The sequence below is a fragment of the Podarcis bocagei genome (genome assembly GCF_964188305.1).
Source record: "Podarcis bocagei genome assembly, chromosome: 3".
Lineage (NCBI taxonomy): Eukaryota > Metazoa > Chordata > Lepidosauria > Squamata > Lacertidae > Podarcis > Podarcis bocagei.
The window spans coordinates 45,541,047-45,750,561 of record NC_138127.1 but is presented as its reverse complement, the minus strand read 5'-3'; the positions used below and the strand labels follow the sequence as shown (position 1 = coordinate 45,750,561).

General features: G+C 42.0%; 2 protein-coding genes across 2 annotated transcripts; both read left to right on the top strand.

Moving 5' to 3' along the window:
• Positions 1 to 23,514: 23,514 nt before the first annotated feature.
• Positions 23,515 to 60,021, top strand: MOXD1 (monooxygenase DBH like 1). Its single transcript, XM_081187141.1, has 12 exons — positions 23,515 to 23,800; positions 31,033 to 31,179; positions 32,144 to 32,311; positions 32,445 to 32,528; positions 43,793 to 43,972; positions 45,580 to 45,682; positions 50,852 to 51,018; positions 52,246 to 52,437; positions 55,489 to 55,548; positions 56,632 to 56,774; positions 57,965 to 58,133; positions 59,741 to 60,021. The coding sequence occupies exons 1-12, from the start codon at positions 23,546 to 23,548 to the stop codon at positions 59,903 to 59,905; spliced, it is 1,833 nt and encodes a 610-aa protein (XP_081043267.1). The 5' UTR covers positions 23,515 to 23,545; the 3' UTR covers positions 59,906 to 60,021.
• A 29,191-nt stretch (positions 60,022 to 89,212) lies between these two features.
• LOC308583308 (uncharacterized protein) lies at positions 89,213 to 205,263 on the top strand (the record flags this gene model as incomplete). Its single annotated transcript, XM_081187120.1, has 23 exons — positions 89,213 to 89,281; positions 93,716 to 94,466; positions 95,891 to 96,051; positions 112,871 to 112,996; positions 117,633 to 117,716; positions 117,864 to 118,001; positions 127,542 to 127,661; positions 135,419 to 135,491; positions 138,015 to 138,089; positions 142,043 to 142,164; positions 147,533 to 147,745; positions 149,911 to 150,032; positions 170,916 to 171,032; positions 173,508 to 173,562; positions 175,402 to 175,563; positions 177,543 to 177,639; positions 181,720 to 181,898; positions 183,556 to 183,643; positions 185,172 to 185,299; positions 187,061 to 187,153; positions 192,702 to 192,790; positions 199,834 to 200,041; positions 205,071 to 205,263. 23 exons carry the CDS (start codon positions 89,213 to 89,215, stop codon positions 205,239 to 205,241), a joined length of 3,441 nt encoding a protein of 1,146 aa, XP_081043246.1. The 3' UTR covers positions 205,242 to 205,263.
• Positions 205,264 to 209,515: the final 4,252 nt, after the last annotated feature.

Here is a 209,515-nt window from a genome sequence, read left to right as displayed (position 1 = left end):
CTTGCGATAAATACTCCCTTCTCCACATATGGAAAAGTGGCCTAACCTTGAGGAAGCATGCATTTCACGCAGCTCTTTCAGTGACCTGTGCAGTTGAAGGAGAAACGTCAGAATGATGCATTGCAACGCGAACCGGAGGGTTGTTACAGCCTCCTGGTTTTGCCATCATTGGGGCTTCCCTTGGGGAAGTGATGTTTGCACACCTTTCATTAATTTATTACCCCAAAAGTACTGTGTGCGTATGTTTATGTAGATCTTCCTCCACAGTACAGAAGGGATAAAGGAATGCATGCTGCACAAGAGAATGTGGCTCTTTATACCTGCATTGTATTTATGAAGCTTTATGTCTGAGCAGCGATTTAAACCCTAGCCACCTAATCATATGTTGTGGTATCATTTAAACGTACCTTCCAAAGGTAAAAGGCCAAAAGGCTCCTGTTTTCTTGTTGTATCTCAGTATCTCCCTTTCCTTTGCACGCACATGAAAAGTGGATATCGAAATTGCCTCTTATCCCCAGACTTGTTTTGGCTTCTGTTTCATTGCCAGCTTCATTAGTAGGCAAGACTTGTTTTGACTAGTTTAAGAGAGTTTGTGTTGTACATATTTTGGGTTTAAGGGATTTCTTTTTTAAAGTACCATTTTAATTCCAGGACAGCAACAGCAAAACCTCAGACATTGCAATTTAATTCCTTAAGAGGAATTTGTACCAATTTGCTTTAGATATTTAAATCCAATATCAAACACCTGGGATTTAATGTCAGAAGGTGGGGTTGGACATGTCACTTAGCCACAAGTACCTATTTAGAATGAAATAAAAGACTTGGCTGAAAAATGTCTACGTTCTATTTTAGACTCTGAAAAGTACTAGCCTTGTAAATATTCCCTAGGTAACCTGTAGCCGCAAGAAACCTCAAATGGTAAATACTTTCATGTTTGCTAGGAGATTAAGCTATAATGTATAAACTGGTTATAGAGACATAGTGGCATCTAGTGTACCTGATGACCTATTACAGAGATGGGAAACCTGTAGCCCTCCAAATGATGATGGACCACAGCTCCCATCATCCCTGACCATTGGCCATGTCAGCTAGGTTTGATGAGAGTTAGGAGTCCAACTGTCTGGAGGACCACAAGTTCCCCATCCTTGTCCTAAAGACCTGAGTTGCTATCAAAGATTGAACAACACATGCAGCTGGCAGCTCGTAGAGAGGGAGGGAGGGAGAAGTGGAACACACCAAGTCTTTGTTGCAAGAGTAAAGGCTGAAGCAGAAATGTTTCAAGTAAATCTGCAAATGCAGGGCTCACTCATGCGCTCACAAAAATGTCATTTTATGGTGTATTATTATTGTCCATCAAATCACAAGTACAGGAAGTGATCCCAAAGCTGTACACTTCAAAGTGAAATTAAGCAATACAGCAGTTGACAAAAGAGACAGAAGTATTCCAACATTTGGTTTCAGTTCACAGTCCTTTAGAGGCAGAGATTAGGACTGAAGATTGAAGCATATCAACAACACACCCCTTTAACATATCAGGCAGGTGCTACCCCTATTATCTTTTTGGCACCTGTTGAAGATTTTCCGTTCCCAACTAGCCTTTTAAGTGGAGGATTTTATCCTAGCCTGGGCCTGTGCTGGACTTGGAAATTGTCTTTTAGGTATGTTGGGATGTGGTCTAAAACCACCGAACCTCTTGGGCTTGCAGATTACAAGGTCAGCAATTCAAATCTGCATGACGGGGTGAGCTCCCATTGCTTTGTCCCAGATCCTGCCAACCTAGGAGTTTGAAAGCTTTCCAGCGTGAGTAGATAAATAGGTAAGGCTGTGGCTGGAAGGTAAACAGCATTTTTGTGTGCTCGGGCACTCATCACACTGCTCCATGCACCAGAAACAGTTTAGACATGCTGGCCACATGTTTCCCTGTCTGTGGACAAATGCTGGCTCCCTTGGTCTGAAAGTGGAGATGAGTGCTGCACCCCATAGTTGAATTCGACTGCACTTAACTGTCCAGGGGTCCTTTGCCTTTTACCGTACTGTTGATTTTTTTAAATTGTTAAATAGCTTCAGGATTTTCCACAGGGAGCAATTGAATAAATGAATAAAATTAGCTGGATAGCTAAATTCTGGATACTTTTCCTAGGAGATTCCTAGCTGCTAAGACATCAATTATGGAAATGTCTGTAAAACCAGGAGTCACAGGACCCTGGCAAGCATGTCACTAGTTCAGCATGCATCTTCTGTGTGTTTGTGGACCTCATACAGCATTACAAACTCCTCATGCTTGCTTTTAACAAGTGAAGAACTTCTGCTGGACATCTCTATGTTGTCAATGTTCTGCTAAAAAGCTTTAACAGAACTCCAAACTAATCTGGGCATTACACAACAGATGCCATAACAGTTTCTAGTAGTAGTAGTAGTAGTAGTAGTAGTAGTAGTAGTAGTAGTAATATGCAGTCATGGGGTGGTCCAAATGTGACTAAAGAAATAGTGGTGAGAAAGAAGGACTACTTGGATGCCCTCAGCAACTGATCACAATCTCATGATTGTTCCATACACCTACAGTATCATTTTAACTTCAGCCCTCAAAATACTAAAAAATATGTGCAATTATGTTTTGGCTGTAGGACTTCAAAAGAGCTCACTTAACCTAAAGAGAATATCACAGAAGCTGCCTTAGGGCATAATAAACATATATTTTAAAGCACTATCGTTAATAGGCATGATAAATCGCTGTTGAAAAACAGGAGGCCCTCCTTTTCCCCAGGCTGTGAAGAGCTTTACTGTTTTTCTCATCAGTTCTATGAATGAGGGCCAAACTGGATGTTGTACCACCAAATCCATGGTCCTGAGATTTGCTGAGATAGTGGAGAATGGTATGACTAAGGGGTGAATGCTTACAGTATCAGAGAGGGTCAGTGGATAGGAAAGAAGAGTGCTAAAAACATGTTTTTAGAATTCTCCCCCCCCCCCAACACATATAGTTTTATTGCTTCCAATGTATAACACTTACAAAAAAGAGAAAAAGAGATGAAAACAAAACACCAATTTACCCCCTCGAGGCAGTATCAATCTAGTTGAGTTTGCCAAAGGCTAGTCGGTGTTTTGGGGTTTTTAGAACTTGATGTGAGAGAAAAAATATCGCTGGGGTGATTTTGAGCTAAGAAATGGCAGGCAGAGGAGATACTGGGTTTTGCCTCTGATGTGTAGCATCATCAACTAACCATAGTTCCCAAGTCTACTGGTGAATTGCATATCCCCACCATAACTCCTCACTTTTTCCAGAACCTTCCAGGACTAGAGTTCATACATTAAATTCAGTGAGAAACTCCTCCCTAATGCGAGAAAGCTGCCCACCCCCCCTTCCTTCACGTCTTCTGTCATCCTGACAGTGCAATTCAATACATGTTCATTTACAAATAAACTTCGCTGAGTTAAATGGGATTTATTTATGACGTAAGTTTGTATTGGATTTGGCTTGAATACAGCTTCATTTCTTCTGCCTACTACCTATGCTGTGTGTCTCTCCTATGTGTGAACTCCCAAGAGAAGCTAAGAAATAATCTCTTTAAAACACAACTTTCCACAATCGTATCAAAGCGAGAACATTTTGCTTCAAAACGCCCCATATTTGAAGCTGATTGCAGTTTTTAGATGAAAGCAGTCCAGTGCCGGGACGCTTTAAAGCAAATGCTGTTTTGGAAAGATGAGGTTCTTTCCCAGCACTTGAAAGGCATTTTGACATAAGGGAACATCTGTACGTATCTCTGTGTGTGTACGTTTTACTGTTATGATGGATATACATACCAAAAGAAGGGGCAAAAGGCACAATTGTGACAGGAACAGACGGCACAGTCAGTTACCTCTCCCTGACCTTTTCTTTTTTCCCACAATTTAAGTTGGGGTGGTGGTGGGGGGTAAAGGGAATATCTCTGAAGGGCTCAAATCTAATTGCCTCTCCAAGGAAAGCGTGGGTCTTGTTTCAGCCTTGGAAATCCCTCTCACTGCATCCATCCACTCCCACACGCTCTCCAGTATAGATGCTGCCTTTACCTGCAAAGCGTTTATTTGTAGCTTTAAAAGATTTTTTGCAGGATTTGGCCTCAACAGAGATATGGAATGGAGACAGCCATTCATCAAAGGAAACTAAATCCCATGTGCTCATTCTTCAGTTGCAGGTTCATAATACAATCCAATGCTTTCTTTAATTTTCTTCTGAAAACGGGGGAGGGGGACCCTTCTCTCCCTCTCCCCCTCCCTCTCCCATTAGAATTCATCCTCATTTCCCTATTTTCTCTCACTTCCTGTTCATTCTCAAAAGATATTCAGGATTTGACTGTATTTTCATTCTTTTACATTTTTAATACCTCCCACAAAACACCTTGCCTTATTATAATAAATGTCTTTGACAGTAATGTTCTTCTAGCCTCACTAAATAAGCACAGCTTGCCATAAATTTCTTTTATTGGTTTTGTAAAAGATTTTGAAATGGGAGCATATTTAAACACACATTTTTTTCACCTGCATTCTGAAGTTGTATAATGCCATGGTGCTACACTATGTGTCCTGCTGAAAATTTGAATTGCCACTCAGAACTGTTCGCCCCTGCTATGGATTTCAGCAGCAGGCAGAGGTCTTCTGCCCTGAGCCACCTTGCATATGCATCCGGGAGAAAAAAATCAGTTTGGTTCAAGTTTTAATGTGAACTTATCTAATTTGCACTTGCTGAAACAATAGATGAGCAAGAACACAGCTATTTTTTTGAAACCCGCTCTTCTCCAAATTCTGTTTCTTCAACAAACTGTGCATTAAAATGCCTATATTAGTGAAAAATATTATACTAGGAAAATTGCTAAGATATGGTGAGCCACTGTCCCTGTAGTAGGATAAAACCTTCACATTTATATTGCACACAGATGTGGCTTCAGCCTGTATAGAAAGCCTGCTATTAATTAAGATTTCAACTATTAGATTCTTTTTTTTTTAAGTTTCAAGGTCTCATCACTGTAAGATCTTTGAAACACTGAATTGGAACTGTAAGGAGCTTTCAGCAGCTGATATGTGCACTTCTGGTATTTTGCTTCCATCTTCATGGCACAGTTTTGATCATCTGTGAATTCCCTTCCTTTTCTATTTCACTGTTTTCCCATTGGGTACCTAAGGTGGTAGTGGTGACACTGACTTAACTACATTATCGCTTCTATATCTTCTGAATAGTGAACATTTCTGCTATGCCTGCTATAGTTACTTCCCCACTTCACACACACACACACATGAGTAATCACAGAGCTGGTGTTTAGTGCTTTGAATTAGAACACCAGTCATCTACAACTCACATATTCAGGAGTACAATGGTACCTCAGGTTACAGACGCTTCAGCTAACAGACTCCGCTAACCCAGAAATAGTACCTCGGGTTAAGAACTTTGCTTCAAGATGAGAATAGAAACAGTGTGCCAGCAGCGCAGCAGCAGTGGGAGGCCCCATTAGCTAAAGTAGCACCTCAGGTTAAGAACAGTTTCAGGTTAAGAACGGACATCAGGAACGAATTAAGTTCTTAACCCGAGGTACCACTGTAATACAAATGTAGCCAATGTGGTGGTCTCCAGATGTTACCTAGCTCCCCACACACCAGCCAGCACAGCCAATGATCAGGCATTATGGGATCTGGTGTTCCACAATATCAATGGAACATTAAACTGAGCACCCCTCGTCTAGCAGAACTAAATACCAAGCACTATTGTACCAAAACAAGAGGCAGTAAGGCTTCCATCCTATGCACACTTTTTATCTTATTTTATAAGAGTATTTCTGACCCACCAACCCCATTCAAATAAATAAGATGAAGAATCCCATGGTGACGTACAATCAAATCACTCAAATATCATAAGATGCAGAGCACTTTAAAGGCAGTCAGCCCCACTGGAACACTGCTTGCATAGAATGGTGGCTGGACATTTCCTTGGTGGCAAAACTCTATGCTTTGCACCAAAATCTTAAGATGAGATTTCAGCCTCTCATTGACAAATTCAGTTCCTAACTTCAAAAGGCATCTGTCTCCCTGTTGTCTCCATTTTCAGTGAATTCCTGGTTGCAGAATTCCTGAGCACGTCACCCTTTACACTTCATGATGAGGACAAAAAGAGCATTATCTGTAACAGCGGCAGTGAAGGTTTATAGATGCTGAGTTCATCACATTGCTGTTCAACATATGCTAAAGTGGATGTGCCTCCTGAATTGCAAAGGGACGGGTCAGTTAGATTCATCTTCATACACTATAACTCTGCTAATCACCCATACTTCCTCCCTCCTTCCTTCCCATTGCAGTTAAGTTAGCACCAAAATGTTTTTTTCCCCCAACCAGGGCAAGAAAACAAGCCATAGGCTTTCTTCTGGAAGCTTTGAAAGGACATGCCATTGTCTTCAACTGAAGCAGACTAGCGATAAACCTAATGTTGAAATATCTTGGAAAATTTTATGACAGAATAATTACATGTTTGTCTTCCCAATCTGTCAGCAAGACGGCATCTGTCAGTGCTGTCTCTGGGCTGCAGTATTTATGCAGCTGTCTTCTATACATTACATATTTTTATTAACCATTTTAGCATTTAAAAAACCAACAGGATTCTCACAGTGCACCTAAATGATATAAATTCCATAGGATGTATAAGATCCTTTGATTTTGTGACATGATTTACGCACACCACTTCTTCACAGTTATGCTACTTAACCTACAAAATCCAGCATCCCTGAAAGCTTTGGGGTTTGAGGCTTTTATTAGTTCCTTTTCCTGGGGTGGTGGGAATTATATCTGTCTCTGGGTGTTAGAGATTGGATGCTGTGGCATTTTTTGTGAGTCATGCCCATCTGGAATGTGAACAGGGCTTTTTTCCAGCCGGAACTCAGTTCCAGCACCTCTCAGGTGGACACCATTGCCATTATAAGAGAACAAGGAAGTGTTCATGGTGAGTTCTGGCGTCCCTTTTCCAAAACGATCCATTCTTAAGGAAATCAGCCCTGAGTGCTCACTGGAAGGACAGATCGTGAAGCTGAGGCTCCAATACTTTGGCCACCTCATGAGAAGAGAAGACTCCCTGGAAAAGACCCTGATGTTGGGAAAGATGGAGGGCACAAGGAGAAGGGGACGACAGAGGACGAGATGGTTGGATAGTGTTCTCGAAGTTACAGCATGAGTCTGACCAAACTGCAGGAGGCAGTGGAAGACAGAAGTGCCTCGCATGTTCTGATCCATGGGGTCATGAAGAGTCGGACACGACTAAACAACTAAACAACAAGAGTTGGAAGGGACCCTGAGGATTATGTAGTCCAACCCCCCTGCAATACAGGAATATCCAGCTGCCCCATGCGAGGATTGAACCTGCAACCTCGGTGTTATCAGCAGCACCACACTCTATCCAATAAGAAACTTTACATTCACATGCGCTACATTTATTTTATTTCCACATATGTTACAGTTAGTTACTTTGGATGCATGTAGAATTACTTTTACAGAATTAAGACTTTTTATGTCCCCTGCCTTTCTGGAAGGCCATGATAAAAAAAAAGTTACCCTTAGAACAGAGTTTCTGTGTGTTTTGTAAAATGGTTATAGAGGATGTTGTTCACTCCATTTCGCAGTGCCCTCCATATAAAGATCCTTATGAAAAATAACTGAGTACTGTATAGCTGGTGGGGGGGAAAGGCTAAATCAAGTAAGTTTGTGTGCTTTTTGCTGTTGGACAAGAAACATTATGTTACTTTGCATGTTTCTCTATTTGCGCTAGCTGCCAGAAAATTAAGAGCCCAATTTGTGGCTCGACTCTGAATGTCTTTTATCTTTGTAATGGCTCATAGCTAAACAAATAAAATTGTTACTACTACTGCAGTTTAACACTTTTACGGTAGTAGAGCAGCTCAACAATCCCCAGCTTTTTGTCATCCCCAGAGAGCATTTTAGTGCTTTTTGAGAGCAGTGTGCAACCCTGGGCTTTAGTCCAATAAAGTTTTGAAGCAGATGTGTAGGTGTTCTTCTGCATGAGACCTTGGCTATTGATTTCCCCACCCTGCTCCAGCATTTGCAGTTTTCTCTGGCTCTGGCCAAAGCTTTTATTTATTATTATTATTAGTTTACCACCATGAGTTTAAACCTCCATGATCTTGAATATGATCTTCACTTGTATATGTGACAGCTACAGCCTAACCCACAATGCAAGGCTGCTTCAGAACAGCTAGTAGACTTTTGACAGCTGCTAGGAACCTGTTTGAAATTGCTGACTCCTTGCTTACCATGAGCTGTGTTGGTTTTTGTTTTTCGTTAAAGAAAATATATATAGATATAAAAGGAAAATCCCCTGGATGTATGGATACAGGTTTGGAGCAAGTACTCTTGGGTGAAAGCACCCCAGTAGAGATTTAGTATCACAAAATATGTAGCAAAGTGAAGGGTGGAAATATAGGTTGTTAAGCTTTTAAAATATCTAAACCACTGAGCCTAGGGCTTGCCAATCGGAAGGTCAGGGGTTCAAATCCCCATGACGGGCTGAGCTCCCATTGCTCGGTCCCTGCTCCTGCCAACCTAGCAGTTCAAAAGCACATCAAAGTTCATGTAGATAAATAGGTACCACTCCGGTGGGAAGATAAACAGCATTTCCATGCACTGCTCTGGTTTCACCAGAAGCATCTTAGTCATGCTGGCCACATGACCCGGAAAAACTGTCTGCAGACAAACGTTGGCTGCCTCGGCCAATAAAGCAAGATGAGCGCCGCAACCCCAGAGTCGTCTGTGACTGGACTTAATTGTCAGAGGTCCTTTACCTTTACCTTTACCTTTTTTATGTTGCTTCCAAAGTTCACCTCTTATCTTAACATAGAAAGAGACCACACATTTGGTAAGTTAAAAACGATTTACTTACAAAGTCTTCAAACGTCAGATTCTTGTGCTTTTCCACATGGTAGTCAAGACACATATACAGTATAACTTAGGTTCAAAGTGGTGAGAGTTTCTAAATTATTGGTATAGAAACAAAGACAGCTCACTTAATTTTTTTTTTTTATAAAATTTTTATTGGTTTTACAGAATTTTTTAAAGACAAACAAACACCTAAAAAGACATACAAACACGTATAGTTTCATAACATTTTTTCATAAACCTCTTTTCCGGGACTCCCCCATACCCCCCCTTTCTGCATCCCAATGTCCATAATTTTTTAGCAACTTCTAAGTATTCCTTTCCAGCCTCTGTCGTCTTAATCTTTTCTATAATCTGGTCTTATATCACTGTATCCCTTTTTTCCTGAAAACCTCAACATTCTAGCATTCCTCAAGTTTATAATAGTCCTTAAGATAGCTTTTAAATTTTCTCCATTCTTCTTCCGCCGTCTCTTTTCCCTGATCACGGATTCTGCCTGTCATCTCAGCCAATGTCATATAGTCCATCACCTTCATCTGCCATTCTTCCAGAGTGGGTAGATCTTGTGTCTTCCAATACTTTGCGATGAGTATTCTTGCTGCTGTTGTAGCATACATAAAGAAAGTTCTGTCCTTCTTCGGCACCAATTGGCCGACAATGCCCAAGAGAAAGGCCTCTGGTTTTTTAGGGAAAGTACATTTAAGTACCTTTTTTATTTCATTATAAATCATTTCCCAGAAGGTCTTAATCTTCGGGCATGTCCACCAAAGGTGATAGAAGGTACCTTCAGTCTCTTTGCATTTCCAACACTTATTATCAGGCAAATGATAAATTTTTGCTAGCTTGACTGGGGTCATGTACCACCTATAGATCAGCTCACTTAAGACACACGGTCTAAGCTTGGAGAATCTAGTTTAAGCATGCTTACTGGTAGGGTTCACATGGCAGAATGGGAAGAACAAAGGCTTGATAACCCTTCCTCCCAAGATAAGGGGGAGTGAACTAGCTAAGCCTGGCAGGACAGTTTGTTCTATGGTGTTAACCCCTTCATGCATTAATTTGTCTTAAGCATGTTTGTTATATGAGGCTATTAATCCACAAGCTAGTCACTCACACATGTATCAGTGCTCAAGATCAGACTTATTGAATGCATTTGCAGGCCATTTCAGTTCACATGTCATGGTAAGGCTCTTTCTCTCATCCTCACTGGTATGGAAACAAATCCCTGACTTAATGTTATTTCTGCACCAGAAATTGTGGTGGAATTTGCTCCAACAAATCATGGTCAGTAAACCAATAAACCTTGGCTACAGATTGTGGGGGTTTGGGGAATGAAAAAAATTGTGATCCTTGGTTCAGATGTAACACTAAGCCAGGGACGGGGACTAGTTTCTTCCAACACAAGTGGGGAGAAGTAAAGTGGTCAGGATTGAAACATTTGTGATGTTCGAACGAGTCCACTGTAGGCTAGTACCAGTGAGCTAAAACTACAACTGTATTCATGGTGGCACAAGCCAATGCAGACAGCAGTTTCAAGTGGGGAGTTTAAAACCTGGTGGAGCCAGCTTGTGCAAACAACTTCAGATTTATACAAGCAATTTCATAAATCATAGTGTCATAGAACTGTAGAGTTAGGAGGGACTCAAGGATCATTTAGTCCAACTCCCAGCAATTCAGGAATCACAGCCAACTGAATATTAGCATTCCTTTCTCCCACTGCAGGCCAAGGACACATCCCAGGTCTTCCTTGAGGGTGCTTGTGGCGTTTGCCCTCCTAGGTGTGTGACATCATACTGGGTTCATAGGGAAAGGGTTAACTAATTGTAAAATGACTAACCAATGTGAACCCAGGGGGCAGCGTTAATTGTGTATATGAACAGAGTTTTTTGGGGTGGAAGAGAGTTAGAGTTAGGGTGGTTGAGAAGACAGTCTGGAGTTAGAAGAGACAGATAAGATAAGTCTGTGGGTTGGGCTAGTCTGGGGTGAGAGAGAGAGAGAATTTGTTAAGAGGAGTCAGTCAAACAGTTGAGATAATCAGTCAGAAGGTATTAGGAAGGTATAGGCTGGTAAAGAAACTAAAGTTAAGGTACTGACAGGAATATTATCGGAGAAACCATAAACTTGTTAATGTTTGTAAAATAAACCTTTTTTTTTTTGGTTCACTTTTAACAACTATCTGGACTCAGTGTTTCACCAGAGAGTAACTGGTTGCTGGCAGCGGGGAAGCGAGCACAGTGGTGGCACAGAGATCAATAGACCGTTAAACGTCCGGGGACCCTTTGTGATCACCACAGTGCTTCAACCCTCAGGAGAGAATTTTAGATACCAGAGAGGGCTTCAGTGAGGAGAAAGAAGCATGAAAACCTGCTGCCATGATGGATTCAACACAACAGTTCTCTACAATTGTTAATTAAATAAAAACAGTTACTTAAATTAACTAAATAAATGAAGTTTGTTGTTATGCATTTATTCATCAGTGATTCTATTTTAGACATATGAAGACCACTGAGCTCTCTCTGCAAATACATGGCAGCCTCTGTGCTAATAGCTTATTGCCATGATCAAAGTACCATGGCTTACCCTAATTATGTACTTAACACTTTCCTCAATTTTCATGTTTTGTTTTTAAATCTCATACTAGAAATCCTTTACCTACCTATCACAAAAATAGTTTTCTTTTACTCAAGCTTATACAGCATAACACATTTGCAACTGCTGTATGAGAACTAAATTTGGCAGATTTTTTTTTAATCGCTTGGCTGTGGAAAACTTCCAGGAACATTTTAATTTAGATTAATTGTTGATATCAAGATGGGGGAAAATTAGGCTTCCCATTCAGATTCTAGCTTTGGGGTTTGCTAAAAGGCAGGGCTTGACTTCCTCTGCTTTCCATTAGGAGGATTTGAGCAGGACAAAAATAGGAATCACAATTAATGCAAAGAAGATTAAGTTCTTGGGCTCATATCTTCTAAAGAATATCCCACAAAGGCTATTGGGGGTTATTATGCTCCCATGTGCTGAGAATTCCCAAGACTACCATTTGACTCAGGTCAAATGAGATGTTTCAAGGCAGATGAAGTATACATCTCCTGACATTTTTTTAAAACTTAATGTGTGGCCTAAGGATGCTGCAAGTTTGAGCAGAGGAACAGTGAGAAGAGGAGATACTTAACTCTTTCCCCTCCAGTCTTGCCACTTAAAATTCTGTGCAATGTGGTTAAAAACGTTCCTCCTGATGATGCAAACAAATTCCTCTGAATTTGTGTCTCTTTTTTAGCAGAAGAATGGCCAGAGGAGAAAGGGCTAAGCAGCCAATTCCTCTGCTCAGACTTGCAGACTCCCATAGCTTTCCTTCATCAAAAAGTTGAAGAATTGTGTGCACATGTATAGTCTAGTCCAGGTTTCCCAAACTTGTATCTCTATCTGTTTTTGGACTACACTTCCCATCATCCCTGACCACTGGTCCTGTTAGCTAAGGATGATGAGTTGTAGTCAAACAACAGCTGAATACAAGTTTTGGAAACTCCAGTCTTTCCCCAAATTGGTGTCCTCCAGATGCTTTTGGAGTCTTAAAACCCACTAGCCTTTTTTAACGGGTTCCCCACCTCTGCCAAATCACAGAACACATCTGTTTCCATTGAATGAGCATAAAAACCATGGATCTGGTAACTGCCAGTGCTGCAAAAACATGGATCTGAGGTATAGATCCTTATTTATCTTTTTTACCAAGAAATCACCTCAAAACCACCATCTAATCATTGGTGACTCTTGTATCCCCCCAAAAGTTGGCAGCATCTGCTTTAACCTTTTAAGCTTCTATTGAGTTTGATGAGTAATTGTTATTTTGTGTCAACTGATTTGCTCAATTTTTATTTTTATTTTAAAATAGAGCTTGTACTAAAAACTATTGCTGACCTTTTGTGATGCCCAAGCAGTTGAAACCTCTAAGTTTTGATTATTGATTATTTAATTTCTATACTGATTAATACATTAAAAAACTGCAAGTGCTATACAAAAAACTAAAGCAACAACTTAAGCAAAATATTACAAAAATAGTAAAGGTAAAGGTACCCCTGCCTGTACAGGCCAGTCGTGTCCGACTCTAGGGTTGTGCGCCCATCTCACTTAAGAGGCCGGGGGGGCAGCACTGTCCGGAGACACTTCCGAGTCACGTGGCCAGCGTGACGAAGCTGCTCTGGCGAGCTGGCACCAGCGCAGCACACGGAAACGCCGTTTACCTTCCCGCTATAAAGCGGTACCTATTTATCTACTTGCACTTTAGGGGTGCTTTCAAACTGCTAGGTGGGCAGGAGCTTGGACCACAGATGGGAGCTCACCCCGCCACGGGGATTCGAACCGCCGACCATGCGATCAGCAAGCCCTAGGTGCTGAGGATTTACCCACAGCGCCACCTGCGTCCCACATTACAAAAATGCAGTTACATAAAAAGTTACATTAATGCAAAGTTACACACACACATCTCAGCTCACCCACAAAAGCCTCACAATTAGAAGAGTTCCTGCAAACAGCGGGCATCACTCTAGTCTCTCACTCTAGACTTGCTTTTTATGGGCAGGCCCAAGGTGGATGCTACTTCCTCAGGTTGTCCACAGTTGTGCTGCCCACTCAGCTGAACTCTCCACACCCAGTTCCAGGTACAGTAGGTTTGTTGAGTTTCCCGGTGGATCCAAATGACAGGTAACGATCCCCTATCCGCTCCCAGTTCTTTCTTCACCCTCTGTCCTCCACTCTCTCTCTCTCTCCCCCCCCCCCCCCGCACCTGCTTTTGGCATGTATAAAATGTTCAAAATATTTATCCCAGGAAGAAACAAATGCAGAGCTGGGTATTTTCTGTCACATCCACACCCTAATCCCTTTTTCTTTTCTTTAATCACTGTTATTAAAAAGGGTGAGTATAGCTGACTCATAGATCTGAACCAAGAGCTATACTGAACATTTACAAAGTCTTTGTGTCATAAAGACATTTGAAGATATTCTTCACCTTGTAGGATCAAGACTGTACTAATATTTTACAATTCCCTTTTAATGCTTTACATCTCAGTTCCATCCCCACTCTAAGGCTCCATTCAGATGGCACTTTGTTTCTTCTTCCCAACATTTCCTTCCTTGCTAATTTTTACATTTTATGTGCTATTTCACACAGAAATTATGGTTTTAGTTGCAGCTAATATTTGCTGGGTTATGGTCCATTATTTGCTGTTGCTGATTTCAGCGTGTACAGTATTTATTATTGAATTATTAAAAGCATTGATACCCCACTTTCTGTTTTTCTTTTTAAATATATACTCAAGTTGGTTTAGCACACTGGAAATAGAATTGATCAACCAGAAATAAATGTGCTAAACTAAACCATTAAAATAGACAGGGACAGCAAATGAAAATTTAAAAAATGTCCAGGCAGTACAAAAACAATCCATACTCTATAGTCAAAATGCCTTTCAAAATCAAAAAGGTCCTCCTTAGATGGCAAAAACTATACTTTACAAAATTAGTTGCATGTCTAGTTGCATAATTGCCATGATTTACATTCCTGAAACCATTTAACATTGATCAATCGTCACGGCTCCACAGATCCTCTTGAACTGTGGTCCATTCTCTTTTCTTAATTGACTTTCCTATTTCTCAATCAGCAAATCAAAACTTTTTAAAAAATTCTGGAAGTTGAGTGCCAATGGTAGTGTAATATTTTTCCTTTGTGGAAGAGAGCTTGGCTTATTAATGGATCATTGAGAATGTAAAGGCAGTGCTTTGCAAATTTGCTAAATGTATGGGTTTCATTCCTTCTTCTAAAACTAATGCAAAGTTGAATTTAACTAGCAGTGAGCCAACTCAGCTGAACCTTAATTCAGATACACCGGACTTTAATTCATTTCTGTTTCTTAAAAATTAAGCCCTATGGGATTGCTTGGATATCTAGTAGCCTAATCCATAGCACACTTACATCAAAGCACTTGGATTAAAAACTGATTTTCAGCCAGTTCACATGGCCATATATATGGTTTGCTAGGAACATGGCTTGATCTTTGCAGAGTTCTTTGTATGGTTGATGAAGCTGGCAGATTGATTCCCTGCATGTCCAGCTTACCAGCTTACATGTTTTGCCATTTGGCAGGACTGCTTAAAAGATCCTGAAATTTTGCAGTAGACAGGCAGGTAGGCAATGTTAAGTCTTACACTAGAAACCTGGTACATAATAATTCCTATCCCCTTTGAAAACTAAATTTCCTTCCAGAATTATGTTATGGTGAACTTTCGAATATGTTTTATGTTTTGCACACACAATTGAAAAATCATAGTGTGGAAGAGCCCCACACAGGTGCTCAGCTGAAGGTGAGAAAGAACCTATGTGCACATACAAGCTATGTGCATAGGCTTTGTCCGAGCAACTGCAGACCCTATTTGAGCATTCGTAATCACATGGACTACAGTTTGACAAGTTGAATGTGCATAGGCTCCTTCAGAACTTCACCAGAACATACATATGGGGCAGCAGGAGGAGCAACAACCACAGTCATGTTTCCTGCTCAACAAGCGCTATCATTTGAATGGGTGGAAGGATCTACGAATGGATGGGGAACCTGTGGTCCTCCAAATGTTGTTAGACTCCAACTCCTATCAGATTTAGCCAGCATGGCCAATGGTCAACGGAGCAGTGGTCCAACAACACCCCGAGAGTCACAAGTTCCACATCCCTGTGCTAGAAAGAAAGGAAACATAATGCCTCATGAATGAAGAGCAGCCTTTAGCATGCTTTTTGAACCCATTATATAAACATAGGAATAAGCTCTTTTGAAGCTGGCAACACCAGGCTGATCCCTGCTTGTGGTTTCTTGATAAATGTTTTTTTAAAAATAAATAAATAAATAAATGGCCTTACCGTCTGAGTCAGCATGGGTGTGTTAGATGGTTGGCTGCAACAGTGGTTCACAAGATCATTGGAAAACAGGCTCTTTAGAAAACAGCTACTGCCAAGAAGGTGCTGCAGTGTTCTGGGTAATCTCTAAAAGAATGTGACCCCCAGCAATATGCTCTGACTGGAAAGAAGGATCCCTGCAGGGAGTTCCAGGTTTTGTGTGCTGAAGCTCAGATGATTAGAAAAGGTACCACCGAAGCCAAGAAGGTGCCAACATGGTTCACAAGCAGAGTCAAGGAGACTGTTAGAAGCAAGAAGGCTTCTTTCAGAAAACAAGTCTTATCCAAACAAAGAGAACAAAAAGGAACACAAACTTTGGCAAATAAATGCAAGCAGGCAATAGCGAGCAAAAGGAAAAGAAAAGAAAGAATATGAGGAGCAAATTGCTAAAAAATATTTAAACCAACAATCATTTTTAAAAAATGCATTAGAAACAGGAAGCTGACTAAGGAAGCAGTTGGACCTTTGGATGACATGGCAGTGAAAAGTGTGCTAAAGCAGTAAAAGGAAGTTGCAGAGAAGCTGAATGAATTCTTTGTCCTCACTGCAGGAGATGTGCTTCAACTAACTTTCTCAGGAAGGGAACGCAAGGAAGTGAGGCAAATAGTTTGGAGAAGAGATGAAATTCTCCACCAGGGGTTGGGAACCTTTTCTGCCCAGCAGGCCAGATCTTTATCTCCGCGCTCCTGGCATGCCAAAACTCACAGGTGGACAGGGCTACTCATCTGTGGGTCACCTGATGTCATAGGGACATCATGTGATACTGTGCTTTGAAGCCCCAGTTGACAGCACTTCAAATCACAGTGCAGGGACGTCTGTGTGCAGAATTCCTGCACTGCAGGAGATTGGACTAGATGACCCTTAGGGTTTCTGCCAACTCTACAATTCTATGATTCTTGCACTACCCATGCTCTAACTGTTGTCCAGTCTGCTTCTTTGTCTGGAGCTACCTAGAATACCAAATGGCAACATCAGCTCCACAATGATGAAAAGGCGCCCATGAGAAATCATGTTGATAGCCCAATGAATTTTGCCATTTCATAGTGAAAGTAGGGTGAAAGTGTAGCCTGTTCCCTGGCAAATCCCCAAAGCATTCAGAAATTCATTGGTTTCCATATTCTCACATTTTACATTTATATAACAATACGTTGACCATTACAAGCATTCATAATATCTCAAGAATCCATAGCAATGTACTGTTGCCCTAGTAGATCCCAACAGCAATTGTTATGATAGAAATTAAGATAAAAATTGGTAATTTACAGAAGATACTTGGTGTCTCTTGAAATGCACCAGTGAATTGAATAAATGAATGAGCCACATTTTCAACATTTACCCCAGCTCAATGAAAATATTGCCATCCACCCTAAGGTGATAGCTCTTTGTTGGGGCAAATTGCTTGGCATTGAGATTCACTGTTAAATAATCAGAGATATTTATGTCACAAGGTTTGTTTTGGGAAAGTACAAACTAGCTATGATGAATCTTGTCCTTTAATACTAAATGATGGAAATGAGGACAGAACTTGGTAATTTACTGGCAACGCTCAGTTGACCTTGAGATTTTCTGTAAATGTCAGAGTTTTCTAACATTTCCCACTGGTCTCCTAAAAGCTTATTGATAAAGGTCAGCACTAAACAAGTTCTATTTACCATCACATTTACATTGCCTTCATTAAGACAGTTATTAAATTTGCAATTATGTCACTCAAGCTTAAATTTATCAACCAAAACTGGTCATCTTCTCCTACTCCCAAGTTTCACCCGACAAGCACTCAGAACTGTGGTAAAAGCTAGAAGGTAGGAAATGTAATTAATTTGGTGACTAGAACTCAAGGCCCAGCTTTGGAGACTTCCGGGTTGGCGCGATTTGGAAATGGCGGATTCCCTCCGAGCTGCGGAGGGAATCGGCTCAACCGAGGACGGGTCTTTGCCGCACCGGCGACGCGGGGACCCTTAAAAACCGCAGGCGCGGAAGCCTGCGGACTGAAGACTCAGCGGGTGCCTTAAGCGCCCCCGATCCACGAAGAGCCTTTTTAAAGGCTGCGGAGAGGATACGGAGGGCGGCGTGGCACTGAGAGTCGATCGCTACCTCGGTGGAGTGAAGCCGCGAGCCATGACCAGAGAGCGCTGACTTCCTTCCTTGAAATTTGGACTGAAAAGAAAGAACCCGTGAGTAAGACGGAATTGGATCTTAAAGACATTGCCCTGAATTGGAGACGACCGGGGGGTGTGCTAAAAGGAAGTCCGCACCCCCCCTTGCAGACGATCTAAGCAACGACAAAGTGCTAAGCTGGAGAGCCTACCCTTGGAGGGGTGAGTTAAAAAGGACACTAACTTCCAAGATTTAGTTAAAAGAAATTTTGAGCTGGAGAGTGGAGACTGGGAAGCCTTCTTTTTGCTTTAAACAACCCCCCCCTCCCGGGCCCGGGAGCGTCCTGTCTCTGTGCCTGTGTAAGAGCTGCGGAGTTTGACAGCTGTCAAAGCTGTCAAGCGGGCAGTTTAGAGTGGAAAAATTGCTATTTAAGATCCCTCTGGACTAAGATGAGCTACAATTGAACCAAGATTGTTGGAAACAAAGTAATAAAAATAAGTTAAAGGATTGTTGGAGAAAAGACTAATAAGTAACCAGATTCCCCCTAGGGGGAATTCTGTGAAACTACAATGGATACAATGGCTGTGGATGGAAAGTTACTAGTGGAAATCGAAAGGATGTTTCAATTGGTGGGAACTCTACAAGAGCAGAGCTTAGCTATGAATAAACAACTTATGACCTTGACTTCTGGAACAGGCAGCTCTGCTGTATGTATTGAGGACCTGAATGAGAAAGAATCCACAGCTGAATGGGAACTGATATCTGAAGAGGTGGAAGAGACTAAACAAGAAAAAGAGAAAGTAAAGCTGGGAAGTAATAACCAAAAGCCGACATCTGTGGAACACAAGCAAGGAGATTTTTGGATTACATCTACCACAAGTCTGCGAAAGATGAAGAAGATGAAGGAGGAGGCCCCGGGAGTTTATGGAACACAGGAACTTAAAACAAAGAAATATGATTGGGGCCTCCATTCTGACTTAGATTTTGAGGATGCAGGATTTGTGGAAACCTTTCAGCAGTGGCTTTCAAATGTCCTTGTGGGAAGAGAATATGGTTTGAGGGCGAAAGAGCTTTTTCCAGACTTGATGACCGACATAAAGGACTACCAACAAGATCGGCGGAGAGGGACTGAAAGAGACTTGAAAGCCTCGGACGTGAGGAACCCAGGCTAAGAACTGCTATTCTGGATATGTATTGGGAAGGGACAAAAACCGGGGATGGGAGGGAGGGAAGAAGAGAATCTTAAAAACACTCAAGACCTTTAGGTTTAGTTAATATGACTTTTAATTAAGACAAAATGAGAAATCGACGGAAGAGAATTTGAGTCCAACTTAGGAAAAATCTATATTTCTTTATAAAAAAGGTAATAAGATGGTTAAGAGGAGAAACACCAAATTGCTGACACAATCTTGGGAATTGGGATGCACGAGGGGGGGTGGGGGGAAGTCTGGGAATAGGGTTAGGAAACTAGGATTTTCGGAATTTATACATGTTCTTGTCTTGTGTCTTTTTTGTGTGTGTTGTGTCTTTATAAAAGTGGAAAAACCAATAAAAATTAAAAAAAAAAGAACTCAAGGCCCAGCTTTGGATGCTAGGTGGATGACACTTAGCAAGAGACTCAGTCGCAGTTTTATTTCCCTCCCTCTAAGCAAGAGGGATAAGAACGATAAGCTATTTTCAGACGATCAGTGTGAGCTAAATGAATGCATCTGGCAGCAGGGAGCAGGGCTGTAGCGGCAGGTCCCACACCCGACTCTATGTGCATTCATCAGACTGTGAAAACAGATACAAGGCATGTGGAAACTTAAAAGCACAGGCTCTGTATTTGCAACCTGGACCTACAAAAAGCCCTGAAAGAGTACCCTAGATTGATTATCTGAAAAAGATATAATCTTGGAGAAATCAGAACAACAGTTATAGGAACTGTGATTACTGAGAATTAATGCACTCAATAGATCCTTCTATAATCCAGGCTTCGTTTTAAAACCCTCGGATATCCATTCAGTATATCCTCTTACAGCCTCAAGTCAGTTTAACCTTGTAACTCAGTGTAAAGTGCACTCCCAAAGTTATGTACTGCTGATACTAGCAGCAATCCAATTTGGACTTTTTTTTGTAGTTTACCCCTCTTCACTAGCTTGAAATGGCCCTTCTCCACTTTTATCCAAAGGTCTTTTACCTCTTCTCTGGATATAGTCCTGTGCAGCTTGCTAAACTTCCAAACAAATTAGCACACAGGCCACTGATGGATATATGAGTTTTAAACTAGGGACATAAGTGTGTGGAAAAGCCTGATAGCTTGGAGGCAATGCTCTTTGAAGGCTCAGGGGACATTCAAGCTTTGGAGACATTTTCAGAATATCTGCCCCATTGAACCATGAGCCATGGAGGAAGGTGTTTGAGATGAAGATGTGAACGTCTAAAGCAGGAACTATTTCAGCTGGAAATTTCTACATGGCACAGCTTTAAAGGAAGGTTTCAAAAAGTGAGCTTAAAAGACGAAGTGGAAACATGTGATCTCATCCCTTAATTTAGCAGTGTGGTGTAAGAAGCTCTGTTTGTGTACCACACACTTGGCATGAACCCCCACCTACCCCCAGCCACTTCTAAAAGCTGGCCTCTTTCCTTCGTTAAAGTACTTTTTTAAATAACGGTTTCCATCTCCTTAATTCTATGATGACATCATTTTATCTACAAACTAAAGTGTGAAAAGTGTACATTGTGGTTGAAATAAATGGCAATTCTCCCTTTTACTTTCATACAGGGTGGCGTCCTTTTGCTACCCCCTTTCTTGTGGATTAGATCCCATTCTCTACATGCTGTCCTAAAGCCTACATACACAAACAGAAAGAAAATATATATATATGTGCTTCACAATGGGACATAATTCCAGAAGACATTGGCTATGTACACATTAGCAGTTTAAAATGCAGTGAGGTCATTCTCCTCTCCGCCCCATTCCATTTTTAAATTGCTGTTCATACTAGACAGACATTGAAGAGGTCTTCATCCAATGAGCTTTACCTGTTTGGTTTCCCTATGCCTGCGACCCCACTAAACTCCTAAACTCCTCCGGTCATCTGAGCATGCACAAAGGTTTTCCAAAATGTTCACACCTCAGCTCAATTCTCACACCTCAGCTTAAGCTCACAAGTCAGACAGAAGCTGATTTGAGGGCAATCACATCAAACCTCTGTATTTCTTGAGAAATTTCAGGATACATATGGGTTCTGGCCAATGTCATGTGTACTCTGTTTCAAACACCAGCAGTGGGAGTGCACTGGAGCTGTACACACAGCCATTGCAGGGATCAGCCAAAGTGTGAGCTTTTTGGAAAGTCTGGCATTCCTCTGCTTTCTCTAAATGATGTGTGGTTTGTTTTTGTTTATTGATATTTTTTAAAAGTGACCGTAATATATCAAGCCTTTCAGAATGCTTTCCATTTACCATAAGTAGTCCTCTTTGCTGTGTGTGGAAACTTAGGTTCATACAGACATCAGCTTCTTCCACAACTGAGTTTGCACTAAAATGCTGTTAACTGTATCTGGATGAATATTCCATCTGTTCACAGTTGTTAACAATTAGAATCCCAAATTAGTCCATAACCATGCACAGAAAAGGTGATTAAAAACCTACCCTTCCCCAGCCTTGCTCCAAATATGACAAGGTCATTATATAGCAACAACAACAACAACTTATTTGTACAGTATCTCGCCCATCTGACGGGGTTGCCTCAGCCATTCTGGTTATTAATGGTTATTAAACAGCAGTTAAGCTGGTTATGTTTTTGATGTGTGGTTTTTCATTTAAAACTTTTGGAATGTAGTTTTCACTATGTGATTGTTGATAGGGTAAGACAATTAATGTCCCAATCCTACTGACCACATGATATACTAGGTCTTGTCCAGGCTGCAGCTTGGATTATTTTTCTCATATCATTTTTCTTCCACCACAGAACCCAAGGCAATAAGCATATGGTTCCCAGGTCTGTTTCCCTTCAGCAAGGGTCTCATTTCCCTTCATTCCATACATATGTCTGGGTTCAATGCTGTGGTGCCAAGCTGCTTGAATGGCACTGGGGGGGATGGGGCAACTGACTGAAAAAGATGTAAATCACCGCGGGGGGTTTGTTTTAAAGACACTCTTTCAGACCACCAGTCACATGGCCTGCTAAGAAAGGATCAACCTGGATAGCTCAGTTGGTTAGAGCATAGTGCTGAAAATGCCAAGGTTGCAGGTTCAATCCCCGTATGGGACAGCTGCATATTCCTGCATTGCAGGGGGTTGGTCTAGATCAGGGTTTCCCAAACTTGGGTCCCCAGCTGTTTTTTGGACTATAATTCCCATCATCTCTGACTGCTGGTCCTGCTAGCTAGGGATGTTGGGAGTTGCAGTCCAGAAACAGCTGGAGACCCAAGTGTGGGAAACCCTCCTCTAGTCTTGATGATCCTCAGGGTCCCTTCCAGCTCTACAGTTCTATGATTCAGTTCAGGGCAGCGGGGCCAAAGTGCAGTGCAGCCAAAGCAGCACACCTGACACCTGAAAGGCACCACCTGTGGAAACCACTTAGAGGTCACGCAGCAGCAGCACCTCTGGTGGAGCAAACGCACTGCAACACAACATGTTGTCTCTGCCACCTGGACTAGAGGGGTGCAGAACCAGGCTGCGTCCTGGCACCGCCATGCTGAGACTTACAGGCTCCCACTGGTACTTCAGAATAAGGAAGATGTCTCTGTTCATGCTCATAGTGGTACAAGCTCAGTGGCAAGCACAAGTCCCAGAAGCCAGGATTCCAAGGTTCATGAGCAAGGCAAGAGGTCCATAAGCAAATGGAAGCTACGAAGATGTCCCAACAAGTGGCATTCCCCTCCTGCCAAGTTTTCAAAGATAAGGCAGGGCAAACTCTGCCATCAGACTTGTCTGCTCTGTCTGATCTTATTGTGCCTGGTGGGGATGGAGAGAACTGGCAAATCTACTTCCCTCTCTCTGGCCTCTAGAGCCAAAAGTGGAGGACCAACAGGTTGACTCTGTTACCTGTTGCAGAACCAGGCTGTGTCCTGGCACCGCCCTGCTGAGGCTTACAGGTGTTGAATGTGCTGCCTGTTATCTACCTGGTACCTGAGAAACCCTCCGCCTGGCAGGGCGCGAGTCGCTCCCCTCCTTCCCTCCCGCGTCCACGAGGCACGTGCCACCTGTCTTCCCCGCTCCGCCTCTCAGCAGCAGGACTCTGAAGAGGAGCACGTGTCAAAGGCTTCTCCTGTTGAACTTCTGCCTGTCTGACGAGGGAGGAGGGGGCTCCTCGTTGCCCAGCCGCGAGCTTCTGCCCCCTCGCTCTTTCCCCTCAGGACCTTCGCTTCGCCCCCCCCCCCGGCTCTCCTCAGGGCTCCTCACCCAGGTCGCGCTCTCTTCCTCCTCCTCCTTCTCCCGCGCTTTCCTCAGCCCTCGAGGCCCGCTGACTCCACGGGGGCGGGGTGACGCCGGGCGCCCGCCCCGTCCAATGAGCAGGCGCGGCGCCTGGCGGAGGCGCCAGGAGGCTGCCTCGGCCAGCTCAGTCCCAACAGCTTAGCGGTCGGCTGAGGTGCGCGCCTGGCGCGGGTTCAGCGGGCGACGAGGATGCGCCGCTGGCCGCTGCTGCTGCTGCTCTTGTGGGGGCTGCCCGCCGTGCCCGGGCGCCACTACCCGCACAGCGCCGTGCTGGACGGGGCGTCCCGCTACCGGCTCTCGTGGGCTGCGCAGGGCAGCTCCATCGCCTTCCGCCTGGAGGTGCGCGCGGCGGGCTACGTGGGCTTTGGCTTCTCGCCCACGGGAGGCATGGCTTCGGCGGACATCGTGCTGGGCGGGTTGGACGCGGGGAAGCCCTACCTGCAGGTGAGGCGGACGGGCGCCTTGGACAGCGCTGGAGGGGGGGGGGCAGAGTACGATCTGATCAGGGGCGGGGGTCTGGCTCACAAGTGCATTGGGGGAGAGGGAAGGAGAAGAAGGGCTGGCTCCCCCTTCCAGGACCAGGGATCCAAGCTCCTTAGGGGTCCAGGCTCCAGCTGCTCAGTGGAATGGGCAGCCGTGCACTCTGTGCATGCTCAGAGCAGGAGGGTCTATTATAAAGCTGCTGGTGCAGTGAAAGGCAACGGGACAGCCACCAAATCGCGACCGTTTGGGGCAAGGGGCAATATGGGATCTTATGCTTGCTTCTCCTGAATAGTCATTACTGTCATGCCATTATTACTACTTCTATTATCATTTTCGATTTATATACCGTCCTTCATCAAAAGATCTCGGGGCGGTTCACAAAAAACAAACCTGGTGCCAAGGGATAGGTTTCGAAAAACCTCCTTACGCGTCTTCCGTGAACTTGCTGGGTTGTAAAAAGAATTAATATGAGGAAACATTCAAACATGTATTGGAGTTATTCTGGCATGTGTGGGGCGTGTGTTTTTATGGGGAGGGTGTGTGCCAGCAATCCTATGCGAGACAGAGAGTAGTAGAAGACTTAAAAGCGTTTTTAAAAATTTGACCTATTTTATGAATAGCCTTATCTCCCAGGTTAGAAGCCTAGTGCTGAAGTTGGTTCTGAATTCGGCAGGTTTGAGGGTTGATCCCTGGGCAAGACTTGGGTCCATCTAAGACCCTTCTAAGGTGAGCAGATGAGTGACCAGATGGGTAGCATGCTCATTGGAGGAAAAGGCAATGACATACAAGTAATTTTCTGCCTCTCATCTGTCTGTTTTTCACCTGGCATTGACAGAGCACTCATAGTATGTAAATCTGTGTTCAGTTGAGTTTAAAGGTGAGAGTGCTTAGGATTGCAGCCCTAAGTTTTAGCATTATTAATGATGACAAGCCCCAATGTTCACGTGACTGTGTTCACACTTCATGTGCACAGATTCAGGAATTAATATTATTAGTAATAGAACATTGAATATTTGTCCCCTTGTAGGGATGGGCGAATCTGGAGATTTTTGTTTCTCCTCAGTTTCCGATTTTTTCACTCTCTTCAGTTCATCAGATTTCTACATCAGTTTGCAGTTACATAAAAGAACAAACCTTGACAAGCAGGACTTCTGCAAAGGGAGGTTTTGTGTGACACACCTTTTAATAATAATAATAATAATAATAATAATAATAATAATAATAATAATAATAATTTATTTATACCCCACCCATCTGGCTGGGCTTCACTAGCCACTCTGGGCGGCATCCAAAAGAATATTAAAATACTATGATACATCAAACATTAAAAGCTTCCCTAAACAGGGCTGCCTTCAGATGTCTTCTAAAAGTCTGGTGGTTGTTGTTCTCTTTGACATCTGGTGGGAGGGCGTTCCACAGGGAGGGCGCCATTACCGAGAAGGCCCTCTGTCTGGTTCCCTGTAACTTGGCTTTTCGCAGTGAGGGAACCGCCAGAAGGCCCTCGGTGCTGGACCTCAGTGTCTGGGTAGAACGATGGGGGTGGAGACGCTCCTTCAGGTATACTGGACCGAGGCCGTTTTGGAATTCCTTTAGTGTGTCCACAAGTATTCAGTTGGGGGAGATCTGGTTGACATTATATACTTAGACTTCCAAAATGCTTTTGATAAAGTTCCTCACAAAAGGCTCATGAGTCAACGTAGCAGTCAGCCACATGACAAAAGATCGTAGGAACACAGGAAACTGCTTTATATCATCTAGCACAGATTAGTGACAATATAAAGGTTCGATTACCACAAAGTAGGCATTTATCTTTTTCCTTTAGTTATACTTATTTACTTATGTTTATATAAGTAAACAGAAGTGAATTATTATGTTTGCACCATATTGGTGCACACAATATGGTGCTTTACATGGCTTTATTTATTTATTTATTTTAAAAAGGCCCTGCTCTCAAGAAACTTGCAATTCATATGCTCCATTAGATAAAACTGCTTTGCTTCCATCAAGGAAGATATAGATCAACATCTAGCTGATCGATCTGTGAAAGTTCATAGTGGAAGATCTGAACAGTGGAACTGAAGTGTTTTTACATAGTATTTATAAGAAAAATACACATATATATACACGAACAAGCCAGAGCTTTCTTTTTTAACAGATTTAAAAAAAATTAAAATGCCCCACCAGGAATTGATTTCCCACATCCCCACCCAAAAAAGAAAATATTTGCCAAGTATTAGAGATCAGGAAAACTTTTAAATAAAAAAACATAAATAATTATCTCTCTCTGTGCCGCTTGATGTTACCTGGGGCTTTTGCTTCAGTATCTGGTATGATGATGAAACAGAACTTGAAAGATGCTTCTACTAACTCCTTGTAAATAGATCAATCAGGTTGAAGGGTGCAATTATATTATGGAGACAAAAAGGAACTTTACAAAGGGTCCACACATTCTTTCAAAAACTGTGGTTGAGTGGAGAGGGAGCCTGGAATGATGCATTAGTGGCCGAGCATTCCAGGAGCTCAGAGATTAGAGTGGGAACCCAGCTCTAACTATTTGGAAAGTGCAAGACTTGTGTCTAAATAAGAGTGGTCTCTCAAGCATGCTTAATAGCTGTTCTATGAGGGGTGGGAAAAGAGTGAGAGTTGAGCTAAGGTGGCGGGGGGGGGGGGAGAGAAAGAGAAAGGGAGAGAGCACTCACTACAGACACATTTGCAGGCCAATGGTAGCAAAGTAGCTGCAGACGGGTGGAGCTATTATTATGAATACATTTAAGCATGGAAAAAGCACATGTACCTCAGTGCAGTGAAGCGAAGATACTTGATTGGTGCTGCCTCAGAGAAATTGCTCAGTCTGTCTGCGCTTGTAGTTATAGTGCCACTGCAATATTGCCAAAGTGAGTTTCTCGGCAGATTACTTGCCATGAGAGTGCTCAAGGCAGCTCTAATTTTTGCATCTAGCTTTTTGAAAGACCCTCTCTTTTTTGCTCATGAATTGACACAACTTGCATTTTCTTGCCTCCTCCATGGTCTCCGCCCCCATCTGGAATTGTCCATCCCCACCCGCAGCCTGCAGTAGCTGTGAGATCCATTTTTGCAGAGGGTAATCCTTCTTTATGAATGCTTGTTTTGTGCAAGTTCTACAGAACGTTGCATTGCAAACCCTTCTGTTGAATTCTTGCACAAAAATAGCCCTTACTTGAGGCATAAATCCTTTTGTGAATAGCTCTTCATTAATATGCTGTGTTCATTATAACCCTTGCTTGTTAGCTGACACCCATAACGAAGAATATTTGTTTTATCAAATACAATCAATTTTGAGATGTTACAGAGGAACAATCAGAATAGATTTTGAAAAGCGAGTAAATGGTGAACGGAACCATATTCTTCTTTTAAATGCACTCATGCCAACATAAACAAAGAAATGCTAAGAAAACAAATAGAAAAGCAGTAAGGGGAGATATGTCAGTGTGACACACACTTTATATGTCAGCTGGTGTTTGGCTGGAGGCATTTCAGTACGAAGCCTCCCTGTATTGATTTAACTATGGGGTGAGTTTGTAGTGTAAGAGCATTCACACTTGAGAAACCAGAACAAAACATAGTAGTTGGCATCTTGCTCCATATTTACTGGCCTTCCACAAAGCAGACCTGCTTCTTCTAAACATGTGTTCAAATCTGCATTAATTCAACAACCATTTTGAAGAAGTGTTGAGTACAGATAGAGGTTTTCCACATGGCTGAAACAAATTGTGAAGAAAGGACACAATTTCTGAAGTTGTATTCTTTTACCATGAGGTGTAGAAACAAGTGTTATTTTTAAGATAAAACCCCTCACAGACACTCCCCTCTTCTCAGCTTTTCCACAGATATACAAAATACCTATAGCCCTGGTTGGGACCCTCTGCTATAATTAATCAAGCCCTGCTGGGGAATCCCAGCCAGAGGGGCAGGGTGTGGTCTCTGTTGTGTTAGGTTGTAAACCTGCATAATTCCCCAAAGCCAGCTTAAATGATAATAAATGACTTGTCAGCCTGCCAGTTCTAAATGGTTCCCCACCTAAAAATGCCTGAAGCAATTCTTTTTTGGTTCTTTATTACATTTGAATCCTTCCAGTGAATCTCAGACTGACATTTTACCCTCACAACATAACCATGTAGGTTAAGCTGAGAGCTTAACTTGTGCCAAATGTGAATGTGGACCTGGCACACTAGTCACTGTACTAGTCTGACTTGAGTGGTACAGAATGAACACTCTCATCCATAATTTGCATTCACGTGGAACAAAATTAACACCCCACAAGCATAATGCCCCATATGCCCTGGTAGAATTGCATAATCAGGCTATCAAATAATCTTGTGACCCTTTGTGTTGGAGTGCCCCAGTGTAGTTGAACATATTATTCTCACTTCCTTTACTAATGGAAGGAGGCAACATATATTGCAGGTTGTCAAGTATTTGGAGGGTATCTTCTCTATAAAAACACCTGTTCAAGGATAGAATGACAGCTGTGATTCCCCCCCCCCCAAGGTTCCTTGTGCAGCTCTGCTTACATTCTTCAAGGATAAAACAGGGCTTATTTACATATTTTTACTACATCCATAAGAAAGTACTCTCCTTGCCATTTTGTATAGCACTAATCAGAAACCATATCAACTGCAAATCCCTTTTGAGAGAGCGAGAGCAGGGTCAACAGCATGTGAGGAGCAATTCATCATCAATGCCTTCATCTGTAGGAAATTATATACCTCATCTTTTATGATCCGTAAAATCAACTTACCATGTGTTGCTTCAATTTCTAAATTACTTCCAGTGCATGAAAGACATCTAATTGTTTGACTACACCCACAAGCCAATAATTGCTTGTGGTAGTTTTCTTTTTTTAAAAAAGTGCTGATTTTAGGCAGTATCATTACTTCAAAACATCCTAAAATTTGGCATTATATAGTCTGCATCCGGGATGAACAGCACATCACATGTGGTCAGCAGGGATCTAAAGCTCTCTTTACACAATACTTTGACCTGACATGGTTCTTGCCATTGACAGGCTCTCACTGGCAGCATCTGTGACTTCAGAATAAGGAAGACGTCTCTGTTCATGCTCGTAGTGGTACAAGCTCAGTGGCAAGCACAAGTCCCAGAAGTCAAGATTCCAAGGCGCATGAGCAAGGCAAGAGGTCCATAAGCAAATGGAATCTACGAAGATGTCCCAACAAGTGACATTCCCCTCCTGCCAAGTTTTCAAAGATAAGGCAGGGCAAACTCTGCCATAAGACTGTCTTGTCCTGTGTGTCTGCCACAGGTACACATGTCTGCTCTGTCTGGGGGGTTCATGTGATCTTACCTACAAAGGTGGTGCCTGGTCCACAATTGGGGGGATGGAAAGAACTGGCAAATCTACTTCCCCCTCTCTGGCTTCTAGAGCCAAAAGGGGAGGGCCTCCTTCCTCCATCTCTGGGTGCCAACCTTCCAGCCCCCACCTCCACCCCACCCATCTTCCTATCCTTCCTGGGGTTGCCAAGCCACATCCTGATGGAGTCAAGGAGTCATTATCATAGTTCTTCACATATGTCTTTGCCAATGAGGTTAGGGCAGACTACAGTTATATACAGTGCTGGGGGTTGCCACTGTGATTCAGAGCCATGCAGTGCCACATCATAGGCAGAGAATAACTCCTTACACAAAGCTGCTCTGATGATCATGATAATAGAGTAATTCAAGGTAACAAGTAAACTCAGAATATTTTGCCTCATAGCAGGTACGGGAGGCAGGTGAGTGAACTGACTGAATGTCAATATCTTTGTTGATCTGTTACATGATTTATCGTTTGCGGACGAGAAATATTTGTCCACTAATATATACTGGTTTTCTTGGAGATGCATACCTTGGGTTATCCACCCAAATTGTTTGTGTTTAGTTTCTGTTTATTTATTTGGTCTGTTGTCTGCCCCACCCCTTTTCTTTTACATGTATCTCTAATAAAATTATTTTTTAAGAAGAAAGAAAGAAAGAACTGCTGGAAAAATGCATCTGAAAGCATAGTAGCTGCAGCTTACACAACACCTCATTTTGGAGTATGGTCCTGGCCAACTTACTCTGAGCAAAATAGGAAACAAATGCACAAATGCCCCCACAAGCTAAGAAGAGAAAATTAGATGACATTACTGTCCTGGTCTCTAAGTCTATGGAAGGTTTTTGTGAATTAGCATCAGAGAATTTTAAGTCAGTCACAGGACTTATGGTGACCTAGAGAGGAGTCAGAAAGCCAGCTGCACATTATGACAAAGAATTCAGAGGTGAAGAGGTTAATGACACTATAATGCAGCTTATGCATTATATCATATGTCTGCTAACATTGAGAAGTAGGATAATCTTTCCTCAGAAAAACATTAAAATATTCCTGTGGGTTGGCACATAGAAAGTGTACAACAATATCATATTCCTATTTAATATTTCTCTGTCTGTCTGTCTGTCTGCCTGCCTGCCTGCCTCTCTCTCTCTCTCTCTCTCTCTCTCTCTCTCTCTTTCACACACACACACACACACACACACACACACACACACACACAATAACTTGGTTATGAATAACTTCCTTCTATATGTAGACTAGGAAGTAGGTTCCAATCCAAGGAAATGGAAAGAACTAACAACATAGGTTTCGGATTGGGCTATTAGATTGTTCATTAATGCAGACACTTTATTCCTAGATTTTAAAACATGAAACAGAAGAGGGCTTTGAAATAGATACACTTTAACAACAAACTTTTAAAAGTTAGTTTATACATTCTACGAAAGCAAAGCAAAACCATAATGGATACACTTTTAACCCACAAGTACAATGCAAAGAAGTATCATCTGTATAATATGTTTCTTTTAATGTAACTATTTTGATTGCAATGTGTTCGTGGTGAAAATGTTGGGAAATTTGCTTTGTTTTCTTTTTCTGCTCTTTCCTTCCCTCTTTTGTAAGGTGCTCAGATGAAAATATATGCATACAGTTATAAAATAAATTTTGGTGGCTAAATTCTGATGTTTTCCTGTTTGCTAATATAATATACTTTCTTAGAAAATTACAACTTACCGTATCCTTTTACACTTCTTTCCCAGAAAACTCAAAAGGTTGTTGAGTTCAGATTATTTAAAGCAAAACAAAAAAAGTAACAGCAGGATAATGTTCTGGTTTGTTTCTTCAACAGGATTATTTTACAAATGCAGACAGAACATTGAAAAAGGACTCACAGCAGGACTACCATCTGGAGTATGCCATGGAAAATAGTACCCATACGATACTAGCTTTCAGCCGGCTACTTCACACGTGTGACCCCAATGACAAGAGTATAACAGTAAGTAGTTGACGATCAATCTAACTCAGAGAGAGGGGAGTAAGACTTAAATCATGAATGAAGAGCTAAAACAGTCTGCCAAAAAAAAATCAAGCTGTTTGTGAGCTTCACATTCTTGGATCAATTAACCATTATGCTATGCTAGGGTTGCCATATATCAAAATGTGAAAATCCGGACAGAAAAGTTGTTGAGCTTTCTTTTTCCTCACTGAAAAGCTCTATGTCTAATAGAAGTTTGTTTAATTACAGATTCTGGTGGCAGCACCTGAATAATTAACTCATCAGAATACAGTGGTACCTCGGGTTACAAACACCTCAGGTTACAAACACTTTGGGTTACAGATTCCGCTAACCCAGAAGTAGTGCCTCGGGTAAAGAACTTTACCTCAGGATGAGAACAGAAATCATGCACCAGCGGCGCGGACGCAGTGGGAGGCCCCATTAGCTAAAGTGGTACCTCAGGTTAAGAATGATTTCATCTTAAGAATGGACCTTTGGAACGGTTTAAGTACGTAACCAGAGGTACCACTGTATATCTCAATTCCACAAGGAGGCATTGCCTGAAGTACAGAACACTTTAGGATAGGTGAAACGAATGTTCTTGGATTTTTAAAATTTAAAATATTGATAGACTGCTTTTTTGATCATATATAGGCTGTATAAAAAGCAGACAAAACTATTTTTAACAGCAAATTTAAACAAAACAAAATGAAGTGCAGAGTGATAGAACTACAAAAAGAATAAAATGCAGCTATCAAATCCTTACTAAATAATCTTTCTGGACTATCCCTCACCAACCCTAGCCAAGTGGCGGGGACTGATGAGAGTTGTAGTCTAAAATATATGAAGGGTATCATTGGGAAAGGCTGTTATAGATGGGCAGATTCATCTGGTAAGCCGCCATGATCAGCTGAGACATCTTCTTGCATACTTAATCAGTAAAGTTTTTCTTTTTCCTTTCTAGGAAAGCACAGTGAGGGTGATATGGGCATACCATGACAAAGACTTTAGAGAAGGAGTTCAAAATTACCATGGTTCAAATCGAGGGACAAAGAGTCTTCGTTTATTGAACCCAGAGAAGACTGCTATTATCGCTCCTTCATTGCCGTATTTTGACTTGACAAACCAAGGCGTAAGTTTCTTTGGGTTTTGCTTTGATTAAGTATCAGGGTAAGATGGGTGGAACTGTTAGCTACCTGTACAGGGAGCAGAAATCAGATACTTTTATATTATATTTGCCTTTCCTTTTCCTTTTATTAAGACAGGTGCCTATACCAGACAAAGATACAACATATTGGTGCCAAATGTTTAAGATACCTACACTACATGAAAAGCATCATGTGATACAGGTATGCCATCAAGATACATATATGTATGCATTTACAAGATAGCACTTTTTGCTAAGGCTTTCTTTTCTGTACACACATTTTAAAAACAGTGAAGATCCTTGAAATATAGGATCATATTTTCAGCATCTAAAAATCTGAACTGCTGCATTAACTTTAGTTCTGTTTTATGTCCTGTCATGGTTATGTTGATTTATTGTAGAGAAGTTTAAGAAAAAAGGGGCTTTGGTTGGTCATCCATGCATGTGTGTTTGTGGGGAGAGAATTACTATCAACCCCTAAATGGCTTTCCCTAATTTGGATAGAAACATGATTATTTAAAAGTTCCCTTGAAATGGGATTTGATTTGGAATATTGAAATGTATTTTTAATGTATTTTAAATCTTTGTTGGAAGCTACCCAGAGTGGCTGGGAAAACCCAGCCAGATGGGCGGGGTATAAATAATAAATGATGATGATGATGATGATGATGATGAAACAGTTCCCCTGCCACCTCCCAAATAAAAGCCATTTTGGTTAAGTTTAAGAAATACTGTTTTTGAACATCAGCTGTTTTATTGCTGCTGGATATACTTGTGCTTCTTCAGTCGATACGATGGAATTCCAAGACTTGCTGTTCTGGTTCATTAATGTTCAGGATCTCATGTGCCAACATTTATGACTGTTTAGCATGATACAAACATGCTGAGGCAAATGTATAGGATCTAGGCAGGTAGTTTGGTATATAGTAAGTCTGCAACGTACACATATTTTACTAGGGTGCATTCAGGTTTATGTGCTTAGCAAAACAATTATACATATGGTAATTAAAAAGGGTGTTGAAAGGAGGCAGGCATCCAGGGGAAAAGACTTTGGCAATCCCACCTGCCATGGAACCCAATGTGTTTTGACTATACGCGATTTGGGCTTTAGGCATGATTCCCAGAACATAACCCCCATGTAAATTGCGGGCTTACTGTAATCTCTGAATCACATTGTGCAAAGATGGCTTTATGTAACTCCACAGTTTTTGTGTGGAGTGGTGGGTTTACCAAATAAGTTATAAGATTACAGAAAGACTTGCTTCTTATTCTGAACTTCTTAATCTGCTACTTTTATCTTGAAAGTAAATGCCTATCCAGCTAAATATGTTACATAAATCAAAAAGTTCATATGAGTTACGAAATTTTACAAATCTTGAGACCCAAGGTACATGCAATTTTCTTAAGGGAGCCAACAACACTTATTTATGCCTGCAAACATGTCTTGTGGCTAGATGTGCACTTGCATCATGCTTTAGTTTGCTTAAGTTGCAGGACTCCACAGATGCCAGAGGCACAATTCCATGCATTTGATGTTTGCCTATATATAGTACTAATGTCCTGAGTGTTCTAAAATAAAATAAAAAACCCAGCCTATGCATTATGTATACCACTCAAGGCTTTCTTAAATACTAGCTCCCATGTAATGAAAATTAAGATTCTCAAGTCCTTCACTAAAACTATTAAATAGCTACTATTGAAAATATTGTGTCTGCCTCTCTTATTGTTTTCTTGGGTATTTGTTTTATTTAAATGAATATATGAAGATTACAAATTGTATACTTTTAATAGATATTGAAGAAGGGAGTATCCTCTGTTAGACAGAAATCTAAGGGGGGGGACTATTGTTTTGCCCTTCATATGCCAACTGAAGATGGTATAAGGGGCTCTTATATGGCTGGCACAAATACCCTTTGTGATAGAGGAAGATTTTTATTTCTCCATTCTTAGATACAGACTTCATTTTGATCCTGGTACCTAGATAATAAACAGATACCAGGAGTATATGTTAACAAGGACACACATTTTTAATATGTAACCACAAATTATGAAGTACCACAGTTTCACATTTAGTTCACATGATGAAAGTATTAAGGCGCAGCTGAATTGGAAACTGTTTCTCCTGTATATTTCAACACTTGTTCAGTCTCAAGTTAGCGGGTGGGGGAAAGGATGGGTAGAACTAGCCCACCTCCCAATCTGCCATGCTGCTGGTGGGGGAATCCTGGCACCAGCACATGAGCCATGGCAGCAAGAAGTGTGTCCTATACACTTTCCCCAATGGCACGTGGATTGGAAGCTACCACTAGTGGTATCCCTGTGGGCAGAAGTCCATGGAAAAAGCCTGAAACAGGGTGTTTTGGGAATTGATTGGCACAGTACGGTTCCAGTGATGGGGCTGTGGATGCAGCTGTAACCTACTGTGTTTCATCAATGCCAGCCACTTCCAGGCAGAGGTTCTGATTTCTCTGTAAGATCACTGTAGTTGGTAATTTAAGTACCGTATTTTTTGCACCATAACACTCACTTTTTTCCTCCTAAAAAGTAAGGAGAAATGTCTGTGCGTGTTATGGAGGGAATGCCTACGGGTGGCATGCCTACAGATTTTCCTCCTCTAAAAACTACGTGCGTGTTATGGTCTGGTGCGTGTTATAGAGCGAAAAATACGGTAGATTCCACTTCATCCAAGTCGCAAACTTCTCCTGAACCTAGCTAGGTAGAAGGGGTGGGGGAGATAATTTGAGATGCTGATCAGAAACACAATTCAGTTTTATGGCCAGTAACTACAACCAGCTGTCATGGCTAAAAAAGTTGACCTCCGGTCTTTCACCAAGTTTACATCATTTACTGTAATTTGTACCCACCTAGTTTTGGCAAATTTCTTAAATTAACAGATGTCATGAGTGGCCTTTGACTTGTGTGTTTGACCTTTTAACCATCCTAACTGCAACTTCCAGATGAGGGTCTGGACATAGTAGGTGTTCTTCATAATTTCCAAAGGAATCATTTCTTTATTTCAACCTTCCATTTTGCACCCCTTCTAACCCGATTTAACCCCATCAACATTATCCTGCAGCAGGAGGCTATGCATGTAAGGACATAGGTGACTATCACAAGCACATGTGATACTATTGGCAACCTATTGGGCCAGTCACTTGGGCTAGTCACTGTCTCTCAGTCCAGTCTGCCCTACAGGACTGTTGTGAGAATAAAATGGGAAGAGGAAAAACCATGTATACCACCTTGAGCTCCAGGAGGGAAACATGGGGTATAAATGTAATAAATAAATCCCAGATAGCACTGGGGGAAATCCCTGTTTGAAGCTCTGAGAAGCCACATTCATTTCGTATTGAGAAGTGGTCTGACACGGTATATGACAGCTTTGTATGCTGGTAGGCTATCCAACTGTTCAAAGAAGCCGTGTTCGTGAATGTCACCAAATTATTTGGGGGTTTGTGCAAAAAGCTCCAAAAGGAACTCCTTAAACTGGCTGAAAGGCAACAGAATGGCAAAAGAGAGTCAGTGTAAATTCTTTTGTTCCAGATTAGCAGTAAAGTACATAAAAACAGTGTGAAAATGAGTAGCAAATGTACTGAAGGGTGGCAAGAGAAGCAGATAGACCTGTTCTGTTACATTTTTATTTGTTTTTGTATTTACTGTTGACCTGTTCTATTGTATTTTTTATCTGTTTTATGTTTGTTGTAAACTGCTCCCAAAACTTCCTCATTGGGTTGCATATAAATACTTTTAAATAGAGTCAGGCAGGCAGGCAGTGCAAAATTCTGTGCCTCTGACAGGGGCCAAGAACAAGTTGCCAAAATATTTTATCTGCCCTGGAACAGGCTAGCAGATGCTACTTAAACATAATTTTTAGATTCATAGTAGAGTCTCATTAAAAAGAGACTCTCAAAAATCTTGTTACCATGGGTAACTAGGCTTTTTGACACAGGAACGTATTAGTAATGCCAAATCCAACAGCGTGCAAAACACAAAGGGGCTCCAGTTTGAGAGCATGATTGATCGGAAGCCAAAGGGGCAGCCACAGCATTTGATACTTAATGGGAGCACTGTTTCTTATCTTGAATGATAGACAGTACCTACTTATTATTCTGTGGCCTGCCCTGCATCTTACTTGATGCAAATTGCATCACTTTTTTTTTTCCTGAAAAGGACCCCCTCCAAAAAAAAAGTGATGTGAAGTTTTGCATTCTAAGCATTTGCTACCTGTTCAAAGCTCTCACAGCTCCATAAAATCAAATTGTCTGTAAAATGTTCAGCTGAATATCACAAATCTTTCTTATTTGTTTATGGGTCCTTTGATCTGATGGATTTTCTCTTTGTTGCAAGCTTGGCTATGCCTTTTAAACTTCAAGATTATTTATTTATTTTGACTTACAACCCACTTTATCCTCAAAGGCTCAAAGTAACTAAGAACACTGAAGATGATCAACAGCTGAAGGTTCTAAAAACATTTAAAAAGATTATGCTCAAAATGGATTCTGATTCTTTCACAATAAATTTATAGGGTGATATCTAAGTCAGGCTAGACCCACTGAAATAAATTACGTAATTCCAGTAACTTAAGTCCATTGAGTTGAATGAGCATTGTGACCCTATGGCAGATGTGAGGTGTAGGGGTCTGAGAAGTGGCGCAGAACCCAGGCAGCTGATATGATGGCCTCCAGTCCAGGGGCAGGGATGACAATCAATCAATCAATCAATCAATCCAATCAATCAATCATTTTGTTTGTATGTCACCATTCCAAAGTTAAAACCATGCTCAAGGTGGCTTACAAAGTACTTTTAAGATTACTTAACTACAAGCACAGAAAAAGTAGTCATAAACAATCAACAAAGCATCAAAAAGTGCGCAACCAAATTGAACAATTTCCACATAAATCATAAGAGCAAAATAAATATGCAAAAATAGCATTAACAGCAGCAACAGAACCTCACAACAGCACCCTCCCAGATCAGATGGGAAAAGGCGTGCAAGGCAGGGAGCAGGTCTTGCAGGTTGCAGAGTCAAGATGGTGTCTGGCCTCTTCAGCAGCCTCAGCAGTCCAGACCCAACATCTCCTAAGATCATTGGCAGTGTGGAGATCTGCTAGAGGGTCCTGCTGCAGGACCCTCTAGAAGACCTCAGGATCTAGTGGGCAAGGCAGAACACTTAGCATATGACTTAGTTACGTTCCTACTTTCAGTTGACCAAATCTTCCAAATCATTTTTGGGAGATGAGATTAATGAGTATCATTTTTTCACTTGCCCAAATTTTGGACGAATAGTTGTTAAAGTACATACGCATGCACACAGCTTACAGCTGCAACTTCAAAAGAAGAAAAGCAAACAAAAGGGGGGGGGAGATGGGAAATTATAATAAGCAAAGTTCCATGTCTTTCTGATGTCACCCTGGAAAAGGGTCTGGCTTCCATGTGTAAGTTCAGCCATCTGAAGTTTTCTTTTTTGTTGTTTAATGACAAATTCCTGATTTTCTGTTTGTTTTCATACTGCGCTTGTAATCCTTTCTAAATCTGATACCCATTCCAGCTGACATTTTAAATGCTACATTAATTTTTTTTTAATCCTATTCAGTATGCCCTATTAGTATTTAGTAACACAGAATATATGGAACGCTGTGACATTCACCCTGTTTCTGCCATTGTTTTGTATGTATGCTTCCCAGAAGGTACAACAAAGTACTTCAAAAGCTATTATAAAGCATAGATGGAATGTTTATTTTGCTTAGACAGGAGCAGTTGTTGAATAGCTAGAAGCTTGTCCACACTTCTGCTTGTCCCACTGCTTTGCCCTGGGAAATCCCAATCTTTGCTGCCGAATCGGAGAAAACATTAATCAGGTTTTCTGCAGATTGACATTTGCTCCAATTCAGCACTAAAGAGCAGGTTTTCTCAGGAAACTCTCTTGCACTTATGCTTTCTAGGCATGAGACAACTGGGACGAGCCCTAGGTGAGTGATGGCAGAAGGAAGCAACCAGGCTTCTTTTTTTCTAATGTAGTAATCACAAAACAATCTGGAAGTTAGAAATTGCAGTTGATTTAGATTCTTACTACACATACTTAAGTCCAGCACTGATTTATTTATTTTGAAATATATCCTATATATCCTTTGTGCCTGCTCCTTTTCAACCCTACCTATGTTGGAAGTGTGACATCAGTTGGGCCAGGGCCAAGGAGGTTTCCTCAGTGTGGCAGAGGCATCCAATGTCTGATCTTCCTCTCTGGTTAGACCTCTTTCTCCATTCTTGTACAGGGAAATTTCATGCTTCCTGTGAGCCCTGGGAAATCCCACCAAGGACCATTGGATTGTAAGGTTAATTAGTTAAATATAATATGACAATAGGATGCCTAGAGAGAGGAAGAGGGAGAGATTAAAACAGTTTTGGAATCTGTCTAATGCTGAATAACGGTTCAAACCAAATCTCTCCCTAGAAAGCTTGTCATGCAAAACAAATAACTAGACATCTGGCTGTTTTCTTGTTTCTCATTTTACAGTTATGTAAAGGACTGTAATTTTGATGAACTGGCCAGCCACAAAGAACATTGTTTCTCTTTACTGCCAGTAAGCAGTGTTTATTTCAACCCAAAAGGAACAATTTCTGGTAAAATGTTGCATAAATGTGCCTTTGGGAAAGTCTCTGACATGTTATTTCACAATTTCTTTGAAGATGGAAAGACAAAATAGTTGTGGCACATACATTATTTTGTTCTGAGAATTGTATTGATTCATAACAGTGTGCGGCATAGAGCCCTACTAATACAGTGGTACCTCAGGTTAGATACGCTTTAGGTTACATACGCTTCAGGTTACAGGCTCCGCTAACCCAGAAATAGTGCTTCAGGTTAAGAACTTTGCTTCAGGATGAGAACAGAAATCGTGCTCTGGCGGCGCAGCAGCAGCAGGAGGGCCCATTAGCTAAAGTGGTGCTTCAGGTTAAGAACAGTTTCAGGTTAGGTACGGACCTCCGGAATGAATTAAGTACTTAACCCGAGGTACCACTGTACTTATGCTTTATATTGGTTTTAAATATGGGGGGGGGGCATCAAAAGACAAATTTTACCAATGGGGATCACATAAACATCATGATGAAAATGTGCACCTGAAGCCCACTGGCTGCACACACACACACACACACACACACACACACACACACACACACGGGTATCTTAAAAGATGGCCCCTGGTCCCCAATGAAATATATTTTGTTCTTTTCATATGGATGCTCCTATAGTTTTGCACACACACCCCAATGCCTTAAGCATCCACCCAGATGCTCTCCCATTGATACAGATATGATTGTGTGGCTGCAGTATGCATAAAAGAACCTAATCAGAACTAGTATCACACATAATTTTGAGATGTCTTCTAGGGAAGAATATTTTTTAAAATGTGTTTTTCATTCTTTGACTCCTTTAAATTCATACTAATTGCATTTTGATAGTAACTGTTTGAGGGTTTCAGAATCAAGCCTCTAGCATCAGGGAATGTCAGGCAGACAAACAACATTGCCTGTAATCAGAGTTATAGGTGACATTACAGTACAGTATTTCTTGCCAACTTGTTCATGGAACTTGAACTTGACAACTGCTTTTTTATCTTGCAATTTTAGCAACGTATAGATTGGATTTAGTGGCAGGTGAGACTGCCAAAGGCATTTTCCCCAGAAGCCACCTTCTTTGCAGCCCTTTAAAAAATAATAAAATAAAATTGCCACATGCATATAGCTGAATATGGCCAAGTTAAATGTGTGTAAGTTGTGAGCTTACTGTATTGTATAATTATTGGAACAGAACTGTTAGGAATGATTTTGTAAATAGAAGAACAAACTAGGGAGTTTCATCACAATTTCTTCTCCTTGAAATCCTAGATTAGTTTTCATCATGTGTTTTGTCAGTTATGGAGAACCTAAGGAGTCTGTCTGTCTTACTTTCCTTCCAACTTAAAAGACATTTTCTTGTAGTTTGCGGTTGTTATAATTTGTTACCGTTATTACCAAAGCCACTTCATATACCAGGCTGTCTGGAAATCTAGTACTCACAGTGGAGTACTAGATTTATAAAAGCTTCTAAACCTCTTCCTTCTTCCAGTTATTGATTTTCTTGTCAACTCGTCTACACCACATATGCAAAGGTACTGTAAGTACAAGGAATTTAGGTGGTTTCTCCCAGAAAAAAACAAGTTAATACACCCAATGTCTTAACTACTTCTGGTTAAAATGAAAACATTAAGAAGGCAAACACACACTCCAAAGCATTTCAGAGAGTACAGAATCCTAGCATTACCTCAGCTCATACAGATGTCAGCAGCAAGGTGTATAATATTTGACCAGCTTGTTTAAGGTTAAGAAAAAATGCAAGAGAATATTTTTAAACTACGCACTAGTAGGTAAAATGCACATGCCCCTGGCTGTGCACTCATAATATAAATAACCCAAGATGTGCCTAGGAAGATGAAGAGACAGAAAGGAGCTGACTCCTCTGTTCTCAGTGATGGGGGTGACGATGTTAGGGTTGTCAAATGGCAACTTTTGATTTCAAATATTCCTCTGGCTGGGGTGACCTTGGGGTGTGTAGAGGGAAAAGCCCAGTGGACTCTGCAAAGGCAAAGAATAGAGCTAATAGCAAAATAGATTTGTTCCTGAGGCTGTGTGAGTAGAATTGTGGACTAAGCCTGTATCTGAGTTTTAGTATGGCATATAAGAGTCGTGGAAGGAAGTAACTGTGTAAGCAATCTCCATAGTTGCCCCTGTACCATAATAGCAAATGGCTTTAGATACCTATTAGGTCCAGAAATTACCATATAACATATATTCAACACAAAAAACCAGTTACAATTTGTTGTTGACAAAGGACAGCTGGACATATAAAGGGCCCCATTACCTTCAGTAGCTTAGGGCCTCATCAAACCTAAATCCGACCCTGTTCTTCCCTATCTTTAGCTCTGTCTAGCTCTTTCAGTGCTCAGTACAGACTGAGTTGCCCTGTCCTTGGAATAGGTAAAAATGCCTCTCTTGTTATATTCAAGCCTTCCCTATAGACACATCCACAAGTGTGTACACTCAAACCACTTGTCTTTGCCACATTTTATTGCTGCTGATATTTTTCTGGCCCAGGGCTCATTATGCCTTTCTTTCCATGGGAGAAGTGCAGTAACAGCGACTGGTCTTTGACACATTCATATTCTGCAGCAGGTGTTGACATGTACTGGAAGTGCTCAAGTGCTCAACATGGCAATAGGTCTGTGTGCAAAGAGCATGAGTGAGATACTCTTGATACCACACCTGTGGAGTAAGCATTGGGAGGAAGCTGTTCCCCAACATACTAGCTCTGTGATAGATAACAGAATAACAGAATAACACAGATTACAGAAATGTAGAAGGGCTGCTTGCATTCTGTCTCCTCACTTGCTTCAGTGCTGCTCTTGAGTGTACTTTGAATATATAAAGACAAAAGTACTGTATTAGTCAGAATTGGATACTTCTCATGGATGATAGCCCTGTAAAGTTCTTACAGTACATTTCATAAAACACAACATATAACCATCAGATATTTGAAAGGTTCTGTAGAAGAAAATGTATGCATGTCTCTGTACCCTAAGATAAAAGTCTCATTTTATTATGTCCTGAAATTCTCACCCTTGTCATCTTAAGCTTGAAAGGATTTTATTTTTTTGGTAACTGCCATATCTTTTAATGGGTAATGAAAAATATATTTACAATATATATTTGCATGCAGTTTTACACAAGTCAGATAATTAAGGTGTTATTTCCAGCCTCTTGTCCAGCTGTAAAGACAGTGATTTGTCACCTTATATAATTATTATCAAATTAATGTGCTGATGCTTCTCATGAATGTTTCTCTCTCTCTCTCTCTCTCTCTCTCTCTCTCTCTCTCTCTCTCTCTCTCTGTGTGTGTGTGTGTGTGTGAGAGAGAGAGAGAGAGAGAGAGAGAGAGAGAGAGAGAGACTACAAAGCCTCCTGCAAAATGTCTGGCAAAGGCAGAAGGGCGTTATACATAAACTGTTTACCTTTTGGAAGATTCTCTTTTTCAATAGAAAGGGAACTGAACAAAAGAATACTTGTTTGAATTGATGTTTAGGAAACTGACAGTGAAAGGATTGCGAACTTTGGTGATGACCCATTGCTTTGAAGGAGAGGTTGTTGTTGTTACTTTAAGTTTTGAGTAGAAGAACAGCAGGCGTCGGTGTCCTTTAGAGGCAGGTGGGTGTATCACACGTTTGGGCAAGTACTCCATTATTTCAAGCAGAGATCAATAGAACACCCTCCTAGCCTTTTTGCTGGTTCCAGACTTATTTTATTTGTATCAAAAGTGGGTGGATTTTGTCATCATTGTTACACTGTAGCATTCAGTTTAAAAAACTGTCGTTGGTTTTAGGGCAATGTGACTGCGGCTTTCATTTATGCTTCTACTCTTCCCTTTTCTGATAGCTCAGAAACTAGTTATAGTGTGAGCACCTGTCCTTTTTACATGGGGGCATGTAAGATGGTGGAAACTACATCAATCTGAGATACAACCCTGCATCTTTACTGTACTTACTTTGAAATGATCAGTGTGTGAAAACTGGTTGTAGTTTTATTTCGCTTCTGCAGTACCATGATAGCTCCTACAGGGCAGAATAAAGCAGCGAGGAGGCCTTACTCAAAGTCCTTTCCAGTTTAACTATGAATCAAGGTCCTGCTCTTGTTCACCATACCCATATGTCTATGTTGTTGCTGTTATGTCGTATGATAACATAATTATATTATTAAGAAGTATATGCTTTGCTGTGCCATATCGCACTCTCCAGCCATCCATTTTACACGTATCCACAGACTCTCTTCAATTTTTGCAGGGGGTTGGACTAGATGATCCTCAGGGTCCCTTCCAACTCTACAATTCTATGATTCTCTTATTCTTTTCCCATGCTTGCAGAATGGAAGCATGCATATCCAGGATGTCTTCAGGATGGGGGTAGAGAACATTCTGGTTAGATGGGTTGGCCTTAGCTAACAAACAGGGATGGAACCTGAAAAATAATTCATGCAAACTGTGTAATCTACCATTGAGTTATGATCCCTCCCAATGTGTAAGGCACATTAATAATATGCAAACCAAACACTAAGTCAGGTCACAAAACCCCCTGTGTGTTTTCCAGGGACATTTACATGTCTGCCATAATCCTTCCAGGTATAATCTGTACCATAGTACCGGTATCTCATAGTAGCTCCACCAACATAAGTTCAATGCATCCTTTTAATAAATAACACCATTAAAAGATGTGTAACTTGTGTTTGACCCCCTCGCAAAATGATTTAAACATTTTCATTATATCACTAATATATAATTGTAATTGTAGCTATTTAGACTGGGGCCTGCTTCTTCAAATGCTGTTAACATTTGCTAAGATAAAACAGTATTAAATTCATTGACTTTGATTACATTAACAGGTTGAACCATTGATACAGAAGGGCCATGAAAATTTGGTTCATCACATTCTACTCTATCAATGTAGCAGCAGTCTGAATGATAGTGTACTGGACTATGGTCATGAGTGCTACCACCCAAACATGCCGGATTCATTCCTCACCTGTGAAACAGTCATTTTTGCCTGGGCCATTGGAGGAGAGGTAAGATATATGGTTTTTGTAACTTATTTTGCTAATAGACACTATGGGCAGAAATCACCTAATGAGCTCTGGCAGCAGAAGCCCATTGAAATCAGTAGGACTTAAATTAGTCATGATTGATATACATTCTCTAAGTTGTTGCCTGTATTGAACATGGTGAAATCTAAAGCCCAGCTGCCGGAGTCTTGTTGAGCCAAAAATTGTTACATGGAACAAATTGAACTTGGTCTCAAGATGGTTAAATACCATCAACATTAAATCTAGCTGTTGAGCACATTTCTGTATTCTGAGAATTTTTCCAAGATAAACAAGAGACAACAATGAATAATTTTAAAATGATATGTCATTACTCAGAATAATATGATTCCTGTGGTATAAACCTGTATAAACTCAGCCTAGATTAAGAAAAAAATGATCCAATATTGGGAAATTCCAGTTGGGAAATCTGAGGGTATAGGGCAGTATGCAAATTTTACTACTACTACTACTACTACTGCTAATAATAACAGTTTGGGGTGGGATGAGGTCAAGCAATTTAATCCAGATGAGGGAAGAGCTATGGCCTGAGAAATCTGCTGATTTGGATGGAGAATTGCATCTGGGTGTAGATGGGGTTGTGCTTCCACAGAAGGGCAAGGTATGCAGTTTGTGGAGGCACAGGTGACATCTGTGTGGGCAGAGGGGCATTTTGCCATCTTACGCTGGTTCAGCAGCTGCACCCCTATCTAGAGAAAGCTCACTTATTCTCAACAACAAATACCAGTACTTTGGTTATGCTCAGGATATTATTATATTATGCTGTACATGAGCTGTCCTTGAAGATAGTTCAGAAACTGCATATGGTGCAGAAGCTTATAGGCTTGGGGCAGCTAGCTGTTCAGATCATATCCAACTTACTATGTTTTGGTTACATTGGCTGCCTAGTCTTTTCTAGGCATCTCAATTCAAGGTGCCTGAACAATTGGATCAGGCTCTGAGGTCCTCTTTTCTAGTCTACCAGTAAGTAGTTAGATTAGCAGAGAGCAAGGGCAGGGCCTTCTCAATTGGAGCTCTCTCCTTAGTGGAATATATGTGACTTGATCATTGCTGGTGTTTTTAGGAAAACTGACAAGTGTTTTTACTGTAGACTGCATTTTTTAATTGATTAATGTGATGTGCTTGAAGAATTTTAGCTGTTCTTTAAAATGCATTGAAATCTTTGTATGCATTGAAAGGCAGACTATAAATCTATGAATTTGGTATACAGTACACTGATCCTAGGCTTGTTCTTATAGTGCCTGATAGTGATATACCTTCATTACACTTTGGCCAACAAAAGATAAGGAAAGGAGATAAACAAGGTCCAAGGATCAGTACCAGTTTTCCCCTTTGGTAGAATGATGGGAGCAAATGTATGTATAGTAAAGAAATATGAAATATACACAAAATGTACACCCCAAATTACTGCATGCTTACATATTTAGTATCAGCAATTTCTGGTAAGTGTCAGTCCTAAGGGATCTGCCATTTTCTCTAGTTGACATATGAGGTTGAAATACATTCCAAACTAAATTATTAGAACTTTTGGTAGAACCTGGTTAATTGTGTTTGCATGTTTCAAATTCTAGGGCTTTACATATCCTCCTCATGTTGGCTTATCTATCGGGACAGCATCAGATCCTCAGTATGTGCTTATGGAAGTCCATTACGACAACCCATCATATATGGAGGGTATGTTTCTTAACTACTTTTTAACTTTCTAAATTAGTAAAATATGCCAAATGTATATGCTTCCTAGCCTGCTCATCCCAGTAAATGAAACAGCTAACAGGGAATGAAATCCCACTTTTTCTTAAAGTGTCAGTGCTGATGATAATCTTCTTTGTGAACATCCTGGGCTTGTCCTAGCTCTTGCCCATATTCACATGGAGAACGCAATGTTTGAAATACTGTACTTGGAAGCACAGATTGACATATGCTTCAGTACAAAGTATATGCTGTACTTCCAGGTACAGTATTTATGTGAAACTGCAGCTCTTCTTTTTGGAGCTATTACGTATGGTCAATAGAGCTCTAGTGGTCAATTCTGCAATACAGCGTAGTCAGGTATACATATATATCTGATTCACATGGTGCTTCATCTGTGCACAGATGTTGATAAGTTCAAGCCTTAAGGTATCTACACATAGGACACTTGACGGTGTTTAAACTAGCTAGTGTATCAGTTTTTGCACTGCACAACTTAATCTGAATTTCCAAAGGATAAACCTTTTCACACAAAAAAATGGGGAACCATGCACATCTTTTAGTGCTCAATCTCTTAAAGATGTGATGGGTGGTAATATTTTTGCATGGCATCAAAGTCGTTTTGACTTTTTACAGATCAACATTTGAATGAGATTTTGAAGCTGTACTGTTTTAGTTATCAACATATGGGGGGGGGGAGAGGAAATAATACAATTGTTTATTTATTGCATCAGTCACCCAAACAAGGCAGCCTCTAGGTGACTTATAGCCAAGTTTGGAAGCTTTTCAAGTTCCATCAGTTTTTGTAAATGTTGATTTACAGAAATTCTGGGACATAGTCTGACTGCCTCTGAGAATGTGCTGAGTAGTTTTCCTTTCCAAAACAAATGCTTCCTCACCTGTCTGGGTGTGTTGTGCAACTGGGTTTTCCACACTTCCAACTTGACCCGCCTGTCTAGGGTAACAAGGACCTTGCAGATACTATCTTGATACTACAAGGACCTACTTGACTGAGGAGGGAGGGATTTACTCCGAGACTGGCTGTCTGGCTGACTCTCATGCACAGTGGCTGTGAGAGATTAGCTCCACTCAAAACAGCTCGTAGCATGTGAAAAGACAAGAAAAATCCAAACAACAATTAGCCACTTAAAAACTTTAAAGTCTTAGATTTTAAAAGATTCATATTAATAAGAAAGGGCTGTCTGGACCAGTAAAGATAAGATATTTCATAAGAGAAACTGTGATAAGACATGCAGTGATGCTGATAGCCAACTACACTTTACTGTCTGTCCTGTCATATTACGAAAGTGGAAAAACACTGCAGAGATTTGTTGAAATCAGCTCACCATAGACAAAATGATTGCTTCTGTCTCCTAGCGTTGCTGATTTGTTAATTTTGTTATTCCTTTAAAATCACAATTTTATCGGACAGTCCCCCCTTTTTTATAGATATAGTTCATCAAAGGCTGTTAATATTGAAAGAAGTGGGACCTGGACTCCAGTCCTAACTTTTACTGAGTATAGCAAATTAAACAATAGCTTAACAGAAAACAAAAGCCCGTACTTACGGTCCTATGTATCAGGGAAAAGGTAAACTTCACTCATGATGGAGCTACGTTTATTTAAGCATAATTTTAAGATTCCCAAACTAGACTCAGATCAAAATGATGGCACAGGCAAACTTCTGTACGCTTAGAATTTAGGACCAGGATGCCTTAATTGGCACATTATTATCATTAAATTAAACATGTTCAGCCAAATAATTTCTTTTTAGGACCAGAACTGTTCTTACAATCCTTTTACATACCAATCAAGTCCTGATTTCTCCACTCAGGGAAGAAAATATTTGTTTTGGCAAGCTATCTTTTTTCTTTTTTTAAAGTATGTTAGCGTTGTTAGTGTTGCTATTGTTAAACAATTGGGATTCAAAAAGTTTTGCTGATCTACCAGAAATCACCCCAAGATCCTGACTTACCTTTGTCCACCACCCACCGCTTTATATGTGCTGTTATATATAATATATTATAATATATATATATATATATATATATATATATATATATATATATATATATATTTGCTTTCGTAGATTTTCACGGGTACAGGAATGCAGGTTTTGTTGTCTTCGGGTGTCTTCCCGTGTAAGAGTTGGGGTGTCTAGGCGACGTTTCGACGAGGTCTCACTCGTCATCTTCAGGCTGGTGCTTTCGGCTTCTTGTTACTGGAACAGAGCAGGATCTCAGTGTTTGAACACTGAGATCCTGCTCTGTTCCAGTAACAAGAAGCCGAAAGCACCAGCCTGAAGATGACGAGTGAGACCTCGTCGAAACGTCGCCTAGACACCCCAACTCTTACACGGGAAGACACCCGAAGACAACAAAACCTGCATATATATATATATATATATATATATATATATATATATATATATATATATATATATAAAAGGTAAAGGTACCCCTGCCCGAAAGGGCCAGTCTTGACAGACTCTGGGGTTTGTGCGCCCATCTCACTTTATCGGCCGTGGGCCAGCGCTGTCCGGAGACACTTCCGGGTCACGTGGCCAGCGTGACAAAGCTGCATCTGGCGAGCCAGCGCAGCACACGGAACGCCGTTTACCTTCCCGCTGGTAAGCGGTACCTATTTATCTACTTGCACCCAGGGGTGCTTTCGAACTGCTAGGTTGGCAGGCGCTGGGACCGAGCAGCGGGAGCGCACCCCGCCGCGGGGATTCGAACCGCCAACCTTTCGATCGGCAGGCGCTGAGGCTTTTACCCACAGCGCCACCCGCGTCCCTCATATATATATATATATATATATATATATATATATATATATATATTTGCTTTCGTAGATTTTCACGGGTACAGGAATGCAGGTTTTGGTGTCTTCGGGTGTCTTCCCGTGTAAGAGTTGGGGTGTCTAGGCGACGTTTCGACGAGGTCTCACTCGTCATCTTCAGGCTGGTGCTTTCGGCTTCTTGTTACTAGAACAGAGCAGGATCTCAGTGTTTGAGTTCCTATAAATACTGTTGAGGGGGTGTGGTGTATAGCCTCCAACGTTCTGGGCAGAGAGGGAGTTCCCAGGTTAGTGTGCCTTTTCTTCTTTTGTTCCTTAATTACTTGAGGGATATCTTGAGTGATTTCTTGAGTGATATTCTGAGTACCACTTAGGAGGGTCATTAGGTGTGGATTAGTTGCTAAAGCTTTCGTGTCTTGACCTCTTGAGCTTGTGAAAAGTTTTTCTGAGAAGATGGCTGTACTGCACTTAGTTGTGCTCTGGCTTGGCTTCGTGTATAGGGGCGAGCTGTGGTTTTGTGCCCTGTGCCAGTCAGATCTGTGTAGGGATTGCAGGGGGGTGCAGCATCCGGAGGTGCCACTATGGTTTGGCTACTGGATGGTGTCTGTACTTTATCTGTGGAGAGGGTCTGGGTTTGGGTCTGGTGTGGTTGATTGGAGATGGCGTTCTGTGTGTCTCTGGTTCTGGTGTCGGTTTTTGTGGGGAGGGCTAATTTCCAGATGTCTGGCAGGCGGGACGTGTCGTCACGCTTGTTCATGTTGTGAGGGTGTTTCTCTATCTCGATGGCTTCCATGATTATTCTCTTGTGGTGATGTTCCATGTTAAAGAGCAATTTGGAATCTGCAAAATTAATTTCGTGTCCTGTTTCTTTCATGCACGTATCGCAGAACACAAGAATGCCGTCAAAAAAGAAGAAAAAACTTCCTCTCTTTACCAACACATGAAAGAAACAGGACACGAAATTAATTTTGCAGATTCCAAATTGCTCTTTAACATGGAACATCACCACAAGAGAATAATCATGGAAGCCATCGAGATAGAGAAACACCCTCACAACATGAACAAGCGTGACGACACGTCCCGCCTGCCAGACATCTGGAAATTAGCCCTCCCCACAAAAACCGACACCAGAACCAGAGACACACAGAACGCCATCTCCAATCAACCACACCAGACCCAAACCCAGACCCTCTCCACAGATAAAGTACAGACACCATCCAGTAGCCAAACCATAGTGGCACCTCCGGATGCTGCACCCCCCTGCAATCCCTACACAGATCTGACTGGCACAGGGCACAAAACCACAGCTCGCCCCTATACACGAAGCCAAGCCAGAGCACAACTAAGTGCAGTACAGCCATCTTCTCAGAAAAACTTTTCACAAGCTCAAGAGGTCAAGACACGAAAGCTTTAGCAACTAATCCACACCTAATGACCCTCCTAAGTGGTACTCAGAATATCACTCAAGAAATCACTCAAGATATCCCTCAAGTAATTAAGGAACAAAAGAAGAAAAGGCACACTAACCTGGGAACTCCCTCTCTGCCCAGAACGTTGGAGGCTATACACCACACCCCCTCAACAGTATTTATAGGAACTCAAACACTGAGATCCTGCTCTGTTCTAGTAACAAGAAGCCGAAAGCACCAGCCTGAAGATGACGAGTGAGACCTCGTCGAAACGTCGCCTAGACACCCCAACTCTTACACGGGAAGACACCCGAAGACACCAAAACCTGCATATATATATATATATATATATATATATATATATATGTTGGATATGAGAAGGAATAAATAAAATTTAAAAAACATCACAAAATGGAGAGAACATGGGACAGAAAAGAGTTGCTCATGATCAGTCTTACCAAATACTATCAAATAAATATCCCTGATAGCACTCCAGATCATTACAGAAGGATCCATTCCACCCCCTTGATGAATACTGCATCTTAAGTGCATGTCAGTTCAGATGTGCTTCCTTGGTGCAGGTGGTGTAGAGAGACACTTAGATGATACCCCACAACAACGGAGTGATAACTATGTGTTTATTGTGCTAGAGTGGCTATTTGGAAAGGCCTTACAAGGAACACAGATGCGTACATTTTTTTTTGTTCAGGTCAGAAAAGTACAGAAGTCAGCTTGCTCTAATTAACCACTTTCTTGTGACAATACCTTATTTACAGCTTTCCCAGTTTTTGTGACCCCCCTTTGACCGGTCTTAAGCACAACTTCTCCCTTGTGTTACTTTCTTGCATAAACTTGACAAGTGGGTCCCAAAGCGACTTAAAAAAACCCGATAGGATACTTTACGTTGATTTATGGCTGCTTCTGACAATTGCTCTTTTGTTCTCAGGAATGATAGATAACTCTGGGCTGAGGCTATTTTACACCCCAGATTTAAGGAGCTACGACGCTGGAGTTATTGAAGCAGGTCTCTGGGTCAGCCTCTTCCACAACATCCCACCGGGCATGCCAGAATTCACATCAGAGGGTCACTGCACTTTGGAATGCCTAGAGGAAGTATGTCTCCTGCCTTGCTCAATTCATTGTCATTCTTTGCATTATCTGAAAATAGCACATTTGAATTGCTTTCTTCTGAAGGAACTAGTGGGTATTGATACAGTCATTACTATACAGACATTTGCAATACAGTAGGTCCTGGATCAAAAGATGGTTTGTGTGCACATGAGACAGAACTGCACGTGTAGCGCAGCCTTTTAACTTCATTTTTCTCTGCTGAAAAACCCTTTGCACTGTAATTAAAATTGACCTGTCTCTTCAGCAGTTGTAACGAGGAAGCAAAAAGTCAAACTCCTGAATCCAAGTTAACTCTCGGGCACATATACCATTTCTTTGGATCCCTGACAGCAGCATGCAAGTTGTTAAATGAAATCAAATGAAAATAGAACAGGAAATAGTGAAAGAAATACTTGATCTTTATTTTTCTTTTCCTGCTGATCTTCACAGAATGTGCTTTAAAACTGACCTACAGTTAATAACGCTGACTTTCATCCTGTAGTGCTTTGTTACCAGTTTTCTAGCAGCTGGGCAAATATATTCTGTTCAAAATATTGACAGTGCTTTGCTGTTTTCTTGGGGAAGAGAGTTCCACTTTGAATAAATGGCACATATGCTAAACAATGAATGAACAATGCTATTTAAAATACTGAATAATATTGTGTTTGGAAACTCATGGAGGGAGGGAATAGACTGGTCTGGAAGGGCTGTTAAGGAGATGGGATGTGAGAACTTACAAAGCAGGAATAGTTGAGGTGATTCAAGACTGATTTTGCTTAATTTTCTAGCTCCCAAAACTCCCCCTCCCCACCTTGCAAATGTCTGAGTGTTTTAAGGAAAGCAAAAGCAGCTCAAAAGTCTGTTCTGCTGGTCAGCCATCATAGGACAGTGACTAAGTTGACAACTTGAATTACTGCTCTATAAATCTACACATGCTTCCATGGTTTCTGCTGTGAGGTTTTTTTAAAGGATTCTTTCTTTTTCCCTTTTGTAGGACTGTCTCTGCCTTAAAACTATTATTTTGAAAAGGAATAAATTCTTATGTGTGCAGGAATAATTTTAACATTCTGTCTACAGTTTCTGTGTGTGTGTCTGTGTGTGTGTGTGTGTGTGTGGTGAGGGGATAATGGCTTTTGTAAGCATATTACAATGCAGTCTATATGCTCTTCTAATACTGAATGTCCTCTCACTCTCTGTGGTAATCTGATAAGTTTCACTGGTCCTTTTCAGGCCCTGGATGCTGAGAGGCCAAGTGGAATTAATGTGTTTGCAGTGCTCCTCCATGCACACCTTGCTGGTAGAGGTATAAGGATGCGTCATTTCCGCAAGGGTGACGAGCAGGAACTTCTGGCCTATGATGATGAGTTTGACTTCAACTTCCAGGAGTTTCAGTATCTGAAAGAAGAAAGGACCATCTTGCCAGTAGGAATCAATGCTTCTTTCATTTAATAATACTTTTGCCATTTCTCCAAGCTGAGCTGTCCCCCATTTTTCCCCCTCAACAGCATGGACCAAAAGTTCATGTTTGCCATTGCAAAACACACATTTTGTTCCATGCAGGGATGGGGGAAGGGAAAGAGAAGCTTCCATTTGGAGTAGAGAAATGACAGGTTAAGCGCCCCTCCTCCTCACTTCTCTCCCCCATCATGGCCCCACCCCAAATCAGCATGTCTTGTTAAAGAAGGGTAATTAGGCTACAATTACATACATTTGCACATCTTGTGCTGTGGCTTATCAGTAAAAGTTATTACTTCATATTCCAATGAACCTAATGTTTACTTGCATGAATCATTTTCAAGCTCCTGTTTTCCCCCCAATTCCTAATTCTCTGTTCACAGCCTTTCATTCTAAACTGATGTTCTGTTTAAGATAAGCTTTTCCTTTGGGCTGTTGCTGTTTTTGTTACTGATAAGAACTTGGGGTTGCCATAAGAGTTAAATATTTGTTGCAGAAACTTGAGACTGAAAGGCTCCTCATCATATAAATCTGTCAGCATTTGTCAGTTGCAGCCTGTCTGATAGACCTCAGGGCTCTGAGGATGGCTAGTCATGACAAATACTGTTATGCATTTGCAAACATGGAAAATTTGCTGCCTGTAGCAACTTTATTATTGTGGGGAGATCAAATATTACTTCAAATAGTCAACTTGTTTCTAAGCTCCCAAATAGACTACTAAATAACAAAAGAGATATCAAAAGAGAGATGCATGCAGTGGCATATAGATCAGTGTTTCCCAACCGGTGTTCCGCGGCACACTACTGTGCCGTGAGACATCGGCTGGTGTGCCGTGGGAGGGAGGCGGGCGAGAGGCGGCGGCGGCGAGGATCCGGCGGGGGTGGGGGGAGCGGGGGCCGTCGCGCGCAACCGAACTCACTTGGCGCGCTGCCGGCTTGTCCTCCTTCAACCCGGGTCGGGCCAGGCCTGCTCACGTCCCCGGATCCCCTAGCAGCAGCAGCAGCAGCAGCAGCCATAACAACAACAATGATCTCAAGCCCCGCCGCCGCCGCCCCCTCCTCCGCCCGCTATCGCAGCCGCCGCCGCCTCAGCTGCCGCCGCCCCTCAGTCCCTCGCTCTGCTGCCTCCTCCCACCCCGGCAAGGGGGAGGGAAAAAACTTTCACTTTTGTGCGTCCCTCCCGGCGTGACGCTGCGCGCTGACGTCACGGGGGCGGGGCTTTAATGGTGGTGTGCCGCGAGATTTTTTTCCGGTAAACAGGTGTGCCGTTGCCCAAAAACGTTTGGGAAACACTGATATAGATGACCCTAGTGTCATTGATTGAGAAGTGTTGTCATTATTGTCCCCAATAATAACAGTATTAAGATTCATAAACAGGACCACTGGGCATGTGCTGGCCACTTTATAATCCTCCAAAAGTTATCTGCCTGCTTTGGGCAGCTGTTTTGTTCTGCTACTACAGTATTAAGCTTTCCCCACACTATTGCAAATGAATATTTAGAAGTATCTGCAGTGACCTACAAAATGTTTAATCCTTTGTGTGGTGGTGACTGGACTGGCTGTACGCAAGTACATTTGAATGAGCTCTCAGCCACATATGCCTCACAGGCCCACTTAACATATGCATTTGATGTCCCAGTTTCTATCTTTCTCAGGCCATGGTATGCTTCCACAGTAATGTATAAGAGGGGCCTATCATTCATTGGATGCCACTGAGAACAGAATCCATCCATATGAGAGGCGCAACTCATCTCTATCCCTAACCCAGTTGTGCCTCGTTTGCCCCCAGTCAGATTGCAGGAACATAGCAGACTTACTGGTTCCAAGGCGCAGCCTGCTGTGTTACCAACACAATCCCTTGCATGTCTACTTAGATATAACTTCCATTGAGTTTTATGACCCTTACTCCCAAGAAAGTGTGCAGCTGAGCAGGCCAATCCTTTCCACGTTTACACAGAAGTAAGTTATGTTGGGTTCCATGGGACCAAAACCCAAGGAAGTATACCTGAAGCTCACTGGCTGACACTGGGTCAGTCACTATCTCTCAGGATTATTGTGAAGACCTTGGTGTGGGTGTGCAGGGAAGAGTTGAACTTGGCTGTTCAGGAACGCTTTTCCAAAGATGCCACTTTGCTACATTGCTTGCAAGCAAGGTGCATGCAGCAACTTGCCCTTGATCAGAGAAAAAATATTTTATTCTTACCTATGAATGTCCTTTCTGAGAATAGTATCACTGGTCTTGCTTTTCTGGCAGACTAAAGTTTCCTGCTTGGCAGGGGGTTGGACTCGATGGCCCTTGTGGTCTCTTCCAACTCTATGATTCTAAAGTGGCCCTGAACAATTAAATTTAGCAGGGCAGAGTATTTTGCCTTTTCTGTCTTCATTAGGGGCAACTACTTTCTAGAGTTTTACATGAACCTGCTGGTGAAGTTACAAACTAAAAGCGTTGCTACCTCCTGGCTTAAATAATTCATTTCTGCCCATGATCCAGTGAGAGAGATTTGCCACTCCACTCTGCTTCTCATTGGCTGGGTTGGCTCTATGGGTCTACTATCTTCCTAGCCAAATCCCAAATATTCATAGCAACAAAACCTTTCTTTCTATGGTCTTTGCTGCTTCTGTTTTGGTACTGAAGAAAAGAAACTGTGCTATAAGAGAGAATGCTGTAATTCAGCAGTGAAATGCATTGCTGCTATTTGACTACAAATCCAGAAAAAGGTGTGATTTTTGTGATCGTGTTACTTGTAGATTTTGGTTCTAAGAAACAGTGAAAACTGGAATCTGTGTTACAATGTATTTTACAGTTCCTTTTAACAAATTAATTGTTACATACACTTTTACTGATAAATATAAATGCCACGTGGCACAAAGTAAAATTTCAGCCTACCCTCTACATTTTCAAAAAACAAAATATTAAAACTCAAATTCTCAAAGCTGTTAAGATATTTTAAAACAGTCACAAAAAATGACTTAAACATTATCATTTGTAACAGTGTTTGCCTTAAATGTTGTGTTTCAGGGAGATAATCTGGTCACCGAATGTCATTACAGTACCCTAAATCGATCACATATGACTTGGGTAAGAAACTTTATGACATGGCAGAATGAAAATGTCTTCAGATAAAAATGTTGCAGGAAATGTTGTTTTGAGGCATTTAGGTACTCTTGGCAGATAGCTGCAAGGCTGCTAGAGCTTTGCTGTAGGTGATCTATTAAACTTATAAAGCAGATTTACTTCTGATGCCAGAGAAATTGCATCTGGCCCTCTTTGCTGCCTATAATTTTAGTGTACCATAATAGACCCAATCTAATATTCAAGAACAATGCTTTATATATTACAATGACCTCATTGCCATTGGTTATTCTTTACATAATTGGGACATAAGACTCACCTGTGTGGGTCATTTGTATGGCAGTTACACAGCAAATAAGATATTAACCTCCCTTTAGCATACTTTTTGGTTAGCTTGTATGTACCATATTAAGGCTCTGTTATTTACTTGTGGGTTTGGGCCACAAAATCCAACTTTTACTTTGAGGGTACAGAGAACAAGATTATTTGGGCAGTGGGCTTTGCCACATGCCCTGTGTCCTATATCCTTAACTGCTACTCCTTTTTCTTGCCATCATTTTAATGTTTTATGTACATAGTGGCAGCAGCAGCAACCATGATGGATATACAGAGGTAACACCAGAGGGCAGTAGTAGTCAGGTTTGGGAACAAGCAGAGAAGCTTAGATTCTAGGACTGAACTGTCTGTCAGCACTACCTTTCTGAAATTTGCACACACAGTCCTAGTTCAGAAAAAATGACACAGCAGGAAGGCTTCTAGAAGAAAGATTTTCTTTATTTTTTAAAACCTTTTGCAGTTGTCTGGCAGCACCTGTTATGAATAATCCATCTACTGTTTTACTTCAGCTGCAGTAAGAAAAGAATAAAAGTTTCGCAGTCAGCAAACAAATTAACAATGGCTTGGATGCCATTCGTACAGTTTATAGTTTTATTTGCTGCTCTTGCTTTGGATATTATCTGCATTTCCTTATGATTATTGATAAGAAGAGGAGTAATTTTAGGAAACATTCTTCATAAAGCCTCCACAAAGGTACCAAGAGATCTGAAAAAAATCCTGAAGTGTGTATTGTTGATTTGTTCACATTTTTAGGGTGGTCTTAGCACCAGAAATGAAATGTGCCTATCCTACCTTCTGTATTATCCAAGAATAAATCTTACCCGATGTGCAAGTATCCCAGACATAATGGAACAACTTCAGTTTATTGGTGTTAAAGAAATATACAGACCAGTGAGGTAAGCAAGGTGGTTTCATAGGCTGAGGTGGTGCAAAACTATATATTGCATTTGATATATCACTCATTGTTATATGCCTCATGGGAGAGAAGGCAGTCCTTAAGATACATAATACTTAACATAATCAACGTATTAAAATTTGGAGGTGTGGGTGAGATGCACCATGCTTCACATGCTCTAGAGCAGTGGTTTTCAACCAGTGTGCCATGGCACCTTGGGGTGCCTTGAAGGATGGGCAGGGGTGGCCTCTGTCCCTCTTTCCTTCACTCCCTCTTCTGATGCTCTCTCATGTCTCTGCCTCCCAGAGGCTTGTGAGGCTGTTTGTTGCAGCAGCCCTGGCTGCAAGCTCCTGGTGCCTCTGAGGCTGGCCAAGGGAGCCCAGCCAGCTAGTCCACCAGCTCTTGCTGTTGGGAATGGACAGACAAGTGGGAGGCTGGGCAGACAGGTGGTGCACTAGCCTATCTTGCACTTGCTGTGTGCAAGGCCCGACTGGGAGCTGAGTGCCCAGTGCTGAAAGGTAGCCTTTCCACCATGCAGGCCCAGCAGCGCCTGCTGCCTCCCAAGGTTAGGCAGTAGCCTCACATTCACCGTTGGCCAGTCTCCATTGGGCCACCAAGGCTGGGGACATCCTCTTCCCAGGCCCATGTGGGGCAGGAGGGGCAGCTCAAAGACCAGGAGTGGCAACAGCGACTGCCCAGAGGACTCCCAAGTAGAGGGGAGGGGAGAGGCAAGAGGGCAAAGTAGAGGGAAGTTGAAGGAACATTCTACAAGGGAGGGTGTTCAAAAAAGAGTGAGAGGCTGCCAGCTCTGCAGGCAAGGGGTGATATAACTGGGCTCCTGGGCCCCCAGGGGTGACCTAGAAACAATGTAGTCAGTCAAGGGAGCCATGGACTCAAAAAGGTTGAAAACCTCTGCTCTATAGGGTTCCCTCTTCCATAGGTTGGACAGGGGCTCATGTGCAGGTTTCCTGGTTAAGGGATGTATTTCCTGCATCAAAGTTGGTTCATTGGAACTTTTCATTATAAATATTGACAAGAATATATGCATTAGTCATTCTGTTGTTGCTGGTATTAATACAGTAATACCACAGCAGATAAAAATATTTTTTCTTTCAGAGAGGCAGCATTCTAAATACTTGGTACTATTATTGTAATAATGGTGGGTTTTGTTTCATTTTGCTTTTAATTCAGGACTTGGCCATTCATTATCAAGAGTCCAAAACAATACAAAAACCTGTCTTTCATGGATGCAATGAACAAGTTTAAATGGTCCAAAGAACAGGGCCTTTCCTACAATGACTTTGTTCTTAGGTTACCAGTGAATGTAAGATGTACCAAGACTGACAATGCAGAGTGGACAGTAAGTGTAATCCTTAAAAAAAACACCCAACACTGCTTGAACTACTGCTAATCTGTATATTTTATTGTGACATGGTTGTAAGTTGGAAAGGGTGATTGGATTGCATCAGATATTTAAATTATTATTATCATTTATTTCATTTATGAATCATTTATCATGAGGAATGCCAAAGTAATTTACAATAAAATGGCATATATATATAACAGTTCTCTATATCAGGGATGTCCAACTTCCAAGAGACTGTGATCTACTCACACGATTAAAACCTGGCGTGATCTACCCCTTTTTCTTGGGGTTCAGGTCAATGTTGCTGAGCTTTTTTTAGGGAGGTAATATTCGTTAATTTAAGAGCTTAGGTCAAATAGCTAAAATAATAGGCACTCACCACCAAGAGTTCGCTACTGAGACACTCAGATTTCTGCTTCAGCTATCTAAAAAGATGGGGCAAGGGGGCGGGGATGGATGGAGGAGATCTGTTGGACATCCCTGCTCTATATAAAATCTATTCATGTCCAGAACAGATACCAACCAGGATAAAGGCACCTGTCTGATATGCAGTGGGAGTGTGTTCCAAAGGGCAGATGCCACCATGCTAAATCACCCCACAAATCACCATGAAGGAGGTTGTAACTCAGTAGTCAAAATGCATCCTTTAACAATGTAAGAATTGACTTGCCTGATCAAACCATCTAGTTCAGTTTTCTGTGGAACATATTGGACAATCATATCTGAGACTAATAAGGCAATATATGAATGAGCTATTTGAGTGTCCATCACTCTTCTCTTTGCATGGGTGAGTGAACAAACCAGGAAGTCTTCCATTAATTATTGTTTCCCATTTCCTTCCAACTGGCTAATGGCATTAGAACAAGCCAGGATATGAAGCTGTGGTTGAAGTCTGATTAATATCTTGATTTGTTTGAAAGCCGTTTACTATCATTTCCCAGTTCAGACAAAACAGGAAAGTATCATTAATGAAAGACTTGCCTGCTTGCCTGTCATATGGTGTGAAGACTGAAGCAAAAGGCGCTTTAAAAGGGCTCACTTATATCTTGGCTGAATATACTGATTCGGTGTATGAATGGTCTTGGGGATTTGCAAAGTACTTTAGTAACCATAAATTCTATAAAGGAAGGATAATGCAAAGTCTTATCAAGACACCTAGTACTCTCAGCAGCTAGAAGGTAGCAAGGATTTAGATAATAGATATTAAGGGCATTAAGAAAGTAACTAGCTGTTGATTATGGCCATCGGGTTTAGTTGGGATGAATAAATCTGTGTAAATAAGTGTAAATGCTTAATAATAATAATAATAAATTGCCAGAGTATTCTGTGTTGTTGGTATTGGTGCTTACTTAGATCAGGATTTCCCAAACTAGGGTCTCCAGCTGTTTTTGGACTACAATTCCCATCATCCCCAGCAGGACCAGTGGTTAGGGATGATGGGAACTGTATTCCAAAAACAGCTGGAGACCCAAGTTTGGATTTGCACCCTGACTTAAACTATAATACATAAATAATATAGATAAGGCACAGATGTCAGCTAAATTCTTTTTAGAGCCCAGTAGTATATGCAGCTCATAATTTTATTTCATTTTAAATTTCAGATACAAGGAATGATAACTTCACCACCTCAAATAGAAAGACCATACAGGACAGAACCAATTGTCTGTAGTTCAACTTCCTGCTTAAACTGCAATCTGTTTTTAACTCTATTGATTGTTCTGTACACATCAACCACTGCTGTAAGAAAGAGTGGGCCTTTTGTATAATAACTCTGATTGTACTCACTTTCATTTTTTTGTGCCATGCAAGTCCTGAAATGTTTGCACTGTTGCTCTTGTAGATTTATTTTTTTACATATTAATAAACTAAATTCATTTCAAAATAGTGTTCACCTCATTTGAAAGGGGGGTATTTCATTTTTTGCAATCTAAATTGATTGGTATTGTTTCATTTTATTCATCCTGGCACATCACACCATGAAAAAAGCTGCTCTGTATTTGGATACCATCGTAATAAACTAAACTTTATCTATGTAACCTTAATAATCATGAAGTTTGTTGAATTATTTCACCTCTACTCTTGATAAATGTAAGTTAAAAAGGTGATTTGCTGTAGAGCTGGATCTTGCCAGTGCCATATTAGTTCTGCAAACTTTTTTACTCCTTCAACAAAAGCCATAAAAGTGTTGTAAATCACAAACATGAATGAAGCAGAATCACAGAAGTCTGTTTCTGTGATACTGGCTGGTTATTATCCACATAAGAGGTCCTGTGTCTGTGTGTGGGGGAAAACCTTCACTCAGATTAGCAATTTACCCTGATATTCTGGTCTGCCATTCAAGTGTACTGTCATAATGTGTGACTTTATGCATTAAAAATTGCCAGCTTACTTGACATGATAAATTCTATTTGCTTCAGCCGCATCATTTGGCCATAAATGGAAATGCTGTTTTATACAACTTTTATAAATGTTTACTGGGAAGGAATCCCATTGATCCGAGGTAAATGTACTTCCCAGTAAACATGCGTAGCAGATTGCAGCCATTCAAACAAATGTTCTCACTTCACTTTTACAATGGTTTGGGAGAAATTTACAGTTTAGATACCTTACCTTTGGTTTCCTGTTTACTTTTCACTGCTAGCCAGATGAGGAGAAAAAGCTTCTATCTTTTCTGAACAGCTATGCAAATGGTTACAAAGTACCTACAAGTAGGTGTGTTTTACCAAATATGGCTTTTCATTGCTTAGTAAATGTGTGTTTATGGAGAAGGCCTTTGTTGACTTGGTTTGAAATAAATATAACAAAGCCCTATTCCTTTTTCATGAGCAGTCAACCTAACAGAATATGAACAAATGCAACTTTGTTGTTACCAACCATTCTGTTTTGGTTCTGAGATAATGGAAAGCCATTCAGGCAAAAGGCATTTAGAAGATAAAACTCCTAACGTTGATAGCAAGCAGCACTGGATCATTTATGCTTTGACGGCATCAGGCTTTTTTAAGATCACACCTGGCAAAGAAATAGAAGTCTGATTCAGCAATATATGCAAACATGCGCAAAAGGACATTTCTAACAAAACAAAATGGAAGCAAATGTGTAAATACTAAATTCCCAGCAATGGAAGGAAAGAGCTGGAAATCAGGATACAGACTGCCAAAAATCGAAACCCAGGTGGAAACGGAATATGTTGGACCTAAATGCAACAGTGAGAACAAAAAGGTAAGAACTCGTCGCCTGACATCCTTTGACCTTGCACACTTGTACAAAAACAGGCAGTAAAGTATAACGTCTGTCAATTGCTTGTTCAGTTGTCTATTGGCTTGTACAGTTTTGGCTCCTGCCAACCTAGCAGTTCGAAAGCACGTCAAAGTGCAAGTAGATAAATAGGTACCGCTCCAGCGGGAAGGTAAACGGAGTTTCCATGCGCTGCTCTGGTTCTCCAGAAGCGGCTTAGTCATGCTGGCCACATGACCCGGAAGCTGTACGCCGGCTCCCTCGGCCAATAAAGCGAGATGAGCGCCGCAACCCCAGTCAGCCACGACTGGACGTAATGGTCAGGGGTCCCTTTACCTTTACCCTACAGTTTTGGCATACTAAATCTACATCCCTTTACAATAGCTGTGAGTAATAAACATTGGTAAGTACAGTTCAGAAACAGTGCCTATGGGAAAGGAGCATAATGGAACATGTTTGTGTATGATTATCATAGATGGACTTTTGTTTCTCCACACACACACCGGCACTGAACTGTCCTATAGAAACAGCACAGAGGATGAGGCACTCATCTGAATGTTAATGTCACACCCATATTGGAGTAACTGTTAGGCCACGGTAGCAGCACCAGAGCAGTGCACAGCAGAGGAGAGAGAGGAGATCCTTTCATCAGACAAACAGAAATGCTTTCAGTGACAGAGCAATCTTCTTACGGTTATGTTGAATTCCTCCCAGAGCTCTGTCCCACTTAATTCAAGCACAGATTTGAAGCAGATAAGAGTTGTGTACAATCATACCTTGGTTTTTGAACAGCTTAGTTCTCAAACGTTTCAGCTCCTGAACACTGCAAACCCAGAAGTGACTGTTCTGGTTATTTTGGGAAGCTGAACATCTGACAGGACTTCCAATTGACTGCAGAAGTTTCCAAACGTTTTGGAAGTCGAACGGACTTCCGGAACGGATTCCCTTCGACTTCCAAGGTACGACTGTGTTTTACAGTTAACTTTAGTGTGCACTTTCATTCCTCACTTTTCTCAGTCCAGAAAACAAAACTGGCACAAGGGTTTTGATCAGAGGAAATATTAATGCAAAAGAAATGCAAAGATATAATCTTGCATCATGGGACGGGGAATGCCACCTTCAATTTCCTTAAAACTTGTTTATCCCTGGCCCATGCTGGGTCAGCTAGTATGATACCACAGAAACAAACAAATCGGTCCTTGGAGAGAGGCTGAGATATCTGATGAATACAGTCATGATATGGGGCTGATGTTGTCTGCTTTTTTTGAGCCTTTCAGCATGTCCTTAAATCTTGTCAGAATCTCAGCAGATGTTAACTTAAAATAATTCATTCTTTTCTTTCTTTAGGTTCATGGTTGCTTTTCCTACTTGTGGGGAGATATTTCAAGGTATGGCTGTGATGTGGTAATACAACATTGTGATAATACAACATTAGATGCTTGTTGGGATGAAGAAAAGGGTCTTCCTTTTCATCATGTTTATATAGTAGAACTCCTTACCTGGGAGGTTTTTTTTTAATCCCCAGTCTCCTTGCTGATTGGCCAAGATATTTATATTCTGACAGGCATTTGACCTGCAATGTTAACTTGTTAATGTACAAGTTTCCAAAAGATACATAAAAAGAAATACTGGTCCTTCAGTCCATAATAAAAATGAAATAAAATGTCCTTTTCCATTATTATTTGCAATTTCAGCTAAATTTTATAATGTTCCCAACAGTAAATGGATTGATACCCTGTATTTAGTTACTGGTGTAATAAATAAACAAGACTCCACTTCTCAATAAATGGATTGTGATGCTTTTTCCTCTCACATTCTAACCACATTTAACAACTTACATATCTGAACTATGTCCCCTGGTTTCAATAACCAATCGTCCAATGTAGGAGGGTTAGGCTTTTTCCAGTTGGGACTGATTACCACCCACCCACTTCTCAGTAAGTGAATAATCATCTCTCTGGCTTCTATGTGAACCATATCATAAACATAATGAAACTGGGTAACCAAAGGATTCCTAGGAAAAGCATATTCTGTGAATTATTCAATTTCATGAATTGCCATAAGCCAAAAGGACCATATATTCTTGACAGGACTAGACCACATCTCCAACTGTGTTTGTTAGAGCCATTATAAATACTGTATGATTATCCCTTTGAGGAGTTAAGCACCAATGAAAAAGCAGCTTGTACACGTTTTCTTTCAGACTTATACTTACCAGGTTTGGCACATATTTCCACAAATCATTACAATTATTCATTTGAAATTTCAAAACTCAGGCCTTTCACCCATCTTGTAATGTTACATATAATGAAGAAGAAAAGACTCTTCAAGATCATTTTGTCCAAGTTTAGTTGAATTTAAGCCTTTGACAATAACCCTTGAGATTAATTTCCTCTTTGTATTACTCCGCACTGCTTACATTTTGTCAGGATTCTAAAGCTTTATCAGATTCCTGTCTGTATTTATTTATGCTATACATAATCCTGAGGGCAGCGTTAACATTGGCAAGAATTAGGTCAAATGCCATTTGTGCTTTTAAATTGGAATTTCTTAACATTTGTGCTCTAAAGCTACTTCTCATGAGCCTGACACTGCAGTGATTGTGGGATTTTGATTGTGTGATTATATTCAGTAGCAGAGCACATGATAGGAAAGAAATCACTTTACATATTTTTAATATTCCCCCACCCTTAAAAATGGATGTAACGGTTCAACTGGCTGGTGGTGTAACATCAGATACAAAATCAAGTCACAAATACAAGAGTCCAAATAATATGAGTATAGCTATTCTTTTGGACCAGGAAGTTACTTTTGGCTGAGTCGCCAGGGACAGAATCGGGGAAGGAGGAGGCATACAGATGCCACATGCTCTGAAAGTTTGTTTAGCAACCAGGCATTTTCAGGGAAGTAATGTCGGATAGTCTTTCTTTCTGTTGGTTTTACAGATGGATTTAATGCTGTTTCATCATTATAGATTTGTATTTTGTATTTTCTTTGTATTTCTCTTATGTGCATGTTAGCATGAGGAACAGAATCACATCCGTTGGCCCTCCCTCTGTTTAAATTTACAGCGATGTCTGAAAGTGCATGGATATAACTGATGTTGCTAGTTTAGTTGAAAGTAACTCTCTACCACTTTCTTTTGCTGTAACTGTTAAAATAAACACAGCTCACAGACAGTTAACTCAGAAGCAGCTTTGTCATAATCGAGATGTGTATTCAATCCGTTGCTATTTAACTTGCTATTATGTTGTTCTATTATTTCCCAGTGGTTATTATAGTAACCAGCCATTACAGCCACCAGATCTACAGATATAGAAACATTTATTGACTCATGAAAATGATCAGTTTTGCTTTCAACAGTGTTTCTTTTGGCTGCATTTATGCTCCCCTTCCCCCTGTTTCTAATGTCACTAGGCTTTGAATAATCTCTTGCTAAGGGAATCTTGTGATTCCACATTGTTTCCATATATAAATTACTCCAGTTCCAGGAAGAAAATTTCAGTATACCAAGACTGTAGAAAATCTCCACCTGTCATTCATCATTTGGTATGGGGGGCGGCATTCTAAGGTGTTTTTTGAGAGCAGTATGACACCAGGGAGCTAGTGGTGCTGTGGCCTAAACCACTGAGCCTCTTGGGCTTGCCGATCAGAAGGTTGGCTGTTCAAATCCCCACAATGGGGCGAGCTCCCATTGCTTAGTCCCAGCTCTTGCCAACCTAGCAGTTTGAAAACATACCAAGTAGATAAATATCTACCAAGTAGATACCAAGTGCAAGTAGATAAATAGGTACTGCTGTGGCGGGAAGGTAAATGGGGTTTCCATTCGCTCTGGCTTCTGTCACGGTGTTCTGTTGTGCCAGAAGCAGTTTAGTCATGCTGGCCACATGACTTGGAAAGCTTTCTGTGGGCAAATGCCCTGTCCCTTGGCCTGAAGCGAGATGAGCACCGTACCCCATAGTCGCCTTTGACTACTGGACTTAATTGTCCGGAGGTCCTTTACCTTTTACCTTACCTTATGACACCAGGAATCTATTTCATGGGTGACGTTCTTCTTGGCAGGGATGGGAAAACAAGACCTGTTGTGTGACCCCCCCCACCTCGTTTTATGGAGCTGCTAATACCACTGAGCCTCCCAGCTGAACTACATCTTACAATACAGCTGTGTGTAGCATTAGCTTGGCAGCTATTTTTCTTGTTTCAAAGCACTCGTGGTAAAGGGGAAGCAGTAGGAGAGGGGTGCTTAATCCTCCATGTGCTGTTTTCTATGGAAAAACAGAGAGAGAGAGAGAGAGAGAGAGAGAGAGAGAGAGAGAGAGAACACTCTTACTGTATCCAGGGTTTCTGGCCTGTCTTTACCTTAGAGATATAGGGCTGAAATTCAGGGAACAGGTTGGGAAAAGGGGTTCAGAGGCAAAGGGGCCATCACTTTTCCACACTGCAGAGCTGGCAACAGAGGTTGGTATCACGGAGCATTTCCTAAAGCCCACCTCAGCCGGGATCTCCATGGCTGACCACCAGAGCCCCTTGGAGCTTAGCATTGCTTCTTGCTCACTCTGACTGGCCCCAGAAGGACAGCACCAAGAGGCAACAAACATATGAAGAGGTCTTCAGATCACAACTGCATAACAGGGCAACTTGCGGTGTCCCAGTGATGCAGCCCTTCTGGTCCTCTGGTTTATTCACTTATTTGGCAACTGCAATTAGTGTGGTATCATTAAGAGGCCTCTCAACACTTAATGCTCTTAAACAAAACAAAACAAAACTTTTCAGGGAGTATAACTGTTGTGAAGCATGAGAACTGCACTATTGCAGGATATTATTTAAAACTCTTCAAAAACCACTTTACCAGCTGCAGTGTACATTAATGCCCCCCCTGCCCCTTTTCTCGTGAATACAAGCCCTCCATCTTACATATACATGCCTCATTTATTTTGGTCAATTTGCCAGTTTGCCATTTGACCTTGATGGATGTCTGTAGCAGCAGCTCTCACAGACTTAAAGTGCAACGGAGCATCGGGTGAGCGAGCAGAACAAGCAGCCTTTGTCTGAAACAGCACACTTATTTCTGTCACAAACAGTCTGCCGGAGATATTTTTGTGAAGCAGCGTGACATAATCTGTCTCTGCTGCACTTAGGCTGACGAAACCAGAACTACCATTGTGGCTGCCTCTGAATGGAAAGGCAAATCTGTTAATTGGCTTAGTGGGTTGAAAAAAGAGAAACAATCCCTCACATCTCTAAGTTCCATTTCCTGATAATGATCATTTGGTGGTTCTGGAGACATTGGAGCTATCAATAAAGTGTTGCAAGGAATTCTTCCTGAGGGGTTAGTGGGAAGAAGTGAAATGGTTCTAAAGAAAAGTTTTTTCTTCAGAAACAGGAAATAGCTTAGTCTGTGAAAATTATCTAATTTGTGTGAGTGTTTATGGAAAACGAGGTCTGCTGACAAGCTACAAATGTCACAATGGTATGCCATATTTCTGTATGGTACAGTATTGAATTCCAGAAAAGGGAAGGTTTATGATACAGCTTGTTTCTGACAATGTGACATCTGTGCAGAGCTGAGAAGAATGACAGTGGTGTCCTGTGTGTGGAATTTTTTGATACAATCCGCTAACTGATGAGGCATGTAACTGAATAGTCTACTAGAAATAAGAACTGATACACACATGGTAGATAGATGATAGATGATGATGATAGGTAGATGATTGATAGATAGATAGATAGATAGAGATAGATAGATAGATAGATAGATAGATGATAGATAGATAGAGATAGATAGATAGATAGATAGATAGATGATAGATAGATAGATGATAGATTCAATCTATCTATCAGTGGTTTTAAACCAGTGTGTTGTGGCACCCTGGGGTGCCTTGAATGATGGACCAGGGTACTGAGAGCAACACTGGCCTCTGTCCCTCTTTCCTTCCCTCTCTCCTCTGATGCCTTCTCATGTCTCTCCCTCCCAAAAGCTTGCATAGCTGTTTGTTACAGCAGCCCTGGCTATAAGCTCCACAGACCAATGATGCCCCTGGGAGGCACCTCTCTTTGGGGCAGCAGGGGGGAGTTCAGAGACCAGGGACGGCAGCTGTAGTTGCCCAGAGGACTCCCAAGGAGAGGGGAGAGGATAGGAGGCTGAGGGAATCCTCCACAAGGGAGGGTGTTCGAAAAAGGGTGAGAGGCTGCTAGTTCTGCAGGCAAGGAGGGACATAACTGGGCTCCTGAATCCCACAGGGGTGTCACAGAAAGAATGCAGTTGGTCAAGGGAGCCATGGACTCAAAAAGATTGAAAACCTCTGGTATTTTAATTACACTTCAGTACTGTTGATAGTCTCAGTGCCTAAATGTATGTAAGTTGTAACTGTTATCACCTCCCCCTTTTTTTACATTAGATTCCACTTCCATTGTAGCCCAAAGTGTGCTGTAAACTATTTCTCCATCTGCGTTATGCCTTAATATTTTACCCTTTACTGGAAAAGGCTCAGAAAAAAGCAAGTGAAATGATCAAGGGCTGGAGCCACTCCCCTCTGAGGAACGCTTACAACATTTGGGGCTTTTTAACTTAGAGAAAACTTAGAGAAAATGTAAGTAACAGGAGATATGATGGAGAAGTATAAAATTATGCACAGTGCGGAGAAAGTGGACAGGCAAAAGTTTTTCTCCCTCTTCAAAAAAGCTGAATGGTGGAATAAGAGTGGCTGGGGAAACCCAGCCAGATGGGCAGGGTATAAATAAATTATTATTATTATTATTATTATTATTATTATTATTATTATTATTATTATTATTTTCAGGACCTTTTAATACAGCATAGGCAAACAAGGGAATTGGCTCCCACAAGCTGTTTTGACGGCCACCAACTTGGGTGGCTTTAAAAGAAGATTAGAGGAATTCATGGAAGATTATGTTTCATCTTCCAATCAGGCTTTGGATCTACCACATGAATTACTGGAAAAGATAAGGAGCCAACAATCTCACAGGCCAGTAGAACTCTAGGTTTTAAATCCCCTGTCTTCATCTCAAGCTCTTCCTTATGAATGTATGCATATATTTGTGAATATCAGCTCACTCACCACCACAATTTACCTTATCATATGTCTCCCCCACATAGTTCCAACAGCCTTTCTTTGCTTTCCATTTGCTTAGACAAATGCAGCACTAGCTATTAACCTGAACCATCTGCCCTGCCCCTCAACATACAGGCTGCCACACAATTTTCTGCCATCATGGAACACCTTTCATACCAACTTACAGCATGGCTAGGGATGGCCCCATGGAGCATCTTTCTCTAAGGGTTTCTGGTTGGGTAATAAAATTGGTTAACATTGAATTAGAGTGCAATATTGATACTAGGCAGGATACTGACTGTGAAAATAAATTTTCTATGGTTGTGGATTATTGGGGAGGATAATTAAAGCATATTTTAATTGATTTGGAGCAGGATCTGTTGGGAAAGTAATTGGGCATAGATGAATTGAAGAGAAACTTATCTAGGGGGATCTGGGATAGGATACAAATTTGTTTAATACCTTACTTAGGGGTTATTTGGATGAAAAGCTGGCTTGCCTCCAGTGATATCTAAAGTCTAACTTAGCTGGCAATACCTCAGCCAATTTACTTGCTCCTTTTATCACAACCACTTCTAAACTCAGCAGTTTCGTGCTGGAGTCTTCCCTTTGAAGATCCTTAGTTAAAGAATGGCAAAGGCTTCTCTGGGCTTCTGTTTTGCAGAACTATCCCACTGCTCAACCCATATAAACATTTCCAAGGGTGGGTATAAACCAAAGCAAAACTCCCACAAAGGAAAACCTGCCAGAAAGCCGATGGAGACTTGCTCACAAATTACTTGGCACAGCAGTTGCGTTTTGTGAGTGGATGCTGCCACCTTATGGTAACAGGAGAGAATAGATCTCTAAAAAGCAAAGTGATGAGAGCAATGAGCAGTTTGCTCTATCTCTGTGAGTGGGGCTTCTGTAAACCAAGCAATGCAATCAGTTGTATTGGTGAAATATTCCAGTTTGTACATTTTGTGGGGCCGGGGAGGGGGGGATATGGGGAGGGGGGGAAGGTAGTTGCTGCGTGGATAATAATCAGTGTAGCTGACACATGGTTTAACTTCAATAAGTTGGAACCAAAAGATGTCATACTGAAATACTCAGAATGATGTGATGTGTCAGAGGGATCTATCACAGCTCTATTCATATTGATGTTGTTATCCCATGGAAGGCTTAGTTGGGCATATGATTCATACACCAAAATGTGCATGACATTATTGTGAACAACTTTCACATGTGGAGAGGGGGAAGTAGAAGGACCATGCGAAGGTGGGAGGGGGGCAGCTGGGTACACTTGCCCTGGGCCTTAAACTGGCTGGGGACGCCCACCAGGGGCCCACAGGACTTGTGCTACTTGAGTTTATAAATTTATTCCAAAAAGACTCCTGCCTTGGACCTCCAACAAGCTCTGCCCAGTCCTGGGAAGTAGGATCATGTCTGTCAACCTCTAATGTTGATGCACGCCCCATTTACACCCCCCCTTACTCATTTAGTAAGGAGAAGAAGAATCCTTATGCACATATCACTATGCACACAAGGTCCTACACACAAGGGGTTATGGTCTGAAGGCCTCTGAGGCCACCAGCTGTTTTTAGATGAGTGAGACACACATTATGGCACCTTGGAATTCATGGAAGGAGAGAGGCAGGATATGAATTAGATTTGGCACTTTCTCATTCTCACCAAACATTCAGCTGACAGTGGGGAGGGGGGCAAGGCCAGCCAAATGTATGGATGGCAGAAGGTAGGAGGTATCTAGAGCCAACAGCTTCCTCACACTAGAGATTAAATCTAAAAACCATTCCATGCAAAAGCTGTAGGGCTGAAACTGTGATTATTATTTTTTGAACTTGCTGAACTGTACATTAAAAGCATTTCATATTGCTTTAAAACTTGAAGATCTGCTATTTCTGGGATATTTTTTTTTGAGACATTCAATTTTTTAAAATAAAGTTTTCCTTACAGAAAAGAGTGGGTAATATGGAAAAGGATGGTGGAGCACTTTGTTATAAGAAATGCCTTTGTTGCCATTTGCTAAGCTGTTTTCTGAGCCAGACTGAGCAACAACTTTGCTGTTGCAGTTACAACCCTGGGAAAAACCCCTAAAAGACACAGAATAGCCTCAGAATGTCCCCTAGTGGCATTGGTCATCTGCTGAAAAAAGAGAAATCCATTCCTGCAATTCTTTGCAATCTTCACACTGAATGGTTGATTCTGAGGCCACTTTTTAAAAAATAAAATAATCTAACACATATTTTCTTCATATTGATAATGCGATACTGAAAGAGGAAAGGAAGCATTCTTAAATTAAATGTGTCAATTAGTATACAGCATACTAAAAGATGGCATTCTTTCTAATGTCTCCTCACGATCACTGTGTATGACACACAACAATCTCTTAACAATAACATTTGTGTGCCATGTTCAGACAGAGAAGACCACCTTGCAATTAGAGAATTATCTCTTCACTAAAGCCTTAGGCTGTAATCGAATCTTCCTCTTTATGCTGGTTGGTGGTGGTGGGTTGGATTGAGGCTTCCCTCTGTTGCTTCAGTCAGCTCAGCTGGCATCTTGCCAGCTGTGTCACTGACAAGCTGCCACTCAGTTGATGCTCGCAACCCACCCCCTTCTGCCTGCCAAACAGAAGGCTCACCAGTGGCACCCCCAAAACTGGAGTTCAGCAGAAAGCCTGAAACGGGTGTTCCGAGTGAGGGGTGAGGCTGTCTTGACCTGGAATCTGCCTGATCCTGGCCCAGTCTCATAGCCTGCCCTGACGAGCATTGGGCCCAATCACTGCACCAGCCTGGAGCTTCTGTAGGTACCTCAACTGATCTGCCATTCATTCAGACTCACTTCCAAACCCATAATACAGCATAATGGGAAGGGATTATTCACTTCCACATGAGCAATTGGAATTGTCAGGTATGTCACAGGGAAAAAAAAACACAAAATTGACCTGGAAGTCTTTCTAGTTCAGCATTCTGTTGTCACAGTGGCAAATCAGATCTCCATGGGAAGTCCTTGAGAAAGTTAAGAGTTCAACAGCGCTATCCTCACTCATGATCTCCAGCAACTGGTACTTAGAGGCATATGGAATACTTTCTTTCTTTTTTTAAAACCTAAATCTTCCAACATTTGGCTTCATTCAGAAATGCCCTCTTCTGAAGTCTAATGTGTTGTCTTCTGCAGTCTAATTGTTCACTTACATAGATGTTGGATTTGATAGCACCATGATCACTATTACCAGTTGGTTTAGCAACACTTGCATCTTGCACCAGGCCTTAGGTGCCACTGAAGTCCAGGGTGGCCTGCCCTTTTATTGGTTCTATGACCCGCTGTTCTAGGGCAGAGATATTTGGGGTATGTATAAATTTCCCCTCTTTGACCTGACTGGAACATACATTTGCCCAGTCACTATGGTTAACAGGCTCTCTGACTTTCTTTGACACTGTGTGTCACGCGTATGCCACCAGCAGGGTATCCTTTCTGCAACAGCTATTATTTATTTGTTTGTTTCACAGAAATTATATACCATGTGATTGTAGAAAAGAAGCTACATCTTGTGTACTTAGTAAGCCTCAGCCCTGCTATTTAATCTGTACCAGTGATGTTATTTCCTTTGCGCTGCTAACATTCACAAAGATGTTGTTTTGGAAGCTTCCATTCCTGCTGCACAGGCTCAGAGACACCAGTTATTTATACGCAACCCTGTTGAGGCATCTGTGACAATCAAGACAGCTTGCTACTCTGACCCAGAGGTTCTGAAGATGGGGGGAAAACTGCTGAGTTAAGGTAGCCAGGCTACTTCTAATCAGCTGTGTTTATCCAGTTGGAGTTAATAAATATGACCGAGTCAAGGTGAGCGAGACAGCTGTCTGTGGAAGCCTGCCAGGGTGTCTTGGGTAAAGGGAGAAAGCTCAGTGACACAGGAAGGAGAAAGGCAAGTATTTGTGGTTGGTACATGACTGCTAAAACAACTTACGCAGATCACGGTAGACCGAATATTCAGATAATCTCACCTTATGACAGGCATATATTCAAGCAGCAGAGCAATGGAACTATCCCAAAACATAGAGGCCTTTCCCTCCCATTCTGTTAAACAGTGGACAGTTTTTAATATCAGCACTGTCAGAAGTGTGTGGATGTTTGGCTGTGCAGACACAGTCACTGGCCATGAAAATTGCCAGCAAGGATTCCCCTCCCCTTTTTAACGACTTGTCAAAATTGATGCAAAGAATAATGGTTGTCTTCAAAATCCAGCGTTTCCTAGGACAGTGCAACTGAACAAAATTTTAAAGGGTCTCTAAAAATGTCATGTGCCCACAAACAGTGCTGCCATGTTATTATGGCCAGGCCATGACTGCATCAGCAGTACTTTATGTGCTCTCATAAGACTGTCATATTCTGTGAATCGACCCTCAGTGCCTCAGGCAGTTTTCTTTTCAGAAGTATGCAGTGTCAGCCCAAGTTGTTGTGCTACCTCAAACAGAGCACAAATTGTGCCCCCTCTCCCTCCACCTGCACTGTCCAACTGTTTTTTTTAAAAAAAGCTTGCTGCCTATAGTTTAGTTTCCTACATTAAAAAATTGCATTGATTATACTTGTGTTTTAATGATCATTTATATTGTTTTTAAATTGGTTTGTGCAATTTAGCTGTCTTTTCACTGTTTTGTGCATTGTTTGATGGGAATTTTGAGCAGCTTAAGAAATATCCTAAAGAAATAATAAATACTGAGGCATGAATTCTTGCCTTATTCTATCCCACCATTGTGGTACCACCTGCTAGATAACAGAGCCAGCCCTGGGCTAATGAGAAGCAGTAATTTATGGCACTCCCTGTTTGGTGACACTTTCATGTAAAAAGCAAGAGACATAATCAATAGTGTTGCTAAGTTTGGCCTCTTAAGCTGCAGTTGTTCTCCTTTAAGTGAGGGACAAAAAATAACTACTGACATAAATCACAACAACATTTTGTCTGATGTGGACAAAATCTCCACCAGTAGAGTTTTTCAATTTCACTGCTGAAGTGTTGTCAGAAAATCACCTGATTCAATGCTGACCAGCTTTAGGCTTCATCAAGAGATGAGAGTCCTGCTGTTTTCTTTTTGGAGAATGGCTAAGCCCCTTTGACCAAAACTGTTTCCCTTCCCTGAAGTGCAAATCATTTCTGGTTTACAGTGTGCTCTTGGAAACCTTAACTATCTCATCCGGTCTTATTCAACATCTTTATCAACGACTTGGATGATGGACTCAAGGGCATCCTGATCAAATTTGCAGATGGCACCAAACTGGGAGGGGTGGCTAACACCCCAGAGGACAGGATCACACTTCAAAATGACCTTGACAGATTAGAGAACTGGGCCAAAACAAACAAGATGAACTTTAACAGGGAGAAATGTAAAGTATTGCACTTGGGCAAAAAAAATGAGAGGCACAAATACAAGATGGGGGACACCTGGCTTGAGAGCAGTACATGTGAAAAGGATCTAGGAGTCTTGGTTGACCACAAACTTGACATGAGCCAACAGTGTGACGCAGCAGCTAAAAAAGCCAGTGCAATTCTGGGCTGCATCAATAGGAGTATAGCATTTAGATCAAGGGAAGTAATAGTGCCACTGTATTCTGCTCTGGTCAGACCTCACCTGGAGTACTGTGTCCAGTTCTGGGCACCACAGTTCAAGAAGGACACTGACAAACTGGAACATGTCCAGAGGAGGGCAACCAAAATGGTAAAAGGTCTGGAAATGATGCCTTATGAGGAATGGCTAAGGGAGCTGGGCATGTTTAGCCTGGAGAAGAGGAGGTTAAGGGGTGATATGATAGCCATGTTCAAATATATAAAAGGATGTCATATAGAGGAGGGAGAAAGGTTGTTTTCTGCTGCTCCAGAGAAGCGGACACGGAGCAATGGATCCAAACTACAAGAAAGAAGATTCCACCTAAACATTAGGAAGGACTTCCTGACAGTAAGAGCTGTTCGACAGTGGAATTTGCTGCCAAGGCGTGTGGTGGAGTCTCCTTTTTTAGGAGGTCTTTAAGCAGAGGCTTGACAACCATATGTCAGGAGTGCTCTGATGGTGTTTCCTGCTTGGCAGGGGGTTGGACTCGATGGCCCTTGTGGTCTATTCCAACTCTATGATTCTATGATTCTATCCCCGCCACAGAACTCCAGTCCCATTCTTCTCCCATTAATGAATGTCTACTTGACCTTTGAACACCTCACTTTCCCACCCAGCCTATATGTGGGGAAACACTTGATCACAACTCAAGAACACGCAGCTCACTTTAACTTTCCAAAGCGGTTGGCTGTAGGCCTGGCTATGAATGGGAGCGAAGAAGCATAACGAGAACGTAACTGATATGTTTGGCCTGCACCCAAATTACTTGGGTCCTCTAGTAGAAGATGTATCTAAATCTCTAACTGGGTTTTCATCACTATATGTGGAGGAAAAACCACTGTTTCAAAAAACAACAACAACCCCTATAGCTTCTACTGAGTGGGTCCAAAAAGTTGGGATGCTTTGATTCTAATGCTCTACAATAAGGAACATACAAAATATTATTTCTCAGCATAACCCAAATTTAGGAAATAAATATTTGTTCGCTAGTATTTCCTGTAGGAACCGGTGAGAGGGAACGCTATGTGCTAAGAGCTGTTTCAAGTGTCTAATAAGGTTTCCATGGCATGTTCCACTCAGACCTTTGAATGTTTGTTTAGTTAGCAGAGTTTTTCATTTGGACTTTATTTCCTTTCCCTGTGATACTTTTGGAAGAAAAAACAACAACCCAACTTTGGTACTTATTTTTATTCCAGTGCTCCAAAGTTCAAATTAGTTAGCCAATACACACCTTGTACCATTGAGTCACCTGATGAACTTAGATCTATTTTAAGAAAGAGATGTTTGAGTGCAGTAACTGGGGGAATTGAAGGATTCAAGGTCCAACCAATTAGATTAAAGCTTGCAGAGACAATAATATATACCAGACCAGTGTCAGTTGTTGCCTAGAAAGCCAGTGCAGTCCCTGCTTCTGTAACAATGCTTATGAGGTTGATAAAAGCCTTCTTTTCACAGTTCCTGTCAGGCAGCTGAATCAGAAAGTTTATTGAGCCTCTGATTGTCTCAATTCAAGCCTGCAATTTAATTTTCTCCTAAATTATAATTCAGCAGTTTCAGCCTGAAATTTGCTTTTGATGTTTCTTTGTTCAAAACAGGTCAGCAGTAAGGTTTCCTGTGATGCTGACATTTTCTCCCCTTTCTGAAAGCTGATTTATCTCCATTTATTATTTTCATAGAAATTGGCCTGTTGCATGAATAATGCAGAATGGCTTTACCAGTAGATGATAGGATTGCTCATCTCTGGCATCTATTATCATATTTTTCAGGCAAATAAAGAAACAACAGATTAATGATTTACTGTATACCATGGTTTGCAAATCTGTCCACTTCAGATTCAGCATTGATTTTGATAATTCTGATAAATGGGCTTCTCTGATATTTCTTCTGTTTTCTAGCTTCTGTGTTTCAGAGACAACTCATTCCATAAATTCTACTAGGCACATGAGGTGGTGTTTTTCCCCTAAATGAGAAAATCCTTATGAATATTAGTTATTAAATGATAGCTAGAAAACATCTTTTATTTGGGGGAACAAATACCATCATTTGCCATTGGAGGGAGATAGCATGCAGCAGTTTTACCTCAGCTCTTTCACCATTCTCATTAAACTGGAACAGTAAGATTAAATGTATATATATTCACTAGGAATATTGAGAGAAGCTGTAAGAGACAAACACACATTTTATTAATCTTTTGTAGCATATACTGTAGAAATCTCTTCATGAGGTTTTGGGCTAGAAGGCTATCACAGTGTTTTCTACAGAAATCTTCATACTGTGTTCCTCAGACAACATCTTGGTTCCTCCTAAGCCCTCAGCCAGCAACTGACCTTGCTGATAGCTGCCACCAGCCAGAGTCCCCAAATGCTTTACTAAAGTAACTCCCTCACCCCAAATCATAAAAAACCCTTTAGCTAAATCATGCAGGAACTATTCCAGCTCTTTTGGCTTGTTTGAAATCACTCATACATGACAGTTTGAGAACTTACCTCAGGAAGATGGCTTGAAAATGCAGCAGCTGTCATATGGAAATGATTCTAGACAAATATCTCACATGAGGAGTGTACTTCCTCAGAAATGCATGTGAATTGGCCCAGAATTTAAAGGCAAATCCAAAACAACAGTAACATAGGCTAAGAAATGAAAGCAAAATAGGAAATAGGAAAATTTGCCCGAGAATTTTTCCCACCCAAATTCATTTAACTTCTAATTCAGCAGTGGTGCTGCTTTAAACCCCAAAAATTAAAAAAATAAATTTAAAAAAAGAAGTTTTCTGCAATTTTGGTGGCCATTGGAAGCTCAGAATCAGGATTTCTTCAGATTCTCTCCTTGATACTTCAGTAACTAAATTCCTTAACTCTGTAAAAATATGTCTGCAGAAATGAATGAGCCTGCAAAGAGGATGAGGTATTGCAACCTTAAAAAAAGCAACTTTAAAAATGAAACACTGGAAAGGAGCCTTCATTAAAGTCACCCAAAACTAACGAGGAATTGGTATACGCTTTAAATCATGCCTGACAGATGTTTTCCCCCTAAAGGCCTTCAATGGAGATTCCACAACTTCCCTGGGCAAACAGTAAACATTCACCTTTGGTGGTAATGGAAAGTGAATGTAATCTGATGATCCTGCAACATCTAGCAATAAATTACCTTTTAAAATGTATCTTCCAGAGAGAAGCCAGATTTTACAGCTACCTCATCTTTGCTTTGCATCCATGGCTTAGACTCAAAGCGTTGGCAGCAAAGGTCTTATTTATGGGACAGAGAAGATGCTCTTCATTTTATCATTGGTTCCTGTGTTGCTCATCAGAGTATGTGGCGCCCACACCTTCTTTCTGATGCTGAAAATAAAAAGGGGAGGTGCGCCAAACAGGATGCAGAAGACGCCACTGTTTTGAAAAACATGTTGTGCATGGCGGACAACTGCCATAACTCAAGATGGGTTTCTTTCATCTCTAGAATGGGCTGCTTTGCCAGTAAGGGGGGGGGAGGGAGAGAAAGAAAAAAGGTTGAAGTAAAACTCTATATTAATGGCATCCACTTTACAGGCTAACATTGTAAGACCTCACCTCTCAAGGACACTGCGCCAAGGTCAACTAATATCAATGAACATGCCTGCAGTACAAATGGAAAACAGTTTTCGAATGGCTTCACCGTTAGAACGCTAGAGGGCTGCTAGATCAGACCCATCTAGTGCAGCATGCTGTTCTCACATGGGGAGCCAGTGTGGTGTAGTGGTTAAGAGCGGTAGACTCGTAATCTGGTGAACTGGGTTCGCGTCTCCGCTCCTCCACATGCAGCTGCTGGGTGACCTTGGGCCAGTCACACTTCTTTGAAGTCTCTCAGCCCCACTCACCTCACAGAGTGTTTGTTGTGGGGGAGGAAGGGAAAGGAGAATGTTAGCCACTTTGAGACTCCTTCAGGTAGTGATAAAGTGGGATACCAAATCCAAACTCCTCCTCCTCCTCCTCCTCCTCCTCCTCTTCTTCTTCTTCTTCTTCTTCTTCTTCTTCTTCTTCTTCTTCTATGGGATGCTCACAAGCATGACATAGAATCACAGAACTGAAGAGCTGGAAAGGACCATGAGGGTTATATAGTCCAGCCCCCTGCAATTCAAGAATCTATGTGCTGTTGTCTTGTCTAGTTATTCATCACCTAGGGAACTATGGGCCACATATTATTATTATTATTATTAGAATTTCTATACTTCCCTATACCGAGGGGTCTCAGGGCGGTTCACAGTGCTGTTGCCTTCTTGTTGTTAAAAGCTTCCTTAACTCTGCTAGCATATGGTATTATATATAAGTTGTTGACTTTTCTATGGCTAATCTTATAACAAATATATTTAAAACAGCTATTCTCTGGTTTTGTCTAGGTATGTTCCTTTTTGGGAACAAGCACAGTTGATCAAAAAGATATCAGAACCTTTGAGTTATTGCGTAGAGTTAATCCACAACCAGCCTCTCCATGGACTCTGCTATGGCTGTGACAGAAACATTCAGAAACAGTAAGTATCCTCTTTAAGGACAAAAGCAATAGTGTTGCCATAATCAAATGGGGAAATGATTCCTAATGTCCAGAAATGACATCTGAAATGATTCCTCATGTAACTACAAATTGTGTGTGTGCTAATATCTATTTGTCTACTTTGTTCTCCTATCTACAATCTCTGATGCAGGCCGGCGTTTTGCATGATGCACTACAAGGCTTCTCTTCAAATATACTGAGGTGCAGGTGGTTAGATAAAGCACTTGCAGTTACATTAGAGAATACACAATTAACTCTATAGCAATGCAGTGATTGTGTGGAGCTTTGAGGAGCCTAAGGCTGAAACCACATACTGGGCATCAAGCCTCTCCTTTGCTTTTCCTCATAAAATTTAGCAGTACAAAATCTTTGCTGTGGCATCATCATCTTGCAAAGCTCGGAAGCTACTTGACTGTCTGCTGCTTGTGCGGGTGGAGGAAACTAACAACCATTAATGTCAAATAATGCATGTTGCATTACTAAACAAGGAGGAGCCAGCAGCCAAGAATTTGACTGTAGTTTTAGGGTCTTAAAAGTTATGCTGCATTATGTTACTGAATGCAAGCATGATATCATAGATGTGTTATCATAAATAACTGCAGTTAGCCCCTCCCAACTTTGAAACTCTATGTTGGTAGAGGACATGTATGTGGCTGGTGGCTGGTAGAAGCTAAACTGAATATATGAGTAATCCATTCTTTAGGATGGTCGAGCCATGCTTGGATATATGTGTACCTAGAAGTGGGAGGGGGGGAGAAAAATATGAATCAGACTTCATTCAGATGGAGTCAAGAGTATTCTTTTTCTACCCTCAAGAATTAAGCAGTGATGAAAGTAGGTGCTGAGATATGAGCTGGGATTTGGACTGGGCTTGCCAATCGGAAGGTCGGCGGTTTGAATCCCCACAAAGGGGTGAGCTCCCGTTGTTCGGTCCCAGCTCCTGCCCACCTCGCAGTTCGAAAGCAAGTGCAAGTAGATAAATAGGTACCGCTCTCGCAGGAAGGTAAACAGCGTTTTTGTGCGCTGCTCTGGTTTCGCCAGAAGCGGCTTAGTCATGGAAAAACTGTTTGTGGACAAATGTCTGCTCCCTTGGCCTATAGAGCGAGATGAGCGACGCAACCCCAGAGTCATCCATGACTGGACCTAATGGTCAGGGGTACTTTTACCTTTAGTGGCAGTGTGGGGTTGTGTAATTTGATCCTGCGTTGATTTCACTTAATATGTTGATGCCATCCCTTAGGGGCACAACAATATGTGGAATCAATGGTCCATCTAATCTGTAAGGGAACCTGTGGCCTTCCAGATATAGCTGGACTGCAGCATCCATCAGCCCTAGCCAAAATGGCTAATGGTCAAGGATGATGGGGGTTGTAGTCCACCAACACCCGGAAGGTCACAGCTTTCTGATCCCTGATCCTGTCTAAAATCTGCTTCCAACAATGGGCAGCCAAAAGCTTCTTGGAAATCCACACAAATGCGGCAGGAAGCAGCTTCCCATGTTGTTTGGCTCCCAGAATACCACCTCTGAATTTGGACATTCCATTAGCTATTATAAATTTTCTCCATGAATTTTCCTAATCAGCCTTTAAAGCTGTCAAACTCCATTTTAAGCCACACTGGACAGCATTAATGTAAACCAACACTTGATGCCCCCCCCCCTCTGAAACATCACCTGTAGAACAGTAATTGTCTTAGTCATTAAATTATAGTAGTGAGGTTGCAATTCATCTACCCCTGACTTAGAACAAAATTCAAATTTTAGCCAACAGTGGTGGTCATTCTCTTGTAACTTACTAAATATGTCTACTTTTTCCCCCTTTAGCATTGCTTTGAGTTTATTATAATATGTACCTACTATTGCTAAGAGTTTATTATAATATGTACCTGCTATTCTACACAGCTACTTATCCTCTCTCAATTCTCAACAAGAATTTTTTAGGCTGGATCAGTGGTAAACCAACTTGGCTAATGATCTTAAATAAAGGAAATCTGTATTAGAATATGCTTCATTGTTTTCTACAGAAAAAAAGAGAGAGAGAGAGAGACCAAGTGCAAACATCTGACAAATGAGATTTCCTGCTTTATAGTACTTCCTGTGAAAGTTAACTGTAGCAAGTCACTTAATTCTTGAAAGTATTTCTTTGGAGCTAATAATAACATCAAAGAAAGGGCTGAGTTCTTTTTCTCCCCAAAGTTGTTAATCTTCCCGTTGATTGAGGAAGCTGACTTTCAGATTACATTTCTTCCCCAAGTATATCCACCATTTTCCTAGCTCTTAATCTTCTGAAGTGTCTTCTGCACAAAAACTTGCTCTCTAATGCCTCAGAGGACAGGCTAAGATCTAGTGGGACTGAGGAATAGGAGGGTGCGTTGTGACTCAACACTGGGAGCAAGAGCAGTTCATTACTGGGACCAATTACTTAGGGTGATGGTGGGCTCTCAATCTTCAAATACAGGCAAGACAGCCACATGTTGGACATGTTCTAGCTCTAGATTTTCTGCACTGAGCAGTGGGGTTGAATAGATGGCCTAGGCCGCCTCCACCTCCATGATCCTAGGCCAGGGGTGCACAACCTGCAGCCCTCCAAATGTTTCTGGACTACAACTTCCATCAGCCCCAGCCAGCACAGCCAGTGATCAGGGATGATGTAAGGTGTAGTCCAACACCATCTGGAGGGCCACAGCTTGTTCCAGACAGATGCTCCAGGCCATAATCTACAAAATATCCACCATACAGCAGCTTGTTTTGCAGCATGGTAATGCTTTCAGACACCACACCGTGGCATCATTTTATCATGTGATAACAAGAATTGAAGCTGTGGTCACAGCCCTGCATTATCTGAAAGGGTCCGTGGAAATGTTTGCCTTTAGGCAATACATTTAAAGCACATTTAAACATTGTACATGATCTATGAAGTGAACATTGACTGAGTGATAATTTATTTCCATGTGATGAATATACTAAATGAATATTAAAATCAGAAAATGCTTGGCACAGCCTATTTTAAACTCACAACGGTGGTGACCACTGCCAAAAGGTTGCTGTATTCCTCCTAACAGGATTGCTCCTGTTCAGAGATGCTTTTCTCTGGGATACTGTAAGATGTTTGGGGATCCAGGAAGCCACTTCACTCTTCCTCCTGTTTTCCCATTTTTCTTTTCCAATAGACACTCAACATCCCATGGGTCTTTTGATGTATGAGGGTGTCCAGTTCTTATTGGGCTTTGTGGGAGCTGCCCTCTTTAGGGTTGTTGTGGTTTTTTAAATCATCACTGCTGCAATATTTGAGGTTGGTTATCTCAAGGGATACCCACATGACCTGAAGGTGCTGCTGTGCAATGCCAGGCCAATGCCAGGTCAATGATTCATAAGACCACTGCCATCCATGACATGATCATGGATGGAGGACTTGACCTGGCATGTGTAACAGAGACTTGGTTGGATGAAGCAGATGGGCCTGTCCTTGACGCTGCTTGTCCATCAGGTTTCTCTTACGCACAGCAACCCAGGTCATGTGGGCGGGGAGGGGGGGTTGCAGTGATTTTTAGGAAGTCATTAGTTTGCACCAGGCGTCCTATTGGGAAGACCCAGTTTTCTGAGTGCATGTTCTGGAAGTTGGGCAATAGGGGCAGTACAGGATTCCTTTTGGTGTACCGACCTCCCCGCTGCACCAAGGATTCCCTGCCCGAGCTGCTTCAGGTCGTGGCGGATGTTCTCCTGGAGACACCTAGCTTGGTCGTCCTAGGGTATTTTAACATCCATGCCGACACGACCTTACAAGGGGCCGCTCGGGACTTCGTGGAAAGCATGGCCTCCATGGGGCTGTCCCTGAATAAGTCTGGCCCAACCCATAGCCGTGGACATGCCTTGGACCTGGTGTTTACCTCTATGGATGTTGGTGATCTGACACTAAGTAAAAGCGAAATGAAAGAAGTGCCATGGTCAGATCACTTCCTGGTGCAACTGGACTTCTCTGCGACCCATCCCCTCTGCAGGGAGGTGGGACCAATTCGGATGGTCCGCCCCCGCCACTTAATGGATCCAAATGGTTTCCAGAGAGTGGTAGGGGATGCTTTATCCCATGTTGATGGCCTTTCAGCTGATTCCCTGGTGGCCCGCTGGAATGTGGAGTTAACCAGGGCTATTGACTGTTTGGCTCCAAAGCGCCCTCTCCGATTGCATGGAGCCCGGACAGCCCCGTGGTTTTCCACGGATCTGAGGGCAATGAAACAATCGTTGAGACAGCTAGAGCGCCGGTGGCGGATAACTCATTCCGAACCTGACCGGACACAGGTTAGAGCTCAACGTCGAGCCTACCAAGTGGCGATAGCGACAGCGAAGAAGAATTTCTTCACCGCCTCTATTACATCTGCAGAAAACAGCAGCAGGAGACTTTTTCAGGTGGTTCACAATTTAGCGGATCCACCTGCAACATCGGGGCCCAGTACGGGCCACATGTTCTCCTGCAATGATTTTGCAAAGTTTTTTGCAGATAAAATCGCTCAGATTCGGGAAGAAGTAGACTCCACCGTGGGAGCAGGGCCGGGGCGGGAGAGTGCTAGAGTTCTGTCTAGTCAAGTTGAGTGGGATCAATTCCAATCTGTTACCTCCGAGGATGTGGACAGGCTGCTTGGACGAGTGAAACCAACCACCTGTCTCCTGGATCCTTGCCCATCCTGGCTTATAAAAGCTAGCTGGGAAGGACTGGGCGATGGGCTTCGTGGGGTGGTGAATGCTTCCCTCCGCGAGGGAGCCTTCCCAGACCCGCTGAAAGAGGCGGTTATTAAACCGCTTCTTAAAAAACCATCTTTAGATGCGGCCACGATGGCTAACTATCGCCCAGTCTCAAATCTTCCATTCCTGGGCAAGGTGATTGAGCGAGCGGTTGCCGAACAACTCCAGGCATGCCTGGAAGAAGCGGACCATTTGGATCCCTTCCAGTCGGGATTCAGGCCCCATCATGGGACTGAAACTGCCTTGGTCGCACTGGTTGATGATCTCCGGCGGGCTAGGGACAAAGGTGAGAGCTGTTTCCTAGTTCTGCTGGATCTCTCAGCGGCGTTTGATACCATCGACCATAGCATCCTTCTGAACCGTCTTGAGGGGCTGGGAGCTGGGGGCACTGTTATACAGTGGTTCCGCTCCTTCCTCCTGGGCCGTGTTCAGAAAGTGGTGGTGGGGGATGAGTGTTCAGACCCCTGGGCCCTCACTTGTGGGGTGCCTCAGGGTTCCATCCTCTCCCCCATGCTATTTAACATCTATATGAAGCCGCTGGGAGAGATCATCAGGGGGTTTGGACTGGGTGTTCATCAGTATGCGGATGATACCCAGCTCTACCTCTCTTTTAAATCAGAACCAGTGAAGGCGGTGAAGGTCCTGCGTGAGTGTCTGGAGGCGGTTGGAGGATGGATGGCGGCTAACAGATTGAGGTTGAATCCTGACAAGACAGAAGTACTGTTTTTGGGGGACAGGAGGCGGGCAGGTGTGGAGGATTCCCTGGTCTTGAATGGGGTAACTGTGCCCCTGAAGGACCAGGTGCGCAGCCTGAGAGTCATTTTGGACTCACAGCTGTCCATGGAGGCACAGGTCAAATCTGTGTCCAGGGCAGCTGTTTACCAGCTCCATCTGGTACGTAGGCTGAGACCCTATCTGCCTGCGGACTGTCTCGCCAGAGTGGTGCATGCTCTGGTTATCTCCCGCTTGGACTACTGCAATGCGCTCTACGTGGGGCTACCTTTGAAGGTGACTCGGAAACTACAACTAATCCAGAATGCGGCAGCTAGACTGGTGACTGGGGGCGGCCGCCGAGACCATATAACACCGGTCTTGAAAGACCTACATTGGCTCCCAGTACGTTTCCGAGCACAATTCAAAGTGTTGGTGCTGACCTTTAAAGCCCTAAACGGCCTCGGTCCAGTATACTTGAAGGAGCGTCTCCACCCCCATTCTGCCCAGACGCTGAGGTCCAGCGCCGAGGGCCTTCTGGCGTTTCCCTCATTGTGAGAAGCAAAGCTACAGGGAACCAGGCAGAGGGCCTTCTCGGTAGTAGCGCCCGCCCTGTGGAACGCCCTTCCAGCAGATGTCAAAGCGATAAACAACTACCTGACATTCAGAAGACATCTTAAGGCAGCCCTGTTCAGGGAAGTTTTTAACGTGTGATTTTACTGTATTTCTGTTTTCTATGGAAGCCGCCCAGAGTGGCTGGGGAGGCCCAGCCAGATGGGCGGGGTATAAATAAATTATTATTATTATTATTATTATTATTATTATTATTATTATTATTATTATTATTATTATTATCAAGCATGCTTAATACCACTTGAGATCCTTTCTGGTTTAATTTCCATCAGCACAGGAGTACTGTATGTGCTATTAGAAGGAGTGATTGTCATAGGGGAGTGGGATAGCTCCGTTTCATAGGATCTGGGAAGTGATCTTTCTATAATATCCCTTCTTGCTTTATAGCTTTCATCATGAGAAGCCAATACGCACTGGTGGAGGGTACACATACTTTAGCAAAAAGACATCGGCATCTCCACTTCAAGAAGGTTACCTGAGTGAGTAATAACAACTTTAAACAAATGACATGGAAATTACAACATCATTTCACAGGTTGTGCTTGCTCCACGCTCCATCAACTGACCTGGGCTCAGTTCCTGTCATTTGCACCAATTCACTGTTCCATCACAATGATCAGCTTTTCCTGGGTCAAGTTATTTGTTCATCCAGCCCCACATTCCATGCCCTGCCCAGCAGCAGCCAGTCTTAGGCATGGACCTTTACCATCATCACCTGCTACATGACCCTTTTAACTGGAGATTAGATGCTGGATATTGAGTCTCACACCTTCTGCATGCAAACTGTCTGCTTTAGTCTCTCCAGCAAAACGCCACCAGAAAAGCAGCCCGCAAATCCTCTAAACCCTGGTGCTTTGTGGAAGCCTAATCCACAGTGTAAGCCAAAATCCAATTCCAGATACCACATTAGTTACCGCACTGTGGTGCCCACATCTATGTTACCAAACCTAGGTTTGCTCCTGCGATCTCCAAGCTCACACAGTTTTAGCTCTCCCCAGGGCTCAGTACTTCCCAGCTTTAAAACCCCCCATATACATTCATAGCTGACAGGGACCTTCTGCTGACTATAGGAGTTAAAATGGATTTTTTTTACCCATGAGGGCTAGAAACTTCTCGTTATGACTGACATTAGGAAAACCGATTAAGCCAAAGAGTGAAGCAGCCTGCTGAACACCCATCTGCAAAAACTACCAGGCTTATGAGACAGGGACTTTTCTGCAGTAGCTCCTCATTTTTAATGATGTTAGGCAGGCCCTGTCTCTGAACTCTTTTAAAGACACTTAAAAAACAAAACACCTCCATTGGTCTTTGTGGGTTAAATTTTGGTGCTGAGTAACATGTGTTATTTGTTCTGTGCTGGTTTTGTATTTTATTTCGAGAATTTACTTAGCTTTTGATGCTTTTAACGTTTTATTGTATATCCTTCCTAAGTGTGGGGCAGTTTGGCCTGAGAAATGGCATAGGAGCCCCTGAGAGATACTCTTTGCACATTCAGTAAACAGACATGGAGGGTGACACCACAGCAGCATCCTCCAACCTCATACATTCATTATGGCATTTGCAGAAAACTTCAGCTGCACTGGAGTTCTCCCCATAGACCATGCATTCGTAGAAAGATTTCTATCATGCTGCAATGCAGCATCTTCACACAGACAGACAGATGTGTCTTCCTTGAGCATGTAAAGAATGTCTTTTAAGAACCTTATCATAAAAGCAGATGAGGTGCTTGGTATTTTAAGGAAATGTCCTTGGTGGAATGAAGAAATAAAACTTGCAGTCGCCAAGACCAGGGATGCTTCCAAAAAGCCCTGCAACTAGCCACATTTTCTCGCAAGCCCTAATCCAAAATGTCCTAAAGCAACCAGTATATACTTCTAGTTCCTCACAGCATTGTGAATACCATTATGACTTCAAATTGACTAGAGAGGATGGTCTGTTTGCTGTATACGAACCATAAAAACATCCAGCCAGTTCTCAGCTGATGAAATTGTTCCACTCATCAACCTTATGCATTGGCACTCAGGCTACTTAAAGAAGGTTACATCTCTGCCTTCAGACTCAAGCTTTGCTTGGTATAATAAGTGTCTTCTTACTAGCTCATAGAGATGAGGACTTTTGAAATCACCATCTGTCAGATAAAAAATTTAAGAAACCCTTTCCCTGCTATTTATATTAAAAAAGAATCCTCTGCATTTTTTCATGCTCATGGGATTGAATTCCTCATGGCTTTGGATTGTAGCAGCTATATTTTCACTTTCTGTGGATATTTTAGTAGTATGTCAGACTTTGATGGTGTTTCAGGTTGAGTCATCATTAAAAGTCAAAACATTTTTGTGGCCTCATATCAATGGACAGTTACTATAGTGCACACACTAAAAACATTATCTCTTTGAGCAATGCAGGGTTAGATATGTTATTTTGAGCTACACATGTATTTTTTATTTACTATGTGTGCTTTGTTTATCCATCATAACTTTTAATTACTGTTACACTCTGTCATACCTTTTTTAAAAAAGCAACGCCAACACAAGTTGTTTGTTTGCATTAGCTGAAGTGACATAAAACAGACTCTCAGACCTAGACATTTCTTTCAAAATTCCTCTCCCACTTTTGATGTCTTCACAGAAGTATTTAGACCACTGCCGTCCATCACCTCACGACCTCTTGCAATTGCCTCCAAATGAAATTATCTTCCCTTAATCCAAAAAGGAGGTTGTGGTTACCATAGCTGACCTCCCACTGCTAGGCCCAACTCTCTTGCGGTATTTATTTCAAGCTTTCTTAGCTCTCGTACCTGGAGTGGGAAGGGCCAGTCCGGAGTTTTAACTGGCATATTTTAAAAGTCTTGTCTATTATGTAGTATTTATGAGAGGAAGTAGAGTTGGACATTCCTGCTGCCCGTACGGTGTAAGAACACTATGTACCTTTTGCCACTAGAACATGTAAATGCAGACGGTTATTTAACAGAAGACACACATACCTCATGCCTTTACATCTGAAGGGAGATGCCAGAGGAATGTAAACTTTTATTTGGAGCAAGCCTTCAGGTGGAGGATTGCCATATGCCACACAAGGAAATTCCAGCCTACCCTCTAAAAAATATACTGGGGAGGAAAACTATGAATAGAAAGTTTGTACAGTGTAATGAACATGGAGCAAGTACATCACTAGGGATTGGATGGTGGCATGCAAGACTGAAAACACATACTTTGGATCACATCATGTTTTCAAAATTATACCGAGAAGACAACAAACAAACATTTTAATGTGTCATTGAAGTGTCTGAAATACCTTCAGGGAAGAGGCATTTTATTGTCTGGGGGGAAAAAATTCTTCAAGCATTTCAGAACATAGTGGATGGCTTTTCATAAAGGAATAACCCCCCGCCCTCCGTTAGAATTGTGTTGTGTTGCCCACTCATGGAAACAAACCACATTTTCTCTGAAATGTAACAACTGAGCTGGTTTCATGATTGTAGGCTGAACCATTAATAAACCTTTGGTAAACTTATAGCAATATTCTCCTTTGGTATACTGTCAAGATGTAGAATCTAACCTTTCTGTACATCCTTCACAACTGAATGCTGAGATCAAATTTTGAATTAAAATTGAAAGATTTCATTCACATTTTGAATGTTTAGAATTAATTGCTTCTCTCAGCAAAATGCATTTAAGTATCTTGTTACACAGACCTTGCTTGCTATCAATCATCTCTTGTTGGTATTTTAGAAACAATGAATATGGACTGGTGGCAACCCATCCTGGCTAAGCTCTACACCTATATAAATAATATAGCTCAAATGCCAGCTGGTTGGAAATTGAACATCATCGTGCCAATCTACAAAAAAGGAGATAAAACCCTCCCCCAAAACTACCGCCCCATTAGCTTGCTGGATATCCCCTCCAAACTCTATGCTCACCATCTGCTCACCAAAATAACAATGCAATGCTTCTCTGAAAGCCAATTCAAACATTTCACCTTCCCACAAGTAGACCACAATACCTTTGACCACCACTGCCAAAAGAAAACTTTCCATAAGACCATCCCCCATATAGGCTATAACATTTGAAAACTGCTCACAGTTTAACTGCTGTTGCTGGTGTAAAGGCAGCTCTTGTAGTTGGGACCATCCCATGGGGATACTGATTCCAGACATTCTGGCCTTTCAGTAGGTCACCACCATGCATAAACATTTTTGGGAGCTTCTGTGGTGAGGGATTGTAGCCTTTGAATTGGTCTTCAAATAATATCATTTGACAAGTTCCCTCATCTGAGCAGCCAATCAAATCTGCTAACAGGTCATAGATATTATCCCGAGCAAAAGAATTGTACTAAAACTGAACTTCCAGAAGAAGAATATCATGACCTGCTGACAGAACAATCACCTCAGATAATTCCCTTTGACGTGAAACTAGGTCAGTTTTCTGGGAACTGTGCTCCCAGAATGAAACTGTGCCATCCCAGTCATTGGTAAGCAGGCGTAAATCATTTGCTTTGCAGCTGCTGTACTTGAAGGAATGCTGCTTTTGTGTTTCCCATACATTTATTATTACTTGATATGTATTCCCCCTCAGAAACATATGGGATTCCTGAAGATGATCCAGAATCTCTGACATTGCCTATACAGGTCTGTCCAATTGCAGTTTTATCATTCTGTATGTGGGGGTGGTTCGTGTTTGAGCATATTTCTCTAACTACAGATGGTAGTGATTCAAAATATAAGCCAGCTGATTAACATTTTACACATGTACCACACGTTGTTTGATTTTTGCAGAAATGTTGTGTGTATATGGTAGCTGTTAGAAAATACACTAAACAAGAAAATCAGCAGCACAACTGACCATTCCAGATGCCTTGGTTCAGTGGCTGGAATGGTGATAGGTACCAAGGAGGAGGTGCAAAATGGAGGCAGGCTGGCAGGGAACTGGTCCAAAGGAGGAAAAAGACAGCTTGATAGTCTTCCACATTCTTTTAATAAACTGCCTATGTTCAGCTACAGCAGGCAAGGAAGCACTGGCACAGGGGCTGATTTATTTTGACTGCACCCTATTTTATGGTCTTACTATTTGCATGTTATTGATTGTTTTAATGTTTTGAATTGCGTATTTACATACTTGCATAGTACAGTGGTACCTCGGGTTACATACACTTCGGGTTACATACGGTTCAGGTTACAGACTCTGCTAACCCAGAAATATTGCCTCGGGTTAAGAACTTTGCTTCAGGATGAGAACAGAAATCGTGCTATGGCGGCGCAGTGGCAGTGGGAGGCCCCATTAGCTAAAGTGATGCTTCAGGTTAAGAACAGTTTCAGGTTAAGAACAGACCTCCAGAATGAATTAAGTTCTTAACCCGAGGTACCACTGCACGTGGTTTAGTTTACCTGCTTATCTTTGCTGCCTTGTGAGGATTCCCGCCCCGCCCCAAAATAGGATATAAATTTATTAAACCAATAAAATAAAAGGTATCTTCTAATTTCAATAAGCAATGCAACTAACCATGCCTGAGAGTATTCCGATCTGTACTGTTAGCACCCAAGCTTGAACTGCTTATGGTTCCTTCCTTCAGAAAGCGGCCCTGTGGTGCAGAGAGTAAGGAATCTCCATCTGGCAGTTGAATGGGCTCTTCTGCTTCAAGTCTCATGATGCCTAACACCATGACCCTTATGGGATAAATTAACAAATACTCATAAAGGAACATAAGAGCCATATTGGACCCTTGAAACAAGGGAGAAAAAGTGCTTCTTCTGTTTGTGTAGGAGGTCTACAGCTGATCCACCTTTCTTTCTTCACGTGGACATATGTGCACAGTCTCTTTTAGCTCTGGAATCACCCTGGAGGGGAGATGAAGAAGCTCCAGTTTCAGAATTCTGAAACAAGCAATGGAAGACTAAATGTAACTTGCTTGTTGTTCTTCTCTGCAGCACCTCCCCACCACACCCCAATGTCTTTAGAATATCTAGAGCCACTCGGGCTTTGGCACTGCACACTTTTCTTGGTCACTTTAGAAATAATAATCAGTTTGAATGCCATTTCCCTGGTCCCAGATTCTGCCAATTAACTCGCTGTGATTCTTTTTTTAACATCAGCCACAAATATTTAAAGCTTCCGAGATTTCCCCTTGTAAATAATCCGACCCTCATTTTCAGTCGCCGCCTCTCACTCCGTGTACACACAGGAGGAGGAGACAAGGACATGCTGTGGTTGCCAGGATTCAGGGTTTGCTGTGAAATTTTAACATTCTGTTGTGAGCCATGTTGATATGCCGCATGTGCATAAGTCAGGTGGCACTGGTAACAACCTGAACTATTTCACTTGCCTCTGCAAGTGACGCATATGCATTGTACACAACATTTTAAAAAAATGTATAGATTGGAGTACAGCTCATAGTACTGTAGGACTGTTTGATCACATGCTCATTTGAGGAATGCAAAAAGCTGAAACTAAACCAAGGCATAACCTGACCATCTTTAATGCACTGAAACATATTTGAAGCATTTTGGCCCAGCAGCTAGAAGCTCAACCTTTTTAACACTGATTGTCCCATCAACATCTGTCTTTTAAAAAAAACAAAACTCTCTAACTCACTCTCTCTTTCTCTCTCTCTCTCTCTCTCTCTCTCTCTCTCTCTCTCTCTCTCTCCCATACCTTAATCTAATATCTACAATTTGCATATCACATGCTAGCTTTACAACAGCTTCCTGTCTATTAAAGCTTTAATTGGGAATTCTTCAGTAGTGTCACTGTTAGAAACAGTGGGCAACAGCCCCAGAAAGCATAACTTCCAAATAGGGACGGCTAAGGATGGATAAGGTGAGTTGGGGACTGCTAGCACTGGAAGCTGAAATCTGTTTATCCACGAGCTTGGTACCAGTTCACATGGCTTGCATTTCAGCTTCCCACATCGCCATGGCTAGGCAAGTTATCTTGGCTTGGACAAATGGTGCTCTGTCATTTTTTTGGAACTAGTGCATCTTCAGAGAGCAAATGCTGCCAAACAGGACAGTGTCCCATCAAATTCCATTTCATCTCCTAGATTATAGTGATCTTATTGAGGAGTGCATTTTGCCATGCCAGAAAGAAATTTAGGCATTCACTGACTGGCCACTAGAGTGTTTTTGTGTTTGGGGGATAGTTCTTCCTTTCCCCTACTCTTCTTCACCAGCTCCACTGCTTTTTAGGACAGCAAGACAATTGGCAGAAGAATATTTTCATAAACACCCTTTTCCAGACACTCATCCATCTCTGGAAAATAGTTGTGAAGCGGGCACATCAGACCCACACCTTACACACAGAGAGAGAGACAGAGAGAGAGAGAGAGAGAGAGAGAGAGAGAGAGAGAGAGAGAGAGAGAGCGCAATGCTCAAAGGGCAGCTTGTTTCTCTCCTCATGGGATGCAATTTCTATTCACACTGACAGTTTACAGATTACTTGTGGTTTACTGCTGCCATGCCTCTTCTTGTTGTTAGGTAGCATCATTAGCACTGGAAGAAACGGACAGTAGCTTTTTGCTCTTTGTCCTGGAAACTCTGAAAGATGCAGTCTTGAGAATTCTAGCATTTACTGCTTGAAATTGTTGTGAACTCCCTTTTCAAAAGCAGAGTCCTTCTGACTTCCTCACCCAAAGCAAGGAATTGTGGGGTACTTCTTCTTCAGCATGGGAGTTTAAGCATAACACAAAGAATCTGATCTCTGTGAGACAAGGGGGTTAAGTGGCTCCCAGTGGTACACTGAAGTAGATCAGACTGTCGTAAGGGAGGCCTGTGGCAACAGTCAGATAGAGTCTCAGCGGACGATGGGCTAAGTGAATGCATGAATCTGTGTGTTTTAATTGTCCTATGGGGAAGGGAAGGGTTGCAGAGGATTGTAGAATGAAGCTTGCATGCCACGCAATGGCAAGGGCACTGTTTGCAGTGGGAGGATGCTTACTACAGCATGACTTATGCTTACTACAGCATGCCTTATATGTGTCACAAAATTCATCAGTTCGTCCTTAACTGAAGTTTGTACAGATATAGGCTTGGATCCTAAGATAAGTATATGGAAGAAAGTTCATGGAAAGAAGGGGGGGGGAATCCTAAACCACCCCCACTACCTCTAAGCTGCCTGTGCCCCCTTAAAAGCCTCTCCAGAGGATATGGGGTTCACCCTGGACTCTATAATTGGCATGGGGCTTGCTGGGGGAGAGGGAATTACCAAAATGGGGGGGCTCTGTTCAGATTTGGGGATTGCACCCCATCCTACACTGTATATAGGACAGCACACCCAACCATGCAGAATTTTCAGGAGGCACAAGGAGAGAAGATGGTGGGAATGTTCTTTCCATGAATTTCATTCTGTTCACTTATTTTTGAAGCTGAGCCATAATAAACAGCTGGGAAGGGAAAGCAAGGGGACACAGGTGAAACACAGGGATAAGAGGGGCTGGGGGCTGTTTCGATTTGCATGTAACTGTCCCTAAGGGTATGCTTGCACAGGTTTAGTTTGCACATAATACCAAGCCATAGTTTATTAGAGGTACTCTTAAAAGTGTAGCAAATTGTCCATGTCTTGGTTTAGTTGTAATAAGATTTAGCATCACTGGAGGGTCACTACTGGGATTTTCTGACCCAGGAAGCAAAATAGTCTTTTCCCCATCTCTTGTAGCTTTAACAGCATATTCCAAAGTATCCCTACTGATTTCTGTGGGTTTGTTTAAAGCAAGCAATTTGAGCTTTGCTGCCCTGTTGTGTTGCGCTGTTTGGCATTTCTCTCAACTCTGAGCCTCAAGCCACCCATGGAGCTAGCTAACAGTGCTGCTGTTTATGATGTATGGGCACTGCTGTTTATGATCTCTTTTCCCTTGCCAGCTCTGAAAGGAAGTAGGAATAAATTTGTGGGAAAGATTGTACATTGTCCATACTTACACATACTTGAATTAATTCCCCATTTTTAATAAGAATAATCTGTTTGAGTCACTATTTGGGATGAAACTTGATTTGTACTGGACTAATTAATTCTCCCAGGATTATCTTAAGAAGAGATGGCTAAAGTGTGACCTGTCTTTGGGTTTTCTTTTTCAGCAGCTCCTGCGTCTGGCTGCAGAAACCGACCTACTCCAACACATGAAAAGACTTGCTTCCTGTACTATGGTACATAAAACTCAGGAGATGCTTGGTTTGGAATTGCTCAAAGAGTTTTTAGAATATGACTGTGGGATTCAGCAGGAATGCATCATAGAAGGTCCAAATGTCAGTAAAGTTGTGGAAGAAGCTCAACGGAGGTCTATCGTGGATCATTCTGAGCCATTAAACCCACAACGCATCCAGTCAGTAGAGAATTCAGCTGTGCTTCTAAGGTTGTTGAGAAGTTGCCAGGTCAAAGGAGGAGATGCAGCAGCTGTCATCGAGTTCCTTAGAAAGACTCTAGTCAATAAATGGCCTGATGGAGAGAAGGCAACTCAAGAAACTTCCAACAAGGAGCAACAGATTGATGATGGGTGCTGGTTTGTTTTTCAAAGGATATGTCTACCAGAGCCTTTTCAGAAGAACTTGGATAAGGGCAAAAGAGGATTTGAGCAATCCCATTTCAAAGATCTAAGATGTGCAGAAGAACAAGAAAATAAAGGAAATAAACTGTCAACTGTTTTCAACTCCATAATGATGTTACCTAAACTTCTTCGTGAAGAAGAGGAAAAAATGCTGCTCCAGTCTTTACAAAATATGTCCAGAGGAGAGAGAACAGTATATCTCAAACAACACGGTCTTTTACAGAACAGCCCCCACAACCCATTCATTCCAGGACTAAGTGAAAGACTTCGTGGTCTTTGGACAGGTAGCTTGCCTTTCAGCCTTATAAATTTTTTAAAAATACACGCTTTAATCTCACTCCCCCTTTTAAATACCTACAGCAGTATCTGTCATTTGGCAAATTTTGGAGAACTCGGCAAGCCTTTCCTTACCAAAGGAAGTTGGCAACCATGATGAATGTGCCTTTTAAGGTCAAATCAACCTTGCATTTGTAGTGAACCATTAAAAATCTTACAAAGGCATTTTGTTTAAAGTACTTACATGCTGTCTTTTAGGACTAAGCCTCCCAAGGTGGTGTCTGTAAGGTAACTCATTTCACATACATAATCGAGCCTCATATACACATAGCAGGAACACTGAGCTCCCAAATGATTCACAGAGCAAACCACTTGGCAATGCTTCCAGTTCAGATCCCCGGTGACCTTCCTTTTACCCATCCAGCTGGAATGCAAAATCCTGGCATGCAAAGATGGGATTGTTGCTTTGTGCCTGCAAGTGAATAGAAGACATAAATGGCCAGTTAGCAGTCTGAGAAAGAGATGTCACTGCTGTGACCTTACTCTATACCAGGCTTCCTCAACCTCGGTCCTCCAGATGTTTTTGGCCTACAACTCCCATGATCCCTAGCTAGCAGGACCAGTGGTCAGGGATGCTGGGAATTGTAGTCTCAAAACATCTGGAGGGCCAAGGCTGAGGAAGCCTGCTCTATACTACCAAGTCTGACAAGTCTTTCAAGCCATGTGGACTTTGAGCCTGCAGTGCGCTGAGGCATTTCATGTGTTTGCTGACATCTCTTATGCATAGAATTTTGGCACTGACTACCATCCTGACCATTCAAAATTCCACTTTCACAAGTGGGACCTGTAACAAAGCATTGCCGTGTGTGTAATGTGGGAGCCAGTTATCCAAGCCCTCTTCCAGGAAAATCCATTCCGTTCCTCATTCATTCCCCCTTCTGCCATACTCTTCCATTTTACCACCTCTCAACATTGGTCAGCATTCTGTGGTCACTGAGCATGATCTTTCTTTATTGGACTACGTTTAGGGTTTCCCCCCTGAACTTTTGCTCCTTTAAGTTTTTGGTACTTCTGCAAACCTTGGGGTTTCCTTAGGCATGCTGATACCTCCATCTTGTCAGTGGTAATAAGGATCCACAGTCAAGTAATGAATTCACTCTTTGCAAACACCAAGTATGCATAAGCAGATGTTGGTGAACTACAATTTCCATCATCCCTGACCATTGGTCATGCTTGCTAGCAACATCTGGAGGGCCGAAGTTTCCCCACCCCTGGCATAAATGAGAATAGTGTGTTCAGGGGAAAATCCTTTCTCAGTGAGAATTTAATACATGTAGCACGCCCACTGTATAGAAGCCATTACATGTTTTTCCTTGTGTTTTAAGAATGCTGTCGAAAATCCATCTCTCTCCCTCATTTCCATATCTAACAGAGCCTAAAGCCTTTAAAGTACAACACAAGAAAATCTTCACAAGGCCTGTGTCTCCTTTCTCTAACGATCGTATGTACAACATCAAATCTCTGAAGGAAAACTTCCACGTGTATAAGAGTGAGAAAGAGCCAATACAGTTCGTCCAGGTCAAGTTACTTCAGGTACAGGAATATTATCTTAAGTTCCCCCTGAGTTAAAGTGAGATCTTCTGTAAAAACAAATAGCAGAAGTAGATTGCTTGATTTCATGCTTGAAATTTTAAAAAAATACATTTCCTTTTATATATATATTACTTCTCAGCATATTATCTGTACATAAAAAAAAATCCCCATATTCAGACATATACAACCCATAACTTTTAAAAGTTTATTTACATAAGGAGTAGGGAACCTTTTTCTCCTGCCAAGGACTGCATTTAATAATAATAATAATAATAATAATAATAATAATAATAATAATAATAATTTATACCCTTACCATCTAGCTGGGTTTCCCCAGCCACTCTTAGAGGTAAACTGGCACTTTATTTCAGTGGTATTGGGATCAGAGCCAGAAGTGGGTGGAGTTTGCCTCATTAATGCCCCTCCTCTTTCTGCAACCTCATCACTTTCTCTAGTTATTTGTACCCCATATCTCCCTCCCAGCCCCTGCTCTCTCCTCCCTCTCTCTCCCCTGCAACCCTGTTTTTCTCTTTCTCTGTGTGTGCCACCCCATCTCTTTGATGCTACAGGTGATGAATGTGACCCAGATCTGACAGAATCTTGTAGGATTTTGGAAAGGCTGCCAGAATTTTTCAGCAAGATTCCAAACATGTGATGCCAAAGAAAATTTGACCTAGATTCTACTTAGATTAATATCGGCGATAGCACTAAGTGCGTGTGTTTTTCTACATGGGTACATTCTTCAAATCACTCAGTGCTGACCTACACTTAATAGCCATAGTCCAGAGAGCAACTTTAGGTATGCTGTAGGGTTTAAGCATGCCCAATGGGATTTTCTGGGGTTTTTATTATTACTGAAGAGCAGGCCTGCATGCAATATAGTACACAAACTGCTTTTGAAAGCATCCTTAGTTTCACAAACATTGTGTTCCATAAGGCATGTTGGCTGCTGTTTGAAAAACATAAGCTCAAGCCCTCTTTTGGCACACAGCACTAGTTGTACTGTTCTTTGGATCCTGGCCACTATGTTGAGCAGAAGAAGATGAAGAAGACAGATGCAAATCAAAGGATTATAACCCCACTCCATAAACATTACAAGCAAAGCTCGAAAAAACGTTCAGGGAGCATTCAGGTTCTTTCACTTCTCAGTCCTTGGGGGAATCAAAATATCACATAACATGGATTCTGTTCAGTGTTTTTCGCTCCAACAGACATTTCCTTTGTAGGTGTTTAGGAACCAGCTTACCGGTGGGAAAGAAATAACTCTTTGAAGAGGACTCTGCTTACACAGTTACTTATTCACTTTCAGTTCAACTCATCTTCCCACAAAAATAACAAAGATGGGAATGCATTGAGGTAGGCTGCTTTTCATCCCAGCTGGTGTTGGCAAAACATAGGTATTTTCACCTGATTTCAACAGATTTTTATCTGTCATTTCACTGCTCATGTGGGTGGTCTGTCCTTCTGAGAATATGATGGACACCTAGTTTTTGAAAAAGCCCTCGTGGCCTCAAGAGTCAGATACCTTTTTTTAAAAAAATGCCCATATTATGCTGTTAACTGTTGGTAGTGTGCCAAGATATCGTTAGAAACTTCCAAGCAGTGATGAATATACTGTAGAGTCCAGATCAACCTCTCCCTGAACAAAAACAAATCGAAAAAATTCTTGTAAATCTCCAGCAAGCCACATCAGTGATGCCCTCGCCACATCAAGACCTCATAAACATCTTGCAAACAACATGTGGACCACATTAATTATGTGCGTGTAATATTAGATATCTGAAGCATGCATCCTGTTTCTTTTGCAATGTGCCAGCCATGCTCATGGCATCCAGAAACCACCTGCAAACCACATCAGCTAAAATTAATCATGCAACCTACATAGCTGTGGATTTCCAGCTTATAAGAGACATTTTTGCTAAACAGCAGTTTATCAGTTGGGTGGGTTAGTTTCTGGCTGCAGGTAACAAAAAGTAAAATTTAAATTGATCAGGGAAGCTTGCAGTCTATAACAAGAAGGCATGTCGGTAACAAACAAAAAAAATGTGTTTCCTAGCAGGATAGTGGAGTAGCACAAAATAGAATTCTATATACATTTGCAATCCAAGAAACTTTCAATCTTCATATGCACATTCAAAATCTGAAGATGTGGCAGGTTCTTTTTCAGCAACGTTCATTTAACTTTTATTTATGTTATAAAGTACAGTACTTAAAATTGTTTGGTACAAAATCCATTATTTGAGATGCAGGCGAATGTATCTTGTAACAAGGATACAACCACCAGCATAACTGCAACCTACATTGAGAAGGACGCAAAGTATTACATGTTATCTTCAACAAAGTGCATGGAAGTTTGATGCTGAGGCATATAAAATAGTAGGTGGATTTCATGAAACAGTTGCTGTTTCAGACTGCCTATCCTTTCCTGATTCTACAGGCCATGGTTCTGCCTGGCTGAACTAACAGGAATGAATGTGGCTGGCTGTGATTTGTGAATATTAGATGTGTCCAACCAGCCTGTTTAACATTCAGGAAAGTGCTGTCTGGAAATACACGTAGGTCACCAGTATCACAGATAATGTACACAACAAGTGCCCTGCTGAACTAATTTGGATCATGTCAAACCGCTAGACAAGTAGTCCTGCCCTAAAATATCTCCCCGTTAGGAAGTTTATTTTGCTGTGGCTCCTGTCTCGCTCATTAGGTGTTTTGGAAGGAGGTCTAATACACTACATTATCACTGATGTGGCTTGCATGTGTTTTTCCAGTAATTTCCCCCAACTGTTTGCATTCAGCACTGGACCTGATTGGAGTTCCTTTTTCCTTTACCACAGTGATACTTAGCATGACTAGAGGACTGTAGCCAACACTTTGATTGGTGAATGCCATGGCTTCCCACCCCTCCTAGCCACGTAATCACCAGACTGTGGGCCAAAACCTCTTATTTATTTGGTACCCTGCTCAAAAATCCAAGATTCCCATGGTTACTCAAAATAGAGAATGTAAACCATCAAAACAAAAGACAAGCCATTAAAGCATAACTGATAAAGCAGTGTTGAAATCAATTGGCCCTTTTTTGCCACCTGGCGTCAGACAATCTTCCCTAGAGATAGAACATTCCAGAGCCAAAGTGCCACTACAGAGAAGGATCTGTCTTCAGGGGTGACCTTACTTTCAGGAAAAAGGCAGACCTTAATCCCCCCCCCTCCTCCTCCTCCCTCTTCTTCCCAACCTTTCCCCAACTTTTCTTGTCTGTCTGCCTTCTATGTGGCACACACTTGTCCATCTGTCTCTGTTCCTCACAGGCATTTCCTTTTTCTTCTTCTCTCTGGCTGTCCAACTGGCTTTCTAAAAATTTTTGTGCAAGCTCTGTTCTCTTCCCCCCCACACAGATGCTTCTGACTCTTTGCTTCCTGTCCTTCTGCCAGTCTAATACACACACCGTTTGCAGTGAGGCTTCCATCAGTACAAGCCCAGGAACTAAGCAATGGCTTAGATGGAAGGGGGCTTGGTAAAAATATGGAAAATAATTGTTTGTTTGTTTGTTTGTTTTTACTGAATTTATATACCCCCATACCCAGAGGTCTCAGGGTGGTTCAATATTAAGTTCTATTTTTGCAGATGAGCCACAGAGCTGCAAATCTGGTACAAAACATTGTCAAGAGATCCACACTTCTTTATGCATGATTTGTTTTTGAAATATTTGTTGCTGCTCTCAATGGCCTACAGTATATGATAAAATAATGTGGATGGTAATAGGTCTGGCTGTCTCAATTCACTGGGCATTCAGTTCTGGTTTGGGAACTATTTTTGGAAGCCAAATGTCCAATGGGGCTTCCGTGGCTTCTGATTGGCTGCAGGAGCTTCCAGAAGCCAATCAGAAGCCGCACTTTGGTTTTTGAACGTTTTGAAAGTCAAACGGACGTCCGGAACGGATTCCGTTTGACTTCCAAGGTACGACTGTATCGTAAAACAAATTGCAGGATACTTATTGTTTTGGATTAAAAACCCAACACTGATGAAGAAGAAGAGTTTGGATTTTATATCCGGCTTTATCACTACCCTAAGGAGTCTCAAAGCGGCTCACAATCTCCTTTCCCTTCACCCCCCACAACAAACACTCTGTGAGGTGAGTGGGGCTGAGAGACTTCACAGAAGTGTGACTAGCCCAAGGTCACCCAGCAGCTGCATGTGGAGGAGTGGGGAAGCAAACCCAGTTCACTAGATTACGAGTTCACCGCTCCTAACCACTACACCACACTGGCTCTCACTGGAAACTCAGCAAGTGCGCAGTAAATGGTGGTGTGACTGCAGCCTCATAAACACTGTCTAATCCCAATATTGCAAGGTCTCTGTAAAACAAATGTAGTCTTTGGCTAATTATGATGTTCCTCTTCCATTGCTAAAGCAAATGTTTGAAACTAGAGTTTGAAGTTCTTATTGTCTCACTCAACTAAGTATCAAATACAAAAACTTGCCACCCTCATAAATAAGTATATAGGATTGAGTAACATCTCCTGGGATACCACAGTGTCCTGTACAATGATATTACATTGCCACTGTAAGTAGATATATTGGTCTAAATGTTTTAATACTGGATTGTAAACTGAAGATAAGTGCTCCCACCTTTCAACTATCAAATTTCCTGCTGTTGTTGGAAGGTAATGGATGCTGGAATATTAATGGGCTGTGCTTGCGTGAACATGGAAAAAGGATCCTCCCTTTTTGGTATTTCAGTGCTTACCCAGTGTACTCTGCCATATTCTATGCTGTACCCACTGTGGGAACTATTGTGTTGGCCCAAATACTTCAAATGCTTTAGTTAGTTCTCTGATTTCATGTTTGGCAGAACAAAGTGGATAAAATTCTTCTCTTATTTCTTCACTACAGTTTGAAAGTGTGCTTTCCCTGTCTTCAGAAACATAATACCTGTGCCAGGGTCCCAATATGTCTCTGCCTACCAAAACATCTTAGCCTGGTTATTTCTGATGGGGAGGTATTTTTTGTTCTATACAGGTTTTAAAGAAGATGTTGCAGCATTTGCTTCACTCTGGAGACCACCCTGTGCTTTAAACGATCTCCCCCCTACTTTTATGAGTTTATTTCATGATAGAAGCCCACCTTGCCATCCTGCTCTATACACTGGAACGCAGCAGGTCATTTAAAAGAGAGAGGGGTTTGGTTAATCACAGTACTGCCTAGAACCATGCAGAATTTAGCTGAAAACTTTGACACCCCACAATCTTCAGTGTATATTGACTGTTGAAGGAAAAGCATTCCACACAAGCTCAGAGGAAGTTGTTACCTTTGTTATTTCCCCTGTTTTCAGGAATGAGTCTTGGCAGACAAAGCATTTTATCGGTGAACTTGGCTCAGATTATGGCCCCAATGTTCTGCACCTGACTACCTCAGGGAAAATATGCTAATCAGAATTTAATATTCTATTAAAATTTTGCTTTCCATTCTAAAATCCATTCTTCCCGCCCTCTGTGGCTGAGAGTGTCTGCAAATTGCTAGATATCCACACTACTCATTTATGCCTCTATATTGCATGATAATATGGAAAAACCTGTTCCAAAATAATTGCAGGCAGCCTTACACTTGAGTGCCTGGTCCCTGAAGTCTAGCTTCCCTTTGTTGTTGTTGTTTAGTCGTTTAGTTGTGTCGGACTCTTCGTGACCCTATGGACCAGAGCATGCCAGGCACTCCTGTCTTCCACTGCCTCCCGCAGTTTCGTCAAATTCATGTTGGTTTCGAGAACATGGTCCAACCATGTCATCCTCTGTCGTCCCCTTCTCCTTCCTCTTTCCCAACATCAGGGTCTTTTCCAGGGACACTGTAATGTGCTTTGCTAGATGCTGTAAGGTTTTTTTTATTCTATTTTTACAGATGTGCCACAAAATACCTGAACAAAGCTCATGGACCACAATTTGGTAACCTCTGGGCTAAAACTTGGATAGCTAACATTATGTCCTCCAGATGCTATAATTCTCATCGGCCCCAGTTAGCATGGCCAATGGTCAGTGATGATGGGAGTTGTAGTCCAGCAACATCTTGAGGGCGCCATATTGGCTACTCCTGATCTGTAGGCAGAATAGCAATGGGAAAACACCAAACAGCATTTGAGCCAGTGCTCTTGCAAGGAACTTATTAAAACTATTTTTTATTATGTTGCATATGACCAGCTCACTGCTGCTAAGCTTTGGCATGAGAAACTGATTAAAGAGAGGTTTGTTTGTTTTCTTTCTTTCTTTCTTTCTTTCTTTCTTTCTTTCTTTCTTTCTTTTTTTACATCAGTTATAGTTTTTAATAGTTTCCCACCGAGAATTTATTAGCACCATAATAGCGGAAGCATTTTGTGGTAATGGAGGACAAAACATGAAAAGAAAATAACATGAAAATGAGCCAACAAGTTTCTTTAGGATGATTAGTCACAAACAATAGTGACCATGCTTTCATTCCACCTCCCTCCACCGAACGCAGCTGTGAGCAGAATTAGTGATTGTTCTTTCAAAGTTCTGTGGAATTGTAAAAAGTGACAAAGTTGTTGCACTTGTTTGGAAGGCAATCAGAAGGAAAATGGATGACACATTGCTACCATGTGTCTAAATCTAATCCAAGTTTCAGCTTAAGTTATTGCCAGTTAAAAGACTAATGGAAATTCTGCAAAACAGAAATTGTCCTTAAAATGTATACTGGAGTCTTGCATTGCTTGGCTTTAGGTTCATTTTCCTACTTCAGCTTCTATGCACTTTCAGATACTTAAAATGGAGAGCAGGTTGCTTTCTTTAAAATGTGACTGCAATTAAGATAGCTATATGCGAGTTTCATGCAATCAGGTGATGGTGTAAGAAGACAGATTCTTTAAAAGAGCAAAGTGTATCAAGAACATGCACGTGGTTTTATAAAAAAAACCTTTATCCTCTACAGCTAATTTGTAATTATTTCACAATTCTTATCTATTATACACCAACAACTGCTGGAAGATAACATTTGATGTTCTCAGTATGGCATATTAACATGCAACCTGAATTTGTTATATTGCTGCAGGCCACCCCAATCTCCAAACAGGGTGAGATTCCAGGGATTCCAGGGTTTGGTTTCCTTGGAATAAGGGATAGCAGAGACTGTGGTGTCTTTAGGATATATGGTTTATTTACACAACCTGACCCTATGATGGAGGGTTTGGGTTCTTATTTTTACATAGTAATTTATATTGTTTTTTTATATTGCAATTTTGTTTTGTGAACCTCCTTGAGATCTATGCGTATAGGTCCGAAACCCCTTGAGTTATCCTCTTAAAATACCCATGATTCTCAGATTCCAAGATATGGTCACATCCAGAAGGTGTGGAAGTAATCTAGTTCTACTAGTTTGCAGCCAGTTGTTATTTGAAATCACCAGTCTCCGAAGATGAACTCAGCCACTGGCCAGGGCCCATCCTTCTCCTACATCAGGGCGGTTCCCCCAATAACTGCCAGAGACTTCATCCCCACGAAATCCCTTGGTGCATTGGAAGGAAGACCATTTTATGCGCCCGCATATACAGGCGCCCAGCCCTGCAGCTTAATGCATCTTCGTTTTGCTGACACAGCAGCATTCAGCGTTCCCTGAGGGACTGACCTAAGGACAAAAGCACTATTGAAGCACTTCAGACTTCATGCTTCACCAGCCCTTGTCTCAATGGGTAATCTCATCATTTTGAGTCAGGGTCTGCATTTCTGATTTAGCAGAGCAGTTCGCGAGCTATTTCAGTGCTCTCTCTTTCAGTATTCCACCCAGCGTTCAGGTGAAGAATATGTCAGGAGGAAAGATAAAATTCAAAATTTTGTAGCATTTTAGAATTTAAATATTCACATTTTGCTTTTGAAGTCTGCCTTCCAAGAAAACCAGCAACAACAATAGCAGCATACAAACCTAAATCTTAACCCTTGTTGAAGAATACAGTGGTGCCCCGCAAGACGAATGCCTCGCAAGACGAAAAACTCGCTAGACAAAAGAGTTTTCCATTTTTTGAGTCGTTCCACAAGACGAATTTCCCTATGGGCTTGCTTCGCAAGATGAAACGTCTTGCGAGTTCTTGCGAGTTTGTTTCCTTTTTCTTAAAGCCGCTAAGCCGTTAATAGCCGCTAAGCCGCTAATAGCTGTGCTTCGCAAGACGAAAAAACCGCAAGACAAAGAGACTCGCGGAACGGATTAATTTCGTCTTGCGAGGCACCACTGTATAAAGATAATGGTACTCAGGAAATATGTTCATATATTTACTTGGACTGCTTAGTTAATGTAGAATAATGGACACCAGGTGGAGACAGGCACTTCATTGTTGCAGTTTGTGTTTCTTCTTGTGAATTGACTTTTCTGTTAACTAAATCCCTTGAGCTAATCTTGAGAATAGGCAAGACAACGTTAACTATTGAAGGACTCATTTCTTCTGCATCATCTCAACTCTGAAGTGTTTATGTGAGTTATCAGAGGTGGAGAATCTGAAAGCTGCTCCTAACCAAAATTATCCAGAAAAAGCTAAATCTCTCTACTCCCCACCCACACATGGCAATTGGCGATTAAACTATATTCAAATGCTGTTAAATAGTATAGAAGTAGATCTGTTAGACTGCTCAATGTTCACTTTTTGTTCCACTTTTTATGCTGATTCATAGGCACCAAATGTCATCTGACAGAAAACAACACTGCTAAAGTACTAAGGTCAAGAGATGGTGAATTTGATAAATATTGTGACATGTAAAATAAAGGCTTCTTCTCCTTGTCCTTCCCCCTCAATGGTGCTCACATCCCAGGAGGCTAACACCGCTTTTGTGTTGGCCCTCTTAGGCAGGCCAGATCGGGCCAGACCAAAGGCCCAGGAGCTCACAGGGGGCCACCACCCAGGGCCCCACCCTGCCTCACCACAGCACTACGAGCGACTAGGCACACTCCTTGCTAACCTGATGCATTAAGTGGTGCAGGAAGGTGTATGCTGCTGCTGCTCTAGAATGAGAGCGATTCAGCTCCTGAGAAATGGGCTCCTAGGGTAAGATTACCCAACACACAATGTCCCCTGGATGATGGGCAACGTGATCCCAGGCAACCACTGTGCAAGGGAGCTGAGTCTCTCCCTTCCCTAGAGCACCACCACTAGATGCCTTCCCACCAAACCAGGTGTGCAGGAGCGAACAAATTCATTTAAGAACACTCACACTGAGGGCTGGGCAGAAGCAATGGTGGCAGCAGCTTTTACGCAGTCTACACATCTCCTTTATCTCCTTCCTCATGCTATGAGACTCTTTGAAGTGCAACAGAGAAAGTCCAGTGGGCTCTTCTCTTTTCTGCACCCCATCCATGGCACCTTCTTAAAAATTTGGATAAATCCCTTTCCTTCCTTCCTAAGACCCCATTGCAGAGATGGGGCTGGGCTTGGATTTGTTTACACATTTGGGTCCTTCCCAGGCCCAGCCCAGTGCATATTTTCACTTTTCCAGAGCAGAACCTTTGGATTTTCCAGTGGCGGCTGGTTACTGGGGGAAATGTATGACTCCACTCCACCCCACCAGTCAAAACCATATATAACCAAATTCCCATTCTATTCTATACTACTTTTCTAAAAGAGTTTTGAGGAGCTGAATCATGTTCAGGCCATTTGACTGCACCTTAGCTACTATTAGTTCCGCAGGACAAACTGAGGTATTTTTGAGCATGCATGGTAGATAGCAAAACTGAGCTGGTAAGCATCCTCCAAAAACAAGGAGTTTGGCTGGGCAGCTTCTCAGCACTATTCTAGGCTGTTCTTGTAAAGTTGGCACAGAGTGCTAGTTGTTCCTCTGCACTGGGGGCTCTGGGGTTTTAGAGCTATTGAGCTTTCTGTCGGGATAACATTTCAGTACGTGTCCTAAATGCTCTGCATATAAACAAGAGGGCCCCAATAAGGAGCAACTTGTGAGTCATTGAAAGCCGAAACCAAACTTAAGAAAAGCTATTTTGTTTTCTTAAGGAGGGATTTTTTTTTAGAGAGAAAAGAAAGTACAATTACACACTTGAGCTATTTGGCAGGTTTGTAGAGAAAGGCACGGCTTGCAAATTAGAAAACCTTCTCCTCCCTACAGGAGTGCGTCATTGACTTGAAGAACTGATATAGAAGCAGTTTCTAAACTAGTCATGTTTGCTAGCCACAGAAACTTTATATATATATAATAAACAGGCTGTTTTGCATGAGGCAGATGCCTGCAAATTGGCTATTAACTGACTTCTGATCCCTAGGAAATTGGGTCACTCTGTGTACTCGATAAAAGATATCTCAACTGTGAAGTAATGGTACTGGGTAAACACCAGATAACGTTGGCCTTTCCTAGAGGAAAAAACATTAAGTGATTAAAATTACTCTACCATAACACTCCACCTTTACATCTGTGCTACTGACTCTCAAACTTTGGGATTGTTGAAATATATACAAAAATAATAATAATTTGAGGTGTGTGACTCAAATAAGGTCTACTAGACCCAATTTTTTAGAGTAATGTGAACTTCTGGGACCCCTTCAGCTGAAGCTTCATTAATTTCACAATATTGTTATTATTATTTATTGAATTTATATACCGCCCTATACCCGGGGGTCTCAGGGCAGTTCACAAAATAAAATCAAGATATAAAATCACAAAATACCTAATAAAAATAAAAACAACAACCCAATAGCACCCCCCAACACATTTTAAAAGGGCATAGGATCAACCAAGGCCTGGTTAAAAAGGAACATTTTGCCTGGCGCCTAAAGGTGTATAATGAAGGCGCCAGGTGAACATCCCTGGGGAGAGCATTCCACAGACAGGGAGCCACTGCAGAGAAGGCCCTGTTCTTGTGTTGCCACCCTCTGGACCTTTCAAGGAGGAGGCACATGAAGGAGGGCCTCAGAAGATGATCTCAGGGTAGGTTCATATGGAAAGAGGCGGTCCTTGAGGTATTGTGGTCCTGAGCTGTTTAAGGCTTTATGGGTCAAAACCAGCACTTTGTATTAGGCCTGGAAACCAATTGGTAGCCAGTGCAGTCGGACCTGGATCGGTGTATTAGGCTCAAACTGTGAGCAACCTGGCTGCTGAATTCTGCACTAGCTGAAGTTTCCGAACCATCCTCAGAGGCAGCCCTATGTAGAACGCATTGCACTAATCTAACCTTGAGGTTACCAGAGCATAGACAACAGTAGTTAGGCTATCCCTGTCCAGATAGGGGCGTAGCTGGATGGAAGGCACTCCAAGCCAGTGAGGCCACCTGAGCCTCGAGTGACAGCAAAGTATCCAGGAGTACTCTCAAGCTACGAGCCTTCTCCTTCAAGGGAAGTGTAACCCCATCAAGAGTAGATCCATCCCTGTGCATAGTCAGATTAACCAAAAACACCAAGGGAACTGGATCCACTGTGCTAGATTTCCAACAGGTGGATTGCTATTGTGTAGCAGGAGGGAGAAGGGTGAAGCAGAGGGGAGGTTGGCACAGTGTTAACTTATTTCAGATGTTTCTTTCATTTCAACAATTGTAAGTGAGAAGTGGATTGGAAGCACCTACAAATATTCCCCCGCCCCACCTGCAACCCAAAAAATCCCAACATTATGCTTCTTATTATTATAGCTATTTTATAAGGCACATAGAATTTTCTATGTGCTGGTTAGAGCTTTTTTTAAAAAAGCCCAACAACAACAAAACAGTTCTGGATCCTTGACTCACAATGTAATAGACATGAAACAGAAAGGAAAAATGAATGGCATGGGAAGAGGAAAACAAAAGTTACAGAAAAGTTACAGAATTGATATTCTAGTCACCTACTGGAATGGCTGCTGAGAAGACAGTTGTGGAGGAGGAAAAGCTAACCAGCAGCCGACTTCGTTCAACCCCATGGCTTCGCTGTCTTTTTTTAGCCTCTCACAGGAGAGACTTGCTACAATGCTGCTAATGTAGTTGATTGGATGGTATACAAAACCCAGACAACATTTGATGTACAGTGGTACCTCAGGTTACATACGCGTCAGGTTACAGACTCCGCTAACCCAGAAATAGTACCTCAGGTTAAGAACTTTGCTTCAGGATGAGAACAGAAATCGTGCTATGGCGGCGCAGCAGCAGCAGGAGGCCCCATTAGCTAAAGTGGTGCTTCAGGTTAAGAACAGTTTCAGGTTAAGAATGGACCTCCGGAATGAATTAAGTACTTAACTCGAGGTACTTAATTGTTTCTAGGATGCTTGTGCTGTTAAAAAGAGCTTACAAGGAGGCTTTTTGTTTTTAATGTAGGTGTTATTTCTTTCCCTCCTTCGTCTGGGTAGCTGTCTCACATTTAAGCCAAAATCCCAAGTACAGTATGCCCTGTACATGTAGCTTTGCCTTTTCCTATTAGTTCAAATATTTTACTGTACTAGTTCATTTTAGTCAGAAACCGCTTTTCACTTTGGAAAGGAGAGACAGGAAAACAAAATATCCTTTTAAGGTGGGTGGCACCTGCATGCTGCATCTCATTGGAGCATCTTAAAAGGCAACAGTGGATGAGGTTGGTGGCGTCAGCAGTGTCTCTGCTGAACGTGTCATAGAAGAGGGTTTTTTTTTTATGTCCAGCATGCAATTAGGGTTAGGTAAAGGAAGTTGAGCAATCCTGCAATGGCCACTGTTATATAACTCACTAGGCTGTGCCCAGGGAACAGGGTTGTAACTTAATATTGCCACAGAAAATGCACTGCCGCAGCCAAGGGTCAATAGCTATTTCCATTATAAACTCTGTCTTGCAGTTAATTTATAAACCAGACCTTTATATTATGTTAGGCAAAGACTTGGCATAGGGTTGAAGGAGGCATACTTTTTAAAAAATACTTTCAGACATTTTTTTTAAAAAAATTCTCAATTTCTTAAATTAAAGAGCAAAAAGAACGTCAGTGGTTCATGGCATTTTTTTCATGAACAGCTTTGGGATTAAATTGTGTTTTCTTGGCTGCTTTTGTCCCATAGAGCTAAATATGTGAGAAGTAGATATTCCAATGACAGCCATATCCTGAGAATAACTCTACAGTACCAAATGGCTGCCCGGTACCTGTCTTCCACATTCCCAAGCAACGGTGTGAGCACTGATATGCAGAAATCACATATGGTGTGGTCCATCTGGACTGTACCACTTAAGGTTGAAGTTTGGAACTTCATATTAGAATGCTTCGTCATGTAAAAATACTCTCTATGTAGCTATTCTATAGCCCTATGTAGCTATTCTGCTCAAGTGTAAATCTTGCACACAAGCGGGAAGAACGGGCACAAATGCGCTAAGCTTTGTCCTCTATTCCTTCCAACTCATAGAGGGTGACAGCCTGAAGTGGGGAACCTCCAGTACTGGTGAAAGCTCTTCATGCTACTGGAGATTTTCCTCCAGGACTTGGTGGGCAATGGGATATTCAGCTCAGTGTGCTGCTCTCCACTCTCCCTGCTCATGTGCAGGCTTTACAAGTGAGCAGAATGTCTGCATCACACTCTGGATATCATATTTTTCTCCTAGAGGGAAACTTTAAATAATGGAGGGACATTCAACATATGATCCACCCCTAGACTGAAGTGATACTGTTTAGGAGAGACTGCACCTTGTGCTATTTGAATGTGTTGAATCTCTTGGTGAAAATGACCGCCAATTTCCATTTTACATGTTTATCCCCAAACTCAGGGAGCTGCCTTACACTGAGTCAGACCATTGGTCTATATTTTCTACACTGACTGGCAGGGGCTCTCCAGGGTTTCAGACAGGAAGCACTCCCAGCTGTACCAGGAGATGCCTGGGATTGAACCTTGGACCCTCTGCATGCAAAACAGAGATTTTTCCACTGCACCACAGCCCTTTCCAAATGTTCACCCATGAATGTCTGGCTATAAGAATGAAAGAATTGCAACTCAGGTGTATGCATTCTTCCTGGTGCTCATAATGGAAAACTAAATACAAAAATATCTGCTCATCTCTCTAATCCGATGCTACAGTATTCACTAAATTGTACAGACCTCCTTGTACAATAAGTCCGCTCACCCTTCTGGTGTTGCAGGACAGCAGAGACTCCACTGGGGACCCCGACAAGGGAGTCTTAGCTTCAGTGCCCCTTCCTGATGGGTGGTGTGGGCGTAAGCCCGTTCAGCCTATCAGGAACCAAATCCTGGCCTACATTGGCCAATGGGGATGCAGGCCTGGACATTGCCTGGGCCAGGGGGTGGAACTGATGGATTGGGAAGGCTTCCCTCAGTTCCACTTCCTGGCCATTTAAACAGCCCTCACCTGGGGCTACAGTATTCATAAATGGTACAGACCTCCTTGTACAATAACATGGGCTATAGGTCGACAGGTGAAGAGTTAGCAGCATTTTGGAAACAGGCACAATAGAGTGTTTAACATATAAAGCCTTTGTCCTTGATTCATGTCGATCCTTTCTCAAAATATGACAGTGTGTTTGTTTCTATTGCTCAGTTGTTTATCTGAATTTACTACATCCATGTACCATATATTATCTTCATGGAAAGAAAGAAACACTTCACCAAACTGACCCTCAGACACTTGGGTGGTAATTGGCATGAAGTGAAAGGAATTTTGTCAAATACTGTTATCTTTTGGCCTGATGAAGAGCAGTTCATTTGTTTTTTGTTCCTGTTCCAACATAGTATAACATTATTGAAGATGACTTCATAGGTCAAATTGCACTAAGAAACAAAACTTGAATTTAGCATTAAAATCTTCTAACTTGACAGTCAATTATGTTTATTAGTGTCACTCCATTCCAATTTCTTAAAATTTTCTGCCTGACTTAATCCCATCCTGAAGTTGACTAATTTAACACCCACATCATACATTGAAAGCATATGGCTTTCTCCAAAGAATTCTGGGAACTGTAGTTATGGGTGTAATTATGCATTTTCAACTAAATATCTGACACATGGCTCCTTAAAAAAAATGAGCTATGACCCAGGACATCAGTACCTGGAAAGGTGTGACCTGGCTGGAAGATTTAATTTCTAATTTGTCCATGCTCCCAGGCATTATCAATAATGAAGTTTAATTTATCATTATCTCTTAAGTGAGTTCTTACATAAACAGCAGAAGACAATACACGAAGTGCTGTAGCTCTGTGTAGGGTAAACTACAGCTCACAGGATTCTTTGGGAAAAGCAGCATGCTTTAAATGTGCTTTTAGGGTATGGTGCAGTGAATTTGGTTAATGGTTTGAAAATCAGCTGTGCTTTCTCACAAAGAGGACTTGCACAAGGAACTGATTAACTCTCTTATTGAAATTATGTGGTTTCCAAGAGTACATATGTCTTGACTATGTAGGACCAAATCAGGTCTTAGTGGTAGTTTTGCCTTATTTTAAGATCTGTACACAACACGTGTCATTCAGAATGCTGGCATTATAAATGCTCATGTCATTCAAACATATTCTTGGCACAACAGCGATTAAAGGAAAATATTAATTTTCTTATAATGGCTTCTTAATTCTCCAGGCTTTAAGTGAAGCAGGAAACATCACAGGAGAATACGGTTTCACTAGTACCCTAGAGTGTGTTGCTTTTTTAATTCAATGTCAAATGCATTCCTTAAAAGGATACCATATGTTTACACCAAAGTATCTGTTTGCAGTTGAAGACCATTCATTTGCCCCAACATGAACCAAATTATTTTAAACACAAACCAAGCTCTTAATTATCAAAAGATTCTATAGTTACTTTTAATGATCCTGGAAATCTCAAAGTATGGTGTATGTGCCTGTGATATTTCCTGCTTTGATAAATGCCTAGAGAGAAAAGGGGAATTTCCAGAAAAAGTTATGTTCTAAAACAGCTCCAGACTTTTTTTTTCCTATTCTGTATTCAAGTTGACTAGCTTAAATCTCCCACATTGAAACAAAAAACCTGAAACCAACCAGGGATTTGAGGTTTCTATAGAATGTCATATATGCTTATCAAGTAGTTAAGATGAGTACTGAGGGGAAAAGCTTGCAATGTATTTTAATTATGGTTATGTTTTTGAATTTTCCCAGTATGTTAATCCTACAACCAGCTTTAAGATTTCATAATGTCTCTCTGTGAAATGAAAATTAGGCCAGTGATGGTATGAGTGAAACACTTCTAAGTCTTAACTCCCTTAATGGTACACAGATTTTGGATGGTGTTTGCTCATTGTGATCATAGGGCTGGATGCTAAAATTACCTGTTCAGTAATGTATTGCATATGGAAGAATTTGTTTGTTCACTTTAGTAGATCTGTGTGCAACATTTCTTTCCACATACGGTGGAAAATTTTTCAGCCTAATATAACTGGAGACCTTATCCACTATGTTTCAACTATATACTAAAGATTAATTTGGTTGAACTGGCTTGACACTTGCTCATGTTCTGTAGATAACAGAGTGCCTTCAAACATTCTGAAAAGCACAGGGATCGGGGACCAAGAGACCCATACACTTCCTGCTTCCTTTGCTTTCTGATACAACCCAAAATGTTTAATGTTTTGACATCCAAGGGCAGCATGTACGGTGCTTCCCACATTCTAGAATGCCCAAGTCCTCCATCTCTGGGGGAAATGTAGAAAGAAATATTTATTTTCAGCTTCTGCAAGTAGTTCATTTTTTCTTATTTGTTATATATTCCCAGACATTATTAACTGAAATTAAGTCTTAACAACCATCTTCAAGGGGACAGAACCTTGATCAATATAAGTTAAAGTGAGAGATTGTCAGTGGTTCTGTTTTTTTAAACAGGTAACCTAGAAAGCAAAGAAGTGCTTTGTGGACTGCTTTATATGAAAAACATTTTTTAATTCTTTGGAATTTTTTTAAAGCAGATGGCATCAGATAGTTCTTCCCTACAACGGATGAGACTATCAGAAGGCAGCAGTAGACAGAACCCTTCAAATGCACCAAATGCTTCAAATCCTCCTCAGCGCGAGAATTTTGATAAGAACTGTCCGGTAATGCAGACTTTTACTCAGTTCAGTTTGCACTGTTATCAAGAAATTATTTACACTGGAATGGACCGAAACTAAGTTAGTAAGTCCCACTGAAATTGAGTCTGTGAATATTTCAAAGTTGGTCCTGTCCCATTTTCAACCTCTGTGTGGACTTTTGGAAACTTTCAGAAAAGTACGGTACTTACAATTTTATAAAGTGGTCCAAGAACTGCCAGAGGGTTGCGCTTGGGGGGGAACTGTCATCCCGCCACTCCTTGGTGTGTGGAGTGCCCCAGGGTGCGATACTCTCCCCGATGCTTTTTAACATCTTTATGCGCCCCCTCACCCAGCTTGTCCGGAGTTTTGGGCTGGGCTGCCATCAGTATGCTGATGACACCCAACTCTATCTGTTGATGGATGGCCATCCTGACTTGGCCCCAGACACACTGATCAGATGCTTGGAAGCTGTGGCTGGATGGTTACGTGGGAGCCGGTTGAAGTTAAATCCTTCGAAGACAGAGGTCCTCTGGCTGGGACGGGACGATATGGGATTGAGGGGGCAACTCCCATCTCTTGCGGGGGTGCAATTAGTGCCAGCACCGTCCGTTAAGAGTTTGGGTGTAATCTTCGATACCTCCCTCTCCATGGAGGCGCAGATTGCAGCTATAACAAAGGCAGCATTTTTTCATCTCCGCCAAGCTAAGCAGTTGGCTCCTTACCTCTCTCGCCCTGACCTAGCCACTGTGATCCACGCGACGGTCACCTCCAGACTGGATTATTGTAACTCGCTCTACGTGGGGCTGCCCCTCAGACTGACCCAGAAACTCCAGCGGGTGCAGAATGCCGCAGCGAGACTCCTTACGGGGTCTTCGCTGCGGGATCACATTCATCCGGTGCTATACCAGCTGCACTGGCTCCCGGTGGAGTACAGGATCAGGTTTAAGGTGCTGGTTTTAACCTTCAAAGCCCTATACGGCCTAGGACCCTCGTATCTACAGGACCGCCTCTCCTGGTATGCCACACAGAGGAACTTACGGTCCTCAAATAAAAACATCTTGAAGGTCCCAGGCCACAGAGAGGTTAGGCTGGCCTCAACTAGAGCCAGGGCTTTTTCGGCTGCGGCTCCAACCTGGTGGAACGCTCTGTCACAAGAGACAAGGGCCCTGCAGGACTTGACATCTTTCCGCAGGGCCTGCAAGACAGAGCTGTTCCACCAGGCCTTTGGTTAGGGCACAGCCTGACTCCCTCCTTTGGCAATCTTTACAATACTTTAGTTTATGGTTGCCATCAATTTTGATTTTAATTAATTCTTATGATGTTTTTATAATGTTGCACTATTTTAGTGTTGTTAGCCGCCCTGAGCCCGGCTTCGGCTGGGGAGGGCGGGATATAAATAAAATTTATTATTATTATTATTATTATTATTATTATTATTATTATTATTATTATTATTATTATATTTCCTCTTTCTTTTAAAAAAACTATTTTAATAATAATAATAATAATAATAATAATAATAATAATAATAATAATAAAACCTTTATTGTCACTACACCCCCTGTGTGCAGTGAAATTTCTAGCCATTTGGGGTGGCTATGAAGAGCAAGCCTTTTCCCAGGCCTGTTTAAAATGTATCTGAAAATACCCTGGAAATAGTAGTGTGCTGTGACACACATCTGAGTAGCCAGATCAGGGTAGCCAGATTCTTTTCATACAATGCCCCTGGGAGGCTACCAGAAACGGGAGAAGGTTGAACATTTGGAACTGTTTGTTTAGAGGGAAGGGGTGTTTGGTAACAAAAAGGAGGCAAATTTGCCTGGATTCCTACGTATTTTTAGCAGTTGGGAGCATGATCTTTTTATGAACGTGCTGGGCCGGTAGTCACCATTTTAGATTTTACAGATTGCCTTGATCCAAGGGGGTCATTTTTGCAAGAAATGGCAGGTATCTCTCTCCCTCCCCCCCCCCCCACTTTCCATTGTTTTCTTTCTTTTTTTGCAGTAGCTGTCTTCCTCCCTCAGCGCCCCTCAATTGCCAGCCTGATGCTACATTAAGAGCTCCGGGATGTTTTGTCTACCCCCCTGAAGATCACTCTGCCCTCCAAACCCCCCCAAAATGTTCCCTTTCCTTGTGGTGAATCAGGTCACAGAATGGAGAGGCCATTTTGCCTAGTGGTACATGAACACACATAGATCTTTTGGCTTTAAGTAATTGTATAAAAAGAACTAAAACCTTACTCAAGTTTAAAAAAAAATTAAGTCAGAGGTAGTGAGGCATCTGAATATAGACTGCATTTTAATCAAGGCTTATATTGGCTTATATCTTGATCAGGTTCCTAAATTAAATGGGCTTAGATTTTCAAATGTTATGCCAGGCAGAAGACCAACTGCCTAAGTACTTTGGCAAGATGTTTATCCTCCTGGACAAGGGGGCCCCCTTGATTTATAGCAGAAAACAATTCTCAAAGTCGTAAAAAGGGAATTACAGGTTAAGAACAAGGTTACATAGACCAAACATAATTAGGAATGGGTAAATAGTAAAATAAAACCGTTAAACTTGAGCCACAGGACAAAAGGCCAAGAGCACATGGAAAAGAAAGCAACTGGCTGGAGAAGGGGGGGAGTGTTAAACTGAAGAGGCTTCTTTTGAAACTGCTTTTTTTACTGAGTTCCCTTTTCTACTTTACAAAGACCTTATTCCTTTTAAGAGGCTACCTGTGTTGTGTATTAAGTGTATTGGCATAGATGTAATTATGCAAAGGATTTAACAAATGCTAAATTCTTATTTCATATAGTTGTAAGAGTGGTATTTTGAAATTAAGTCAGCCACCAGTCTAGCCCCCCTGCCAGACAAGAGACGCCATCCAAGCAGTCCTGATATATTAGTTGTCAGACATTTGTTTAGAAGCCTTCAAATGAAGGAGATCTTTCAATGTTGATGTGAAACTCAAGATCCTTGACATATGTTTAAGATAAAAATTTAAGATTAACCATTTGTTTTAGAAGGCAATAGGGCAAGGAGGGCAAGAGGTGAGCTGGTAATTAAGATTTCTTGTTGAGACACATGTAAGATATATTACTACTTATTTGTCATTTATAGATGTAACAATATATAGCTCTTTGTGTTCCATATAAGGACAGGAGGATATGGGTGTATCTTTTAAGATTGGTTATAGCAAACAACCAATAGAAATTTCAACCAGGCTGATTGAACAGAGGCAGCCACAGGAGGAGCAAAGGGGGCTGGATTAAGGGAATATAAGTGCTGGCCATAATGGCAGGAGGCCAGGCCAGAGCTTGGTAACCATATACCACTGTGCCTCTCATTTATTTGTCTGACAAATAAATTATTATTTTAATTTCTCTGTTGCTGCGTTGAATATTTCATTCCAGCTAAGCGTTAACCACAAGCAGGATGCTACAGTAGTATGATCATTCATGGCATGGTGTACATTCTCCTTTTATCCATTTCCTTCTTTATTGAAATGCATTATGGAAGTAATGGATTGTGAGACAAGAGTGCACAGTTCAGGCACTGGTGTTTCTTCATGAAGCCTCCAACTCTTCTGAAAAACAACAACATGATCTTCCTTCTAGTCATACAATCAGAAAGATCTTGCATTTTTTGTGCTGTTCACCATTGTCTATGGCAAAACAGTTACTTGGAATAAAATAGATCGCTGACTGAGAAGCTATCATGCTGAGTCTTTTTAAAAAATAAAATTAAATACAGGCATCTTGTCCCTTCTCCAGCCTCCTTTAACTTTTCAAAAACATCTAGCTGGAAGGAAAAAGTTACTTAACCTTAAACAAAACAAGAACTGGAATTTAAATTTGATGGCACAGCTGTTCACAAATTAGAGCAATAAAATGAAAACTGTAAATGAGCTAACTAAAAATAACAAAGATTGGCTGGCTGGCTGAGAGACAGTTTTGAAAATCTGGAGTTACTCTGGAGCCTTGCAAAATAATCCAGTAAAAACCCATTAGCAGATCACTGAGATTTGAATGCATTCCTTTCCTTATTCCCTAGCTGAGTCCTGTTTACAGTTTGCTCTTCATTGCTTTGATATCACACTCTGCCGAAACAAGCTTTTATATCACACTCTACTGAAGCACTAAAAGCAGAACCTCAAGAAGGATATCTCTGTTCAGTTTGTCCTCTAATAACCACTATATTATCCTTAACAGCTTATTCACGTCTATGCTGCACATGTAAACAATTTTGAAATGTTTATCCCATTGAAGGTTCTCCCTATTGAGAGAGCATGTGTATCACTAACCAGACCCAGCATGCTGAGGTGGCCTAGCCCTTCAAGCAAGGTTGAAAGCTTAAAAGCTCTTTTTGTGCCAGGCATCCCCAAGCAGCTCTGGCACAAAAAGACCTGCTATGCTTGCAGACTTGCTTGGGACTTGATTTGCGCAATTTCAACCATCCTGCCTGCAACCATGTTGACATCATGAAAGTCAAATGTGCCTAAGATGATGTATGAATGTAGCTTTACACCTCCGGCAATGGACAGCAGCTCCTCAGTGAAGTACTTCCCATTGTGCTTCCGGCTTGCCTGCCACTGTTCCTGAGTCCAATGACTTCTGAAAACACCCTGAAGAGTTGACGTTCTAAAAACATCTGGTGTGTTGTCATTCTCTTTACCTAGTCTTTCCTTCCTGTGATGGAGACACCTGGGAACCAAGAAGTACCAAGTTCTGATAGAGATTCAGAGATCCTCCCGGAACAAAAGGTGAGAGAATGAATACTGAAAGAAACTCAGCAGCAGGTGGAGGGCCAGAAGAAGAGGAAGCATGATTTTGGAAGACAGCTGAATTGGGAGAAAAGGTATCCTTTAGAAGGGTTGCGGCAACCTTTTGTCATGTTCCCCTTTCTCCAGGTTCAGAAGCCACAGCAGAAGTTAACCAATGAGATGCCAGCTCTGGAGCAGCACAGTTTCCTTCCTTCCAAGTTTCCTTCTCCTTGGAATGAAGATAAAGTGGATGGAGATAAAGGGAGACAATCTGATGACTCTAAGGTAAAAACTTCAAAGGAAGAATGTGATCTGTTCTAAGGCTCTAGTCACGCGTTCACCCTTTCCTAATGAGGAAGCTGGTATGTTTGACCCTTCATCCATTAAGTGACTCTGTTTGTGGCATCATAACAGCCACAAGAATGAACCTGAAGCTTCTGATAAGTGAAGCGCTGCGCCTTCATTTTAGCTGGGTTGTTTTATTATAAAGAGGAACAGCATGGCTAAGCATATGATGTCATGTCAGTTGCAGTAGATGAAGTCAAGGTAGATCATTAGCAGCTTCCCAAAACATAACTGCAGCCATTATAATGTTGATGGAAAACAAGCATCCAATAAATCTTCATTGCTACCATCACATTAGTTTTATGCTACAGAACAGATTTGTAAAAGAAGGCAATGCATAAATATCTTTTTTTACTTCTGGCACTACAGATATTTAATAATAAGAAAAATACTGCCATTTTTTTTAAAAAAAAAACTTTCTAAAATGTACTTGCAAAGGAAGCACTACCAAAACTTAACTGCGGTACTACTAGAAAAAGCTAACAATAGATTTATACCAGTTATTCACACAATCATCTTTGTATGTTCAGTAAACAAGTACGGGAGATGTGATTGGTGCTCCCCCCATGTTCAATCTTTTTTCTTCTTTTTTTGCAAGCAATTTTTCCTAATATAAAACATTTCGTATATTATTTTCATTAATATATTCATTTTTATACACACTTTTACCTAATATGTGCATTTCTGTCAACAGTGATTGGTTGGAGAACTGCATCACAAAATTTGGTTAAATGTACATTTCTCAAATTGTTTGGGAAAGTGAAAATATGATAAATGTGGCTTTAAATGCAAACTGAATTGAATTTATCCACCATCCCCACACCTGACCTACTCCAAACTCATCAAGTTGAGTTTTCCCCACCTAATATCCACTCCTGGTCCTGACCAGGTATTTTATAAATATAGGCTGGCATCTCCATTTGAGCCTCCCTAGAAGTTGCTTGTCACATTAAGAGAAGGGAGTTCTTATGGGAAGTGTATCTCACATTTTATCAACTTCAGAGCATATTTAACCATATGAAAATGTTCTAAAATTGGCTTCTGCTCTTGTGACTGAAGTTTATTTCATGAAATGCTTGCCTTTTGTGCAAGTCAGTAATTTTTATCAGATGAGAGAGAGAATGCAGAACTCATGATGCTAAAATATGAATGACATATATTTGCTTCCTGTTTAGCACAATTAGGTCTTTTGATATGAAACCCATAAGATTAGTGGGGTTAGTGACAATATTTTTTGTGGCAGTCCTTTCTCCTTGCAAAGTCAGTTTTACAGGGGGGCGGGTTATAAACTAAAAGAAACTATAGGTTGATGAAAAGGGAAATCAGATGGAATATGTGCACAACTAGTGAAGCATTAAAAAAAAAACCCCTTTGTAGTGTGTTTGTGTGAATAGAAAGTCAGGAAAAGAGATTGTGGGATAATTTGACTCAGAAGGTACATATTCTCCCAGGCCAATCACTACTCTCTCTTGCAAACCTTTAAATGGTGGAAAGTCGCCTGCTGGGGAAATTGCTTAGAGGGCACGTGTAGCCAATTCATCCTACCCCCTCCCTGCAGTCCTTTAAGATGCCATCCCCGAGGCAGGCCTTTTATGGCTTTTGATTTGATCCTGGAATGTCCCTATTTCCTCCACCAGTGCCAGCACCACCAAGCTCAGGGGGAGGGGGGGAGGATGAGCTGGCATTTGTCCTGAGCAGCCATGGCAGCAGCAGCAAGGGAGCATTCTGTTGCCTCTCCATGTCCTCTCCATGGCCGCTGCTGCCGGCCTCCTCCCTTGGGCAGCTTGTAGTGACTGCCTTACAGCAGTTGAGGAGGAGGAGAGGCTGCTACCGCCAAGGCCCAGCCTTGCATGGCGTGTTCACTCTGAGGGGAAGGCAGAGGGCAGGACAGCTCTGGGTGGGAAGAAGGGGAAAGCAGAGCAGAGAGCAATGCTTTGTGGGCCCGTGTCTAATCTTGTCCTTTTCTAAAATTTATTTGTAGGTGCTTTTCTTTTTGTAACTCTACCAAAGGATAAAATAATATCAAATTGGGATGTAAGGGTTTTCTTATGACAGTGGAGAGCATCTATGCTGTGCCCGTTGGCCACAGTGGCGGCACTCTCCCTTCTTCTGACAGGAAATGCTCTTGGGATGTGTCAGGGAACTGCCATCAGAGCATCAGGTGGTGGAGGGACTCAGGCAGGATGAAAGAGACTCAACTGCTGAAGCAGGGACCAGCAGGGGGAGGAGTGGGTCTCTGAGGGAATGCGAGCAGGAGGGAGGGCTCAGGGAGGCTTCCAGCGAGAACAGTGGTGAGGTATCGGAGTCTCCCATAGGGAGACCCATACCTCGCAGGAAACTGTCACGCCGTGAGTCCAGGAGACGCGTTTCCGTTAAGGAACTTCTTTGCTGGAAACGCTTCCGCAGACAGCCACTGTCGGACTCTACTAGTGACTAGAGCAGACATGTCTGAGGAGCTCCGTCACACACGGAGGTTTGTGGGGGCGCACAAACTCTGAGGGAGCACGTTTTCACGCACAAGCAGCTAATCAAACCCTCACAGCAGTCCGACAGTCTTTGTACGCTGCCTGTGCAAGAGAAGGCATCATGAGCGAACCAACCGGAACCGGAGGAGCAGGGGCTGGAGCTGGTCCAAGCTTGGAAGATAGATACCGAGCGTTGGAGGTTCAACTGGCCCTGCAGACGGCGAGGCTGGAGGAGAGAAGGGCTCAGGATGCAGACAAGAAGGGGAGAGCCACTCAATTCCCCAGAAAGGTACCAGGATTGGTGCAGAAATTTGGGGGGGACCCCAAGGACTACCATGCTTTTAGGACAGAGATGCAATATGCCCTTAATGTGCAGTTCGATGAGTTCCCTGATGAGGAATCGCGAGTTGCTTTTGTAATTGGGCATCTTGAGAAAGGGGCTAGAGACTGGGTTCGACCCCTAATGGCAACGCACAATGACATACTAAAGGACACAATGAAGTTCTTTCGTGCAATGGATATCATGTTTTCCAGCGATATTGAGGAAGGGGTGGTGCGCAGACAGCTAATGGCTTGTAAGCAGGGGAGTCGATCTGTCCGTGAATATTGGACTGAGTTTACCATGCTGATTCACAGACTGAGTTGGGATTTATCGGCGGCACCCGTTCAAATGCTATTTGAAGAAGGTCTTTCTTCGGGGGTGAAAGACGAGCTGGCACGGAGCCCCAGGGCGGAGTCTATGGATCAGCTGACCAAATCTGCGCTGACCATAGGAGCGCGGCAGGAGGCAAGAGCCTTGGAGAGGCGGGAAGGGAGAGGGGAACGTTGGAAGGAGTTCCGCATTCCAGACATTCCTGAGCCAGCTTTCCCGCCGGCAGAGCCGATGGAAATCGGAACAGCGCGCGCGCGCGCATTTTCAAAAACCAGCGAGGGAGCTAAGAAGGAGGGAAAGGGCCCCCGGAAATGCTATCTCTGCCAACAGCCAGGCCACTTTGCCAGAGTCTGCCCCCAGAGGAAGGAATGGCAAGGGATGGTGGGAGCTGTTGAGGGGGGAGAAGAAGGGGGAGCGGAGCAGGTAAAAGCCAACGCCTGGTTGCCACAATTGGGGCACTGCAGCCAGGCCAAAGAGCAGTGAAAGTGCCCGTGCCAGAAGCTCCTCGACCTGCTCTAGTGATTGAAGTGTCGCTAGAGCTGCAGAATGGGCATCCCCTAAAAATAAAGGCGCTATTGGACTCAGGCAGCTCCTGCAATTTTATGAGCAAGGAGTTTGCTGCTGAACACCAGATACAGACCATCCCTTTAAGCAACCCCCTGCAGGTGACCACGATTGATGGCAGGGAGTTGTTGGGAGGAGGAGTCCGCTTGCAGACTGTCCCAATGATAATGAGGGTGGCAAGGCACACAGAACTGATAGCGTTTAATGTGGCCACCCTGGGAGGCGCTCCCATTATTTTGGGAATGAGCTGGCTAGCTCTACATGATCCGCTGGTTGGCTGGCATCAAAGAGTGGTGTCCTTTGGTTCAGCACATTGCCTAGAACACTGCAAAGGGGAGAAGGGTTCAGTAGGGGCCCAAGCCACCCTAGCAGGGACTGAAGTAATGGGGAAGGTGAAGGTACCACCACAGTATGCAGATCTCAGCGACGTGTTCAGCGAGAAGGAAGCTGACCAACTACCACCTCACAGACCCTTTGATTGTCAGATCAATTTACTCCCTGGAGCACAGCTTCCCGTGGGCAAGTTGTATGCCATGTCAGACAGGGAAATGCAGGAGTTGCGAGGGTTCATTGACAAGAACCTGAAGAGAGGCTTCATCAGAGAGTCCAAAGCAGCAGGGGGGAGCCCAGTGTTCTTTGTGGACAAAAAAAATGCGGACAAGCCGAGACTTGTATGTGATTTTAGGCGGCTGAATGCAGTGACTGAACCGGTGGCGTTCCCTATGCCCAGAATTGATGATATTTTGACCATGGTGAGGAAGGGAAAGATTTTCACAAAGCTGGATCTAAGGGGGGCGTACAACCTGATACGCATAAGGAAAGGGGATGAATGGAAAACCACCATGTTTACCCCTTTGGGGGCGTTTGAATACCTCGTTATGCCATTTGGATTACAAGCAGGCTCCGCGTGTTTTCAATCTTTTATGAACCACGTGCTGGGCCCTTTGCTCTACAAGAATTGCGTTGCCTTTCTAGATGATGTGTTGGTGTATTCTGAGAATGAGGAGCAACATGTGAGAGACGTCAGAGAAGTGTTGAGCAGACTGCAAGCCAACAGGCTGTGGGTCAAACTGGAGAAGTGTCGGTTCCATACCAAGGAGGTGGAATTCCTGGGGTACCGCCTGTCAGACAAGGGATTGGCCATGGATCCCGGCAAGGTACAGGCAGTGCTGGAATGGAAAACACCCAAAACCAAGAAGGATGTGCAGAGGTTCCTAGGGTTTGGAAACTTTTATCGTAAGTTCATCCGCAACTTCGCCCATCTGACGGCGCCCATCACTGACTGTCTCAGCAGTAAGAAGAAGTTTGTATGGACGGCGGAGGCGGAGCGAGCGTTTGAGGAACTGAAAAGGGCCTTCGCCTCTGAAGAACAACTTCTGCATGTGGATTTACGGAAGAAGCTAAGGGTTGAAACAGACGCATCTGACAGAGCCATAGGGGCGGTGCTTCTTCTGCAGCCGGGGAAGGAGGAGTCGGAGTGGCGTCCGTGTGCCTTCTTCTCGCGGAAGCTGAACAAATCCGAGAGGAACTACACGGTGTACGACCGAGAACTGCTTGCTATTCATGAGGCGTTCCGGAGATGGAGGCATCTGCTAGTTGGTGCACAACATAAAGTGCAAGTGTGCACGGACCATAAAAATCTAGAGTACTGGAGAACGGCGCGAGTGCTCAACCAAAGGCAGTTGAGATGGGCCCAAGAGTTCTCCAAATTTAACTTTGAGATTTGTTATGTGCCAGGCCCAGAGAATGTTAGGGCGGACGCTCTCTCACGCAAACCTGAATATTTGGAGGGGGAGGGAGCACCCGAAGAAACCCATATCATTCCAGAGGACCGCTGGGTGTGTGGGGCGACTTTGGTGGGGCAAAGGGAATTGGTAGAGGGTACGGTGCAGGATGCATACGCCCAGGGGAAACTCAGGGATCTCAGAGGGGAGGAAGACAAACCCGGTGGTTTTGAGGAGAGAAATGGGGCATTGTATTATAAGGGAGCGTTATATATACCTGAAGGGGAATTGAGGGAGAAAGTACTCAAGCAGCTGCACGATAGCCCCACAGCAGGGCACTTTGGGCAACACAAAACCATGTGGCTGGTTACCAGGGAATTTTGGTGGCCCAAGGTCAGGGAAGATGTGCGGGAGTATGTGAGAGGGTGTGAACAATGCCAAAGAGCCAAGGGGGAGAGGCAGGCGCCGGCTGGTTTATTAGAACCACTGCCCACACCTGAGAGACCGTGGGAAGCAGTGGCAATAGATTTCATGACTGATCTGCCAAGGTCTAGAGGGAAAACAGCCATCATGGTTGTAGTAGACCTGTTAACTAAAATGGCCCACTTCATAGCCTGCTCACATGCGGTTACAGCAGAAGAAACCGCCAAATTGTTTGTAGAGAATGTGTTTAGGTTGCATGGCGCCCCCTTGAGGGTGGTTTCAGACCGAGGGAAACAATTTACTTCCAGGTTCTGGAGGAAGCTCATGAGCTTACTGCATGTAGAGGTTAATTTCTCGACGGCCCGTCATCCTGAAACCAACGGGCAGGCGGAAAGAGCAAATGGGGTTCTCCAACAATATTTGAGGTGTTATGTTAATGACAGAGAGAATGATTGGGTGGAGAAGCTGGCGTTGGCAGAATTTGCCTACAACAATGCAGAGAACGTGTCCACGGGGATGAGCCCCTTTTTGGCTAATCACGGGTGCCATCCCAGAGCCTTCCCAGGGGGGGAGGGGGAGAACTGGAGCGTTCCAGCTGCGGAACAGTTCGTGGAAGAAATGGAAGCGATCCATCGCCAGCTCCAACTCAACTTAAACAGGGCTAAGGAGGAATATAAGAGGCAAGCAGACAAAAACAGAAGGGAAGGTGAAAGCATCAGGGTGGGGGACCAGGTGTGGCTGTCAACCCAAGGGTTGCCATTCAAAGGAGGTTGTAAGAAATTAAGACCCAAAAGGCTGGGTCCGTTTGAAGTCATACAGCAGGTCAATCCAGTGGCTTTCAGGCTCCGGTTACCGAACCACATGAAGCTGCACCCAGTTTTTCACAGGTCGTTGCTGTCACCGTATAGAGGAGACAGTGAGGGGAGGGTCACTAGGGGACCAGCAATGGAGGAGAAGGAACACAGCTACCATGTAGCGGAGATCCTCGATTCCAGGTGGAAGGGAGATCAAGTAGAGTATTTGGTAATGTGGGAAGGGGAACCGGAGTCGGAAAACACCTGGGTTAGGGCAGAGGATGTCAATGACGAGGTTTTAATAGAGACTTTTCATCAGAGGTTCCCACGTAAACCTCAGCCTGTAGCGAGGTTCCGAAGGGAATACTTTGCCACCACCGACGAGGAAGAGGAGTTGGAGGGGTTCCCAGATTCTGAAGAGGAGGAGGATTCAGCTGGCCAGGACGACGATCGATGGAGAGAATTGTTCGAGACGTCAGAAGATGAGGAAGATTCGTTTCGGGGTTTTAGCCCTTCACCTCCCAGGGGGGAGGAATTGGGAGGGGGTGAGGGGGGCCCTGGAGGGGAGGTGGATGTCAGGGAACTGCCATCAGAGCATCAGGTGGTGGAGGGACTCAGGCAGGATGAAAGAGACTCAACTGCTGAAGCAGGGACCAGCAGGGGGAGGAGTGGGTCTCTGAGGGAATGCGAGCAGGAGGGAGGGCTCAGGGAGGCTTCCAGCGAGAACAGTGGTGAGGTATCGGAGTCTCCCATAGGGAGACCCATACCTCGCAGGAAACTGTCACGCCGTGAGTCCAGGAGACGCGTTTCCGTTAAGGAACTTCTTTGCTGGAAACGCTTCCGCAGACAGCCACTGTCGGACTCTACTAGTGACTAGAGCAGACATGTCTGAGGAGCTCCGTCACACACGGAGGTTTGTGGGGGCGCACAAACTCTGAGGGAGCACGTTTTCACGCACAAGCAGCTAATCAAACCCTCACAGGATGGGAGCAAAAAAATGGGGGAATCGAGAAAAGTCAGTTGGTGGAGGAGTGACAAATGTCCCTGTTTTCATCTGAGGAATGTTGGAGGGTACACTACACTGGCCTAGGCTGAAGGGAGACAAGCAATCTGCCTTCAGCTTGTTGTTGTTGTTTAGTTGTTTAGTCGTGTCCGACTCTTCGTGACCCCATGGACCAGAGCACACCAGGCACTCCTGTCTTCCACTGCCTCCCGCAGTTTGGTCAAACTCATGCCGGTAGCTTCAAGAACACTGTCCAACCATCTCATCCTCTGTCATCCCCTTCTCCTTGTGCCCTTCATCTTTCCCAACATCTGGGTCTTTTCCAGGGAGTCTTCTCTTCTCATGAGGTGGACAAAGTATTGGAACCTCAACTTCACGATCTGTCCTTCCAGTGAGCACTCAGGGCTGATTTCCTTAAGAATGGAGAGGTTTGATCTTCTTGCAGTCCATGGGACTCTCAAGAGTCTCCTCCAGCACCATAATTCAAAAGCAGCAATTCTTCGGCGATCAGCCTTCTTTATGGTCCAGCTCTCACTTCCATACATCACTACTGGGAATACCATAGCTTTTACTATACGGACCTTACATAACTCCAAAGCCCAACTAGCTGGTGGTTTGCTGAGAAGCATGCTTTTCTCTGCTGTCAGTGTTCAGTAGAGGCAGGAGAGCAATTCATAGAGTGCTGGTTCAGGGAGCGGCAGGGAGCCATTTTAGCCCAGAATTGCTTTGTGCAAGTGTAGAGAGTGACGAACTGGGTAAAAATCTTAAGCTGGAAACATTAGATCAAAATTAGACCAGTTCCTTCCATACCTTCAACCCTCCCTTGGTTCCAAGTGCATCCATTTGTTCAATACTATCTTTTCTAATATAGAAAGTGATGTTTTTCTTTTTTAATAAAAATAAACCCTAAAAATAAAGCTGTTACTATTTCAGTTCCAAATATTGTTTAACTGGAAGTTTGCTTTCCAGTGACAATGTTTCTTTTTAAAAAGTGATTTCCGAAGACACACTTTCTTACCGAAAATAAGGCTTCCTGGAAATGGGGCACTTAAAACGAATATGGAAAGCATAATAAAAATAGCTGTAAACCTTTCATATAAAAAGCTCTAGTAAATTTTTGCATGGCTTGAAAGTTGGTATACTTGCAGTATGGGGAGAAAATAATGTAATTTGAAGAGTTCAATTTTGTCAAGAACGACCCACAAATTCTTTATTTGTTCTGATTGTTCTTTGGGTGGGTCCAGATCTAGGTAAACTGTTTTCCTCTGAACTGACAGATACAACTCATCACTCTCCACTCCATAATGTGCTTTCCCTACACCATCATAGTGGATCTGGTGGTTTTTTAACTCAATAGTAGAGCATATACTCTGCATGCAGAGAGTCCTAGGTTCAATTTCTCCAGGAAAGACTGTACCAATAATCAGGGAGTTTTGTAACTATGCTAAATTTTACTACCCGTGCAACTTTTCTGACTGGTGTTTGGAAAAACACATGAACCAGACCTTTGAAGAGTTTGTAAGTAAAGCAATTTTTAACTTACCAAATGTGTGGTCTTTTCGAATGCTGAAGGAAGAGGGAAATCTTTGGAACTCACTTGCAAGGGCATATTTTAAACACCTAACAATCAAACAGTAAATAAATTTTGTTGTTTTAAAATAAATATATAAATAAAGTTTTGTATTTTGTATTATGTTTTTGTATCTTATTTCTGTAAACTGTCTGGGTGTTCACTGAATGTATAGCAGTTTATACATTCTGAAATCAATCAATCCATCAAATCCAACTTAAAAATATATATTTATGAATTTTATACCCCACCTTCCTTTTATAAGCTTTCTGTTGTTTATTACAGGAGTCATCCTTCAGGCAAACCGACACTTCACTGGCAAAAAAAGTAAAAAGAAGAAAGTCCTCAACAAAAGACATCGACATTCACCTTGGGCAGCAGAATAATTTAACCGAGATCAACCAGGTATGCAATCCATCCCATCTCCCCGCCAGAACAGTGTTATTTGTTAACTCAGGAATCTATCTTGAAAAACTTACAGCAGAGGTGGGTTAGATAATGTTTCCAGGGCCAATGAGGTAATCTTTACCATCTAGCATTTGTATGTTGATGCAATTTTTGAGTATAAGCTTTGCATATCCTCATTCATTTGGGACAGAAAGAGATCCTGTAAACATGACACTACAAGTTTGCCTACCCATGGCTTAGGGGATGCACATGTGAGATTGCAGCCCGGAAGAAGCTATTTTGGGTTTTTGTTTTATTTTTGCATTTTTGCTTTTTTTCTGGGCAAGATCTTGGTGCAAAATCACACAAGATCATGGCACCCAAAATGGCCACCATGCTTTCGTGTGAGAAAACAGGATGTCCCTTCTCCCCCCACGAGCAAAGGTTTGATGTATACTTACTTCTGTATTGATTAGGTACTTAGAAGTGGGTACCTTTCCCTTTCATCTAGACTTCAAAATATAGGGCAAAATTAGTGCTAGCACAAGATTTCCTACCTCTCCTCCCCCTACACGTCATCCCAAAATCTATCTTTATTTGTGTGTTGCCTGAATCTTTACCAATTTTGAGTATACACATTTCACAGACTAAATGTGTAAATAATATCATGATTAATAAAGACTATCTTATGCGATTTTGAAATGGGAATTATTTATGTTTTAGTTATGATTTAAAATTTCCCCAAAGAAGAGGTTGCCGTCTTGCTGTTTGAATTGTGTTGCATCCTTTTCATTAAGTACATTTCTATTGCTGTAAAGAGGCATATAGAATGCTGAGTACCCCACCCTCTCCTCTCTGCCCCAGAAGTATGTCTCAAAAAATAATAATAAATGCATCACGTAGCATTGTGCATTGTAGGGTGATTTTCATTCTCTGAAAAATGCAGGAATGTTACACCACAGGGTGCTGTGGCCTCGTGCTGCTGCCACTAGCATTAGAACCAGCAGGTGCTGTTGACAAAACATCATGAGTTGTGGTATTGTGCAGCTCCTGGAGGCCTTGTGCAGTATCTGAAGGGATGCTAGGGGTAAAATGTCAGCATCCGGCCTGTCATTTCTGAATTTTCCCATGATGGGATTCTCTTTGTATAGACTCTACTCTCATCTGCTTTCCCAAAGATACATACAACTATGCAATGCAAACTCAGCATTCAGGGACTGCCAGCTACAGCTTTTTCTCCCTCTCCCCTTCATTCATTTCATGAATCAATGTGTGTGTGCTATGGAAGAATACACACATGTGTATGCATGCACACACCCCTTCTATATGTGTTTGGCCAAGAACAGGTAAAACAAAAAGTTCCATTCAGTGAATACAAAACAAATGAGTTTGCAAAAGGAATGACAATCAGTGGGGGAGAATGCAATTGTTAGCAACCCTAATTTGAGAGGGTTTGTGATCCGTGCAGCTTTGCAGTCTCCTTTGGTACAGAAACAATAATAATCAAGGTTGGAGCCTTTCCTCTTGTTACCAAATATATGTACATGCAACATCGCTGTGGCTTAAAAGCTCCTTGTTGTTGTTTGAATGTCTTCCGCTCATTCTCTGAGTTTGTTTCCCGCAGCAACAGAAAGAATGTGTCAGGGTGTCATAATAATCCTCCATTAAATCTGTAGTATTTAAATTTTAATGCTATAATTCAACAGCTGACAAAAGCCCATTGAGCAGGACTAAGGAGAGGAAAAGAGCCAGCCCCATTTTCTCAAGGGTGATGCTATAGCAACACAGAATGAATTTGGGGTCAGGGAACAAGCTGTCTCCATGCTTTGTTTGCACTTCCTGGCTAAAAGTAGAATCTGGTGGTATAAATTTTACCAAAATAAATGGTTATTTGGATTTGTACAGAAATAGTTTGTTTTGTATAGCCTCTTCTCTTGAAAAGATGAGCAGGAGCCACAGAATAGCTGCTAGACCAAAGATTTTAAGGCTTGTCACCAAAGAGATTGTTTTAGAGTCTCTCTGCTTTGCCTCTGTGGTGGTGCATCACAAACAACACCCTTTGACTGTATTAATGCTTTAGAAGAATTAGGGAAAGCAAAGAAGGAAATATGCTCCTATAATCCTGTTTGAGTGCAATAATTTAATATTCCCATCCAATCTATTTTTTGTATTCATTGCTCCCATAAACATGATGCATGAGATTTTAGTTGAATGAATAATTTTTTTAAAATACTAAAAATCAGTGCTTTTTTTCTAGAAAAATAGGTGCCAGTACTTATCATGAGGTAATTACTGGGGGTCACACTTTTTAACCCCCCCCAAAAAAGAGGTGCTGGTACTGCATACCCTTGAGTAACCCCTGAAAAAAGCACTACTTAAAACACAATTCTCTTTTAAAAGTTCAGCAACAGCAAAGAAAATCATCAATGTGATCTTGCTCACTAACGGCAGTTTCCTTAGCAGGGCTTTAAGGAATTTTTTAAAAAATAAATAAATCATAAAATGTACTTTAAAAAATTGATGCCAAACTACCTGCTACCAGTTTAGTCCTTTATGCCAGTAGAGAGCCTCTGTTTGCCTGCACAGCTTAGGACCCAGGATGTACCCTTCTATGGAAGTAGGAATAGCAGCCAGCTGCTGTTGGAAGAGGATACTGCAACAAAGAGCTATCCCTTTCTATAGTACCACTTACATGTTAAGTGGGGAAGGATTAGCAAATTCACTGATCCTTGGATGTAAGCTTTCTGCAGGGAGCCAGGGGAAGCAGATTTATATTAAACACAAGCTTGTTGCATCTGTTGCAGAATCAATTTGTTTTTTTGAAATGCGACACCAGTCACAACTGGTCCTTTAAAACTCTGAGCATTATCCAGTTAAACATTAGTATTTGAAGCACTTTGAATAGAGCCCATGCAACTGAAATCAATGGGACTGAATCCCATAGTGGTTTCTGAGCAATCATGTGGATACTCTTTTTAAAATTTCTTTTCTTTCTGGGCATCCAAGTGAATTTTCAATATTATAGATACTAATAGATATTGAGCAGAAAATGTGAAGGTTCAGGGTGGAATCCTGAGCTGATCTATCTGTCTTGGGAGCACTTGACTTTCTAACCCCTTTGTTCAAAGCATTACTGCTTAAACTAAAAAGGAAGAAGTTAGTGTGCAAATGCCACTGAGTCTTTGCTTTTAGAGTGAGCCCATTTGGAACATGAAGTGCAACCACAGGAGATTCCCTTTCACCCAATAACAGTGTTACTTATTGACTGTAAGTGTGTGATCCTAAGCACACTTATTAGAGAGTGAGCCTCATTGGAAGACACTGGGTCTTACTTCCGAGTAAATATGCATAGGATTGTACTGAACATTCTAGTCCTGGCAAAATGAGGAACGTGGCATTTTATTGTTTGTGAATTTCCAAAAGGAGAACAGTTTTACACTGGATTGTTACCTGTGTGGCTAACTGATAAGGTAATGAGAATCTTGCCTGCCATTTAATTCTAAAGCACTGCAGACATTGTGTTTACCCTTATTGTAGTGATACAGCCACAAACTTTGATTTTCAGTTGTGAAAAATGTAGGGAAACTTAAAAAGGGCTGTCGGAAGGCATTTCCCCTCACATTTGTGTACTAATAAAATTAATATTCCTGGCTCATTTGTGAGACCAAAGTGGAATCAAATTCCACTGCGCTGAAATCAAATTCTGCTCAGAAAAAGAAACTCTGCATTTTGCATTCAGTAATGACCATAACATTGCTTTTTTAAAAGAGGGCATGCCCCCTTTTGGCCTGACATTCCACAACTACACTTGAATGACACTGTCTGGAACTCACTCAATGGACCAGATGGTGAACCTTCAATTCCTGGCATTTGATAGTTTATCCACAGGTGATGGTCCCATAACCTTAGCTTGAATTGAAGTATTGTGGAAGAGCAACAGGCGTTATTGTTTGGAAGTATGTTTCGCTTTTGTGGGTAGAAAAAAAAAGGAAGCAGTAGAATCAAGCTGGAGAAAGACAGGTTTAGAGCCAAATTAGATGTATCATGCAAACATGTATATTTTCCATTTGTTTGTATGTATGTTTGTTTAAAATCAAACAGCTTCAAGATACAGTTTGAGAGGAACTGGCAACAGGAAGCATGGAGTGTTTCTGCTTAACCATGTTCTCTTCAGATGCTTTTTCTGAATGTGGTGATTATGAATGGTGATTATGAATGTGGAAAATGGTGGAAGAAAGGTTAAATAGCCCTTCCTCCTCCTCCACTACCACCACCAATCTTCCACTTAAACTTTCATTCTCCTAAAGTTGCTTTAAAAAAAAAATGAGAAGAAAAGGCTCCCTTTGTTCCTATATCAACCAGTTCATTCCACTGATCTCAGTTTAGTTCCAATATTTTTTTTGAAAATGGTTGCTATAGTGCCTCAGTCATTCTCAGTCAAGACTTTTCTTCCAAGCTTCCTCAGAAGGCAGTAGGAAATGCTTGTGTTTCCTCCCTCCCTGTTTCCCTTATTGCAGATGTCATGGCAGAACTTACTCCTTTACTTTAGCCACCTCCTCCCTACACCTTAGAGAATAGAGAATGGACACTTACCCCTTCCTGGGTGGGTGCATGTTGCCGCCCTTTGCGCTCAGCCGCAATCCCTGGACAGTGAGAACAGAGCACACATGGCCAGGTGGCTGTTAGGGAAATTCCTCTGTCCTCCTGGACATCCGGCTCAAGTTCCCACCTCCTCCAGCATCTCAAATGGGCCAATCAGTGACCTGCCTAGTGGGTGTGCCTCACAGGCTGAGAAGACATTGACTGCACGCTTACTCTTGCAGCTGGCCAGGTATAAAAGCTGGCAGCCCTGTCCAGTCTTAACACAGTTGGCAGAGAAGCAACCCACCCACCCCATATCATTCATCTTCTTTATTTTCCAGATCAATTTCATTTTGTTCTAAAACATTTTCTGCCTTTCAGGTTGCTGCTTTAACAATCCTCCATTCCTTTCATTCGCAGTTTAACCTTATTTTGCTTCCCATGTTTCTCCTGACCTTGCTGTGGTCACAGATGGTTGCCATATTTGGAGCCGGGAAGGAATTTCCCCTGTAGATAAATTGGCTGGTCTGGAGGTTTTGCCTTCCTCGAAGCAAATTGTCACGACTTTGGTGGTTAAGGCATTGGGTGGTATCCTAGTATTCAATCGTGGGGTGAAGTGGTGCATCACCCAGTATGATCCAGTGGCGTTTTCAGGGTACCTCATTAAAGGAGTCTTGGTGGATGTTCCTGTCGTGAAGCCAAGCATGTGGCGGATGGTCCATAGGGCTTCCAGGAATGGCCTTAGGATGGCCAACTCAGTAGATTAACGCTTGGAGAGGCCACAATCCTGGCACAACCCTGCAGCGGTTCTAGCCCTCCAGTAGGAGGCTGGAATGGCTACAACCAGTGCCTGAGCCAAAATTCCACCTACATTCTATAATCAATAAGGTTGTGGCCATTTTTAAAATCCAGATCGCTGTCTGCCTGAGTTATTAATCATACATTACATATAGATACTGATGCAGGGTGGGCGGCACTGTGACTGGGCTCGCAATTAGGAGCCTTATGGTCTGAGCATAAACCCTACCCTACTGATCCTACTAAAGTCTCTGCATATTGAGTCAGGCTGAGACTCCTTCAGATTTGGATCTAGGGGTTATGGTTTCCTCTGCCTAACTAGTCTTCGCTGCTTCTGGAATGAGCTGTCATCTCCCACAAAGCTGCATGTTATTTGTACTTTCTTCTGCATCTTGAATTGAGCCAGGATACCAATCACACACATTTCTGCAGGAAGTGATACTTCTGACTGTGCAACATACACAAGGGCATAATTTCAATTTAAGGAGAGGCAAACAGTACCTCTCTTGTGTCTTCCCAGCTTCCTGTTACCATTTTTCCCCATCTAAAAGACTTGGTGTTTTGTTTAGAAATGGTGGGACTGGCATGGGAGGGGGTGCAAACATTTCACCCATTTGTTTGTTGTTGTTTTGAACTGCCTTTTTCAAGTATTTCCCAGGGAAGCTCAGAGAAACAAACAAAAAGAATGTTATTGAGCCAATTATAGATTGCTGGCATGGCAGTAGAAGCAACAGGAGTGTACAACCTCAGCCTTTTGACTGAGTGGAAACATTAACCTTCTGGATCATAGGAGCAACAGTAGGAACCTGGCTTTCTGGTCTTCTGCCTTTTCTTGGTCAACACAGCAGTATTCTCTGCATTCTGTGCTTCAGGCACTAGATCCCAGTTCAAGTTATAGAACTTAGCAACCAGTAGTAACCATAGAAGTATGCTCCTGAGATAGATTTGAGTGCAGGCGTCTCTGGCTTGGCCCTGCTAGATCATGTGAAATGTGATGTCATTGGCTCATGAGCTGGAAGGCTTTGCTTTCTATTTACAATACAGAAGGCTACCATTTTCCATGCATCTAACTGATGCATGACCACCGATGTGCAGGTCATTTTTGACCCAGAAGAGGGCAGGGAGTGGAATGGGGACAGAACAGGGTATAACAGGGTGGGGCAGGCTCATGTGCCCTCTACTGACAGGCACAGGGACCAGGAATTCAACCTCCACGCAAAATGGTTGCCGCCTATATATCACAATGGATAAAAATGGCCTTTCTATAGATGCCTACTATGAAGTAAGGCCCAGTTAATTCAATGGAACTTTCGAGTAAGTTTACATTGAATTATATTCTTAGGAGATTAAAAAAAAACTACATTCAGAGCTGCTGCTACATGTTGTTTGATCAGGAGCCTGTTCTGATGTGACCAAGTCCTTTCTCCATCAGCAAGTACTTTAAAAAAACTTCTTAGCAAGCTGTTACCTCAAGCCATCAGTGAACTAGGAACATTCCAACAAAGAAGGAATACTGACTGCAAATTGTTAATGACAGATATCTCCAGTCCTTTATGAGAACACGCCCAGCCCAGCTACTAGACAGACTGAGACCATTTGCCTCAGACTGCTGATTTGGGGTGTCATGCAAAGGCAGCAAATTGCTAATTATTCAATTTATTATTATATTTTTATTGTCAGGGAGTGGGGAGAGGTGCTTGTGGGGGTTCTTTTTGCTTGAGATGTCAAAATAAATTGGTTGGAGCTTGGACAAGAGCATAATTTGCCTCCCTACCTCAGGCAGCAAAATGTTTTAGTTCAACCCTGAATGAGGCTTTGCTCTGTGATAAACGTGGACCTCTATGCCAGACTTGAAAGCTTACCAAATAAATGTCTGTGAGATGTTTTCCTAGAACTCCATAACATTTTGCTCCAGCTCCATGTTCATCTGTGCCTTTCTTCTGATTTGCACCATACTCTGCCAGCTCAAATGCAATGAAAATCTACAACTTGTCCCACACCCTGCTCATTTGTCCAAGCTTGCAGTGCTGGGAATTGGGGTTTGTCTGATTGGCCACCCACTCTCATTCCAGTTTGGCTAAATTCTCTTTGCACCCTTTTATGTTGAGAAAGTTAGAATAGCAAAGTATGAGCAAGCTAAGCTAAGCTGCCAACAATCCACAAGCGTCTGCTTCTCTCAATGGTGCAAGGATCCAAGATCAAACAATATTTTCTTTAAGATTCCCTGACCAAGTATTGGATTTAATAAGTGTTCTCATGCCCTGTCCAAGCTTTTGTGCATTTCTCCTTTTATAGAGACATATGGAGCTGTTGCTCTTTAACAGAGACAAGCATGTTAACTCAAAGTCAGATGCTTGAAGTCTAAGGTTTCCTTCTCTTTCAATTTTTTTTGCCAGATGCAAAGAAGGATGAGACACTCACAAGAACTGGATTCTGCATCCCAGTCTAACTTCAAGTCTGATTCTGAAGGTGGGCTAAAAGGGGTTTGGATATTTTTAGCCACAGAATATGCAAACCACAGAAAGTATGTAAACTACATGTGCATATTTGCTTGTCCTTTTCAAAGGAACTGCAGTTGAAAAAATATGTTGCCCACAGAAAACTGGCGGCCTGGCAGGTCAGTATCTCAGCAGAAGCCCCAAGAATGTTCCTGGCTGCTTTGCATGCTAAAATGTACAGCATTATAAATAGTGTTAAATATCTCAAGGGCTAAAAAAAAAACTTGCACTTTCCTAAAAAGCATATGTGCAGTGCACACCCCAAAAACATGCTAACCAGCCACTCATAGCTGCTAATCCCAGTCACTGTTTTAGAAATGTAAAGCCACCTAACAAAAGCATGTTTTCCATAAGAAGACTTGCTCTTCCAAACTTGCTTTTGATGCTTGTTCTGTAATATTCGTGATCAGCTGATCACAGATACCACCCTAAAAAAGCAATCTCTGTTGAGCAGTAGCAAGACTCCAGGGGCCTTCTGGGCACTAACCCAGGGTTGTGTTTCCATTGGAAAACCAAGGCACAATGGAGTCTGCAGTGTCTTAGAAATATGGCTTGTTTCCATATATTTACACCTGAATTTTAAGGAGAGGGAGTTCACAGCATTTACATCCCAAGAGGGGGCTTGTCCTCCCCAGCAGCACAGCATTAGATTCAGAGGCATCCTAAGCACCACCCCCACAACAGCTTGCTCCAGCCAGCCAACAAGGCTGCTGCCCTTCAAATCCCCACATGGAATCCTGCCCACTTCCTGCTTCTTCTTCCCAGAAACCCCTGCTTCCCAAACCTCTACTGTAAAAGGACACCCTCTCTTCCTGTGGTGACATCACACACCCCTGTTACCCTGGCAACCTCCGTCTGTGCCTGCCAGAGCCTTCTGCCTGGTTGATGGCTTCCATTGAGGGGCCATCAGCACCATTGTTGGCCATCAGCATTAACCCACCACCACCAGACTGGCCCCTTGAGGAAGTTAGCTGGTGTCGTTCCCAGCACTTATTAAATTCAGAAATTTGTGAATTTTTCAAATTATGACCCGTCACTGAATGTAGAGATTGTAAAAAGTCTGCCCACTCCAATTCATAACAATGTAAATCACATAGCATACATGCCTGCTTAAAAACTTACAGGAACATCATTTGTGAAAACAACTGAACAAGTGCTCACATCCTGTATGAGGGGATATAATAATGTGCTATTTATCCTGCAATATGCTCCATGAACATCACAACCCAAGTGCCTTTTCTGATGGGCTCTGCTTCTCAGTTGGGCCTTTGGAAGACAGCACCAATATTGGGGTATACCCAATATTAGACATACTCAGAGCAGACACATTAAAACCAATGGGCTTAAGTAATTTGATTTTAGCAGGTCTGCTGAATATCACCCAGTATCCCTTGTGGTGTCTATGCAGCCCCATGATCCATTTTGCTGATATGAAAAAGAGGCTAGGATACTTTTTCAAAAACAGATTTTCTGAAGGGTGGCTCTTTAAGCAGCACTCTAGCTGAGGTATCCCCACAAATCACTTTGCTAGGTGAGATGTGATAAATCATAGGATTTACCATGTTGCTTTCTATTACTTTCCCTCTAAAATCACCATTTCATATCCCTTATTAAGGCTGCTTTCTATACTCTGTTCTTAGGAGACAGGAAAGTCAAACTTTAAACATATAGCTACTTCTAGGGGGAGACGCGGTACTTACTAATCCAGTTTGTACTGCTGTGGTATAGAGATTGTGCAATAAAAGTTATTCAAGCACTAATCCAGTTACATATTCTTAGCATGCATGCACATATTTTTTTTCCAGGGGATTATGCATGCATAATAACTTACCATGTTAAAAACTTTCAGACATAGGATTGAATTATGGGAGCATTCCCATGACGCAGTATGGGAAACAGCCCTAAGTGTGTTGATTTTCAGTGGCACCACATCAACATAACAAAACTTATTACCATATTCTTACTGCCAAAATTAACTAAGCACAGAATTGCATTGTTATTGTAGCTGGAACCACTGTTCTTTCCCACCCTGTTCCTTTTGACTCCCATCTATCCTTTGAGTTCAGCCATTCAGGGTTCAACTTGAAGGACTCCTGCTGCTGCCTCATCTGCGGACTGCCCTGGCTTGGATGAGCCATTATACTAAAGAGCTGAGAAGTGCCATACTGGCACCCTGCTTTGCTGCAGCAATATTTATTGTTTAGATAGTACTTGAAATTTGAAAATGCAGTTCCTCCGTTTGGAAAGGAAGGTAGCATCATTCCCATTGTATAAATGAGGAGCTGAGACTGAAACTGGCTTAGGTCACTTCCAGATGACCCATTTATTGAGCATACATCCTGATTTGTTTATACAAAGTTTGTGGGGAGGTTAGATGATAATGGATATTTATTTAGTATTCCTTCTGATTTGTTTGCAGAGACATCACATGATGTTTCATCAATAATTTTTTTACTTGCAGTGACTTGCTTGCTTGTTTGTTTTTTGCATACAGGAGAATTAAAAAATGGCACCCTTTACCTGCAGCATGGAGACTTGCAGTCCATTCAACAGCTTCATTCTATTGCAGGTATGTAAAGGTAAAGGACCCCGGACGGGTAAGTCCAGTCAAAAGCGACTATGGGGTTGCAGCCTTCATCTTGCTTTCAGGCCAAGGGAGCCGGCGTTTGTCCACAGACAGTTTTCTGGGTCATGTGGCCAGCATGACTAAACCACTTCTGGTTCAAGGAAACCAGAGTGCACAGAAACCCCATTTTCCTTCCCACCACAACGGTACCTATTTATCTACTTGCACTGGTGTGCTTTCGAACTGCTAGGTAGGCAGGACCTGGGACAGAGCAACATGAGCTCACCCTGTTGTGCAGATTCGAACCACAGACCTTCTGATTGGCAAGCCCAAGATACTTTGTGGTTTAGACCACAGCGCCACCCACGTCCCTTACTCAACGGTATGTAGCTAACATAAGACCATGACCTAGGGCTCTTGCAGAGGCCTCTGGAGATATGTTCTCACACCATACGTTCCACAGAACTTTACTAGGAGCTCTGTATGAGTCTAGTACAACTGTCCTGGCGTTCCCCCATGGTGGCTCTGCTGCCCTTTGTTGGACTAGCTGCAAACTCAAAGGAAAAATACAGGCAAATGCATTTCCTCCTTTGAAAATAAGGGAGCACAGTTTTTAAAAATGATATTTTATGAATCACTCTCCTGCCACAGTTGGAGAAGATCTGCCTCTGGATATCAGTTGCTGGGGTTCACAGGTAGGAAGTGTGCTGCATCCCAGATGCCCTGTTTCTGCATCTCCCCATCAGATGTCCTGTTTCTGCATCTCCCCATCGGCCACTGTGAGAAATGGATGCTGGTCTAAATGAACCTTTCTCTCATTAACTCTCTAAGGTTCTTTGATATATTTCTTGAAAAGTAAGAGAATTAAAACACATTTAGGGCAGAACTAAAAACGTGTTTTGGTCATATACCTGCCCCAGACTGTTACCTTGAGGATAGGGGAGTTGTTGCAAAGAGGACGACAGATAGGTATTGATCAGGGTTCTATTTCTTCCCCCCCCCACACACACACATTTTTTTTAATGATTCCTATGCACTTTTGTATACTGCTTTCATAAGGTGAAACATTTACAGCAGTTGAGTGGGGGGGAAAGGTTAGCGTTTCCTCTTTTTTGAACAGGTCTGGTGTCAAGCAAACAGTTCTGCTTTACAATGCATCTTTGTTGCCACTGCAGCAGGGACAGAAAGACAACTTTGGACTCACTTAAAATAATCTGCAAAGAATCATGAAAGAATATGCCTTTTTAATTGTTTGAGTGAAAAAGTCAAAAGGTGAAATGGCAGCAGTTTCAGCCTCTGAGTGATGGGTTGTAAAATGCCTGCCCAAGTAATCCACAGAGATCTCTGACTGAGGAAGCATTGTGTGGTCAAAAGGTAATAACAATAAGAGTTCAGGGACAAGCTGGTTCCATCATTGTTTGAAAGATATTTTGTTTTGTTTCCCCCCGGTATTAAATGCACAACTATTAGCTTTGCCAAATCAACAGTTCAAGACCCAGGGACTCTTTGGAGCTTTAGCATCTGAAAATCTTCAACGCCCCAAAACTTCATTTTAGAAGGAATAAATCTGAAACATGAAGGAGTTCCCTAACAGCAAGTCAGTAGGTCCTCAAAAAAACCCCATAAAGGCTTTGTACACTTTAGAAAGTTTGGAAAATCCTATTCTAAATGATGCTTCTATGTTATTTTCCAAAACAGTGCCTGGATGACAAGACTGGAAAGTTTCTGGAACTGTACTGGGAAGATGACTAAGTAAATCAAAGCATCAGTAGCTCTCCCCTTACCTTACTTTGGGTCATGACAAAAAGAGTTTCCAGATAGCCCTTATTTTAAGGTAGACTCCTTATTTTAAAGGGATCTTATTTCAGATCATCAGGTTCCATGCAGGACATCAAGGAAAATGAATCTTGTTCATCATATTCATTTTAGATCTTTGTATTGAGGGGCCACTAATAAGGAGGAAACCCAGGAATCTTGGAAACCGCTAAGGAGGAAACCATATATTTCTAACAATATATGTTTGCCTTCAAATAAAAATGGGCAGATACTGCCTTTCTTTGAGGCTACAGGTGCTCCATCACTACTATGCCAAATAATTCTACACAGAATCAGTCACTGTACATGAAATTTGTTCGTGTGTAAGCTGTTAGCCATGCATTTTCTTCATGCTAACACAAACTTTCATTTTTGACATTGGCTAGAAGAAAAATTGCCCCCAAAACATGACAGACCACCTTTCTCTGCCCTTGTGAAACCATTTAAAACATCTGCTCCATGCCTTTGTGTGATGCACAGAATCCGGTATACAGCATGGCTCTCAAAAATATTTTCTGCTTTCATTATACAAAAAAGTGTATTGCCTGTATCTTGCCTGTGTGCAGAAGAACTTGAAAAATGAGGGGGGTTTTTAATGTCAGATGAACGCAGTAAAGGCAAGTGGGGCTGTGCCAGGATTTCCAAGGCTCACTCAGTAGCTGGCAACCCAGTGCCCTTCATAATACCAATCTCCTGTGACTACCCTTTCCTGGCCTTGGAACGGTTTGGGTGCCAGACTTCACAACTTTAAAGCGTACTTGGCTCCAGTTCAGTTAACATGTAAGATTAATTAGGAACTAACCATTTCATTGAAGTGCATCCAAGCCAGCCTTTCCCCCCTTTCTTTTCAAATTCATGGTTTGCCTCTCCTCATTATGGTGGATCAAGGTGTGCCTGCGTTTCGAGACATTTCCGTAAGGGTGTGATTATGAGAGAGACCTTTTTGTGGTCCTCGGTCTGAGAACGCTCCAAGAGCTGCCAGTTTCAGTCCATTGCAGCTGCAATGTTCTGAGGAAACCAGGATGAATATGGCTGATAAGTCAGGCATGCTTCATCTTTTCCCAACAACATTCTTGTATGGATTACAGAGTAATCTGACATGCAGGCTTTGCCAATTAAAACAGCCATGGAAATGACTGGAAGTGTTTTCCTTGGCTGCATCTGGCCATCCTCTTTACCGATCGAAAGGAACAAGGGTTAATTTGATTTAATGTGTGTGAAAAGTAATATTCCTCATCCGAGGATACCTCTCTCATTTTTAGCGTTCCCGATCAATCCGTTCCACTAATCCTGTCCCAAAATCAATGAATAAAACCAACTGATTTAAACCAGAAAGAGCTGAACAGCTCTCTTTTGTTGGAAGTGAGTAATGGCAATTTAATAGGAGACAAGCCACTCAGAAAGCCTGTGCTCATGAAAGAGCTAACGTTCAATTGTCCCAATCAGAGAATTTTGTTTCAGATGCATGTTAAAAAGCTTCCCTATTAAAAAGCGTCTCTATTCCCTCTGAAATGCTTGACCACGTTTAAGATTTAACTTTATCACTGTGGAACAGTGATGGGCTGCATCCAAAGCAGCATGACAAGAATGTTCCATCGGCACAAGTTTTCTGCTTGTGCCATAGAACATTTCCCCCTCTCCTCCCCACAGTATGCCCCCTAAATCTGTTCTAGAGGTTCTTTCAACCTTCTGGAGCAGATTTGGGGAGGGTGCACACAGGGAGAGAACAGAGGGGCAAGTCCCACTGCTTAACCAGAAATCCTTGTGCTTGCAGAATGGGTTAGCTGAATGCTGCCCTGTGTATTTCTGGACTACAATTCCCATCATCTCTGAACGTTGACTATGATAGGAATTGGAGTCCAGCAAAATCTGGAGGGCTACAGGTTTCCCCCCTCTGCTGTAGGAACACTGAGGGGCTGCAAGTTGCTGACTGCCATCAGGATAACATTGAGAGATCTAAAGTTACCCAGGCAGAGAAATAGTAAACCAAGTAAATAAAAAATAAGAAAGATGCTCCAAGATATAGGGAGCACATGTCTCCGGTAAAAAAAACCAAAAAAAACAACCCTATTCACATTCCTGTATTACATTTGGTTTTAACAAATTTTGTCAATTGTATTTCTGTTCTTCAATTCTTTCAGGAACTCATGAAATGAATAGTGATCCAAATAAAGAAACCTCATCGCTGTCAGCTGTATCTCTTCAGTCAACTGGCAAATCTGAAGTTAGCAGCAAATTAGGCATGGGAAGCTTGCCCCTGCAAGTGAGAACAAAAATCGGATGCATTTTAGTAGATACTTACACAGAATTGCTTAAATCCTACTTGTTAAATTTGGATGGAAATTTGCAATATCATGTACTATATACAGACTGGGGTTTTCTGTTTAAGTGAGAGTTCATTGTAAATGATCCATTCCAGTCCGGCTTCTGCGCTGGTCATGGGACCGAGATGGCTCTGGTCGCCCTAACAGATGATCTCCGCAGGCAGCTGGATCGAGGCGGGTCGGGGCTGCTGATTCTTCTAGACCTGTCAGCAGCCTTTGACATGGTCGATCACGAACTCCTGGACCACCGCCTTGCTGACGTGGGGATCCAGGGCACAGTCCTTCAATGGCTGCGCTCGTTTCTCTCTGGTCGGGGACAGAGGGTGGCGCTTGGGGGGGATTGTCATCGCACCACTCCTTGGTGTGTGGAGTGCCTCAGGGTGCGATTCTCTCCCCGATGCTTTTTAACATCTTTATGCGCCCCCTCGCCCAGCTTGTCTGGAGTTTTGGGCTGGGTTGCCATCAGTATGCCGATGACACCCAACTCTATCTGTTGATGGATGGCCATCCTGACTCGGCCCCAGACACACTGACCAGATGTCTGGAAGCTGTGGCTGGATGGTTACGTGGGAGCCGGTTGAAGTTAAATCCTTCGAAGACAGAGGTCATCTGGCTGGGACAGGGCGATATGGGATTGAGGGGGCAACTCCCATCTCTTGCGGGGTGCAATTAGTGCCAGCATCGTCCGTTAAGAGTTTGGGTGTAATCTTCGATACCTCCCTCTCTATGGAGGCACAGATTGCAGCTATAACAAAGGCGGCATTTTTTCATCTCCGCCAAGCTAAGCAGTTGGCTCCTTACCTCTCTCGCCCTGACCTAGCCACTGTGATCCACGCGACGGTCACCTCCAGACTGGATTATTGTAACTCGCTCTACGTGGGGCTGTCCTTGAGATTGACCCAGAAACTCCAACGGGTGCAGAATGCCGCGGCGAGACTTCTTATGGGGTCTTCACTGCGAGATCATATTCATCCGGTACTATACCAGCTGCACTGGCTCCCGGTGGAGTACAGGATCAGGTTTAAGGTGCTGGTTTTAACCTTTAAAGCCCTATACGGCCTAGGACCCTTGTACCTACGGGACCGCCTCTCCTGGTATGCCCCACAGAGAAATTTATGGCCTGCAAATAAAAACATCCTGAAGATCCCAGGCCACAGAGATGTTAGGCTGGCCTCAACTAGAGCCAGGGCTTTCTCAGCCGCGGCTCCAATCTGGTGGAACGCTCTGTCACAAGAGACTAGGGCCCTGCGGGACCTGACATCTTTCCGCAGGGCCTGCAAGACAGAGCTGTTCCACCAGGCCTTTGGTCAGGGCGCAGCCTGACCCCCTCCTCTGGCAATCTGCACAGAATTTTGCTTAATGGTTGCCATCAATTTGATTTTAATTTGATTTTAATTAATTTTATAATGAATGTTTTTAGAATGTTGGATTATTTTGATTGTTGTTAGCCGCCCTGAGCCCAGCTTCGGCTGGGGAGGGCGGGATATAAATAAAAATTATTATTATTATTATTATTATTATTATTATTATTATTATTATTATTAAATATAAGGGTGGCTATGCAAGGGTGGCTGTGGCTATAGGAAGTGCTCAATATTTTTGTATATAAAAAACATGCATGGGAGTTGCTGGTTCTGTGTTGAATCTACAGGTGACTTTATCCACTACAGCCAGCTTTTCTAATACAGCCAAAATATTCTGGGAAAAGGAGAACGAAACAGCTGTGCAAATAATGCTTGCTCAATTACTTTTAGACATTTTAGTATTTTTGTTGAAACATCTAAAAATGATTTCCTTTGTACAATTACAAGATCCATTACATCTGGTTGCAGCAAGATTACCTTTTTATTAGAAAGCAAGCACTGAACCAAGTAAAACCAAATGGTTTAGAAAGTTATCGGTGATAGCCAATGCCAGTAATATTCAGAGTAGACTCAAAGTGAACTCAGTGAGCCTAAGTTACATAAACTCATTGATTTAAGTAGGTCTACTCTAACTATTAAGGGACGCTGTGGTGGTGCTGTGGGTTAAACCACAGAGCCTAGGACTTGCTGATCAGAAGGTCGGCAGTTCGAATCACCGCAACAGGGTGAGCTCCCGTTGCTCAGTCCCAGCTCCTGCCAACCTAGCAGTTCGAAAGCACACCAAAGTGCAAGTAGATAAATAGGTACCACTCCGGTGGGAAGGTAAACGGTGTTTCCGTGTGCTGCTCTGGTTCACCAGAAGCGGCTTAGTCATGCTGGCCACATGACCTGGAAACTGTACGTCGGCTCCCTCGGCCAATAAAGCGAGATGAGCTCCGCAACCCCTGAGTCAGCCATGACTGGACCTAATGGTCAGGGGTCCCTTTACCTTTACCTTACTCTGACCATTAGTAACATTGGATATTATCTTATTAAGAGTTACTTACTGCAGTTAAGTTCACAATCACTCACAGGTCACAGCTACAATATCTATAATAGGTAATTGGAGTGTAATTGTTTTACTTATTTATTACTTTCCTTAATTTCATAGCTCACCATACAATCCAGTAGAATTATCAGCATTTTACGGAATATTTTGCCTTCACAGCTAGATTAGGCTGGGCATCCTATGTGCATCAGATGTTAGCTTGTACAGCTCATCATACATTTTTCATACAGCTGTATTTCTGTACTGTGCATATTTTTTGTTACCAGCTGAATTTCTGATTCTCACCTATGTCATCAGGACTTTTGTGATGCTCTTTGCTCCAAAGCCATAGGTTTCTCTTTCATTCAGACCAAGAGAGATCAATTGTGTGTGCCTCCTATAATTTCTGTAGCATGTTCTTTTTCCCTAATTAAGAAATGTTCTTCAATATTCCAAAACTGGGGTAGCTATTTTTAAAAAGTAATCTGACTACCAGAATATCTTAACTGCACCATTGACAATTAGGGGATAGAGGGGGAAATCTCCAAACTTGAAATGCTCACACGAGAGACAGGTCAGATTTCAGGTTTATGGGATTTTCATCCACCTTAAACCATGTCTAGGCTTTTATAAACTACAGGGCATGGAAACTTTTTTCATGGTGATGATTCATGGGGCTACATGATGTTTCTCTAAGCCAGTGATCAGCAAAGTTTGCTTTCACAGGATGTGCTATCTTCAATGAAACTGGAATAGGGGAGATTCACTGTGTGGGTGTGGTCCTGTCTACCTTATAAAGTGCTGTGTCTTTATGAAACAGCCATCTGTGTTTAGTTACACAGTTTATTTGAAGACAGCTATTTCTGTCCCATTTCAAGGAAGATTCCATGGCTGGAGTCCTCTGAGTCCATATGGCAACCCCCAAAATAGTTCTTTCCTTAAAACTTACACACACACACACAGGTGCAAAAGAATAAAGTAAACAAAAGCCAAACAGTAAAAAAAAGAGAGAATTTGTTCATTTCTGTGCTATGTGTGCATCTGTATAGAAAAGGCAGAAGGAGCAGAAAGGTTGCCTTTGTCTGATAAATGCATTTTCCAACCATTTCCCCCAAATGTGTAATAAATCCACAAGGCTTGCAAACCATTTCCCTTCAGGCAAACAAACACCAGACCTGAAATGCTCTAGATGTTTGATTAAAATAATAATAACATTACAGTCCCTTTGAATTGTTTGAACCATCCTCCCATGCTGCCTTTAGGAAGCTGCCGTCAGTTAACACTGACTAGCAATGGCTCTACAGAGTCTCCAGCAGGAATCTTGGCTTACTTGGAGATGCCAGGTATTGAACCTGGAACCCTCTGCATGCAAAGCATGTGTGATCTGATGGGGCTACACCCAATCTCCTTGGTAAGCAACATAAACAGAGCCAGTTGCTTAGTTCCTCCCCAATCAAAATTTCTGTCCTTCCTGACCTTGCAGTGATATGCTAGGAAGGTGTCAAGTAATTGGTTCCTATATTTCTATATTCAGATGCTTACCAGAAACCTAAGAGAAGGTGTCTGGAAGTATGGACTGTATAAGTGTGTGTGTGTAACAGCATGTTACTATATATGTATCCCTTTATTACCTTTGTCTCTCTTCCCTCCTTCTCCCTTCATGCAGTATAGAAGACAGGCAGTCTGGTATATGTCCATGCGCTTACAATACTTTGTAAAGCACTGATAGTACTGGGGAAATAATAATTGTGTCGTTGAAATAGCCCTCCTAAATCTTTGTGTTATGAGTTGACATTGGTATGTTGCAATTTTTTCATACACTGGTGATTTTAGATGCAGAAGTGGCCTGAATTAATTGTAGCATGACTTTAATATGGGGAAAGGAACTGAATTTGATTGATTTACTTTTACCATAGGTGCCGTCTTGTGTCCAAGATTGAGGGGGCCCAGCACGTGTTGTGCGTGTGTGACGTCATGTGCACTTAATGTGTTGCTTGTGTGTGATGTCATGCGCCCGGTGTGCGGCATCATGTGCACACACCATGTGCACTATGTGACATTCTTGGAAGGAAACCAAGCGCAGAGTGGGTTCAGTGGCCTTCAGCTCCTCCTCTCACACGCTTGGCTCCGCGCTCGGCCTCCTCCATCCCTTCCATCTTGAGGGTGGGCTGCCCCCCCCTGCCAACAAATATTGAGGGGGCCAAAGATACCTCGAAGGGCATTCTCAAGATATGTATTGTGGATTGGATACAGTGGTAAATTAAGAGCAATCCTGAATTAAACTTGCTAATAATAACCATCAGGACTTTCACTCTGCCTTGTTAAATAGAACTGCTCTTCCATGACAACCTGGAAACTCTGGGACTAAGAAAAGACACTGTTGGCCACAACGTGCAATCCAGTCATGCACAATTGATACAGGAGGGGTGTGGGGGGACAGATTTGCATTATAATGTTAATGGTTTAATGTGTGACTCACCAAGCTGAATGTAGCCTGCCAGCTGAATATTGTGGTGCTTCACACACACACATATCCCTTGTCCTAAGCAAAGAGCAGAAGCAGGAAGTTCTTCAAGCCTCTAACTCCCTGGTAGAACACAGAACCGTGGATAGGTGACATTTAGCCTAGTGGATCACAATATATGCAGGCCTAGTGTAGCACTCACTTGAACATCTTTGCGCTCTCGCTTTCTCTTGCACTCTCTCTCTCTCTCTCTCTCTCTCTCTCTCTCATACACACACACTATACATCTAGGGTTGCCATTTGAACAAGTGGAAATGGAACATACAAGTCCTATGAATAACTTATCCAAGCAATGGGTGAAAATGGAATGAACAATGGAAACAATATTATGAACATCCACCTTTTGCTGGCATAAATTCATTTCAATACTGTTGTGTTTGCTTTTTGCACAGCAAAAAGAAAGTATTTCCGATACTAAGAAGAACAAGTATTTGGTATTTTCCACTGACCCAATGGAATATAATATGCCACATCAAAGAGAACCAGATTCCCTGGTACATCAGTATACTTCTGCTGAAAGAACGAAATCACATCCTGTTCAGCCAATCGCATTCATACCATCGGATGCATTCGAGGAATGTAACGACAAGCAGAAACAAAAAGTAGTAAGTATATAAAAACCAAATTCACACCTGAAAACAAGGATTTTGCTTTAAAAAGAAAGGACATCATGAATACATGTGCTTTAAGCTGCCCAGAGTGGCTGGGGAAGCCCAGCCAGATGGGTGGGTTATAAATAATAAAATTGTTGTTGTTGTTGTTGTTGTTGTTGTTGTTGTTGTTGTTATACATGTAGGTAGATAAATACTGTACATGGATAGTTGAGATTACCACCTTTGAAATAAAAACATCAGCTAGCAGCCTTAAGGGAAATATTCCCAAATCCACACTATTGGGTTTGTCATTGTGAAACCTTACTGACAGCACAATCCTATACATAGAATCATAGAGTTAGAAGGTACCCTGAGTATTATCCAGTCCACACACCCTCTGCAATGCAGGAATGTGCAGCTGTCCCATAGGGGGTTTAACCTGCAACCTGGGTGTTATCAGCACCATGCTCTAACCAACTGAGCTAAGCTGTGTAATGCCTGTTTAGAAGTGTGCCCCAATGAATTCATTAGAGTTTACTCACAGTATAGGACTGCAGCCCTGAGAACAGTGTTATGTGTGAATAATGGGTGATGCCCAACATTAGTTCCATTGGATGGTATGCAATGCTAGTCCTACACAAAATAGACCTGTTGGTAGTGAATCAACATGACTTAGATTCATTGATTTCAGTGAGGGTACTCTGACTAGGAATTAGTTGACTTCCACCCGTTGAAATTAATGGGTCTACTCTGAGTATGACTAATGCAGGACACCACCCAATGGAATTACAAGCCTGGCATGCTTCTGAGGGACCACCCTTTCCAACCTCCACTGTCTGAAGAAAGGACGATCCTCCATGGCCAAACATTCCTAGGGACTGAAAACTAACATTCCAGAGAACTTACCACAAATTAAGTTTATTTTTGCCTTTCAAACTTCTGCATTTGGGTTGAAGAAAAGAATTTGCAACATCAGGGAGAAGAAATTAAGCCACATGCGCTGATGTTAGTAATGAAGACAGCAGGGAGTTCCGATAGATACATTTGATGTCAAAAGAAAATTACTCTTTGGTGAGACAGAAATTATCTCACTTGAATAATATTTTTCCTGAAGCTCTTTTCTCAAAACCGATGGCAGTCCTTCCAAAAAAGAGAAAGAACAAGAGAGGTTCTTGGCATCCAAAAGATCTTCCCAGATTTATGAGTTTCCTTTTAATGCAATAAACTGTGTCCTAACGAAACACTTTCTGGAGAGCCGGTTTATGTTGTTGTTAATCCAATAAAGGGAGAAAGGACAGGGTTAAGTTTTGTATATGGATCCAGCACATTGAAAAGGGGCAGAGCTCAGTATATTAGCAATGTCATCATATTTCAGTCAGTAATCATGATGAATTAAAGCAGGCAATCATGAGCAGGGCAAGGCAAAACAAATACAGAAATATACTTATTGGCTCTCAAAATTCAAAAAAGCTGTTGGGCACCCACTTCAAGAAATGATTGGATAGATGTTAGTGATATAGTGTAGTAGTAGATGAGAGCCTATTCTCCGAATGTGCTTACTTCCATATAATCTTGCTCAATCAACAAATATAATACGAAGTGGTCAACTGTGCTGTTCACTTGTGTCTTGGAAAGTGGGCTTCAATTGTTTCAAATACTTGACTGGAATAAGCAGAAGTACCCAAGACGTCCTGTGATAAATAAGGGCATTGTGCTTTATGAACAGACTGTTTCCCTCATAAGCTGCTTAAAATCTTTTCTAATGTTTCAGTTCTATTTTTTTAAAAGCCATTAAAATTACAACATGGGTAACACAGATGGTGACAATATGAGGCCAGGGACTGTTTGAAAGACTAGCAAGTAGCTGCCCTGAATTGTAATCCTCAACAGGACTAGTGATCTGGTTTGTATCCTTATTTAAATATCACCATCTCCTGCAGGCTTCTTCGTGTTCAGCCTTTTTTTAAAAAACTGGCTTACTTTGACAAATTTATAAGCATTGAGGTCTGTCTAGAATCAGTTCCAAGGTCTTCTTGCTCTCATTCTCTTTCCTGCTCCCCAAACTGCATTCTAGAATTTTTGCTGCTGAAGCAAAAGCCTTGTGAAAAAGGAAACTCTGAAGCAAAACATTACCAAATATGTCTGCTCTCCTGCCCATGTCTTTTTTATTTCCACAGGAAAAGCCTCCAGACGCTGGTGACGACAGGCTAACCAATGAACAAGCAGCAGAGGCTCTCGTCACTGGGAAACAGGAGGGCGAGCGCCTGCCAAGAGCTGGTCTCACGAAGAGGAAGCCCTTGTAGGTACCACAGTCAGCTAGAGTAAAAGGGACACTGTCAGCTGAAACGTCAGCATAGTCAAAGCGTATCTGTTTGAAATTGTGGCCTACCTTCGGGAATGTCTCTTATTTTCCTAGCCAACTTCTCCCACTCTTAAAAAAAAAAAGTTCTCTTTTTCTTTTCAAGCTGCACTTCGCAGTCAGACACATGCGCCATGTGTTCTTGTTTCTTCTCTACTTTGCATACAGAAGGTCCAAAGTTCAATTCTCAGCATCTCCCAGTAGGGCTGGGTGAACCTTCTGTCTGAACCCATGGGTAGCCTCTGTCAGAAGATGGTCCAGTGGTCTGACTTGGTATAAGGCAGCTTTCTGTGTTCCTGTGTTCACCCTTCTTCATTTAATTTAAATCCATTACTTCTAGCCTTACTCCACTGGGCAACAGAAAACAAGTCTTTGTCCTCTTGTGACAGCCTTTTAGGTACTCATCCTTCTCTCCTCTGGTGTTCTGTTCTCCAGGCTTAAATATGCCCAGTTCCTTTACCCTACCTTGTAGGAGGGCAGTTATTTATTTATTTTTACCGCAAAACCATATTTGTTCACCTATGAACAATTTGTTTACATCTTTCTTAGCATGGAAAAATATTGTTGGTTTTATTTTAGAATGCTACATGAGCGAATGTGTCTGCCATTTATTTTCGAATTGCTTGCTTATGCAGTTATGTAACTGGATGCTAAAAGCAAATAATTTAGTTTGAGATCTTGGACCCCGTCAGTCTTAAAGGTAATGGGAAGAAGAAGAGATAGGACAAAATGTGGAACTCAAATTCTCTGAGCCCAGGTAGCTCCTACCTGTCTACCAGATCCTTTAAATTGTGATAGGCAGAGCCCGGCTGCAGTCTGGAAGGGGGGAGGTGGATTCGATGCTTGTTGATAAGTGCATCTCCTCCATGTACTATTTCCTTCCTCATGCAAGCCAGCCATGCAACTGCAGGAGAGGACACTGGTGTCAGAGCAGGAATTCCCCAGGCCCACCTCTTCCAAGCTCCTTTCTTACTCCTCAAATATACTGTAAATTGCAAATTTAAAGGACAGTGGGGTACGTTGAGTGCACATCCATATATGCAGTCAAGTGGAGATACAGCCTATTGGTGATGCATTGCTTTTAGTAGAAGCCGTACAGTTTTGTATCCAAGTGCTCATTCCGCAGAAATCAGTGCCATATAATTATAAAATATCTGCTCTCAAATGGACATTTGGAAGCCCATCTAAATGCAGATGTTGTCAGCATTAGTTCAGTTCTGTTAGACAGCATCTGTTTTCGGATGCACATTTTGATGTGCGTCTGTTTTAACCTGGCACAAACCATGAACATTTTTTCATGGGTCTAAGCTTGTTACCTATTTATTCAAGGAAAAAGTCTCTGCTACAAAGAATTTACACTGTTGTTCCAGCTTGCCCTGCATGGCTTTAGGTCTTGGGATGAAGCTGTGATCTGAAAATTACTTTTCCATATATTTATGAGTGTTTTTGAGTGCATATATGATGCTATTAGAATAACAAAATCTGCATGTCCACTTTGAGTTTATTTTGGTCTCTGCATGGTGCTCCACACCACTCAAAAAGTAAACATGACAGACACAACATCTAACATCTGTATTTAGTAACGCCTCTGTTCACAGCATCAGCAAAACGCAGCCTGGGGCTGCTTTTTATGTGGAGGCACTTTCCCCTAAAAATAGATATGTTCTCCCTCCCCTTTGAATGTGTCCATTTCTGCACAGTGGGGACATCACACAAAGGGGGGAAATGGCACCAAATTGCACATGCCAATCTGCTCTGAGAGTTAACTCTCCACAAGTTAATTCTTCCAGTCCTGTGCTCCCAGAAAAAGAAGAGCCTGTGTAAAGTTCCTTGTATGTTTCTTTGGGAAAGTGATTCCTTAGTTTCTTTGAGCTGCTCTTTGTTGGAACTTTTAGGGTCCATCACTATTTTGAGGTAGGATTGAATCACTTACTGGCAAATTTGGGTTATGCCGTTAAAGTGGATTTGGTGCTCTTGCTCAGCAAACCTGTTTCCCCATCCCAAAAAGAGAGTGGGAGTTTTTCTGATAAAGGAGGTGGCAGGAAGGTATATTGAAAAGTATGGGTTAGGTGTAGGATTGCTTGAAGTGATATCACGCCAACAAACAAATCAGAATGAATGTTTAATCAACAGATGATCAGGAAGTGAACTAAATTTCCCTTCCTAATTATTATGCTGGACATTGACTAGGGTGGGTGAATACCCTCCATTTCCCCTTTGCTTTGTCTGACACAAACATAGATGTGAGCATGTGTGTTTGGTTTTAATGGTTTGGTTTCTTTGTTTCCATGAGTTCACAGGCCAAAGAGACACTAGGGAAGAGAACAAGTCTCCTCCCTTCTCATGCAAGCTATTTCAAACTATTAGGTGCTTGCCTCCAGTAAAGTAACTGTTATCTTAAAGCATCTTCCTATCACATCCAAACCAAGTGGCCTGTGATAAACATGAATGCCACCACAGTTACTTGGACATGTGGGCGTGTACTGGAGAAAGTGCAACCCACTTTATGTGAGCATAGAGGATTTTCAGACCTTACTCTTAGCCCAGGCCTCCTCAAACTCGGCTCTCCAGATGTTTTTGGCCTACAACTCCCATGATCCCTAGCTAGCAGGACCAGTAGTCAGGGATGATGGGAATTGCAGTCTCAAAACCTCTGGAGGGCCGAGTTTGAGGAAGCTTGTCTTACCCAGATAGATGGGTCTCATCAACTTGGGAAGGTAGCCCATCTAGGAGGAGGAAAACTCTGATCCTAAAAATCCACTGTCATGAGGCATGTTTTTGGGAGAAGAAAAAGTTAAGGAGTAAATCCTACAAAAATATGGAGTGGAGTCCCCAAGGTGACTTGGATGCCTCCTTCCGGAAACTCCTGCAGCCAAGCTGGTGCCAGATATATTGCTCTGATTTTCTTTGGACCACATCAGCAAGGACAAGGGGGGTTGTCTTGTCAAGTGGGCTGACCAGGATCTCCATTCACACTGCCCAGGCTTGTGACCCAGGGAGGTCACTTCAGTGTTGCTAATGCAGCAGTTTAACTTCACCCCTGGAGGAGCACTCCATTGTCTCTCGAGACCAGACAGATGCCAACAACAACTCTTAGCCAATACAAAGATCGCTGTTTATAAGTTCCAGCTATGCCTGTCATTTCCTATTAATTGTAGTCCTATGTGGAATCCTATTTCCTGCCTGCATCCTTTTTTGTTTCTGAGTAGAAAGTTGCGGAGAGAAATAAATTTTTGGGGTGGGGGACTGGCTGAGTTCACAGTGTTCCTTCAGGGCCTTGCCTTGCTTAGATGCTTTACTCTGGCACTTGTCCAAGTATGGCTTAGATAAAAATAGCCAGGGCTAAATATTTACCTCTCTTCTAGTAGATGAAAATCAGTATCAACCTTCTCACTGTGCAAATCCCGGGATTTACCAATGTTTGTCAGCTGGAATTCTTTCGGAGGTCCAATCTGATGAAAGCCCAAGTAAATGATTACTTCAACGCAGACTTTCACAAGATGTTAAAAGGGATTAGGGCAGGACTGAGCACAGGGATGCCATTTTTGGCAGCAGTCGTGTGTCTCCATAACATCTAGTTATGACCAAAATCTGTTAGAATCACAGATTCCAAACTGTGTTGCTGGGAAACATATCAGGGTTTCCCCAATAAGAAGTTCAGTGGTGGACAAAATTTCCTGCATGTATGGTTGGTGAGAAATTCAGTTCAACCCACATTTAAAAGCAAATCTACCTGATCCACACCTTCCAAAACAATGCACAAACCAAATCACAGCTAGCCTTTGAAGTTCATACTTCTTTGAATTTTGTGACAGTTTTCTGTTCATCTGTCTGTCCCTCCTTCCTTTCCTCTTTAATTTGGAAATGCTGATATAAATAAAGCTCAGTTTGCCTTTCCATTTACATCTTCCATGGTTATGTAACTGGCACACCTTGTTGCCATAACAGCTGCTGCTTTCAGTCTAACCCTTAACAAACAGTTCTACCCATCAGGCTGGGGAAACTCTTATATTGGCATTTCTGAATTTAGAGAGCCAGTTATGTTGCTGCTGTCTTCTGGTTATGCACCTCCCCATTCCACTGCTCCATATGCACACCTTTTACATTCCCACATGGTCTCTCCTCTACATTTGGGCTTCTGTGCCTGGTTCAGGAAAGCCGCAGTGAATTTCTGCTCCTTGAACTTTGTTTTCTTGGATTTCTCTCCACATCCATTTCCCACTCCAGACTCATAATATTTTTCAGACTCTGAACAATGGATTAGCTGTTCTCTCCAAGTAGGTTTCCAGAAACAGGCTTTAGAGTTTTGCCATCTGTTTATCTTTCTTAGTATTCCAGTGAGTAGCTCCTTTATAAACTTTGCATGCAAATAACACCAAAACACTGAAAGGAGTTGTTTGTTTTTACTTCTGAGGTGGCTACCATTGCACGTGAGTATCCGTGTGGGCAGCAGATCACAGAAGCGGTGACAAAGGTGACAAACATTACTTTGGGTCAGCAATGAGACGTGCTTTATTTATGAGATACAAGGAACATGGCCTGGAGGGGGGGGGAAGGAACACTAGCCAGTCACAATTTTAAGATATGGGATGACAGTTTCAATTGGATCATAGGGCCAAGAAAGGGCAGGGGGAACATCCAGATGCCCCTTTTCTTGTGCATTCATGATGATTGGTGCTCATGATGGTATCAGAGAGGTTATATGCGACCTGATGGAGGACAGGTTTCTGCACAGCACTACTTGTTCCACAAAAGGGACGCGGGTGGCTCTGTGGGTTAAACCACAGAGCCTAGGGCTTGCTGATCAGAAGGTTGGTGGTTCGAATCCCTGCGACAGAGTGAGCTCCCATTCCTCGGTCCCAGCTCCTGCCAACCTAGCAGTTCGAAAGCACATCAAAGTGCAAGTAGATAAATAGCTACCTCTCCTGCGGGAAGGTAAATGGAGTTTCCGTGTGCTGCTCTGGTTTGCCAGAAGCGGCTTAGTCATGCTGGCCACATGACCCAGAAGCTGTACGCCGGCTCCCTCGGCCAATAAAGAGAGATGAGTGCCGCAACCCCAGAGTCGGTCACGACTGGACCTAATGGTCAGGGGTCCCTTTACCTTTACTTTACTTGTTCCACAGAGATCCTGAGGGATTTCCACCATATAAATCACACTGTCCTTCATTACAAGGACTGGCTAACAACATCCTATCTTCTTCCCCAGTTTTTACAAATTTATACCTACTGAAGTTCCTGACCATCTTTGGCAAATGACCCCCCCCATGTGAATTATTGTGAGGTGATCTCAAGGATATGAAGATTTCCTACAGTTGTCTGGTAAACAAATAAAAGCAAGGGATTCAGCATTCAGCTGGGAAGGATATCAGCTGCTCAAAAGCGTTGATAGTGGGACTGTTCACATGCCATTTAGCTTGGGAGGTCTTCAATTTGTAGGTCTGCTTACCCATTATCACTGACTTGTGGCAAGACATTGCCTCACTCTCTGGCTTCTGTAGGGCTGCTGACATTATTGCTTCCAAACGCCCCCCCAAACAATGACGTGATTATTTTTGTTTTTATTTTTAGCACATCTTTTGCACAGATGGGAGATGTGGTAGTCTTGTATCATTAGTTACACCCATATCGTGTATAAAGATCAGAGTTCCTGTCCTTTGCTATATTTTGTTTCCTTCACAAGATTCATGAGGGTTTGAAATATTTGTAAACATGTTTCTCAGATTGCGTTACCGGCATTCAGAAAGCAAGCTGGATCCACAGTAAAATGTTCTTCATCTGTTTTCCTTTTTTGCAGCAGCAGCTTCAGAACTGTTAGTCTGGTAATTCTGAGCATTCCCCACTCCTAGTGAATAGTTCTTTTTCTCAGGGCTGGATAAGATGGGGAGGCAAGCCTCAGGATCATGACATCCCCCTGGGCCAGTGACCTTTGATCTTCTCCCTGTAATGGGCCATGCCCACTGATAAGAACATAAGAGGAGCCAAGCAGGATCAGGCCAGTGGCCCATCTAGTCCAGCATCCTGTTCTCACAGTGGCCAGACAGGTGCCTGTGGAAAACCCGCAAGTGCAAGAACAGTCTCCCTTCCAGCTACATAATGATGGGTGCTATCTAAACAAATACATATTTATATTTTAAGGTTTGGACTCAACAGAGTCACTGAGTGAGTGGGATGTCAGGGACTAGCTGGACACTCAGGGGTGGTGGTCAGATACTGATACGTGGGCACCAGGTGAAGTGGGGTTTGAGATAACTTGCAGGAAGGGTTCCATGGTCTGGTGGAATCTGTAGCAGCCAGGAGACAAGAGTTAAAGGCAGGAGAAGCTGCAGGATTGGAGAGTGAAGGACACTTGATGCAGGAGGAGGGAGAGATAAGTAAGGCTGGTGTAGACCCAAGGGCTTCCTCACCTCCTCCTCCTGCCCCTACTTCGCCTGCGCCACTGTCTCCCAGGACCAGGTAAGAATTGTAAAGGGGAGAGCAGAAGCAGGTTACACACAGATGTAATCTTTACCTGCTTGCACACAGCTCAGGTGGGGACGATAGATAAGCTGAAGTTGGGACAGGGCCTCTCTTTTGCTGCAACTGCCCATCGAGTGCACACCTAGGAGTAGTTGAGAATCATAGGACTGATAGACGTGCTTTTTCCCAACTTATAAGCGTACTTTAGACAACAACGAGTTAGACTTCCGGGTTGGCGCCATCGCCAAATGGCGGACTCCCTCCGAGCTCCGGAGGGAGTCTGCTCGGCAGGGGCTGGGTCCTACCGCGCCGGCGACGCGGGGACCCTCAAAAACCACGGGCACGGAGCCCGTGGACATGGGGACCCGGCTGGCACCGCTAGCGCCCTCCCGACTCGTGAAAGAGCCTTTTTAAAGGCTTCGGATCGGGTGCCAGGGAGTGGCGTGGTGCTTTGGGTCTATCGCTTCCCCTGCCGAGCGCAGCCGCATGCCATTCGACGGAGAGCGCTGGCTTCTTCCATTTGAAATTCGGACTATCAACAACAACCCGTGAGTAATTGGGAAACTGGGCACAAAAGGAGAAAAAAAGAATTTTTTTTCAGATTCGGCACGAGCGGGGGCGATCTTAAAAGGAAGTCAATCCCCCCCTGACTGTAAACATTCTAAAACAAGGACTGGGTAACCAAGATCGATTCAGAAGTTTACCGCTGATAAAAATCATTAATTCCACTATGCGAAATTACAAGAATTGTGCTGGAGGAGAAGAGTGGAGGGTGAGAGGGAAAAGGCAACCCCCCCCCCGGGAACCGGGGCGATTCGCAAAGCCTGGCGAAGAGAGACGGAGACTTTGACAGCTGTCAAAGTAGCTGTCAAAGCTTGAGAATATAAAGAGGACTTTGTTACAAGTATTTTGTTGGCTAACTCTGTTACAAACTGACATTATTTGGACATAAATTGTCGGGAAGAAAAGAAACAACAACTTGACTTTTGGATTAGAGGATACAAAGTTACTGCAATCCCCCTAGAGGGGTTTCGGGACATTACAAGTCGTCGTATGTGGAAAATTACTCTGGGCTGAGCACAGGACTTATTCTCTGGGAAAGCGGCAAAACGGAAACAGTATTTTGTCTACAGAGGTGTTTACACTAAAAGGAGACAATAGAATTTTCTATTGAAGAAAGGAAGGGACTGGACGTAAGTTTTTGTTTCTGAATAACAAACCTCTGTAGAGATACCAGAATTCGGAAAAAGAACGTTTTAGCAGCTGAACAAGATAAGAAACCTGAGAAAGTAAGGAATAAAAAGATCAAAGGACTAATTACGACACGGAAAGAACAATGGGAGGAGCAACAAAGACTAAGGAAACTAAAGGCCTCTATTTGACTGGATTTTTGAAGTTAAACATCATTAAAATAAACAAATTAAAAGAAAACCGGCAAGGCGAAACGGGGAAAAATTTGGCTATGGACTTGAGATCTCCAGGCTGATAACATATAGACTGATGGACATGGGGAATTCAAAGCGGGGAAGGGAGGGGGAGTTTTGGAATCCAAAGGCTATGTAACCAACTTTTTGATTTCTTATATCTTTTGTCTTCTATTTGTTCATATAACTTTGGTATTTTAATTTAACATGTTTTTTTTAAAAAAGGGGAGCTCGTGGAAGGAAATTGGGACAGATCTTGGGGGGAAAATCTTTTTATTCTTTCTGTTAAAGATGAGGAGTGATGGTAAGATTGTATAAACTTTGGCTAATGGGTTAAACATATTGGTTTTAAATTGGGAATGAGAACTTGTGGAACCAACTTAAGGAAAGGGGAATACAGTCGGGAGGGGAAGGAGGGAGTCCCAGAAAGAAGGTTATGAAAGTAAGGATTTAAGCTTCTCTCTCTTTTTCTTTCTTTCTCTATCTTTTCTATCTTTCTTGCTCTGTTATTATTGGAAAATTTTAATAAATATGATTTAAAAAAAAAATAGACAACAACGAGTTAATTCCTCATTTTGTACATTCCTTGACTGACAGCGCCGGGACACGGAATGACTTCTGCTTGCGCAACAGACCTTCCCCTCCTCTCCTCCCTCTGTGTGCACCCCACATCCCCTCAAATCTTCTCCATAGGGGTGCAGGAAACTAAGAGCAGATGGGGGAGTTGCGGAGGTGTGCGCAATACACAGAGGTGGAAATTAAGTTACGTGGAAGGCATTCTGCTTGTGCAATAACTAGTTGGATTCAAGCCCGTGACACAGTTTTTCAAGTGGCAGTTTCTACCACAAAATAACTGCAGGTAACAGGGGACGTCATGCCTCGGAGGCCTCTGTTGCCGCACAGTCTGTTACGCACACACAGAGGAATTGTGCAGCTTGGGATCAGGAAACATTTTGTTCTCTGATTTTGCTTTCTCGCTTTCTTCAGGCCGCATTCCCAGCCAGAAGAAAGTGAATTTCTGCCAGAACATAATGGATTTTAATCATCCTCATATTCAAACATAGGATACACTAAAAAGAAAAAAAGGGGGGGGGGGAATCCACCAAGCCTTCTACTTAGTTGCGGTTTGATGATTTGCTATGATGAACAATAAACCAGAAGAGCGACATTTCTTTTATAATACTGTAAACTTAAATGACATTTTGGTTAAATAATCTGACAATGAGGGAAATGATCCGGCTGCAGCTCCTTTCTATAAACTCCAAAGAGCAAACAATGATCTCATCGATACTGCAGTTGCTTGCCAATGGTAGTGGGAATGAGCAATTTGTAAGTGCAGAAAGCAAAACCCAGTGAAAAGTTCAATGAAGTCAACAGTACTCCACCAAAAGGAGACGTTCCTGTCTATCTAGAGTACAGTGCTTGAATATATTTCAGGAGTTTGCAGGTGTATGATGCTTTTAAACTGACCTGAGCTATTACATATGAAGGTTGAGTTGAGTTAGACCATTAGCCACCCAGTCCAGTATTGCTAGCATTGTCTGGCAGACACTTTCCATGGTTTCAGGCAAGGGTCTCGTCTCTCCAAGCCCTGCCTAGAGATTGCCAAGACCTTCTGTGCATAAAATAGACGTTCTATCACTGAGCAATGGCCCTTCCTCATCTAAGAGGGAATGGACCATATAAAAGGCTGCCTTATAATATTACAGATATTAAAAGTGGAAAGGGTTGAAGGAATGGGTAAGAAGCATCTTGAACTACACAAGACCACAACTGGCCCAGTCCGAATGATTGCATGTTACCTCCAGGAAGCAGAAGCAACACACCTCTGAATACCAGAACTGGGGAACAACAGTGGAAGAGGGCAATTGTATCCAGGATTTTCTTGTTGGCTCTCCATAAAGTTTATGGCATAAGCATCTAGTTGGTCATTGTGAGGAACAGGATGCTGTACTAGACGTACATTTGGTTTGATCCAGCTCTTATGACTAGCTCACTGCAGCCATGCTAATGCAGCTATCAGGGTTTGGCCCTAGAAGGTGGTCTATAAATATTATGAATGAATGAATGGACGGACAGATGAACAGAAACCCTGGACCCACCCCCTCTTGCAATGATGATGTAAACTTTGCCAAGGCTTCTGCCATTCCATAGCCTGGACACTGCAGGATCATGCTGCAAAAATGCAGTTGGTGGATAAGCCAAAGTATGTCTTCACTGCTTGTGCTGTATCAATTTTGCCATTGGGGCCTACTAGAATAGGTCCAATCCAATACAACTTGCACGCCATAAGTTGCAATCTAAATATATAATTAAACCATTACAGCAGTACCTTGGTTCTCGAATGCCTTGGTACTCAAACATTTTGGCTCCCGAACACTGAAAACCCAGAAGTAAGTGTTCTGGTTTTGAAATGTTTTTCAGAAGCCAAACATCCGATGTGGTTGTAGGTTATTGTTTCTGGGGTGCCTGCACCAATCGGAAACAGCACCTTGGTTTTCGAATGTTTCAGACGTCAAACGGACTTCCCGAACAGATTACTTTCGAGAACCAAGATACCACTGCATTTAAAAATAATGACAATTGTCAGGGAACTGCCATCAGAGGGAAGAGGAATCAGACTGGGGAGATTGGGCAGCGGAAGGAGATAGCAACAGATGGAGAGCGGTGTTTGAATCCTCCGAGGAAGGGGAGAGCTCCTTCCAGGGGTTTCCCGCGTCGCCGTCTGAGGAACGGAGGGGAGAGGGGGAGGGCCCTGGGAGGGAGGTGGATGTCAGGGAACTGCCATCAGAGGGAAGAGGAGAGGAAAGTCGCTCCAGCGATGCAGGGGAGGGAACTAGCAAGGAGAGAGAGAGGGTTCCCACAGGGGAAAGAAATCCAGGGGACACCAGGGAGAAAGGGGAAGCCGGGAGCAAGGTGGAGGGGAGGCTCAGAGACTCTTCCAGTGAAATCAGCGGAGAGAGCACAGGACCTCCGCTTGGCACGCCCACGCTGCGCAGAAGGCTTTCACGCAGAGAATCTAGGAGGAGACTTGGTGTCAAGCAACTTTTATGTTGGAAGAAATTTAGGTCCCGCCCACTGACGGATTCTACCAGTGACTAAGACAGCCGCGTTTCAAGGGCTGTCAACCAGGGAAAGTTTTAGCTACACAGCTAGCTTGGAGCAGTTTGCAGTTTACGCACAAGCAACCCCAATTCCCATTACAACAATATTTTGATATTTTGAATTAACCTACCTATCATTATCATTATCATATTTATATCCCGCCCATCTGGCTGGGTTTCCCCAGCCACTCTGGGTGGCTTACAATACATTAAAAACTGTAAAACATTAGACATTAAAAATTTCCCAATACAGGGTTGCCTCCAAATGTCTTCTAAAAGTCAGATAGTTGTTTATTTCCTTGACATCTGATGGGAGGGCATTCCACAGGGTGGGCACCACTACCAAGAAGGTCCTCTGCCTGGTTCCCTGTAACTTCACTTCTCGCAGTGAAGGCCCTCGGAGCTGGGAGTAGCAGACAGGCATCTGATATTTAACCATGGCAGCAGGTGTGGATATTGGTTCCCCATTTTGTAAGAAATACAATCCTTCGTTACATAGAAGGTTCCACTCCAGCTGCTGCTATCTGATTAGGATAGGCAGTGGACTGTTTTATGTTGTGAGGTATTGTTAAGGGATTCCTGTCCAAAAGGTTTGCATTAGTCTATCTCTGTTATCTTTGTCCATGGAGTTTTCTTGGCAGGGATACTGGAGTGGCTTGCTGGTTCCTGCTCCAGGTGGATCACGTTTGGTCAAAACTGTCCACTATGACCTGGCCATCTTGGGTGGCCCTGCACGGCATAGCTCATAGCTTCTCTGAGTTATTCAAGCCCCTTCACCATGGCCACCTCATGAGAAGAGAAGACTCCCTGGAAAAGACCCTGATGTTGGGAAAGATGGAGGGCACAAGGAGAAGGGGATGACAGAGGACGAAATGGTTGGACAGTGTTATAGAAGCGGCCAACATGAAGGATTGGTTCCTGTTGGAAAACACCGATGTCCTAGATCTGGAAGGGTTTGATAATGTGTATGGTTGGCATGCATACTTGTGGTATGACAAGGCGAAGGTTCACAAACTGTTCAAAAACCATATTGTCAGAAAATCAATTTTTGCCGTCTGGATGAAGTACAAGGACTTACTAGAAAGTAAGACCCCGAGGTGGTTATCACCAGTGGAAGCCAAGATTTCTAAAAAAAGGCCCAATATGGAGGCCTACTGGCCAAAATATTGGGAATTGATTGAAAGAGTTGGAGATAATTGGAAGCTCCAAAGCCAGGACAAACTAAAAAATAAGGTGCGAGATTGGTTACATTATGCTCAAATTCAAGAGGTATTTAAAATGGATAAAAAAGTGGGTTTTCAGTTGGAGAAATCGAAACTGGAGACGGAGTTACTAGAACCAAAGACTAAGGTACTTTCGAGGATGTATGACTTGCTGCTTAAATGGAATACACAGGATGAGACAGTTAAATCTGCTATGATAAAATGGGCACAGGATGTAGGACACAACATTATGTCTGAGGACTGGGAAAGGTTATGGAACACCGGTATGAAATTCACGGCATGTAGTGCCTTGAAAGAGAACATTATGAAAATGGTATACCGGTGGTACATGACCCCAGTCAAGTTGGCTAAAATATATCATCTTTCTGATAATAAGTGTTGGAAATGCAAGGAGGCAGAAGGGACATTCTTTCACCTCTGGTGGACCTGCCCGAAAGTAAAGGCCTTTTGGGAAATGATACATAATGAGCTGAAAAAGGTATTTAGATATACCTTTTCTAAGAAACCAGAGGCCTTTCTTCTGGGCATGGTGGACCAGAAGGTGCTAAAGAAGGATAGAACCTTGTTTATGTATGCAACCACAGCAGCAAGGATTCTTATTGCAAAGTTCTGGAAGACACCAGATTTACCCACACTGGAGGACTGGCAGACGCAGCTGATGGACTACATGGAGTTGGCAGAAATGACTGGCAGAATCCGAGATCTGAGCGAAGAAACAATGGAGGAAGACTGGAAAAAATTTAAGGACTATTTGCAAAAATACCATAAGTTGTTTGAATGTTAAGATTTGCACGATTAAGAAACGTCACGCCTCTGCAAATTATCTAAGTAAAAGATAAAGTAAGTAATGATGAAAAAAAACGAGATAAATTAGAAACAAAATATTATGTTTATTAAAAGACTTGAAAACAAATTACAAATTTTTGAAATTGGTAACATAATAAATTTAAAGGTACAATAAGATGTGAAACAAGATAATAAATTGCTGAACTGGTTAGAACAATGAAAGCAATGTTGAGAGGATGTGAGGAGGTCCAAAAGAGAGTGAATTTGATGATTTTTAACTTTTGTCTTCTTTTTTCTACTTTTCTTCATATATATATATAAAAAAATGTTTCTTGTATGTTGCTATGTAAATTAATCTGTTAAACTATGGAAAGAAACGCAATAAAAAATTTTATAAAAAAAAAAAAATAGAAGCGGCCAACATGAGTTTGACCAAACTGCGGGAGGCAGTGGAAGACAGGAGTGCCTGGCGTGCTCTGGTCCATGGGGTCACGAAGCATCGGACACAACTAAACAACAACAAAATCTCTGTTATCATTCAACAGCAGCCACATAGGTGAATACCAAGCCCATTAAAATAGATTTATTGATGGGGCACCTTCTACTGCATATCAAATTTATACTTAAGATCCACTGAAAACAATGCGACTACACAGATGTATGTGCATCTTGGCACTAGGCTGGGATGCAGGTGTGAGAAGAAACTACCACCACATTTTGCTATGCATCCAGTTACAGATAGGTAGCCGTGTTGGTCTGCCATAGTCAAAATAGAAGAAGAAGAAGAGTTTGGATTTGATATCCCGCCTTTCACTCCCCTTCAGGAGTCTCAAAGCGGCTAACAATCTCCTTTTCCCTTCCTCCCCCACAACAAACACTCTGTGAGGTGAGTGGGGCTGAGAGACTTCAAAGAAGTGTGACTGGCCCAAGGTCACCCAGCAGCTGCATGTGGAGGAGCGGAGACGCGAACCCGGTTACCCAGATTACGAGACTACCGCTCTTAACCACTACACCACACTGGCTCAGATAACCTGAAGGTTATCTGAAGAAGTGTGCATGCACACGAAAGTTTATACCAAGAACTAACTTAGTTGGTCTTTAAGGTGCTACAGGAAGGAATTTTTTTATTTTGCTATGCAGTTATTTGTAATATTCAGAGAATTTCCTCACAATGCACATTTGGAAGCATGGGCTTTTTGTTCTGCTATTAGCATAAATTACTGGGGCTGGGGAGTGGGGGGGGGAGAAATCCCAGCTTCTGATAAACCTGTGGAGAATGAAATGTCTGGGTTTAAATGAGCTTTTGTGGTAAACGTCACTTGGCTATTTTCTGATTCGTCTGCTAATGAGCTGGTTTTGCAGTGACTTTTCTTAGTTGATATTCCTGGAGGGCCCTTGACATTCCATGAATATTTTTGTTTTTATTTTTTAGAAAAATGTTTTTGCTGCCTCATGGTCACTTTCCAGTTGCAAATCTTTCAGTCAGATGCAAAACAGATGGACAGGTTTTAATTAGCTGGAGTCTGATTGCCAAGGAGACCTCCTTATTTAAACCCAACAAGAGAGTCTGCTTTCAAATCCAAATGTGCCCATAAAAGACAGCTTTATACTAAGGAGGGAGCAATAGTTTTATCACTGTGTGGTCATTAACACAGTTCACATGGGTTAAGTTGGAAAAAGACTTGCGATAATATTCATGCCTTGCTCCCCATTATAGCCCATTTGTTGCCAGTCTGCCAGGGAAACGAAATCTCTCTTTCGCAAAAGCACAGGAAACAGTTGGCATTGGTCTCCAAGCATTTTAATTTAGCCTCTCTTGAAGTTGCTGTAATAGTACCTATATTTTTAGTATGTTGCCCTTGGCATTTTGCATCCTGAGGGGCAGTTATAAAAATAATAACAAGCAACTTAACTTGTTTTTATACTGTTGAGAACAGTCCAGCCTTCTGGCCACGTAGGCCCTGGCCTAGAAGGTGTTGAATGACCTTTCCCCCTCCTAGTGGTAGTGAAGGTCAAAGTAGGAACCGAAAAACAGTGCTGTAATGCACAACATTTCAGTTTCCCTGAACACAGCCTTGGAGAAAAAGCACTTTTGTCTAGAAGTCACTTTAAATGAATTCTTTTTACACCGTATCCTAGCTGACTGTAGCAACACAAGATCACCTGAAGTATGATTTAACAGCAAAGTAGGTGTGCATAAACTTCACAAAAGGTACTCCAAATCTCACAATACTGGATCCTAAATAAATTTCAATAACTTTCAACCATAATTTCCCATAATGCCTATCAAGTCAACAGCAAGCATTCCATGCAGTCATTTAAAAGTGAACCTACTTAATTCACACTTTCTGAAAGAATACACGAACCAAAACACAGCCATCCTTCAAAATTCGGACTCTTTCTTGAATTTTGCAATGCCGTTCTCCAGCCCCATAATGTGTGCAAAAATGCATATACTAGGATAAAGCGTGCAATAAAATGTATATATTGAAAATAGTATTCAAAATGCATTTTATCAGGGCAATTTGCTTTGCAAAAATGTTGATATTGGGATAAATTCATACATGTTGATGAATTTTTGTGAGGTTTTCTTTATTAAACACATCACAAAGTGCTGTGGAATGTGGAGAACTGAGCCTGGAGAGTTACTAGCACAATGGTAGCCTATATCATTCGAGTGCTTTTGCTGTTGCATGTACATCTGGGGCTGGCCCTGATGGCAATTCCTTCTCTGAATTCCCAGCCCCATTTCTTGAAGAAAAGGAGTCTAACCATAGGGTTATGAGACAGCCCATTGTTTTAGGAGTTGGCAACCCACTTGGCTTTCTACCCATGTTTGTTTGGTTTTTTTAAAATGATATTTATTGAGAATTTTAAAGTTACAAAAAACAGACAAAGAGAAAAAGAAGGAAAAAAACAAGAAACAAATACCCATGTTTGGCAACTGTAGTTACCTTGGATACTCATGACTCCAGGACGGGAGAAGGCTGCTGTGTTGAGTTCCATAATGGAAGAAAGATGGAATATGAATACACTAAAATGAACAGATAAAAATGAACAATAAAGGGCACATAAATCAGAGATTTCAAAGGTTCTTGGATACGATTCACTGTATTTCAGAGCGTTAGATTTCTGGCAAATGTATTTCCCCACATTACTGCTTTTCCCGTAACCTGGAACTGGTCCCAAGAGTTAAACAGGACCCGTTTGTGATATATGGGCACACTTTATTTGGGATGCTATGTGATGCTAGGGATAGCAGTGTTGATCTTGTCAGAATCTCTCCACAAAAACATGAACCCGTCTCAAACAGAAAACAATAAAGGTCATTTTGCCTTCTGGAAATGTTTTGCAGTAGCTGTAATCTTTTGTTGCCATTGACAGAAAATAAGCAGCTAACCAGTAAACAATAATGCTTTCAATTAGTCATTATGATCATTCTCTGGGAGTGCTAATGTCATTTTGCTACAGAAAAAGAACATTAAGTGCCAGCAATGATCAGTTTATCCCAGCTTATTCTTCCAGTAAAGCTCTTTAATGCAGGAGTTTTATTTCTTCTTATTCCTTTTGCATTTGTACTGTGTGTAGGCCTTAAGTCTTCCAAATCCTTTGGATGATCACATGGATTTACAAAGAATGGAAATCTAACACATGCTGAAGATCTTTTTTTTCTAATATCTAAAATGACTAACTAACGGCGGTATGTGTATATTTAATGGAAGTATTTGTTTTGCATGAAAACTGAAGGGAATATTGAAAAAAAATGGTGTGTGCATTTTGCTGTGAAAGAGTTACTTTTGTTCTTAATGTTAGGCTGACTGCCATATGTGCAAACTTCCAGAGTCCACCCAGAGGACTTTACTATATAGGCAGTATAGGTAAAGGTAAAGGGACCCCTGACCATTAGGTCCAGTCGTGACCGACTCTGGGGTTGCGGCGCTCATCTCGCTTTACGGGCCGAGGGAGCCGGCATACAGCTTCTGGGTCATGTGGCCATGGTGAATCAGAGCAGCGCACGGAAACGCCATTTACCTTCCTGCCAGAGCAGTACCTATTTATCTACTTGCACTTTGACGTGCTTTTGAACTGCTAGGTTGGCAGGAGCAGGGACTGAGCCATGGGAGCTCACCCCGACAAGGGGATTCGAACCACCGACCTTCTGATCGACAAGCCCTAGGCTCTGTGGTTTAACCCACAGCGCCACCTGCGTATCAATGCAATAAATAAATAAGTACATGGTGTGCAGTAGCAGATGACATGGTGCAGCAGCAATGCTCACCTGACCTCTGGTTTGTTGAGTTACTGCTGCTTATTAGGTAAGTGGGGGATGCAATGGTGGGGTTAATGCAGTGCAAATGCCCTGGTTGAGCCAATCTAATGGTCCCAGCAGTGCAATTGCATCACACCAACATCACTGCCGCTCCCCCTCTACTTCCCCATCAGTAGCAGCAATGTGACCTCCGTTTTTGATACTACTAACAAATGCACTTCTTATACCAAATAATTACTACAATTCCCACCTTTGCCCCAAATTAGAAGAGGTAGGGACCATATTTAGGTGGCCGATATATACCAAACTCACTTAAGCAGATACACCAGAGCCTCTTTGTATAGCCTAGTTGCGGACCGTACGCATTCGTTGAGTAGATCTGCAGCAGAAGCCTACTTCACTGTGCAGATTGACTGCTCATCTGGGACCCAATGAATGGGCCAGATTTGTCTTTTGATAATGATTATGGGGCTGGGCATCTCAATAAAGCAGGTACAACAAAACAATTTCTTTTTTCATAAATGTATGGAGAGTGGTTGGCAGGGGGGCGGAAAATGCAGGACAAAACTTTGGATACCACTACCCTTATAGTAGCTGCCATCACCACCAAGGATGAGAGAGCATAACCCTCATAAAGGCAAAGGGGGGGGGGAGGAGATGATGATGATTATGGGGACAGTGTACTAGATTATTCAGCAGGGTAATTTAAGGACATGGCATCTGCTTTCCTTGTGAATGTTCTGGCTAGAACTGAATCCCTTTATTAATGTATTTTGAAAGCTTATAGACTAAAATTTCCTGTGATCCTCCTCACATTAAGGCATTTGTCCCGCACACAAGGAACTACCTAATCTTTACAGATGCTCCATTGTAAGCCTTTGCACCCTACGGCTGTCCTGTTTCACATAATGCTCTAATTGAAAGGCACGATTTCAAAACCTCTTGATGAGATCATGATGCATGTTTTTTAAAAACTGTGTTAATAAAACAAAGAAAGTCTGAGAGGCGCGGGTAGGATGATTTTTCTGCTTGTTTGGATTACAGAAGGGATTTTCAAAATACTTCGACACTGACCTCACTGCAGAAAAGCATCCATGCAGTAGAATACCACTTTAAGTCTCGTTCGAGAATAGCCATAGTCTTCTTATTGTTTGTGTCCCATCTTTAAGCCTCACTCTCACCCACTCCTCATTTCTGGCCAAGGGCTGAGATAAAGGTTTGCGCATGTGTAGCTGGGCTGAATAATGGCCACTTTATTCAATGGTAGATCAAGCCTGCAGAGGGAAACAATAGGTGTGGGAGCTGACCGCAAACCAGGAAAATCCCTCAGCTGTAAGGGTATCACAGAACCATAGAATTGTAGAGTTGCAAGAGTCATCTAATCCAACCCACTGCAACGCAGGAATCATTTTCCCAACATGGGGATTGAACCTGCGACAACTGAAATTAAGGGTCTCATGCTGTGCCTTCTGAGCTATCTATACTTTGTAGTCCAATCCCTGCCAGGTCAGAGGCAGTGAATCTGCATATCCAGATTATTTGGCCACACTCTGAACGTGAGTAAGGAGACTTCCGGCATCACCACCCCACGGGGCTCCAAAACTCCGAACTGATAAGGCAACTTTGCATCGGAGGTGGTCCTGCCTTGTCCCTGGCACTACAGCCCTGAGCTGTAGGCTTCAGAAGCTGCCAATCACCCTCAAAGGAGCCTAAGTGTGTGTGGGGGGGTGTCACCAAGCTCCCCTATTGGGCTCCCCTCACTGAACCTTCCTGCCAAAGTGACCAAGTCAGCCTCTCAGCCAATCAACAATTAAGAGCCAGATAGCCACAGCCTCCCACCCAAAGGTATGGCAGCTAGAGTAATTTTTAAATAAATCCCCCCCCCACAAAGCCCAAAGACTTATTAATTTATGGGAGATGTTCCCCCCCAAAACCCTCAACAACTTAACCCCCCGCTGCAAAAAAGAAAAGAAAAAAAGGTTGACCTCTTTTGTCCAGATTTTTACTTTTGGGAATTTGGCAACCCTAATATACTCACAGTATGGAACAGGCTGGGGAAACCCTTTGCATGCAAGGTATGTGCTCAGTCACGGAGCTCTGGCCCCTCCCCTGCATTCCTTTATCTGCATAGCCACACCCTCTTTTTCATTTCTTGGATTGTGCACACAGCATTCATAAAGCATCCTCCCCACAAAGAATCCTGGGAATTGTAGTTTATTGAGAGTGCTGGGAGTTGTAGCTCTGTGGGAGGTTAACTATATTTCCCAGGATTATTGGTGGTTGTGGGAATGAGCTTTAAAGTATGCATGCAGCCCTAGTCACATCAGTCTGGGAAACTCAGGGATACACCTTCTATATATTATTTTCTTCAGCAGCTCTTGCCATTTTCAGTGTTTTCTCCTCCTTTGTTGTTTGAGTCCAGTGCCTTCTCAAGAGACAAGTGTCTTTTCCTCTTTCTCTATACTTTCTTTTTCTCCTTAATGTATTGTGTAAAGTGTTGTAGACTACAAGCTTGTAAGCAGGGCCTGCTTTTATTTTTAATTTTTGTTAGCAAATGCTAATAATGATGATGTTAGCAACAGTAAGAGAAATGTGGCAGCCTTTGCTGTTTCCCCAGACTTTTCCTAAAGGATTTCAACCAACTCTTTTATCTTACAAAGCTGCTCCCCATCACTGGGGATTTTCAAGGAATGAGTCAACATTGGAAAGAGCCTGTTTATGTGTGACTTAGAACAGATTGACATGAACTTCATACAAGACCTTACGTTTGGTGTATTTGACCTCAAATTCTTTTGGCCCCCGAATAACAATGCATCTCAGCTGCAATTTTTTAAGATACATTGTCCAATTTTGGCAAATGAACACAGGAATTTATTCTGAGATAACAGTAGACACTTTAAATGTTTTGGTTCTTCTTAAGACCAACATTTTCTCTGACTTAAGGGAACTAGTAGCAAGGAAAATTGCCCCTTGACAGCCAGAATTCAAATTTTATTGAAACTTTCCCCTTTTTTTGACAAAACGGTACCCAATTCCCCATACTTCTCCCCAAACCCCAGTAAATAGCTAATTTTTAATATGTGTTTCTAATAAAAGGGGGGGATTATGTGCAACACCCTTTTAAGGTTACCACCTTAGGTAAGAAGAGTTCGGCTGGCTTTAACATTCATGACAAGCACCAAGAATGATAATAAAATGAGATGGTTAACAAAATAGCAAAATTACAATTCGGGAGATGCAATTTATGGAGTTGGAGTTGAGGGCAAATTAATGAGTGGGACCATACATTTTCCTGCTTCTGTTCACTTATCTTATTTCAAAAATACTGCATTCTCCCACTATCCACTTTAGGTACAGCCTGAGACTAGTGCTTCTTTCAAATTATGTCATCAACCTTCAGTCAGGCTTATGAATTAACCTGATATCCTAAATTCCCCCAGAACTCCATAATATGTTGTCATTCTTCTAATGGAATAATGTGTGAAGTGTGTCTCTCAAAACCCCACTTATGACTCACTTTCCCCCAATATGTGGGTGTTGTTCTTGTTGTGTTGCCACAGGCCACATATCAAGAGAAGCTTTTGGAGGAAGAGCCAGAATAATAGAGTTATGATGGAAGAAACACAAAGAGTCAGGCCAGCCATTCTGGATTTTTTAACCAAGTACTGCATCATTAAGTAAGTCTAATCCACTGTTGGTTATAAATAGACACTTGTGCTTATCACATTCACTCACTGGGAAAGAATGTAAACCAGTCTAAGAATGAAACACTGCCTGAATAATATTAGCAACTTCATGGTCAAAAGACACGTACTCGAATACTTCCCCCTTCCTTACCCGAGTGGAATGACGTGATGGTTTATATACAAAAAGAGTTGAAGGAAGGTTGTGTCATTAGAAAATATGTGCTGAAATAAGGTCTTTTCCTTCTCGTTGGCCTTTAAAGGAATTTGGGTGGCCAGAAAATGAAACACAGTGAGTAACAATGCGTTTGAAGACCTAAGGCCATCTTGGTCAAGGCATAAGACAGAAGGCTTTCAAATGACACGGAGAAAGTGGGGAAGCCCCATGCCTGTTCAAAAGTAGAGGCGGGGGAGAAATTTGATTCGGTTCACACTTTGAAGTGAACCTACTTAATTCATACTTTCTGAAACAATGCGCAAACTATTCTACATAGCTGCCCTTCAAAATTCACACTTCTTCTGCGCCACAGAACTTCCCCTCCCTTTCATTTTCCCTTGTGCACCCACAAATCTACTTGGGGGGGGGGTAGAGGGAAAACCTGGAACAGATTTGGAGGGGCATGTGGGAAAGGAAGTTCCGTTGTGCAAGCAAAAGCCGTCTTGTGGATGAGACAAATTCACTGGGTACAACCAGCACTTTTTTCTGACCGGAAGTGCTGGTATGTAGAACCAGCACATTTTTCTTGGAATGATTTTCAACATCAACTTTTAAATTAAAGCTTTTTAATTAAAAGTTGATCACAAATCAAATGGAGAAAGGGGGAGAGGTGCAGGGAGAATGGAAAGGTGGGAGAGGCCTTTTGCAATTTAGCAAGCTATATGCACTGGAACCTCGTTTTATTTTTACAAAACACAGCACTGGATGACATCCAGAAATTCTACCAGTTGTATCAGCGATGTGAAACATGGGCAAAACAGGAAGTGTCAGAGCAAGTCCAGAGCAGCTGATGGAGCTTGCAAGGCCCTCCACCTCTCCCACCTAAGCAGAGCCATGTGTGCTACTTTGCTAACAAACGCCCTAGCATAGGGAAAGTAGTAAAAATGCAGAAAACATATATATTTTCAGACAGGTAGGTTTTTTCCAAATAAATGTAACTGCAGACAAGGATCCCACTGCTAAGGTTCAGTGTTCTCGTGTGACCAGACTGTCCTGCATCAAAGACTCAGAGCTACGCCCCAAACTAATACACCCTTCCCTTTGCGCTTGGAAGCTGCCTTCTTTGATCTCTTGTTACAGTTCAAACCACAGGCAGGTTCCAGTTTCCCTTTCTTCACATTTTAAATGTCTCAGACCCAATGTCAGCAAGTTCTCATCCTCCCCTGCACCTGGGTAAAGTCCAGGCCAAAAAAGGCAGAGGGGACTTGCCAAAAGGGGGACCAAAAAAAAAAAAAGAGTGTTCTTAGGCTGCCTTCTTATTTTGCTCCTTTTCTCTCGGATAAGAAAAATAGACCCTGGAGAGGAAAAGGTTGAGTAAAATAATACTGTCTAGGAATACTACTTACTCCTGCATTATTTCGCTATAACCTCAGCAGTTCCCGAAGATTAGTCAAATGCAGATGTTAAAACATGGAAAGTCTACAAATTGGTGGGTGAAGACAGATGTAAGATTAAAGAGCAGGCACAGCAGTTTCTTCACCCCTGGTGTGAGGCTGGCTTGGCAATTTGCATGACAGACATACCAGCAAGTTGAAAACTGGTTCAGCCATCCATCTTGCCTCTATCTTCATGTTTCAGGCAGACTTTTCACTCCCCAACTCCCTTTTTAAAAAGGTTTGTGGCATGTACTAGGGTATATATAGTAATTTGTCGGCTTATTTTTAAACCTGCAAATGTTGCAAAACTGCTCTAAGGTTAAGATATGGTGCTCAAAAGAAGTTTTTTGTTGTACCCACAATAACATAAAGAAAGGGTCTTCCCGGAAACAATGCCAGCGAGTTTTACAGTCGTAGTTTTGATTAGATATCCAAATGGCCCAAAGGTCGGGTTGTGTTTTGCCTGTGGTGCAAGGATGGCTCTTCATAGGTTGTTGGGTTACCATTGGCCATGCTGGCTGGGACTGATGAGGCTTGGAGACCAACAACATCTGCAAAGCCTCAGGTTCCCAGCCCTGGTATGAGGTCAGAAATATTTGCTAGCATATATCTCTGCTTATTTACACACCAGCCTCTACAGTGAGCACTGCCATTCTACCAGCCCCATGTCAAGAAGAGCTGGACATGTGTGTACATAACTCAACAGTTCATGGCTGAATGTGTGTTGTGTTTGAGATGACATGTCGTGGTATTAAAATGTGGTGATGATAAAATAAAAGCACAGCAGTTCAATCTGTTGTGGCTGTTTTACACAGGAATGTGATGAGAAGTAACTTTGCTTTCCTGTTTTTTAACATCATTTTTTTCCTTTCAAAGTCCAGAACGCTTATCATTTTATGAAAGAATTTTCCTAAAGTACTGCAGTCATGAGGTAAGATACTTAGGAAGACTAAAGGTAACTTTATTTTTGTTTTCTACAAATAGTTCAGCCTCTACCAAATATTTTTCTCTTTTAAGCCATGGTTAGAGTATTGTGGTACCTCGGGTTACAGACTCTTCAGGTTACAGACTCCGCTAACCCAGAAATAGTACCTCGGGTTAAGAACTTTGCTTCAGGATGAGAACAGAAATCACGGGGCGGTGGCATCAGGAGGCCCCATTAGCTAAAGTGGTGCTTCAGGTTAAGAACAGTTTCAGGTTAAGTACGGACCTCCAGAACGAATTAAGTTCTTAACCGGAGGTACCACTGTACTGTGTTAGGACTGGGACCAATTCCATTTCTGAGTCAGCCATAAAGCTCACTTGGTGACCTTGAAGCAGTCATCATATCTCACCTTAACTACTCAGAGGGTCTTTGTGGTGATAAAATGTGGGGTGGGATGAGAAATCGTGTATGCTGCAGAGTTAAATTGAGTGTAGGATCCTTACTTATCATGGTGCAACAGGTTATATATGAATTTTTCTTATGAAAGAAAGGAGAAATAGTTGCTAACAATACATGGGACAACACAGAAACGTTTGGTGACCTTGAGGTTGTGTACTAATTTCCATTCCCCTTTTTTATCTTGCCCGCTTTGCCACAATCTTACCCTCTGTTTTGATATTCTGACAATCAGAAACTACAACCTTTCCAGTCTCTCCTAATTTTGACTGGAGCCATAGCAACTGTGACAAACATAGTCCGCTAATAACACAGAAGATAAGGACTTACATCCTGTACAAGTTTGGAACTTCATCATCCCAAGTGTATCTCTTAGCTTTTATCTTTTTCTTTTCAGTGCCACAGAATAGTTTATTTCTCACTCCTTTTGTCCATTTCCCTGAGAATGGTAAAAACCTCATTGCTTTATCTATTCTGGCAGCTCTTTCCTTACCATTCTATTTTTGTTGTCTTTAGGCTAAAAACAGATATCCCTCTCACTCACACACACTGGCTATGTTTTTTTCATTATAAAAAATGTATCAGATTTTCTCCAGAAATGGTAAATGAAGATGAAATTGGGGAGGTAGGGGGTGAGGAATGCAGGCTGGCAATCTGATGGCAATGACATTGTGTAGGCAAAGCAAAACAAAAACTAAAAAATCTTGCACGTATGAGGAGGGCCAGTTCCAGTCTGGAAGCACTTTCTGTCATACTCTCTGCTTCTTAGGGCAAGTTATTATATTTATTTTTTGTAATGAAACTGCCCTAAGACATTTTAATGTAATGTAATGATGTAATGGAGTCTCCACCTCCATCGTTGTGCCCGGACACTGAGGTCCAGCGCTGAGGGCCTTCTGGCGGTTCCTTCGCTGCGAGAAGCCAAGTTACAGGGAACCAGGCAGAGGGCCTTCTCGGTAGTGGCACCCGCCCTGTGGAATGCCCTCCCACCAGATGTCAAAGAGAAAAACAACTACCAAACTGTTGGAAGACATCTGAAGGCAGCCCTATTTAGGGAAGCTTTTAATGCTTAATAGGTTATTGTGTTTTGGTGTTCTGTTGGAGGCCGCCCAGAGTGGCTGGGGAAACCCAGCCAGATAGGCGGGGTACAAATAATTTATTATTATTAACTACCATTGCTACACTGAAGAAAGATGCTTCAACACGTTCGTTTGATGTGGTGAAACTTTCAGACACTTCCGCATTTGCATACTAGGGCTCCCCCTTTGTGTCGCTCCCACTTTCAGAGCAAATGGTCACCAGCTCAGAGTGTGCACCATGGCGCACTCGGAGCTCAAAGTGCTTGCATTTTAAAAGTATAACAGTTCTTTCTTTGTACTTTTTTTAAAGGACCCTGATGAAGAACCTAGAGACCAGGAATCTACTGATATGCCAAATGCAAATTTCGGTGAGGTGCCTGGTGGCTTTGATCACATAGAAGAAATCCTTATACAGAAAAAAGCAAAGGAAAACATTGACATTGAGAAAAAGATCCAAATGATTCTTGAAAGTGTGAGTGGAGATTTGTAGTTGTTGCGATCAATCTGCATTCCATTAATGCTAATCATGAAATTTCACTCAGGTGCATATATCTCTGTAGAGGTAAATGGCGGGCCTGACATCCCCAAAGCTCCCAAACTCAAAGTTCATAATTTTATTTGATTTATTGTATTCTGCGCCACTTTTCATTCAAATGAATCTCAAAGCGGCTCCAAACAATGAATAACAATAACATAATAGAACATCACAAATACAACATAAATCATATAATGTAATTAACAAATATAATTAACAGTTATAATCTATAAAACATTATTAACAAAACAGCAGCTAAAAAAAAGCCAAACATGACAATTAAATTCAGTACTCTGCATTTCTATACCAGTCTACTTTTTTTAAAGCCCTGATGAAAATTTGTTAGCCTTTTAGTTCAAATTTCTCCCAATTTATACTTTTTTGCCTAATATACACTTATTTACAAAACAATTTGCTTAACATCAAACATTTTTCCATTTATTTGCATTAATGGATGCATTTATATTCTGACCTGCATTTTTATGTGTATTACTTGCCTGGAGAGCTGCACTGCAAAACTTGGAGAACTGTGAATTTCAAAAGGGTTTTGGTTTGCTAATTATTTTGGAAAGTGTGAATCAGATAAATTTCATCTTTCAATAAAAAGTGAATTTATATTTCTTAGGAACCTTGAGCATTAAGCTCTGCTATTGCAGTGGCTTCCCTGAATCCCATTTAAATCAAAGGAGTGATGAAATGCCATGTCACTAAAAGTCTCATTTAATCAATTTCTCAATAAAAATTTTTAATATAACAAGATAATGTGCAACCTTCTTAAGGTAATATAACTTGAGCATCTTGGGCTTGTCAATCAGAAGGGCGGTGGTTTGAATCCACACAACAGGGTGAGCTCCTGTTGCTGTCCCAGCTTCTGCCAACCTAGCAGTTTGAAAGCACACCAGTGCAAGTAGATAAACAGGTACCACTGTGGTGGGAAGGTAAATGGCATTTCCGTGTGCCAGAAGAGGTTTAGTCTTGCTGGCCACATGACCCAGAAAACTGTCTATGGACAAACGCCGGCTCCCTCAGCCTGAGTAAAAACACCAGGCAGGCCCCACAAATAACCCAGAGATGCATTTTAAATAAAAGGGCATATTCTACTCATGTAAAAACATGCTGATTCCCGGACTGTCCATGGGCCGGATTGAGAAGGCAATTGGGCCGGATCTGGCCCCCGAGCCTTAGTTTGCCTACCCATGATCCTAGCTAGGGTCAGGCTCAGGGCAAGATCTAGTCATCTGCATGACAGTGATTCAATTGCATAATTTTTAGATTATGAATGCAAAACTCTACAGTCTCTTGGGGAAGAGACTTGGCTATTCAGAAGCTGATTTACTAAAAGAAAATAAACACACACACACACTGATGCACATTTTATGGTAACTTTACATGAAAATTAGAGTAATCCAGCGTAACAATACCATCCTTTAGATGTTTGATAAAATGTATTCAATGGGACTTGTTCCCAGGCATGTGGTATTGGATTATAGCCCCTCCTTCTTCAATTGCTTTTCTCCTCAAATGCCACTGAAACTTTTGGGAGCACCAGATCTTTAGCCCTCAGAATTTCTTTGATATTATTTTCTATAAGCAGATGGCCAAAAAGCAAAAAAAAGGCCTTTTTGATTTTTAAAAAGCCACTTACTAGAAGAATAACTTGGATCCAAGAATTCTGTGGTGATTGCATTTGCCTGGGTCCTTTTGATACAACAGCAGAAAAATGAAACACCAGCAGCTTTAAACAACACAGACACCCCAAGCTGTGTTCTGACATAATTACGGATGATAAGCCTTTAATTTTTTACCTCACATTAACAGGAGAGAACAAATGTTAATGGCTGAACTTCTTTTCCCCTCTTCTCCCTTTAAAATCCCAAGGCGCTGTTCTTTTTTTCTGTTCTTTTTTTACCTCACAGGGATCTGTATCAGATCAACTGGAAAAAATGCAGTTTAAGATGAAGACACTTTTGGAAAGAAAAAAGGACATTGTGAACACAGTACAAGAACTTCAAGGCAAGATTATTTAAACAGTGAAGAAGCTCACTGAAAAACAGGAATAATGCTATGAAAAAGAAATTGTAATGGAAAAGAACAGAGTCTGTAGATACTTGAAGTGCAAAAAAAAGAAGAAGTTAGGTCTCTTTTTCACTTTGCACTGGTGATGTAGGTGTTGCTGCAACACAATCATTTCCATGTAATGTGTTAAAGCCTTAAATCACATAAGTGAAGCCACACTGCAGCTCTTTCCCACGCTGACATCCCTCTAGGAATAGGGACAGTGCTGCTATGCGGGGGAACTACAGTGTCGGCTTCTTCCATGTAGCCCGGGACTTTTCCCCTCCTGTTCTGTAGAAGAAAACTGTGACCACTACTGCCTGCACATTGTGCAGAATGAAGTGGTAGATTGTGGGCACATTCACACTATATATTTAAAGCACGTTCAGCACACAGTAAAACGCATGACTTTTCAGGATTGTGGGTTCAGATTGGTGGCTTTTGTTTTTGAATGAAATGCTCCCTACGGGTACTAAATTAGTGCATCAGTGAGATGATTATGCTAAAATTTCCTTTTGATATGCTCTCACATACAGAGGATTTTGTGTGTTTACATTAGAGAGGGTTCAAGCACTATTCTCATGTGTAGTCTGAAATGGTACATTCTGGAATTTGACCACCACAGTTTTCCTCTTTTCACTACAGTTTGTTTTATTTTATTTACTACAATTTAGTATAATGGCTTACATTATATTAGGCATGATGCAAAAGGGGCAAATGGAGGAGATGAAGGAAAGCAAATTCAGATAGCATAATGTTGAATAATGAAAGGATCCTTCCTTTCTCAGCTCTCCCTCTGATGCAGCTAGTTCGAATGGCTGGTGACAGAATTTGTGTGATGGATAATGTGTTGAATGGCTCTGTGTCTCATTAAAGGCAATGGAAGGGGTCCAAGCCTGGTGCCAGGAATCAGCAGCCCAGAGGCTCTAAAGAGCTCCTTACTAGTCTAGCCTGGCCAAACCAATATTCACTGCCATGGCCCACAAGGCCCTCAGACATCTGTTTCTAGTGGTGGGCAGGTGATGATGCCATTTTTGAATGGCAACAAAGCTCAGTGCCCATCCATGGTGGTGGCTCACATTTATTCACACTGCAATGTGTGTATAACAACTATCAAACCCAACTGGGGAAACATTTTGGATAAATAAAGATGGCAGGTAGCCACCATAGATAGGAACCAAGCTTGGTTCCCATTCAAAAGTGGCACTACCACCTGCCCAACCACCTGCCCAACCACGCTTCCAGGGGGCTGGCAGGGTGTTGTTGCTGCTACAGCAACAGAATGGAAAAAATACTGTGTAGTTATGACCATGAGTCGGGGGGCCAGTAGTAGCACTGTGCTGGGTGCATTCTGGAGGTCTAGTGCCAGCCCTGAGTGATACTGACTGAAGCTCACTTAAGTCCTGCCAATGTCAAATAAACATTTAGACCTGTTATGTGTGTTCTTCCTCAGAGCTTCCATTGAGGTTAATGGGCCAGGTAAGCATGCACAGGAATACAGCCATAGTCACGGCTCCACTTTTGCTGAATTGTGTGCTTGTTTCCTGGTAGATAAATTACATGCTAGCCAATATATTACATGGATTCCTCACTCTTCTTCCCCATCCCCAAAATAAAACCTGGTTTGCAGCCTATCTTCGGGGACAGCCTATAGTCACTCCATACACTATATAGATTAGATAGGCAGGCAGGCAGGTGTCACACAGAATGATGTACAGTGACCACATTATAAGCTACAACTTGTCCACCTGCATTTGGCAAATAGAAATGTTAAGTCCTTTGGGAAATGCCTGTCTGGGGAGTCCAGATAAACACCTCCTGTCAAATGCTAGGCATGCAGAGCTTTGGCTGTACTTATGGTTCTGTGGTGGCTGAAATGCCTTTAGGAAAAGACATATTAAAACCACCCTCTGTCTTCTTGGTCAGTTGTCAACATTTGTTGATTAATACAAAGCAGTTGCATGTTAGGGGGGCGACAAGTCTAATTAAGTAACTTTGTTGCAGCCTACTCCTCTGCCAAATTGAGTTGCCATAGTGTTTATCCTCTAGAATTCTGCCCCTGACTCCCAACATGTTTCTGATAAAATCTGCCTCTCTGGTTGGATGCTTTGCCCCTTTGGTGCTCTTGATGCATCATCAATATCCGTTGCAGATTAAAAGCAGGAGTCATGTGCATCCCTCCTCCATTGGCTTTGCCAAGTGGTTTCATCACACAACATACCCCTTTTCACAGCTGGTTCCATTCATGGTACTAAATTGAGTTTCCAAAGCACAGAGTCTGCATTTCTTCATGACTTAATTCTTGATTGCACAATCTGCTCATTATTCCACACTGTGAACGATTTCATGTTCATGTTCTGGAGCTCAGACACTGTGCTACTGGGGAATGGAAGAATGTGCGACTACCGCATGATCTCATATTACTGTTGACCAAAAGATCACAGCTAGCCATGTTCTCCCAGAGATGCCCTTTTATTCTTCTCAAAAAAGTCCTCCCCCTCTGAGGCCACATTGGATGGTTGTAGCTCACCCAGCACAGGTCAGAGAAGCTGCCAAAGCTTGGGGACAAAAGACTTGTGTGATCCTTAAGCATGCCTGGCCAAGAGTTAGGAACTTCCTAAACCCAACTCAGTGAAAGCTTCAGTAAAGTCTTTTTGCATACTCACTGTAAGCTCCCAACTCCAGCTATCTCATGTGACCAATTCCACCCCAAGCCTTGCCTGCCTTCACATGAGCTAAAGGCAGACTTACAAAAAGCATATAAAAGCCACTGCCTAAGCTTTAACTCAAGTGGCTGTGGGACCAAACAGTGTTTGGGATATTTTGCCTAGCTCTTCATTAACTGTGATTAGAATCCTTAGCTTGGAGGGCAAACAGAAAACACTTCCCTTTTTTTGTAAAATTTGATTAACTGCTGAGAAAGGATTATGCACATTTTGACAAGAAAATGAAACTCATCTGGCATAATGCTGTTCTCTAATTTCAAACCCATATGGGGCTATTATGCACTTCTGAACTTGGTATTCAAGATAACTGACTTTCACATACATAATATATGCAAAAAAACCCCAAACAATTTCAAAGCAATTTTTGTGCAAATGGATGGAATGTTTTCATATCTACCTTCTTCTTTTTCAAAAAAGAAGAAGTTCCTCACTGAATAACTTACTCAAAATGAAGGAAGATAGCTCTCACTTGAGTAGACAAGTTTCCTTTATGTTCAAACATACTTCATACTTGGTTATAAATGGTGAGCCAATCCTGGTGTTCATAAAAATACATACAAGGTAATAATTTTGTGTGGGTCAAACTATATAACATGGGGAATATGTGACTGCATTTCAGGTTATCTTGTTTTGTTTTGTTTTGTTTTTTGTTTTGTTTTGTTTTAAAATCCCAATGGCTGGTTTTTAAAAAAGCAGCTGTGAGGATCAGGATGATGGCAATGTTAATCAATGGGAGTTAATCAATGGCAGCTTCACTCTCTGAGTGTAAGGCAGTTCTGGAGGCTAATTTTGTGGGGGGCTGCAGTACAGAAGGGAAGTGTTAATCACACATTCCATGTATCATCTAATTTGGCCCTTAGAATTGTTAAGGTAGCTGACTTTGACGTATCAAAATTTCTAATATGGTCTTTGAGAAGATATAAGTCAAATTTCCAAAAATCTGAGAAAGCCTTATCCGATCAGTATAACTAGTCATCCCTACACAGTTGCTTACACTCTCCTGCCTGGGTTTGGTGACAGTTAACATCCAAAATCTACCAGTGCCAGGGATTGCTTTCTTGCAAATTGCATGATACTGTACACCTCACAGTGTAGTCCTTAAGAACATACAAATTAATTGGCCACAGTATTTACTACTCTTCTACAAACAACACTAAATCATTCTTGTTTCATGGGGTATGCCTCATGGAATATCCAAACAAACTGTGCCAATAGCTCTCGTAATGTTATGCTGGCAGTTTAAGCTTAGTGATGAATGTGGGCAAAAATAGACGTTATAAATGGCTACAACCTGATCTTTCTTAATGGTTAGATCAAAGAATGCAACTCCAGGCAACAATGACGGAGCAGTTATCCAATACAACTAAGCAGAAGAAAGGACAGAAGAGGCGGAAAGGCAAAGACACAAAGCTTCTTCTAAACATGGATGGAAAGGGGGACAACCTTTGTGGAATTCCATCCTCTAAACTTTCATCTATGCTGGTCAAACAGGTAAAATAAGCAGCAAGCATCACTCCATTCATGATCATTGTTTGATGAAATGTTGATAACATCATAAAACAGTGATGTTAATTCAAGAGGGTAAATACATTTTGTACTTAGCTATATATGGTCGCAAGTCCTGTTAAAGTCAACTGACTTTGTTGCATGTATATAATAGGAAGTGATAGTTGGCCTCTAAAGCTTCACCTTGAGCAAAATTACTTGTAATCACTCATGACATAACATATTAATTTATACAAGGTTCAAAGGCACTAGCCTTCTAAATGGGCATTTGACCATGCAAAGCCCAGCTCTGCTTCCCGCTGTATCGCTTTGTACATCCTGCCTTCAGACTGACAGCCAGCTGTTCATTAATAGTAGTATTGTTAATTGGACTTATAATAAAAATAATAATTTATTATTTATACCCCACCCATCTGGCTGAGTTTCCCCAGCCACTTGCTAGTTGCATTTAGAAACATGAATATAAAGATATTATAAAGACAAAACAACAACCAATCCCCCTCACAGTAAGAAGCAGCACACTAGTAACAGCACCATCTCAGTCTATCAAAAGACTGGGAGAGGTGGAGAGGATAAATCTTTACCTGGCGCCAAAAAGATGTCAGTGAAGGTGGATCTTGCTGGATCCTCCTATTCATGAAAGAGAATAAGAGCACTTCCTGTTCCAACCAAGCCTTCATTGAGCAACAAGGTCTTCCCAAGTCCTGAAACATTCCAGTATCCCTAATGGTTTACATAAATTTTAAATTGGCCCTGATAGCCCATTCATCCTACTTCAGGCTGCCGCACACAGCCTAGCCCTGGTACAAACATGTTCAAAAGAATCTCAGAAAAAATTGCCAAGAAAGGAGTGCCTATTTTGATGATGCTGAAAATGTTCATGAAAAACAGTAATTACGTTCAACAGAGTCCCAACTTTTGCTTCCTAAAAAAAAAATCCTCAAATGTTTAACCTGAGAATCTTAGATTCTCCTTGAAAATTTCACATTGGGTAAACTTTGGTAGCAACTAAAGGAAAAGCAATATTTGGGGGATGGAAGGCAGTATGGAAAGATTTGCACAAGAATAATTATTTTTTTTCACTTGCTTATGAACAGCTACACTTCAAGAATCACTTCAGGCAGTATTTTTCCCTGCCCCATTGATAAAGCGGATGGCAATAAGTCACTTCTGGTGCTTATTAGCACAAGAAGTCAATGTGATCTACAGGTTTTAGGTTGTTAGAAACCAGATTACAGAACCACTGCAAAGTGACAAGAAATCTTAATTATCATATGCAGGTATCAGTGAAGGTATCAGAGCAGCCATTTACCAACACAGGATAAGGGAAACAAACAAATATTATTGGCTGACTTCTCCCTTTTTTTGATGAGATCACATAAATTAAAGAGTGAATCTAAGAGAATCCAGAGATTGTAAATGGTGGGAGCTCTGTTTCTGCACTTGTAACTTAGTATCATAAGAGTCTGTTAAAACTTAAAGGCTTGTTTTCACACCTTTCCTTGCCCACAAAAAAATTACTAGCCTGAAAATTCATTGCACTAACGCCAGGATGCTGTTGTGCCTGTGAAGAAGGAAATATGTATGAAAACTTGCTTTTGGGGGTCCGTTTAATTGAAACTAACATTATTTTTAATTTGAGGCTGATGCATATGAAAACCTTGACCTTAAAATAAAATTCTTCTGGAGCAAGTATAAAGAAATTTGTTCAAGATTATCAGAGCTGAGTGGTAAGTATTTTGATGAACGTGACTTTTAAAAATAAAGAACAGTAAAGCACAAGCCATTTTTCATTGCACAAATATGATGAGCTCTATTCCAACCTCACATTTCCTGACATTATTGTTCAAAGTCCCACCAGGGGTCAGGGATGACAGGAATTGTTCAGTAACCTCTGGTGGGCACCAGGCTAGCCACCCCTGCCATAGAGGAACAACTCCCATTCATTTTATTTTTATTAACAATTTTCCCCCCCAAAAAAAAACATCCTAGTACAAAAACACAGAGAGGTGATACCATGTGAATCTGAACTGATAGTGCTATTTGCATTTTTCTGGTTTCAGAATATTTGCCCTGTTTTATTATGTACCCAGTCAGGAAATCCTCTTCTTCTTTTAATGACTTGCACAAGGATGTTGTGGAGAGGGCATGTCTTGTAATATGCTATCAGAGCCCTCCAGTTGCTTACCATGGCCACATGTGAGCTGAACTTGATTCTTATGGATCTTCATTTACTGGCAAGGGTTGTCTTCATTTGGGAAACAAAAATATCCCCAGGCAACTTCAGGAATTCCTTTTCACTCTCTTATCTCATCATGTCACAGCACTAAGGAAGAAAAAGAAATGTCAGCAGGCTGTTTGCCTCCCATTACTCCTTATTCACATAGTAATGGGACATTTGGCCCTACAGAGTACATTTCCTCCTTTTAGGATAGGGGAAGGGGGGTTGTAGAATGGAGTTCGACTGTGCCCAAGGCTCCCTGAAAACAACTGAACCTCATGTGCTGCTGTGGGCTAAGAAAAAAATGAAGATTGTACCCTGCCAACTGTAAGTAGGAGTTCAAGAGGGTTACAGAAAGAAAGAAACAATAACCAGAAAACATTCACAGTAGAATATTGTGATATAAAAAAAGAGAGATGTGGAATCTGAGGCGTGGGAGCCAAATATGGACATCCGTTCATCTTTCTCTGGCCCTTGGGACTGTCCCCTGACCACAAACCGTTCCCAGGAAAGATTCAGTTTTGTATTCATTTTAAGGAGAAACTAGTCAACTCACACATCTCCACCCAATGCACAGACTAAAACCCTGCTAGACTTCAAAATTCTCACTTTGCCAAATTTAGCAATGCAATTCTCCAACTAGACAATGTGTAGAAAATGCATATAATAGGAGAAAGTGTGGATAAAATGCTGGTGAATTTTAATGAAGATTATTTTAATTAATATTCACAAACAGCTGTGGAAACTGAATTTAAGACTGGAAGAATGGGAAACTGAGGAAACTGACACTGACTGAGTCTTCCATCCCTAGTTGCAGATCAGGTGGCTTTATATAATAACTAGAAATGATCACATTTCTCAAACAAATTTCTCAAATTTCTTTGTGGATGCCATATGCTTCAGAGCCACACAAAAAAAATGAGATGCTGCTTCCAGATTTCATTCAGAATCCTGAGAATCTTACTTTATTTGATAAAGTTGTTTTACCAGTGTTTTTGTTTGTTCATTTCCTGTCTCCTTCACTTTCTGTTATCTAGATACAAAGAGGATTTTAGAACAGAAAAATAAAGAAGCTTATTTAGAGTCAATTGTTCAGAATTCCAAGATTCCTCCAGAAGAAAGAAGGCTACAAAGTGCTCTGTATCAGAGATTGCACCCAGATAAGGTACATGTTAACTACACTGTGAACATACTGAAGTTTGTGGGATATCATCTTTGTCTGTTTTAACTTAGGTAAAGGTAAAGGGACCCCTGACCATTAGATCCAATCACAGACGACTCTGGGGTTGCGGCGCTCATCTTGCTTTATTAGCCAAGGGAGCCGGTGTACAGCTTCTGGGTCATGTGGCCAGCATGACTAAGCTGCTTCTGGCGAACCAGAGCAGCGCATGGAAATGCCGTTTACCTTCCCACTGGAGTGCTACCTATTTATCTACTTGCACTTCATGCTTTCGAACTGCTAGGTTGGCAGGAGCAGGGACTGAGCAATGGGAGCTCACCCCGTCATGGGGATTTGAACCGCCGATCTGATTGGCAAGCCTTAGGCTCTGTGGTTTAACCCACAGTGCCACCCATGTCCCTGTTTTAACTTAGTGCTCAAATAAATGTGAAAAACCAGAGTGTGAAGGCTCCCATAATTTTAAAGGTGAGTGGGGGGAAGTCTCATGATCAGAACTTTATAAAAATTGTATAAAAATGATAAGACATCTATATACATCAAGAAAAAACGTAACTGTGGCTATTAAAAAAGATTAAAGTAAGGTTCTGTGCTCCTACAATTGCTTCAGTGAACTTGTTTTTTTAATATATCTTGTAAAAAAAAGATAAATTATTTTATGATTTATAAGCTGTTGCAAAGCTGTGTTCCACATAGCTAATTAGCTAATATTTGTCAGCCCTGTGAATGTACTATTGTGCCAGAGAGCGTTGTGTTTCCACTTTGCAACTGCACTGTCACATCATTTTTATCAGTGACTTGGGAGACATTCAAGGATTAAAGCAGAGCTGTTCAGCTTCTTTTCCACAATACTACTATACTGACCTGCAAAAGCCAACACTGACTGAGCTAACTTATCCAGTCTCAGCCCTACTGCTAGCCAATTTGAGCCCTTTGCCTCAGGTTGCATACTGGGAGGGACGACAGAGTGAATGTGCACCTAGCCATTGCTCTCTGCCTGCTCACCACTGCTGAAAATCCACCCCCCCCCCAGGAAAATACATTTGGAAAACTGCCTTCTTGCATTGAAGGGTGCTGCATCACTGCACACCACACTTCAATCCAGCACAAAGGCTGTTGGCTGCCACTTTGCCCCTCTTAGGGAGAAGCCAGTGCCACCTCAGATCTCACCCCTGAGAAGTGAAATGCCTATAAGAGCACCACCGCTGCCATGCAGTGACAGCGAAAGCTCTTTCAACAAACAAGAAGAGAAGGGCCGTCATTGGCATGCCTGTGGCTGAGTACAGCTTCTTCTCAAATCTTGCCCATCTCTGCCTCATTCTTTGAGGACGTCCACATCCTGTCTCAAAGTGAAGGCATTGAAGGATGAGATCTGGATGGCACCAGACTCACCTTCCGGAGTCACTATGCTACAGCTCATGAGCCAATGGGAACACAGTCAAGGGGGCCCTGGGTGCAATGGTGGAGGAAGAGTATAGGGGGAGCACACCGCCCCCCAGCAGCGCAATCCTGGTAGGGTGCCATCGCAGCTGCCGCCCTCCCGCATGAAGCTCCGCCACTGCCTGGGTGACAGAGAACATCCAAGTAGGAAGGCTACTGGGTGTGGCTAATTTAGACTCTGCTATTCTACTAGCAGTGGGTCGTTAGCAGAAGGCCAGAACATGGCGTCTAAACCATGTTGTACAAAGCAAGAAGATGAAGATGGGGTATTTCATCCAATATAACTTTCTGTATTTTCTTTTTTTCCAGGATTTTGTGCTTGACCTAAATGACCTTGAACAAGCTCTCCAGGATGTGAACAAATGCCTGGTTTCTCCAAAAGAGTTCTCTTATATTTTCCATGTAAGTTCTACTACTGTACCATTTGTCAGCAGCTAGACTGCTATCACACAAGCTTTTCCAATACTTCTGCAGCTGGGCCAAAGGCAATATGTCTAGGCTGTCTTCTGTATGTCTTGGAGATTACAAAAAAAAAAAAAAAAGTTTGGCGGCTGACTCATTAGGTTTATATTTTATCAATTTTGCCAACATTGTGTTCAGTGTCTGGGAAGCTAATGCAGTACATAGCTGTGTATATTGGTAATGGCAGTGATTCACTGAAATAGTCTGAAGTATATTACGCTCATGTAACAGGATTAAGATTTTTCTCTTACCTGGTATAAGAAATTTAAGGAATCCTTCAGCTATTGTAAATGGTCCTTAAACTCTTCCTTTTGCCTTAGATGCCATCTGGGTGAATCACATGTGCCAATCAAATGAAATTCTTCCATCCTACCCTGCCCAGCTATAGTTAAGGAAGTCGGAGGGCCTGAGCTGTACAAGTCAGGGCATTTGCAAAAGCTGAGAATACCTTTTAGTCTGGAATGTGCCTCTCATAAATATTGTTATTATTGTGGGAGAAAAAGGCACTATAAGGCTGTTTGTAAATCAAATATACATTCCAGTCATTCTGGAAGGATTCTAGCCAATGTCTGTTTTATATTCAGATTGAAAATATAGACACTCATACACAAAGCACCCTGGAAAAAAGTTTAAAAGTCACACATGCAAAAATGAGCTACATTTCCGCTGCCAAGTTCCTTCATCGGCCTTGCAGTCTCTAGGCCTATGGTCTGTCCTTTCCCATTCTCTCTGGCTTTGCATTCGTAGAGTATTCTTGGAGTGCAGAGGGCTCCATCAGCCCTGCAGATCTACTCTAGTACATTATGTAGTGCTTCTGATGGTATATTTGTTCTATTTCTATCTAAGAAATTTATAATACCCTGCTTTTCACCATACATCTAAAAGTGGTTTACAGAAAAATCAAAGCTTGCAAATACAGCGTTTAATACATAGAGCTGTAAACAAAAGCTTACATTCTCCACAAACGGATCCCCCCACCCCTTTTTTCTGAACAGGCATAGTGTGGTGACATCATCTTGTTCTCAGTGCTTTTTTATGCAGTCGTAAGCTAAAGAACAGTTCTTTTAAGTGCAAAGGTTTCAAAGATACCATTCACCTGAACTCCATCTGTGTTTTGGTTATACCAAAGTACCATTTAGGACAAAATGGTAATCCCATTCCATTGTCAAGCACTACTACTTCCAGGAGGTGCAATGCCTCTGGATTTAAGGTCCTGGGGAGCAGGAGAAGTCTATTGAAGAAGAGATCTATTGTGTTTAGCTCCTGCCTAACAGCCATCTGTTTGGCCGCTGGGGGAGGCAGGTTGTTGGACAAGACAGGCCTTTTGTCTTATCCAACAGGGGGTTCCTTGTGTTCTTATTAAGAGCTTTTTTTGCATTCAGCTGCATTTACCGTGCTTGCTTTAAATTCTGAGTGTATTCCAAGGTATTGAAACAAAGCACTCCACAGTTATGTGGACTATTGCACTTAATAAATATAGCCTCATCTTCAAAAAGAAGAAGCAGAAGAAGCTAGAAAAAAACGGTAACTGGAAAGGCTGTTGATTGGTCTGAAGGACCGAATAAATCTGGACGTAAGATATTCCAGTGGTTTCAAGAGGGATCTTTCCTTGGTTCATTTGTGGCACAACTCATTACATATCCTTTTTTTCTGGGTGTGTTATTTTCACTCTTAGAAACATAATTAGGGTGTTCATTATTTTGTAAAGAAAATCTATGGAGAACATGCCGTACTAAATAATATTTGAGGCTGATGTGACCAAAAACCCAAAACCGGGCCTAGAGTTTATAATTTGTGAATTATAGGTTCAGGTGTATTGGGAGGGAAATGGTTTAGTACATTTCGCACCCTCAAACATCCAAGCTTTCCCTCATGTTACTTCAGTCTAAGTTGTGGAGCAAGCCTTCAGCCTGAGTAACATGTGTGGATTCAGAATGACATTGAACTGGTCCTCTTCTCCAGCCCCCAAACTGTCTTTAACGGGAAGTGTGAATGTTTACAGATTAACTGAAGGCTAATCACTGAACTTCCTAGCTGAAGAAGAAAACAGTTTGGTCACATTTTGCCATCCTTCTGGGGGGCTGGAGGGGAGATGTAAAAACATTTGCATTGGCCAGAAATAAAAGCTCATGCTTCACACACTTGTAACCAACCCCAGAAAGTGGGGGGAGCCCTCAGTCTTCTTGGCTTTGAACATTTTGAACAGGAAGCCATTTAGAGCTGGAATGCATGCCTAGCCAGTCCAAGAAACACCCGTTCTTATTACTTCTGGGCTATCGAAAAAGCTTGAGGTGAAAAAAGTATAATTTATAAGCAGCCCCTCTTTTCCTGTTTTGTTTAGATTTTTTTTCCTCTGCTTCTGCCAAGCCTGTTTTTCAAACTTTGCATGAGGAAACACATTTATACTTGCCTTTCATTTTATTTACTCAGCTGTACATCTACCTAAATTGATAGCTGCTGCTCCTACCTGGCTTCAAATCCAAACAAAGAGAGAGGAAGGTGCATGTTATACTTTCATGGTTTCTGAGGCAAAGGAGGAATCTGGGCGGAGGGCAGGCTGCTGTGGGATTGATATCAAGGGGAGTTACCAGCAGACTTTCTTCCTTTCAGGATATCCACAACTGTATGTTTTAGGAGGAGAATGCTCTATAATTTGCCACACATTCAAGCTGGCCAAGATCCTCATTTTGTGGACAGGATGGCAATGTTCCCTGAAGAGACCAGTGCTTTTCAAATGCCATTAAAACAATAACTGTCAGCTACTGAAAGAAAGAAAGAAAGAAAGAAAGAAAGAAAGAAAGAAAGAAAGAAAGAAAGAAAGAAAGAAAGATCGAAAGATCACCAAGAGGGTGTGCTGCAAAGCATCCCCTTGGGCTTAACCCTAGTACAGAGGGTTGAATCTGGCAAAGTCATTGCACACACAGAATTTCTGCTCATGCAGTGGATCTTCCCCTCACACCATGCACTGCCCCCCAGTCTGCTTTGGAAGGTTGTGGTGAAGCCCAGAGCAGATGCTGAAGGCACAAGTGATGTGGGGGAGATGCTCCATTGCAGTGACTTCATTGGCTGTAACCTAATAAGTTTAGAAAATCATGGAAGCAGAGAAGGACCACTCAGCTACACATGCATGTCATTGCTTGAGTCTAGTCCAACCAGCTCTTGAAATATATTTTATTTATATGCAATGGCCATTGAAGTCCGGAGCTTATGGTGTTCTACATCTAATTTAAAGTATGAACAACAAATGCATTGTCAGGCGATGTTCGAGTAGTGTGATTATTAGTTTCCCATCTCACCCATGACTGGCTTAGGAAGTCAGATATAGGGCGCCTATGCTGCTGCAGCTGCTGCACATACCAGGCAGCACATGAGAAAAAGGTATTGAGTGCTTACTATTTTAGATTTAAAAAAACACACCAAAAACCTTCAAACACTGTGGAGGAAAAAGAAGACCGCTTCAGTCTGTCGAAGTATTTGCAAAACAAATTTGAATTACGACTTCTCCTTACAAACTGTAGTATAAAAAACGGCTCACATCATAACTATTTCAAAGGCTAAAAGCTAACCACCAGCAATAAACATATTGCGCCAGTAATTTAATGCAGGAATTATGGTGGAGCAGATGCTATTTGGGGTCTGGTGTGGGAATCTTCAATAAAAACCAAGACTTGGTAGAATGTCCTTCTCATTCCACTGAGAGGACTTGCACACACACACAGTTTTTATTACTGAAAGGGGACATTAATATCTTAGAGGGAGGGCTATTTTCAAGAACTCTGATAGTGGCACCACTTTTGCTAAGATCCACCGCCTCCAATATGTATGATTCTATGTGCTTATGTCACTGCAGCCTGGAGTAGTGTTGAGTTGGTATCCTTCTGAATACCAGATGCCTAGGACAAACCACTAGGCACAGTCATGATCCTAAAACTTTCCGTGTGAGCTTTCGAGGGTGCAGGTCTCTGTTATGTACTGAAGTTCTCACCCTGGGCCAGCAGGGGGATACTGTAGATAGTTGTGCAAATGAAGGATCAAAAAGTGACGTTCAGTGATTGGATAGTTTTAGAAAATGGCAACAGTTACATTGTTCTGGAGCTCTATATAAGCAGGCTGACTGAGCTCCTCAGTTAGTTCTGCTCCAGCTTACAAAATAAAGAGCTGCTTTGGAGAAATCGCTGTGTCGTCTGCTATGTCAACCCACAACTTATCAGTCTCAGTGCAGTGAAATGCAGGACTAGGTGGAGCCATTTGGGTGTCTGGGGCTTCAGCTGTCCCACTGTAGCTGAAGCCAGTATAATTTAATCTTTTAAAACCTTACATTTGAAACAGAAATGTTAGGCAGCTGCACTGGACTATCCTTCCCTCTGGGCCCTGCTCCCAGCATAGCATCCCACTATGGTCATATATCAGGGCCCAGAATCACTGGAGGGAAAGAAGATGCTTCTCCTCAGTGCTGGACCCTCTAAAGAAAAGAACAGCACTAAGCTCATCAGCCCTGAAGCACAACCCAGATGATGATGATGATGATGATGATTACCTTTCTGATAAGCACTTTCCAACTTTCCTTAAAATAGGCAAGCAGATTATTCAGGATGCAGTGAAAAAGACACAATAGAGGCCAGTTCTGTTAAATGGAAACTTTTCTCTTCTTAACTATGCTTCCCATTGAGCCTCAGACTGGTAACTTTTTCAAGAGTCCAAAATGCTTATCATTATGTCTTAGATCCAGAAAACATTTCACCTATGAGGCTTGTAGTCTTTGTTCCAAATACAGCTTCAGTGTCCACAGATTCCGCTGCTGACCTTTCTCACTCCACCATAAATGAGGCTATGTGGATATGCAGCACCATTTGTAGTTGCAGTTCTAAAACGCCTCAGAAACATACTTTCTTTTATCCACAGGATTTATGCTTTCTGCTAGCTTAACGCAATTAGGGCATACACTACAATGGTTACAAAGGAAATGGCCCATAATGCTGAACAGTTGTGTTTCCTAACACCTTAGTTTAAACACAAAAATGGGCTTTCCCTTTTATATATGAATTCCTGACAGCAGCTTTGGAGATTACTTACTTTTTATTATTTTATCTTTTTTAGGTTATCCACCTACACACAGTGACAGATAGTTCATTTTTAAAGCATTGGTTCATTGGTCTTGTGTTGTGCACATGGTTTCTGATCCACTGTAGAAGCATGAATATTACCTCCAAGTGGTGGTGCTGGGGAGAGTGCCACCTCTGGAAACCATGCATTTTCTGCACATGGCTCCTGATCCAACAGAGGATTCTCCATCTTTCCCATGCACAATGACTTACCTCGATCAGCCAATGACTATTGCATAAGCTCATCATAGAACCATTATGTTACATTTGCTTAATAGGCTTGGGACAAAGGTTTCGTGAGCTGACAGTGCTCATCAGCTGATGGCACTGATTATTAACCCAAATGACTTTCAATATATGTAAGCAGCTTTTTCTTTCTCTTCCAGATTCTTGAACTCCCAGGTCAACAATACAGGCTAAACCTCGAACTCTTCTGTGTAGTGGCAGCTCTGTCTGAGAAAGTGACACAGCTTGAGTAAGTGAAAATATACGGTAAACCAAAGCCCATCTGCAGTGACCAAACTGATTAGTGACTGTGGCTATTTTGCAGCTTCAATTTTAGGAAAAGAAGGCAGAGCAAAATAGCTGGTGGAAAATATTTAGATGGAAACCAGTTCATATAATTAGAGCCAATCCACGCCATCACTTCTGGGGCTTTGGGACATGTATGTGGTTCTAGTCATTCCAATTAAAATGTTCCCATAACAGTTAATCTGCAAACAGTTTAGCAAATAAATCTTGCTGCCCTAATACAAATGATTTCCTTGTTATTTAAACATCAAATGAATGAATCCATGTGTATATAGTATAGGAACTGTTATACCTGGGATTATTATTTTTTCTACTTGTTTCTGATTTATTATTGTTGTAGGATCCATGTCTTATTGCTTTATTTGTAACATATATGAGGAGTAAGTGTAAACACAAGACACTTAATTGTAAAAATGTTTACTGGAACAATAGTAATTACAGAGGTACTCGGTCTGGCTGAGCCTCGTTCTTGGTCTTAGCATGAACCTGCTATGGTTTATTGGGTTCATCAGGAAGTGATTCAAGTGTTTTGTCTATATATTTTTGTCTATAATTTTATCATCTTCCCAGTGACTTCATATCAATTTATTCATTTTACAAGAACCAAGTTGTTTATTTGTCTAGTGGTCAATTTGATGAAGTCATCCTTGGATGAGAATGTCAAGCCTTCTCGTTAATGTGTCATCTTCATGCTTTCTGTCAATAAACATTTGTCAGTTGAGGCAAAGCATAATGTATAGTTAGGCTGTGGTGGAGAGCTGAATTCACAATGTGTATCACTTATGAAAATATTTTGTTCCTCAAGGAAGTTCATTTATTCTTACAGTTAGGGCTACCATCAAAACCAATCAAATGCAGAACTCAGGAATTGCTAAAAAAAATCTGGCATAATTTCTTGAATCCACTTTATTTTTTCTCTAGGATGTATGGATGTTAGGGGAGTGGTAGTACCTCTGGTGGGGGGCACATTGAGTTCCTTCTGGAGTATTTCTCCACCTTTGGTCCCACCCTGCACTCAGTTCTCACCTGTGGCTCATGCAACAGCAACCACGCCCCAGCTTTGGCCTGGCCGGCTAAACCAGGTGAGGGTAGCTGATGGGCCTCAAACCCTTGGTGAGTTAGGGGCTTCCCCTGCATGCAAAGTTGTACCGGCTCTGATGTATTGATACCAGTAGTGGGCCCAGCGGTCATGAAGGCAGTTTCTGTATGTGCTGTAGATGGAAGCGAAGGGCAGATGAGGCTCATCAACCTAGGAGATGGAATACTGTAATCCTAAACCTCCACTGTCTTGTGGGATAGCTTTGGGAGAAGAAAGGGCTAAGGAGTATATCCTACAAAAATATGCAGTAGAGTCCCTAAGACCCTTGGACGCCTCCTTATGGCAACTCCTACATCCAAGATGGTACTTAACATATTGCTTTCCTTTCCTTTGGATCGCATCAGTGATGCCAAGAGGGGAGTGTTGTTGTCTGGGCATCCCAGGACCTCCATACCCACTGCCCATACATCCTGGGAAGGTCACTTCAGTGCTGCTCACTTCACTTGCCTTCTTCTAAACTTAATCAAAGAGGCATATGGAATAAATATGCATGTACAATAATAGCTCAGGCTTTTAAGGTCAGCTAATTTCACGTGCAACAACCATTTGTATGCACAATAACGAATCCTTCAATATTCAATTTTTAAAAATAAAAATTCATCTCTGGTTCCAGATCAGCAGAAATAAGCTAAGGTTGCTTTGGGAAGTTTTGAAACAGGACTTTTAAATTGCAATGATAGAAGCAGGCAAGGAAGTTGGATTCCCTAAACATCCTTATAATTGCCCCCTTTTATATTGCCTTAATCACACAGGTTTGAATCAGAATCAAACTGGCTGGAATCTAAAAAGAACAAGGTGTATTATACTATGGGGAGCTTCCCCACTTGCTAGCTCCCACTGCAGCTTCTTGTATCCCCTCTCCACAAAGTTCCTCCTGAAGTTCAGAGAGCCCTCCCAAACAGCATGAGATGTGGTGCAGAGGGTTGCAGCAGGAGGGGAGTCAGTGGAAATTGGGGCGGGGAAGGTTTGCTCAAGCCCAACTACCTTCCACCAGTAAGCAAAGATGAGTTGAGGGGATTCTTTGCATCACAAGCACAGTATGCCTTCAGGCTGGATCTTGTTGATTTTCACAGGCAACTAGTTCACTTTAGACAATAAAATGAAGGCAACTAGTTCACTTTAGACGATAAAATGAAGACAGAAGTTATAAGCCCAGGTCTGGAGCACCTATTAAATTATGTAAATATGGGAATGTGCCCATATACAGTCGTACCTTGGAAGTAGAACGGAATCCATTCCAGAAGTCCGTTCAACTTCCAAAATGTTCAGAAACCAAAGTGCAGCTTCCGATTGGCTGCAAGAAGTTCCTGCAGCCAATCGGAAGCCGCAGAAGCCCCGTTGGATGTTTAGCTTCCAAAAATAGTTCGAAAACCAGAACACTCAGTCCCAGGTTTCAATTGTTCAGGAGCCGATTTGTTCGGGAGCTAAGGCATTTGAGATCCAACATACAACTGTATATGATCTTGATTAGTGCCCAGTCTCCAGTTACTCTGTTGTGGCTTTCAAAATGGGGCTACTGATGCAGTGTGACTGTACCCCAGGTGCTTCTATGTGTGGGCACCCAAAGTATGTGTAAAACACACGGCAGCACACACAAGAGAGACTGAAATGTGATGGGCCAGGTGGAACTTTGCAAAGATCCCTAGCCTGAGATACAGGAAAACAAATTGAAAACAGCTTTGCAAAATAAGTCGGATTTAAAGAAAAATTTAAAAGAGAAGATCGAGTTGACTTTTATGGACAGAGTGGGGAAGACTGACATCTATTAGATATGCCATCTGGACTGTTAGAGACAATCACAGAGGCATGATCGCAAATGTATTATAGTGACGTCATACATCATAAGCAAAATTGTATGTGGCAGATAAAGTGGGACTTCCCAGACTACTTTTGACTGTCTTGACTCTTGATGAAAGTGGCACATTGATGTCTTTTCAAAGCAAGCGTCACAGTCAAGATGACACATTTCAACTCCTGGGTGGGTGGGAGGGGGACATCCTTAATTCGGACCATCAAAGGGTGCCTCTTATTGACAGCTATTCCATTTGCCTGATAAAAGTGTTGTATCTATGAAACCTGACGGGAATGTGATAGCAGCTGTGTATAAGGAGGCCACCAATAAAAAGCTTTCATGGTGTTTTCCTCCCCCGGTTGCAATATTGAAAACAAGCTTGTGGCTACAAACAGTGCTGCAGCTGATCCTTGAAACTTTGTTGTAGGATAAACGGTCTGTTCCCTTCCACAACACTTGCAAATGTAAGAGACTCTGGTCTCAGACAGGAGTTCTACCATGGTGGCTCATTAGTCCCTGTGCCCCCTGAAATTAAGTGATACCCTTGGGCAAAATCTAAATTAAGTTACTGTGAAAAACTAAAAATAGAACACATTGCATCCCTTTGCTTCTCGCTGTAGGATTGAATATTTTCTTGCACCTAAGAAAGTGGGACATTTTTGGTCTCCAAGGAAGTTAGCCTGTTTCCTTGGAGACTGTTTCCTTTAGACCCAGCAGAGTTGCTGAGGGGATGCCTTCACTGCTTACCTTGGCAACCATGAATCGCTTAGTACTCTGCCCATGAATGCAGGCCTTTCAGTGCATTAGCCCTTGCCCGCAGGTATAAACATTCTTTCATGAGAGAAAAAAAAGGTTGACAGGACTGTATGCTACATAGATTTCATTTTTAAAAATGATAAACAAAAGCATATTATCCAACCGAGTAATTCCATGAAAACACGTTAACTGTGAAGTTGAGGCATGCCTTTTATTGTACAGATCCTGAATATGATCAAATGTCCGGTTCCATGATCAGCAGCCATATTGTGCTGCGGCCATGAAGAAAAGAACCATGGGAAAGCTTAATGGGATGTTTTGTGGCTTCTATAAAATGGGATACCATGGGTGATGTTTATGAGGAAGACAGCTGCAAAGGAAGAACAGGACTCCCGCTGGTCTTTCTTACTGGCATGAGATTTGAAGAAGTTGAGGGCAGCAAAGGTATGACTGAATAGTCTTACCAGCCGTACGACTTCACAGGCATTTTTTAAAAATGTCTCAGTAGGCAAACACTACAGGCAAAATTCTCAAAATATTTACCAATTCACAGTCCTTATGCTGTAATAAAAAGGGATTTGTTGTTCTCTTCCAGTAAAGAAGGCAGTTGAAAAGGGGCTGCATCAAAAATAACCCACTCTCCTCCCTTTAGTAAACTGGAATTTGATGCAATACTGTATCAGTCATGGGGCTTACATTACATTTTCTAAATGAGTTAGCCGTTCCCGTAACTTCATGAATACTTTACCAGGGCAGGGGGTGGTGAGAGTTAAAAAAACATAATAGTCATAATAGCTTCTTTGTACCTTCTAAGTGGAAGATGTCCATATTGCACAAGCAAAACACAAGAAGAAAACTTCCGCAAAAGTATGGCTGCTGTGTGTGTGTGTGTGTTTCTGTCTATGAGTTTGATTGATGAAGAGCCAGTGTCAGTGGGGTTTGTTTTTTTTTGAAAAAAATGTTTAGGGGTACTCTCGTTTTGACTCAAGAAAATCTCCATTTTATAGTTGAAATCTATCTTTAGTTTAAATTTTTGGCTTTTCTCTTTGTTCTTATTTCTTATTCTTTCTTCTTTCTTTTCTCTTCTTTTTCCTATCAACTGTTTTTCTATGGTGTATTTTTTATCTGTTTTGTTTTTGTAGCTTAAATGTTGGAATTAGTTTTTATTGTTTGTGAAATATTAATAAATATCATTTTTTTTAAAAAAAAGAAATAGGGGGAAATAAATACAGTAAGTGGACAGAAGTACAAAGATTCACAAAATGTTTAGGGGTATGCGTACCCCTGCTTCCCCCCCAGAAAAGAGCACTGGCCAGTATGAATGTTATTAGAACCTAAAACAGATAGTACCTATGCTTGAGAAAACAGCCAGAAAGTGACTTGTGCACTTGCGATAGTATTGATTTGATCTTGGCAATTCTCGGATTTTAGACTTCTGTTCAAAATAAGCTTCTTGTGGCAAAATAGAGCCAAATATCCAAGTTTCCATGGTGTCTAGACTGAAGGTAGTCGATAAAAAAAGAAGACCCCTGAAGGGTCAGACCATATGTTCATCTCCTTCAGCATCCATTTTCCAAAATTGGACAGCCAGATTCTGAAAGCAATATTAATATTAATATTAATATTAATATTAATATTAATATTAATATTAATAAATACCCAAAATTGTCGGGGAAGGCGATAGCCACACCTTGCCCCCCGAAACACCAACAACACATTCCAATGCCTAACCGCCACCTGAGCCCAAGGCGATCCTCTTCACTTCCCGGATGGAATGTGAGCATGCCAGAAATAGAAGGAGAAGGAGAAGGAGAAGGAGAAGGAGAAGGAGAAGGAGAAGGAGAAGGAGAAGGAGAAGGAGAAGATAGACAGTAACTCCTAAACCTAGGTAGGAACTAGGTAGCCAAACAAGATGAGCAATTTTGCTGGCATCCTCCCCAAATAGGAAGCATTATACTGATAGAGAAAACATTTCATTTTCACGAATTTTCTTCTCACAGTTACACACATTTTTCATTCCTTGTTTAGAACCTAAAGTTGTTCCATGTGTATTTTTAGCAAGTTCATCTGCAAAATAGTGTAACTAACACACCCAATTAACACAACAACATTTTTCTTTGGTAGTCTCTGTAGGACATACCAATCACCTCAGGATGCACTCCCTTTCTTTTCTCCCTCTGCCCCTTAGTGTCACCTCCTCTTCAACTGCTTTGTACAGAATTGGCTTCCTCCCAGTAATATATCAGGCTGGCACCATCGCACTTCAAACTATGTCCCAACTGGAAGGTTGCCCATTGCCCTGTGAGCGCCAACAATTAATCCAGCAGCCTGTGCCATTTATGTGGCACACGTTCAACTCCTTTTTACTGTTTTCTTAAGGCTTTGCGGAACAAAGCTTCGTGCTCATTGCTTGGAAAATTAAGGGAATAATGGCACTAAGTTGCCACTGAGGTTGCAATCCTGAAAGTGTTTCTTTTGTTGCCATGACTCATAAACAGTCAAGTAGTCACAATATTGCAGGCTTTTCCCATGACTGACATGCACAAGAGAGTTCAGTTCACAAAGGGCTCTTGACCTCTTCCTTGAGCGTTCATCTTGATTTACTTGTGGGGTGTTTGTATGTCAGCATTCAACACTTGCATTTTCCCATCACTTTCCTAAATGCAAAAATCCCATTGGAAAAAGTGGATTTGTTGCACTAGGGCAACAGAGCACTTTTATTCATTTCAATTATGCAAACCTCAGTTTCCAGGTTATGATTGAATCCCTCCTGCAAAATGACACCCTGGAGACACACACAATTATTTGTGCAATATGCATCCCTTCATCTTTGTGCTCACTGTGGAGATCTACAAAATGCAGAGCTGCATTTGCAGAGTTGCAGAATCTTCTAGAAAACTGTGCTTGCTACTAAGCAGGTTGTTTGAAACTGTCACCACTGCCTCTTCCACAAAAGGTGGGTATCATTGTCAATAGCTCAGGAAGATTCCAACCAAAAAGACATTTTAAATAGCTGCTGGTGCCCTGCAGGTGCCGGTGGCAACCTGTTGGGAATAGAGAAATGGCCAGATCCATATGCAATTAATAAACATTCTGTTGAGCCAGTTCAGTAAGAAAAATGTTCAAGGAGAAAAAGACTATGACATCAGTGCTATTATTTTGTCAAACCTTGAATTAAATTCTTGCAGCTTTAATTCCTTGTGTGAAACATTCTATCAATGAAAAATATTTACAATCCATATCACTCTACTGCTAAAAATCTGAAGAGTAATTTCATTTATGTAATTCATAAAAAGGAGCAGATGTTGAAATAATCTTATCTTGGTTTCCTTACCCATAGCCCAGTGATTAAGAAATTGGTCAATAAACTGGATTTTGAAGCCTTAAGCGTTCGTATTGAGAAAGCAAAAGATCTCTGGCATCTCCTCCAGGACGATGAAGGAGAGAAAGGAAGGAAAACAAACAGAACGACTGGAGGATCAGTCAGCATTCGCCGATTGGCACTTGAGCTGGCAGCAGGTGGATTTTCATTGGAGGCTATTAATTTTGTAAGTCAAACCCTTCACAATCCCATTTTCTTTTCATGGCTGCATGGCACCAGTCCAAAATCTCTGGTTGCATTTCCTGAGATGATCACTTTCACCCACTCCCCTTGAAATATTTATATACTTATATGATACTTTTCAGAGGCTGGGGCACTTTGACAGTGAAGAGCTAAACATAAAGCTGTAGAGACGGATCTCCTTGCTATGACTTTAGTTTTCCAGACCTAGGCTTACTGTACCATGTATGATCCAAAACATCATATATGCCTTGGAGATAATAAAAACCAAAGTTCGTTTGGCCTAGTTGTTTTCAGCTGAGAGTAGCATTAGTAGAATGAGAGAGTATCAAATGGCACTAGTGTTTAGAATAAATGATATACTGCAGGTATATGGCAGGTACGGCAGATTATAAGGTCAGATCTTTTCATTGACACATACAGTAGGTCAATTCAGATGTTTTTTCTCTCTTAACCATTTTGCTTCTTATTCATAAACTCTTCAGTTCTCACTATCTTCATAGAAAAGGATATAGGTTACATTTCCTTCTATTACAAAACAGATATAGGGCTTTATTGACCCTTAAATTTATTTTGTACATTAACTGACTCTACTCTTATTATGCCCATACAAACATATTCTAACAACTACCATTTTGGAGCAGATGAAAGATTGAACTAACTTGGTATTCTATAGTTGAAAACAGAGAAACACTGCTTCACTGATTTTGAATCTTTTCATAATGACGCCAAAATTTTTTTCCTTGCTGGAGATAGTACAGCTGATGCTACAATGAGCTTCCTACGGTGGTCACTTTTCTGAGGAACTGAAGCCACATCACAGCACATGGCTTATATCAGGAGCGCCAGCTTGCCCTCACTATTGAGGGGCCGATGTCAGATGTCATACACCATGTGACACGACACACTGATGTAGAGCACAGCAACATCATCGCTCAGTATTGATGGGGTCTGGCCCCCTCCTAAAGAATTTCAGGGGAGCCCAAAGTGTGCCCCCCAACTGGCACACCTGGCTTGTATCCAATGTTAGTCATACTCAGATTAGTCCTGTTAAGATTAATGATCATGACTAATCTAGATATGTTAATGTCACTGGGTCTACTCTACTTAGTTGACTACATGCATGCTTCCTTGGACTTATTGTGCATTATTTTACATTATTGACAATCTTATCTGCCATTCTTTTGCCCTCTGTTTCTCACGCCAGAACTCTTATTGGTCTTCTGCAATCTGTTCTCTGCAATCTCAAGCACATAGTGGTAGCCCAATCCTATGAGCTGCTGCTGCACCGACATGGTAGCTCATAAGGTCAGATGCAGGAGCTCAAGCATTTTCACATGGAATACAATGCTTCAGCTGCACCATTGCTGGCAAAGTGAAAGCCACCAGCACTTGCAACAACAGCCGCAAGGATGCTACTAGCCCAGAGACAGAAAGAAGAAGTCGTCCCTACCAGAGAGGAATGGCAAACCAAGCTGTTGGACTATGCCAAAATAGCAAAGCTGACTGGAAAACTCTGGAACCAAGGGGACAAAAACTTTATAAAAGAATGGAAAAAATTATAAGTTATTCAGGAGACCACTGTAAGCAGATAGAAACACTGGCAGGATTTTGATTCTACTTGTAGTGTAACAAATACCATGGACAATATGGATTGCTATAATATTTAGAGTATGGAAGAATTTGCACTTGCACATGTTCAAAATGGGACCCCGTGGAGGAGGTGGGGGAAGTTGCAACATTCGGAGTAATTTCTGTATATGGATATCTGTTTGATTACAAATTTGTATTTGTAAAATCAAGTAAAATGACCGCCGCCTCCCCCCCCCCCCCGAAAAGCTACCAGCACTCGTTGGCTAATGCTTTCTGTGCTAATCATGTATGTGACATTCCAAAAATGAAAGTGGATGTGTTTATGATCAACTATCATTTCTATTATTATTATATTTTTTTGATGCACAGAGTGCTTTGCAATTCATACCTCATTTATTCTTGCAGTGACCCGTTGGTGGGTTAGGTTGGCTGATTATGACTTTTTCCAGGCCACCCAGTTAGCTTCATAGCTGAGCAACTACTTGAACCTGAGTAACCCACTGTGACCAATTTCAAATTATACCGTATCCAATGCACCACATTACAATTCCTAAGCACAACCTCATGCTTCCTTTTAAACCCTGTTCCAAGGATTTTATCTGGCAAGCAGAGTGGAAATGGCAGCTTTGAACCATTTACCAGGAAACGGATCCAGCTGTAGTGGTAGCAGCACAAATCACAGCCAATCAATGGGACTGGAACGTAAAGCTGCAATTCTCAACTCAGTCCTTGAACTGTCCAAATAGAAGCCAATTGGACATGTCAACTGGAGTAAGTAGGTCAGAAGGAGGAGGAGATGGAAGAGGAAGAGGAAGAGGAAGAGGAAGAGGAAGAGGAAGAAGAAGAAGAAGAAGAAGAAGAAGAAGAAGAAGAAGAAGAAGAAGAATCATCTAGTCCAACCTCTGCAGTGCAGAGCTGCCCCATACAGGGATTGAACCTGCAACCTTGGAAAGGAGGAGGAGGGATGCTGAGGATCATAACAACTAGCAATCTGAATGAAACGTGAAGAGAATTTGTAGACACTTTTTTAAAAAGTCACCACTTTGTATGAAGAGAGAGGAAAGCTTTAATATGATCCCCAAGCCCCCTGCTTTTTGATTTAAGGGAAGGAAAAACAACAACTGTGAAAGTCAAAACCACTGGGTTCAGCTTCATCGGCCAGCTCCTAAAAATAGGCCTGCTTTCTTACGGAAAGGTATACAAAGTAGAAGAGAAAAAACAGGCAATTTGAACGAAACTTCTCCAAGTCGTCTGAATTTGGTGCCAAGCATACAGGGCAGGATGATAGTTAAGAGGCCTCTTGTCCTCTTGTATTTTTGGATCTTTAAAGGCACTAGTGACTAAATACTCCATGCTGGGAAGCAACCATGGAAAATAACTTGATCTTCAGTGAACAAGCAGTCTAATCATTTTAACCATTCTTTGAGGTTTGCTTTTATGTAATTCAGCTTAATGACTTTAGCAGGCTCCTTCATCAGGGTTTTGTTTTCACATACTGAAGGATCACTGGCCTATGTGGTGGTTAAAAGCGGAACAGTATAATTCCAAATCCTATCTGGATAAAACCTTTTGGAGAATCCAAAATGTACTCTGTTTCATTCTTGGGCATCTCTGCTAACTGCTCCAAAATAGCCTTTGCACAATCTTTTTTTCAGTAGTTCCATGCTGAGGGGAAAGGGAGCTATTTCTCCATTGGTGCAGATTTTCCATTCTAGACACACATCTATACACACATTCGGTTTTGCCAGCATATATTCTCATGAGCTGGGCTTTGGTCATTACATGATGAAAACATTTCCCCCTTCAAATTTAGGGGCAGCTATCAAGAAGCAAGCACAGCAACCAACAAGCAAAACGGAGAGTAACCAGGTTGACATGGAATTTTTCCTGCTAGACCTATGTGCCTGGTACTACTACTACTACTACTACTACTACTAATAATAATAATAATAATAATAATAATAATATCTTTATTGTTATAAATATACCTACATAGGTTCTTGGATAAATAAGAATCCACAGCCTTCTTAAACAATTGACAGGATCTGTAGCAGGCTAATGAGAATTGTATAACTTCAGTGCCACTCTCCAATGCAAGTACAGTGGTACCTCAGGTTAAGTACTTAATTCGTTCCGGAGGTCCGTTCTTAACCTGAAACTGTTCTTAACCTGAAGCACCACTTTAGCTAATGGGGCCTCCTGCTGCCGCCGCACCACCAGTGCACGATTTCTGTTCTCATCCTGAAGCAAAGTTCTTAACCTGAGGTACTATTTCTGAGATAGCAGAGTCTGTAACCTGAAGTGTATGTAACCTGAAGCATATGTAACCTGAGGTGTTTCCTGCTTGGCAGGGGGTTGGACTCGATGGCCCTTGTGGTCTATTCCAACTCTATGATTCTATGATTCTATTCTATGATTCTATGATTACTCAACAACTGAGGCAAAAACGATAGAGTTTTGTGGCCCCTTAAAGACTTAACACATTTATCACTTTCATGGGCTGCAGCCCATTTCACCAGGCACAGGAAGTGTTATTCTGAGTTGTGGGCACTTTGCGCCTGGTTGGGATGGAATCATAAGCAGTGAGGTCACTAAATTGGAGAGAAGTACAGACAGTGATGATTACCAGCCAGATAGGCAGGGTATAAGTAATAATTATATAAATTATTATTGCATATTTAACTGTGGTCATTCAGACACACACACACAGTTGGAGTGATCACACATCTGAAAGGGAGGGGGGACTGCCTCCAAGTTGGCAATGTGAAAGTTCTGGCTGTTGAAGGAATTTGTAATGGCTCATTCAGACAAGCAAGTCATCACGGGATGCTGTAGTCAATGAGTGGTAAGGATGCATCATTGGGAGATTGTGGACTCCTTCCTTGGAGGTTTTAAGGCAGAGGGATGGCCACCTGCCATGGATGCTTTAGTTGACATTCCTGCATTGCAGGGGGTTGGACTGGATGACCCTATGGGTCCCTGCCAACTCTACAATTTTATGATTTATGATTCTAGGTACCACTGTAGCTATTATGGATGAGGAGCTGGTAGGCATTTCTAGCTATCACACTTCTATGTCTGACAACCCAACCCAACCCTAACCCAAAGTCGCTGAACAGTTGCTAGCACTTCTCCGGTGCTCCTGGCTCCTCTAGGTGCATCGAGGGAGCCTTGTCTATGGCAGTGGGAGACCTTGGGATCTCAAATGACAAAAGTTGATGCACCCTCACCTGTTAGTTGTGGCGCCCCTGCTGTGCCCCCAAGGCACTGCACCCAACTAGATCAGGGCATATATGTTGCTAAGTCCATTGCGTGATATCGTCAAGCAAAATTATAACAGGTTCCATGCATTTCTAATTAAGAATCTGATTATGAAACCAACTTTCATAATGTTAAAGCTCTCTTTGAAATTTTCTTTTCAGGCCCTGCAGAAGTTCAACCGCGGAAAAGCAGGTGTTCTATCTTTCCTGGATTTTGTTACCTACATCCCCTTGTTTGTCGAAATCCACGAGGGCATAGTTCAGAATCCTCTTTCACTAGTCCCAAACACTGTTCCAGATCTGGAAGATGAGCTTCATATGAATGTGTTTTAGAAACACAGAACTGCAAGGTGAATCCAGCAATGCAAGAAGACCCAGATATGGAAATCTCATATATTGCTGTACAAACCTCAAATAACATTGTTGTAGTCAGGGCTGGTCATTAGAGATTCCCAGTGCAATAGAGACTTAGGTGAAAGTTTGTGGTAAGGTTGTTCTACTTTCTTCAAAGGCTATATATGATTCAATATATTTAGTTACATTATAATCCTATACAGTGGTACCTCAGTTTTCGAATGTCTCTGTTGATGAATATTTCAGTTTTTGAACGCTGTAAACCCAGAAGTGAATGCTTCGGTGTCCGAACACACCTTGGAAGTCAAACATGCCACGCGGCTTCCACTGAGTGCAAGATCCTGAGTTCTAGCTGTCGACTGTCGAGTTTTCAGTTTTTGAACGTTTCAGAACTCAAACGGTCTTCCGGAACGTATTACATTCGAAAACTGAAGTACCACTGTACATGCCTAATCATGTACTGGGTAATATTTTCATGAAACATCTGCTCCCTTGTAACACTAGATCAGCTTAACTCCAGTAACATTCACAGAACCAATAACAGCTCTTTAAATTCAAATTAATACTTTAATATACCATACTATCATTGGCACACAGTTTTTTTCTGTTCCCAAAACAACTTCTGTGTGCCCTATAGCAAAGTTATCTTAACTACATAATTGTTTTAATTACTTTTAGCATAATAAAATTCATAGTTTTAATAATCAAGATATATATTGGCATGGCTTTTATGTTATTTCCTGTATGTGTGTGTGTGTGTGTGTGTGTGTGTGTACTTTTATGATTAAAACAATGAATGCAATCCTATGCATTTTTTCTCAAACGTTAGTCCCACTCAACTCGAATGGTACTTACTACTGAATTTGTGTGTATAGGATTGCAGCCTAAGACACTAAAAATTGTTTATGAGCATTTTTTTTTTTTTGTAAAAGGCATATGTGTCTATAAATAATAGTTTGGTGTCAAGACATTTTTCCCATCACAGCTGTTTGGGCTGCTTTGCTGACAGAGGAGAGAAAATGAATATATTATCCAACAGTTTCAGCTTGATGGGATTTAACAAATTTGCCCATCTCTGTTTCAAAATCAGAGGGAGACATAGTTCATCTTTAAAAAATCTATTTGGTCATCTATCCAGAACCATTCCTTTAAAAAAAATGCTGTTTATGTATTAGCATCTAATCTACAAATACTAAACTGTTTCTGTTATTATTGAACTACATGATCCTCCCTCTGAAAACAAGAGCTGTTTTGTAAATGGGGTTTTGGTAGACGTAAGCAACAAAGCAAGTAATCTGGTTTGCGTATTTTTGCTGTTTCATTGTGTTCCGAGTCTGAAGCTCAGTAAGATTTTGATCCTAATCCACCTTACGCAGAAATGAGTTTTAAAAGGGAAAAGGGGGAAATTGAGCACACCACCTAATTTCATGATGTGTACATCAATCCTTACTTCTAATGCATACGTTTTTCTGGAATTCATAGACAAAGTTCTCCATTTTAAAAGCACACATGCCATAATCCCTTTATTGACAATAATTTAAGTAATGTGGTAATGTTCACACCTGAGCTTTCAGAAGTCTTCACAGAATCATATTCTGGGAGGTGGGGATCATTCTAACCACAGTATAAATGATACATAATTGAATCTAGAATACGTTAAATCAGTCATGCCAATTCCTTCATATTTCAAAAGCTAACAATCCATTATCTTTCTTAAGTTTGCTTGAGTGAAAACGAGAAAAGCATGCCTTCATCACTACAGAAAGAATCCTAAGAAGCTCTAAATTTATGTTTTGAATTTAGTATATTTTATAGCTTTATTTTGTAAGCTGCTTTGAGACCCAGCTGCAGAGGACTACAGAACAATATCTATAAACATGGAAAGAGAGAGACATCTCTTGAACTAACAACTGAGTTATGACACCTGACCATTTTGTTTGATAGATGCAGCTAAAATTAGTGAACAGTTCAAAAAAAGAGAAAGAATGACAGGTGTTGTGGGTCTGTGTACTGGAACCCTCATAAAAAATCTTAGACCTCCAAGACTTGAAGCCTGCTAGTATAGTGGAAGACCTGGGGTATACAAGTTTGCCATCCAGGTCTCCTGAAAACCTGGTTAGGATCATATAACATATCCTTCAAAACCACTTACGGAAGGCATGCAATTGGCATCAAGTGCAAAAAAATGAAAAAAGAATCGTGTTCCTTGCAAATAGTGTTGCCATATGTTAAAAAAACAAAACCCTTGTTTTACATTCCAAGGACATATCTCATCCCATTTCAAACAACTGACATTCGCATTTTTATTTTTATTTTTATTTAAACCCTTAGGATTTGTTTCAAGGAATAAAATAACCCTTAATCTTATCGTTTAGCCTTTGGTACATAAAGCTTCTTTGGAAAAATAGTAAATTGTCAAATATCCATCACTATCTATTTAATCATGAACAATGAGTCACTTCTTTCTGAGAATATCCTATCATTCCATCTGTATTTGATTCTGTAAGTTAATTCAAGAATTTTTCACTGGTCTGTAGGTTAACATTTGGAATAACTAGTGTATGAATGGGGTACTTCCCAGCAGAACTTGGAAACAACCTTTTTCGGGCTCCCTTGCATTGCATAACAAACCTCTATTGGCTTGTCTTCAGGTGTTATATTGTTCCCTCCACTCCAAGTCAAACTTAATAGACTGTCTGACCAGTGAAAATAATGTGATCACCATCCCTGTTACAGAGACTCATGTGTCGAACAACCTGTAAGACTTGCAAGGAACATTTCCATTTCCACCTAAATGCGCTATGGGCAGACGTGTTCCAAGAAATAAAAGGGCAAGACACAAAAAATACTCATTATATCCTTTTCCAGATGTCACAATGAATGTCAACACTTCAATGAATAAGGCCTGAATTAGAACAGAAAACAAGGCAGATACCAGTAAATATTTGTGTCGGGCAATCATTTCATAATTTGGAAATTCAGACTAAAAGGGAAAACAATTTGGGAGCCTGACTTCCACTTGTTACACACTACTTGAAATTGTCTATGACAGTTGAAGACTTTTGTTCACCAGTGAACAAACTGGGTTTTTTTCAATATAGAGGAGGAAGAGAATGAGACTGTTTCTTTTCTACTGCTGGGAGAACAGGGTTTCCCTCACTGCCAGTGGAATCACACTCCAGCTAGCTCCCCTTCTCACTGATTATGAACAAGGTGGCAGAACGATTGATCCACATAGCAGGTGGCAGAACGATTGATCCAGATAGACCTGATTCCGCATTTCCTGCACGGATTGCCACCAAGCTTAATGTGTCTGGTTGTAGTCTAAAGAAGTCAGAGAGGATATTCACATTGGATCTTTTTTGGTAACACAGATCCTAAATCTGCCTGGCCATCATGCCATGATAGATCATCCATTCCTTTAAATCCCTAGACATCAAGGAGCGGAAATAATTATATATATCAGGGATGTCCAACTCCCAAGAGACTGCGATCTACTCACAGAATAAAAAACTGGCAATGATCTACCCATTGGGGGGATCAGGTCAAAGTTATTGAGCTTTTTTAGATGTTGACTCCCATATATATCCAGCTTTTTATACCCCATGCAAATAGGAATCTGGTTATAATCTCTTTGCACTCTTCAGTTGTTCCATTAATATGCTGTTCTGATTTATCATAATATTAAAACTGAAGGGTTATTAGCATTGGGACATCCCATTCTGACAGTAATTGAACAGATCCATGAGATGAATAGTATGAAATATTCATCATATACCAAATTGTGGATCAGTCCATTTGCTGCCACTCCTCTTGTCCATGTGTTTTGTTTGATGAGACTGCTAATGGTTCCAATAACAGATTGCAAACAATGGCCATTCCTGTCTGATTCCTCTATTTTACTTAAAGGCAGGTGGGTCTATCCCATAAACCTTTCCTGTAGCTCTCTGACAATTATAGCATGTTGGTTTTATATATATTTCTATTCTTTTTTATTTCTACACCAAATGGAAAATTGTAAACATCACTGCTTGGAACATTGAATGGAACAACAATAAACCAGTATTATTGCTATCACCATCATGAGGGCTCCCTTTTGCACTGTGCAGTTCCAACATCTGTCAGTATTTCTTTATTAATCTGTGTTTCAGAATATTATTATTCATCCAAAAATCTATTGTTTGAACTGATACCTAGAATAAGAGTTTTCCGTTTGGAAACAGTCCTTTTCCATCCAACTTCAAAAGCAGTGC

What these genes read in the sequence shown, in the direction of transcription:
- MOXD1 (XM_081187141.1), top strand. Translation starts at nt 23,546, where the DNA reads ATGCGCCGCTGGCCGCTGCTGCTGCTGCTCTTGTGGGGGCTGCCCGCC. An exon ending in CCTGGGCCATTGGAGGAGAG is followed by an intron (nt 43,973 to 45,579) that starts GTAAGATATATG and finishes TTCAAATTCTAG; the next exon opens with GGCTTTACATATCCTCCTCA. An exon ending in GAAATATACAGACCAGTGAG is followed by an intron (nt 56,775 to 57,964) that starts GTAAGCAAGGTG and finishes CTTTTAATTCAG; the next exon opens with GACTTGGCCATTCATTATCA.